The following is a 262377-nucleotide window of genomic DNA, read 5'->3' as shown; positions in this document are numbered from 1 at the left end:
ACATGTTTATTTGGAGAAAAATTGAAAGATATATCTCTCAAGGAATTGAAACCTCTCTTTGACTTTTTGTGGAAAGAATAAAGTAATGTTTATGAGATTTGATGATTAATTAAGATAACTACTGGAGGAAAGTGATTTTATAATATAATTTTAGAGACAGGATTGTTATATATTGTAGACCTATAACTGATCTGCGACAAATCGGAAGTCAACATTTTATTTTATTGTTTAATTTTTTTTGTTTTGTTTTGTTTTTTGTCTTTGAAAATTTGAATAAAAATTAATGATAAAAAAGAAGGAAATAAAATGCAAAAACAATTGTGATAATGACATACAAGCAAAATGGCTTGTCAGTTGTCACTATAATCATTTTGCAGTTATCAGTAGTGCAGTTAAGTAATTTTACATTCTGGACTTAATGGTCTTACGCATATGTGGGGCTCTTTAGATAGTAAAATCCATTACTTCATTCACTTCATGTCAAGATGTTGTAAGCCAGCCCTGCTGCATTTAGGTGTCCTGGATGTCTTCCTCAAAGTCATCATGGCACCCCTGCTCATGATTTATTAAATTTTATATCTTGCGCAAAGGAGCTCAGGGCAGCAAACACACATAGAAAAGTTCAAACAAGATAATTAAAAAGAATTCTGTTCAAAAAGAAAAAAGAAAAAAAAGAAAACAGTCCAGAAACTACAACTTATACAAAATGCTGCAGCTCGACTACTCACAAATTGTCGCCGCCGGGAACACATCACCCCAGTGTTGTTCGATCTACACTGGCTTCCAGTTATTTTCCGGGCTCAATTCAAGGTGTTGGTATTAACCTTTAAATCCCTACACGGTTTTGGCCCAGTTTACCTGATGGAGCGCCTCCAGTGCCACCAATTATGCCGCCCGACAAGATCAGCCACTCAGGGCCTTCTCTCAGTCCCACCAACTAAAACAGCTAGGTTGGTGGGGACTAGAGAGAGGGCATTTTCAGTGGCGGCCCCCACTCTCTGGAACTGCCTCCCGTACGATCTCCGGCATGCCCCTTCCCTGAATGTATTCCGCAAAGCCTTGAAGACCTGGCTCTTCAGACAGGCCTTTGGGACTTCCGGGGAGGGTTAATTTTTAGGACTAATTGCCTATTACTCTGAACTGTCATTATTCCTATTCATAGTTCCATTGTTATATTGTATTTTATGTGTATTTTATTGTGATGCATTTACTGCAACTGATTTGTACGTCGCCTAGAGTGGCCATCGGCCAGATAGGCGACACATAAATTAAATTATTATTATTATTATTATTCACATGTTTGTAATTTGTTTTGTTGTTGTTTTAAAAAGACCTCATGAAAATACATGGTTATGTTCTGGAGATCTCACTATCTTTTCTGTAGTGGTCACCTGTGGAATGCTTTCCCTATAGATGCCTGCCTGGTGACTAATTTAAGTTCTTTCTAGAGCCAGGTGGGTAGGGTTTTTTTAAAAATAAAATATCCCAGTACTTTTAACATCTTTTCAGAATCGTTAATATTTTTTTTTTGTGAATTGGTTACTTTGCAGTGTTGATTTTATTTTATTTTTGAATTGTTGGCAGGTGGGTTTTGTTGGTTACTACTTTTATCTTTTGAATTCATTCATATGTCACCTAGAGCAATATTTATTGGATGACTAATAAGTGGAATATGAGAGCCAGTGTGGTGTAGCAGTTAAGGTGTTGGACTATGACCTGGGAGACCAGGGTTCGAATCCCCACATAGCCATGAAGCTCACTGGGTGACCTTGGGCCAGTCACTGCCTCTCAGCCTCATGAAAACCCTATTCATAGGGTTGCCATAAGTCGGAATTGACTTGAAGGCAGTACATTTACATTTTTTAATAAATGGAATAAACAAATTAATAAATGTGAAAAATGGTTTTGTAACAATAATCACTGGTGATCTCTGATTTACATTTTTCATAATAAAATCATTTAAAGTCAGTGATTAAAACCCTTATATTTCCTTGTAAAGCAAATGCATAATTTTCTAAGAATATTGCAAAGAAAACATTGCAAGGCTTGCGTCAAAAATAATCTCCAGTTGAATTCTCAGTTTGTTAGTTTATCATATCAGGCACAATTTACTGTCTTTTGAAAAATCCTGGAATCAGAAGTCAAAACCTTTTGCTTCTATAAATGCAACAACGATACCTTGAAAATAGGCAGCTTTTAGATAAGGAGGAGAAGAGGAGTGTTTATGAGTAAGAGGAGCTTTTGCTAGCAGGTCTGTTTCTGGTGATGAAAACTTTCCTAAAAGGTTAAATGGGCCATATACAATCTCTTTTATTTCAAAGATGAGATGACTTTTGAAAGAAAAAAGAAAACCCTACCTGGCTCCTTATAATGCGAGGTATCACCACATGAAATAATCGCTCCAACACCTTGCTGTTGCCAAGTGGATATTCTTTCCCCATCTTCCATGTATGTCAGAAAGCTATTAAATAAGTTGAGTTCCAGGGCAAATTTTGATGCCCCAAAGGAGCCATCATTGCATTGAAGTGAACTAGCTTTTATGTCTTTGTCAGACAAGTAGCCCTACACTAATTTCTCTGCTAGCAGGTGTAAAGATGTGGCTGTTTTCCTCGATCAGTATGTTGATGGAATACCTTTGTAATGTCTGCAGATCAAGGCTCCCCTCTTCCAACTCCAAGACTTTTTGAACCATCGAGCTTCACCGTTCTAGCCACCGTGGGATCTGAGTAGAAGGAGTTCTCAGAGGTGTCTTAGAAACACTTCCTGCTGTTCCTTGTGTTCTTCCAGCAAGGCTTTCTGAAGGTTGACATGAGAGAAGAAGAAAAAATCAAGAACCAAAGTATCTTCATCTCTGTGGCTTTTTAATCTTTCCGGGCACCCCTCGCTTATAACTAAAAATAAGGGTTTGCAACACCAGCTTACAGAAAGAAAAAGCTCCCCCACAGGGGAACACATGTGGAAGAAGAAAGAAGCAAAGTTTTAGTCCTTCATTTTTTTGATACCCCAATATTATATTTGATTGTTGTTTCCCAGTGACATTCATTAAAGTCTTATATCTGAAGGATCGCCTACCCCATATCATCCTGCCTGAAACCAGAGACCTGCTGGGGATACCCTTTTGGCTATACCATCACCTTAAAAGGCCCAGACTTCCAGAACTCCTAATAGGGCCATCTCAGTGGTGGCACCTCAGCTGTTAAACACTTGTGCCTCAGAGGTTAGATTGGCACCAGCACTGGTTAGTTTTAGGTGCAATTCATATTCCATAAAATGACTGGGACCTCATTCACACCATGCATTAATTCCACTATTATTCCACTTTAAAGTTATGGTTTGCTCCAAACAAATACTGGGAAGGGTAGTTTGTGAAGGGTATGGAGAGTTGTTGGGAGACCTCTATTTCCCTCACAGAGCTACAGTTCCCAGAGTTTTCTGGGAAGAGGGATGATTGATTATTTAACCACTCTGGCAACTACAACTCTGTGAGAAGGAGTCTCCTAACAACCCTTCACAATCTACCCTTCCCAAGATTCTTTGGGGGAAGCCATGACTATTTAAAGTAGAATAAATGTATGGTGTGAATGTGGCCTGGGTTACTTTCAGGTTGGCTATTCAGTGTGATGTAGTGGTTAGAGTGTTGGACTACGACCTGGGAGACCAGGGTTCGAATCTCCACACAGCCATGAAGCGCACTGGGTGAGCTTGGGCCAGTCACTGCCTCTCAGCCTCAGAGGAAGGCAATGGTAAACCACCTCTGAATACCGCTTACCATGAAAACCCTAGTCATAGGGTCACCATCAGTCGGGACTGACTTGAAGGCAGTCCATTTCCATTTTTCATTCATCCTGAATTGCCACTGCACCCATGCACAAATGAATGCAACATAGTTGCACAATTCCACTTCTGTATGTATTGGAAAAACAGGAAGCAGAGTTTTCCCCCATCTTCTTCTTGCAGAGGCAATCCAGACGAGAAAGTTTGATACTTCATTCTCTGCATCAGGACCCTATAGAGAGACTAACCATCCAGAACTCCAGCCCTGCATCTTAAACATCTCTCAGATTTGGAAGAGGATTTCTGGATCAGGACAATACATTCCTGTCATTTTTAAGGCAGCTACCTAAAGACAGAGAGTACACAAACTGTGGAGATAAAGAATACTAGCAGCCTGGTACCTGGCATTACTCAGGAATTCTCATAAACCTCAAAATCAGTGTAGTTTGCAAATCAATGGTAAAATCAGTGCAGCCTTGAAAGGTTCAGTCCACCATCTTGATTCAAAATGGCATCCAGTTGTATCCAAACATAGACAAAAACCTGCTCTTTGATCTCAGCAACCATCAGGCAAATTTTGGTTACAGCGTCTTAAGAGTTATCTAAATACATAGCAAACAAACAACTTTCCAATATACATAATAAATGTGTGAAACGTCGTACGCATAAACCAGCCTTTTAGGGCACTCACATAATTTTCTGTTTAATTTCACAAACGTATTTGACAGTCACCCTTAAACTGTCAGCAAGAAGTGCTGGCAAAAGTAAGAATGAGAGAAATATGATGATGCCCAAAGACCCCACAATATGTTTTACCAGAACACATCTGGAAGTGAACTTCCGTGAATTGCAGAACTGATCAAATGGAAAAGGGTTCATTAAAGAGCTTAAGCAACCATCACAGTGTTCGGATCCTGGATTTTAACTTGACATAAAATACACATCTCAAGATCTTTCGGAAAAGGCATTAGCTTTCAAATTCGACTGCAAATGAGCACGGAGGTTTTTAAGGTCTACAGCAGGGGTGATTAACCTATTTTGATTCGAAGGACACCAATTTGGCTACTAACCCTGATGACTATGCTCTACCTCCCCTGTCAAAGGTGCTGCTGAGCTCAGTTCCTACCTGTAGATCACTAGGTTGATCCAGCTGCAGGGCTCTTCTTATTCAGCCTTGGCTAACCCTCTGCATGTCAGTGGAAGGCATGGCCACCCCATACTCTCACATACTCATACTCACACACACACACTCGCACATGCAGGCAGGCAGGCAGCACCCTTATCTGCTCCATACAGATAATCTCAGGTTATTGTCCCCTTTCCCACTCACATGTTCAATCTAATGACAATTTGCATCCCCATCAATGTGCGGGGCTGGTGTATTACCCCACCCAGGGCTGTGTCCCCCTTTCTTTTTTGCTGCTGCAAGCAAAATTGGTGGGGTTGGGAGAAAATTTTGCTCAGGGGGGGAGTCAGATCAGGTTGCTGAACTGGGGGTTAGCCACCCTCTGGTTTAGTGTGTAAGGAAGAAGCTAAATATTATTTATTGGTCTTCTTCACACCTAGCTATTCAGCCTTCATTCCCCTCCAGCCTCTTCCCTTGTCAGCTTCATTTAACTTTTCCCCCTCCCCGGGCTCTTTGCTGTTTTCCCCTTTCCTTTGATAGCATCTTTCCATGTGAGGTGTCAGTATCCGGGACTTTGGGGCAATTGCTGGGATCCCAGGAAGACAGCACAGCCTATTGGCTCTGACACCTGTTCTGCGCCCTCAATCATGGAGCAGCTGAGCTGAGGAAACCACCCCCAAGCACCAATGAAGCCCACCACTGGGTTGGTGGTAGTCCACTGAAGTAGAAGAACCCACCAGATGTCTCTTGGCTGAAGGTTATCTCAGTCCTAGAGCTGACTGTGTTTCTTTCCACAGCAATAGTTCTCCACCAGTCTTTACCTAAAGTCCCTGCTTCTCAGCATGCTGGCTATGCAATCCCTTTTCTTTCGTCTGCCTTGTTGCTTGCTGTCCTGTTCCTTGGCTCCTATACCTCCTGAGCGCTCTTCCAAAAAGGGAAGGCAGTGCCATTTCTCCTGGCTTTCCTACCTAGATCAGATCGGATTTATTGATACAGGCTGTGAGCACACTAGTCCCTACAACACAGTGTTTCCATTGGCCACACCTGGAGCAGCAATGGGTTGATCTGCCGATCAGTTGTCGATCTTACCCCTCTTACCTCTTATATACCCAGTCGATCACTGCGCTCTGCAGGTGAGGGCCTCCTGCAGATACCATCTTATCAGGAGGTCCGTTCTGCATAATATAGGAAATTGACCTTTAGTGTGGTGGCACCTACCCTGTGGAATTCCCTCCCTTTGAATATTAGGCAGGCGCCATCTCTGCTATCTTTTCGGCGCCTGTTGAAGACTTTCCTCTTTCAGCAAGCCTTTTAAGTTAAGACCTATCCCAGTCTGCATCTGTGTTGGAATGGTTTTTAATATGTTTTTTAAAAAAATCTTTCCCCCCCCTAAACAATATGTTTTTAAACCCTTTTTATTTAAGATGTTTTTAAAGCTTTTTAAAGAATGTTTTTAAAGTTGTTTGGTTTTAATGTATTTTAAGGTCTGTTTCTATGATGTTTTAAAGTGTTTTTAGTGCTTTTGTTTGCTGCCCTGGGCTCCTGCTGGGAGGAAGGGTGGGATATAAAATAAATAAATAAACAAATCTCTTTGGAGTGAATTAAAAAAAAAACCTCAGGCTGCTCCCACCAAGTTTTACAGTAAAAAGGGGCAGGGTTTGACTAGCATCGTGTGCCCCCATTTTCAGTAAAGAGAGGTGGAGATGCACGGGAACTGGCAGACCAGTAACCCACAGTCACAGACTAGAAGCAGCTCACCAGATGAAGTGGAGTCACCAAGCTAGTTCCCCAACAGATGGATCACTGCTGCTTAAAAGAAGGGCGAAGGGTATGGGTGAGGTTGCGGGGAGGTCAGTGCAGTGCAGATGTGCTGGCAGGAGTACCAGACTGGCTGCACCGGTGGGTTTGCACCCCACCAACCATTCCTGGTCCCTCACCCACTGTACCCAACAGCAGGCCACCTGCTTAGGGTCGTATTCAACATAGCGCTAAGGCAATCGTTCCATCAGGGCAAGGATTTCTCTTGGACTGATGGGATGATCTCTCCCTCTCCTGCCTTTAAATTGATTTTTGGCAGCACAGTCACAGCACACAGGAAAGGTAATGTTAACCCTTTTCCTCCCTAGCTGTGCGCTCCTTCCAAGGCTCCAAGCTGCAAATAGGCTTTCAAAAGCATCTTATTGGATGTAATCAATTGAGGCTGTCCCATTAGGGCAGAGGGGGCACTGCCCCACCAAGCTCAGTCTAACCTCAGCCAACCCCTGCCTGCCTGCCTCCTCACTTATAACCCATCCAAGGTGTGGCACTGGCTGTCGGCTTCCTCCTTCTGAATGTTGCCTTTGTAGAATTCAGCAGGCAAAGCAGAATTAGTTGGCTCCAGCTATCACTGGTGCTGACTCTTCTACTTTTGGCCTCCTTCCCTACCAGTCCCAATGGGACCCAGCCTCCACTGGCTGCAATGTTGTTTTTCAAGTATTAATCCAGCACTGCAGGGAAGGGATGATGCAGGCCAGGCGGGGAGCCTCCACCTAGCCTACATCCACCCAAGAGGCTGGCAGTTCCCCACTTTGGCATAAAGCAGTCGGCCTCACCAACTGTTTCCTCCAGGTGACTGGTCTTATAGTGGCATACACTATCTCTGAAGATGACAGCTCCACTTAGCCATCATGGCTCATACAATAAGACCACCAGTCACACACAACATGCCAAGAGGATGCTGTTTCACAGCCACAACTTTTTGTTCATCCATTGATGCAGAGTGAAACTCTGAAAGAAAAGTTGATTGTGGTGAAAAAGCTGGAAAAGTCCCCTCCCCAGCTTCATTTCCTGCTTACTATAGGATGCTGGTGGCACATCCAAATCTGGGATGAACCACCTAATTTTCAAGTGATACAAAGAACTCCATTGGCAAGCTCATTTAATCTTTAGAAAAATCAGGGTTTTATCAGCTTTGCTAAAAAAAACTTTTTTTTTGGTACAATGTACTCACGCAGCTCGATTGTGCCAAATGCCCGTCTCCACTAGTTATGTACGAGACGTCGTTTAACAGGAACAGCAAGCATCCAGCAGTGATGTTGGATAATCAATCGCATCTTCGAGGATAAAAATAAGCCAGGCAAAATCTATGGTTTCTTCTTGCTTCCAGTGTGTTTGGGAAACACTGTTAATGAAAAATGAGGTGGATGTCCCCATTGCACATTTCTGGATTACTGTTTGCCGCCATCAATCTGAAGCCTAATGAAACAGAGACCACCTACAGGGGAAGGATATTGTGTCCATCTGACAAACAGCATCCGATTCACTAGCTGGTTGCAAAGGCACAAACTGGCATCAGCTGAGAAATGTCCTCTTTCCGATCCGATGTAGCAGGCAAAGTCCCAATCTCTCTCTCTCTCTCTCTCTCCTTCCTTCAGGGAATCCAAAAGGGAAACACATGCTAGCACAGAGATGGTAAACTGGTGGCCTTCCAGATGTTGTTGGACTACACTCCCATAAGCCCTAGCCCGCATTTCCAATAGTCAGGGATGATGGGAGTTGCAGTCCAGCACAGTGGAGGCTGGTCCATTAAGGCAAATGGAGGGTTGCCCCACCAACCTCAGTCTGCCCTCAGCTGGCCCTCACCTGCCTGCCCTCTTATCTACAGCCAGTCCAGGGAGGTGAGATTCCCTGACAGCTTGCTCCTTCTTGGACTCACAGTTGTCCTTGCAGAACACAGCAGGGAAGACGATGGGGGATAAACCTAGAATTAGTTGGCTCTGCTCATCCTACCATTGGGCTCCCTGCCTTCTGTCCTAGCAGTCCCAAAAGGCATCAGATACCATTGGTCCCCCAACATCGGGGGGGCACAGGGTCCCCATCCCTGCTCTAGAGTCTGTGTGTCAAAGAAGGGCCCAAGAGTGTCAGCTGGACCTAACTGGGTCCATGGCTTCATGTAGTAGGGCTCTTCTTAAACTACTCCTTTATGAGCTAATCAATAGTTATAGTTGGTAAAGCATGCATATTTTGCAATGAAAGCTTTAGAAAGCAGTGAAAGTGCACCATAATGGGAAACCCGGGTTCACTAGTAGTAACAGCCAGTTTACAATCAATTTTTAAAGAGCTGTTATAGAGATTTTCTATTAACTGCCAGCTCATTAAAAAAAAATCATGGCAGTGTACAATAAAATCATTAAACTATCTTTAAAATGAAAAAATCATAGAGAACTAAAGACCAACACTGAATCAAATTAATTTTCTAAGAAAGCTTAGTGAAACAGAACTGTTTTCAGCAGGAGATGAAACTTCAAAATTATAGGTGCCTGTCAAATTCCAACAGGAACAGTGTTGCTAAGTACTGCTGCCACTTTGCTAAAAGCCTTACTTTGTGCAGAAACTAAAACAAATATGTGACAACCGTGTAACAGTCAGTAGGGCTTCTTCAGGTGATCACAGTGATCTTGTTGGTGTATAAGGGGAAAGGTGGTTCTTCAAGTAATCTGGTTCTTCTTTATGGATAGGCAAAATCTGTCAATTTTGGTTTTACTCCATTTCTTATTTTTCCAATCTTAAGTTCAGTTCTTTACATTTACCCATTGATAAGTGTTTTTTTTTTAAAAAAGTTCTCATGAAAATTCTTCAGCATTTTAGTCCAAATTTCTCCTAACATACACATTTGTATGCAATATTGCCCTCCTCTGGGTTCCAACTCACAGAGAGGCCCGGAGGGTGGTGACAAGATCTAGGGCCTTCTCAGTGGTGGCCCCCGAACTATGGAACAGTCTTCCCGAGGAAGTGCGCTTGGCGCCGACACTGTTTTCTTTTCAGCACCAAGTTAAAACCTTCCTCTTCTCTGAAGCATTTTAATTTAATGTTAATTTAATTTTACAATCTTGTTGCAATTGTTTTTAGACTGTCTTTATGTTTTATTGTATCATATTGTGAGATATTGTATTTCATATGTTCACCGCCCAGAGAGCTATTGCTAGTCAGGCGGTATATAAGTTTAACAAATAAATAAATATATACATTTCCTAATGCAATGCAACTTTGTATGTTATTTTTACTAATCAATGCATTTTTATGCACGTGTTACCCTAAGATATGCATTTTTGTAGACATTACTCAGCTGGAGAACTGCGTTGCAAATTTCAGAGAAGTGCAAATTTCAAGGAATGGTTCTCGTGTTGTTTCAGAAAGTGCAAAAGAGGTAGGTTCACCTTCAAATGCGAACTGAATTGAATTTCTCCTTTAAGTAGAACACTAACATTTTAAACAGCAACTTCCTTTGCTTCTGCACCTGTTTGGAGCTTAGTAGTACTGCCAGAGTTGCCATCTTAGTACCGCATGTGAGGGTACGTCCAGATGAACTGTTTATTGAGCATCCTGATTTGTTTTCAGGGTGATTAGACAGTGCAGGGCATTTAATGAACATCAATCTAATTTGTTTGTGGAGAGCCCAGACAACATTGCATCAAAGCAAGTTATCGCAAAAAGTCCACTCTTTGGGGAAAGTGGGATTATTTTTTGTGCAAGGCCTCCCAAGCAACTGGAATTGTACAACCTGAATTTGTCACTATGTGATTGAATCCCACCCCCCAAAATAGTCTGGAAGTGCCCTGCCTTTGATAGGGAGAAGGAGACTGAAGAATTATGGTCCATATTAGTTGGGTCTCTGGCTGTTGCTAGTCATGATGGTAAACTGCCTCCCTGGGCTCCTACTGGGAGAAGGAGAAGATATAAATCTAATGAATGAATGAATGAATGAATGAATGAATGAATGAATGAACTCTTTCTGCAGAGGCTGTGGCTGTACAGATGTGACAGAGCAAAACTGTGAAAATAGCCACTGCTGTTTTAAGGATTGCCTGGCACATTGTATTGTATCAAAGGAAAGGAAGTCAAGTCACCATTCCCGTGTTACTAGGTTGTGGATCAATGTAATAGTTTTCTTAATCATTTCCTTTTTTAAAGGTTCCTGACAGGCTCATCTCCTGCACATCGTACTGAACTTGCCCACCTGTATGAATATACTAAGATTTATGCTTAGCAGGTACTGGTTTGTTATAGGGCTTCCTGAATGTTGCTGTTTACTGCCAAAGGGGTGGGTGGGGGATGGCGCTGCTGCGTATTGTAGACCCTGGATCATCCTGCAATACACAAACAACTAGCCAGCTGACTTTGAATGTCATCCCATCTGTAAAAAAATAATAATAAAATTTTAAAGATTGCATCATGAGATCTTTGTGGTGTGGCTCTCCCCTACACAACTGGCACCCCCCCACACACACACACACACTCATCAGAGTGCCAGTTCCATCTTGAAGATGCACCTGATTGGTAATTGAAACATTCTTTTTAATATATTATCTTACCTATTTATTTGTTGAATTTATATCCCATCCTTCATAGTCAACTGATCTCGGGTTGTGTAACCACGTCACACATAATTACTGGATGTTGCTATTGAAAACAACCTGATTGCTGCTGTTTCTCTTTTGTTGCTACTAGGGATGTAAGAAGGGATTGCTTTCCGATCCAACCTGTGTTTGTCGCATGGAAAGCCATTTTTGTTCCACTGCAATTTGGCTTCTGCCAAAAAGTACATTATTTGTTTTACTGTTTGATAGGTTGGAATTTTATGTAATTATTTATGTTATCATTGTGCTACTCTACACCATTCATTTCAGTTCAAAGGAAAGAATTATTATTTATTTATTTTATTTAATTTATATACCGCGCTAAGCCCGAAGGCTCTCTGGGCGGTGTACAAAAAGATAAATGCAAATTGGGGTGGGGGAAACATCATCAGTTACATATCATGTGTGGACTGAAAACAACAACAGTGAAGACCAATTGTATCCGCTGGATTGATTTCAATTCCGGCCATGGGATAAATAAGTGAATACTGGTAATTTCCGCTCTTCTTTCCGTCGGAATTCTGCAACATCCTTAGCCATTGCTTTCTTATTTTGCTTTGTTGACATTTTTGAACTGCTATGTCTATTGAATATTGGCTTTGCTAGTCACCTTGATTGTTCAGACAGGTAGGATATAAATACCTGGGGAGAGGAGGTGTTCTTAAAGCTGGAAGGGGAAACATGTATCTTCAAACATTTGATGACATGTGGTAGAAATATAGTGGCTAACTCAGTAACTGACTGAGCCCACCAAATGTTTGTGTTGACCATATCATCATTACATGCATAGTATGTGGGAACTTGCCAATTTCTGAGCGAAACTCTGAAAGGGCAGCCTCGTTCTATGTGTCATTTTATGTATCATCAACCTTTCTTCATGTTGTGATATATGTTAGGACTTAGACTGACTTCTGTAAGACAATGGAAAAAGGTTTGCCAGATTCTGGTTAATGTTCTATGTATTGTTTGTGCACAGTAACTCTTGTGCAAAAAGGCCTCTGCTCTTTACTCCATGCACAATTTATGCAACTCCTCAGCAACATTATTCATCAGGTTATGTTTATTTGGCCCCCTCTATCCCAATATGGGTGGGCTGCCATTTTTATATGTCTAGATATTTTTACTGCCTTCCAATATAGGCGTACCCATCTAACATCTCAGATGCTGAGGTTGATGACACTTCAACGACAAGGCATAAATAAGGAGGCAGAGCCGTCAATTACTGAAAGATGAAATCTATTACCGCTGTAACAACATCCCCACTTCTCACAATCATATCGCCATATCCTACCCATCTCCCATTTCCTTGTGGGGAAACTAGATAAGCTCAGCATGTGTGTCCTGAAAAGCTAATGTCAACATACCATTTAGAGCAGAGTGTTGCCAAGCATGTAGAATGAGGCAGGGACCACATGTCCTTTGAGGGATAGACATTGCCTGGCCTTTTTTACTGTATGAATGAGGTCTGAAAAACGTTTAGCAGAGAGGTAGGCTGCAGCCTACCAGCTTGAAAGACTGGAGACTGTCAGTTTGCTAATGGTTTACTTAGGCTACACAGACAGGAAAAGGGAAAAGGTCGGTGATCTGTTCGTGTATGGCATCTGAAAAGATGAGTTCAACAGCCCAACTGGGTCCAGAAATTAACCATTTCCGATGATGGGAAGAAGCAAGGGAGAAAGGGTGTTTTTGGGAGATGGATGTAATTTTGTGTTTATAGAGAGGGGTACTATAGCAAAGAGTGGGGAATAGCTAGGTAAGTGGGAACAAGAGGATGCTAATCTAACTCTCCCCCACTTCAGATATGCTTCCACTGTTATCAGCCCCTCAGTCTGCAACTGTTCTGCTTACATGTGGCACAGGAATTTCACTGATAGTGGAATTCTCATGGATTTGGGAGTTCCTCTGCAGGTGAACTTCCAAGGAATGTCCATACTAAATGAATTTTGGCAGGCCTGCAGTGGAGGTACAGGATGAGCATCAGAAACAGAATTCATTGTACACAAAAGAACATCTTGTACATATCTGATCAGTGTAAACATATCCATAGTCATTTCATATGCAGATTAATATGGCTATGGGTCAATAGCCATCTACAATGCAACTAGTCCTTCTTTTGCCTGAGCTATAAACCATATTTCACTATGTTGAAGGCCAGTCCTGAGGGTGGGTCACTTCTGTGTGCAACATCATTTCTCTATGCTTGATGATGGTAAGCTGAGGCTGGTCTACATATGCAGCAGAATTAGATAGTGAAATGGACTGTATTGTTGCAATATTTCAGAAGGCGCGGGTGTGTGTATAAGATGTGAGATTTTTTTTAAAAAAATAGTCTGTTATATAAAAAGCTTCCTTGTAGTACAGACTAGCAAATCAGGGACAAGACTACATTAGAACTCTTTCTCCCGATATGTGACAGGCTTTAGTTGCTTTTTGGTTTTACTTGCAGGGAGGTTTTGCTCCCATGGGGAAGTGTTCCAAAAATAACACACGTACACATTTGTATCCCAAAGTGGAATGGTCCACTCTACCACCTCTGGGTTCTACTGTATCATGTGAAATCAGAGAATCGTAGAGTTGGAAGGGGTCTTGTAGGCCATCTAGTCCAACACCCTGCTTTAGGCAAGAAATCCAGATTTACATCTCCAAGAACTTGCTCTCCAGACTCTGCTTGAAGATCTCAAGCAGTAGAGAACTTGCAACACTCTAGGCACTTGGTTCCATTGCTGAACTGCTCTTACTGTCAAGATGTTTCTCTTAATCTTCAACTAAAAACCATCTTCCTGTAACTCAAACCCATTAGGGCAGCAGAAAGTGTATTTGTCTTCTTCTGTGTGACAGCCCATCAGGTATTTTAAGAGTTCTATAGTGCCCTCTCTTGGTTTTCTCTTTTCCAGGCTAAACAAGTCTAGTTTGTTCAATCTTTTCACATAGGACTGGTTTCTGTAGTGCTGACTATCTTGATTGTCCTCCTCTGGACCCATTCCAGTGGAGAATAAGCCGACCTGTGTGAACGAAAAGCATTGCATATGGAAGATCTGTCTCTGAAAGTTATGTATCTCTGATGGGTGATTCACACATGCAAGCCATCACTAGAATAAGCAATCATGGGGGAGGGGTGAACAAGCTCAAGCGAACCAGCCCATGTAAGGAGAGCAAATAATGCTCCCTCCCCATCATATAAGAACCATTTTGCTTTCTAGATGCTGCGCTCCTTTCGAAATGAGAATTGTCCTTCCACGTGCACAAAATTAATTGTCAGTAATTGAACAGTTTGGAGGCTAATTATGTAAAAATTGATATTAAAGAATACTACCAAATTGATGGAGTTTAGCAGTTCGTATTTAGTTTTACAAATTACGTGAGTTGAGAGGCAGCAGTAAGAAACAATAAAAATCTACTGAGAGCTGCTAAAGCAAATTAAGGTTTACTAGCCCTTTGAAAGACAAATGATCCAATCACTTGTAATGCAGGGAGGGCAGTAAAAATTGTTCCTGACATTTACTATAGATTGAAAATATCAAATGGTCGTGGATGCTGTATGTTGAGTTTTTCCCCTCCCCTTTGAGGGTAAATGCTGTTTTATTCCAAAGAACAGCAAGGAAGGAAGAAATCTGGGATAAGATCTTTTTGGATCTAGATTTCGGATGCTGCAGCAGAAGATCCTTTCTTTTTCAAGCCATGTCCTGGTGAACCTGGGGTTCCTCCAAAGGTTATCAGGTGTACTTGAATAAGAAGATCAATAACATTGGAAGCATCTCTGAAGGATGGACCATAGTTCAGTGGCAGAACAGCAGCTTTGCATGCAGAAGGTCCCAGGTTCAGTTGCTGGCATCTCCTCAGACCCCGAAGAACCACTCCCAGTCAGAGTCAGTAATACTGGATTAGATTTTCAAGTACTGTCCTTTTGGCTTATTTTAATCTGCTGTTTTTCGTTTGCAGGGCATTTTTTCTTTTGTCTGTGTTGTATTTTAAACTTGTCCCTGCTCTTCTACATTGTGATAAATCCACCCTGGAATCAATGGTAATGAAAGGAGGCATGTGACACTTTACATAAATAAATAGGGTGACAAATAGTTTGGCTTGGTAGAAGGCAGCTCCCTTTGTTCCTATGAAGATCGCTTGCCCATCACAACCACAACTGATCCTTCCCAGTAATATACAACTTGTTCAGATATGTTTCCAGGTTCAGATAAGCCTGTTTTTTCAGATGAGAAGAGCCCACCCCCTTGTGTTTTCCAGGCTCCTTCTTCCTCCTGTTGTTGTTATGAGCCACACATATAAAGTCAGAGCACCCTAGCGAGGGAGCCTGCTCCACGAGCTAGAGGGAGCCCCAGCTGACGAAGCGTTAAGGCCCCAGCTGACAAAGCGTCAAGGCGAGTTAAGCAGCAGGGCGAGGAGGCCAGGGCCCCCCACTCTGCCCGTACGTTCCGTAACCTCAACTAAACCGCAGTCCCCAACCCATTAACATAATAAACCTTAAACAAAACTATGCAGGTAAGAAGCCAGCAGGGGTGTGGGGGCTTTCCAGTGTTTTGCACCGCCTGCAGCATGTACTACTATCTGCCTGTTGGATAGAAGTCGTGGGTGTGCTCTCAGTGCAATGAGCTCCTGGCTCTCTGGGAACGACTTCATTTCCTTGAGGCCAAGGTGGCTGACCTGGAAAAGCTGAGAGAGGCAGAGAGGTGTGTGGAGGAGGCCTTCAGGGATGTTATAGCTGTGTCCCACTCCAACGATGATAGCTCTCCTGCTATCATGGAGAACGATGGTCTCGGGGAAGGAGAGCGTCCAGCTGAGGAAGAGGGAAACGATCCCTTAGAAGGGACCCATTCCTTGGGGGATGAGCAGCTATCCTCTCGTGCAGAGGATATATCTCCAGGGGGTGGAGGGATCCTTGTAGTGGGTGATTCGATCATTAGGAACATAGACAGTGGGGTGTGCGATGGGCGTGTAGACTGCAAGGTGTTTTGCCTGCCTGGTGCGAAGGTTGCGGATATCGCCCGTCGTTTAGATAGTTTGGTAGACAGTGCTGGGGAGGAGTCAGTGGTCGTGGTGCACGTTGGCACCAATGACATGGGGAAATGCAGCTGTGAGGTCCTGGAAGCAAAATTTAGGTTGCTAGGTAGGATGCTGAAAGCCAGGACCTCCAAGGTGGCTTTCTCTGAAATGCTACCGGTTCCACGCGCAGGACCAGCCAGACAGGCCCAGCTTCGCAGTCTCAATGCGTGGATGAGACGATGGTGTCGGGTGGAAGGGTTTGGATTTGTTAGGCACTGGGGAACATTTTGGGACAAGCCGGGCCTGTACAAAAGGGACGGGCTCCACTTGAACCAGAATGGAACCAGACTGCTGGCACTTAAAATTAAAAAGGTAGCAGAGCAGCTTTTAAACTGACTGAGGGGGGAAACCCGACAGGAGCTGAGGAAGGTCCAGTTCGGAATAAACCTCCCCCCTGGGATAAAAACCAAAGAAATGATGAAATTTTAAAAGGGGTAGGCCTAGAAGTAGGCATTGTGAGAGCAGGGGCACAGCATATAAATTCAGAAGAGCAAAATTACCACAGGCCAAACCACAATTGCCAAAGACACTTGAAGAGAGACACTGCTTACAAGTGCCTTTACGCTAATGCTAGGAGCCTCCGAACCAAGATGGGAGAACTGGAGTGCTTGGTCTTAGAGGAGAGCATTGATATAGTGAGCATAACGGAGACCTGGTGGAATGGAGAAAACCATTGGGATATGGTTATCCCTGGATATAAACTATATCGGAAGGACAGGGAAGGACGTATTGGTGGTGGAGTCGCTCTATACGTGAAAGAAGGCATTGAATCCAGCAAGCTCGAAACCCCAAAAGAGGCAGACTCCTCCACAGAATCGTTGTGGGTGGTGATACCATGCCCCAGGAGGGACTTAATACTGGGAACGATCTATCGTCCCCCTGATCAAAATTCTCAGGGAGACCTTGAGATGAGATATGAAATTGAGGAAGCATCCAAACTAGGAAATGTGGTAGTAATGGGTGACTTCAACTACCCGGACATAGACTGGCCGCATATGTGTTCCAGTCATGACAAAGAAGCAAAGTTTCTAAATATTCTAAATGACTATTCCCTAGACCAGTTGGTCATGGAACCGACCAGAGGGACGGCAACCCTGGACTTAATCCTCAGTGGGGACCGGGACCTGGTGCGAGATGTAAGTGTTGTTGAACCGATTGGGAGCAATGACCACAGTGCTATTAAATTAAACATACATGTAACTGGCCAATTGCCACGAAAATCCAACACAGTCACATTTGACTTCAAAAGAGGAAACTTCACAAAAATGAGGGGATTGGTAAAAAGAAAGCTGAAAAACAAAGTCCAGAGGGTCACATCACTCGAAGATGCTTGGAAGTTGTTTAAAAACACTCTATTAGAAGCTCAACTGGAGTGCATACTGCAGATCAGAAAAGCTACCGCCAGGGCCAAGAAGATGCCAGCATGGTTAACGAGCAAAGTCAAGGAAGCTCTTAGAGGCAAAAAGTCTTCCTTCAGAAAATGGAAGTCTTGTCCGAATGAAGAAAATAAAAAAGAACACAAACTCTGGCAAAAGAAATGCAAGAAGACAATAAGGGATGCTAAAAAAGAATTTGAGGAGCACATTGCTAAGAACATAAAAACCAACAACAAAAAATTCTATAAATACATTCAAAGCAGGAGACCATCTAGGGAGGCGATTGGACCCTTGGATGATAAGGGAGTCCAAGGTGTACTAAAGAACGATAAGGAGATTGCAGAGAAGCTAAATGAATTCTTTGCATCTGTCTTCACAGTGGAAGATATAGGGCAGATCCCTGAACCTGAACTAACATTTGCAGGAAGGGATTCTGAGGAACTGAGACAAATAGTGGTAACGAGAGAGGAAGTTCTAGGCTTAATGAACAATATAAAAACTGACAAATCACCGGGCCCGGATGGCATCCACCCGAGAGTTCTCAAAGAACTCAAAGGTGAAATTGCTGATCTGCTAACTAAAATATGTAACTTGTCCCTCGGATCCTCCTCCATGCCTGAGGACTGGAAAGTGGCAAATGTAACACCAATCTTCAAAAAGGGATCCAGAGGGGATCCCGGAAATTATAGGCCAGTTAGCTTAACTTCTGTCCCTGGAAAACTGGTAGAAAGTATTATTAAAGCTAGATTAACTAAGCACATAGAAGAACAAGCCTTGCTGAAGCAGAGCCAGCATGGCTTCTGCAAGGGAAAGTCCTGTCTCAGTAACCTATTAGAATTCTTTGAGAGTGTCAACAAGCATATAGATAGAGGTGATCCAGTGGACATAGTGTACTTAGACTTTCAAAAAGCGTTTGACAAGGTACCTCACCAAAGACTTCTGAGGAAGCTTAGCAGTCATGGAATAAGAGGAGAGGTCCTCTTGTGGATAAGGAATTGGTTAAGAAGCAGAAAGCAGAGAGTAGGAATAAACGGACAGTTCTCCCAGTGGAGGGCTGTAGAAAGTGGAGTCCCTCAAGGATCGGTATTGGGACCTATACTTTTCAACTTGTTCATTAATGACCTAGAATTAGGAGTGAGCAGTGAAGTGGCCAAGTTTGCTGACGACACTAAATTGTTCAGGGTTGTTAAAACAAAGAAGGATTGCAAAGAGCTCCAAAAAGACCTCTCCAAACTGAGTGAATTGGCGGAAAAATGGCAAATGCAATTCAATATAAATAAGTGTAAAATTATGCATATTGGAGCAAAAAATCTTAATTTCACATATACGCTCATGGGGTCTGAACTGGCGGTGACCGACCAGGAGAGAGACCTCGGGGTTGTGGTGGACAGCACGATGAAAATGTCGACCCAGTGTGCGGCAGCTGTGAAAAAGGCAAATTCCATGCTAGCGATAATTAGGAAAGGTATTGAAAATAAAACAGCCGATATCATAATGCCATTGTATAAATCTATGGTGCGGCCGCATTTGGAATACTGTGTACAGTTCTGGTCGCCTCATCTCAAAAAGGATATTATAGAGTTGGAAAAGGTTCAGAAGAGGGGAACCAGAATGATCAAGGGGATGGAGCGAATCACTTATGAGGAAAGGTTGCAGCATTTGGGGCTTTTTAGTTTAGAGAAAAGACGGGTCAGAGGAGACATGATAGAAGTGTATAAAATTATGCATGGCATTGAGAAAGTGGATAGAGAAAAGTTCTTCTCCCTCTCTCATAATACTAGAACTCGTGGACATTCAAAGAAGCTGAATGTTGGAAGATTCACGACAGACAAAAGGAAGTACTTCTTTACTCAGCGCATAGTTAAACTATGGAATTTGCTCCCACAAGATGCAGTCATGGCCACCAGCTTGGATGGCTTTAAAAGAAGATTAGACCAATTCATGGAGGACAGGACTATGAATGGCTACTAGCCATGATGGCTGTGCTCTGCCACCCTAGTCAGAGGCAGCATGCTTCTGAAAACCAGTTGCCGGAAGCCTCAGGAGGGGAGAGTGTTCTTGCACTCGGGTCCTGCTTGCGGGCTTCCCCCCGGCACCTGGTTGGCCACTGTGAGAACAGGATGCTGGACTAGATGGGCCACTGGTCTGATCCAGCAGGCTCTTCTTATGTTCTTATGTTCTTATGCCTTCAAGTAGATTTTGACTTATGGTGACCCTATAAATCAGTGACCTGCAATAGGACTATTCCCGAGGAATAGAGAATATTAAATATTCCCCTGTCCTTAGGTTTAGCACTCTGTTCCCCTTCTATTCATTTTTGCCAGATGTATTGCCTGCACTGGTGACTGGAAACTGGGGACCATGAGCCCATTGGTGGCAAAGTTGATGACTCGTGAGGGGGATCTGGCGCAGGGCTTTGCTCTTTCTGGGGAACCCAGCTCAGAGGCCTCTAGCTTAAAGATCTGTTGTGCTTGGGTTTGGGCTCATAACTTTATTATTTTATATACCGCTGCATATTTTAACAGAAATCTGTAAGCAGTTTACAGATCTCAGCAAAAAGAAATCAATATAAGAAACATAATAGAAATTACATCTTCAAAACCAAACCAAACAATACCATTACTATTAGTACTAGTACTTCCACATTTGAAGTAGTTAAATAAATATCTTCACAGGGTCGCCATAAGTTGGGATCGACTTGAAGGCAGTCCATTTCCATTTCCAAACAATGCACATAAATAAAACTGCTCAGAACCGCCAAATCACATACCAAAAAATCACTATACATCCACATGCAACACAATTGAATCATACAAATTTCATACTGTAAAAACAACACATAATGCAATCAGCAAAATTCACCTGCATTCACAGTACACAAAACTAAACACACAACCTCCACATACACAATCACTCAACAGTCCCCTTACATCTACCATATTCCTCCATTCACTCAATTCTCACTTTATTTATTTATTTATTAGATTGATATCTCACCCTTTCTCCCAGTAGGAGAATACTCTAACGCTGGATTAATGAATAACTAACCAATAGCTGTGTTCAGTAAATTTGTACTGTCTGACTCCCCTCCTGATCCATCTATGTCAGTGTCTCCTGGCTGCTGCTCATGGCTGGGGTCGTGAGAGCTTGCACATGCCTCATCAGTGATGTGTCCATTTGATGGTCTCTGTTTTCCTCACATATCTGAATTGCCAGCACTAATTTGAAATTATTTCTCCCTTTGGAAAAACTGTGTGTGGCAGCCAAATAAAAGAAAAGTCTCCTTCAGTGTGAGTTAGAAATATAATTCGTGGGCACAGCTACCATGTCGAGAGAGAATAAAGAACATGTAGAGAACATAAGAGAGTAGTGTTATCAGTTCTGACCCTTATTGACCTGTCTGCTGTGGCTCTCCTGTAACTTAGAGAAGATTCTGGGGTCTGTACTCTCAGTACATACAGACTGCAATGACGCCTGTTGGGTCCAATCATCATCCCATACAAACTGAGAGAGTCTAAAATGCAACCAATATGTCTCTGCAGGGGAAGATCAGCCACAGCAGACAAGCATTCTGGAAGGAAAGAGCCAGGTTAAACACTACATGAGCAAAGGGGATGCCACTGAATGTAAGTCCCATCCTCCCCTACAGTAAGTCTAAGAGAGCTTGTCACATGCCACAGTGTCCTCAGGTTGTGAGCTTCCTTATCCACAGCAGCAGCAGTCAATGACATGGAGTGTGGGCACAGAAACTCACAACATAGCAATGTTTTGTCACATGTTAAGTCCTCCTAGATTGTACTGTGGGAAAAGAGACGGAACAGCATCCCTATGGTTCAGGAAAGGGCTGAGTGGTTAAGCACCGCCTTTGCACACAAAAGGTCACAGAGTCCGTTCCTGGCAATTTCCAGGTAGAGCTGGGCAAAACTTTGGATTGTATCTTATGTTAGGCGTACTCAGAGTAGACCTATTGAGATTCATGGATAGGATGAACTACTCGGGTTAGAACTTTGCTGCATATAGACCATGTCTGAAACTGGAGAGCTGCTACCAATCACCATAAAGCAGAGGTTTGCAAACTGTGGCCCACGAGACCACCAGTGTCCTGTGAGCTTCATTCAGGTGGTCTGCAGCATGTCTGTGGATTTGTGGCTGAAGATGGGAGATGGCATATTCATCACATGAACTATTTGTATTGATTTTTAATTGCGTTTTTATTATTAGATTATATTTTATTGTATTACTATTTGAATTCCATGTAATACGATATACATCAGAAACAAAAGAAGCAACAACAATACAATTAAAAAAGCATGTACAGCATTTAGCATAGTACATTACACTTGCTACAACAGGTCAAAAATCATTAAATGGTCCGCCAACACCCTCATAAATTTCATGGGGGGGGGAAGTTTGGGAAACACTGACATGGACAACGCTGAGCAAGATAGACCAATGGTGTTCCTTTCAGACAGTTCGCCCACTGTTACAGTCAAATTCAGCTTTCATGGAAATTAAGGAATCCAGTCTGAAAAAGAAAAATAATTGAAGAAAGCCCCAGTGACATGTTTTTTTAAAAAAAGATATGTATTGGAAGTTTTAATAAAACAATGCAATGCATGGTTGAAGAATTCAGGTTGTTAGTACTAGCATATAAAGCCCTAAATGGCTTGGGACCCAAGTACAGTAATACCTCAGTATTACTACAAGGTAGATGTATTCCTGGACATTACTTCTTTAAAAGAAAACAGAGGTAGGAATAACATGGAAAGAATAGGGATAAGTTCCTACACCCGCTCACAGATGGTGGGGGCAGCTTCTTTGAAGGGTGCCTACCTGGCACCCATCCACTGGAGGTTAATGAATGACATCACACAACAGACTGGTGTCCTTAAGAAAGCCAAAGGTTTTTAGACTCCAGGAAGACATGAATAGAAGTGGTGCGTGAAAGAAAAGCACTCCCCTTTGAGAATGCTTTTGAGGAGGTCATGTCTAGACCCCAAATGTTACAAGTATTTTCCATTTTGAATTCAGACCAAAGATTTTGGCAGATCGACCTTCGGTAAATATACAGAATTCTGTGCTTTCTTCCAACAACCTCTTTAAATAAGGCAAAGCAGGATCTCCAGAGAATATGTAATACCCAAGCACAGCATAACTGTGAGGGACAAATAATGCATTTTGGCACTTTGAAAATGTGGGTTGAATGGATCAGCATAGATCTCAGTGTGTACCCATGCGAGGATGTTATAAGAGCTTCATCACACGCACTTACACAAAACTGACATTCATTACACAGTACCAAAGCTGCTGAAAATTAATTGAGAGATGTCTAACAGTAGGCAGCATACTTTGCAGGAATGGAGCCCAACCAAATAGGGATACATCCTTGCAGAACCTAGAATGTCTGAGACATTCTCTAGTCGGAAAGAAGGCCAAGGGTCAGTTCTAGGATTTGAACCTAGATCTTCATGGCAGAAAGTCAGAGCTTGACTAATGAGCTACCTGGGATTCAGGATGGAAAGATCTGTCAATTTTGGTTCTCTCCATTTCATATTTTTCCAACATTAGATTCTGTTCTCCAAATTTTGCAGCAATTTGCATTTTTTTAATCCTTATGAAAATTATTCAGCATTTACTGCAAATTTCTCCTAATACAGTTTTGACCAACGTAAATATTTTTCAAGCAATTTCTCCATTTTTGTATGTTATTTTTACTAATACATTTATTCTTATGCACACTTTCCCCTAATACATGCATTTTTTTAAAAAAGCATTGTTTGGTTGGAGAACTGCATTGCAAAATCCGAAGAAGTGTGAATTTCAAAGGATGGCTGTGTTTCGGTTCTCACATTGTTTTGGAAAGTGCTAATTTGACAGATTTGGCTTTAAATGCAAAGTGTATCCAATTTCTCCCCCATCTCTACCTGGGACTATGCATGCTCAGACCTCTGAATCCTCTTTGCAGAATATGGGGGTGCAATGTTACCCCTTGCAATTGGTAGGCAGTATGAGATGGGCTAGCCGCTAGGCCATACGGTTGAGCCTGGTCAACGGAAGAGCTGTGGTCCTGGCCCCAGCTATCAGAGATTTTTGCTTGAAGGACTAAGTGTAGATGGAGATACAGCTGGCCAGGACTGTAGCTTGCTCTTGACAGGTAAATCAGGCTAATCCAAAGCACATAGCCAAAGAAGGCAAAAACCAACAGAAAGCCAGGTAAGAATTCAAGTCCAAGGATAATAAAGCAGGCACTAGTGAAAGTACAGCAACTGCTGCCCAGCCTGCCATTTGCCATTTCCTGCTTCTTTAAATAGGACTGCTGGGTTCCACTGGAACCAAACCCAATACTCTGCAGTTGGGTCTGGTTGTCATGATGATATGTGCCAAAATGCAAGGAAGGGGATTAATCTCAGTGGCCACAAGAGATTTTAGCGGAGCTCAGTGCTGGACATGTACTAAGATTACTGTATGACTGCTTTCAGCATCTGCTGAATCCACATTCCCACTTTATACCAATACAGTCGTGTGAACTGGTCCGTTTGCGAGTCAGTAATATGTCCAGTAACAGTAGGTTTATAGTTCAATATAGTGCACCTGTCTATTCAGCAATCCAGCCCTTTCCATCCTAAGCTTTTTTCCTATAAGGTTGCCCTTCTCAGAACATTGACTGTCAGTATTTCATTCATGGTTTTTAATGCTGTGGTTTAGTTAGAAGCCTTTTTATTTTTAAGACTTGTATTTTATTGTGGCATTGCCACATCTTAATTTTCATGCAGTTTAATCACACTGGGTTAAAAACAAAAACATCTCGGTACTTACAGCAGTGTCTAGTGAACCCTATCCATTTGGTCCTTTTAGTACCCCTGACTCATCATCTTACTCTATATTCATTCATCAGCTTTTAACAACCCTTCTTAAAAAGTGATGTGATGGATAATTTGTTTAAACATGCTTGCCTTTGTTATTTCCTTGCCTGCGGGGAGTGGGGAGTGGGAGCGGGGCAGGGATTTCTCTATACCCTTTTGGGCAGCAGGCTTACCAGGAGGTAAATCCCACTAAACTCAGTAGGATTCAGCTACAAGACTTTTCATTCTAAGACACTTTCCAGCTTTGCAGTTCTTCCATATACCCTGAAAACAGCCCTAGGAGGTCGACTGTGTTGAGAGACTAAGCAGTCCAAGACCACCCCTGACTGACAAGTGGCTGAGCAAGGACTGGAAAACAGATCTCCCTCATCTAAAGATTGAACACTCAGTCCACCACACTGCAGGGTCACAGATTTCATCATGCAATCCATTTACGCCCCCCCCCCCTCGTATAGGTCTTCCTAGGAAAAAATGCACATAAGACACCATCATTTGAAATGCAGCACACATTTAATTGTTGCATGTGTTGCTGCCACAGCCTTTCATTCCACGCTGCTGACAGAGGGGAAAGGGATCCGTTCAGTCCTGCCAGTTTCCCCCTCCTCTAGGCTGAGTCCATGGAACAGTTCAAATTCAGGAGCTTCCCCACAGCATTCTCTTCCTCTCTTTCTGGGGAAAGGCCACAACTCTGTGGAAAGAGCATCTGCTTTGCATGCAGAATGTCCCAGGTCCAGTCTCCGGCACCTCCAGGTGAGACCGGGAGAGGTCCTTATCTGAAAACCTTAAGAACTGTTGCAGGTCAGTGGAGACCAGAGGTGAGCAGCCTGAGGCTCTCCAGATGTTGATGAACTACAACTCCCAGCAGTCCTGACAACTGGCCATGCTGAATAGAGATCATGGGATTTGGAGTCTAACAGCATCTGGAGGGCCACAGGTTTCCCAGCCTTAGTGTAGACATTAATGAGCTAGATGGACAAATGGTCTCAGTATAAGACTGCTTCCTACATTCTGTCTACAGCCAGCTTCTGAGTTAGGTGTCAGCAGTAAAATACATTTTCTCTCCTCAGTCCTTTGAAACTAGGTCTTGGGTCACACATTGCTCAGAAGGGGATATGGGAAAGAGGAAACAGCTGACAAAAATATTTGGAAGTGGATTTTATTTATATATTGATGATTCTATAAAAAGCAACGTTAAGTATGCAGACAAAGGAATTGGAAAGTTACCTGGACAGTTCTGCCAAATGAAATAAAACTTGAAGACTGAAATGCTGAATTTTAAACCTGGATGAGAGAAAATCACTTTAGTCTGATAACCGGATTACATGGAACAAGAACAAAAAAAAAAGGAGAGAAAATTAAGAACTGAAGAGCATAAAATTAAGGTGGAATGCAATTTAAAGAGTTAAGTACATGATGTAGGCATTTATATTCATCTCTCTCCAGTGTCCAACTAATTAAAATTACAGACAAAATGAAAGAGACGAAACTTGTAAATATCTTTTTGCTACTGATTTTGTCTTTTTAATAATCTTAGTATTCAAAGACTTTTCTTTATTCATTTAGAGCAGTGTTTCCCAACCTTTATGAGTACGGGACCCCCTTTGTAAACTCACAAAATTTTGTGACCCCCACATGCTAATTGTTGTAATTTTAGTCTCTGTTAATTGAAAATAATACACAATGAAGTGTTAAGTAATGTCATTTTGTTATTCATCTCCACAACAAATATGATATTTATTTGATTATATTTATTATCTGCCCTTCACCAGAAAGTCCCAGGGCAGATTACAGAATATAAACAACTTCTAACAAATTTTGAAGGATAGTCAACTTACTAGGTACCTAGGGGCTTCACGCACCAACCCCATACACATACATACACACACACACACCCAAAACATGCACACACACACCCCAGAGCTCCCAAAATACACCCACCCCCAGGGATCCCCATGCGCGTGTGCACATGCGCACACACACAGAGGGACTCCAGAACAGGCCCCTCCCAAAATGAATCTGCTCAGATAATTACTTCTGAAACTCACAATGTGAAGAAGAGTGAAACCAGGCCACATTCACACCATGAATTTATTCTGTTATTATTCCACTTAAATGATCATGGTTTCCCCCAAAGAAGCCTGGGAAGTGTAGTTTATGAAGGGTGCTGAGAGAAAGCTCCTGTTCTCAGAGAGCTACGGTTCCCTGAGTGGTTTAACATTCCAACCCTCCTCCCAGGAAACTCTGGGAATTGTAATCTGTGAGGGGAACAAGGGTCTCGTAACAACTCTCACCACCCTTAAGAAACTACATACTTTGGGGGAAGCCATGACTGTTTCAAGTGGAATAATAGTGGAATAAATGTACAGTGAATGCAGCCCAAGAGTGTTCAGGTGATTTATTTATTTAGTTTAATTTATATACCGCCCTAAGCCTGAAGGCTCTCTGGGCGGTGTACAAAAAGATAAAAACAAGCACAATATATAAATACAATAAATACAATAAATACAATAAATAATAATAAAAAAAACCAACAACAAACAATAACGAACCAAACAACATCCAAAATACGGAAATGCTGTTTAAAATACACTTTAAAATGCCTGGGATCCAATGATTTAACTGATTCTTAGAATCAGGCTCATACATCCATGGTATAACTGAGTTAATGAGAAGGCAGGTGCTCTTTTGCAGCTGTCAGAGATTGGAAGTCTGGTTGAAGCGATGTAAGTTTCAACCTTAAATCTGCTTCCACATCTAACTTGTTTCAATATTTTGATTTCAGTGCAACAAGTGCATTGGCTTCTTTTCTCACCCCCCCCTTCTCCTCACCTCCCCCCCCCCCGCAAGAAAAGGGATTCCTCTTACTTTTCAAGAAGCTACCATGCTGGGAGGGAAGAAGAAACATGCCTTCTGACTTTTTCAGCCCAGCTCTGCTCCCCCTTCATCAGAGAGGAGAAAAGCCTTGGTAAGAGCTTCTCCTGCCTCCACTCCCTTGTCCCTTTACTGCAGGTTTTCAATCTGGGCTGGCTTCCTCCTGCACACCGTGTTTGGCAGGAAGATGTGCCGTGTAGGCACTCTAGAATGGGAGTGATCCAGATTGCATGTGTAGTGGCTGCCTGGCAGAAAATTACCAGATATACAATGTACGTTGGGTAGTTTTAAGCCGTGCAGCCACTATGCATACAAGCTGAATCACTTCTGTTCAAAAGAGCTTGCAGGGCACACCTTCCTGTTCAGCCCAAACCATCTAGTTCAGGAGGAAGGCAGCTAGTTAGGTGGTGTTGCAGCAGCGTTATGTCTGGGACTGGGGAAGAGAAGCATTTAGCACCCTTAACTAACATGCAGCTGCGGTGCCTTTAGTTTTGAACTTGTTTCAGGATTTCTCACAAAATGCCCTAGAATGACATCACAAACACACACACACACACTGAGCCTCATCTACTGCCCACCCAGGAAAGATAGGGTACCTGAAAGCCTATTTGTGGGCATGAGATTTTACACAGGTGTTGACTTGGGGGGGAGATATCTCACCTGATTTTGCTTATATAATTCTATGAGGCACCGTATGCATTTGAGAGCATAACACGAACACCACCCTGGGAGTAATCTCGCCTCCGTTATTTGCTTCCTGTTGCTCCAGAGACCTCCCACCCTCCATGCCCTCACCTGCCACCCGCCCCAGCCTCAACCATGCGCTGACCATTCTGCTCTCCGAGGAAAACCAACTTGAACTTGCGCAGCAAGTTGCCGAACTCGCTGCTGGCTCCTCCAGGTGCCAACATGACAGGCAAGCAGGGCTGGCAGTGGGGTGGGGGCTGGGGGGGAGGAGGAAGAAAGGAAAGAAGAGGACCCAGCCAGGGAGAAGGGAGGGAAAGGTGGCCAAGTAGCTGGGCTGGGCTGACCAGAAAAAGGCACAGCTCCAGCGGAGCTCCAGCCGCCTCACAGCCAATTGCGTTACTTCCACTCTGCAACTATGCGCCCCCTTCATGGATTTAGGCGGGAAGGGTGAGCTCATCCAGTGCCGTGAGAGGAGACAATGAGAGCGTCATGAGATCGACGTCATGGGTGGGAAAGGTTATGTCGCTGGCGGCAGGGTAGCACCGCAGAGATAGAAAAGGGGTAGAGCCAACATTCCACCCGTGGCTTACAATTATTTGCAGTTCCTTTTTAAAAAAAACACTGTCATCTTCGCGACCCCTTTCTGATTGTTTTGCGACCCCCTTGGGGCCCGCGGCCCACAGGTTGGGAATCACTGATTTAGAGCTTTACAATTCAAAAACTGTTTTGCTCCATTTCTTAAAATGTTTCCTTTTCAAATATGAATTTGGAATTTCTCATTTGATTTTCTGGTTTTTTTTCAACTACCCCTGTGAAATCATCTATTGTGTTGATTCACGAGCCCTTACTTTTGTTGCAGAATATATTTTGCACATGATAATGGGCTTTAATTTGGGTAATCTTATTCATTTAGGAAGGTCAGTCCACCAGCTCATACTATTCACTTTTAAAATACACCTTACTTAAAAAATGTAACAACCATAACCCTAGCATTTTATCTACGCTTTAGTTTAAAATAGAAATAAACACAATCAACAATTATTACATAATACAAATGACTGAAAATACTATTCTGATATACTATCAGAATACTGTAACATTATTAAGGATTATTAACATTATTAAGAATTATACAGCCACGAGAGTGGCTGTATACTATAGTCAGCAGGGATTTTTCACATCCTGCAATGTTAAATGGAAAATACCCCCATGCCATTCTGAGGCTTCCCATAAGCTCATTTCAAAACAAAACCTTACAGAACTTATAGTTCTGAACTCAGAAACGCTTGCTTAACAACCCTGTCAATTTTCATGGCTATACACAAAACAGTCAGAGAGAATCGAGAGTTCAAAGTCTAAAAAGAGGGGGGAAAACTCAGAGCCCTTTTGGACTTTTTTCTGCGAGTTCTCATAATCTGTGGAAATTCATTAAAAATCAGCCATGTTCACAGAGTACGTGTAATCCTAATACTGACCTTGCCCCATACTCTGACCTTCATCTACTGCAGTTTAAAAGTTAAAAAAATGCCTGGTTGATTTTTAATTAATTTAAGAAATTTTGGCTGGAAGCCTATTATAATGCAGGGCATGCTCAGTAAGGACCAACTGTCAATGTTCTAAAAGCCTCACAGCTGCTGGGCTTGGCTAATAAGAGGGCCACACCCACACCAGACTTGATTTCACTTGAGACAGTCATGGCTTCCCTCAAAGAATCCTGGGAAGTATAGTTTGCGAAGGGTGCTGAGAGGAGACTCCTGTTCCCCTGAGAGAATGGTTAACAGTCAGCCACTCTGATTGAAGGTCTGTGAGAGGAACAGGGCGTCTCCTAGCAACTCTCAGCACCCTTCACTAACTACACTTCCCAGGATTCTTTGAGAGAAGCCATGATTGGCTTTGAGCCATGGCTTTGAGAGAAGCCATGATAAATTCTTTTAAATTGTTTTTAAAAGATGTGTTTTTAAATTTGTATATTTGTTTTTAATGTTTTTAGTTATTGTAAACCGCCCAGAGAGCTTCGGCTATGGGGCGGTATATAAATACACTAAATAAATAGATAAATAAATAATGATTGTCCAAAGTGTAATAGAGGCCTGGTGTGGATGTGGCCAGGGACAGCTTTGTTTTAAATTTGCGTGGGAGGTAGGGTTACCAGGGTCAGGGCCTGAGACTGATCCTGTATCTTTAGGAGAAGAGAAAGTCAGCCAAGTGCCGGTGTTCTTGCAACATTGTAATGGGAAAAACCACAAGGTAGAATTGTCCCTTCCCCCTGTCTAACTGTGAAAGATACAGAAGACGTCTTGGTTGGCAGGCCCAGCCTGGTCAGTTTCACCTATCCTAATCATGATTGCATAAGAGTATACCCGATTCAACTCAATAATCATACAAATGATCAGACCTGCCTTTTCCCTCCTTCCCCTTTCCTCTCCCTTTCTCCTCCCTTCTTCCGCCTTCCCTGCCCACTCCAGCCCTCCGTCCCTCCCCCCCCAGTCAGTTTTACCTATCCTAAGCATGATTGCACGGGAGTAAATCCCACTGAACTCAATAAACATGCAAACGACCACATCTGTCCTTCTTGTCCCCTCCCCCTCCTGCCTGCTCCCATCCCAGTCCTCCCCTATGCCTTTCCACCCCTCCCTCCTCCCCCTCCTCCCTTCCCCATCCCCTGTGGTCAGTTTCACCTATCCTAAGTGTGTGTGTGTAAATCCCACTTAACTCAATAAGCATGGAAATGATCAATCCATTCTCAGCAAACTTGTACAGGATCCCATTTCTTTCCTCCCAGATTAAAAAGCAGGGAAATTCACTAATAGGCAAAAAACCTTGTGGTTTAAGAATGTACCTATAGCCCAAAGATATTTCTACCAAACTTTAAAAAGCAGGGAAATTGGGCAGCTATAGTGAATGCACCAAGGGAGCAGGAGACCTGAACTCCTCTCTGAGATATTGTACTGCCCTACAAAGTTGTCAAAATGCAAACACCATTTGGGTTGGTCTTTCACAGTCCAATCCACTTGCTGTGTAGCTTGGAAGCATTTGGTAACATGTGCCTCTGAGCGTATGGTGAGTGGTAGCAACACCTGTAATCAGCCCAAATAATAGAAAGAAGATATGTCCTGTGCTGATCTTGTTTTAGCCGGGAGGAAGCAACATTATTAAGACAGTTGATATAGTTCAGATGGTCACTTTAAATATGTCTGATTTACTTTGCAATTTTAGTGAAGTTTTCTATAGGAAATCATTTTCTTTTGCTTTTGTTTCTATGAATATGTGAAGTACAGCAACACTTTGCAAATTTATACTAAAAAAACTCCAAACATAATTGTGGAATAATGGCACTGACTTCTGCAAAATAGTCTCCAGTGGACCTCAGAAGTGTCTCAATTTGCACAAGATAAAACAGTGGGAGGTGAAATATATTCTAGCAAAATTCTAGGTGTGCTCTATGTTTTTAATTGATCGTGAACACCTTGCCTTAAATAAAGTGGTTTAAACATAGCAGGCTGAAAACATGCATCCTCTTTTTTCCAACAACTAGAGTCATTGCTAAAGTAGCAGCATATTGTAATCAGTCTGATTTTACATTAAACTGCAGTTTCAGGCCCAACTGTTAATGCACCCAAAATAGAAATAGACCATAACCTCCAGTTTGAAACAAAAAGGGCTATCTTCACCATCATATGACATTGACCAATAAAAAGGCTTTGAAATTAATAAAAATAAATTTGACACAGATTTCTAGGATGAATAATGAGGGAAATAAAATTGTCTGGTTTAGATTGTCTGTAGAAACATTAGTAACACAGGAAAGAAGCAAAGTAAGAAGAACACCAACAAACATACAAAAATATAATTCTCCATCTTTGGAGATGGCAGGTGTTGCCACCACTCACCATATGCTCAGAGGCACGTTACCAAATGCTTCCAAGCTACACAGGAAGTGGATTGGACTGTGAAAGACCAACCCAGATGGTGTTTGCATTTTGACAACTTTGTAGGGCAGTACAATATCTCAGAGAGGAGTTCAGGTCTCCTGCTCCCCTGGTGCATTCACTATAGCTGCCCAATTTCCCTGCTTTTTAAAGTTTGGTAGAAATATCTGTGGGCTATAGGTACATTCTTAAACCGCAAGGTTTTTTGCCTATTAGTGAATTATATCACAAGAGTAAAAGCTAAGGAATGAATGAACAGGAACTCGTATCAATTAGAATGCTTCTTGTCTAACTTTTTTCTAGGCATAGACTGGAGTGGGGAATCTTTCTTAGCCTGAGGGCCACACTCCTTCCTGGGCAATCATCTGAGGGCCATATGCCAGTGGTGGATGGAGCCAGAGGCAAAAGGGGTAAATCGACATATTAAATGGTACCTTTGTAACACCCCCTCCTTCTCTGTTCTCCATCCAGACAAGCAAGAGGCATTATCAGAGTTCATAGACACATTCCAGCCACACAAACGTATTTGGAATACAAAGCAAGGCTGCTGAGGGGTGTGGCTTGGGGAGAGGGGCCGTGGCCAGAGGAGACTAGAGAGGGCTGATGTAGACCTATTCCAATACAGGAAAAATAGATTCCAATCCTAGAGAAATGTCTAATTTGCATTGTGATTACCTTTTCAGAGATTTTATATGAAGTTTAGCTAACTATAATTATTATCCGCCCTTCACAAGTAGGTCCCAGGGCGGGCCAGACCAATATAAAATACATGGACAAAAACAGTTTTTTATTACTTTCACAACTAGAGAGGGTCTTAAAAATATACATGTCAAGGGTCAAAAGCCAGGGTGAAGAGGTGTGTCTTCAGCATACGTTGAAAGCAGTACAGTGAAGATGCCAGATGCACCTCTGTGGGGAGGGAATTCCACAACTTAGGGGCTGCTACAGAGAAGGCCCTGAGGCATGGTGAATTCTGAGGGTGGTGGAACTGCTAAGAGGGCCCCCTATGCTGATCTCAACAGTTGAGAGGGTCTATAGGGAAGGAGGCGGTTGTTAAGATATTTGGGGCTTAGGTCATTTAGGGCTTTAAACAAAAGTGTGAGCACCTTGAATTAGCCCCGGAAATGAACTGACAACCAATTGTTGTTATGTGTCTTCAAGCTGATCACGACTTATAGCAACCCTATGAATCAGCAACCTCCAATAGCATCTGTCGTGAACCACCCTGTTCAGATCTTGTAAGTTCAGGTCTGTGGCTTCCTTTATGGAATCAATCCATCTCTTGTTTGGCCTTCCTCTTTTTCGACTCCCTTCTGTTTTCCCCAGCATCATGGTCTTTTCTAGTGAATCATATCTTCTCATGATGTGTCCAAAGTAGGATAACCTCAGTTTCATCATACAACTATTTTAAAATGGATTATATGAGATCTAAATGGGACCACAGTCAGTAATCTGGCTACTGCATTTTGGACCAGTTGAAGTTTCCGAGTCATCTTCAAGGGGAGCTCCACATAATTCACAGAATCAATGAATCATAGATTTGGAGGAGAGGAGATTTCAAAGGACATCTAATTCAGACCACTGAAGAGGAAGAAATACGCAGCTTCAGCAAATTTGGTAGGTGGACATCCATTCTCAGCTTAATAACAACTAACGAAGGAACTAAGACAAATAGTGGTAACGAGAGAGGAAGTTCTAGGCTTAATGGACAATATAAAAACTGACAAATCACCGGGCCTGGATGGCATCCAACCGAGAGTTCTCAAAGAACTCAAAGGTGAAATTGCTGATCTGCTAACTAAAATATGTAACTTGTCCCTTGGGTCCTCCTCCGTGCCTGAGGACTGGAAAGTGGCAAATGTAACGCCAATCTTCAAAAAGGGATCTAGAGGGGATCCCAGAAATTACAGGCCAGTTAGCTTAACTTCTGTCCCTGGAAAACTGGTAGAAAGTATTATTAAAGCTAGATTAACTAAGCACATAGAAGAACAAGCCTTGCTGAAGCAGAGCCAGCATGGCTTCTGCAAGGGAAAGTCCTGTCTCAGTAACCTATTAGAATTCTTTGAGAGTGTCAACAAGCATATAGATAGAGGTGATCCAGTGGACATAGTGTACTTAGACTTTCAAAAAGCGTTTGACAAGGTACCTCACCAAAGGCTTCTGAGGAAGCTTAGCAGTCATGGAATAAGAGGAGAGGTCCTCTTGTGGATAAGGAATTGGTTAAGAAGCAGAAAGCAGAGAGTAGGAATCAACGGACAGTTCTCCCAATGGAGGGCTGTAGAAAGTGGAGTCCCTCAAGGATCGGTATTGGGACCTGTACTTTTCAACTTGTTCATTAATGACCTAGAATTAGGAGTGAGCAGTGAAGTGGCCAAGTTTGCTGACGACACTAAATTGTTCAGGGTTGTTAAAACAAAAAGGGATTGCGAAGAGCTCCAAAAAGACCTCTCCAAACTGAGTGAATGGGCGGAAAAATGGCAAATGCAATTCAATATAAACAAGTGTAAAATTATGCATATTGGAGCAAAAAATCTGAATTTCACATATACGCTCATGGGGTCTGAACTGGCGGTGACCGACCAGGAGAGAGACCTCGGGGTTGTGGTGGACAGCACGATGAAAATGTCGACCCAGTGTGCGGCAGCTGTGAAAAAGGCAAATTCCATGCTAGCAATAATTAGGAAAGGTATTGAAAATAAAACAGCCGATATCATAATGCCGTTGTATAAATCTATGGTGCGACCGCATTTGGAATACTGTGTACAGTTCTGGTCGCCTCATCTCAGAAAGGATATTATAGAGTTGGAAAAGGTTCAGAAGAGGGCAACCAGAATGATCAAGGGGATGGAGCAACGCACTTACGAGGAAAGGTTGCAGCATTTGGGGCTTTTTAGTTTAGAGAAAAGGCGGGTCAGAGGAGACATGATAGAAGTGTATAAAATTATGCATGGCATTGAGAAAGTGGATAGAGAAAAGTTCTTCTCCCTCTCTCATAATACTAGAACTCGTGGACATTCAAAGAAGCTGAATGTTGGAAGATTCAGGACAGACAAAAGGAAGTACTTCTTTACTCAGCGCATAGTTAAACTATGGAATTTGCTCCCACAAGATGCAGTAATGGCCACCAGCTTGGATGGCTTTAAAAGAAGATTAGACAAATTCATGGAGGACAGGGCTATCAATGGCTACTAGCCGTGATGGCTGTGCTGTGCCACCCTAGTCAGAGGCAGCATGCTTCTGAAAACCAGTTCCCGGAAGCCTCAGGAGGGGAGAGTGTTCTTGCACTAGGGTCCTGCTTGCGGGCTTCCCCCAGGCACCTGGTTGGCCACTGTGAGAACAGGATGCTGGACTAGATGGGCCACTGGCCTGATCCAGCAGGCTCTTCTTATGTTCTTATGAAGGAGAGTCCACCACCTTCCAAGGCAGTCCGTTGCGTTGTCAAACATGACGTTCTTCCTAATGTTTAACTAAAATCCTTCCCCCCTTGTAATTTTAACCCATTGCAGAAAACAAATTTACTCTGTCATCTATGTAACTCCCGTTCAAATATTTTAAGATGGCTATCATATCTCCTCTTAATCATCTCTCCTTCAGGCTAAATACACTAGACTCCTTCAACCTTTCCTCAAAAGGACCTGGTCTCAAAGCCCACAGACTGCAGAGTTGTCTACCATCCAGTCTTTAATAGGCGAAAATGTGGGACACGGGTGCCAATGGGACTTTGGAGCAAACTCTGCCTTGGCTTGCCAAGATGAAATATTTGCTTATATTTGGCAACAAATGTGATGTGGCAGATGCCAATCTTGAGGGGAAAAGGATACAAAAAGCTTGAGGTGGCTGAGCAGCTGCATTGTAACCATTGCCAAGGCTTTTGGGACACAAACATTGTCTGGGAATTCAGCAATTTGTAGTTTTAGATGCTTTAACTATTGTAACTTTTTAATGATGATGTATCACCATCCTACTGGAGAAAGGGCAGGACAGAGAAGCAATTAAAAAAAATCATTGCCACTCTCCTCTGGATGCATTCCCTTTTCTAAAACTGCAGTGCCCAGAGCTGGACACAGTAGACCAGGGGAGGTTTGACCAAAGCAGAATGGACTGGTACCATTACTTCTCATGCAAGAGAGTAGTGGCAAATTCAGAAGCGCAGGGTCCCTTCATGATAGTCACAGCCACACCCCGTCCCATCTTTTTTCCCCTGCTGGCTTGAGAATGGGATCCTTCTTATATGCCTTCTCTCACAACAACAGATGTCCTTAGGAGCAAATAAGCATGTAAAGGGAGAATGTTAGCTACTGAGCTGAGTCTTCTGTGGCTGACTCACCTCTTTTAACTCTAATTGGCTCCAATCACCAGGAATGAACAAAGAAGAATTTTAGAAGGTTCTTCCCAGTGGCTAACACACTTCCCTTACATGCTGATTGGTGCATAGGATGCTGGAGACATAGGACCCTGCAGGGACCCTGCTCCCAAAAAAGTAAGGGGTCTAAGATCCCGAGACCCTGGACAACTACACCCCTGTTCTCATGATCTGGACACCATACCTTTGTTGATGCAGCATAAAATTGCATTAGCCCCTTTTAGTCACCATATCACACTGCTGACTCATGTTTAGCTTTTCACATGTGCTGCTATCAAGCCAGGTATCGCTTATCCTGTATTTCTGCATCTCATTCTTCTTACCTATGGGTTAGATCTAACAAAGTTGGCCAGTTAGGGCAAGGACTTCTGCTGATGCAACATCTTCTCCGCACATGAGGGATGGGCTAGAAATTAGACTGATTTCAAGCTGAATCTAACTGAAACAACCATCCTACAAAATTCACACTTATTCTAATTTTGCTATGCAGTTCGCCAATCAAGGAATGTTTGCAAAAAGTGCATATATTAGAGGAAAGTGTGCATAAAAATGAATATATGAGTGAAAATAACATGCAAAAATGTACTATATGAAGAACTTGCTTGCAAAAATGTGTACATATTTTGCCTACAAAATGTGTTAATTAGGAGAAATTTGCACTAAAATGCTGAATACTTTTCACGAGGATTTTTTTTTTTTTAATCACAAACTTCTGCAGAAATGCAGAGGACTGAATTTAAGGCTGGAAAAATGAGAAACTGAGAAAATTGAAATTGATAGAACTTTCCATCCCTACCCCACATGCCCCCCCATCTGCTCGGGAGGGATGGAGGAACTCCCAGAACAGATTTAAGGGGTTCAGGGGGCCTGCAGGGAGAGGAGAGGAAGCTCCATTGTGCAAGTAACAGGATGACTGTGCTGCATACAACCCTACATGCCAAACTTTGCATTAATCTGTGTTGAAATCAATGTTGTGAATTTTGAAGAAGGATATGAAGGAAAAGGAAAACGGGAATCCTGAGCCAAAACTCCTCTTTTAGAGAGTCAGCACTGTCCTCCCTCCCCCATTATTTCTGAAGGGGAAACCTTCAGCGGACAGTCTGGAAAACCTCCAAGTGTTTTCAAGGTTTGTAAGGGATTAAGAGTATCCTTTTGGGCCTTCCAAATCAGAACAGCATATGGGTTGGTCTGGTCTTCCAGTGTTGTCAATGTCTGCAATGGGAATATTTTTTTTATAATTCAAGGAGATGTAAATGAGGCTTTAGAGAACCTATGTACTTTATGTGTAGAAGACAACTGATTTATACGGTTGCTTTTGGACACATGCCAGGGAGAAATAATTCTGGGAGCCAAGATCGTGTTTTGCATATGTGCATACATAAAAATTCAAAGCCAGTTGATGCTACTTTTAGAGAAACAGTGGTGAAATATACCTCTAAATATCACATTGGAATTGCTAGATTATTATTTTATTTATTATTATTTATTAAATTTATATACCGCCCGACTAGCAATAGCTCTCTGGGTGGTGAACATAAAATAGCATAAAAATACAATGAATAACAAAATAATACTAAAATACAATCAACAATCCAATACAATAAACATTTTTAAAAAGTAAATCAGTGTAACTTAAAATGCTTCAGAGAATAGGAAGGTTTTGACCTGGCGCCGGAAGGAGAGCAGAGTCGGCGCCAGGCGTACTTCCTCGGAGAGACTGTTCCATAGTTTGGGGGCCACCACTGAGAAGGCCCTAGATCTTGTCATCACCCTCCGGGCCTCCCTGTGAGTTGGAACCCGGAGGAGGGCCTTCGTAGCAGAACGTAGTGCACGGGCCGGTTCCTATCGGAAGAGGCGTTCCGCAAAGTATCGTGGTCCCACACCATATAAGGCTTTATAGGTTAATACCAACACTTTGAATCTAGCCCGGAAACATATTGGCAACCAGTGCAAGCTGGTCAGAACAGGTGTTATATGCTCGGACCGCTTGGTCCTTGTCAGCAATCTGGCCGCCGCATTTTGCACTAGTTGTAGCTTCCGAACTGTCTTCAAAGATAGCCCTACGTAAAGTGCATTACAGTAATCCAAACGTGAGGTTACCAGAGCATGTACCACTGATGTGAGGTCCTCTTTACTCAAATAAGGACGTAGCTGGGCTACCAACCGAAGTTGGTAAAACGCATTCCTAACCACTGAGGCTACTTGAGCCTCAAGTGAGAGGGAAGAGTCTAAAAAGACTCCCAGACTACGAACCCGGTCCTTTAGGGGGAGTGTAACCCCATCCAGGACAGGGTATATATACACCATCCGATCAGAGAACCCGTCCACCAACAGCATCTCAGTCTTGTCTGGATTGAGCTTCAGTTTGTTAACTCTCATCCAGTCCATTGTCGCGGCCAGGCAACGGTTCAGCAAATCGACAGCCTCACCTGAAGAAGATGAAAAGGAGAAGTAGAGCTGCGTGTCATCAGCATACTGATGACAACGCACTCCAAAACTCCTGATGACCTCTCCCAACGGCTTCATGTAGATATTAAAAAGCAGGGGGGACAAAACTGACCCCTGCGGGACCCCATATTGGAGAGCCCGCGGTGTCGAGCAATGTTCCCCAAGCACTACCTTCTGGAGACGACCCGCCAAGTAGGAGCGGAACCACTGCCAAGCAGTACCTCCAACTCCCAACTCCGCAAGCCTCTCCAGAAGGATACCATGGTCGATGGTATCAAAAGTCGCTGAGAGATCAAGGAGAATCAACAGAGTTACACTCCCTCTGTCTCTTTCCCGACATAGGTCATCGTACAGGGCGACCAAGGCTGTCTCGGTGCCAAAACCGGGCCTAAAACCCGATTGAAATGGATCTAGATAATCAGTTTCATCCAATAGCGCCTGGAGCTGGCCAGCAACCACCCGTTCCAAGACCTTGCCCAGGAATGGAACATTCGCCACTGGCCTGTAGCTGTTAAAATTGTCTGGGTTCAAGGAAGGCTTTTTCAGGAGTGGTCTCACCACTGCCTCTTTGAGACAGCCCGGGACCATTCCCTCTCATAAAGAAGCATTTATCACTTCCTTGGCCCAGCTACCTGTTCCATTCCTGCTATTTTTATCAGCCAGGAGGGGCAAGGATCCAGTACCGAAGTGGTTGCACGTACCTGTCCAAGCACCTTGTCCACGTCCTCGAGTTGAACCAACTGAAGCTCATCCAACAAAACAGGACAAGACTGTGCTCCGGACATCTCACTAGGATCTACTGCTATAACTTGAGAGTCTAGGTCCTGGCGGATACATGAGATCTTATTCTGGAAGTGATCGGCAAACTGATTACAGCGGGCCTCCGATGATTCCACCGTATCCGGAGGGTTTGAATGGAGAAGCCCCCGGACAACTCGAAAGAGCTCTGCTGGGAGGCAAAGAGATGATTTAATAGTGGCAGCAAAATGATGTTTTTTAGCTGCCTTCACTGCTCCTACATAGAGCTTAGTCGAAGCACTAACCAGCACATAATTGTATCCGTCGGGAGTTCGTTTCCATTTCCGCTCAAGCCGCCTCCTATCTTGCTTCATCGCTCTCAGCTCCGGAGTATACCATGGAGCTGTATGAGCTCTACACAGGAGAGGGCGTGCAGGAGCGATCGTGTTTACAGCCCGGGTCATCTCCGTATTCCACAGAGCGTCCAGGGCTTCAGCAGGAGCGCCAGTCCTATCAGCCGGAAAATCCCCCAGAGCCCTTTGAAAACCTTCAGGATCCATTAGTCTCTGGGGGCGGACCATTTTAATAGGTCCCCCCACCCTTGCAGAGGGAAGAGGTTACTGAAAGTCTAAACTTCAGCAAGCAGTGGTCTGTCCATGACAAAGGGAGTGTTGTAAAACTCCCCACATCCAGATCACTTTCCCCATGCTCAGTAGCAAAAACAAGGTCTAGAGTGTGCCCCGATACATGTGTTGGACCACTAACATATTGAGACAGCCCCATGGCTGTCATGGAAGCCATGAAGTCCTGAGCTGCGCCAGACAAAGTGGTCTCGGCATGAATGTTGAAATCCCCCAGTACTATTAGTCTATGTGTCCTCCATGATTCTGTGCCAGCATGGAAACTGAATTCAGCATCTCTGTGAATCTTACTAACATTTTAAATAAACAAGTAAGTTTCTAGCCCTTACGGTCATGACAGCCGGTTTAAAGGTTTGTATGCAGCTAGATATGTGAAGGCCCAGAAAAAATCTGAAAAAAGTAGGGAAAAATGTTTCTCCCCAGCTCCTCCCCCCATTTTTCCAGAAAAAATGAGAAAATTTTGGGAGGAAAAGGAAAAAAACTGGTTTTGACCCATTTTTCTCCCCCCCCCAGGGCCTTCACATCTCTATACATAACCCTTGATGAAACTTCAGAAACCAGGGAGGAGTGGAGGTGGCTAAAGACGTCTTTGTGTTCACATCCCACACAAGGATAAAAATGTGACAATAAAATAAATTGACCGCCTCTTCCCTCCAAACCCTCCTGGGTATTAGGATCAGCAGAGGGGACCCTCTTGGTAGTTCTACCACCCTAAGACATTTGGGGGGAGGGTGGCCTGGGAGTGGGCATTCTTTGTGGCAACTCCTAGGTTGCCAAATTCCCTCCCCACAGAGATGTGCATGGCATCTTCTTTACATAGTTTCAGCTATATGCTGAAGGCATCCCTCTTTACCCTAGCCTTTGCCACCTGAGATATATGTTTGGAGGACCCACCTGATTCCTGTGACTATAATGTTTTTAAACCATTTTAATAATAATAATAACATTGGTGCCTCCAAAGCAAATGCTCTACCACTGAGCTACAGCCCTCCTCCTTGTCCTTTTAACGTGACTAAGAAATGGACAAAATTGTGCAAATAAATTGTAGGCACCTTTGCTTACAGCACCACCTTCTACTCATCTGTCTCAACATAGGTCTGTCCCCATTGAGACACTACCCCTTATAAAAATTACAAATGTTTCTCTTACCCAAACCAAGCTGTTCAAGTTTTGAATGCAGTTCTTCCCAGCTAGGCCTGATTTCCCTAGCATCCTGTGTGCGGTTATGCCCTGTCCGTTAGCCAAAACAGCTGTCCGAGTGACTTACAGCATTTGGTACTATCCTCAGAACCAGAGCTTGGAAAAGTTACTTTTTTGAACGACAACTCCCATCAGCCCAATCCAGTGGCCATGCTGGCTGGGGCTGATGGGAGTTGTAGTTCAAAAAAGTAACTTTTCCAAGCTCTGCTCAGAACAGGCTCACAATCTGTAAAGACATGGCACACAAGCAAAAAGGAAGGGGAGGAAGTTCTTCAAGTTACAGTTATAGTGCAGATTATATAGGTTCTGGCTGTCTTCCCATGATGCACAGCAGCCCCACCCTAGAGGCACTCTTTCCCCTCAGATCAGTTCCAGGAGCAGAACATGTGATAATCTGTAGGCCAGATTCTTCCCTCAGATTGCACTGTGAAGCAGATCCTGATTTGATGAACGTGGATACAATATTTATTTATGTATAACTTGCCTGAAATTTGTATTACCTACAGATATCAGAATGGGGTAGATAAAATAAACTGTACAATAAACAACTACAAAACACTAAGGGCACATTCACACCATAAATTTATTCCACTCTAAACAGTCACGGCTTCCCCCAAAGAATCCTGGGAAGGGTAGTTTGTGAAGGGTGCTGAAAGTTGTTAGGAGACTATTCCCCTGACAGAACTACAGTTCCCAGAGTTGGGTTAACAACCAACCCCTCTTCCCAGGGAATTCTGGGTATTGTACCTCCGTGAGGGAAGTAACGATCTCCTAAGAACTCTCAGCAACCTTCACAGATTACGCTTCCCAGGATTCTTTGGGGGAAGCCACGACTGTTTAAAGTGTAATAATAGTGGAATAAATGTGTGGTGTGAATGTGGGCCCAATAAGAACAAATGCTGCAGAACAACACCTGCAACAGGGTGGGTTGAACAATAACAAAAGCCCTTAAAATGCCAGAGAAAATAAATTGGAGGATAAGACTATCAATGGCTACTAGCCGTGATAGCTATACTTTGTCTCCATAGCGGCAAGCAGTATGCTTCTGAATTCCAGTTGCTGGTAGCCACAGGAGAGGAGAGTGCTCTTGCACTCAGGTCCTGCTTGTGGGCTTCCCATGGGCATCTGGTTGGCCACTGCGAGAACAGGATGCTGGACTAGATGGTCTACTGGCCTGATCCAGCAGGTGCTTCATATGTTCTTAAATGAGGGTTGACCTTGTAAGGGTTAATGGACGCCATTAGCAAAGAAGGATTCAGCACGTAGACCAGAAGGAGGCGCAAGCGCAGAGGATTGTTCTAGGAATGGAAAATTACCAGCTATACAGTTATGTTTTGTGCAACACACTCACCAATGTATCTTTTCTGTTGTCTGTAACCCAATAAAAGAGCTGTGCCTCAACTGTCAGGAGACACAGTTTGGAGGACAAATTCCCCTGTGTCTCTGCTAGCAATAAAAGTCATCTGATGAACCGAACTTGGGCCTGAGACTCAAATTCTTACCTTAACATTTGGCGCCCGAACAGGGACATAAGGTCAAGGGTATTCCCCCTTGTTCTACAGCGGAGTTCTCGGTCAGGGATATTTCCCCTGCACCTTCCTTGGGCCGCGCGGTTCCCCGGATCGCTTCACTACTCTGCAGGGAGCGCACCTTCAGCAGTTGCTGATGCCCGGCTGGGCTAGGGAGGAGGCCGGGGAGCGACGCGGAACCAACGGAGGCCTTCCAGAAGTTTGGTCCAGATCGCTTTAAACCAGTACCGGAGGTGTTCACCGTCAGGCGAGTATTAAGGGATCCCTTTCTGTTCTGTCCTGTTTCTGCCTGCCAGCCGATCCCAGTGGATCGAAGGGGGGTCTGATCAACCTCCATTTCTGTTTCTCTGTCGGGAGGTTTGGGAAGGGGGGTTTCTTGTCGTGTGCTTGGTGAGTGTGTGACTGACCGCTCGATTTCCACGTCTGGCCGTTGGACGTACTAGTTCTGGGACGCCTTTGGGTGTCTTGAAAGTCCGGGGGACGTGGGCAGCGGAGCGTGCCTGTAACCTTTACCTCAGCAAGTCGCTTCCCCCAATTCCTATAGGCGACTTGTGTCCTGTGCCCCCTCCCTTCTCTGTGTGTCATCCACTATCCTGAATTGATTAGGTTAGGAAGGAGTTAGGTCAGGATGGGGGGAGGCTCTTCAACCCCTTTGGCTCTCATGGTCAAACACTTTCCTGAAGTCTTTGATACCAGTATCTGCAATGTGCAGACCATGAAGACTAAATGTTCCTGGGACTGGCCTAGACTTGGGCCCTTAGTAGACTGGCCAGCAGAGGGCACTTTCTATGGCCCCATCATTTCCCGCCTTTGGAATGTAGTTACAGTAGAAGGCAATCCCGGATGCCCTGAAGATATTCCTTATGTGAAAGGATGGAGGAAAGTGGCAAGTAATCCGCCACCTTGGGCAAAGAAGTGGGTGGAGAACGCCGCCACGATTATGTTAACTCAGGTCAAGAAGACTTCTAAGACAGGCCGCGAAATAAGCCAGAAGGCCAAGATGCAGCCTGACCTTGATTATACTGTCACCTGGAAACAGAAGGCTGCCTCAGAAGGCCAGGCCGAGAAACCAGAAAAACCTGTTCTAGAAAATCAACCTGAAGAATCACCCCCACCATATGTGTGTCCTTGCCCACCTTCGGCACCGTTAACTCCGTTACCCCTTATAACTGAGACGCCAGAAAAATCCTTGTACCAGCCCTTACCCAGAGAAGAAAGCCAAGGAAGCCCCTTAGAGGAGGGCATTGAGAATCTCCGAAGGTCCGTTCGGCTAATAGAAAAGGAACTAGGGAAACCCAATCCCGAGAGTATTCATGAAAGAAATTCCGAAAGCTCTAGAATCCTGCCTGTTCGTACGGTCCCAGCTATGATCCCCGCCCCAGACCCAATTGATCCCGGCAAAGTAGCCTATAAATCAGTCAATACTTTCACGTATGTGCCATTTAGTTCCTCCGATTTGCTTAACTGGAAAAATCATGGACCATCATATGAGGAGGAACCGGAGAAATTTGTGGACATGGTTGAAGGCATAGTGTCAGCCCAGAACCCCACCTGGTCTGATATACAACAGTTACAGGGATATTTGATGACTACTGGGCAAAGAATGCAAATTCAGGTCAACTTAGAAGAGGCTGCAGGCAAGATTGCCAGGCAGGAAGGAGCGAGAGATGAAGATCGAACAATGTATATAGCCAGATATGCTCCGACTGTGAACCCTCGATGGGACCTTTCTAGTGGAGCAGACCGCACCGCTATGCGTCAGTATCAACAAGCCTTTGTGGAGGCAGTGAAGAAAGGGCGAAAGCGAATGATGAACATGCAAAAGATCCACGATGTAGTTCAGGAAAAGGATGAAAGCCCTGGGGCTTTTCTTGAACGACTTTTTAAGGCATACCGGAGATACACCCCCATTGACCCTGAGGATGAAAGGAACCGACAGACAGTGGCGCTGGCCTTCGTGTCCCAATCAGCACCAGACATCACAAAGAAGTTACAGAAGGCCGAGGGCTTCGAAGGAATGCCCCTCAGCCAGTTGAAGGTTCTAGCAGATAAAGTATTTCTCAATCGAGATGTGGAAGAGAAGCGGGAACAAGCGAAACGGATGAAGGAAAAAGCTAATCTTCTTGCAGCTGTTCTGAGGCCCCAGGAGTCACGGGAACAATTCCCACACCCTCGTCCATCTTTAGGACGTAATCAATGTGCATATTGTAAAAAAGAAGGCCATTGGAAAAACGAATGTTCAGAAAGACCCCGGGAACAGTGGAGAAGTTATGGCCGAGGCATTAGACCCGGCAGGGGCCGAGGTCAGGAAAGGGGACGAGGAGGGCTCAACCATCAGGCATTATCGTCTTCCCAGACGCAGCAGCCTGCTCGGACCATGACTGCAGAGGACTATTATACAGAAGACTGAGGATGCCTACGGGGCATTCTGCTTCCCGACCCCGTACTGGAAATCACTGTGGGAGGCAGGAAAATCAAGGGCCTTCTGGACTCCGGAGCTCAGCGTTCGGTCCTCAACGTGCTGCCTGCTGAGTTGCCCATTAAGAAGGAAACCTGTATACCTGTCATAGGGGCGGGAGGACAAATTCTTCAATCCCCCAGTTGAACTAGTGTATAAACAGCATCACAGTCAATCAGAGATGCTCCTCTGGTTTCTCTAAATTAATTTATAAATTGTGGATGGTAGTAAAGCATTTTACTTCCCCAATGAAAATTCTTTCTGGACATTATCGTCTTTGTTACTGTAATTAGGAGCCCCCCCAATTTCATGCATTCTCTGTTTTGGGACAGATCTTGTACGAATGAATAAGTCCTTCATCACAGTGAAATCACCTCGCTTTTGTCAGTTATCCCTGTAAGGTAACAGAGCTTAAGAATAAGCTTTGCTGGATCTGTCATGACACCCCAGACCCTTAAATTGCACCTCAGGAAAATGTGCGCTGAAACAAAGACTAAATGGATCCAGATGCTGCCGGTGGCTTTGTTACACATGAGATGTACACCTGGAGCTAATGGTCTCACCCCATATGAACTGGTTTACGGGAGGCCACCACCTTTGCCTGTGGCAGTGGATACCCTGGCACTAAGGGGGGAAATAAACCTGAAGCGCATTTTAAGAGAGTTAAACCGAACCGTTCTAGAGATAGGTCAATACACAGAACAGAGCCCCTTGGGACTCACCACCCCTGTCCACGGATTCCGTCCTGGAGATACAGTATGGGTCAAAAGTTACAAGGAAGATGCATTGGGAAAAGTTTGGGAAGGGCCTTTTATTGTCTTATTAACTACCCCTACTGCCTTAAAGGTTGAAGGGAACCCTACCTGGATCCACTGGAGTCGCGCTAAAATAGCCTCCCCGGAAGGATGGACGATTGCCAACCAGAGAGGCCTAAAGATGACCCTGAGAAGGGATGCCACCACGCGGGACGCGACGGGAGAAGCCTCCTCGGGACCGGCAACCGAGAGAGCGAAATAGCTGGGGGCGCTGCATCCCCTACCGTCCTGGATAGAGTAGTGGGACACCGCCCGAAGATTCAGATTTGCCCAACTTCAACTAGAATGCCCTGTTGTAAATTATCTTATTTGATTATACTGTTCCAGTTTGGGGTTATTCTAATGCTGCTGTTGTTTCCTCCCCACTGTGTAACGGCTACCCTTCCATCCTGCAGGATTTGTATTAAGACTGTTAGGAACCATAACAATATCCAGGACACTCTAGTTTATCAGAGTAAATTCAGTTGTAAAGGGACAGCTGTCACATGCCAGTTTCGTAATGTTAGTTACTCAGCCTGTATTCAGGGAAACCAGACAACTTGTTATGACCCCAAAGAAAGTCCTGACCAATGGTGGCTTCAGGTGAGGGAAGGCACGCAGAGTGGACGAGTACTGTTCCAGACCAGATTAGCAACCCCTAATACTACAGCATGGGTTAAAATCGAACCTTGTGAGATTTCAAAATGGCCTGACCAATGTGGAAATCATGATTGGGAAAAGTCTTATACGTGGGATGATAAATACATTTGTCCTGAAAAGGGTATCAGTACTGAATGTACAAATCAATGTCCTTATTGGAACTGTGTAGGCTGGGCCACTTGGCAAACTACTGGGATAAGTGCTCACCTTTCCAAAGTCACAGTACAAAGTGACTGCGGGCCCCGGAAATGTAATTATGTAAATTTTACTATTAATAATCCACGGGCCTTTTTGAGTAAATTTGGGCAACACTTTGGGTTACGCATTCATGGAACAGGCAGAGATCCGTTAGGATTGTTCTGTCTGAAACTTGTTCAACTAACAGAGACAGGCCATACCTTGGAGCAAACCTTCTTCTCTGATTTCTGGGAGGAGATGAATACTTCTTTCCAGGTACCTGAAGTGGCCAGAAATTTGTCTATTACTTTTGCAGAAACTGTGGCCACCGCTTTAAACGTCAGTAATTGTTATGTTTGTGGGGGGACTCAGATTGGAGATCACTGGCCCTGGGAAGCTGCCGAATTGAATGTTAGTCAGCTTTATAATACCACCAATATCACAAACCCCCATAGTCAATGGATGTTGAAGGCTACTCTTGTTGGTCGTTGGTGTGTACAAAGGATCTCCCCCGGTGCCCCACAGATAGGTCAGATGCCTTGTGAAACCATGACCATTTTGAATCAGTCTGCAATTAGTTATTGGCCCAATGCCTCTTTGATTCCAGTTAATCTGTTGTGGACAGCAGAGTTAAAGTTAAGGTTAAATTTGTCAGTTATTAATAATAAGTCTTGGAAAGCGTTACCAGGGTTTTACTGGGTTTGTGGGAAATATGCTTATTCAGAATTACCCGAACCCTGGGAGGGAACTTGTACTTTAGGAGAGGTCAGACCATCCTTCTTTCTCATTCCCCTCAGTGCAGGAATTCGGTTAGGACATCCTTTGTATGGTAGGAAAAAGAGGATGACAGTTAAGATTGGTGACTGGAAGGATGATGAGTGGCCCCCTGAAAGGATAGTTCAGTACTATGGACCTGCAACCTGGGCCCAGGATGGGTTATATGGATATAGAACCCCAATCTACATGTTAAATAGAATAATTCGGTTACAGGCAGTGCTTGAACTTATAACAAATGAAACTGCGAGGGCTTTGACTGCTCTGTCTAAAACACAAACCCAACTTAGAAATGCTGTGTACCAAAATAGACTCGCCCTTGACTACCTGTTGGCAACGGAAGGAGGGGTTTGTGGGAAGTTCAATTTGACTAATTGTTGCTTACATATTGATGACAATGGAAAAGTAATAGAAGATATAACAGATAAAATAATTAAGCTTGCACATGTGCCGGTACAAACATGGAAAGGATTTGAGTGGGCAGAAGGGCTGGGTCCGTGGTTCCAATGGATAGGAGGGATACGAGGTATTATTGGACATTAATTGTAGGAATTCTGATGTGTGTCTTGTTACCCTGTATTCTACCTCTGATAATGCAAGGGTTAAGGAACATGATGGAGAGCATAGCGGACAGGAGAACATCAGTGCAGCTAATGGCGTTGTATGAATATGTCCATACCTACCTGTAAGAATGATACTCCCCAAACCTCTTAGCGAGGTCAGTGAAGTATCAAAGGGGGGGTTGTAAGGGTTAATGGACGCCATTAGCAAAGAAGGATTCAGCACGTAGACCAGAAGGAGGCGCAAGCGCAGAGGATTGTTCTAGGAATGGAAAATTACCAGCTATACAGTTATGTTTTGTGCAACACACTCACCAATGTATCTTTTCTGTTGTCTGTAACCCAATAAAAGAGCTGTGCCTCAACTGTCAGGAGACACAGTTTGGAGGACAAATTCCCCTGTGTCTCTGCTAGCAATAAAAGTCATCTGATGAACCGAACTTGGGCCTGAGACTCAAATTCTTACCTTAACAACCTGACACCAGGATAAAATGCACCCAGTCTGCATCTGTATTGGAATTTTTTTTTTATTGTTTTAAAAAAAGTTTTGCGTTTAAGATATTTTTTAAAAAAGACGTGTTTTTTGTTTGTTTGATGACTTGTTGTTTGCTGCCCTGGGCTCCTTTTTGGAGAATAAGTAAATAAGTCAGTGCAAGTTCGCACTTCTAAGGGCAGGGGATTTCACAAGTGAAGCATCACTCCAGAGAAGGCATTGAAACAGAGAAGAGTGCACTTCAAATGATCTTAAGCCAGCAGGGGAAACTTTTTTTTTAAAGCAAGTTTCATTTAAGAATTTAAGAGTCCTGCTCAATCAGACCAAAGCAAAGGAAGGGTGAATCTGTCAATTTCAGTTTCTCTCATTTTCTCAAGTGCAAATTTAGTAGGTTCACCTTTACCTGAGAACGAATTTGAATTTCCCTCCCATCCTGGCCAAAGACCCATCTAGTCATACATTGGGTTCTCACAGAGGCCAACCAGATGTCCATGGGGAGCTCATAAACAGGACATGCTTGCTAAACTCTCATATTTTGCAGTAAGATTCTGAACCACCTTCAAAGATAGTTTTAAGGAGAGCACAATGTGGCTTATTTCAATGGAGAGATTACTAAAGCATAACTGAGCACGGATCCTCAAGATGACTTACAAATTGATGTATTTATTTTATTTTTTTTAAAAAGTCTGTTTGGAGGTCTTTTCTAAAGTGCAAGCCTGTGCATGTCTACTCTTAAGTAAGTCTCACTGAGTTCAGTGGGGTTTGCTCCCAGGCAACTGTGTAAAGTCCCACTGAACTTAATTAGGCTTACTTCTGAATAGACAAGAACAACACTGAGTTGAAACACAACGCAAGCCACATCACTTCGCTTTTATTTAACTTTAGCCCAATAAGCAAAGGCGAGATATATTACTTGAGAATTGGCGAAGGGGCAATAAGCACTGCCAACTTAAGAGAAAGATCGCCAGACTGAGAAAGGGGCGTGGTCTTCGCCCAGCTCCGCCCCTTCCTACTCCTGCACGCGCGCGTTCAGTCCAATCACAGTTGGCGGCGCGAGGCCCGGGGAGAATTCAAAACGAAACAGACTATAACCGTGCCTGATGCAACCAGCGCAGAACACGCACGCGCTCTAGGCTTTCGCTTCTTTTTTTCTCCTTGCGCCCGCCCGATTTTTATTTTAAGCCGGTAATTCGGCTGGAGGGGACGCGGTCACCTGCCTCAGGTTTAACTTGGCTGCGTCTTGTTGGGTAATGCGCACGCGCCACACCACAGGAAGGCGTTTGAATCGTGAAAGGAAGACCGCGCGTGCGCGATTGTGATCGAATTGTCCCGCGCCTGGACGGGCCGTAAAGAAAAGAAAAGTTTTTGGTCTGGGTGGAAAAACAACAACAACAACACAGAAGCGGGCGGGGGAAAAATGGCTGTTGGTTTCGGGTCGTTGCTACGCGAGTGCCCGCTTCTTCTGCCCCAGAACCGGGAAGGGAGCGTCTATGAGGGCTTCATCACCGCCCAGGTACAGAGACGCTGTCCTTACACACGCGCGGGAAACCTTTAGGGTGAATCATTCTGTACGCTTACCTGGGAGTAAGCCCCATTCGACGCAATGGGGACGACTTCTGAGTAGATGCATTTAGGTTTGCAGAGTTAGTTGCTCTAAACGCGCTCAGGAGTCTGAAGAAGCATGGGCTTTCTCACCACTTTCTTTATTCTCCCCCCTTTACTACAACCCTGTGAGGTTGGGGAGAGAGAGAGAGAGAGCGCCTTATGGGCCAAGGGAAGATTCGAACTCGGTTCTCTCTGGACCCCCCTCTGACGCTCTAGTATCAATATCCGCTCTTCCGCCATAAAAGAGGGAGGAGGCATAGCTTGGGAGTGCAGGGGCTGCCTCAGTTTTCCTCAGGGAAGGGCCTTAGCTCCGTGGCAGAACATCTACTTTGCATGCAGAAGGTCTCAGGTTCAGTCCCTGGCATCTCCAGGTTGAGCTGGGCAAGAATCCATGTAACAAATCTGGGAGAATTGCTGCCAGTCAGTGTAGACAATACTGAGCTAGTTGGACCAGTGGCCAGACTTGGTCTAAGGCAGCTTCCTCTGTTCCTATGTAGTACAGCTCCATTAAAAATAAATAAATAAATAAATAAATAAATAAAGGATTGGTAGCAGATGGTGGGGAAGATTTCTCCTGCTTTAGATGCTGTGTACAAACCGTACCTTTAAAGCCAATTATTTTTCCCAAAGAATCCTGGGAAACGCAGTTTACCCCTCACAAAGCCACAGTTGTTAGCATCCTTAACAAACTGCAGTTCCCAGAGTTCCTTGGGGGAAAATAATGTGCTTTAAGGTATGGTGTGTAGGCCTAAGTGACTCGGTTGGTCAGACTAGACTAGATGCTGCTGCTGTTGATGAAGGCATACTAGTTACTTTACAAAAGTGTCTCAATGCACATCACAAACAGCTGAAAAAATAGGTGGTATATTAATAATGAAAATCCCAGGCCAGGGATGATGGGAGTTGTAGTTCAGCAATATCTGGAGTGTCAAAGATTCCCACACCTGCCTAGGTGAAGAAATAACAAGTAACATTAAACTACATTTTAAATAACCACAACAAACAATGCAGTTAGTGTGAGAATGACTCTTTGTATGTGTGGTGTTCCAGGGGGGAACAGTCCAGCTGGAGCAAGTCATGATGTCTTGTCTCCCAAAGCAGCTCACATCATTTTTTTTAAAGTGTAATCTTTTGGGATTACACTTAGAAACAGAAGACACACATGGGAAAGAGACATGGAGGAAAACCGATACAAGAGAGGGAGAACAATCTGACAATGCCAGAACATCCTCCAAGATGTTGCCTTGTCCCCATTCGCATCTTTAAATTGATGGAACTTTTCAGTCATGTGGACTTGGACCTTGTTTACACATGCAGCAAAATGAGGTGGCAGAATAGACTGCATCACTTCAGACTGCATTTAAATTGGGGTGAGTTTTGCAATTGAATTCAGTGGCACAGGATTTCACCCTTAAAATTCTTCATCCACTGACATGTTTTATCTGAAATTGAATTTTCTCTTGATTTTCTTGTTTAAATTTCTTTTTAAGCAAAGGAGTAACTGGCTATACACAAAGTGTTGTTAAATATACAAAGAAAACTTAAGGAAAAAGAAAGCCACACAGACAGATGCATATACACACTCCAGTTAACTAAGAGTTATCAAAACTATTGTATGTCTAGAATTTACAACATTTGCGTATAGTACCATATTTTTCTGTAACAGATTGCCTTTTCAAATGTGTTTTTTAAAGTACCTTTCAGTACTTTAATGAAACACTGAATCATAGTTATTTGACCTTTACAAAAGGTCAGAATTACATCTGCTTTTTATTTTATAAAAAAGGCCATTTAAATGTAATAGAAGTGAGAGTTACAATATACTGTGAAGGTAAAGGTTATGGGATACATTAATTGTGTTTCTATATTCTTCAAGCTACATTATGACACTTTCTTGAAATGTCCTCTCCTTTGTACAAATGCTGAAAATAATTATTGGCTAGCTGATAACTGCTTCTAAACTTTGTGAAAATACTTTGCAGATTTATGAATTGTGTTGGGGGAATTGACACCTTCATTTGTTTTCCAAATTTGGCCAATAGCAGCCCTTATTATAAAACTTAATTGAAAGAGTCCGGTTACACTTTTAAGATGAACCGAAATTATTTTACTGAAAGAGCGTGAGCTTCTGTAGGCAATTACCTCCTTCATCAGATGCTAGAGTGGCACAGATTAGAAATTAGTTCTTATTAGAAAGAAGATCCTTTCTGGCCATGACATTTCATACTGCTTTGAAAATGGAAATGGACTGCCTTCAAATCGATCCCGATGAATAGGGTTTTAATGGTAAGCGGTATTCAGAGAGGGTCTACCATTGCCTTCCTCTGAGGCTGAGAGGCAGTGACTGGCCCAAGGTCACCCAGTGAGCTTCATGGCTGTGTGGGGATTCAAACCAGGGCTGTGGAGTCGGAATCGGAGTCATGGAGTCGGAGTCGGGAGCAATTTTGGGTGGAGTCGGAGTCGGTAGAAATGTTCCGACTCCGGCTTCAAAATACATTTTGATTGACAAATTTTTTAAAATATAAATTCAAAATGTCAAAGAAGCTTCCCATGAAGTCAGCTGTAGTTGAGCATTTCACCAAAACTCAAGATGGAAAATGTTTTGTGTGTCAGTGTATGACACAGGACACAGATGAAGACAAATGCTGTGATGCGAAGATCAGCGCATATTCAGGCAGCGATAAAAATGCTCCTATGAGAGCTTCCAATTTAAAAAGACATTTACAGCCCTTTCCAGGGCTGTGGAGTTGGAAGCAATTTTGGGTGGAGTCGGAGTTGGAGTTGGACAGTAGAAAAATAGAGGAGTTGGAGTCAAAGGTTTGGCGTACCGACTCCACAGCCCTGATTCAAACCCTGAACTCCCAGGTCGTAGTCCAACACTCTAACCTCTATGCCACACTGGCTCTCTCATACTGCTTTAGCCAAGACAAAATTAGTGTTCTGGGGAGTCCAGGTAACTTGCCAAAAATTTTGCACAAACTACAAACCCTGACTAATGTGAGTCATAAAATTTTACTCAACTTTAGTTGTTTTTCAGAGTGTTGGACTATTTGTAACCACCCAAACTTCAAGTAGTGATAGAATTTTTAAATGCTCTGCTTCCAAGGATTCCTGCAGTGGCCTATGGCTTTAGCACATCATAGGTAAAATTAAAGCAATAGTTTGGGCTTCTTAAAGTATATGTTTTCCCAGATATAAAATAGCCTCCGTGGAATCCTACAAATTAACGAGTAGATCTGAATGTAGTCAAAATGGTATCACCCATGTGTGGGAGGGAGGTGTCAGTAGACTTGGGGGTACCCCATGGTCTGCAGAACTACAGAAAAACTTAAAGGGGAAAAATGATAGAATCCCAAAACAGTCCATAGAAGGCCAAGCATGCTCAGTGATCATGTAATGTTGACTGCCTGCTGACAGAAAAAACAAGTGGAGAATGGTGGTGCAATGGAGCATCCCAGAAGAGGGCATGGCCAGCTGGTTGCATCCCTGAACAACTCTACACTTCTTATCCAAGTGTCCAGTCTGGTTGGTGCCCTGAGCATGCCCCTTAACTCTTTGCTCCTTTAGCTTCACTCCCCAGATAGTTGTAAAAGCAGGGAGCTTTAATAATCATGCCAGAGGAAGCAAACCTTGGCATACACTAGCTACACTTGTTGATAGGAGAAAAACTTGCCCTCAGTGTCTGGAAGGCACATAAAACTCCAGGAAACAACGTAAGAAAAGACCTGCTGGAAAATTAACAGTAACTTTGACCATGTTTGTCGGTCACTTCTAATTGAGGATTTTTCCAGTTTAACAAACAATCCAAAGAGGGGCTCAGGGGGCTAGGAAAGCCCCACACATGCAGTTTCTCCCTGGACCTTTTTCAGTTTTTCAAATAGAAAACAATGGAAATTAGGAGAACACTGAAAAAACTCCTATGAAAGATTTTTCGTTTCCAAGGAGTGAAATGCCTTTTAAGCTATTAGTCAGAATGTGTGGTTTGAAGGTTTTTATGTAAGCTGATCTTCAGCATTAGATAATTTCTGTATATATTATAGATATAGACAAGACTCAAACCCAAAATATATTTCTGCACCTAAAGGATGTTGCCATCTTCATGAGACAAGCTTACAGGTCCTAGGTTGCTTCTAATTGCTATTTGTCTTCTGATAAACTTTGATCTAGTTTAGAGATGCTAGAAGCAAGTATCCTGAGTCCGCTGTCCTTTTGACTTTGCTTCTCCCTTATGGATGACCTTTTCACCTTTCCTCAAGCTCACTGTCAGGGTGCCCTACTGCAGACTGTTAAACAAGCAGCTCATTGCTCTGCCTTGCTGGAGGATAAAATGCTCAGAAGGAGCTGCACACCTATGTATATTTTTCTTGGAGTAAGTTCCACTAAGCAGAGTGTGTCTTGTGAGAAAACATACATAGGATGGCCCTGTCACTGTGCAATCCTATTATTATGTCTGCTGCTTAAGGATGCAGTAAGACAAACATTAAAACATCCAAGTCTTCTATAAACATTAACATTTATTCATGAGTCAAATCACAGAAGAGCTAGGTATGCAATCCAAGAGCAGGTCTGCCAGGCATAAGCAACTTGGTTAACTAAATGCTTTCACCTGCGCAAGCAACCATTTCTCTTAAAAGAATAGCCCTCACTTATATTTCTGAAGTAAATCCCGTTGTGGGTATAGGATTGCAGCCTAAGCGTCATAAATATGCCAAATGGTACGATTTCATATCGTAACTAACTTATAAATGATGCAAGTATTGCATATATTTCAGTTTCCCCCAACATTTCCATAGTCTCCCATTTCTGTCCACCCCCGCATGACATCAACATTTCCAGAAATTTTTAGAACTGTTAGCATAGCTTCTCATTCTGTATGGCAATTTAAGAAATCTGGTTTCTGATCCGCATTACTGGACATCACTATATTATATTGTGCATGTTTGAGTTTGCACGCTAGAATAATTCCAAATAATACAAGCCACATAAAAAAGGAAGCAGCATCCTATTGATTTCATGAAAACTGAAACAAACTTGCATGAATAACTTCAATATTGGGAAGAAATAAAAAGGGTTATATTAAGATAGGGCCTTTCCACACAATGATTGGCAAAATGTGTCCCAGTCACATCTCAACTGTTGCAAGATACTTCCACAATCGGGGCCAGTGCCAGGCATGACTGGGCCCTTGGGACCAGCCTGCCCCGGGTGCGCGGCTCCTGCCTGTTTCACCTACCTCTCTCCTGTCTTTGCTGCTGCACGTGCTGTGCGCACAGGGCTGCCATCAACCAAGATGGTGGTGGAGGCTTCTCTAAGGAGCAGATGCCCCCGCCACCATCTTGGTTGATGGCACGAATGCGTGGTATGCTACATGCGCACAAATGTCTGCCATCGACCAAGATGGTGGTAGCGGCATCAGCACCTTAAAGAAGCCTCTGCCACTGTCTTGGTTGATGGCAGCCGTGTACGTGCAGCACGCACAGTAGCAAAAACAGGAGAAAGGGTGGGCGGCCTGGAAGCTCCCTCCCTGCGATCCACAGCAGGGACCCTGCTGCAGATCACGGAAGGGGAGCGCTACTCTCCCACCCTAATGAGGGGCCCTCAGCCAGGGTCTGACCTGGCTGCCCTTTGGCACCGGCCTTGTCCACAATACTTAATCTTGCAATGGATTGAGGATTTATGTGCTCTCAAATATAATTAGGATTGATGGGAGTGAAAACTGAGCTACTGTTTCTGTTCAACCTTCTCTTTAAAAAGAATGTTATCCTGTGCATGTTATCCTAAAATAAAATAAGAACAGAGAGTGGTGCAAGAATGTGAGGTTCTGTGGTCACAAATGTCTAAATAAATGTTGTGGTGCCTACTATACTTGCCCACTTGCATTTTCCACATGAAACACCAATAGCAATGGAAGCACTGCTTAGGAAAAGTAATGCATTTTCTCAGATATAAAATATTGCACTTTGAGTGCTTGGAAAATACAACACCTTCACAACAGGAACACAGTCATGAGAAAACACATGTGATACATAACAGATCGCTTCATAGAAAGCAATTCATAAATGAAATTAACAATAGTAACAGATGATAAATAGGTCAATAAAGCTACAACGATTATTTGGAAAGGCACTGATGACCTCATTATACTGGGTTCGATCTAGACAGGCTTTCTGCAAATGAAAAGGCTCCTTCCATTTGGGAAGGTACTCCAATCCAGCAAAGACTCCCTGGAGGAAGGGGAATGTGGCATTTTCTGCTTCCTTTTCCCTGTGTCACTTTCGACACTGTTCTGAAGGGTCTCCAACCCTCTGGTGCAGCTTTTACAGGGTGCACCATAAAGTAGGAATTGGCAAAAAGTGTTTTCCTCCTCCTCCACTAGTGGGAGCATCACATGAGTGGAACAATCCAACCCATTGTGTGTGCATTATTTATTTATTGTATTTTAATTCTGACTTTCCTGTAAGGAGCTCAGGGCATTGTACATCCTTCCCCCCAAAAACCCAAAACCCAATGTTTATTACAGCAAGCTGTAAAATAGATTAAGTTGATAGATAGTGGCTGGCACTAGTTCATCCAGCAGACTTCATGACTGAATAGGGATCCGAGAAAAAACTCATTTGAAATGTGGTGGTGGAGGAGAGCTTTGCGGATACCATGGACCGTGAAAAAGACAAATAATTGGGTGTTAGAACAAATTAAACCAAAACTATCACTAGAAGCTAAAATGATGAAACTGAGGTTATCATACTTTGGACACATAATGAGAAGACATGATTCACTAGAAAAGATAATAATGCTGGGAAAAACAGAAGGGAGTAGAAAAAGAGGAAGGCCAAACAAGAGATGGATTGATTCCATAAAGGAAGCCACAGACCTGAACTTACAAGATCTGAACAGGGTGGTTTATAAACAGATGCTATTGGAGCTCTCTGATTCATAGGGTCGCCATGAGTCATAATCGACTTGAAGGCACATAACAACAACAGGGATCTGAGTCTGGGTCTCCCTTGTCCTTTTCAGTCTTATTTGTTTTCTTTAGTAAACAAGTTTATTTATATTCTCATAAAATAAACAAACTCTAAAATGTTGAGTTTTTATTTATTTATGTAAGAGATTCCTTACCATTCACTACAAAGGCCCAGTGTGGGTTACAACCATATTGTTGTTGTTATGTGCCTCCAAGTCAACTACGACTTGGTGACCCTATGAATCAGCGACCTCCGAGAGCATCTGTCATCTTCAGCAAACAATGAAAATACATGGAGCTGCCTTATAGCAGGTCAGACTATATATGTCCTTCTAGACCAGCACTGTCTATTCCGACTAGCAGCTGCTCCCCAGGATTTCAGGCAGAAGTCTTCCCCACTGCTTGCTGCCTGATTCTTTTTTAATTTGAAGATGCCAGAAACTAAAGCTGGGACCTTCTATATGTAAAAGTGGGCTGAGGGACCTGTGGAGCAGGGACAGTGAGGAATGTGGCCTGGGGAGGGGCTTGGTCTAGGGCAGCCTTTCCCAAATAGTGGGCCACCAGATGTTGTTGGACCACAACTCCCATCAGCCTCAGCCAGCATTGCCAATGGTCAGGAAAGATGGGAATTGTGGTCCAACAACATCTGGTGGCCCACTAGTTGGGAAAGGCTGGTCTAGGGAGAGTGCCAAAGATTAGATAGAGAGGCCTGGAGAATGCTGCTGGCATCATCTGTGGACATGTTTTGAGGATTTATAACATTGTTGTAAACCACTTTTGATTTTTCTCAAATGAAATTGTGGTATGCAGGCTATTTTTATAAATAAATAAAATAAACATAGTGTGGAACTGCAGATATTCTTGGACTGCAACTTTTATCAGTCCCAGCCAGCATGGCTAACAATCAGGAACGATAGGAGCTGTAATTAAGAACCATGTGGAGGACCATGGGCTCTGCACCTCTGATGTAAAGTAAGTGTTCTATCATTGGGCTGTGATCCCTCTCCAAATTTTAATGGTTGATAGTTTTTTTCTTTTGTGAAGATCTTAAAATGTGTATTTGTTGCTAGTGTGTTTATGAATGGTACCTTACTACTACAGGTATGGCTCTACATAGCTTGTAGACTGCACAAACGTTATTTGTATGGCTTGTGAACTTGTATTAAATGTCCAGCTCCCTTGTTTGTTTTTCATTGTTTCTAATCTTCATAAGGTTTCATAAAAATAGCAATGTCTTTGTATCTTAAAAGCAGAGCTTGGAAAAGTTACTTTTTTGAACTACAACTCCCATCAGCCCAATCCAGTGGCCATGCTGGCTGGGGCTGATGGGAGTTGTAGTTCAAAAAAGTAACTTTTCCAAGCTCTGCTTAAAAGGCGCAGAAATCAAAGGCATTAGGTGGCTCAGATGATCAAGGAGATGGAGCAACTCTCCCCTGAAGAAAGGTTGCAGCATTTGGGGCTTTTTAGTTTAGAGAAAAGGCGAGTAAGAGGTGACATAACATTTTTAAGTCGTTAAGAAAGTGGACAGAAAACAGTTTTTCTCCCTCTTAACACTAGTGCTTGTGGACAGCCAATTAAGCTGAATTTTGAAAGATTCAGGACAGACAAAAGAAGTACTTTCTTACAGAGTGCACAGTTAAACTATGGAATTCACTCCCACAAGAGGCAGTGATGTCCAAGAGGATTAGACAAATTCACAGAGGATAAGGCTATCAATAGCTGTTAGCCATGCTGACTATACTTTCCCTCCACAGTTGAAGGCAATGTGCTCCTGGATACCACTTGCTGGGATCACAGGAGGGGAGAATGCTGTTGCACTTAGATCCCGCTTACAGGCTTCTCATAGGTGTTGGGCTGGCCACTGAGAACAGGAGGCGGGACTAGATGGGCCACTGACCTGATCCAGCAGGCTCTTATGTATTCAGTCTTGTGTTTTCTGAAATATTTTCACATTTTTGTATATTTACACATTCACCTTTGTCTTCTGATTCATACTATGTTTCCTTCATGACCTGATGTTGGGCAAGTTGCTCCTACTGCTTTGTACTGACATCTTTCTACCACTAGCCACAGTGTTTTGCATTTGGGCTTTGACACTAAACAAGTGAAAATACTTTTTTAAAAAATGGTTAAAATCTGCTTTAAAAAATCCTAGATATGCCTTAGCATTCCAGCTCTGCCAAGTAGACATATTTATAGATATTCTGCCTAATGAGATGCTACTTTTCCAGGGTAGAGACTTTCACATACGGATATTGTTACCACTGGATCTTCAGTTGAAAAATGCCAGGTAAGGTGCTTGATTTTCTGTATTTCTGCTATACTGCCGGGTAACCTTTTTATTTTTAATCATATGTCTTGTGTGAGAAGTAGTCATGGCTCTTAAAGCTTGAAGAGATTTCCAGAGTATCAGCAATTTTAGTTGTTGAATGGTTGTTACTAGTTAATCTTGACACCAGTAAGATTTAGTGGAACCAGTCAAGGAACAGCATGGAAAGATGTATAAGACTGAGCAAATATTTTCTGATTCTACACACCAGAGAACGACCACAGAAAAATGTAACCCCGAAAGTTGTATTTGGTCTGAGAATAAACATAATTGAGGTTATACTCAGGCAATCAATGCCTGTTGCAAACCTGAAATGTCTTAAGTTTACTAACCAAGGAAGTTGCATTGTAGGTTGAATCAGTCAAGTACTGTGGTTTCAGTTGGCACCATCCTCCAACATTTGGAGGCATAGAGATGCTGGGGCACACATACCTCCAATGAAAGATAGCTTATAACATAATATTTATATGCCTGTTTAGATGGCAAGTAGCCTGCTTTGCAAGTCACTCTGATCCCAAATTAGGTGGGTTTGGAGTGACACATGCAAATGGATAGGATTCTGTATATAGAAATTAACACTAATTGATCCTCATGAGCTGGAAGCTACAGCATACTCAAATTTAAAGTGGCTGTTTCACACTTTGAGATGATGTCCATTAGTTCAGAGATGGTACAACTAGAGCAGGGGTAGAGAACCTTTGTTAGCCCAAGGGCTGCATTCCCTTGTAGGCAACCTTTCAAGGGCCATATGCTAGTTGTGAATGGGGCCAGAGGCAAAAGTGAGTGGAGCAATGAATACAATTTATCTTTGTACAGCAGGCTAGTTCACACATATTATCCCACACCTCTCTCTGTCTTCCATCCAGACAGGCAGGAGGCATTATCAGAGTTCAAGGACGCATCCCAGCCCGGCAAAAACACTCAGGGTGTGAAACAAGGCAAGTGAGGGGTGTGGCCTGGGGATTGTTCCAAGGGCTAAAGAGGCCCAGAGGGCCACATTTGGCCCCCGGAACTGAGTCTCCCTACCCTTGAACTAGAGACAAATGTGGAAGTATGATGATTTCATTTTTTCTCTTGAGGACTCGGGTTTTGCATCATGCTGTGATTGAAAATCATATTCCATGTCAGGAAGAAGCTGACAATTCTCTCTGTGTATGTGTGTTTGGTTTTTCCTTTCCCTTTAATTTGAGTTAATAAATTACTTGAAACTGGGCTCCTACTGGGAGGAACGGTGGGATATAAATTTAATAACTAAAATAAATAAACTATGTTTTTTTCCTGTCCTGGGCCAAGGCAGACGTCTCAGACTTTACGTGAGTTCTTCTTAATCCCCTTTGTTTTCAGTCCTACCTTGTCTACATTTCCTTCCTTCCTGACACTGGGCGGTGGGGCTGGGATTTATCTCCCCCCCTTTTTTATCCATTTGCTTTTTCTTTTAAGTCCTTTCTTTCTGTTTCACCTCCTTTTTAAATTTTGGCATGAACGGGCACCATTTTGGCCCCTTAACCGTTCTTACAGGGGCCGGGGCTGCGTAGTCTGGAGCACAGCCACCTCTTCCCCAGCCTGTGTCCTGGGGGATCCCATCGCCTTTGGCAGCTCCCACCGCTGGTTCCACCTTGTCTTTTTGCCAGGGCTGGGGCAGCACAATGGGGGCACCCAGCCTTTCAGCCCTTTGGCGGTTCCCCCCGTCGCTCAACCACGCATTACAGCCCTCTGCATTGGGTGACCTGTCGACCAACCAGCTGTTAGGCCCCCTGCCTCCTTCCACTGCTGCTTGCCTCCGCCAGCCGGGGCAGTGCAGTGCACCCCTGCTTCCGCCAGCTGGGGGCAGAGCAGCGGCTGTTCGGGGCGCCCCCAGCCCCACTACAGTTTTACCTTTGCGGCTACTGCCGCTTTCCTCCACCAGCCGGTGCAACACAGCGTGCTTCTGCAGCCCCACCGCAACCGCCAATCAGCTGGCCAGCAGCCCAGAGCACACCGCCCTACACACACACACTGTTGCTTAAGCAGCTCCAGGGGGACAACTGAGTCTCTTTTGCTCTTTTATTTTACCTGCTGCTTCGGCAGCAGGGCCCTTTTGTTTCTCTCCTACTTGGTTCAGTCTGACCAGCACCCCCTCCTGGTTCGGATAATAAAAATAAAAATAAATAAATAAAAATAAATTAATTAATAAATAATAAATAGATAAAAAGTATTAATCTTTCTAGTGTAGCTCTTTTTCCTCTGTCTATCATCCTTGGCACTACCTGCCCTCTTTCCTATCCCCTCTCCAGTTTTGCCACTTGTACAGTAAGGGAGTCCCCATAGAGGACCTCTTAGCTAATTACTGGCTGGATGGACTATTGGACAATCCTGACCAACACCCAGAAGGTACTAGGAAGACTGTTAAATCTTCATAGGACAGCGTCCTTTATAGCAGACACCACAATGGATGCCTCTCAATTCACGGCCAGATCCATCGTTGCTGACATGCCATGCCACACTGTCTGGCTAAAGCACTGGGAGGCAGACAATACAGCAAAGGCCAACCTCGCTAGTAGGCCTTTCCCGGTTGGTGACGAGACTCTGAAGGAGGTACTTGTGGACCCCAAGGAAAAGAGGAAGCTTTATATGGCAACTGTAAGATGCAAGGACAGGTGTACCCAGAGAAGATATGTCCCCTACAACTTTTTCCAGTCCTTTCGAGCATAAAGGCACCCTACAAGAGGTAGGGATTACAGACCCTCCTTCCGCTACTCATGGTCTAAGCCCCACTATCCAAGTTCAAGGAGGTAGGCCAGGCTAACCGACACCCCCCCAACGAGGTGGCCGGTGCCAACATCAATGACACCATGGACATCTGGGGCTACCTCCTCTACGGTTTGCCCCGGCCTGGGTCCTCGATACAGTCACCAGGGACTACTCAATAGAATTTTCCCACCTTCCACGCCTCAGATGCATTCCTTCCAAGTTCCCTAAGGATCCATCAAGAAAACTCATCATGTCAGCCGCAGTGCGACACCTGGTGGACATTCAGGCTGTGGAGGAGATCGAGCAGTCTAAGCGTGGCTCAGGAGTCTACTCTGTCTTGTTTACCATTCCCAAATGAGATCTCTCATGGAGAGCGATTCTAGTCCTCAAGCACCTAAACAGGTCTGTGAAATACCGCATGCTCAAGATGGAATCTCTGGCCTCCATCAGGGAAGCGTTACAGAAAGGTGACTATCTGGCATCCATAGTCCTGAAAGAACCCTACCTCTACATCCCAATTCTTCCCTCCCACAGGAGGTTCCTGAGGTTCTTGTTCAGTAACTGACACTTCCAGTACAGGGCCCTACCCTTCGGCCTCTCTTCAGCTCCAAGGGTATTCACGAAGATCATAGCAGCCACGGTAGCCCACCTCCTTCTACAAGGGTTTCACGTCTATCCGTACCTCGGCGACCTGTTAGTGAGGGCAAGCAGCCTTCAGTGCGCTCAGGATCATGTCCATCTAACCCTGAGTCTTCTCAGGCAGCTTGGTGTCCTAGTCAACTATGAGAAGAGTCACCTAGCCCCCTCCCGACAGCTGCAACATCTGGGGGCTCTCATAGACACTGTATGACTCTCTCCACAAAGAGTACAAACTGCCATGGAGATGGCGTCCACTCTCTGCCAAAACAGCTCAGTGGACGTCATGAGCCTGGCCAGGGCCCTGGGCATATTCATATCTACTATTCAGGTAGTTCCATGGGCTCATCACGACACACGACCCCTGCAGTGGGCCCTGCTTCCCCATCAAGTGGATATTGCGAGGTCCCAGCACAAACGGGTTTTCTTGCTCGATAAGCTCCGGCAGTCCTTCCAATGTTGGACAAGGTGGGACAATCTCCTAAGAGGTACTCCCTTCAGAGATCTTCCCAGGACCATAATTACCACAGACGCCAGCCTGCTGGGCTGGGGAGCTCACTGCAACACAGCCTACACCCAGGGCACTTGGTCAGAGGAGGACGCAGGTCACAGCATCAACTGGCTAGAACTTTGAGCAGCCCGTCTTGCCCTCCTTCACTTCAATCAGCATTTTCATCTCGACCACGTACTGATTTACACCGACAACTCAACAACTAGGGTACACATCGTCAGGCAGGGAGGAACTAGATCAAGGAGCCTGCAGACAGAGACCACCCTTCTCATGCAGTGGGCAGAACTCAACCTCTCGTCCCTGACAGCGGAGCACCTCAGCGGGGAGTCCAACACCATGGCAGACTGGCTCAGTCGACAGCAGGTCCTACCGTGGGAATGGGCCTTACACCCGCAGATATTCTCCAAGATACAGCAGAGATATGGCCTGTTAGAGATAGATCTCTTCGCAACAGAAATCAACCACCAGCTGCCTCGCTCCTTCACATGACACTGGTCTCCGGGAGCGGAGGCTGTAGACACCCTTTCACAATGTTGGCCAAAGGGCTTTCTCTATGCCTTTCCGTTGGTGCCTCTCCTAGGCTGCACCTTGCGGAAGGTAAGGGAAGAGAAGGCCCACCTAGTGCTAATCGCTCCCTGGTGGCCACGGAGGCCATGGTTCTTGGAGCTCCTCAATCTCTCAGTTGCAGAACAATGGAGACTACTCCTCAGGCTGGATCTGCTGTCCCAAGGGCCACTTCGACATCCAGATCCAGAATGGTGGAGCCTGACGGTGTGGCTCTTGAGCAGAGTACCCTGAAGCGCTCAGGCCTCACTTCAAGTGTCATTGATGTCATTCTCTCTGCACATCGACCATCCACGACAAGGATTTACCAGGCTACCTGGAAGGCATTTGCCAGATGGTGTCATTCCAGAGGAATTTGCCCATCCAAAGCCAGCGCCCTGCAGATCCTCGATTTCCTACATTGAGGGCTCCTATTAGGACTGAAGGTCAATATGTTAATGAGGCAGGAACCAGCCATATCTGCCTTCCTCCCGCCCATTCTGGTCCGGCATTTCTTCAAGGGGGCGGCAGCCTCACAGCCTCCTGTTGCCCACCGTTTTCCATCATGGGACTTACACAAGGTCCTATATGCCCTACAGAGACCACCCTTCGAGCCATTAGAGACCATCCCTGTTCAGCTCCTGACCTATAAGGTCTTGTTCCTCATCGCCATCACATCGGCCAGACACTTCTCGGAGCTGGGCGCCCTGTCAATTGCATGCCAGCTTTGCATTTTTCATGAGGACTCTGTTGTCCTTAGGACAGACCCATCCTTTATCCCAAAGGTCAATTCAACATTCCACAGGGAACAGGAACTGGTCCTACCGTCATTTTGTCCCAGACCAGTATACCCAAGGGAAAAAGAGCTGCATTGCCTAGACGTTACTAGGGCACTCAGGGTGTACATAGACAGAACAATAAAACTGAGAACCATTGAGGCGATTTTCATATCGGTTCACCCCAGGTATCTGGGCAAAAAGGCCTCGACTCCAACCTTAGCACGCTGGCTAAGGACTTGTATCCGGATGTCCTATGAGGCCAGTGGCCTTACACCACCACTGGGCATAACTGCCCATTCTACTAGAGCAGCCTCCACCTCAGTGGCCTTCACCACCAACGTCTCCCTGAGGGAGATCTGCAGAACAGCAAATTGGTCATCTCCTTTGACCTTCATTAGATGTTACAAGATTGACCGCTCGGCCGAGGCCTTCTTTGGGAGATGGGTCCTGCAGCAAGCGGTCTCCACAAATTAGTGGGCTCGCCCTGACCCACCCAGCTGGGTCGGCTTTGGTATGTCCCACGTGATGGACTGGAATCCAGGGAAACTGAACTGTTGGTTCTCACCTGAAAGGTGATTTTACTGGATGCCAGTCCATCACGGCCTGCCCAGTTTGGTCTATCGGGGCTCAGACACTAAATCGAGTCTAGAATCAGACTGTTTCCAGTGCATGTGAAGGTCCATATTAGAAGGAGAATGAGGATCGGCCAGTTAGGCAGATCGCAGCTTTGTACGTATATTGTATATATCTAGTCTAAGTTTAGCACAGTAGTTTCTTGTTGGCTCTTTCCCAAGCTAGGTTAGGACGTTGGTGGCCACGGCATTGTCCCTTTTCTGTGGCCTTATCAAGGGCACTGCTGTTTTCGCTCCCTCTGCAGGGCTGCACATAGGCTCTTCCAGTATCACGTCTTAGTGGACGTCATCCGAAAATGAACTGGGGCCTGCAAGCCAGTGACACCTAACTACTTCCTCAAGCTGCAAACTTCACCGCATTTTCTGTCCTTGGACTCTAGACGACAGCCTACTACCCCACGTGATGGACTGGCATCCAGTAAAATCACCTTTCCAGTTAGAACCAACGGATCAATCTAATAACTAAAATCAATAAACTATGTTTATTATAGTGCAACTTGCCCAAATATTCTGCTTTTGCAGTAGGATAATTTGGATTGCATGAATTTATCTGTAAGAGGTTTGGGACAGGAACGGAACATATGTACAAACATCATTTGTACAAATTTCGTACAAGAAAATGTGCACAGGCATACATCTTTTACCCCTACACAAGTGTACATTTTTATACCCAAAAAGGCATGTACACAAAAGTTAGTAACCGTAAGGCTGGGAAACCTCTCCTCTGTGGCCGAAATGTGGCCTTTCAGTCTTCTCTATCTGGCCCTCAGGACTCTCCCCAACCCCAAGATACAAACCTCATCAGTCCTGCTCCACACCCTCCTCAAGTTTTCTGACTGGATGAAATGTGTCATTAAATTGTGATGATGCCTCTTGCTTGTGTTGATGAAGAGTGTATGTATAAACTTCTGGTGTTTGCATGGCTGAATGTTGCCTACGGTACCAAGATAAGGGTCAGATCTGTTACTCTGCCCACTTTTGTCTCTGTCTCTACACACCACTGACATGCCACCCCTGAAGTTGTCCTTTTATTTATTTATTTATTTATTTGAAATATTTCTATCCCGCCCTTCTACCCTATAATAGGGCACTCAGGGCGGCTTAGAAAAATAAAATCAAACACGTACATAATAAAATTGTAAACAATAAAATCACAAAAACATTAAAATAAATTAAAATACATAAAATACAATTAAAATACATAAAATACAATACACACACACACACATATATATAGGGAGTGGTACTAAAGGGGACTACAAGGGTAAAATTTAACATAGAAGAACATAGAATCATAAAATCAGTGTCAGGCTCTACCCTCAGTCCCTCTCAAAGGCTCTCCGGAACAAGATCATTTTCAGAAGTCTCCAGAAAACCATCAGGCAGGGAGCAGAGTGGACTTCTTGGGGTAGGGTGTTCCAAAGCTTGGGGGCCACAGCTGAAAAAGCTCTCTCCCGTGTGCCTGTCAGTCTAATGTCTTTCACTCCAGGCACACAGAGGAGACCAGAGGCAGATGATCTTAAACCCTGGGCAGGTACATATGGGTGTAAGCTGTCCCTCAGGTACATTGGTCCAAGGCCATTTAGTGCTTTAAAGGTCAGAACCAGCACTTTGAATTGGGCCCGGAAGCAAATGGGAGCCAGTGGAGTCGATAAAGCACAGGGGTGATGTTCCCTGTGCTGTGCTCCAGTTAACATTCTGGCTGCTGCATTTTGAACCAACTGTAATTTCCGAACCTTTTTCAAAGGCAGCCCCACATAGAGTGCGCTACAGTAATCAAGGCTCGATGTCACCAATGCATGTGTTACTGTGGCCAAGTCAACTTCTCCAGGAACAGATGCAGCTGGTAGACCAGTTTGAGTTGGCCAAAAGCACTCCTGGCTACCGCAGCCACCTGATATTCAAGCAGCAGGGCAGGATCCAGGAGGACTCCCAAACTGCAAACCTGCTCCTTCAAGGGGAGTGCAACTCCATCCAGAACAGGTTGCAACCCTGTCCCTGGTGCAGTTTTTCTCTTGACCAGCAGTACTTCCATCTTGTCTGCATTAAGTTTCAGTTTGTTAGCCCACATCCAGCCCTTCACAGCCTCCAGGCACCGGTTTAGGATGAGCACTCCCTCCCTGCAATCAGGTGGTAGGGAGAGAGAGAGCTGAGTGTCATCAGAATATTGATGACATTGTACTCCAAATCTCCGGATGACCTCTCCCAGCGTTTTCATATAAATGGTAAAGAGCATGGGAGACAAAATGGAACCTTGAGGTACCCCACAGGCCAAAGGCCAGGGGGTCGAGCAGTAGTCTCCCAGCACCACTTTCTGGGTCCTGTCTGTCAGGTAGGACTAGAGCCACTGTAAAACAGTGCCTCCCAATCCCATCCCAGCTCAACGGCCCAGAAGGATACCACGGTCGATCGTATCGAAGGCCACTGAGAGGTCCAGCAGCACCAACAGGGATGCACTCCCACTGCCTGGTGCATGGCGTAGGTCATCAAGCAGGGTGAGCAAGGCAGTCTCTGTCCCATGACCAGGCCTGAAGCCTGATTGAAAAAGGTCTAGATAATCTGATTCATCCAGGAAAACTTGGAGCTGAGCAGCCACTACCCTTTGGATTACCTTGCCCAGAAAGGGGAGATTAGAGACTGGGTGGAAGTTGTTCAGATCTGCAGGGTCTGATGAAGGCTTTTTAAACAAAGGTCTTATCACAGCCTCCTTCAACAATGTTGACGTAGAACCTTCCCTTAGGGAGGTGTTAATTAAATATGCCAACCAGTGAGCCACTCCCCCTCTGGCAGATTTGATTAACCAGGATGGGCAAGGGTCAAGGGAACAAGTAGCGGCCCTCAATTCTCCCAGAATCCTGTCCACATCCTCAGGCTTTACAGCTGAAAAGTATCCATAGAAAAATGACCAGAGGAAGCTTTGAGGACATCTGGCACAACTGTAGTTAAGGAGGAGTCCAAGTCAGTCCGAATGTGAGCAATTTTATCTGCAAAGTGCCTTACAAACATGTCACAGCGAGCGACTGAGGGCTCAAGGTCTAATGTAGGGCCAGAGCCCAAAAGGCCCCGGACCACCCGGAAAAGCATCGCTGGACGACACTGAGCAGACACAATGGTGGTAGAGAAGTCCACTTTCTTCGCTGCCATCACCACCACATGCTAGGCTCGAAAATGAGCTCTAGCCTGTGTGTGATCAGAAGCAGACTAAGTTTGTCTCCATCGTCGCTCTAGTTGTCGTCCCTGCTGTTTCATCAGGCCCAAGGTTTGAGTAAACCAAGGTGTATTATGGGCCTTTCCTGGTGGGAGAGGGCGCTTTGGAGCAATCGTGTCCACCGCCCGGGTCACCTCCGTATTCCAGAGATTGACCAGGGCTTCGGCAGTATCGCCAGCCATGCTGGGAATATCCCCCAGAGCATTCAGGAAACCATCTGGATATATGAGTCTCCGGGGGCAGGCCATCTTAATCGGCCTTTCACCCCTGCGGGGGCCCAAAGTCTAAACCTTGTCAGGTAGTGATCTGTCCATGACAACGGAGTCACTAAGAACCCCTCCACTGTCAGATCACCTTCTTCCTGTCCTGAACAGTACACAATGTCAAGTGTGTGTCCTGCCACATGCGTTGGTCCAGATGATATTAGAGACAGCCCCATGGTTGTCATGGCAGCCATGAAGTCCACAGCTGGGCCTGTGAGTCTAACCTTGGCATGTATGTTGAAGTCACCCAGGACCATCAGCCTGGAGAACTGCAACACCAACACTGAGACCAGCTCCACCAGCTCAGGGCCAGCAGGGTGGACGGTACACCAACAGAATCCCCACTCTGGCTCCCTGACCCAACGCCAGGGACACACACTCAAAGCTGGAGGTGTTAGGGACAGGGTACCTGACAGGGGAGATAGATTCCCTGCAGACAATTGTGACTCCACTTCCCTGTCCCCTGGATCTAGGCTGCTGGAGTGCCACAAAACCTGGTGGGCAGAGCTGGGAGAGACCTATTCTGCCTTGGTCATTTAGCCAGGTTAATACAAACAAGGTCAGCGCATTCATCCAGGATTAAGTCCTGAATTAAAGTGGTTTTATTAGTCACTGACCTTGCATTCATCAGCAGGACAGTAAGATCCAGGGAGTTCCCAGCATAGCTACCAGTGTCCCGAGGGTTGGAAGGGGGACTAGAAGGAATGCAAGCAGGAAGATGTCTTATTTCCCTTCCCCTGTAACGGCCAGTCTGCCTCCCACCGCTATTACGTCCTCTGCCCAATATTACCTCAATGGCAGGCCTCCGACTACTCATACCCCGGCACATGTTAAAAGAAGCCTGACACGGGGGGGGGAGCCTTGGCTAGAGGTGGTTCTTATGAAGGGGAGCTCTCTTCCCCACCCTCTGGCAGTTGCCTTCTCCCTTGTTAGCCCCAACTGGCTTCAGCTGGCACCCAAGCCTTGCAGGGAGTAGCAGCTGACACCCGGGGAACCCTGCAGATGGAGTTTTGCAGGAGGCCACAGCAGCAAGGTGTAGGTTCTGCTGGGTTTCTCTTACCTTCCTCCTTGAGGGAATGTAGTCCCCTGCCCTAACTCGATTATGCTACTATCATTTGAGTCTAGCTGAGTTCATCCAGGGCTGTATAGAAAGTGAGCTTGGCTTCAATTCAAACAGGAATAAAAGCTGATAGAAATGATTGGTTACCCATTTTATGAGGAAGGTTATAAACCTTTAAGTGAAGCTGAATGGTCAGTAAACACTGGCTTGCTTTCCCTTTTTAAATTGTGCCATCCTAGATATATAGATGAAGTATTCATGCATGTTTATCTTAAAATGCTAGTTTGAAACACTGAGTTATGTGCGACATAGATCAGATATATTAAACCATTATATCAGTTAAAGCTGCTATCAATGAACTACTTGTGCTTGCATGCTGATGCTTAGTTTACACCCATTGAATGCGGTAGGTCTAATCTGGTTTAAGTACAGATATACCTATTAAAGGTTTTATTATTTATACTGAATGATACAACTGAATATCATCCGCACAGAAAAGAAGCTTAAAATCAAAGTATGAATGAAGTTACCATGAGAAGAAGTATAAGCAGAACACAAACAAGAGCTGAACCTTCAGTGACATCAAAAGAGTGGAAAGACTGAAGAGGGACAACCATGAACTATGGTGTTTCCTTCAACAATTGAAAACATGTCTGTTTATCTGGGCATTTCCCTGACTGTTAATATGTGTTCCTGGTTATTGTGATATTTTAACTTTGTTTTATTGAGCTGGTCATATTATGAATGCATTGGCATTTCTTTTGAGAGTGAAAGCAGTAAATAAATGATGCTGCCCAAGGTGCACACAAACCTTCAGGTGAAGGGACGCAAGACCACTATAAGCTCTGCTGAGAAGCCGGTTCATTTACAGGTGGGCCCCGCTTATACGGCAGGTTCCGTTCCGGACCCCGGCCGTAAAGCGGAAATCGCCGTAAAGTGGGACCCCATTGAGTATAATGGGGCACGTCGCATGAAAATGCCGTAAAATGTTGCAAAAGTGGCAAAATTAGCTTTAAAATGAGGAATGAAAGCCACCGCATTAGTGGAACGCCGGGAAGCGATGCGCCAGGAAGCGGGGCCCTACTGTATCTATCAATTGGCATCTGGCAGCAGCCATTCTATCAGAATGTAGCACAGGGAATAAAAGAAAGCAGGGACACTATCGGCTCAGCTGAAAAATCAGCAAAATTTGGCTGACCTTTCTACAGGGAAATGATTCCTTCTGGTCCACTTTTTATAAATAAAAGTTGAAATATTTATGCTTCTTTATGCTTTATTTTTCAACATCTCTGCCACAATAACACAGATTTCTTTAACGTGACCCTTTTCCACTGCCACCCATTCCCTTAGAATGCATTTCAAATCTTCTAATAGCTTGGTATAATAGGCTTAGGTGAGAGATTGAAATCGACACTGTAGACAGAACCAATCACATGTTCCCTGAACTATTTTTCATGGCAGATCTTTGCTATGAGAACTTTGTGACTAAAAACTAGTGACTGGGTTTGCTTTTTTCCTCCTTCCTTAATCCCTTTTCCTTATATGTTGTGTCTGTTAGATTGTAAGTCTGAGGACAAGGGCTGTCTTATTACTGATTTTCATAAGCTGCTCTGAGAGCTGTTTGTTTGCTTACTGAAGAGCAGGGTTAAAGGCTTCAAGTAAATAAATGACAGATACTTTCAAAGGAGTTATAAAGAGAGCATTTTTGCCCCAATATTTTTTTTCAAAATACTACTGATAGTTGTTGGCACAGTATATAATGTGGCAAGCAGCCATTTTAAGCATGAATTATAGTCCTTGTTAATGAAGCTATTTAATTAGAATAAGACAATGATTGATACATGTTCTTCTGTCCTTTGGAACAGATGTGGTCTTACTGAAGCATGATATCAGTCCGTTATAGCCACTGGAAATCTATCTATCTATCTATCTATCTATCTATCTATCTATCTATATGGCATCCTTTGGTAGAAAATACTGATAGCCCTATTATGCTTTTGAACATGCATCATGGAGATTGGTGTGACATCATTGCTGAATATATAGGAGCTTTAAGTAATGCTTTAAGTATGTTATAAATATTAAATATCAGTGGTGAAAGGAAGTTAAAATACTTAAGCATCTCAGAGGGTTCTTGTAACATTTTCAGTAGATGAATATTGATTTTTATAAGCTGAATTTTTTTTATTATTGTTCAGGATTAGAATGACGAAAAGCAACTTCAATTTTATGGAGATTGGTTTTCTTCATGTTTTGTTATAATTATGCTAATATTTGCATCCTTGTGATCAGAGAGTCAGAATTAGAAACTACCTGCACCAAGTATGATAGAGAGAGGTTGGAGTATCCGGCTTTCTGAAAGAATTGTACAAGCAGAAATGTGTTCTGTAATGTACTGCTTTGATTCTAATGGTATCCAGTTTTCTGAAGTTTAATATAAGAAAGTGAAGCTTAATGAAAAAATGCAATAACCAATTGGATGTTTAAAAATTGGTTATGGTTTGTATTAGTTATACATCATACTTTAATTACTATGCACCTTTAGAAATTGTGTTGAAAATAACAATTCCTATGAGGTAATATAGCACTCTGTTTCTGAGAATATTTGGCATTTATATAGAATACATTTAGTAAGGTTATTCATTTGAAATTAGAGTGTTACAGTGAATGACATTTAATATGCAATAAACTAAAATTGCTTATAATAAAGGAAGTGTGTGTGTTGTTTTTCCTTCTCACATACCTAAAACTACGAAAGAACATTGTCTTTTGCTATTTGAATGTTAGTCGTCCAGTTTTCTTGATCTGGATTATTTTGTATTTTGCAGGATACAGTGCAGCTGGCACCTGAAAAATTTGTTGGATGGATATCAGCAAATTCTAAAGCAGGTATGTTAGTGAAATGTGCTGGTGGACTTTTTGAATTCCAACAGCTTGAGTTGTTTTAAATATTTGAGACAAGGTTTGCAGCCTACAACCCATTTATTCTTAAGTAAATCTTAGAGTAGGTTTGTTGTCTTCTGTAGGAATGCGTCAGAGTGAACGGATTTTGGATCACATCCAAAGTGAGTCAGGTTATGACCCTTCCCCCACAGGAGGGGAATGTGAATCCCACAATGAAGTTTTGTGGGGGGCTGTCTCTATTGGATGAGGAGAAGAAGCTGTTCAACCTTTGTTGATTGGGAGTCTTTCTCTGAGGGCTGTGGTGTTCTAACATCTGAGGATGGTGAATGGATAACAGTATTGGTCATGCATTCTTGTGCTGCATTAAAGGTTTTTTTGTTTAGGATGCATACTTTTTCTTGGAGACCCTTTGGAGCAGTTTTAGAGGGTTGCGGGGAAGGTGGCTGCAGAAGGAAAGAGAGGATGGGGAAGTTCTATGTGAGCAGAAGTCCACTTGCACAATGTTGGTTATTGTCCAATAATCTTAACACCTTTAATAATGCAAAAATAACTAAATGCCTTTCAACAGCCGCCCTGGGCTCCTGCTGGGAGGAAGGGTGTGATATAAACCAAATAAAATAAATAAATTAAGCAGGACCATGAGTGAAAGATATGGCTAATCTCATATCTATATCCAGATGCTTTTGTACAAGTAGTATTAATTAAAATAAGACATGCTCAAGAAACAATTGACTTATGATACAGTGGGTCTGCATTTTGAGAAAATCACTTCAGTCATGCCTTTTGCATAACAATTATGTGGTTGGTGACACTTGAATTTATTTTCTGCATCACATATTCAAATTAATTTTGCCACAAATTCATTGAACCCAGATCTAAAATTACTGTTATAGTCATCATCCAATTGAAGGATTGGCAGTAGTTCTTGAATGTTGTTTCTACTTGTTTTTTAAGGGCTAGTTCATACAGCCATGCTTCTTGCTTGATGACTGCAGAATTGAAGAATGACCTGCATGTGTGTATGAGCCATCTCAGGTCAAACCCCATAATTATAATGCCTCTGATACAATGCTTGGTTCACACATTCAACTGTGAGTCATCAGCTGCTGAGAAATGGATTGCTGCCTAGCTTTTAGGGTATCACTCATCTGCTCTGTGATTAAAAGTAGGCTAATGTATAATAGTATGCAATAATATAATCACAAAACCAAATTGCATGAAATAATTAACAAAAAGAAATGTGTTTTCCAGAGGTTGCAGCACTCTTTGGATCTAGTCAGTTTCTTGGTGGAGTTGAAGACTATTTTGGTGAGAAACTGTATATAGAGGATTATTGATATTAGTTTGTTTACTTATTGTTTGCTGTTACTTGTACAATAAGCAAGAGACCCAATTTGCTAGTCATCCATAATAGTGGCAGTTTTTCATATGATCCTTCTGAAATAGTGTTGGCTCTGCAGTGTACAGGACAATACTCCTGCTTATGTAACTTCACTTTGGAAGTTCCTAGTTAGAAACTAGGATATAAGTTTCCAAATACAGCTTTGTGTTTCAGTCCCTTTTGTAATGTAGTCCTATGCAGGTATTACAAATGCCTGGAAGTGAACCATGAGGGGGGCACTGGGGATGAGCGTGATCATTCTGCCCTCAGTTGTTTTCACTGCCTCATGTATTTTAGAACTCTCCAAATGGAAAGTGAAAAAACAGTGATGGGGAGGCAGAGCTTGTGTAGCCATCCTCACTGCTCACCTCAGGTGCTTATTTCATGGTATTTGTAACCCCTGCATAGGTCTTGTTTGAATAGACAGCATGCACCTTAGCTGAATATCTTTCTGCATCAGATTGGAATGGGGAAAATTGTTACTTCTTTATTTCATTGCTGGCCATTACGAGGGAATAGGATGCTGTGTAGTTCTATTAATTTACCTGCTTATATAAGTTCTTTGCTATGTCATTTACAGTATAGTATTACTAGTATAAGAATGTTCTTTTCATTGCCTATACGTCCATCGTAAAGGTAACTCCAGAGCTTGAAATCAGAAGCATGCTTTTTGTTGTTCTGATTATACCATGGCCATGGTTTCTGATTTATAATTGCCAAGCAGAAATGGAATAGAAATTATTACATGGTGAAATCTGGTTGCAACTTCAAAAGAACCACTGTTTCATTTCTGTGAGTATTAAATTTCAGAATCTGGGAATGTGAAAGTTTTCATCTAGATCCAAGGAGGCTCGCTATAACACAGTTTGACATCCCTTATCATAGAATAATCTTGCTGTTCCTCAATTACAGTTAAAGTACATACACATTTCATTTGTTTTAATATGCTTTTCTTTTAAAGTCTTTCTGTTTGCTGATAATTCTTAGTTTAGTCTTAGGGCTTTTAGCAAAATGAATATGCAGCAGTTACTCGTTGCAGGATATCTAGATTCTTCTCCTTGAAGTAACACATCATATTTTTCCAACGTTCAGGCAACAATGTTTTGTTTCAAAGGAAAAAGTATTCTGTAATGCATCCCTTGTTGCAAATATCATGTAAAATGATACTGATGCATGAGAACACCTCTTGGATAGTGGTTATGATATTTCTAGTGATGAGCAGCATAATTCATTCCATATCTGCACTGTTTTATTACTTACTATACTTTCTTTTAGATGTTGATTACTCTCTGATTGTACCACATAAGTGTGTGTGTGTGTGTGTGTGTGTGTAGCCCTTTTAAGAAGAAAACTGCAAACACCAGCAATAATTTCATGCTATCCTTTCCCCTCCACTTCTTACAGAAAATTATATCATTTTATGGGAAATTTCCCCCTCCCAAATGTGGCCTCCCCTTCCTAAGCTCTGGATCACACACACCTCTGTTTTAACTTATAAAAAGTAAAAAATAAAAAATGGCTAGGCCATCATTTGCAATCCATTATGTGTGGACAGGTTGTTGTGCTGCTGCCAGTATATTGTGGCAAGATGAAAGTCTGAGATTTATCATCTGATCAGCTCATAGAACTTGAAGTTGCAAATAAAGTTGGAAACTGTCATGACATTTCCATCATACTGCTCTTCATTTTTCAGAATATCTCATGTTAAACTTGCTGGTAGCTGCTGAACTTCATTTTCTGAACTATATACAGGGTATGAACTGGATGATATTTCCAGGAGGAACTTGTCTGACAGTTGGGAATTTTCTAAATATGTGTTTCCATCAAGACAGATATTCATTTTGTGGATCCCTTTCTCTCTATAGTGTCCTTTTAATCAGAATGGGTGCATGTTTCCTCTTTTCTTTTCTTTAAATTTGTATTCATATATGCATTGGCTATGCCTGATTAAAACATGGAGTGATTTCTATCAGAAAGTTCAAAAGCAGTTTAAAGGTCTAAGGCAGTGATTCCTTAACTTTCTTCCCCCTGGATAACTTGAAAATTGCTAAGGGTCTTGGTGGACCACTTAATGATTTTTCTGCCTGTTGTAGCAAGTGCAATGCATTGGGCTAAATGTTGTATGGTTTTTAATTTTATTTTTACAGACATGCAATGGACCACCTGAATAAAACTTATCTGCGGACTGCAGTTTGGAACCCCTGGTCTAAGGGATTCCTGTTTCAGCCTAGAGATTCAACTAAAGTTGGTCATGGCTAACAGTGCAATCCTGTGCATGTGTAGTCAGAAGTAAACCCTATGGAGTTAGAATTGCTCCCAAGGTAAATGTGCACAACCTATGTACACTTACCTGGGTGTAAGTCCCATTGAACACATTGTAACTTCTGTGTAAACATGCATGAGATTGCATTCACAAGTCTTGCTAAAATGAACTCCAATTAATCATGACTCACTTTTTTATGTCTTTTGAATAGAGATGTATAGATTTCTACTGTTAGTTGTGGCTAACTTTAGCTGGATTGGGGTCCTTATGAATTAATACAGTCAACATTCTATGTAAACCTGCTTAACGCTGAATGAATGTGTAGGATGAATACATGTTGTTACATTTTTTTAACAGGAAGTTGCTTTGAAAAAAACACAGGAACTGCATGAAACACCACCTCCAGACTATTACGCTGGCCTCATCAGAGATATAGAAACTTTGGGATGGAATAAGTATGTCATGATTATTAATTGTGATCTTTTGGAAAATATTTAGTACATGTAACACGCTTGTTCCTGAAGGAATGATATTTTCCAGATTTACTCTAATGGGTTAAATACAGTTTGCATTTAAATAGCTTTTGTTTTATAACTATCCTATTAATTAAAATTCTTAACATAGCATTTTAAAAACTGTCTGAAGAAGAACCTACAAGTCAAATCTTGTTTGCATTTAAAGGCTCTTCCACAGAGTTTTGTTGAAGAATTTGGATTCTCCTTCATGGCGATTAGGGTAGTTAGCCTTTTACTACTTTTTTTTCTGGGTTCCTGTTAGGAAACAAGAGGTTAAGAAACAAAGTGAGAGGATCAGAACCTTACTCTTCTATCCCTTCGTACCTGATTATCACTGGCAGCTACCATGTAGACAAGAGGCAAAAATATTCACATTTGCCCAGGCTTTTGGATCTCAATTTGATTGTAAGGTGGTATGATTCTGGTCTATATAGGATAGGATAAATCTTTTTTTATTCAAGCTGATGAACAAACACTTTTATTATTATATTCTGTGTTTTGAATATTAACTGTTAAGTTGTTCTATATTTTAATACTTTGTAACTCACTTTGAGACATTTTGTAAAAAGCGATGAGCTCACATAATATATAATAATATAAATAATAATTAAAAAATCATTGAAGAATGAAAGCCAAGAACAAAAGTCTTCTACTTTAAAAAAGTGCAAAAATGGATCAAATAGTTGACAGGAGGTTTAATGTGTAGATAAGTAAAGGCTGACAAGAACATGCTGTGTGTGCCAAAGATTCCAGTGATGGAAAACTGAAACATAGTGCTCACTGACCACAGCGTGAGCCCTGACACATAATGTAAATAACTCAGAGATATATGACTGCATTAAGCAGCTGACTGGTGTATTATCAGTGATAAATCTGCAACAGCAGGAATGGCTGTCATACAAATGATTTCTGATTAATATATTTATAACAGACTAATAGGAGTAAGTTATAATTGAAATTAAACAAGAACTTGTTTCCTTTCTTCCTCCAGGGTTGAGTTTGTAGATCCTGATTTTAGTACCATCAGGTTAAAAGCAGAAGATTCTTGTGGCCGGGATCATGCAATCACTTTGAAATTGAATCCAAAGGTGAATTTTGAGAGTGCTGGAAAAAGGGGATGTACATTTTCATGATTTTTGTGCCTCAAATAATATTTATAGAAGTTGGATCAGCTGAGTAATATTAAAGTTTATGTATGTTTAAGCCAATTTAAGAATGGTAATGATAGTTTTTAAAAGACCGGTAGCTTTTGCTTTCAGTTTAAATTTGGACAACGTAGTTGCAACTTGTAGATGTTTCTGATGGAAAAGAACCAATTAGTACCCAAAATGAGCCAGTGAAAAGTAAAAAGAGCCAGTGAAATTGACCAGTGAAAAGTAATAGTTCTACTGGTTCAGATCCTTCTGGCCTGGTGTAGGGTTTAAATTTATCCATTTCAAACAATAGTCAGTTTTGAAGCCCTCTGTCTGAGGATCAGTCAGCAAGCTTAGGTTTGTATTAGGTGGATGGTTTCCTAGTTAAATTTTGTCTACCCAGAAGTGGCATTCCATTGAAAAACAATTCCCTGGATATGGATTGAGCCACAATCATGGTTCCCCAACAAGTATGTACAGCAGGCTGTATAGGATACACCAGGAGGGACTCTTCACCAGTTATGCTTAGTGGTGTGATACTTCTGTAAAATTCATATACCCTTTTCTCTCTGAGTGCCCTCTTACTCAATTGAGTTATACTAGGCACTTCCACATTTGACCTACTTAGAGCCCTGGTGAAAGAAACTCTGTGCCTCCAGCCCTGCCACCACCTGTAGTCACCCAAGTGCTCATTAGCATTATATGAGAATGTAACTGGACATATTCACAGGTGCTATCTTTCTGCACTCCATATACCTTTGCACTCCTTACCTTTATTTTATCTAAAGTGAGTATGTTGTTGGATAAGGAAGTAACTAGTTTTACTGTGCAGTGACCAGATTATGCAAGTTGCCAGTTGTACCTAGTGGTCATCAATCAACTCTGTTTCACAAGATTATAGTGATGAAAGGATCAATTGCGTTTGTCCTTTTTAAAAATGTGTCTGGCATTTAAACTTGCCAAGAGAGAAAATTAATATATAAAACGTGTGCTTGGTGACATGGGGGTTTGATTTCTAGTAATACATGTAATGTACTGGACAATGATGCTTATTCTATGTTAGTTTTATGCAAAGAACTTAAAGCAGTAATTGTATGGGCACAATCCTGTCAAAACTGAAGTGTATGTTAAATTCTTTCATTGCCATCAGTATGACTTATGCAACTGAAAAGTGCTCAATTTTGGCTGGATCCTGCCTGATAGTATTCTAAAAGGTATGAAAAAAGTCATGATTTTTGAAGAGTTCTAGCAATCCCAAATACTTTTCACATTAAAAAGTGTTAAAAGTTTGTGTCCTTCCTGTCTGGCCTGGTGCAGATGTTATGCTAGCAGTCTCCTAAGCATGATAAGGAAATGGAGAGATTGCTACAGGCTTATTTTCTTTCTCCCTCCTGTTTTCGTCTATGTAAATTCCACCCACCCCCACAATCCTAAGATAGGGCATTATGTAGGTTTATAAAAATAAGCATGTTGTGGAGAATGTGAATAGAGATCTTTTTCCTTTGTGCTCTGTAGTACTAGAATTCTGTTTATACACACAATGAAATTGATTGGCAGAATATTCAAGACAGACAAAAGAAATCACTTATTTTCATAACACATAATTTGTAGAATTTGCAACCACAAGATGTAATTATGAACATTGGCTTAGATAGCTTTAAATGGGATTAGACATATTAATGAAAGAGAGCTATTAATCATGATGACTAAGTAGAAACTCCATGTTCAGAGGCAGTACATCACTAAATATCAGCTGCTGGGAGCAACAACAGGAAATGGCTATTAGTCTCATGTCCTGCTTGTGTGCTTCCTGGAATCATCTGGTTGATCATTGTCGGAAGTAGGATGTTGGATTAGATGGACCTTTGGTCTGATCCAGTAAGAGTTCCATTTATGTATTTATGTTCACCACATTCTCTGGTTTCTGATAGCTAATAGCCAGAGGTTTAGATCTCATTGAGATGATAATCTGGTATCTGGATTGTACAACATCAGATTTTTGGAGAGAAGCGAAATGACTGAACGTTTCTCCATACAAACCCATTTCTACACATGAAAGAGAAGCTAGAACCCTTCTCCCTAACATTTAATTGTTTGTGTGGAGGAACATTTCAGTATGTGAGCCTCGACCTGCAATCTGAAGTGGTATAGTCCAGGCACAGGTTTACCACCTCAGTGGTAACTAGGCCATATAAGGGAAGACTGGGATTTGGAGAAGAAGGTAGCCTATAGGTAGGTCCCCATCACCTTACCAGATTGCTAGTGTTGCAACTGCACTAGGTTTATTATTGATAGCAGTTTGGCAACAAAGTCATGGAATATCGCCTCCCCTTCTTATAGTCAGCATAAATATGTGAGCAATTATTCTACTGTTCATTTGAGGTTGACTTCCCAGTCGGAAGTATTGATATAAGTGTTTGAATGAGGAGGGAGCTTTGTGGGAACCTCCTAAACTCTGTTTTTAGAGGACTGCATGATTTGGCTCAAATTGGGGTGGGGAATCAGGGCATGGTGCTTGTGTATTCCATTAAGGGCCCCTTCCTTTTCCTCCTATAATTTGAGCACTGACTGTCAGATACTATGGTGATATCTTCAAAAAGGTATTTTGATAAATGGTTATTGGTTGAAAATTTCCATGGTTTTTTACATAACTAACATGAAATACCATGTTACCATATTTAACAATCTAGGTTTAATTGAAGTCTGGAGCAAACCCTTTTTTATCCCCAATCCAGAATCCCCTCTGTTGTGTCTTGATCTCACTTTATAACAATACTTTAAAAACACAAATAGAACTTGTATTCTTGAAATCATAGATCAAACCCACACCTTTCTTGGTAAATGAAAAAGAATGTGGTCAATGACTTATGTAAAAGGAAAGCAGAAGGTTAACTGACATCAGGTTGTTTCAATTCAGAAGAATAATTGTATTAGTTTCTTGGACAATTCATTTTATTTTGTCTTTAAAAGGCTGAAAATAAATGCAAGCTTGAGCACGTGTGTGTGCATTTTAGTCATAAAACACATGAGTTAGGTCTTACATAAATGTAACTGAATTGCAGAAGTATGACTTCCAGGAAATCTGGAGTACTTAAGCATACATTAAGCAGTACTTGTTTCTTTTGCATAACTGCAGTTCTAACCACAGGGAGTAAATCCCCCTGAACGTATGAATAAACACATTCAGAATCACATACTTAACTGTTCTTCCCTTTTTTCCTTCCATTTATGTGACATTTTTTAAATGTTGGACTACATCGCTATTCTGTTTTTAGTCAGTCCTTTCCTTCTTAATGAATTAAAGACTGAAAAGCTAATAATCTGCGCATCCCAACCCAAACTGTTTTCTGTAGGTTCAAGAACTTTTCAGGAACTGGGATGACTTAACCCAACCTTCTGTCCAAAATACATGGTGTGTAGAGGAAGAAAATTGTTCATGCTTTCCTATCTGACTCTTCATTTTCTAACTTGTTCAAAAGTCATTAGTGTAACTGACTGAAAAATGTATGATAAAATGACAAAGCATAAGAGCTTTTGTGAGCCATAAAAGTTTCCTTTAAAAATTGAAAGTACAGCAGGGAACATAAAGCATGGTAGGCATAATAAAATATAAGTGTAAAATTGAATACCAAGTAGCCAGAGAAATAAAAATAAATTTAAGTGTAGCATAGGTGAGGAGCAGGTGTGAGAATCAGTGAAAGATTATCAGAAGTGGATCTAAAGTTATAGAGAAGCTAAACTTCATTACCATAAAAGCCAATTGGACGTGGTCTACTACTGAATTAAGTTTAGCAGGGACCATAGCATTAGAAAACAAAGTAGAAAGGTAATACATTCAGAGTATTAGGTGGCAAGTATCCAGGATTAATGTTGGGTGGATTCATTTTGGAAGTTGTATTTATATTTAACCTCGCTTCTTCTTAACACCTCAAATGTTCGTGTTCTGCCTTGTATTAATCATGAGTTTTGTTAAGGTGGATTAGGGAAAAGGTAGTGGTCTTTTCATCAGTGCTCCTGTTTCACTCTCAACCACACTTGGTTTTCTGTGTTGTGTTCAGTTGATGTATGAGTCCTACCGATATCACTAGGACTTGCTTGTACACAGCGGATACACTTTGTGCTTACACATGCAATCACTGAAATCAGTGAAAATGCAAATATTAACTTCTGCGAAGTTGGATGTCATCCCTTGTTTTCTTCCCACAGGTTTGGAGCATTTTAATTACTCATATGTTGGGTTATCTTCCTTGCATGTAACATGTAAAATATGTTGGTGGTTGTAGTGGGGAAAATGCTGAGCAGTGCTACAAGAAGTATTATTATTAGAATATTTACTAAGATTAAGCGAACTTAGGGGGCTCAACTCTGGCGAGTGACCAGGAGGTTTTCCTGACAAGAAAATGTCTTACTTTGCCTTTGCATATGTAGAAATGGATTATTTAAAACTAAAATATGTAGGAAGCACATAAGGTAGAGATGTTTTCCCTGTCGACTCTCTGTGCTTCCTAGAGAAGTCTGCTATGAAACCCCAGTATGCCAGGTTCATTCAAGTTGCATTTACCTGTGTGTGTGTGTGTGTTCTGCAAAAAAATCACTCGTAAGGTGTAAAAATAATGGTCTTGCTCATTTCTCCCCTCTCAGTATCCTACAGAACCACCAGATTGTCTTGTGGACTTACCAGTCCAGTTCTCTATCTCTTGGACTCCACGGGTAAGCAGCCTTTCACCTTTTTTTCCAGTTACAAAAAACATACCTATTCAGCTGGTTGCTAGCATCTTATGTAACATAAAGTTTGGACCCTCTTCCTATTATCCCTTGTATGAGAAAAAGTATTAATTAATTTAGTGAACATTTTATATTCTGTGTAAACCACTTAAAGTTTATGGATGATTAAGCGATATATAGATTCTGTTAAATAAGTAAATAAAATAAACATGATCCTGAATTTAATATTAATGAGATAAAATCGAAAGAGCCATGAAACTAGAGCCATGAGTCCACTGGTCACTTTTTCTGCAGGCACCACCTCGCATTCCTCACAGCAAACTGCTTTCAAAAGTCAGAGCTGTTTCAAATGCAACTTGCGCTATGACATGGAGCTCAGCTGTGGAAAGAAAAGTCCAAGATTCCACTGGCTGGCTCCAGCTCCTTTCATGTTAGGCTGCTGGCAATGAATATTATTATTATTAGTTAAATTTAAATAGCTACCCATCAGTATTCCCTGGGTCTTACAACTAAACAATATTAAAGATACAATATAGAATATGTAAAGCAAATAATGAAATACAGCAAAAAGACTTGCTTACAACAGTGATAGCAGTTCTTTAACCAAATATACTCTGTTTTAACTATTTACATCACAGCTCTGATTTAAAATGAAGAAAATCTTTTTGCACTGTAGTTTGGGGCACATGAAGATGCAAAACACAGCAGTATCAGGGAAACGGAAGGGATAGAAAAGAGCAGAAAAATTGAAATATTAGTAATTACCTGCTCCAATGAGAAATGGACAATGAGTAATTTCCTTGAGACTCACAATGACTCGGGGCTGAGGGCTGTGGCTGGATACAAAGGCTTCTGTAGTGGCTAAGCATCCTCCTCTGGTACTACTCACAGTATGCAAAAATTGAAAAGAAGACTGGCTGTTATGGGGAAACTGGTTTTTGGTATGCTGCCTTAGTCCTTTTTGTTTGGGTTTTAAATTTTGAACATTGTATGCTTTTAAATTTGTTTTATATTGTATTTTTTAAAATGTGTTGTAAGTCACCTAGAGACCACTAGGTATAAGGCAACTAACAAAATAAATAAATAATAGTCAATCCTAAGCCCTACAACTCTGTAGTCCTAGACAGGCAGCCGAGGTTCTTTAGGACCCTTCTAAAACAGTGAAAGGTAGAAAAATGACCAAGAGAAAGAGTGTGCAGATTCATCTTCCCTTAAGGTCCCTGACTAACCAAAGGAAAACAAACACAGAGAGGAGGCAAGGGAACGGGAAAGGAAGAAGATAGGGTGGCTAAATGGAGTTGAAGCAACCTGTCCAGGAGCCTGACAACATCTGAGCTTCTGGGAAGATTAAACAACATCCCTTGCGGGCAAACACTTTAAAACTCTTGTTACCTAAGAGGAGGGATTATATGAGACAAAGGTGAAAGGGACTGTTTCTAGCAGAAGGAGAGGATTCCAAAACACGATGGTATGCTGAATGAGCTTAGATACAATGATACACGTTTCCCACCACAAGATACATAGGGTGGTCTTAGGGGGCAACAGTGAGGGCCAGGAAGCCATCAAAATGGGCATCTTTAGTCTAGACTATGAAAGCTGAGTACAGAACAGTGAGATGTACCATTGGAGTTCTCTCATATTCTTAAGGAATGCAAACAATTGTTAATTAATCTACTGGTAGGCTAAAGATGGGAAGATGCTTTTGTTCTTGCCAGAACTAATTGATGATCAAATACAAGCACATGGTTTACAGTTAGCAGGTAAATCAGGCGGAGAGTTAGGCATTTGTATCCCTCTGGAATTCTTGCTTCTCCCAGACAATGAGGACAAGTTTGTCTCCTATTAATGAGGATAGCCTGTATATCCCAAGATTTGCTTCCTCTGTTGTACTTGGCTTTAAAATGGGATTTGATGAGTTCATAGAGGATATGGCTGCTAATTATCATGGTTATATGCTGTATCCAGGATTGGAGGCGGTAAGCCTCTGCATGCCAGTTGCTGGGAAACAGCAGCAGGAGAGGGCTACTTCCCTCATGGTTCTGCTTATGGGCTTTCCGTGGGCATCTGGGACACAAGATGCTGGACTTGATAGGCCTTTGGTCTTATCCAGCAATGATGTTTCTAGATAAATCCCAGGTTTGTTTTTTTTAAAAAAATTCAGAACTCAGCTACTGTATAGAGTTAATTACATTTGTGTAACAAGATGTGGTATGGGAAAACTGAACAAGGGAAGGGCAGAGTGCAGAGGTTGAGCATGCGCTTCGAATGCAGAAGGTCCCAGGTTAAACTCTGGAATCTCCAAATGGGGCTGGTGAAGACTACTTTCAAAAATCCTAGAGAGTGGCTGCCAGTCAGTATATTAATACTGAGCTAGATAAACCAGTAGTCTCACTCTGTATAAGGCAGATTTCCGTGTTTCTAATTGTGATATGACCATAATAATACATTAGACATACTACATTGGTACGCTGGGCTGCTACTGTCAGGAAGGGAGGGATATAAATTTAGTAATAAATAAACACCCAGATGGCACCATCAGCTGAGGACTGCATAGCTTCTGTTAATTCAGACAGAAAGAAAAATCAAGTAATGGCCATTTCCAGACATTTCAGTTTCTGTTCAAGGTGAATTGCTGACCTCACTGACTCTTCCATACTATCAGCCTGGTTGTTTGTGTACAACACACTGACTGATGTTAAAATGCTATGCTGTGAGCAAAAATCTAATATGAATTCACAGATATTTTGAGAAGTCTAAAGGTGGCTGAGAATTTTTAAATTTTAATTTAATATAAGATTTTCACATGGAAAATTATTTTTATGGAAAGCTACTGTTTTTATGGCTATACATACTACAGTCCAACTGGGTAAAACCATCCTTTAGTAGGAATCATTTCATCCCTGTTAAATATAGATACTCAAGGACCATAAATTATTTGTACAGAATTAATAGTTTGTGCTGTTCATGGGATGCCCCCCTCTGGCAAGAATGCAAAATACTTTTCCAAAAGTTTCTCACATTGAAATTTCTTGCTTTTTTATGTAGTATCATCAGAGAAGATGGTGCTTTACCAAACAGCACAAACACTTTCTTATAAAGCTCTGTTGTGAATGGCTGTGTGGTTTGTGAAGGTTCAGGGTACACAGATTTGCTGAAATATTACACAAGGGCTGCAAATGCAATCTATACTCAATATCCAAATGCCCTAGATGACCCACTGAGCACTATAGGGGCCATCTAATCAAGGAAGGGAATGGTGGTGTGTATCCTTTCCTTAAGTTGAGACAGTAGGATTAATTTGTACTGTTCCTTATTCAGTCTCCAAGTTGTGCTCTACTCTGCATTCTCCAGCCTGAAGTTCTCCACCTACAACTCCTTTCTTACTGTAGCTTCTGGTCTTGCATGGATGTATTAATTATTATTTATTCAATTTATATCCTGCCCTTGCTCCTGAAGGAGGCCAGGGCAGCTGGGTGGATATAGCACCACCCACGCGTGAGATAGAGGTTTCAGCTGGCCTGGGCTAACGTCAAGGTTTTCACGGGTACAGTACAAATCGTTTAAGGTGAAAGAAAACCAAAGGGGGAGAATCCAGAATATCTCAATGATAACTCAGTGGCAAGGCATTTGGGGGATGAGGGAAAATGTCTAAGAACTGGTTGGGTGATGGTAGAATGAAGTGGCTGGAAAACAAGAGGAGAGACAATGAGGGCATTTGCATGTCACATTAAACCATAAACCATGGCGTCACAGCAAGCCAAAGCTCACGGTACATTGCTCCTGGCTCCAGTTAGGGCAGGATGAAATGTGAGTGATTCAGCAGCATGTACTAGCACTCTGATGGTTCATGGCAAGCCATGACTTCTGTCTTACCATCATGTGCAAACAGGGCCAATTAGAGATAGACAGAGTAGGCAAGAAACCTCTTGTCCGGACAGGTTGTTTCCTGGTTCACATTGAATTTTTTTTTTGAGATATCTCCAAGGACCGAAGTGAGAGCTGTCTGTAGTCATCACTGGAGAAATCAAAAGATTTTAATGTAGCTGGGATGGGTCAGAAGAATTCCAGAACAAGGGGGGGGGAACCCAAACATCCCAGTGAGAATTGAACATGCTTGGTGAGCATGCAATTCTGATTGAGTCTTGGATGGGGATGGAATAGAATGGAGTGGCTCAGACCAAGCAGAGGCATTCCACACTGTAACATTTAAATGCAGAGCCCACTCGGTCCCTCTGTTTCCAATGTTCAGTGGTGAGTGATGGTACTTAGCCAAAATTGCACCATCCACACACAAGAGAGAAGAATCAAACAGGTCAGGAAAGTCCCAAGATTTGGAGAAGTAAAAAAAAATTCTTAGGGGAAAAAAAAAGAGTTGGGAAATGCGCAACACCTTAGTGAGGGCAGAGCAGGTTCAGTAGCCACAGAATACTGACTGACTGTTGGGAGGGCAAAAACCTGGAAAACAGGAGGAGGAGTTAACACTACCACTCTACTCAGCAACATTTTGTTCTACTTATATTATTTGACAAGCTAAATATTTTCATTTTTATCCAGATTTCAGCCTGCTAAAAATCAGGCAGTTAATGTTTCAGATAAAACGTTTTACAAATTTGATGTTCCAGAATATAATTGTAAGGTCAACTGGCTGTACCCCTTGATTCTAAATGTCCAGGTTGATTGTTCTGAAAGATTCTTTGCTGTTTTCTTCTCTCTGTGAGTAATGAAAAACAATATGTAGCCTGGTTGTCTCTTGTTCTAGATATTTTGGGTGTTCAGCATGCATGTTCTAATGCTTGATAGGTATTTAATTCTAACATCTGTAGGTCACCTTAATAAAAACATTGACAAGACCCTTAACTCCAGCAGTGCAAGTGTCAATGTTAGAATACAAGCACACTCTTGTTAAAGAGAGTGTAAATAGATTTCATGTGCCATAATTGATTTCTTTTTACCTAACAGCTGTTTCCTATTTCATCATCTTCTAGTACTTTTGGACTTTAAGCTTGATGGTTGTCCCCCCACCTCTTTTTTTAATATATAATAATAGACATGGCTTTATGGCATCTGTATTAAAAATGGGTAATTTTCCTTATGGTCCCTGTCTTCCTGCTGGGTTGATAATGTTTTGATGTATTTTTCTTGTGCTCTGATGAGAGGTCTGCTGCTGCTGCTCTGACATATTCATTTGGATGAATAATTATAACGTGCACAATGTCAAGCTGAAGATGGTAGGGTTTTGTGCATCATGACAAGCCTAGTAGCCAGTGCAGGTGTCTCACAGCATGATCAGTAGCAGCCAGTGTATTCTGGCTCAGAGGAGACGTTTTAGAATAGTCAGAGAGCAGCACCAAGGGCAAGGCTGCTGCCATTGTTCCATGTGCCAAACAAACCAAGAGCTTCCCGACGACAAGTACTGGTACATACTTTATTTTTCTTCCAGTTAGCCAAATGAATTTGCCGTCTACTCATTTTTATTTTTATTTTACAATATAAACAGTTAACTGCATACAATTATTCAAAAAACCTCATATTAAAGCTCTCCCTTTCCCTCTGAATATACTTTTTCTGTAAAATATGCGATGCTGGATCTTCAAAATAAGCCTGGTTGTATTTCTAGCTTCTATTGCTAAGCCTGCAATGGAATTGTGGAATATTGAATCGATAACACACACAAAGGCTTGGATGGTTGACAAGGGGAGTTTTTTTAAAAAAGATTTCAGATCTGATCCTTTTTTCTTTTTTTTCCTTTTTTTGCTGATAGATATGGGGAGGATTGGGAGGGGTGCTGAAGAAGGGGTTCAGCTTGAGTAAATGACAAATGGAAACCATTTTCCAGGCAAATCTGAAAGAATCATAAATTACTAAGAGAAGAGACCTAGCGGGTCATCCAATCCATACCCCTGCTGTGTCAGAACCTGTTCACTGCAATGCATTTTTCTCATGTTTTTGTCTTAATCCTCCAATCAATGTAGTGGATATTCCCTAGCCTAGCAAGTCTTTCCCTCCATTATTTAGTTGAAAGGAATTTTAATTTCTTCTTAAGTTTTAGTCATGAACTCTTTCTCTTAGGTTCTGTAACTAGGAACCTAGAAGAAGTATTTCATATCTTTGAAGCATCTAAAATCTTTGTATTGGTATTGCACAGATACTGTTTAAAGTTTTAAATGAATTTTGCCGGCACAACCAGCAACATCCCTTAAGCCCTAACAGTTTGCCAAAAAAATTGAAGAAGCGAGAGAAAGACACTCTATCATATCATTCCCTGTAATAGGGAACTCAGTTAGTTTGGAAGCAAGACAGCCCCTCAAAAAGAGAGAGGCTTCTATGTTCTTGGTGGATGTACTAGGAATGCTGAAGTGTTTGCAAGGGAAAAGAAAGCATTTTTTTTAAAAGACCCCCTAAAACTACCTGGCAAAAAACTGTTGTGCTGAGAAAGAGAGAGAGAGAAGAGCGGGGGTAAAGACTCCAGAAGTCAGGGAGATCCTTTCTTGCTTGCTCTGTCTCTCTTCTCCGTACCTCCAATTAAGCTATAAAACACTCTGGTGTGAGCTGATGATCTTTTAGCGCTATGCAGCACAATGGGAGGACTAAAAAGGTCACACATTTGAATTTTTCTGAAGACAACTGCATGGAACATGTAGTTTTTGCAAGAAGAAAACCTGACTCTGTGTGGGGTGGGGTGGGGGGAGAACAGGGTGAAAAGTACCCTACATGTGAATACGGCTAACTTCTAAATAGAGATATTTGTGGTATCTGTGTTGCAAGAGCCAGACTCTTATTATCTTCCCATAGTTTTATTTTACTATCATCATCGTAGCCTAGTGTTGGTCATGTGCCTATCAATTTGCTTCCCGCCTCCTTGCAAGAAAGAACACTTCTCTAGCTGCCCTGGGATTGCAAAAATTAAGGGACACAGATGATGGTTAAGGCACCAGGGACCACTGGAAGGGTGCACTTCCTGCATCCCAGGAAGAACATCATGGCAAGGGGGATACCAATCTTGTCCCATTAGGTCGGCCAGTGAAGGAGCTGCTGATCCACTGCTTGCTTTCGTGACTTTCACTGTAACATGTCTACCTAAAATCATGAAGCAGCAGATTGGCTATTTTTTCCTTCACCAAGTGTTTTGTCACAGATAAATATGGAATCCATGCAAACTGCTTAAAGTAGAAATGTTCAGAAATAAACTGGCTGAAGTGTGAAATGGATGATAAATTCTTCCATGATTTGCATGACAAAGCAGTGTGACTGATTTAAGATAGAGATTCAGATATGCATATGAAAAGTTGTCAGCATCAGTGAAGCATGCAAATAATATCAGATGAGAAGATAACTTTAAGGAAAGATTTGGCCACCTTTTAAGGAACATCATCGAAAAATTGCAATTAGTATTAAAATTAATTGGATTTCAAAATGTATCTGTGGATTCTAATCCCTTGATGTTTCTTTATTTCTACTGGAAACCCTTTGAATTCCCTAAAGATAAAGATAAAAATGATTATTAGAGGATTTATCTGTATGTGATGTAGGGAAATGTGAAAAATCAAAATGGAAAGCATCTGTTGCAAGTACCAGAAAATTATGCTATTAATTTAAGTATCATCAGAGCACAAAAGATCACATTCCAAGACAGTGTGAAAATTATTAAAATACTGGAAATAATAGTACTTAAGATGAAGATATTATAGTCTAAGATCTGGTTAAGTGACTGACACTATTATATCACTTCAGGTATTATAAAAGTAACAAAATGCTTTTAAAGATAATAAGCGTTACATTTTGAGATTGGCAGTATTCACACTTTTCTGCTTAAGTGCTTTCTCACTTTAATATAATTTAATAACACTAGGAAGAAAATCCAACATTTTCTTTCTAAAGCTCTGCCCTTCCTTTCTTCAATATTTTTCACATGTATAAAGTAACAACAAAAAAACAGCATTTAAGCCATTTTTACAACATCCAAAACTTCATCTGTCAAAGATTGGTACAAAGACCCATATTTATGTGTTACTCTTCGAAAATATAATTTCAACTCTTTGGGCTTTAGAATTTAATACTACACAACTTTTTTAAAAAATACCACACCTGAAATAATTTGCTGTTCCATAATGAAATTTTCATATAAATGTGTGTGTGTGTGTATCTAGTGGGGTTTTCAGTAAAAAATGAGCCGATACCAATATATTGATAAAAGTGCCATGTGTGCCAGCACAAAATGGTTGCCGTGGGCAGCAAAAAAAGAGGTGACGCTACTCCATGCTGGTGATTTCTGTCACAAAAAAAGCACTGGATAACAACAACAAACCTCTTAACAGTATACAGTTTGATGACATACAGACCCTATCAGATGTCGTTGCTAATTGTTCCAAAGGACCCCAAGGGTCTCTGGGAGTCCGTTTTAAAAGTAACAGGAGAGTAACCACTCAAGTCTGTCTCTCTTCCTCTTGAAATATGAGTCAGCAGTTGGTTTCTAGAATGCATTTTAGTTATGTTTGGGGGGGAAATGCCCACATTACTGGCAAAAAAAGTATACTGGATGAAGCTGTAATGGGATTCCTTTAATTTCAGCATGTTCTTTAGACTTGCTGGTATTCCAAACTGCTTGATGTTTTGTGTGTTGTGTTGTGCATGTGAGGGAGTGAGAGGCCTTGCAATGCAAACCTGACAATGAGCTCATAAGTAGTTCTTAGTTGTTGTTTTGTTAGAACCCATTTGCCATGACTTAAAAAAATGAATTTTAAAAATAGCTTTGACAAATAATATATAGTTTTTCCTGCTTTTAGCATGGAATACTTTGCATCAGAAATAATGAAAACTATGTTTGAAAGATAAATCATAATTTAGCCAAAAATATACAGCGTTTGTGGCACGTTCAAAATTCTAAAGTATTCAGAGGGGAAATTCCAATCTTTTTTTTCTGCCACATATTTTACAGTTGGATGTATGCTAGACTTTAAAATGTTGGAACAGGCTGTTATTAAAAAGCTATTCTCTATTGCTGTTGGTAAAGTGCCATCTGTAAAATTTGTTACAATTTCCTTCTCTCTTAGAGCTCCTTATTAAGCATTCACAGTCAGTTCTTGGCAGCATTAGAATCATTGAAGGAGTTTTGGAATGCTCTAGATGAAATTGATGAGAAGACCTGGGTACTTGAGCCAGAAAAACCCACACGGAGTGCCACAATGCGAAGGATTGCAGTTGGTAAGAATAAAAAGGACAACTTCTTGTTGGCTTCAGGTTAATGGAGATCAGAGAAACAGAAAAGCAAAATGTTTTAAAAATATTAGTTTTCATATATGAATGTAGTTTTAAACAAAACACATTGATTAATATCAGCTATTAACTATCAATTTCATGAACAGAGCAGAATCAAATCATAATATATCAGAATTTAGACTGCAAGTTCCTTGAAGCAGGTACCATTCTTTTTTCACCTTCCATTAATTGTACATCAGTTTCAGTAATAAGGCTGATTGATTGCATTTGCATATGAATAAAACAATAGTCACAAAGAAAAAAGCATTCTCTGGATTGGATCCAGAGACATTTGGTCACACTTTAGTCCTACTGAAATTAGTGGGATGAGCTAGACACAACTAACTTTAAATCCGATAGAATTCAGTAGGATTAAATCATAACTTTCAGGACCCCACCCTTTGTTTTTAGATGATACAAGCAAATGTCACAGCAAGTACTGTCACACAAGCCACATTGCCCCCCACACATGCAGGGATGCATCTTTTAAGATTCTATCTGCTATCCATAGCTTTTGTAAATACTTGAATTAAAAATATATTTTTTAAAAAAAGCAATCTGCTGCTTGATTAGTTTGATGGCATTTTGAATTGAATTGAATTGAAACTTTTACCCCGCCCTTTTTCCAAACTGGAACTCAGGGCGGCTAAGAAATAGAACTACATGTAGTTAAAAACATAGAAAAACATACAATTAAAATACAATTAAACTATGCACAACCTTAAAACCGTGAAAGGCACTTAAAAATCTAAAAATAATTTAAAATAATACAAATAATAATATAAAACAATAAAACAAGCCTTGTAAAGCCCAATCCTAAACACCTTCTATCCCAAAAGCCTGTTGGAATAAAAAAGTCTTTACTTGCCGACAGAAGGATGGCAAGGAGGGGGCCATTCGTGCCTCCCTAGGAAGGGAGTTCCAGAACCTAGGAGCAGCCACCGAGAAGGCCCTATGTTGCGTCCCCACCAATCGCACTTGTAAGGGTGTTGGGACTGAGAGAAGGGCCTCTCCTGAAGATCTCAGGGCCCGGGCAGGCTCGTATAGGGAGATACGGTCTGACAAATAGCCTGGACCTGGGCCATATAGGGCTTTCTAAATCAAAACCAGCACTTTGAATTGTGACCGGAAACAAACTGGCAGCCAGTGGAGCTGCTGTAACAAGGGAGTTGTATGGTCCCTGTAACCAGCCCCTGTTAATACTGTGGCTGCAGCTCTTTGTACCAGTTTAAGTTTCCGAACAGTCTTCAAAGGCAGCCCCACGTAGAGCACATTACAGTAGTCTAAATGGGATGTAACTAAGGCATGCATCACCAATCAGGCATTTCGAATCAGGCATTTCCAGGAACGGGCGCAGCTGGCACACTAGTCTTAACTGGGCAAAGGCACTCCTGGCCACGGCCAAGACCTGGGCCTCCAAGTTCAGAGCTAAGTCCAGGAGCACACCCAAACTGCGAACCTGTGTCTTCAGGGGGAGTGTAACCCCATCCAGCACAGGCTGAATCCCTATTCCCTGATCTGCCCTTCGACTGACCAGGAGCACCTCTGTCTTGTCTGGATTTAGTTTCAATTTGTTTGCCCTCATCCAGTCCATCACTGATGCCAGGCACTGGTTCAGGACCAGGACAGCTTCCTTGGCTTTAGGTGGAAAGGAGAAAGAGTTGGGTGTCATCCGCATACTGATGGCACCGAACCCCAAACCCCCGGATGACTTCTCCTAGCGGTTTCATACAGATGTTAAATAACATGGGGGACAAAACTGAACCCTGAGGGACCCCATAGGTCAACAGCCAAGGAGTCGAACAGGAGCCCCCCAACACTACTTTCTGAATTCGTCTCTCCAGAAAGGAATGGAGCCATCGTAACACGGTGCCCACAAGTCCCATCCCAGCAAGGTGGTCCAAAAGGATACCATGGTCGATGGTATCGAAAGCCACTGAAAGGCCCAATAGAACTAACAGGGACACACTCCCCCTGTCCAGCTCTCTGCGAAGGTCATCCACCAAGGTGACCAAAGCTGTCTCTGTCCGGTAACCAGGCCTGAAACCAGACTGAAATGGATCCAGATAATCCGTTTCATCCAAGAATCTCTGGAGCTGGGCGGCCACCACACACTCTATTACCTTATCCAAAAATGGAATGGTGGAGACTGGCCAATAATTTCCCATTATAGAGGGATCCAGGGAGGGCTTTTTCAACAAAGGCCGTACAACTGCCTCTTTTAGGCATGATGGAATTGTGCATTTTAATTGATTGAAAAGGCTTTTAATTGATAAATGTAACCAATGAAGCAACTAAACATTGCAAGCCTAATTAATAAAAAGATTTTTTTAAATAATAAGAGAAGGGAAGACACAGGTGAAATGGATAAAAAATTTGGAGGTTGTAACTTCTGCAATAGTAAATGCTAAAACTGAAGAAAATGGCTAGGTCACACTGATGTGTTTTTAGACATGACAGGCACATTTTTGGGGGCTCAAGGCCTAAACTGATGTCCTTCTTGCCAATTCTTTTTGAGTGTGTGAAGTTTAGATGAGTAAAGATGAAACCATTCTTATTTTTAAATTTGTCTGTTACAGGAAACAATGTTTCAGTGAACATAGCGGTAGATCCCAGACACCCCACCATGTTTCCTGAGTGTTACTTTCTTGGTGCAGACCACGGTAGGATGACTTCTGTTTAAAATCCAATTTTATGCTTACCTCACATTAACTTTATACTAAATTGAGTGTACTTGTTTGAGGAAGGCCAAGCTAGACTTACATCACAGCTTAATTTTTAGAAAATTGTGTATGCAGGCATTGCTCAGAAAAGATTCAATACATTACAGAACAATTTTGTGCTGTTTAATATATTGGCAGCCCAGTCATTTAGCTGCAACATCACAGAGAAGTCTCCTGTACATCACGTCTTCCTTGAGGTGCTGCATGTCATTTCAGGCCATTGAAACAAGCTGCAGTAAAACACTGGGAATGTAGGTTTCTGCAAATGTAGATGGGTCTCTGGTGACTGATATGCCCTTAGAGTTATCCAAAGATGAACTATCTCCCGTTCTGTCATGCCACCTCTGTGATGCCTATTTGTTTACTGTTGTATTGTGCAGTGCTGCTATCATGGGATGTGGTGGTACCAACCTGCCTTCCAATTGTTTCTATAAAATTATCTCCAGCATGAAGAGAAACTTGCCACCAGTGACATGTCCTTGTCTCTAACCCCCATGTCCAGGAGTGTGATGCTACCTTAGATTTCTCCACTGGCTGTTGAAGGGTTTGGGGGCCCCATCAAAACAGCCACCTCAACACGACAACAACTCACACAAAGTTCTTCTGCACATTTTATTTATTTATTTATTATTTGATGTATATCCCGCCCTTCCTCCCAGTAGGAGCCCACCTTACTTTCTTGTTAAGGTTGCCTAAACATCTTGGCTTCCTATGAGCCCAGGCTTTACCATGACATTGCTGGCAAAAGGCTATTTTGCCTCCCTGACCCAAAATACAGAGGGATGTATGTTTTAGGGCTGATACCATTTTTTAGCCCAGGAGCCTTGTTTCTAAACAAGGACCATGTTCAAGGTCTTGTTACCAATATATGCCCTGAGCAACCCTGAGGTAACCTGCACCTGTACATATCTGAAAGATAACAGATCATCTGGGGGAATCTTATGGCACTGCACCCTGCAGAATTTCACAAAATGGTGGCTCAAAAATGGGCATGTGAAATCCCTTTCCCTTTGCCCAACATGAAGCATCACACACCACTTGCTTCAGACATCTGAAACAACATGTATCTTTTTTGTGTGGACGTTCCCTGACTCATAAGTTTGGACCCTACTATTACTGAATTCCTGTTTTTATTTGTTTATAATACGTTTTACTGCTTTTAATGTTGTGCCTGTCTTTATTAAAAATAAATTAATATTAAGCGCTTTAGAAGTGCTTTGAAATAAACTTCTCCAGTTCCCATCTAGTCCCCACTTTCCCTCTTGAAGTTAGTCTTTTAGTAACAGAATGTTTTTTTTTGTGAGGAGTGCCAACACGCATGATTTTTGTTTTCAGTGGTAAATCCCTTGAAACACAAGCTGAACAGCAACATACACCTGTGGTAAGTGTAAACATGGATTGTAAACATTTAGTTCATAATTCTAAGAGTGTTGATAATTTATTTTCTTTCTTTTATCAGGGATCCAGAAACCAGTTTATTACAAAATTTGAAAGAAGTTTTAGAAATTGATTTTCCATCTCGAGAAGCTCTAAAAAAATCTGTAAGTTGCTCTATGGTTGTTATATTCAAAAGTGAACAATGGGATAACCAAAGAAGAGAAGTAGTTAATACTGTAATAAAGATATCAGGAAAAGCTTCAGTTCTTAAAATGCTTTAAAGATTTGATGTTTACTTTGTGGCAGAGTGACATGAAATATGACGAGTGTTGCTTTAACAGGATAAGCAAGAAGATAATAAAAAGATGAAATACAACTTGATTATGCAAAATTCATTGAAGCTTATTTCTTAATAAGGTCCAAAACACATTGCACATCAGCTACTGATAATTTAGTGATACTTCACTTTACTGGCATTTCCATGTCACCTAAAGCCCATTTAAAGCAAAATGGTCACTTGATCAAGGCCAACTGAAACTGAGACCGCCGGGAGCTAACCCAAGGAGCAAGCTATTTATGAAAGCTTGGATCTGTGTGTGTATTCCATGGTTTGTCATAACTATTAACAGAAAATATGCATTCTGGAGAGATGTTTTCAATATTTGTAAGTTGCCATCATTCAGACAACACTTTTGTCCATGTGTCCTATCATGGTAATTCTTGCTTGGGTGATCCTGTGAGTGATAAATTGTAGAGCTATTACCTGTTTAAAGAAGTCTTAATTACAGTAACAGTACTTTAATGAATGTAACGCATATGAGTAAAACTGTATTTTAAGTAGCTATGTGGTGCCCTCCAGATATTGCTGGACTATAAATTCCATCACACCTGACCATAGGCCATGCTTGTTAGACTCCAACATCATCTGGAAGGTATCACACAGGCTACCCTGGTCTTAAGATGTGCCATCTTACCAGATGACAGATTTTGTTCTGTGTCAACTTGTATGGTACAGCTACATTCTTTTCTTTTTTTTAAGGACTTCTCTATGGATTGTGGGATCTGCTATGCCTATCGGCTTGATGGTACTATTCCAGACCAAGTCTGTGATGACCCCCGCTGTGGCCAGCCTTTCCATCAAGTTTGTTTATATGAGGTAGGGTGAACTTGAGGGCCCAGTAGTGTATCCGTTCTAGGATTATGTAACCAAAAATTGATGGGTGGGTGGAATCCAACTGGGACTTCTTGGGATGTTGCTCTAGCAGAGGCATCCACTAATGGAAGAGGAGAGACCATTTTTTATTCCATGCCCCCAGAATGGCTGTACAGTAGGGCCCCGCTTTACAGCGCTTCGCTAATACAGCGGTCACAATTAGACTAAAGCCCCACTCATATGGCGCTTGTTCTGCTTTTTCGGCGGTTTTTGGGCATTGCACACCATTCTATTCAAGGGGTTCTGCTTTACAGAGGTTTTTGCTTTACAGCGGGGATCCGGAACGTAACCCGCTGTATGAGTGGGGCCCTAATATAGATGCATATTTGTATCCTTGATACAAAATGAAGCCTACATGTGTGTTTGATCACATTATGTGCAAACTCACATGTAAACATGTTTCACCACAGATGTCATCCTGGGACTTACACATACTCAATTATGCCTTCATCTTCAGATATAGCAGATAATAAACCTATGTGTTTCTCTGTAGTGGCTGCGTGGACTCCCTTCTTGTCGACAAAGTTTTAATGTCATGTTTGGTGAATGTCCATATTGTAACAAGGTAAGGAAAATACCTGCCTGTCTAATAACAGGTATGGTATCCAAGTTTTAAGTTATTGTTTCAAAATACAATTGAAATTCACATATCTTCTCTGGAAGGCTTCACTAAATTTAAGGTACATAGATGAGTATCTCAAATATCAGTGAAGTCTCCTGATAGTAAGAAAAAATAAGTCAACTATTTGAGTTAAAATTGGGGAGGGGGATCTGGAAGTTTATTCTTTGTAATACTCTGGCAAATACTGTAAGCAAAACTCAAGAAGTTTATTGATTTTAATTTTCTAACAACTCACCTCTGATTTGAAAAATCATTCCAGCCAATAACACTGAAAATGTCTATGAAGAAAGTCTGAAATGGAATTTCAGAGAACTTGTAACTACATATCCATGCAGTCTAAAAACACTAACACATTAGAGACGGTATCAAAGGAAATAAAGAGAAAGCAATATTAAGAAGAAGAGGATGGTGATGGCTATAATGTATTGGTACAATTCTTCACGTAGTCCAGACTGTGAAGTGATGCATACAGAAGAGCTAGTCAAAGTCTGAAAATGTTCTGGTTGACAGGTTGGTGAATATGTAATTCCATTTTCTGTGGATTTTTCTTCAATTTGTTGGAAGCTGTTGCAGAGACACATTCTGTGTGGTGGTTCTCTACGTTCCTGAGGAAGAAGAAAAATTTGCCCATCATTTAACAGATTTGAGTAAGAACAAATATTTTGCTCTGGTGCTCCACCTTACAGAGCACAAAGATTGTGGGATTTCCTAAGATAAAAGTTGGTTTTGTGGGCAGGGAACATGGTTTTTTAAAAAGCTTATTTATGTTTTTTGTATAACCATAACAATAATAAGCCATGCTGATACAAAAACGATTGACTGTGTGTAGTCATTCAGGAGTGTTTCATTTATAATTTGATAACAGAGTTTTATGCCCATCATCCCAATTGTTTTCTGCAGTGCCATGAGACACTGGAGCTGAAGACAGACCCATCAGATCCCTAACCCATTGCAAAAAGCCATACTATTATCCTACAAAGTAATCCTCCCTGTTTGGTTGTTTTGATGCTTGAGTTTAATTAGATAGATTCTCTAACAAAGCTGTAGGCCAAGCATAGCGGCACCTTACAGGAATGGATTAACTACTGTCTGTCTTCATACAGATGCGGGCCAGGATCTCTTCTTGATCACCCCAGAATGCAGGACACTGAATAATAGGCTCAAGTTACAGGAAGCCAGATTTAGGCTGAACATCAGGAAAAACTTCCTGTTAGAGCGGTATGACAATGGAACCAATTAATTGTTTTAAATTGCCCAGAGAGCTTTGGCTATGAGGCAGTATATAAATGCAATAAATAAATTACCCAGGGAGGTGGTGGGCTCTCCAACACTGGAGGTGTTCAAGAGGCAGCTGGACAGCCACCTGTCAAGTAGCTTTAAGTTGGATTACAGAATTGAGCAAGGGGTTGGACTTGATGGCCTTATAGGCCCCTTTCAACTGTACTGTTCTACGATTCCACTTTTTAGCTATGACTTGCTTCACAGCCATCAACAGAAATTATAGCATTTTCTAATAGTTCTGTATTTTGTTCCTTGTAAATTGTTAAGAAAAGGCTATACCTATTGAGTGACCAATTATCTTGTTACATTTAGCAAACATTTGACCCCAAAATGTTTGTATTCCTGGAGACTCCCACCACATATGTATAAACTGCCTATACTTTCTCAGTGCTTCCTTTGGCAAATTGGACTAACAGTGCTGCAAATCTAGCTAGGCTGTCTCAGTCTTAACTGCTCATAGGCGGAGCTGTTAATGTGTTCGGTTTAATTTTTGCTGATACAGATTCTAGTGATGTAGTATGCCAGGATGTATCCCAGTTCTTCCCTGTGACACTGCTCCCTGGTTCTTTACCCTAGCATTTTTTCAGTGCTGAAAGAGTTGTCCATGTTTATTTTCTCCATTACTCTGCAGTTAGCCATGACAAACACTTTATTATTTGACTTGTAACTTTAAGTCACTTGCTCCATATCAGATAATGCTCTAGGTCAGCCTTACCCAACCTTTGGGTCTCAGATGTCTAGCAAAGGGGATTTCACATGCTGTCCAACAACATCTGGGGACCCAAAGGTTGGTCTAGGTGCTGGAGATTTAATTGTTGGATTAGATCCAAAGCGCAATACTGGGTGAATGTTCACTAATAGACAAAAAACCTTGCAGTTTAAGAACGTACCTACAGCCAACCAATATTTCTCTCATGAATGACAGAGGCCTCCTTGTGGGCTCTATAGCTTCCCCTACAGCTCAAAGACAGGAACACCGCAGGAAACTTTATTGCTCCTCCCTCCTTGCTGAGGCTGTGTTCTTGCCTGCCTCAGCTCAGAGCACACCCTTTTTGGCTGTCTCCCTTATACCTTAGCCTTCTCCTCCCTCTGTAGATCTTTCAAACTTTTGACTGCCTATTTTCTAGTCCTTTCAATCATCTATCATTTTATTATAAAATATTAACCTATTTACTTAGCTTGGTAGTTCTCTTTCTACCACCTTTCTGTGCTTTCACTTTCATTTTTCCTGCTCCGCTCCCTGCGAGACATGGAAAGAGCAGCATCTCACTCTTCAAAGAAGAAGAAATACTCCAAAAAAGCAGGGCAGTATTCAGCCTCCGCTGTAGTCAGCTCCCTCGCACCTAAGATTCCCGCCAATGCTCAGCAGCAGCTGCTTATTGGCGAGGATGATCCTCTTGAAGGGACTTCGCATCGAATGGACTCTGTGGCTCCCTGCATGCTTTCCGGAGACAGTGAGTCGCCCCAAATTACCTCCTTAGTAAAAAGGCCTCTTGCGGACCCGTCTTTGGCCGCTTGTGATATGGTGCCTGCCATTTTGGATCGCCATTTGCCCTCCGTTTTTCAGGCCACGATTGGAAAACTGGCCGCAGTAGGTTGTTGCAGTATGGCAGGGGATAGCAGGTCCGATGAAGACAATTGCTGCTGTTGAGGCATTAACATTTGAGGCATGTTGGGAGGGGGGAGTGTGCATGCCCTGACTAGGAGGGACATACCTTCTCTGCTCCTCATCTTCAGATGACAAATGCTCCAGTTCCCTGGGGGGGGGGGGGCGGGGGGGATTGCGGAGGCTGAATCGCCGATGTGGTCACAGTGGTAATTTCAGGTAGAAGTAAGGGCATATCGAGCTGGCTAGAGGCAGGCCGTCTAAGCAGCCTTCTCTTTCAGTGCGGGAAAATGCTGACACTCTTCCCCCCAGCAAACAAGAAACCTGCTCCTCAGCCTCTTCACCCTGATAGGGCACCCTCTCCTTCCCCTTATGATGTGGCCAGAGGCCACAGCACTCAGCAAGGCCTCTCCCTAGATGCAGGCCACTCTGATGAGGACAGAGATCCTAATATGGAGAAAGGGGAATGGAGCGAAGGCTCTGATTTGGATGACATCGGTTCTGCCAGACTGTTCGTGGAGGCTCACTTCGTCCCCCTTTTCCATAAAGTGGTGGCAGCCCTGGATTTAAAGGTCACGCAGAAACAACAGGAGCCCCTATCTAAGAGCTCCATGGTTCTGCCTGTCCCTAAACCTTCCACTAGGTCCATGCCTTTACCCACGTCTTTCCAAAATATTATGAAGTTAGAGTGGGACTTGCCCTTCCAGTGCAGAACGGGTATTAACTATGCCAATAAGTTTTATGTTCTAGATGCTGAAGTGATGAACCAACTCCGCATTCCGGCTGTGGATGGGCCTATTTCTGCTCTACTATTCCATGCCCTTTTGCCGCTAAATGGGGATGCCCAGTTAAAGGACCGCATAGAACGGCCCTGAAGCACTCCCACGAAGCTAATGCACTATCAATTAGAGCATCCACTTCAGCTTCTGTATTTGTGACAGCAGCACTGTTATGGACTGAAGACCTTCTGGATGACGTGAACAGAGATCCAACTAGAGTCAGAAAAACCCTTCTCAAAGTTTCTAGATCACTGGCATTCATAGCGGATGCCACCATGGATTCTTCCCAGTTTTCCCACAGGGAAATGGCAGCAGCAGTAGTCGCTAGAAGGCATCTTTGGCTCAACCACTGGGATGTGGATGCAGCTTCCCAGGCTAACTTAGCTTCTGTCCCCTTCTCAGGTGCCAAGCTCTTTGGCAATGAGGCACTGAATGAAGTTCTAGTAGAGACCAGAGATAAGAAGAAAGTGATGCCATCCCAAAAGCGAGATGACAAGCGCATATTTAAACGCACTGCCACCCCCTCCTACTCTTTTCAGTCCTTTCGGGGATCCAGATTCAACAATAGAGCCCGTGACTTCAAAAGCGGACGCTCCTACTGGACCAGGCAGAGGTTTATGCAGAAGCCTCAAAACCCTTCCGCCAGAACCTCCACTAACCAGACCAGACAGGGACGTCAGAACCAACATTTCTGACTCACCGCCGCCCCTGCAAGTAAGAGGCCGTCTAGCCCACTTTCCCTCCCGCTGGCAAGACATGACCCAAGACAAGTGGGTACTCTCCATTGTCAAAGACGGATACAGGATAGAACTCACAGAATACCCACCCACCAGATTCCTTCCTTCTCCCATAGTCAATTCCATAAAAAAGCACCAAGCAATATCAGACTAGATTCTTCACCTGTTGGATATCTCAGCCATAGAAGAAGTTCCCTCAGAAGAGCTGTTCTCAGGGCTTTATTCCATGTTCTTCTTGGTCGGGAAAAAGGACAGATCCTGGTGCGGGGTACTCGACCTCAAATTCCTAAACCAATTTGTGACCCACAGATCCTTCCGGACGGATACACTGATGTCCATAAGAGAAGCCCTCCTACCACAGGATTTTCTAGAGTCAGTAGACCTAAAGGAGGCCTACCTCCACATCCCTATATTTCTGTCCCACAGGCGACTGCTCCGCTTCTGCTACAACAGTCACCATTTTCAGTACAAAGCCCTACCATTCGGCCTGGCGTCAGCCCCACGCCTATTTACCAAAGTCATGGTGATGCTAGTTGCGGGTCTTCGCATGCAAGGACTTCACATCTACCCTTATTTAGATGACCTCCTGATCCAGTCCAACTCCTTTCGTCAAGCCCAACAGGACATCCACTTTGCACTGAAATTCTTCCACGAGCATGGCTTCCTTATAAATTATCAGAAGAGCCACCTAACACCTTCTCAGCAACTGCTTCATCTTGGGGCAATTATAGACACGGCTCAGCAATTTATTTCCCTGTCACCACAGAGGGTTCAGAACATTACAGCACTAGCAACAACTCTCTCACGGATTCAATCTCCAGACGTGATGTCGCTTGCCAAACTACTATGGCATCAGCGACGGATTACTCCTTGGACGTGCCTGCACTCCCGCCCACTCCAAACCTTCCTACTTCAGTTTCAGTCAGACACTGCATTACGCACCCATTGTCACATTTTCCTTCCAGCTCTGGTCAAACGCTCCCTCATCTGGTGGACGGCTATTCAAAATCTATCCAGAGGGGTTCCACTGCAAGACCCTCCCAGGACAGTCATTACCACCGACGTCAGTCTCCAGGGTTGGGGAGCGCACTGCCAGGGACAACACGTTCAAGACCATTGGTCAACAGAGGCAATCAGGAGCATCAACTGGTTGGAATTGAGGGCAGCACATCTGGCCCTCTGATACTTTGCGCCAATCCTTCCCTTTCCAGACGTCCTCATACGTACCAACAACACATCGACACAGGCTTACCTGATCAAACAGGGAGGTACCCGCTCCAGAGCTCTGAATCTTGAGGCCACCTCAATGCTTCTATAGGCAGAAAAACACCTCTCATCGGTTTCAGCAGAATACATCCAAGGCCGTCTCAACATAGCGGCAGATTGGTTGAGCAGACAATAGCTCTTCCCAGGCGAGTGGGCTGAATGCAGAGGTATTTCACTCTCTCCAAACGAAGTTCGGAAACTTCCAAGTAGACCTATTTGCGTCAGAAGACAATCACCAGACGGAGAGGTTCTTCTCTCGATTCAGCAGTCAAACAGCAGAAGGACTGGACGCCTTAGCACTAACCTGGCCAGAAGGCCTACTCTATGCATTTCCACCGACCCCATTACTGTCCAGAGTACTGAAGAAAATCAGGTCAGAAACGGCTCATGTAGTCCTAGTGGCACCATATTGGCCCAGACGTTCGTGGTTCTCGGACATAGTGTGCCTGGCACAAGACCTGCCATTTCACCTGCCGGTACGCCACGATCTGCTTCATCAGGGTCCTCTCCTGCTCCCGAACCCACAATGGCTCAGATTAGCCGCATGGAGATTGAGTGGAACCAGCTGCTAGCATCAGGATTTTCCTCTGAGGTCGTGTCTACCATCCTGTCTGCAAGGCTCCCTTCTACCATTAAAAGTTACCAATCTACGTGGAAAGCCTTTTCCTTATGGTGCGCCAAACAAAATATCCATCCAGAGACAGCTGCGGTAGCTCAAGTTCTGCAATTTCTACAAGATGGCCTCCAGTCTGGCATGCGGCCACATACTCTAAAACAACAAACATCGGCTCTCTCATCTATCCTGCTTCCCGACGACAATACCTCACTAGCAGCACATCCTTTTCTCAAACGGTTCCTTCGAGGGGCTATCGCGCTAAGTCCTCCAGTACGGCATAGATTTCCATCTTGGAGTCTGCACACTGTCCTCACAGCTCTTCAGAAGCCTCCTTTCGAGCCACTATCTTCAGTCCCTCTCAGGATCTTGTCATTCAAACTGATATTCCTGATTGCTATCACATCAGCCCGCAGAGTGTCTGAGTTACAGGCCCTCTCAATGCAAAAACATCTGTGCATATTTCACAGAGATAAAGTGATGTTGAGAGTTGAACCAGCCTTCGTTCCCAAGGTGAACTCTCCATTCCATAGGCAGCAAGATTACCTTTATTTTGCCCTAATCCCTCTCATCCCAAGGAAAAAGCGTGGCATTCCCTCAACGTCAGACGCGCTGTGAAAGTCTACCTCTCTAGAACCGAGACACTACATAAATCTGATTCCTTGTTTGTATCTTTCCATCCACCTACCTTAGGGAACAAGGTATCAAAGAACACTCTAGCTAGGTGGATCAAGGCCTGTATTTCTCTAGCATACGAGGCTTCACACCGGCCCTCTCCATTATATCTTACTGCTCATTCCACTAGGTCAGCAGCTACTATGGCAGCTTTTTCCACCAATGCCTCCATAGATGAGATCTGCAGAGCAGCTACATGGTCCTCCCCTTCTACCTTTACATGGCATTATAAAATTGACCTCTATGCATCAGCGGAGGCTTCCTTTGGTCGCAGAGTTCTCCAACAGGTTTTGCCTCCAGCTGACCCACCCTAGGTCGTAGCTTTAGTACGTCCCATGTGGAAACCTCTGTCATTCATGAGAGAAGGTACAGTTTGTACTTACCGTAAACACTAGTTCTTCATGAATGACAAGAGGTCTCCACGGCCCTCCCTAAAATGAGTGGCTATATGGGATTATAGTTACAGTGCCACACCTGAGCACATTTCTGACTTCCTTCGTTACTGTTATATGTTTGCATGTTCTTAACACCTGTTGTTTTTTCCCCCCTTATATTGTTCTCAAAATAATGAGCTGAGGCTGTTGGCAGAGCTTTACAAGAATGAAAACTGAGCCTCAGCAAGGAGGGAGGAGCAAAAAATGGTGTTCCTGTCTTCGAGCTGTAGGAGGAGCTACAGAACCCACGTGGAGACCTCTTGTCGTTCATGAAGAACTAGCGTTTACCGGAAGTACAAACTGTACCTTCTATCACTCTAGGAGCCTTTTTGGCTGAAGAGTGCGGTAGAAATGATTTTAAATAAATAAAATAAACACCTGCCATCTCCAAAGATAGAGAATTACACTTTTGTATGCTTGGTGGTGGTGTTCTTACTTTGCTTCTTTTCTCTGTTACTACTGTTTGTTGTTATGTGCCTTCAAGTCGATTACGACTTATGGCGACCCTATGCATCAGTGACCTCCAAAAGCATCTGTCATGAACCACCCTGTTCAGATCTTGTAAGTTCAGGCTTCCTTGATGGAATCAATCCACCTCTTGTTTGGCCTTCCACTTTTTCTACTCCCTTCTGTTTTTCCCAGCATTACTGTCTTTTCTAGTGAAACATGTCTTCTCATGATATGTCCAAAGTATGATAACCTCAGTTTCATCATTTTAGCTTCTATGGACAGTTCTGGTTTAATTTGTTTTAACACCCAACTATTTGTTTTTTTCGCAGTCCAAATCTAACCTAGAAAATTATATTTCTCTAATTCATCCTAGAAATCTCTGTCATATTTATTTTTATTTATTTCAAAGCCTTTTTATTGGTCATAGGATGGTGAAGACAGCCTTTTGTGTTTCAAACTGGAGGTTATGCTCTATTTCTATTTTGGATGCATTAACAGTTAAGAACATAAGAAGAGCCTGCTGGATCAGGCCAGTGTCCCATCTAGTCCAGCATCCTGTTCTCACAGTGGCCAACCAGGTGCCTGGGGGAAGCCCGCAAGCAGGACCCGAGTGCAAGAGCACTCTCCCCTCCTGAGGCTTCCGGCAACTGGATTTCAGAAGCATGCTGCCTCTGACTAGGGTGGCAGAGCACAGCCATCATGGCTAGTAGCCATTGATAGCCCTGTCCTCCATGAATTTGTCTAATCTTCTTTTAAAGCCATCCAAGCTGGTGGCCATAACTGCATCTTGTGGGAGCAAGTTGAATCTGAAACTGCAGTTTGATGTAAAATCAGACTGATTACAATATGTTGCTACTTAAGCAGTGACTCTAGCTGTTGGCCTGCCCAAGATGCATGTTTTCAGGCTGCTATGCTTAAGCTACTCCACTTAAGGAAAGGTGGGTATGGTCAATTAAAAACAGAGTACACCTAGAATTTTGCTAGAAATCCCACTGTTTTATTTTGTGCAAACTGAGACACTCCTCACGTCCCTCAGAAACTATTCTGCAGAACAGTCAGTGCCATTATTCCACAATTGTTTTTGGAGCTTTTTTTTTAGTGTTGCAAAGTGTTGCTGTACTTCACATATTCACAGTAACAGAAGCAAAACAAAATGATTTACTATAGGAAACCACTAAAATTGCAAAGTAAATAACCGTATTTAAAGTGACTATCTGAACTATATCAACTGTTTTAATATTGTTGCTTCCTCCCGGTTAAAAGAGATCAGCACAGCACATGTCTTGTTTCTGTTCTTTGGGCTGATTGCAGGTGTTGCTACCACTCCCCATATGCTCAGAGGCACGTTACCAAATTCCTCCAAGCTACACAGAAAGTGGATTGGACTGTGAAAGACCAACCCAAATTGTGTTTGTATTTTGATAAATTTGTAGGGCAGTCCAATATCTCAGACAGGAGGTCAGGTTTCCTGCTCCCCTGGTGCATTCACTATAGCTGCCCAATTTCCCTGCTTTTTAAAGTTTGATAGAAATATTGGTTGGTTATAGGTACGTTCTTAAACCACAAGGTTTTTTGCCTATTAGTGAATTTATCTGCTTTTTAATCCTGGAGATAAGAAATGGGATCATGTGCATGTTTGCTGAGAATGGATTGATTATTTGCATGCTTATTGAATTCAGTGGGATTTACTTCGCTGCAATCGTGCTTAGGATAGGTGAAACTGACCACAGGAGATGGGAAGGGGGGAGCAGGAGCAGGGCAGGTTTGATCATTTGCATGTTTATTGAGTTCAGTGGGATTTACTCCCATGAAATCATGCTTAGGATAGGTAGAACTGCCCATGGGGAGGGAGGCCTGGAGTGGGCAGGGGAGAAGGAAAAGGGAAGGGGGAGGGGAGGAAGGGAGAGGAGAGGGAAAGGAGGGGAAAGCCAGTTCTGATCATTTGCATGCTTATTGAGTTCAGTGGGGTGGAAAACTATAGGTATCAGTGGTGTCCCAATATAACAGAAGGGAGGTTGTTTTGCAAGACTTCACCTGTGTATCTCTGGCCTAAAAACAGCACTCCACTCAAAATGGGCTTTAATAGCATCAATCACTGTTCCAGGGCCAGAAGGTCTGGATTCAACCTTTTCCCTATGCCTAAATATATTGAAAGCAATTTGGGACCATGCAAGTGCAGTCAGCATTTGAAACAGGCTTTTCAGACCATTGAAATGTGCTGCATACATACTTGTACACCTGTCTTTAGGGCCAAATTAAAAGGAGGGGCACCTTTCCATTTTTTTTCTCTTCAATAACAAAGTTCTCCATTTTGGAGAGGGGGGTTTCAAAAAGTGCAAAGCAAGAATGCAGCAACTCCTGGTTCCCCTTCCTCCCTTCTTGCCATGGCACTGTAGAATGAGAGTCTCTACAGCTCTGATCTCAGGTTTGTTCTGCCGCATTACCAAACTGGATTGGCAATATTAACACAACAGCTGATTTGGGGCAGTAAATTCCAAGGAGCTTGGGATAAGTGCAAAACAAAAAGATTTGATAGGTGTTTCATTAAATGTTTTGTGGCAAAGGGGCTGATGGAGTCCAGGGGCATTTGGAGGGCTATGGGTACCTCATTACTGCTTTAAAGTTTCTCAGGTATGAGCACAAAGACCCCCAACCTGTGGAATGTTCTTTCAACAGATACTCTGTATTAAGTTTCAAATGTTTACTGAAAACTTTTCCACCAGCCTTATGCAAACAATTAAGACAAATCATCTTCTGTAATAGTCAGATGATGTTTTATTTTTTGTGGGTTTTTTATTGTATTGTAATTGTAAACTACTTTGATTTTTTAAATGAAACTGCAATATACAAATATTTTTATAAATAAATAGATAGCTGACTAATATTGTTGGAAGCATTATGAAAACGGAAATGGACTGCCTTCAAGTTGATCCTGACTTATGGCGAGCCTATGAATAGGGTTTTCATGGTAAGCGGTATTCAGAACAGGTTTACCATTGCCTCCCTCTGAGGCTGAGAGGCAGTGACTGGCCCAAGATCACCCAGCGAGCGTCATGGCTGTGTGGGGATTTGAACCCTGGTCTCCCAGGTCATAGTCCAGCATTAAACTTCTACCTTCTAATGTTTAGACATTATAATGTGTAATGATTTTTTTACACATTGCTAATCAAACCCCTCCATACTACCTTTCTATTTTAATTCTGTTGCAGCTGTTTAAGATTACAGCTGTCTTACGCTGGGAAAACGTTTTCTGCCTTTTTAGCTACAGAAGAGGCTATTGCATACACAATACCCTAGTAGAAATGTGTAGTATTTGTGTGGACATTCGCCATGCAATTGGCCATATCTGTGATTCTTACCCACTACAGCTCTTACAACACATGAATAGCTGAAATATGCAGCAGCGAGCAGAGATCTATGTGAAAACCTTAGACCTGGGTCAGATTTAATTGTGATACACATGCTGGTATGGGGGGGGGGGTGTTGTTAAGCACATGGGGCAGCAACACTGAAGTACTGTGCATGAGAATGACATCCTTATGTTCACACGGCAACTGTGATAGGTGATCACAACAGCTCATTTGTGAAACGGTGCATTTGTATTAGAATATCCACCATTTTATAGATTATGTAAATATGCAGGACTGTTGCGTGCAGGAGAGGGTGGGAAGGGACAGAGTGGCCTGACAAGCAAGGCTGGGGTCAACCTAATTCAGACCAAGCATGTTACAAAGCAAGACCAAAGGCAAGCAAAAGGCTCTGGCTAACAAATCCAGAACTACATGCACATCAAAACACATCATTTCACAAAAGACAAAAATTATTTTTAAAAAAGCAATTTGCCTACACTGTGTAAGAAAACATTCTGAAGGACTCCAAAGTTTGATCACTATTTTTCAACATTTGGGTCGATCCTAGTAAAGGTACTGCTCAGCTACAAATTAGATTTTTTTTCCCTTACAGACCAACAGCATTTCCTTTGCTTTTTCATTTTTAAAGTTGCAGTTTTTCATTAGTTTGAGAGAGCATGAGAAGGCCTAAACTGAGCACTCACCTTACCTAAGCTCCTCCTGTAAACATCTGTTGCGGCTCCAGCTGGCTTTCCTCCAATCTCCGTGGGCTAGAGAGAACAAAAAGAACTAGCCAATAGTAAAAGCATCTAATATGTATTTAGAGAAAGGCATTTGGGATAAAAGTTCAGAGGAAAAATAATACAATCAGCACCTGGTTTTAACACATTGCTTGCCTAAGAACATAGTTACGGGATCAACAGTTACAGTTTTAGGTGTCACCAATTAGGTAAAATAAGTTCGGAAACTTAAATTGGTACAAAGAGCTGCAGCCAGAGTGCTAACCGGGGCTGGTTACAGGGACCATACAACCCCCCTGTTACAACAGCTCCACTGGCTGCCAATTTGTTTCCGTTTACAATTCAAAGTGCTGTTTTTGACCTACAAAGCCCTATACGGCTCAGGTCCAGGCTATTTGACAGATCGTATCTCCCTACACAAACCTGTCCGGGATTTGAGATCTTCAGGTGAGGCCCTTCTTGTGCTCCCCACACCTTCGCAAGTACATATGACGCAGACACGAGATAGGGCCTTTTCGGTGGCCGCCCCTAGGCTATGGAACTCCCAAGTGAGGTGCGATTAGCTCCCTCCTTGCCGTCTTTCCGGCGACAAGTAAAGACTGTTTTATTTCAACGGGCATTTGGGATAGAGAACGACCAAGATTAAATGTCATAGGATTGGTGACTACAGTATATGATTTTATTATTTTAAATTGTCCACTGTTTTTAACGTATGTTTTATGGTTTTTAATTTTTCTCATAATTTAATTCTGTTTTAATTGTATATTTCTGTATGTTTTAATGGTGGTGTTTTTAGTTGTAAGCCGCTCTGAGTCCTATTGGAAAAAGGGCGGGGTAGAAATAAAGTTTATTATTATTATTAAAATATATAAAGGTTAACAGAAATCTACTGTATAGTGGAGAGGGTCTCAAAAAAGCCTATTCCCTAGACTTTGGCACAGCATATGTAGCTACTGCTTTAAAAGGAGAAAGAGGTTTTCTCTGAAAACTGTGGCTGACCTAGCTGAATCGGGAACAGCAAAGGGCGCGTACGAGTCCCAAACAGTTTAGGTAGTTTCAGGCATTACATTTGAAATTTACCTTTGTGTTTTGCAAGCCCAAGCAAATCAGATATTGTCTGCCTAGCTTGTGATATCTCTTGAGAGCGCTAAACAGCTTGCCCAATTATGATAGGAAAGCAAGGACCAACAGAGCCCAGCATGTGCTGGAGAATGTGTAAGCTTGAGATCTATCCCCATGGCCCATTGCATGCAAAAAGTCTGCATATTCCTGCCACACCTGAATTTTTCAATCTATTTACATTTCAAGAAGATTAGTAACCTTTGCTTGTTTCTGTTTCTTATCTCTGCCCTTTTCTGAGGGGAGGGAAGTGGATTATTATCAGTATCAACTATCTTGGACAGTAAGGTCAGCAAGCAAGGCCTTGGTGGTACCACCACTGGACACAGCTGGGTTGTTCTGACCCATGACGGCCTTTTCAGTGGTGGCTCCCCATTTGACCTCCCAGTGAGCTGCATCTGTCTCCATCATTATTAACTTTCAGGAGGAATTTGAAAACTTTCCTTATTACTCAGGCATTTGAGGGTTGAAGAGGACTGTTCCTGGCAACCTAAAGATGACTGGTGAAAGAATATTTTAAGCTATGTTTTAGAATGTTTTTAACTGTGTTTTCTATATTTTTGTTGTGTTTAATTTTTTAAAAAAATGTGTTTTGGGATGTTTTTAACTTTTAGTATTTTTCCCCTTTTGTTGCATTGTTTTGTTTATGTTTGTCGCCCTGGGCTCCTTTGGGAAGAAGGGGGGATATAAATTCGATAAATAAACAAGCAAAGAAATAAAATTGGTAGCAGCCTTATAAAAATGCTCAAGGCTCAAGCTTCTCCAAAGTGTGGCTTGCTTCTAACTGGGTGTGTGGAAAGAGGTGTGGGGCTTAAATTTTATGCGGCAGATCCAGGTTTGATGTATGTGGGATGTGGGCCACAGTTAAAACCCTTACCCATGGAAGCATCCCGGAAGCATCCTATGAGGTTTAAATCCACTGAACCTGTCTGCTGGGCACTTGCGGGAAGCAAGACATGAATGGGCCCAACGCACATGGTAAGTGCTGTTAGATGTGGCCAAGGATGTGCAGAGTGCTTGCATTGGTAAAGGCTTTAAGAGATGAAATGGGCAAAAGCAAACCAGCCCCAGTGAGCCGAAGAACCAGAGGAGAAAATCCTTAATGCTGCTAAACTGCAGAAGACCTAGCAGTTTAGAATTTGAGAAGCTCCATGCTCAACAGCTGTGTGGGTTGAAATGTTCATAAAAAGGGGAACATGTTAAATTCTCAATGGCTTGTACCATTTCAAATGTCACAGGATGGAGGAGTTTCTTACAGCATCCCCTATGAAAATCCCAGTTCACAGAAAACTTGCATTTCAGGGAGAAGACGCATAACCTTTGTTTATTTTACTGGTTCTCACCTGTGCTTAATCTTTTCCAAGGGGAAAAAGTAGAGCTAGAAAAGCAAGAGTTTCAACAAGCCATGTACAATTTAATGCAGTGATTAAAAAAAAAACCCTCACCACTTCAGCTTGAAGTTGCTCGTTCAGTCCAGCCAGCATCCACTCATCTTGTACTTGGCTGCTTTTCATTCCCACAATGGTTTTTCTATGAGAGGAGAGCTCCTTGTTTTCCAACTTGCTTTCCTTTACTTCTTTAACTTGCCTCGGCGTTGGCTTTGGCAAATCAGCCTGTCAAAAGTACAAGTTAAGTAACCCTAGTGCAGCCGCTTATTCAAGTCCTTCTAAAATGAAAGTTGCACAACAGCGCCTGCCCACTTCTAACAAAAGCTTGACTAAGACACCCAGACGAGGAAGGGCCAAAATTTACGAGTTAGAACTACACAGGGCAGCCATTTTTTAAGCTTTTGAGAAGAGTACTGTGGTTGTGCTGTCCTAAGGCAACGTTATTTATTGCAAAAATTGTTTCAAGAATTCTTAAAGAACTCTAGATGAATGTTATTAACCTTTACTGGATGTGAAACCAATAAGTTTCTGTCAATTAAATTTGTATTAACTATATCTAAGTTTTTATTATTATTATTGCAATAATTCTAATTAATGTCAGTGCCTGAAATAACAAAATAATCGCTACTTATTCCATTAGTGAGGTGATCTCACCCCCTAAATGGGGTGGCAAATTTCTTACCTTCCCCATAATACTAATATACATACTCCTGGGCACCCTGGGAGGTCATGGAGTCTCTCCCACCAACCCAAGAAACTGTATTTACATTAAATATGATGACTCATAGACAAGCATAATTTTATCGTATTTCTATGCTGTCCTCCCTGAGATTATTTTATTTCTACCTTGCAGTAGCCCTGTATAGTAGGGTGAACTAAGAAATGGTGACCTCCCCAAGGGTATGTAGTGAGCTACACTGTTTAAGCAACAATTTAAGTGTGGATCTCTGTGTCCAATACCTTCTTCGCTACACCAGAAGGTGGGCAGAAGATAGACTAGGATCTACTGGTAGATTGGTTGTAATAAGTGTGTATGGGCTTCCAAATCCTCAAAGCAAAAAACTAGATTGATGGTATGCCTGATCTGTTGTTGTTGTTGTTGTAGTAGTAGTAGTAGTAGTAAATCCAGGTCATCCCAATGCAGAGGGCTTATGGCAGAGATGGGAAAGCTGTGGCCCTCCAGCTGTTACTGGACTCCAATTTCCATCAGCCCCATCCTGCATGGCCAATGATCAGGGCTGATTGGAGTTGTTGTTCAACAACTTGGAGGGCCACAATTTCCCCATCTCTGGCTTACTTATGAGGTGAAGATGATAAATGACTCAAACCACCACCCCTTTCCCAAAGCCATCCCTTGATACCTGGCTTTGGTTCACGAATACATCCAGTAAACCGGAAGTCTGTCAACTGCTGCATTTATACCTTTTATATTGCAGATCTTTTCTCTTTAATTACAATTGCCTACAGGGACTCCTCTAAACTACATCCAAGTGTATTTCTTCATTGAATGCAGTCAGAATATCCACTAGGCCGTAGAAAATGTTACCATAAAGAGGCCTCCTGGATCAGACCAGCATTCATCAGACCACTATCTCAATCCTCTATGTACACCGCCCAGAGAGCCTTTTTGGCTTAGGGCGGTATATAAATTAAATTAAATAAATAAATAAATAAACCAACATTCTGGTCCGAAAGTGGCCAGTCAGATGCTTTCAGAAAGGCCACAAAGAAACCATGGCTTGCAGCCTTCCTCTGCAGTCGCTCCAGTACACAACTGGTAGTCGGTGGCCTATTTTCAGCTCGGCTGCTTCCCCAGCTACAGCCCCTTTTGGACAGAAATGACTTGGCCACAGTACTCCATGCTCTGGCAACTTCCAGACTGGATGACTGAAATGCACTGTATGTGGGGCTGCCCTAGAAGGTGACTCCGAACCTTCAACCGGTCCAAAATGCAGCAGCCAGATTATCAGCTGGGGTTCTATTCAGAACACGTACCACCCCAGTGTTAAACAGCTGCTCTGGTTGGCGATTTGTTTCCAGACACAACTGAAGGTGCTCAACACTTGTGTTTCAAGCCCTACATGACTTAGGTCACAAATATATGAAAGACCGCCTCCTTCCCTACAGATCCTCTTAGGTGATGAGAACAGCAAAGGGGACCCCGAGGGCCCTTTTGGTATTTCCACCATCCTTGGAAGCTCGGGGTGGTGGTGGCCCATGAGAGGGCAATCTCTGTGGCAGCCCCTACATTGTGGAACTTCCTCCCTGCAGAGGGGCATCCAGCACTACCCACCCCTTCACCATAAGATCCCAGCGGTGGGTTACAACAGTTTAAAATTCAATATTAAAATCAATTTAGAAAAAATGCAGTCACGAGCATAGGATATGCCCTGAATATCTCTCTCCATATGGCAAAGGGTGGGCAATAAATTGAAAAGAAAAAATAATGCCTCTGAAACTGGAGGGTGGCCAATAACAGTTGACAAACCTTTCCTACATTAATTTGTCTAATCTCCTTTTAAAGCCACCTAAGCCTGTATCCATCAATGCATCTTGTCATTAAACATCTCTCTTCACAATAGACATTTCAATATCTCAGGCAAAATGACTGTAGATGGCTTTTGCCGGTATAACCACATCCTTCATTCTCTGTCTGCTCCGTACTGGGAATGTGGTATAGCCCACCCACCTCTCCCTCCGGTGCTAGTGTCAATAGCAACAGGAATGTGTTATGCTTCTTCTTGAGATCAAGTACACAGTCTCCTCTACCTCCAGAGATATCTTGGGATCTCTGGATTTGCAGGTTGGAGTTTTGAACAATCAGCATTGGTATGTACACCCAATCAGGGCCAGAGCCAAAGGGTGGCCAGGTCAGGCCCAGGCCAAGGGCCCCTGCAGCCCTGAGGGGCCTCTGAAGTGCCGTTCCTTGGGTGGGAGGGTAGCACTTCTGTTCTATGATCCATGGCAGCATCGGCTCTCAACCCTGCTTTGGATTGCGGAGAGGGTGCTCCTAGGCATCCTCCAATACAATCAGCATGGGTTTCAATAAGCCCGCCCGCGCATCCCACTTACAGGCGGTGTGGAGCTAATAGACCCACCCATGCATCCCACCTACCCCTCCTGTCCCTGTGAATGATATGCACTCTGTCACGCTCCCACCACCAGCTTTGTTGATGGCAGGCATACACGCGCAGGGATGCAAGAGGTACGTGGGATGGGTGGGTGGGTTTATTAGCCCCACACCACCTTTGGGGAGGGTTGAGCTATGGAGCCATGGACCTGGGGCACGCTGGTTCCCAAGGGCACAGTCATGCCTGCCACCAGCCATGTACCCAATACAGATTAGATTAGGCACTGCCAGCATTTTTTAAATTATTACAAACCCAGGGTATCTGGTCATATGGCAATATAGGTAAAGAATTGTCCTACTTCTCTCCCAGAATCTGAACTGCTGATTATTCCTTCATTATATTCTGCATAGATAATCCATTTTCACTTGCAGAATTGAAGATGATACACAATGTTTTTCAAACTTAAAAGGAGTTGAGGATTTTCACACAGAAAATGGACTTTATTGTCTATTTAATAAATGGCTTTATTCCCTTATTTACCAGTGGTTCACATCATGGTGCTCATATTTTGGAATACCCTCAAGTCAAAAACAGCTCTCAAATTTGAGATGATGCACGTATGCATTTCATGCTAATGAAAGAGAATATTTGAAATCTCCAAGAAAACTCTGAGGATGATGGGGACTTGGATCAAGTCATCTGCAAACAGCACAGTCCTCTCTCTGACCTTGTTATTGGCCATTAAAAATACTTCTGCCTGTGTCTAAGGAACAGAAGCTGTGATAATTGACACTCCTCACTCATGGACTTTAAATGGGGTTATGCACTTGCAAATAGCAAATACTATTGCAGATCTCCATTTTCTTACTATCAAAGTTCAGCAACATCTTGTCTGACATCAATATCCAAGACAACTTTTAAGCTAAATACAAAATGTAATAGTTTTTTGCACTTTCAGATGAAACAGAAGAGGAATTGCTTCATCCAGCGGCACAGCGGAGCTTCAGGGAAAACTCTCCATAGCCCATCCTATACTAAACACTTAATCTTTTCCGGAGATTAGATATGTGACAAGTGGGCTGAACGGTTTTAGTTCCACACCTTCTCTTAGGGATCTCTTGTTCTTCTGCTGCTCTGGCTACAGAGCAGGTGTTAGAGATCCTAGCCGCTTGCTTATTGGCACCCGATTGCTGAAAACCTTTCCAGGGGCACCCAAACAGTCTTGCCCAAACAAAATGATTGTGTTGCACTTGTACTCCCCACCCCCAAAATGGCAGTGGCCCTAACGTCCTGTTGACATGTGCACAATAAACAACGAATGCCAGTCAGCAAGCCAAATACCCCCCTGCTTGTCCCTGACAGGCAACAGTGACTTTGACTGAGGAAATGGGAAACACAGGATCCATATCATGGAACTAGTTCTGTGAGCCAGGTGGGTTACACCTGGGTAACTGGCTTACAGTTACTCTCAAGTAGCGTCTTCTCCCAATGCTACCTGGCAAGTTGCGAAGGGAAGTTTCAAAAGCAGTTGTAACTTGACATTTGAGGAGAGGAGAGGCAGTTTAGTCAGGTGTTTGAAGAAAATATCCACATCTGGATCCCAACCCCCAGCCAAGTCCCCCCAACGCCAAAAATGGCATCACTGGTTGTATATCCAGGTCCTTTGTGCTTCCATATATTCAACAGCAACCACCTATGCCAGACAGCAAACCAGTTTTGAAACTAAGGGGAATTTCTTAAGCAGTTTCCAATCGCGAGGGGGAGCAGTGTACTTCAAAGAAAGTCAAAACCCCACTGGGCATGTCCAAGCTCCTAGGAGAGCTAAAAGATTTGGAATACAGCCATTGTTGTTGTTTTTATAAATAATTATTACAACCGTTGTCTAAAGCAGAAGAGGCGACATTTTAATCGTGCAACTTTGAAAAATGTACACAACCCAGCTAACGAAGTGACTCATTCTTAAATCTGCATATACTGGGGGAGGGGAAATCAAATTAGTTGTAAATCACAAGTTGAGACAACAGATGCCTCTTTTTAAAAAAGAAAACTTACATTTTTCAATAGACTACTGCAATGCACTCTACGTGGGGCTGCCCTTGAAGACAGTTCGGAAACTACAGCTCGTGCAGAATGCAGCGGCCAGACTGATAACTGGGACCTGGCGGTCCGAACATATAACACCGATTCTGGCCCGCTTGCACTGGTTGCCTATATGTTTCCGGGCTCGATTCGAGGTGCTGGTTTTAACCTATAAAGCCTTGCACGTCACGGGGCCGAATGTCTCTCCCGATACGAACCTACCCGTACACTCCGCTCCACATCGAAGGCCCTCCTCCAGGTGCCTACTCAGAGAGAAGCCCGGAAGGTGATAACAAGAAAAAGGGCCTTCTCAGTGGTGGCCCCCGAACTATGGAATATTCTTCCTGATGAGGTACGCCTGGCGCCAACATTACTATCTTTTCAGCGCCAGGTAAAAACCTTCCTCTTCTCCCAGGCATTTTAGTTTTAGTTTCAGTTTTTAGCTTTTTAGCATCTTAGTATTTTTAGTATTTCAGCTTTTTAATATTTAATATGCATTTGTATGTGTATACATACGTTTTTAATTTTTTTGATATTATTAATGTATGTTTAAATTGCTTGATATGTGGTTTTAATTGTATATCGGATGTTTTGCTTGTTGTGAACCGCCCAGAGAGCTTCGGCTATGGGGCGGTATATAAATTGAATAAATAAATAAATAAATAAACTTTAGAAAACTACAAATTGCAGAAACGGAAAGAAACCGCTCAAACTAGCACAGATTAAATGGTGACCACAACAGCAAGCACGCTACTGTCAAAGAAATGGCTTTTTGCTTTGTTGTGAAAGTGATAAAAGAATAACCAAAGTCTATAAAACTCTGAAAAAAAGAGTCTTAGTAATTACCAAGATCAAAATCCAGTGGCTTTTTATTAAACATGAACTTTTGTTCTGCTTTTCCGCACAACGTAAATAGTGCTGACAATTGGGTTTGCAAAGGCACTCGCTACAATAAAATGTAATTGTATCATGAGAGAAAGGTGACAATCAGGAGATCATGAAAAAATTACATATTCTCACTGGTAGTTAATTAGCCATGCAAAAGCCCCTCAAACAGAGATTCTCTTCTATTAGGAATGATTACTATGCAGACCTACAGATGTCAATACTGGAGTCATTCAAATACTTCTTTCGCTACTAATTGAAGGTTGTAAAGCTCTGGTGCCAAGGTTTGGCTTCCAAAGAGCTAATTTATGACTAGGCGGCTATTTTATGTCTTCAGTTGCAGCAGCTACAAAACTCAGCAAATCAGAACCATCTGTGCACCGGGATTTGAATCGCCATTCATCTTGCAGCCAAACAGTCACATTAGTTTGCATCCCGCATTTTTTTGGCTCACGTACCATCCTGACAGTCCAAAGTTCACTAGGGATATTAAAAATGAATGACGCCTTGACCCTGCCATATTGAGCGTGCATCAGCAAAGACTTTGGGCTCATATGGCTACGAACAACCACAACTGACGTTTCTAATCAGGCCCTATAAATACTGCTAATTACACTAGTCTAAGTTTAATAAAACAAAGGGGTTTTTTTCCCATTAACTATATGTTGGCAGGCTTGGGAGGTGGGAAGTGAAGAGCACAGTGCCTGTCAGCATTAAAACTTCTTGCATTACAATGCAAACAGGCATCAGAATCTAAAAATTGTGGAGAAGCAGCTTTTGGAAGGCCAGAGCAAAAATAAGATAAAATGGGGTGGGTGGGGGGATAATTAAATGGTTTCATCAAAAAAGGCAACCCAAACCCTGCGATCTTCATCTGAGGTCCTTTTGCGTTTGCCCCCTCCAAGGGAGGTGCAGAAGGTGGCAACCCGAGAACAGGCCTTTTCAGTGGCGCTTGAAGAATGCTCTTCCCTGGGAGGTATGCCTGGCACCAGCGTTATCTGTTTTTAGGCACCAGGCAAAAAACGCCCTTTTCACCCAGGCTTTTGGCCCTTACCTTAATTTGAAGGGCTTTAGGTATCAGTGGCCTCTTTTAATGCGTCAGGCCTTGCACTTGTACTGATCTGTGTTTAGGTTGTGGTGTGTTTGTTGTTTTGATGGGTTTGTTATAAATGGTTTTAATCTTCTTGTTGTTGCTTTGGGTGGCTTTACAAGAAAAGCAGCTAATAAATATAAACAACAACTCCTTCTCTGCTTTTGATCTATCCTGAAGGGATAGCTGGCATTCAAGTTAGTGTCCTGTGATACTTGTGAACCAACTCCTGCTCTTCACCACGGCACAGAAAACAAACAAACGTGCATAAGTCTACTGTTCCGAGGCAAGAAAGAGTTGTAGGTCAAAAGCACTTCTGCCAGCTTCCCCCTTCTTAAGGTTGGGCATCCAAGTTTTGAACAGATCCAAGGAAATGGGAATTTTGTGTCTTACCCAGCGAAGTCAGCCCATTAGTACAAGGACTTGTGCCTGCCCAATAGGACTTCCTCTTGCTCTCCTCTCTCCATGTCCCCTCCAAACCTGTTGTGGGGTTGACCCCAACCCTCTGGAGCAGATTTTTTTGCGTGGGGATGGGGGTGTGCAGGGAGAAGAGACGGAGAGGAAGCCCCACTGTGCAGGTGGAACCCCTTGTCCTCATGGGACGACTTCATTGGATGCAACCCTAAATGCGTATTCTGAAACAGAACTGTAATGTTTTAGATCATCAGCTACTTCCTTCTGCAGAAACTGGGCAAAGGGAAAGTCATCCTTAAATACAGTATCAGTTGGCTCCACACATTAAATAATTGTCCTCCTCCATGCCTGAGGACTGGAAAGTGGCAAATGTGACACCAATATTCAAAAGGGGATCCCGGAAATTACAGGCCAGTTAGCTTAACTTCTGTCCCTGGAAAACTGGTAGAAAGTATTATTAAAGCTAGATTAACTAAGCACATAGAAGAACAAGCCTTGCTGAAGCAGAGCCAGCATGGCTTCTGCAAGGGAAAGTCCTGTCTCAGTAACCTATTAGAATTCTTTGAGAGTGTCAACAAGCATATAGATAGAGGTGATCCAGTGGACATAGTGTACTTAGACTTTCAAAAAGCGTTTGACAAGGTACCTCACCAAAGACTTCTGAGGAAGCTTAGCAGTCATGGAATAAGAGGAGAGGTCCTCTTGTGGATAAGGAATCGGTTAAGAAGCAGAAAGCAGAGAGTAGGAATAAACGGACAGTTCTCCCAATGGAGGGCTGTAGAAAGTGGAGTCCCTCAAGGATCGGTATTGGGACCTGTACTTTTCAACTTGTTCATTAATGACCTAGAATTAGGAGTGAGCAGTGAAGTGGCCAAGTTTGCTGACAACATTAAATTGTTCAGGGTTGTTAAAACAAGGAAGGATTGCGAAGAGCTCCAAAAAGACCTCTCCAAACTGAGTGAATGGGCGGAAAAATGGCAAATGCAATTCAATATAAATAAGTGTAAAATTATGCATATTGGAGCAAAAAATCTTAATTTCACATATACGCTCATGGGGTCTGAACTGGCGGTGACCGACCAGGAGAGAGACCTCGGGGTTGTAGTGGACAGCACGATGAAAATGTCGACCCAGTGTGCTGCAGCTGTGAAAATGGCAAATTCCATGCTAGCGATAATTAGGAAAGGTATTGAAAATAAAACAGCCGATATCATAATGCCGTTGTATAAATCTATGGTGCGGCCGCATTTGGAATACTGTGTACAGTTCTGGTCGCCTCATCTCAAAAAGGATATTATAGAGTTGGAAAAGGTTCAGAAGAGGGCAACCAGAATGATCAAGGGGATAGAGCGACTCCCTTACGAGGAAAGGTTGCAGCATTTGGGGCTTTTTAGTTTAGAGAAAAGACTGGTCAGAGGAGACATGATAGAAGCGTATAAAATTATGCATGGCATTGAGAAAGTGGATAGAGAAAAGTTCTTCTCCCTCTCTCATAATACTAGAACTCGTGGACATTCAAAGAAGCTGAATGTTGGAAGATTCAGGACAGACAAAAGGAAGTACTTCTTTACTCAGCGCATAGTTAAACTATGGAATTTGCTCCCACAAGATGCAGTTATGGCCACCAGCTTGGACGGCTTTAAAAGAAGAGTAGACAAATTCATGGAGGACAGGGCTATCAATGGCTACTAGCCATGATGGCTGTGCTGTGCCACCCTAGTCAGAGGCAGCATGCTTCTGAAAACCAGTGGCCGGAAACCTCAGGAGGGGAGAGTGTTTTTGCACTCGGGTCCTGCTTGCGGGCTTCCCCCCGGCACCTGGTTGGCCACTGTGAGAACAGGATGCTGGACTAGATGGGCCACTGGCCTGATCCAGCAGGCTCTTCTTATGTTCTTAAGTGAATCTCAAAGGAGGAAGATATAACTTTACTTTTTTTAAAGGGTTAGGGTTATTTCTTTTGTTGGCAATTAACTTGTGTAGAATGATAATTTAAAAAAGAAATCTCACACACATCCCACCCACTATTGTCACTTACAATACTAGATTTGGCTGTAAAGATAACTATTTCTTTACAGCATATGAGTTATATTTTTCCGGTCTTTACCAAATACAATGGTCATTTACTTACTTTCTTGCGATTAGCAGCAGATTCATTCAGAGTGCTTTTGGCAGCACTAAAGTTCAGTGTCCCGTTAGAAGAGATTCCTTTGTGTTCCAGACCATTCAAGAGGATTTTCTTTAGTGCTTCGTACTTAGGCTTTTCATTGTATGCTAAATCAAACATATTCTTCAAAAAACTGGCTATTTCACCTGCAGAAACACAGTATTTCATTTGATTGAGATGAGAAATTACTTAAGAACACAAGAGTCTACCCACTGTCTATCAAGCAATCGCCTGAGGGCTTCACTGCCCTGGCTGTGTCTGAATATATTTCATATAGACAACCACTGTGTGTGGATACTTATTTGGACAGCTGAAAGGCTTATATAAACGTATATGTTTAACTTAAGATTGACATACTGAGGGTTATTATAGCTGTAGTGTGAACTGATGGTGTTTTATTATTTATTTATTTATATTAAATTTATATTCCACCTTTCCTCCTGTAACACAGGAGGTTCCTGTCTCAGTCTCCACCACCTCCTGTGTGCGAGCTGCGCTTGGTGAATGGCATTCCAAACTGTTCCAGGCATTTATTGTTGCCAGTAGCGGCAGGAATTGCCCTGTTCCACTTTATCTTAAACATTGGTGCTTAAATTGTTTTAAATGTGCTTATGCACACAAGGGAGTTCTGCCACTGAGTACTTGGATACTGCAAGTTGTGTCCTAAGTGTGTAAAATGGAGGGCTGGAAAAATCCCAAGTGCTGCCTGCTCCTGGTGCTTAAACATGTGATGCTAGTCCCGGGGGGCTTTGGACTTCTTTTCTAACAAGGCAAGTGGCAGCTGTTCCACTAGGGTCTGGTCTAGGCTATGGTCTGAAGGCACATAAGGCCAGCTCCGTGCTGAAGCTAAGCAGGGTCGGGTCTGGTCAGTGCCTGGATAGGAGACCGCCTGGGAACCAGATGTAAGCCGCCTTGGGTTTCTATCATGAAAAGAAAGGCAGGGTATAAATGTAATAAATAAATAAGTAACGGTGAAAAGGGCACTGCCCCACCAACTTCAGCCTGCCCTTGGCCAGCCCCCACCTGCCTGCCTGCCTTCTTTCCTACAACCACTCAAGAGGGTGCCAGCTTCCTTCACTTTCACTGTCACTTTTGCCTTGTAGAACTCAGCAGCAGGATGGAATCAAAACTGCAGTTAATTGGCTCCACCTGCCATTGGCTCTGCCTCTGCGTACTGTTAACCCCCCTGTCCTGAACGAACAGACACATTTACAGCAAAATATTTTAACAACAAAAAGCATTCTAAAAACAATTAAAAACATTATTCCATTCAGTGATCTCCAGGTTTCCAGGAACAGCCTCCTTCAGTCATCAAAAGCTTAGGTAAACAGGAATGTTTTTGAATTCTTCCAAAACATCAGTAATGATAGAAACAGATGGACCTCATTTGGGGGGGAGGCAATTCCACAAATGGGGAGCCATCCCTGAAAAGGCCCTGTCATGGATCACGACTGACTGGGCAGCTGCTGGTGGTGGCACCATCAGCATATACATTTATTTATTTATTTATTTATATCCCGCCCTGCAGGAGGCATAAATTATTATTATTTTCTCTATTTTGTGAAGTTTGCAAATAAAAACTAATCATAATTTTAAAAGAACACAAGAGCCTTGTTGCACGAGACAAAAGTCTGCCTAGTCCATATTTCACTTCTCACAGGGTGCAACCAGATGCTTCTGAGAAATCCACATCCACTTCTTGGATGCAGTATATTGATGTAGATTAGCAAGCATTGTGTTGCTTTCTACATTTTTTTATTTATTATTTGATTTATATCCCACAGTTCCTCCCAGCAGGAGCCCAGGTCGGCAAACAAAAGCACTAAAAACACTTTAAAACATCATAAAAACAGCCTAAAATACTTTAAAATTGAAACAAAACTTCTTTAAAACCTTTTTTTTTAAAAAGCTTTCAAAACATCTTTTTTTAAAAAAAATGTTAAAAACATATATATATATATATATATATATATTTAAAAAGGTTTAAAAACATATTACAAAGCAATTCCAACACAGACACAGTCTATACATGACTAGGAGGCTACCAGCTCTATCATGGCCATGCCCAGTTGTATCTCTGTGGCCCACTAGAAAGATGTTTCAAGACCTGGAAAATTATCCCACCCCTTATATACCCAGTTGTGCTTGGCAGGTATCCTGCAGGTACCATCTCATCGAGATGTCTGTTCCACACAACAAAGTCACTATAATGGGCTTTGAAGATTAATTACAGCACCTCGAATTACTCATGTCTTTTTACCAACATGTGTTAAGGAAAAATGTTGCTAAATTGGCTCAATCAACCCAATTAAACATCCACACACGTGGCTGAACTTACTGCAGTCCGTTCCTGAACGGGCCCACCTTATCACTGAATCTGGGAGTTCATCCAGGAGCCTGAAACAATAAAAAGGCACCAAGGGTGAGTTGAGAAGGCAAAACAGGCAACCCTCCTCTTGGAAGCTGGAGACTGCTATTTTCTCCCTTTGGGAACTCAGGAGACATGACCAGCTAGCAAATCACTCCAAGACTCTCCACCCACTATTTTAACCCTTTGCATATAATGTAACTATAAGCACCACTATAGCCTGAGCAAAATTATGGCCAAGGACTTGTCTTCACTTTCCATAACTCTTGCCAAATGCTTTATTTTATGGAAGAAAAAAATCCTCCCCACCCTTAGATAAATTTGCTTTCTTTACTCCCCATTCAAAGATTAATGATTGGTGTTTTTTTTTTTTTTTAAAGTTCAGCACAGTTCACCTGACTGCTTCTTGGGGCTCACAAGTAGATTCTAAGCACAAAACCATAACCGATAGAGAAGTTAATAATGATGCTAAAGCAGCACAAAATTAAGGTGTCCTATGCAGTGAGTGGGTGAATTTCCAGAGCGAGTTGTGCATGCTTTTTTGCAGTTAATAACAAGAGCCAGGGAGGGTTGCACTAAAGTTGGTGCCCATATTTCAAGCAGAATTTGACAGTGTCTTTTAACAATTGAAGGGCATCCACATGTCTGAAAACACTTCTCTAGAAGTCAGAGGGGCATGTTTAACATGTTTCCAGAGCTATGAATGGTGTTGAAATGTTACAGGAAAGTCTCCCCTTCCCCAATTTTTAAGGAATATTTTAAGTTCAAGAGGCAGCTAGACAGCCACCTGTCGGGTATGCTTTAACTTGGATTCCTGTATTGAGCAGGGAGTTGGACTTGATGGCCTTATAGGCCCCCTCCAACTCTACTATTCTATAATTCTATATGATGGAATTTGTATTTATTGCATCTTGATGATACTCCATCATGTTCTCTTTGTTGCATTTATTGACACTACACACAAGCTTCTCAAAACTGCAATATCAGAATCCCTGAATTAAATCAGCTTTAGTTCCTTACTAGCTTTACCAGCCAGTTGGAGAGCAAAGGATAGGAGATGCTGGCTCTTGCAGCAGCCATTCCCACAGGTTTTCTATTCCCAAACTATAGTCTGGATTGTAACTAGAATACCCGTACAAAGAAAAGGGATGGCAACAGAAACGAGGCGAGAGCTTTGAGTAGGAATCTGCTTGCCATGAAGGGTACGACAGAAAACAAATAATGAACCCAAACTATAGAGTTTACACACTACAGTGAAAGCAGAGGCATCAAAACAAAGGGTAAAGTCTAAAATGCTTTTAATGCTACAAATATATGCAAATTTGTTGAAATCATATAATGTACAAAAAATCACATCAAGGCTGCAGCCCACACACTCACTCGCCTGGGAGTATGTTGCATTGAATAGAGTGTGACTTCCTTCTGAATAAGCATGTGTATGATTGCATTGTAGCCGTCTTTAAAAATGTTGTAATGTAAAGCAAAGGTTTCAGTACATTCATTTGAAAAACCTGCTTAAGCAGTTTGCTTACACACATGCATGTCAGTCAAAATAAAGCTACCATACTACTCTAAGGCAGTGTTCCCCAACCTGGTGCTCTCTGGAGGTTTTGGATGGCTGTGCTGGCAGGGGGTGATGGAAGCTGTAGTCCAAAACATCTGGTGGGCACCAGGCTGGGGAAGGCTGCCCAAGGTATAAATAAAGGAATCTTATGCCCTTCCGTATCATCTGACGTGGATGAGAGCACTACAAACATTTGACAAAACGCTTAGTAAGTTTTTTTTTTTTTAAATCATTAAACTGAACTGAAATTGATCAGGCCAAAGGCCCATCTAGCCCAGCATCCTGTCCTCGCAGTGGCCAATCAGATGCCTATGGGAACCCCACAAGGAGAGCCTAAGTGCAACAGCATACTCCCCACATGCAATTCCAACAACTGGCATTTAGAGACATATTGCTTCTGACGCTGGAGGTAGAACTCAGCACAAGTCAGTGGCCATCACTACATCTTGCGATAAGAAATTCCACGATTTAACTATGAGCTCTGCGAAGAAGCACTTTTTGTCTGTCCTAAATCTTCCAACTGTCCAAATCTTCAGTGTAAGCCCCTGGGTTCTTGTATTACGAGCAGTGAGGTAAGGCAGGAAAACTTCCATGGAAATTCTTCCAGTGCTTTATTTTTCCAAGGAAAGTTTTTTTGTTTTGTTTCCTGAGTTCATCAGTAACCACGAACGGATGCCAATTTCACATACAATATTAGGCAAGTTTGACAGCTTCCAAATGTTTAGCTTCATTTATTAAATACAAGAAAAACAGACATGCTCAGTTGGACCACTCTCTAGGGCAGGCACTCCCAAGCTGTAGTCATAGAATCATAGAACAGTAGAGTTGGAAGGGGCCTATAAGGCCATCAAGTCCAACCCCCTGCTCAATGCGGGTCCCCGAGCTTCATTCAGGTGGTCTGCAGCATGTCTGCATTGAATATTCATATTGGTTTTAATTATATTTTTATTGCTTCTTTTATTTCTTATTTTATGTTTTTTGCATTACAATGTAACACAAACTGTAATACAACAAAAACAGACTACAAGAAATAAAAGCACTAAACCCATAATTAAAAATTGTACAGCATCTAGCACAGTGTGTTAAAACTAATATACCAGGTGGAAAATCATTAGGTTGTCTGGCAAGACTGTCAGCAATTCTCAAGAGGTCCATGGGGAAAAAAAAAATCTTTGGGAACCAATGCTCTAGAGCTTCAGAAAATGTTCCAGTGTAAATTTAAAAAATTCCAAGGCGAATTACGCTATTCAAAGTGTTTTAATTTGCATAGGATCTTTTCCCCAGGAAAACCCACATCACTGATCATGAGTCTGGGAGGAAAAACTTCTCCCTATCCACTTTCTCCGCACCATGCTCAACTGTCGAAACTTTGCTTTAGATTCACAGCCTAGAGTATAACTGAATTGGTGCACAATAAGGCAAAATACAAAAGATTGCAAACTCAGTAAGTTAAAAGCAATAAAATAATTTCTACAATAGTACAACTATTACTTGATAAAATGACTGGGTCACACTTCAGTGAAAGCTTTCTTAAAACAAAAAGACCTTCAACAGCTGCGGAAGTATCAAGACACCAGGGGTTTGACTAATTAGAGTAGGTAATCAATTCCAGAGGGCTGGAGCTCCAACACTAAAAGCTTGCTCTCTAGTGCATACTAAGCATATCTTTGGGGCATGCGATACCTTTGGCAGTCCTCCATTTGAGGAGAGCAGTTGCCAGAGAAGCGTGTGTGAGGCAATACAGGCCCTTAGAGCAGGGTTCCCAACTGTGGTCCGTGAGCTTCATTCAGGTGGTCCGCAGCATGCCCACATGAAATAGTCATATTGATTTTTAACTGCATTCTACTGCCTTTTTTATTTCTTAATATTTTATTCTATCACAATTTGAATTCTACGGAATGCAAAGCGTAATACATTAAAATACAATATTATTTGTTTATTTATTATTTGATTTATATCCCTCCCTTCCTCCCAGCAGGAGCCCTATTTTATTAGAAATAAAAGCAATAAAAATACAATTTAAAATCATACAGCATTTAGCATAGTGCATTACAGGTAGAAAAATCACTGAATGGTTCACCAAGACCATCAACAATTTTCAAGTGGTCCGTTGGACAGTAAAGTTGGGGAATATTGCTCTACAACGTGAGGAATTGGCTTATTCCAACTTTGTAATTTTTGTAATTAATTACATTTATATTCCACCTTTCCCCCAAGCAGGAGAACATGCCTTACATGGTTCTCTCCTTCCCTATGTAGCAATAATCCCATGAAGTAGGTTAGGCTAAGATGGAATGATTGCCCAAGATCACCCAAGTAAGCTTCATGGCTGAGTGAGGATTTGAACCCTGGTCCCCCAGGTCCCCGAGTCCACCACTATTCTATGTGGATTGCTTGCATCAGCAGTCCCCAGGGCTGCAGTCATCCAGAAACTTGGGGGGGGGGTCTTCCCCTTTCTTTTTGGAGAATCAGGTCCCAGCAGGGTCCAGATGTCTCCAGCATCCTAAGAGCCAATCATCATGAAAGGAGAGTGCGTTAGCCATTCAAAGTGTCCTCTAACATGCCTCGTCCTTTCCTGCTGACGAGCCAATCAGAGTGAAAGGAAGTGAGTCAGCCACTGAGAAGACTCTTCTCAGTAGCTAACACTCTTCCCTTTCATGCTGATTGGCTTCTAGGGATGTCTGTTGTTGTGGGAGAAGAATTAACAAGGATCTAATTCTCAATCCAGCACCAAAAAAAAAGATGGGAGGGCGTAGCTGTAACTATCATGAAGAGATCCTGTACTTCTGAATTTGCCACTCTGCTACTGGCAGTTCCCAAACTTTTTCCCCCATGGACCACTTGAAAATTGCTGATGGTCTTTGCGGACCACTTAATGATTTTTTTCCTGCCCGTTGCAGCAATTGTAATGTGCTGTGCTAGATGCTGGATAGCTTTTAATTGCTTTTTTTATTTCTTATATTGTGTTTTAATGTATGGCAGGGTGCACTCAAATTGTAGTACGATAAAATATAATATAAAAAAAAGAAAAAAGCCATAAAAATACAATCAAAACTCAGTATGAATATTTCATGCAGGCATGCAGGGGACCACTTGAAGGGCCGGTGGAACACTGGTGGTCCACAGACCACAGTTCGGGAGCCACTGGCCTAGACCAAACAGCTTCAGCTGCCCAATAGTCTCAAGCAGATGTCTTTTCCACCCCCCTTCTGGCTGAGATCCCTTCAAGTGGAGTTGTCAAGAACCAAATCCAGAATGCTTCACCAGCAAAGCATTTCTGCTTCCTTAGATTTAGCCCCTTGCCATGACGTGCAAAACACCAGCATCTAAAGAGCCACAGGGATATTCAACACAAGCTGCTACTCACACAGTGTATTCCACTAGCAAGGACAATCAACACAGACTACAATGGCACCAATGACCTAAGGAGGTGGTGGGCTCTCCAACTCTGGCCTTCAAGAGGCAGCTGGACAGCCACCTGTCGGATATGCTTTAAGATGGATTCCTGCAATGATCAGGTGGTTGGGCTTGATGACCTGATAGGCCCCTTCCAACCCCTCTAATCTATGATTCTATGAGATGGCGTCATGCTGACTCTGCTCATTTTCCCCATCTAGCTCAGTACTGGTTACTGCCAAGAAGCCATTACCCTTAGTCTCAGCATAGAGAGAGAACGTGGTGCTCTCCAGATGTTGTTATTGGGGCCGCTGGGAGTTGGGAGATCAACAACATCTGGAGGGCACCAAGTCTGCTACCCCTGCCTTAGGCAGAGGTTCTTCCTGGTCCAGTCACCTGACATTCTATAACTCCCTCCATGCGATAGGGATTGAAACTGGGCCTTTATGAAAACAAAGTCATGTGCTCTGCCACTGAGTTTCGACCTTTCCTTTGACCACCACCAGTTTTCAAGATTTAAAAAGTGCACCACATTAAAAGAATGCTATACTCTTTGAGTATATTGATTTAGTTAGGAGTCTTGAGGTCGGGGGAGATGAGAGGAAGTATCAGCCCTCCAAGGGGTTAATTCTTGACTGCAAAATTAATCAACGAGCTTGATGGCTTGTTGAATGGCATAAGGGTTGGTCTGTGAGGAACTCTAATGATCAGAAGTTTTAAAGGAGCAAAAAAACCCCTAAACAATACTGTACAAAGTCAACATTTGCAGATGCAATCTGTATTATCTGCAGCCTGCAGACTAACCTCTCCGCCCCCTGCCCCCGCCATTCTCTCTCTGCAGAAAGCCAGTGCCAAACTAAATGTGCAGATTGATTTCTGCAGATCAGCTATCCCTATTCTGTTGTGACTTGCCCTACTTAAAAGTTTGCTGCCTTCGCCACTTGTAACACTTCATCACAGCGTAGCTGGTGTTCAACGTGCAGAGGAATTGGCTATGTGGGGCCACAAGCAATTAGCTTGCTCAAGTCCCACCAGAAAGAGCAAAGGACAGCCGACACGCAGTACATTTAACCAGGCCTAATTACAATATGCATGCTGGGGGCAGGGTAGGAGGGACAGGGAGAGCAGAGGATTCTGAGTATTTTTTTCAGATTCACAAAATCACTCTTTTGCAAGTGCCCAAAATATGTGAACAAAAACAATAAAACGTTTTTAAAAAATAAAGCAACAGCATTTAGAACACTAAGGGCGGAATCCAACTTAGCGCTAAGGTGAACATTTAGTCAATGCACAGATCCCTTCTTATGCAGCAAAACATCCTTTCCCTCTCCTCCCCCTGTGCACCCCCTAAATCTGTTTTAGGGGTTCCCCCAACCCTCCATAACAGATATGAGGAAGGCACACAAGGATGTTGTGTAAGCAATGTGTAAGCCACAATTGCTGGAGGGAAGAGTGAGATTTATTTATTTGGATGGTTTATACTCCACAAAAAGGAGACATCCAAGGCTGCTTACAGGGTAGCATTCAACAAATGTCAAGTGCAAGGGCAGGTGTGTAGGAAGAAGCCTTCTGCAGAGGTCCAAGCTAGCATAGTCTATTTTGACTAGCAGAAGCTCTCCAGTGTTTCCTTGCCTGATATTCCCCCTCCCCAACACACACACACAAAAAGTTGCAGGTAGGCACGGGCAGAATTGTCAGTTTTTGTTTCTCTCAGATTCTCATAGTCCCAATCTTCAGTTCTCCACATTTTTTGCATCAGTTTACAATTAAAAAAAAAAACTCCCCAAAATTTGTCAGCATTTTAGTGTGCATTTCTGCTAACATACACATTCTCATGTGCAATGTTGTCTAACATACCCATTTTTGCAAGCAATTGTCTGTCATACAATGCCTTTTTCCATGTTCTTTTCACTAACACATGCTTTTTATGCACATTTTTTCCAAGTTGGTTATGCTTCTATCTCCACTGTCGAGGGCAGTATGCTTCTGTATAGCAGTCGCTGGAAACTGCAGGAGTGCAGAGTGCTGTTGCACTCAGGTTCTTCTGCTTGCAGACTTCCCATGGGCATCTGGCAGAACAGTATGCTGGATTGAGATGGGCCATTGGCCTGATCCAGCTATAGGGCTCTTCTTAGGTTCTCATGTTCTTAGCCACACGGTTGCAGACCCAGAGTCATCTGTTGCCCTTAAATATATGCATTTTTGTATACATTATTTGGCTTTAGCATTTCAAAAGAACGTCTGTGTTTCTATTGTGTGCTTTCCCAACAAAGAGAGGCCAATGATTGCAAGGGCTCACCCACTGGCCAATGTCAGGCAGCTCTGTTGCCTTCTATCGCAAACTCCTTTAAGAACTGCCAAGTGGTTACTTAAAGAAAAGGCACAAACTATAACTGCATCACACACTGGAAATTAAGGGTTGCATTCAACACGGTGCTAAGGCGAAATAGGTTTAGGATTGCGGGGGGAGTGGGGTGTCAACATGAAATGTAACATTATTTGTCTTTCAGAAATCTAGCACATGGGACAATGCTCACCCCCTCTCCAGAAATGCACTCCCCCCCTGGGGCCCTTCATTTTCTCCCCACCAACGTTCTCTTGCTTCCTGGCCATTTGGAAGTTATTTGCAGAGCTTGGAAAAGTTACTTTTTTGAACTACAACTCCCATCAGCCCCAGCCGGCAGGGCTACTGGATTGGGCTGATGGGAGTTGTAGTTCAAAAAAGTAACTTTTCCAAGCTCTGGTTATTTGTGGAATTACTGTGGAACAGAACTATTTCTTTAAGTTAGGGACACAGGAGGCTGCCTTATACTGAGACAGACCATTGCTCCATGCAGCTCAGTACTGTTTGCACTGACTGGCAGGGGCTCTTCGGGGTTTTAGAGAGGGGACATTCCCAGTCCTACTTGGAAAAGCCAGGGTTCACACCTTGAGCCTTCTGAATGCAAAGCGGATGCTCTGTCACTGAGCTACAGTCCTTTACTTAAAGCCCCCCCCCGTTTTTAAAATGTAATAAACATGTATTGTTAGGGTTCCTTTACTGTACGTTGAACTGTTTTGTTGAAATATGACTTGTATTTTAATATGTATTTTTAATATGTATTTTGTATTTTCCTTTTACATGTGTTGAATTGTGGCAGCCTATGGCTCTGAGCAATAAAGATTCATTCATTCAATAAACATCATTGTAACCTGCCGTGAGCTTTAAGGATAGGCGAGAATACGCAAATACGTTTTCATTAAATAAATAAATTCTTCTGCTTTACTTTGCTTTTGCATCTCGCACAGCCTCGGGGTTCCTCAGATTCCTCTCCCAGGGTAGATTCCCACACATCCACTGAAGCATGCAGTAGCCAAGAATTTCAAGGTCCCCTCGTCTGGATGGTGCTAAAAAAAACGAAGGAAAGACAGTTTTTTTAAAAAAAAAAGCGGGGAGGGAGGGGGAGAGAGAAATGAACATTCAGCTGGTTTCCCTTTTTTGGGGAGGGGGAGGGAGAAATAGAAACTGCAGTAGTAACTTAAAGGTGCAGTTCAGATGAAATGGAGAAACAAGACAAAATTGTGGTGTGTTTGTTCAGCTGCCCCGAGAACTCTGAACGGCCCCGGCGGTTGGCTGCAGCCCACAGACAGGCAAGGATTTGTTGTTGGGGAGAGAGAGGGTCAGTTTCCTCACCTCCTCAGACTTCATCCTTCCTTTAGCGTGGCCTGTCACATGAACTTGATCCCCGTGGCCTCTGACATGATCCAGACAGCCCATAACCCAGCACCAACACTTTCTCCAAGAGCCAGGCAGTAAAACAAAGAAATAAATGTCTGCTGCTAAATTGCTAACACATGTTCTCGAAAGTCCATGGGGTCCACATTGGTCATGCAGAGACCCTTCAAGAGCAGACTAAACAAGAGATGGCCTTTCCTGCTCCACTAAACAAGAGCCATTTGACGGTGGAAGGCGAGGCAACAGTGCTCTCTAGTGGGCATACACACTGTGACGATACTGAATGAGACACAGGAGTTCTCTCGCATCATCGGCTGAAGCCATAAGCCCACTTGGCTCTTTGACTGAAATTGTTTTGTTAAATTTAAACCGGGTTTTATTTTCAAAGCATTAAAAGCAAACAGTTTAAGGTATGCAGTCAATGAAGGCTGGCCTAAACTACAAGCTGAATTAAGCATATGCGTACCTGTCTCTCTCCTCTCCTAGCAACATACCCACAAGCCCAAAACACGCACTGCAGACAGATAACTGAAAATCACACAGAGAATGGCTATTCCCAAGGGCAAAGGGTGTACACAGTAGAAACAAAGCAGACACACAATACAATCCAAGAATGCCATCATCAATTGCAATTTTAGATGTCATTTCTAAACAAAGATCAAGGGAGCAAAACCAGAACGCGACCCATCTGTAACGCACATTTGAAGCTTGCTCTTGAATTTAGGGGACTTCCAGGTGACCTGTTTGTTGGGCAGCCACTCTGATTTGTTTGCAGGGGGATCGAATGATGATGGCTACTTGATGAGCATTCATTCCAATTTGTTTGTGGGGATGCTGCATCAAAGTAAGTGTCATCCCACACTTTCTGGTGCATTTTGCCATCACTTCCTTTACTGAAAAAAGTCTGATCTTTGGGGGAAGCAGGTTTGTGGTGCAAGATCTCCCAATCACCTATAATTGCGCAACCTGAATTTTCCAGTATGTGAATGAATCCCACTCAAAAACAGTGACTATCTGGAAGCATCCGTATGATGGAAAAGGAGTGTGTGGGGGCAGAACTGGCCACAAATGCTTTGACAAAATTCACCATTAAGGGAGTTGGGCCTTATCACCAAAGGAAGCCTTTAAGTTGACAGAGTTACACTTTCCAAAACTCTCCATTTGCATCCTGCACTAAGAATAGCAGTGCTTGTATTGAGGGAGGGGTAGCAGAGAACGCTGACGACTGACGGCCCTCACAGGATTCGGCTGTTAACCCAACAGGTAGTGTATTATGAACTTTTATTACAGGAATTCCAACAGAGACCCTCTCAGCACACTTTTTAATTATAAAAGGCGACTTCTTGGAAGTCCATTTCTATTAGAACGCTGATCCTGTTCTCTCTCACACACACACCCCTCTCTGATATGATGAAACCACATAAATTCTTAACATGCTCTCTCTATATTAACTGCTGCTAGACTATCGGATTATGAAAGGCCCTTCAATCTAGCGGGATGCCATTTTATCCCCTTGGGTGTCATCTGTATCCTACGCAAGCTTCAACTACATCCTAAACCCAAAGGCTCAGCTCCTTGTATAAAAAGCAAGCAAACCCAATCTTTTAACACTTGCCATACTATCGCAGCTTCTTGAGTCATAGTTCCCATAATGAAAACGGGGCAAAATATTGCCATCTGTGTTCATGTAGCATATACACACACATACCAATCGCTTTTCCCATCCCAACGACCAACTCTGTTGCTTCTTTCATAATTCCTCTCTCTGCCCCCGCCTTCTCCAAAAACGCTGGTCTGGAACCCGTTTTGTGTGACGCAGAGGAACTGTAACTAAGCCCCCTGGAGAAAAGTCATCAGAATTATAATGATCCAGCCCTTCCTTCCCACCTCCCCTTTGCACACCCCCTCCACATCTCTAACTGAGGATGCAATTTGATATGAAGCCAGAAGAAAATGTTAAGCCATTTAGATTGCTGTAGTTAACCTATCGTAACTGTTCCTCGAGAAGAAAGAGACCTTAAGAGACATGGATTTTCTCTGCTTCTGCAGACGACGCCAAAGTTACTTTGAAATTTTCCATATTTTAAATCCACACAATGCATTTTGCTTTGCGGTTTTAAAATTTATTTAATATTTGCACATTCAAGTCATTTTGGAATTTGGCATGTTTTCTGTACTCTCTGTTCCCTGGCAGCGAGGAACAGGTTTACTGTTCCCTTTATTCACTGTAGCTCTTGTCTGTCTTGACACACACACAGAAGAAATAAATACATGAACTGCCACAGAAGAGGGGGCGAGAAGGAATTAAGGATGCCTTCAGACAACTAAGCTGATTTAATGCCAAAATAGAAAGTTCTAGTGCATGGCATTTACCAGCCTCCCCTTGTGCTGTTTGTCACTTTGCTTCCACGAATAAAACTTAGCTGGTCTTCATTTAAAAATAATAGAAAGTTACACTTCTCTGTGAATCATACCATAATATATTGCACAATGCCAGTCTGCACCCCACAGCGAAATCCACACAATTTTACGTAAAGGTTTCCACATTTCTTTTATCCTGCATTTCTTTAAATCATATTATGATGGCAGAATTTTCAAACTGTTTAAAAAGAAATATTGGCTAATCATTACACTATTACTGGGAGGGAAAGATTGGTAAAAATCCAGAAACAAGTGTTACTGGGGCACCCTGTCAATTTTAAAAAAAGATAAATTGGGGGGGTGGATGTACGCTGGGAGAGGAGGACGTTGCTTCATTTTTAAGATGTCATAAACAAAGTGACAATTCTGATAATCTGAAAAATCCAACAATTTTTCTCTATAATCTTACTTTTACAGGCCTATATTTTTTCCAACAAGAACTCCAACTCTCATTTAGAATCAGATTAAAGTCGCAAACAAGAGCCACAAGAAAGTAGGTATTAGAATATAGTTTGCTCATCAACAGCATAATTTTTCAGAGACCATTCTAAGCCAAACAAATAAATTTGTGTGAGATAGAAACAGTCCAGTAGTACACACTGAGATGGCACAGTCTAAGTAAATGTCAACAAATTGGTACATTTTATAGCTGATATATACTCAGGTCAAGCTAGTAGAATAATAACTGGCTTTACAGAAGCACCACTTCTTATCAAACTTTTGCTTTGTTTGACAGCCCAAACTGGAGAGCCAGTGTAGTATAATGGCTTGAGTGTTGGACTATGACCTAGGAGACTAGGGTTCAAATCCCCACTCAGCTATGAAGCTCACTGGGTGACCTTGGGCCAGTCACTCTCTCTCAGCCTAGCCTACTTCACAGGGTTGTTGGGAGGAGAAAACTAAGAGGGGGAGAACCATGTACACCACTTTGAGCTCCTTGGACGAAAGGTGGTATATAAATGTAATAATCAAATAAATACATAAAATAAATGTCTATTGCATATCATTTGTGGTCAAATCATGTCTGTTGCATATAACTTTTAGCAGAACAAAACTAGAGTTGGACTGATGGGAAAACAAGGTGGCCAAGCCTGGGAAGCCAGCAGGTAGCTATGTACTGGGGGGAGGGTGATTGGGGGACAATAGCAATAGGAATTAAAGACTAGAGATGTGAAGGCCTGGGGAAAAAATCAGAAAAAAATCAGGAAAAAACTTTTTTTTCCATTTTCCCCCCAAAACCTTCTTTGGTTTTTTTCTGAACAATTGGAAAAATTGTAAAAAAAATGAAGAAAAACCGGATTATGGAATGTTTTATTTTAGCATGTTGAATAAAATATTTCATTGAATCTTGGTTCCCCCCTTTTTCTCAGTTCTTTTTATGGGAATGGATGCTTTCTGTCTGCTTGACACTGTGGAGGACTAGCGGAGACATAATTTTCTTTGTTATTAATGTTGATGGTTTCTTCTGTTTTTTTTTAAATTGTTTTTTGCTTGCTCCTCATAAACTGGCAAAATGAAGGAGGTTCCTTACAGTTCAAGATCTTGTAGATCCATTTGTTACCAAAAAAGTAATAATTTCAAAAAGTAAATTCAATTTGTGATGTTTGAATAAAATGTAAATTTTAATATACCAAATGTGTTAATTTTATGCCAAGCCATCTTGTACACAATTACATTTGATGTTCCTGAAGTAACAACGTGACTTTCAATCTGTAAAAAGTGCTAATATTGAATTTTTTTCAATTGTTCTGAAAATTTCAATTTTTTTCTGGAAGAAAACCAGTTTTTTCCCATGCCTTCAAAATTTCCAGAAATTTTACATCTCTATTGAAGACACAAAGGTTCAGTGGCCAAATGGTTTCCTGTGAAGGAACAGAGTTTTAGAGGACAGCTATGCATAGTTTGCAAGTACCCCAATAAATGAAAAAAATCTGGTGATGGGCAAAGAGATGTCAAGTTAACAGATATCAGGGACACAGCCTTTCCAGTGGTAGCCTCACACTTCTGAAATTCCTTTCCCCAGGAAATATGTATAGTCCCATCATTCTTGGTTTCCAAGAGACAACAAGAGCTTAAGTTTTCATTTCAATCTGCATTTTATTAATTGCTATGCTCCAATTAATTTTTACTGGTAGTTTTAAGGGGGTGTATAATGTGAATTTAATTTGATGGTATAATGTGTTATTATCCTGCTATAGATTTTTTTTTAAAAAAAGATAAAAGAATTAGCATCCTGAAAATCTCTAAGTTTAAGGTTTCCAAATCCTAAAAATTACAAAAAAATAAAAGGCTTCAATATATGGTGATATCCCAGTGATATCTCAGAAGACGGATTTGATGGTTGCATGGGGTAGTGTGGAAGGAGCCGAAAAGCTTGTGGATCTTCAGGTCCATGTATATCTCTTTGCATGTATTTATTTATTCTGAATAAATATTCTTCTGCAAGCCTTAAAGGACAAACATGGTGAGTATATGTACTCCTCAGAAGAATTTTTAGGGGGGAGAGGAGTTTGGAAAGACACTTTGGTTAAGTATTAGCCAAAACAAGCCAGGAACAGTCAGATCACATGCTCTTTAATTAAAAGATCAGAAATTATAGTCCAAAATCCAGCTGCAAAGTTTCTAACTGGGACTGGTCATTCAGAACATATCATACCAGTCGGTGTTTTAAAGAGTTTCACTGGCTCCATTTCTGAGCAGAAATTTCAAAATGCTGGTACTTATTTTTTAAAAATCCTATACAACTTGGGACCTGGATAGCAGAGGGACCATCTTCTCCCATATCAACTTGCACCAAGATCTTCAGAGGCCTTCCTACGGAGACCTTCACAACCTGATGGGAAGTGAGTGGTGAGAAGGGGTGGGACCTTTTCAGCTGTGGCACCCTTTCATAGGGAATTTGTCACTAAGAAGGCTCACCTGGCACCTGCACCAATGCCTTTCCAGCACAAGAAGACTTTTCTATTTGTCCAGGCCTTTTAGTATCTCAGCTTTTTATGTTTTTAAAGCAGTACTTAGCTTCTGTTTCATTGTTTTTATTTATTTATTATTGTTATTATTATTGTTAATAATAATAATAATATGTTATTGTTGTTATGTGCCTTCAAGTCCATTACGACTTATGGCGACCCTATGAATCAGTGACCTCCAAGAGCATCTGTCATGAACCACCCTGTTCAGATCTTGTACATTCAGTTCTGTGGCTTTCTTTATGGAATGAATCCATCTCTTGTTTGGCCTTCCTCTTTTTCTACTCCTTTCTGTTTTTCCAAGCATTATTATCTTTTCTAGTGAATCATGTCTTCTCATTATGTGTCCACAGCATGATAACCTCAGTTTCATCATTTTAGCTTCTAGTGATAGTTCTGGTTTAATTTGTTCTAGCACCCAATTATTTGTCTTTTTCACAGTCCATGGTATGCACAAAGCTCCCCTTCAATAATAATATACTGTTTATAATTATAGCTTGTTCATTACAAATGAACTATATTAATTACAAGTTATTAATTATAAACAATTTATTGTATATATTACTTAATCTTTGCTAATAATAATTTTCTTATTGATACTACTACTACTACTACTACTACTACTTTTCAGTATGTTTGAAGATGTTGAGTTTTGTATTATGACTGGGAGAGGAAACAATTCAAAATATGAGCACGGTCATTGGAAATATATTTTCATTGATTCATTTTAGTTTCCTTATTTTCAAATGTGTCATTATTGTTGTTTTGTATGTTTTTATGTACTATTAGCTGCCTTGAGCACCATTTGGTGGAAAGGAGAGATACAAATTTAACAGACAAGGAAAAGGAGGGGCTGACCAGCGCCCTTCATGAATGGAAAATACATCCTAAAAACCTGGAAAGGACTTCTCTGATGAAGTTTAGTATTTACAGGAAAACCAAGAAAAATTCATGGACACTTTCTACATCTCCAATTAAAACCACATGTTATGCATGTACCTCCAAACGTAAAGGTGATTGGGCTTTTTTAAACATTTAGGAGGGGGGAAAGGTTCCTCTCCCCAGTTTTCCTAAGAGGTAACAATTCTCTTAAATGAGATTTATCAGCATACAGCTTTTCTGTTGCCAAAAGCAAGAAAACATGTTTATGTTTTCTACTTTTCATCTAACCAGATCACACCTGCACCGTAATAAACAAGATTACATTTTGTAGTCAGAATGAGGTTTAATTGTTCCAACCAGGATTACAGCACATCTAGCAATGTTTTCTATGGGTGCTTTATTCACTTTGCTAGGGCGGAAAGAAAATGCACGCAGGCAGAGAGAAGAACAAGACTTGGTTTGCGGCAGACAAGACTGTTGCTCTTTCCTAGAATATGGTATACAAAAAAAAGAGACCAATACTGAATGGCATTTTTAGTCACGTTAAGGGAGGGTTGCAGGAAATAAAAACAGAACATGCAAAAGGTGTTGTTTGTGCTTCATGCTATTTTCAGGGATGGGTGGTACTACATCGCATACATTGCAATAGAACTGTAGCCCTGCTGGTCAGACAATAAAAATGCACCCTTGTAAATAACCCTATAAAAGCTACTAGCTTGCAAAACAGATACTAGCCTACTGAAGGCTGGGAAAGGTGGAACCTGAAAATTCCATCCTTCATATATTAAGCACAGAGAAGGGGGATTCTGGCAGCCAAGGCTTCCATGCTGGATGTAGAATGAGTACTGCAGCCCGATGAGCCCACCAGCCTTGGGGATCTCCCAACATCCTAGCCACAAGCACCAGAGGTCTCCATGCCAGTTGCTTGGGTTTCCCAGCTAGTTCCTGGGGGCTACCTCACATGAGGCCCTGGGGCCACGGAAGCATAGATGAGGAAAAGAAAGAAGGGAGAATTTCAAGGGGGCTGGCTAAGTACTCAGCTAGCCACAAAAGGCAACCTGTCTTATGAGATTACTCAGGAGGAAGGGAAAGCCTGTGTAACTGCCTGGCTAAGGATCAGGAAGCAGCCAGTTCAGGCTTCCGGTCTCAACCAGGCCAGAGCCAATGCAACCAGTCACAAGCTAATGATGATGGACTGCCTTCAAGTCGATTCCGACTTATGGCAACCCTATGAATAGGGTTTTCATGGTAAGCAGTATTCAGAGATGGTTCACCATTGCCTTCCTGTGAGGCTGAGAGGCAGTGACTGGCCCAAGGTCACCCAGTGAGCTTCATGGCTGTGTGGGGATTCGAACCCTGGTTTCCCAGGTCGTAGTCCAGCACCTTAACCACTATGCCACACTGGCAAGCTACGTACCTGATATTACTCCAAAATTTGGGAAATAGAAACAGTGCTAAGAGAAAGAACCCAAGGTGGTCTTCAAAACCCACAGAAAACAAAATATCCATGATCAACAAGAGCCAACAGAAATCCAATACCACACATTCATAAGAGCCCTACAGCTGGGTCAGATCAGTGGCCCATCTCATCCATCACCCTGTTCTCACAGTGCCATGGGAAGTCGCAGTGCTCTTTCCACCTGCGACTGCCAGCACAGAGAGAGAAAATATCCTCCTGCGTTATTAGGTCAAACTTCCTCTGAGCGGCTAACAATTTCACACACATGCACCATGGCAAACTATATAAAAATATACAAGTTCAACAGAGCACAAGTCTCAGTCAGGATAAAAACACTTATAAACACAGCAATTAAAAGGCCTGGGGATTTTTATTATTTTTAAAAAAGGTGTTTGCCTGGCATTGAAAGCACATCAGACATCCCAGGGAGAGTTCCACAGTTAGGGTGCCACCACTGGAAAGGACCTCAGAAGTCCTCACATGCCTAAATTCTGAAGGTGAGGGGGGGAGTTGCAGGAGGAGTAATTAATCTGGTTCAGGTGGGAGAAGGCAGTCCTTGAAGCACAGGAGTTTTCCACTCACAGGCAAAGTATTTCCAAAAACCTGTTACAGGAGAACATAGGAAGCTGCCTTATACAGAGTGGCCCATCTAGATCAGTATTGTCTACACTGACTGGCAGAGGGTCTCCAGGGTTTCAGAGTCTCTTCCAGCCCTACTTGGAGATGCCGAGGTACCGTTTGCATGTAAAGCAGGTGCTCTCCCACTGAGCTATAGTCCTTCTCTCATCGACAGATCATAGATCCTGCTTTCTCGTGGCTAGATGCCATGCTATAGCAGTGTAATGGGTGGGTGGGCTGTGTGGCTGTTCTCCCCAAAGCGGCACAGTGCCACATGATCATGGGAATTTCCCAGGTGATCCACCCCATCTTATGTGACTCAGTCACTTAAACATTACTGGTGAGGTGTGGGATCTACCCTGTAAGAAGGGCGTGGGAGATTGCAGTACCACACTAGAATCCAAACACCATAAAAGCCTCTCTGTGTTTGATGTGTTGGGTTTTTTTAAACAGCCAGGTTTTTTTTTTAATTATTATTTATTTATTTATTTATTTCTACCCCGCCTTTTGGCCAAAAGGCCCTCAAAGCGGCTTACAAAAAATAAACACAAATATAAAAACACATCAATAAAAACAATACAATTTACAAAAAGCAGCAGCTACAACTTCCAATAAAAATACATTAACAAACCGCAAAGCGAAGATCCGAAGGGTAGCAGTGAACTTTGACCGAGTGCTCCTTGAGGTCTTTGCTGCTCTTAAACTCTTAAAAGTACGCTGACAGCCTTTTAGTAATATATACAATCTTCTCTCTAGTGCCAAACAAAGAGGAATTTGGTCCATGTTGGTTCTTAACCTGATGCTGCTCTATTGCTTTGCTGTTTATATGGCCTATATGTTAGTCTTTCAATTGTGTAAGTTGCTTTGTGTCCCCTATGGCAGAAAAGTGGCATATAAATCAAATCATTATAAATCTCTTTAAATATATGGGATAATTCCATCATAAACTTTGTGGCTAAACAGGGATCTGAACCCAGGTCTATCAACTCCAGGTGCAACACACCACAAAGCCTCTTGACATGCTCAAGCTTCATGGGTGAAAATGCCTCAATACTTCTGCAAGTACTCGTGTGAACGTGCTTCAGCCTGACTTTGCTAAATTAATAGAAGAATACTGAGATGAAGTTCTGTACCTATGAAGAAGAAACCAAGGGCATGGTCATAAGATGAGGGATACTTGGCTCAGCAATACTACATGCTAGAAGGATCTTGGGCTTGTTGTTGATCACAAGCTGAATATGAGCCAACAGTGGGATGTGGCTGCAAAAAAGGCAAATGCTATTTAAAGCTGCATTAACAAGTGTGTGAACTACTAGTTCTCTTCAATTCAGTACTGGTTAGACCTCATCTTGAGTACTGCGTCCATCGCATTTTAGGAAGAATGCAGACAAACTGGGAAAGGTTTAGAGGAGGGCAACGAAGATGATCAGGGGACTAGAAATAAAGTCCTATGAAGAGAGACTGAAAGAACTGGCCATGTTTAGCCTGGAGAAGAGAAGACCAGGGCAAATATAATAGCACTCTTCAAGTACTTGAAAGGTTGTCACACAGAGGTGGGCCACGACATCTTCTCGATCACCCCAGAGTGTAAGACATGGAATAATGGGCTCAAGTTACAGGAAGCCAGATTTCGACTGAACTTCAGGAAAAACTTCCTAACTGTTAGAGCGGTATGGCAATGGAACCAATGACCTAGGGAGGTGGTGGGCTCGCCCACATTGGAGGCACTCAAGAGGCAGCTGGACAGCCACCTCTTGGATATGCTTTAAGTTGGGTTTCAGCATTGAGAAGGGGGTTGGACTTGATAGCCTTATAGGCCCCTTTCAACTCTACTGTTCCATGATTCTATAAGATTTCCACATCTCTTAGAAAAGAGCAAATCCGTTAGCATCAGCTGTGTAATTTTCTTGTTAAAAGGAATTGGACAGAAGAAGGCACCTGAACTCTCCTCTCCCCAGCCAGCCACCCCCTTACAGATAAACATATTGGAACAAATTTAATTCAGACAGTTCATATTCCTCTTATGTTCATCAAGGATGGCAAATTAAAACCAGTCTTACGCACTCTGCACGCAGGGCCTAGAGTATTTAAAAGAAGCTCAATATGTTAAGCGCAGTATATCTCCAGAGAAATTAGGTATTGACTGCACGCCTCAGTGAGTAGAAAATCTGCAAAAATCCATATGCCGCATTGATCCAAATATTACTTTTTAACACTACTAACAATGTAACAAATTTTTAAGAGGTATGCTTGACGCAGGTATAATTCTCTTTAATTATAAAGGAACAAGGAAGAAAAGCAACACTATTTACACAATAAAGCTGTAAGAAAAAAGAATACTCAATAAGATCTGGTCAGGTTCTGGGTTGTTTTTTTTAAAAAAGAAACAAGCTAACTGTACAGTTGCTGAAACCACTGGCTTCAAGCACAAGGAACTGAATTTGGAGGTAATAAGAGCCTCCAATGCTAAATGCTTATCGCCTGTATGGAATTTTTATGGCTTTACAGGTACTTTGTCGCTTTTTTGCTACAACGTAGGTGGCGATTCTGTTTAAGGCCAAGACACAAACAAACCCAGTTATGCATGCAGAACAGAGGGATTGTGGGAACACAGAAAGCTGCCTTAGACTGAGTTGGTCTGTTGAAGCTGACTGGCAATGGTTCAAGGCAGGGGACATTCCTGGAGGCTCCAGAGAATTGACTTGGGACATTTCACATGCACAGCACATGGTCTACCACTGAACAGTGCCCCCTCCCTTTACACATATCAGTCCCACACGCCACACTACCAATCCCCTAGGTTTAGCCGCTGCTAGTGATGCAACCCAGGGTGACAGGGGTGCAGAGACAGGAAAGCCTGTGTGTGTGTGGTCAGATAGACGGCACTGAACACAGGAAAGCTTAAGAGAGACCCTCTTCCAGTGCTGGCAGGCCCTGCCCTGTGGAACTCCCTGCCAGCAGAGGTTTAGCAGAAATCATTCCTGCCTTCTTTTAGATGTCTCCTAACAGCTGAGTTTGCCTTTGCAATGAGAATTTCTTTTTAAGAACCAGTCTTTTGCTGACGTTTCTCACTACTGAGATTGCACTTTCTTATGCTGTAGACCACCTTGTTGTACTTTCATGCAAGTGTGGTCTGTAAATATTGTAAATAAATAAATATCGCTGCAGCGTATCAGCTGTTCTTCCAGGTTACCTTCATGTATCACTACAGTAATAAAGTATTTTTACCGATCCTGTTATTCTTACTTGATCTCTCTGCAGCTTTTGATACCGTTGATCATGGTATCCTTCTGGGCCGACTTGGTGAGATGGGTATTGGAGGCACTGTTTTACAGTGGCTCCAATCCTGTTTCCAGGGTTGTTTTCAGAGAATAGCATTGGGCGATTGTCTTTTGGCCCCCTGGCAGTTGTGCTGTGGGGTGCCGCAGGGTACCATCTTGTCCCCCACGCCATTTAGCATCTATATGAAACCCTTGGGAGTGGTCATCAGGAGATTTGGGGCAAGGTGTCAGCAGTATGTTGACAATACCCAGCTCTATTTCTCCATAACATCTGAATCGGGAGAGACCATGTGACCCTTGGACGCTGCCTGGACTTGGTGGTGGGCTGGATGCGGGCCAATAAACTGAGTCTGAATCCTAGCAAGATGGAGGCACTGTGGGTTGGTGGTTCCCAAGTTCAGATAATTGGTCAGTTGCCTGCTTTGGATGGGGTCGTACTCCCTCTGAAAGAGCAGGCCCGTAGTCTGGGGGTGCTCCTGGATCCATCTTTGTCGCTAGAGGCCCAAGTGACCTCAGTGGCTAGTAGTACCTTTTACCAGCTTTGGCTGGTAAGACAGCTGCAGCCATTTCTGGACCAGGATAGCCTGACTACTGTTGTCCGTGCAATGGTAACCTCCAAGCTGGATTACTGTAATGCACTCTATGTGGAGCTACGCTTAGGTTGATCCGGAAGCTGCAGGTAGTGCAAAATGAGGCGGCGAGACAGCTCACTGGGGCAGGGTATTGCCAACATGTCACCCCACTGCTGAAACAATTGCACTGGCTACCTATTAGCTACTGGACCAAGTTCAAGATTCTAGTTTTGGTGTACAAAACTCTATATAGCTTGGGACCAGGATACCTGAAAGACTCTCTTATCTCTTATATACCCAGTCAATCACTGCGCTCTGCAGATGAGGGCCTCCTGCGACCATCTTGTCAGGAGATCAGTTCTGCACAACGTAGGAAAGGGACCTTTAGTGTGGCAGCACCTACCCTTTGGAATTCCCTCACCTTAAATATGAGACAGGCACCATCTCTGTTATCTTTTCAGTGCCTACTGAAGACCTTTCTCTTTCAACAAGCCTTTTAAGTAGAGACCTTATCCCAGTCTGCATCTGTGTTGGAATTGCTTTTTAATAAGTTTTTAAACTTTTTTTTAAAAAAAGATATTTTTTAAAAGCTTTAAAAACGTTTTTAAATATGTTTTCTTTTAATATATTTTAAAGTCTGTTTTTATAATGTTTTAAAGTGCTTTTAGTGTTTTTGTTTGCCACCCTGGGCTCCTCCTGGAAGAAACAGCGGGATATAAATGAAATAAATAAGAAGAAAAATGGATATAGTCAGTATTATTGTTATAATTTATCATTATTATGATTTATTAACCAAGACTGCTAGTGCTACTACTAGGGAATGTTGGAAGCCACTTGGAAACAAAAGCTTCACGGTATCCTGAAATTGCCATCAAATCTAAAACTACATTATCTTTCCCCATACCTTACACAGAATCAGAGAAAGAAAAGCACATTCATGATAATCAAATGCAGTCCTGTCCACTGCAGCAATGTATCCTGGCAGATGCCTTGCCAAAGCAATTCCTCTCAGAGCAAAGAGGCAACTATTAAACACACACCAGCTGTTACTCAAATGGGCCATGGAGCCTTTAAGCTTCCCATCATAATGTTGGCTCCACCCCACGCTTACTCCAAGGAGGCCCACTGAAATCAATGCACTACTCCTGTGTCTACTGAAAGTATGACTTAATTTGATCAAATCCATAACCTGCAAAGAGGAAAGTTTTATGTAGAAAAATATTTTCCCCTACAAGCATATCAGACTTCTTGGCAGATGAAGTCGTTGAAGTGGCTGTACCAGATGAAATCTGTGAAAACCAACTTTGACACTTAAATTTTTTACCTTTTGTGAATTTTAAAAATATTCAAGTTTCTAATCGAGGTATGAATCAGATTAGGGCAGCTCCTGAACTCCAAGCCAACCAGGGTGCATTGGAGGGACATTGGGCATGTCAGAGACAAAACATGGTTTGAACAAGGCCACACAATTGAAGCAGAAACTCCTGAAGTGGTTTGTGGTGCCTCGCTGATCCAGCTGTAAAAAAAAGGTGGCATGACAAGCATCTGCTAGAAGCAAAAGTAAGGTCTCTAAGTTTGCCATAACGTGAGGGTGGGGTGACAGGGGAAGGGAGATCAAACACCAGAGTGGAGGGAGGAGAGAGAGAGCTCCACTGTGACTGTAATCATAGGGAATGGTTTTACTCAGAAACTGAATTCCTTTTAGTTCTTCCCATCCCAAAACCACTTGGTGCCTAACACAAACAACCTAGACTTACTTGTCTGTAATTTGGCAGGTTTCCTATGCAGCAGCACCTCTCTCATGTCTGTAATTTTCAGACCAAGTGCCCCCCAAACACTAGGGGAGAACAAACCTTTTTTTTTACTCACTCCAAAACTACAATAGCTGCTCTTGCTAGAAAACCACTATCCTTCTGAAACTTGGCAGAATTCATGCTCTCAGAAAAGATGAACCTGTCTGCAAATTTGGTCAAATTCTGCTTAAAATAAAAAAAAATAATTAATGTTTGCTTGTAAAAAGAAAAATGGTGTTCAGCACAAAAGCACCTAGACCTTTTTGCCTGAAAATGGTTAGACTTTATCTACTCTGGAGGGGCAAGGATGACTGGAAATTTCATCCATTTCTGTCAAAAAGTAAGTTATAACCATTTTTTTGTTCCCAATAATGAATGGGGAGGGGTTGAAGTGAATGAGGATGCAGCCTGAGCCAAAGTGGGTAGCCTATAAAGTGCCTGAACTGAGGTGGGCTATTTTCCAATGTGCAAAATCAGACTCTGAACCTTGTAGTTAGTACATATCCCTAGTTTCCAGGCCTCATAACTGTAGAGAAGAGCACAGAAATACCTGCTCTCTTCTGACAACTCACTTCGCCTTGCCAAAAATAATTACGCACAAAAAGAAAACATAACCCATGGGGCAGAACACATTGCACAAATGCACTAAAGTTGTACAATTAAATTTTATCACATAATTCAGCTATTTGAGAGTCAGTGGAATAACTTTACTTCTATTTCAATGGTAGTCCTAAAACCACTGAAACAAAAGCTCAAATACCATCCTATCAGTAGCCATTTTTCACCCAATAATTCCTTGCATAAAACATAGCAGATGCCTTTTACAGAACAGGGCTGGCCCTGCCTGTTGCCAAACAGTTCACAGCATCAGTGGACTTAACAGATTTCCACCCTCTTATCCCACTGCACAGGTCAGGAACTGCTTACCCATTATGGCCCCTTTTCTCCTAAAATGCTTCCAGCGGGTCACCCAGTGCAATTGTGTCAGCATCAGAGATGCGCAAGAGTCCCATTTCATTTTTCCTAATGACCAGCGTTAAATGACTGCAGGTCTTAACAGTGCTGGCAAATTATCAAGGCCCTCTACATTACATGGTCAATGGTCCTTTTAATAGAAAAAGCAATAATATATAGCTGTTTGTGCCAAGTAAAACTCGTTAGAAAGTATTAGTTTAAGATAACAGTTCAACAGCTATTAACAACCACAAATGTTTGCAGACTCTCTCTCTCTGGTGGGTGAAAGAAAGAAAGAAAGAAAGAAAGAACGAAAGAACGAACGAAAGAACGAAAGAAAGAAAGAAAGCAAGAAAGAAAGCTGTTACTGGCAAGACTACCCCCTTACCAGTGAATGCATAGGGTGGACGGTTTGTGCTTTCTCCCTACCCCCGTATTTATACAGAGTCCTTGTATGTCGAATGTTAGGTCACCTAAGCTCACAGGTTATCATTCAACAGCAGTCATCTAGTGTAGGCACAGAATACAATAGGGGAGACCCCACTCAAGACTTCTTGAGTCCTGGGAGGTATCAGAAATTTTCTGTTTAGGAGTCAGACTTCAGATAGTAGAACAGTCTTTATAATATATGCTATTTATTCACATCTTGCACACTACAACTAATAAAATGTATTCTAGGTGTCCTTAGCCATCATTGCAAAAACAGAAAACAGAAAAAAAGAAATATATATATCAGCATAAAAGAATTGCTGGATATCCATTTAACATCAAAGTATAAAACTCTGATTAAAACAAGTTACAATAGTTGAAGGACTGTTACACAGAGCCAAAGAACAAAGGACACAGGAATGCATGTCATGATACATCACCCATCAGATGTCATGGATGGAATAGATGGATGGTTCTCCTGCTTTCTTTGACCCCCCCACCCCCACCCTAGCAGAGCTGAGGGGCCCTGAGTGCTATGAAACCTGGCTTGTTATGCCCTTCCTTTCTATGGGAAAGCATGTTCCCATGGTCTTACCTGCTTGTTGCTACTTCTAATCAGGCTCTCATCAGAAGCTCCAAAAGGGTCTTTCTTTCTCAACTAGTCAGCTTAACTTCACCACATAAGGATTTCCTCTTCCTTCACTTCGACTGTTTACCTGACACACTGTCTGTCTGCCCAGACCTGTTATCTTGTACTGCACTCAACTTCATGAGAAAATCATGCTTTGTCTCGTCCAGTTGTTTCTCAGGAAAATTACAACTTTAGTCAGGAGACAGAGGGGAAAAGGGGAGCAGCTTCAAACTACTCCTGTTTTACTGTTTGGCCATTATGCATACAGCAGACTTTATAGACTATTTCATTAATTCTTAAGCATCTTCTAAGCAAATTTAAGCATATGTAAATGATTTCAGCACATTACATGCATATTTGAAACTATTATATGGACTTTCCCATTACAGAACAAAAGAACAAAAGACTAAGTATGGAAGTTATTATTTATATTGAGCCATCAATGTATAAGATGCTTGAAGGAGGAACTTGTGGGGATGGGCCACAGCTCAGTGTATGTTTTTAATGCAGGTTAAGTCCCTGGTTATCGCCAATTAAGAATATCCCAGATAAAAAGGCTGGGAAAGACTTCTGTCTGCCCAACATCAGGAGAGCTGCTGCCCACCAGAGTAGACAGCATTGTGATGGATACACCCATACCAGCAATATGACTTCCACATAATACAGCTTCACATTTCCCTATGCCAAGGAATTTACAAAAGGAAGAGAGGAAGACAGAGGCAAGGATAACAGACAAAGACAAATCATGCATATCTGCAAATGCCCTAACACCTGCTGATGGTGGGATGTGGACTGAGGCAAGGGAAAGCCAACATGGTGCCCTCCATGGAGAGGTTGCTCCATCTCAGTGAAGGCTGGTGGCTCCAATGTCAGTGGGACAGCTTTCAGCACTTCGGACAGCTCCTTGAAAGTTCAGATTAAAACCCAAATCGGATTCACTGACCCACTGACATTGGAGCTGCTAGTCTCCACTTCTCCATCTCCAAATCCCATCATCCCTGGCCACTGATCATGCCGGCTGACACTGATGGAAGTCTGAGCCAAATACCATGTTGAGAGCACTCTGTTTGCTAACCATGGACAACGATGGGTCAAGTTAACAGCTTTATAGAAGTGGTGGGTTTCAGGGATGGATTTGAAGGAGGAGGATGGAAGAGAGGTGGCATCATACTGACATGTTGGTAAGGAATTTTAGACAGAACTCCAAAAGGAGCCAAAAATCCCAAGTTAAGCAAAAGTCAAAGTTTGGCAATAATCACTTTTATATATTTTTTTCACACTAGCATAACATTAGAATTGACTTTGTGTCTTGCTGACATAGCAACTAAGAAAGTCGTGTTGCATTGACCATTATTGATTGCAAGCAATGCAGCCAACGGGGGAAGGGACACACTTGCCGTGCCATATATTTTCAATATTGACCCTTCCACTCCTTTTCTACGGCTCTTTGGGCCGGCTATTGAATTTGGACTGCAGTGTAATAAACAGCTGAGGTTTAATTAATGGTAAATGAATACAAGACACAGGTTATGACTTTAACTAATTAGGGAATTGTTGAATTAAGTCTGCCTTGGAATGCAAGGAGTACAATCAATATCCAATAAAAGGACTATGTATGTAATTTACCTGCAAATGTGTTTCCAATACTGTCAAAGTGAGTTTAAATAAGTAAGATATATGAAAGGCTACTGGAAAAAAAAGATTTTTTTTTAAGTTAACACTTTGCTTCTTGTTCTTGCTCAAGCTATGTAATGTTGAGCAGAGAAAATTTAATCAGGAACAAGAAGAGTCAATTTGCCAACAGCACAGCAGAAGACAGTTGGAAAGGGCCAAAATGATCACCAAGTTCAACTGGTGGCCTTCAAACTACATTCAGGAGGAACTGTATGAGCCTCAAAAGCTTTGGTATGAGGTGAAGAATCAGCCAGGCTAGAGACGAAGGGATCAGCCTATGTCTCTTCTACATCGGTTTTGCTGTGCTATTCTTTGTGGACTTTCGGTAACAATGCACAAAAGATCCACAGGTAAATTGTATACATTTTGTACGTACTCTTTTCACAAATCACATCTTTTAAAAATGTAATATATATATATATATTGTGCATACTTTTAGGGGCCAAACCTGCATTGCAAAATCTGGAGAAGTATGTAATTCCAGAGCGGGGAACTTTTTCCAGCCCGAGGACCGCATTCCCTTCTAGACAACCTTTCAGAGGCTACATGCCAGTGGTGGGTAGAGTCAGAGGCAAAAGAGAGTGAAGCAATTCATGTAATTTTTTTCCAAGGCTAATTTCTACATATCTCTCTTACCCTCCATCCAGCCAAGCATGAGTCACCATCAGAGTTCGGACACACTTTCCAGCCAGAAAAAACTACTCAGGGATGGCATGGAAGGAGGTTGGTGAGGGGTGTGCTCCGGAGTGTCCTAAGGGCCAGGTCTGACCACCACCCCCCGGGGCTGAGGTCCCCCACTCCTGGCATCATTTAACCGAAAGATGCATCCTGACATGCCAGCAAGTTCAGGAATGTCAAAAAGGGTTGGTCTGTTGCAAAAATCAGACGGAACGAATTCCACGCCTAAGTCAGGCCGGAAGCAGTGAGAGAGAATTGTAATCCCCTACTGACCTGACTGTACAGCTCCATGCAAGAAATAAAAGCACACTGAGAGGCCTCTGCCTCGGGTACACAACTGTTAAGTTTGTCTAGAGAAAGAATTGTTCAAATCTGAAGCAGTGCTGCTATTATTATTATTGTTAAAATTTATATCCTGCCCTTTCTCCCAAAGGAGCCCAGGGTGGCAAGCAAGCAATAAAAACATCTTTAAAAAATGTAAATGTACTGCCTTCAAGTCGATTCTAACTTATGGCAACCCTATGAATAGGGTTTTCATGAGGCTGAGAGGCAGTGACTGGCCCAAGGTCATCCAGTGAGCTTCATGACTCTGTGGGGATTCGAACCCTGGTCTCCCAGGTCGTAGTCCAACACCTTAACCACTACACCACTTAAAACAACTCCAATACAGATGCAAACTGGGATAAAAGGCTTATTGGAAGAGGAATCCCCTTGTGGAATGTTCAAATGACCTAGAACACACCCACACCATACATTTATTCCACTATTATTTCATTTTAAACAGTTATGGCTTACCCCAAAGAGTCCTGGGAAGGTTAGTTTGTGAAGGGTGCTGGGAGTTGTTAGGGAACACCCTATTTCCTTTACAGAGCTACAGTTCCCAGAGTGGTTTAACAATCAATCCCTCTTCCCAGGGAACTCTAGGAATTGTAGCTGTAGGGGGTCTCCTAACAACCCTGATAGGCAGCTTCCTACGTTAAGGGAAAATGGCTTAGCAAAAAATGCATTATGTTGGGCAAAACTGCATACAAAAATGAGTATATTAGGAGAAATTTGTTCGCTAGGAAATTTATATCTTTGGAAGACTTTTAGATTTACAGCAAGTAGACTACTATTTAAAGATGGTTGTGATGTTCCTGTAGGTTAAGCATCTGTAAATATGGTAAGTGCGGGTCTATTAGTTGATGTATGGTAATTGACTGAAGGAGAAAGGGAGAGTACATGGGTGAGAAGCTGAAGTATGCTGGATGATGATTAGCTGAGTGGCTGGCTGGCTGAAGGTATAAATGGAGGTTTGTGAGTGATGGGGGGGAGAAGTTGTTGAGTTGGTTGGAGTGAGGTCATTTGGTGAGGGTTGGTTGGCAGAGTTCTGGGGGAAGTTTGGATTGTATTTGGCTGATACTTAAAGAGTATATATATGAACAGAAACATAAAGTCATATATGAAACCATACACTTGTGAAACATTCCTAAAGTAATCTTGTTATTTCCTGTTGTTAGTAAATAAATGCTTACTTGGTTTACCAAAGACCTGATCCTTGGCTGGGGATATACAGACCAGAAGGGAGGGAAGGGTAATTACCAAGGCTGAACAGAAACTGTATCTAATGGTGGCAGCGGTGAAGGGAGAAATTGTAACAAGTCAAGTATCCCGAGCAACCCAGAGTTGTATGCTTTATATATAAAGATACAAGGGGGTTGGGAACAGCATAGGCACACAGTCACAAAGTAAAAAGCTATAGAGAGACTGAGGCAAGGTCTCTGGGAGTATTGGTTACAGGAAGTGACTGGTGGTGCTGCCTAGCAGTGGGATCTAGTGAGATCTGTGCTAGAGCAGAGTGAGAAACCATATAAAGGACGGTCCTGACAGGTGGTGTCCCTGGTGGTGCCTAGTGAAAGGCAGTAGCCATAAGCAGGTGGGAACCTGACAGGGAGAACCAGAGAAGGACGTCGCAATGGTCAATTCAGCATTCAAGAGAACATGCAGCAAAATCAACCCATTTTTTTCAATATCTACAACTGAGAAACATCATTCATAGAATCATTGAATAGTAGAGTTGGAAGGGGCCTACAAGGCCATCGAGTCCAACCCCCTGCTCAATGCAGGAATCCAAATCAAAGCATTCCCGACAGATGGCTGTCCAGCTGCCTCTTGAATGCCTCCACTGTCGGAGAGCCCACTACCTCTCTAGGTAATTGGTTCCACTGTTGTATGGCTCTAACAGTAAGGAAGTTTGGAAGTTCATGAATAACAAAATTTGGTCCCTTATAAGAAATGAATGAATTCAAAAGCCTCCTTATCAGATACTTCACCCAAACTCTAAATAAGATATATAAAATCATTATGAATTTGAGTGAACCAGTCAACTCTTATCAATCTAGATGGGAGAATGAGATGGGCAGGGAAATAGCAATTGGTATCTGGAAATGGCCATGGTTAAATGCGTGGTTAATGGCCCTCCGTGGCGCAGAGTGGTAAGTGACGGTAACGCAGCTGAAGCTCTGCTCATGGCCAGAGTTCGATTCCAACGGAAGGAGGAAGTCGAATCTCCGGTAAAAGGGGTCGAGGTCCACTCAGCCTTCCAACCATCCGTGGTTGGTAAAATGAGTACCCGGCATATGCTGGGGGGTAAAGAAAGGCCAGGGAAGGAACTGGCAATCCCACCCCATATATACGGTCTGCCTAGTAAATGTTGCAAGACGTCACCCTAAGAGTCGGAAACGACTCACACTATAAGTGTGGGGACACCTTTACCTTTTTTAAATGCCCCAAATTACACAGAAATCATCAGTCTTAAAGAAAGCTTTTACAAGCTAATATTTTGCTGGTATTTGACTGCAGCACAATTTGATCAAATTAATACCAATACCAATGGTTTATGCCGGAAATGTAAAGCCAATAAAAAAAGAAATTCACAAAGTGGTGTGAAATGCGGGAACATGAATTAAGAATGAAAAAAAAAAAAAGACAGAAATGCATGTGATGTTCCTGTATTAGTGTATATATGGTAAGTGTTGTTTGTTTAGAAGATACATGGTAAGTGGAGTGAAAGAGGAGGGGGAGTGAATGGGCAGTAGAATGCTGGATGACTGGCTGAGTGTTTAAAATGGCTGAGCGTATAAAAGGAAGAGTGACAGTGGAATCTGGAAGTGATGGGATGTGATGAAAGTGAGTGGGTTGTTTTGGTGGGTTTGAGAGAGTTGATTGTCAGGAGAGTGTGGAAAAGGAGGGGGTGGAGTTCGGATTAGTATTAGATAAAACCATATGCTTATGTGCCTTATGAAGAAATCTTGTTATCTTTGTTATCTTTGTTATATTTAATAAATACTTAATTTGGTTTACCAAAGGCCTGATCCTTGGCTGGGGTTTCACAGACCAGAAGGGAGGGTAAGGTAATGACCAAGGCTGAAGGGAAACTGTAACAAATGGTGGCAGCGGTGAAGAGAATAACAATACAAGTATTCAGAGTCTCTGGGAATACTGGTATTAGGACGTGACTGGTGGTTGCCTAGCAGGGGGATCTGTTGAGATCTGTGCTAGAGCGGGGAGAGAAACCATAAAAAAGGACAGTCCGGACTGGTGGAGTCCCTGGTGGTGCCTAGTGACAGGCAGTAGCCACGAGCAGGTAGGAACCTGACAGGGAGAGCCAGGGAAGGGCGTCACAACGCACACTGAGAGATTCATCCATCCCTAACAGTGCATAACAAGTTCTCCTTGCCTTGCAGCATTACTCAAAATTCACTGTTTTGTATTGTGCCTTCCTTTGCCACACCACAGATAGCCACGTTGACCATGTGGGAGAAGAGGTTGCCACGCATAGGCCCATGAAGCGGCACTGAAATCCACTGCTGTTCCAGTGTGCTACATGATTCATCCCCCCCCCCAAAAAAATGTTTCTGAAGGGTTCAGGGAAGACGTTGGGACACGCGGGGTGTGTGTGAGGAAGTGAAACCTACCTACTCCCTTGTGGGCATCTAAGCTGGTAAACTCTATTGTCCCATTATGGCCCTTTTTAGGATTTTCCTGATACTCTTTGTGGTTCCCATTGGGACAATATCTGTAGGCGAGTCCATAATCAGCAAGATAAACCTGGAAGACAAGAAGAAGAGAAATGAATGATGTTTTTGTCCTCTGAAAAAGTATAACCTTTCTAATTAAGCTGGAGGAAAATGGTGGCTTAAGGAGACTCTCAGATCTGCATTTTATTAAGCCAAATGGCATCTCAGGATAAAATATGTACATCTGGGGGCTGTTAAGAGCTACCCTCCCCCTTCCGAGTTGCGTGCCTCCTTATACCCTGTCTTATTTCAGAGTGGAATGGAAATTTAGTCTGTTTTGTTCCTAAGCTATCTTCTCTCCAGGTGGGCATCCGGACATCATAAAGTGCAAATATGTCTTTTATCTCTCTTCATGCTGCATAGGGGACCCCATCTCCTCCTTACTAAACACGCTCACACACACAGACACGACAGATCCTATCTTTCAACAGCAAGCCCTTCAAGAAGTTCATAACAGCCAAGCTTACAGAAAAAAGAACGGAGGGAAAAGTTTTTCCCACAAACACCAGCTGCATAACATACTCATTTTCCTTCTGGCGAGTGGGTGTTAGGGAGGAAAGGCTCCAGGAGAAAATGTCTCTCTGTAGTTGAACAGAGGCCTTTGAAACTTTTCCAAGAGCACCATCACAAAAAGAAAGAGAGGGAGACCCACATCATCCTGAAAAGGCAGACCCCTGCGGTCAATTTTGCAGTGCCTGGATTTGGCAGAAGTAAGCAAAAATGGTGATCCAGTGGTGGTGATGTCTGAAGCAAGCCTGGCTGTATTCTTAACTTCCAGTGGTTGCCTTCCTGCACACTTGTTTAATGAGCTTGCATCCAGAACACATCAACTAGAAGTATGTGGAGGGAGGGGGATACTCTAAAGATTTTTTTTTTAATCACATAAAGTTTTCCAAAAAGCAAACATAACGTAATATAAATATTTTTGTTCTTGTTGTTACTGTGCATCAGGGTTGGGGAATCTCTGGCCCACTGACCAAATCTGGCCAATCAGGCCATTTTGGTCAAGCCACGCCCACCTATCCTACACCTGAAGTCCTATATGACATCAGGTGTGGGTCAGGTAAGGGTCAGGTAAGGGCAGGCCTCGGTCACAAGGGGCTTTGCAGGCACTTCCAAATGGCGGTGCCTGCAAACCAGCTTGCCCAGTGCTTCCCTGTCCAAACGCCATTCCCAGTCTCCAACCAGCTTGACTGTCAGGCGCTTTGGAAGCAATGTGCGAAGTCCTTTACAAGCCTCTTGGAAGTGCTGAGCACAAGGATTGCCGAATGCTTTGTACAGTGCTTCCCCAAAGCCCGACAATCCACTAGTAGCAGCCTAGCAATGGTGCTTTGACAGGTATCAGGCACCTGATGTCATTATGTTAAATTAATGACCGGTGGGTGGTTCCACCCACTACTAAATCAGCCCTCAGGGGTAGGAATAAAGATCTGGCTCAGTGGGCCGAAAAGAGTTCTTCACCACTGCTGTAAAAAAAAAAAGGGGGGGGGACAGCCTAGAATACAGAGCATTGGCCAAATTTCCCAAAAGGGTGGAGACAGTCATTCAGCCACCGTGGCTCTCCTTTCCCCTTCAAAATCCCACCTCATTTTGTAGCTGGTTTTGGGAACAGGAGCAGAAAGCTAAATGGGAAAGGGGATAAGGCCAGTCTCATCTTCTGTTCTCCTCCATCTGCTTACCTGAAAACCTTCTGTCCCTTTTTTTTTTTTTTAAATGTATCAGATCAGTAACAAGACTTCATCATCATCATTATGTATTAAATTTATATCCCGCCCTTCCTCCCAAAGGAGCCCAGGGCACCAAACAACCACCAATAAAACAACAACTACATCTTCAAAATAATTCTAATATAGATGCAGCCTGGAATGAAGGTCTCTAATTAAAAGGCTTGTTGGAAGAGGAAGGTCTTCAGTAGGTGTCGTACAGATAACAGAGACGGCACCTGTCTAATATTTAATGGGAGCAGCAGCATAGTGGCAAATTCAGAAGTACAGGGTCCCTTCATGTTAGTCACAGCTATGCCCCCTCCCCCCACTTTTTGCTGCTGGGTTGAGAATGACATCTGACCGTACCTTGGAAGCAGCCACCTCTATTTCAAGCATAGTCAACATAAGAAAAATCACACTTTTAATTTGCACACTGCTAAGTTGGAGAAACTACTTTCCACGTCACTCTCCAACTAGTTTTGTGTTTTCCTGGCAGGCAAATTCCTGCCCTGAAAAATACAAAAAGCACAAGAGTGACCTTGCTCTTAATTTAATCATATTGCTTTTGATGGGCTCCTTTTTTTTCCTGCCTCCCTTGTCTTTTTTAGAAAAAGGCAGGCAGGCAAGCTATCTTGTAGCTGATTCTATTAAAAGTACTGATTCCTGTTTGCACCCCCGGCAGGTTGACAGTCTTGGGATGGCTGCTCTGTGGCTTTTTTTAAAAAATAATTTCTTGCCTCTGCATTTCCTGTGCCTATTTGGAGCATGGCACCAGGACTGTAGCTCTCTCTTCCTGCAGGGGCAAGAGCTTTTCAAGATTATACTGATTATATTTCTCACCTGACGACCTGTACAAACTACGATCCAAAGATTAAAGACTGGAGGCAGCGTTTGGAAATCTGGGACAAGGCATAAAGTTTTGTCAGGTTGACTGACTCTTATTTTCTCTTGTATCCCCTAGTATACTTGCATTGCTTGGTACCCAACTTAGCTGAGCCAGAAGACAATAATGAATCAAGTCAATGTGACGGAAGATGCAACTTGGTGAAACTGGCTTATCGTTGAGCTTAGCATCATAATATTACATCAATCTAGGTATGGAGGCATGCTTAATTTTATTTCATTTTTTTAAATCATGAACTAGGGCTGCAATTTTGACATTGCTTAAATGTAAAAACAGAATTTTTATTGACCATTTTCCAAAGTAGTTTAAACACCTTTAATGGGACAGAAAATCATCTCTGAAAGAAGAAATTATTTTCCTGATCCTCCACCCATAGGATAAAAAAATGTTGCTGTAAGGTGTCAGGGAGATAAAATATGGGTTAGGGATACTATACAGGTCCGATCTCGTCTGATCTCAATGTTAAGCTGGGTCAGGCCTGGTCAGTACTTGGATGGGAGACTGCTTGGGAATACCGGGCTTAGAGGAAGGCAATGGTAAACCACCTCTGAATACCTCTTACCATGAAAACCCTATGAATATATCCAAAAAATTCATAGGGTAGCCATAAGTCGTAATCAACTTGAAGACATATAACAACAACAAAGGATGAACAACGTTTTCCTTGCTGCAATAGCGGTTCAGTCAAGGAAACCCGCAGCCTGGGCGATCATGGAACAACATTCCCCAAAGGAAAAAAAATGTGTTTATTAGTAGAAATTTGCATTAAAATGCTGATGAATTTCCATGAGTTTTTAAAAGTAAATAATCACAAATTATTGTGGAAATGCAGAGAACTGAATTTACAATGGAGGAAAAATGAGAAAGAAAGAGAACCAAAATGGGCAGATTCATCCATTCCTAGATGTGGTAAGAAATTTGCTCCTGATTACACCAGCAGCAGCACAACAATTGAGGTTTCTCAGATGTGGAACTGGGCATGTAAATAACCATGCTATTTGCTAACTTCTCGGGTAGCCAAGACCAATTGCAAATGCATGCTTGGGACAGGACAGTCCACCGTTACTAGTACGCTACACTGGTTCACAAAACCTATTGGATTGCATCCAATGCTAGTTCTCCTCAGAGTAGACCGAATGAAATTAATAGACTAACTTTCAAGAGTTTTTGTTGTTGTTGTTTTTTAATGCCGGCAGGTCTATACAGTTGTTTAAAATGTCTATTGAGTAGCCAGTCATTTTAGTGATTATTATATTTTACTCGGGGATGAGGAACCATTTTCAGTCTGAGGGCCACATTCACTTCTGGGCAGCTTTCTGAGCGCCACATGCCAGTGGTGAGCGGGGCCAGCGGCAAAAGCAGACAGGCCAACTGATGTGAAATTTACCTTTGTATGGTAGACTAGTTTCAACACATACACACATTCTTCTATCCTCCACCCAGGTAATATCAGAGGTCAAGGCCACATTCCGGCCAAGCAAAAACACTTGGGAAGGTGAAGCAGGGCCTGTGAGGGGTGCAGAGTCCTGAGGGCCAGACAAAAAGGCTGGAGGGCCACATTTGGTTCCCTGTCCCTGCTTAGGTATATATTGCTTTTAAAGTGTTTTTTTTAAAAAAAAACACAAAAAACTAAAATGTTGCTATACATCACCTTGATGTTTTGCAAGAGGGCTGTATACAAATACGTTTAGAAATGAATAAAATTCAGAAGGCACACTTCCCAGGAAATGTGATTAAGAGTAGGCTGTAAATATAAACGCTTGCTTAACACCTGATCACAGAACTGATAAAAAGAGTTTGAAGAGGGCTTTGAATACTGTTGCCAGAGCAGAAGTATCAGCCTCTTGATATACTATAGCAACCCTCAATTGTTGCCCATTTAAGAGGCTTACTAATGAGAGAAATGCTCTTTTGCCCTGAAGATTCACCAAATTGCCTAACCCCTCCCTACAAGTGGATGAAATCAGCAGTACGTTGACCTTCCGGAGGCCAGCAAATTCTGATCATCTTACAATTCCCAACACATCATTTAGTAGGTCAAAGGAAAAGAATATTGGTTCTATTTGCCTCCCTTTGTCACCGGAGTACAAATAAACAAATAATTACTTGTTTTACCCCATCCATTTAAAAAGAGGAAGTATACTTTTGCATTGCCTATAATACTGTCACTGCACCTGTGAATATTTCACCCCAAAATCGTTTGTAAACACTTCTATATTCAGAGTATATTTACAGTATGATTTTATTTTTTCCAAAGCAGCTTTCTTGGTGCGGAAATTTCCAGCAGTAATAACCTGCGAAACTACAGCTAAACAGGGACTACAATCATTTATGTTAAAACAACAAGTGTTAAAATGAAATTAAAAGCCCTGAAAGAAAAAGGTCTTAAAAGTAGGTTCCAGGTGAGCCTCTTTAGAAAGAGTCCAAATTATATCAGATTCAGGAAACTCACTGAACTTATGAACAATGTTAGGTGTTTATTTGTACTGTTTTAAAACCTACTGTTAGTTGTTTTTTATTAGATGATTGTAAATCACCTTGAGACTTATGAGAAAAGTGATTCATAAATTAATATAAATAAAATAATAAATATATTCTTCCAGGAGAGCAGCTGCAACGGCAAAGCTGTTTGAAGATGGTTCAGAAACTGCAGCTTGTGCAAAATGCAGTGGCCAGATTGTTAACAGGGACCAGAGGGTCCGAACATATAAAATCGATTCTGGCCCACTTGCGTTGGCTGCCTGTATGTTTCCAAGCTCGATTCAAAGCGCTGTTTTTAACCTATAAAGCCTTACACGGCTTGGGGCCACAATACCTGATGGACCGCCTCTCCCAATACGAACCCACCCGTACACTACGCTCAACATCCAAGGCCCTCCTCCAGGTGCCTACTGCGAGGGAAGTTGGGAGTCTGGCAACAAGGGAGAGGGCCTTCTCAGTGGTGGCCCCCAAATTATAGAATGACCCTTTTGACGAGGTGCGCCTGGCGCCAACACTGTTATCTCTTTGGCTCCAGGTCAAGACTTTCCTCTTCTCCCAGGCATTTTACCATGTGTTTTTAAACTGTTTTAAATTTTTAAATTGTGTTTTAAATTGTTTTTAAAAGATGTGTTTTGAATTTGTATATTTGTTTTTAACGTTTTTACTAACTGTAAACCGCCCAGAGAGCTTCAGCTATGGGGCGGTATATAAGTACAACAAATAAATAAATAAATAAAGCAATCAACCAGCCAGAAAAAGTAAAAAATATGGGTGCAGAAGCAAAACTTTCCGCAGATCCTCAATTTCAACAACAACAACAACAACAACAACAATAATAAATGCACTTCTGGATATCTTTATGAGCAAACAAATTGATTAATAGTCCTGTCCTGGCAATCCTGCCACAGAAACAGTCCTTAAAGTAAAGCGCTATTAAAAAAAAACCCTTGGTAATATTATACAACCTATCAAGGTTAGTTTTACCATTTACTTTTTCATAACTCCAAGGATCCAGAATATCAAAGTACTTTTTTTAAAAAAATAATGCACACGCCCCAATTATCCAGTGGGAGGAGCTGCAGCCCATAGCAGAGCATCTTCTTTGCATGCAGGAGGTCCCAGGTTCAACCTCCAGTACCTCCAAGTGTGGCTGGGAACGATCCCCTGCCTGAAACCTTGCAGAGCCACTGCCAGTCAATGTGGACAGTAATGAACTAGAAGGCCCAAAGGCCTGACTCAGTATAAGACAACTACCTATGTTTAAAACATCTTGAGTAGGGAACTTGGTGTCAAGACACAGCAACATGATAGTAGACAGAAACATTCTGAGGGAAGAGCATTACAAAATATGGGATGTATTTCATAGTTTCATCTTTTAATTGTTTATAGTCAATACAGCTGCCATATAAAACCTGGTGAGGCATATTGCTTTGCTAGCTCAGTAATAAATTTGGATCAGCAGTGTATTAGCAGGCCAAGTTAATTAAGACCACGGAACTCAGTGGCGGTGTTATTAACAGCAAAGCAGCTATCAACTGCAGTTGAAGACTCAACACCTGAACTTCCCAAAGCATTTATACCTGGGGGGCAAAGAGTTATCATTGACTTCAATGGCATTTGCAGGCAGGGAGCCTCATCCAGCTGGCCCATGCATGCATGGACACAATCACCGAGGCGCATACGGATCGAACAGGATGATTTCAAGTTGCAGAGGCCACTCTGCACAAGTCCTCGCAGCATGCACATAGCTGCACCTAGACCATATGAAGCTACCTTAACATACATGTCTTATACTTCAAAAACATGATTGCACATTGTACTTCCAACTTTTTAAATACTGCATTTGTTCTATTATGGAGTATATAAGCTGTCTCAAGTTAAAATAAAAGCAGGCACTGCATACTTTCAGTGCTCATGTATGCAAATTAAAAGGAAGTGTTTCCACCCACCCCAGTACTGTGCACGGTTAAACTGGCCTGATCCAACAGCATTTTCTTATGTTCTCATGTAAAATGCTGCCTTTACACTTCTGAAAGGAAGGCAGCACTGGGTGCTTAAGCACTAAGATTGAAGCTATTCAAGGCATGGATGTTAGTATTTAAAGCCCTAAATGACTTAGCCCCCAAATATCTGAAAGACCACCTCCTTCCCTACAGACCCTCTCAGCTGTTGAGATCAGCAGAGGGGTCCCTCTTGGTAGTTGCACTGTCCCCAGAAACCTGGGGGGTGGAGACTTTGAAGAGGGCATTATCTATAGCATCCCCTAAGTTGTGGAACTCCCTCCCCACAGAGGTGTGCCTGGCACCTTCACTGCACAGTTTTTGTCAAATTCTGAAGACATATCTCTACACGCCTTCAGCACTTGAGATGTATAACTTAGGACCCACCCTACTTTTGTGATTGTAATTTCTTCTAAACTGTTTTTAAAGTTGTATTTCAAATTGTTATGACCTACCCTGGGTGAAGAGCAGGTAATAAATCAAAGCAGCAGCAGCAGCAGCACTAATTGTAAAAATGTCATACATTTGCCTACCTTTTTAGAGATTCCCCTCTACAGTACAGAGAGGTTTATTGCCCAATCAGATCAGAAGATAAAACTTTAGGTACGGGGGGGATTTGCTGTAGCTTAGTGGGCCCAGACCAACCCATGGTTTAGCCGTTCCTACCATAAACCAAATGCAACCTTAAACCATGGTTGATTCTACCAAGTACTAACATTAAAAAATACATATATTCTACCATGAACTACAGCAATGCTAGAAATGTAACAATAAAGTGGTCACAGGAAGAAGTGGTATTTACCTCATGTGGATTTTTGTAGCCCAAAAGTAAATTTCCTGCTTTAATGTCCCCATGAACGTACTCATGTTCATGAATGTATTCCAAGACATCCAGCTAGCAGAGGAGGGAAAAACAAAGAGTCAGCAAGTTTTAGTTGGTAGGTTATACACTGAAGAGGAAAGTATAACTACAAAGGCTGATCGTTTTTGTAACTCAGGGTAGAAGGCGTGTACTGAGATTTTGATTAGATATGCAGATTTTTCATATGAAATTGGGGTATATATATGTATTTTTAGAAAAAGGCTTTCAACAAGCCTTTTAAGTAGAGACCTTATGTCAGTTTGTGTCTGTTTTGGAATTACTTTTTTAAATATATTTTAAAAGATTTTTAAAAAATGTTTTAAAGAAGTTTTATTTTTAAAATGTTTTTAAGATATTTTGTTTTTGAGATGTTTTAAGATGTTTTTAGTGCTCTGTCCTTTCTTTGCTGCCCTGGGCTCCTTCTGGGAGGAAGGGTGGGATAGAAGTTTAGTAAATAATAATAAACAAACAGCATTTGCAAAAAATGTGCTTTGAAAAATGGGCAGCACATTCTCTTAAAATAACCTTGTAAGATAATTCAGTAATATTTCTTCTATTTACCAGATGAGGGTCGAGGAGAGAGGGGCTGATCTAAACCCATTTACTAAGTTCATCTCTGAGGACAGGTTTGGACCAGTGCCCTCCCAGCGGCCACAATACACCAGCGTCCCAATATCACTGAGTAAATAACAAGGTCTGTATACCATTTTTTTTAAAAAAAATCTCAACAAATCATATCAATTTCAGTCAATTAAATCTACATATGGAAAAAATATTTCTGAATCAAGAAACTTCTCATGTGAGAGAAAAGAGGCAATGCCTCTTAAGGTGGAGCTTGCCACACACACTTTGTATAAATACATGGATTATATAGGCCCTGCCCAGTTAATCAGGAGTCCCTTTTTAGTTGATCAGAATCTTAACTGACACACAGAGCAATCCAACTCAGGGGAAGCCAGCGTAAGTTGTGCTGGAGCAGGAGAAGCTGGCGTAAAGTTCCGTTGCATCTGGGTTGGCTGAATGCCAGCTCAGCCAGGATCTACACACAAGGACCAGAAAGTAAAAACCTGCTCTCCCAAGCAGCACCTACCCTGTGGAATTCCCTCCCCTTAAATATTAGACAGGCACCATCTCTGTTATATTTTCGGCACCTACTGAAGACCTTCCTCTTTCAACAAGCTTTTTAAGCAGAGACCTTATCCCAATCTCCGTCTCAGTTGGAATTGCTTTTTAATGCATTTTTAAATCTTTTTAAAAAAATGTTTTTTAACCTATTTTTAAAGATTTCTTCAAAGCTTTTTAAAAAAATGTTTTTAAAGTTGCTTTAATGTATTTTAAAGCCTGTTTTTATGACGTTTTAAAGTGTCTTCAGTGCTTTTGTTTGCTGCCCTGGGCTCCTGCTGGGAGAAAGGGCGGGATATAAATCAAACAATAAATAAATACCCCTGCCAGAGAGTAAGCACTCTACACTGACTTCTATTGCAGTTATTTTCTTAGACCGACCTTTTTCCTGGCATAACTTTTCCCTGGATTGCGACCTGCAGAAGTGCTCCGAACACAAGTTGGATGTGGCCTAAGACCCTTCACCTTGGCTACTCCTCAGACACAGCCCCGGAACACCCCATTTTGGGGCCTTACGCCGGCTTACCCCAGCTCCACTTGTGCCAGTCTCGGCTGAGCTGGGCTGAGAGACTTTCAACAACATAGCCCAGCTGAGCTGGGACCCAGCTGGCTCAACTAGAGATCTGCCGCATCCAACTCCCCTCAGCCCGGCGTAAATGCAAGTTGGATTGCGCCCTAAGGCTGCAATCCAATATACACTTACCTGAGAGTAGGTCCCATTAAACCCAATGGGGCTCAATAGACATGTACTGGATTGAACATAAGAACATAAGAACATAAGAAGAGCCTGCTGGATCAGGCCAGTGGCCCATCTAGTCCAGCATCCTGTTCTCACAGTGGCCAACCAGGTGCCTGGGGGAAGCCCGCAAGCAGGACCCAAGTGCAAGAACACTCTCCCCTCCTGAGGCTTCTGGCAACTGGTTTTCAGAAGCATGCTGCCTCTGACTAGGGTGGCACAGCACAGCCATCATGGCTAGTAGCCATTGATAGCCCTGTCCTCCATGAATTGGTCTAATCTTCTTTTAAAGCCATCCAAGCTGGTGGCCATTACTGCATCTTGTGGGAGCAAATTCCATAGTTTAACTATGCGCTGAGTAAAGAAGTACTTCCTTTTGTCTGTCCTGAATCTTCCAACATTCAGCTTCTTTGAATGTCCACGAGTTCTAGTATTATGAGAGAGGGAGAAGAACTTTTCTCTATCCACTTTCTCAATGCCATGGCTAATTTTATACACTTCTATCATGTCTCCTCTGACCCGCCTTTTCTCTAAACTAAAGAGCCCCAAATGCTGCAACCTTTCCTCGTAAGGGAGTCGCTCCATCCCCTTGATCATTCTGGTTGCCCTCTTCTGAACCTTTTCCAACTCTATAATATCCTTTTTGAGATGAGGCGACCAGAACTGTACACAGTATTCCAAATGCGGCCGCGCCATAGATTTATACAACAGCATTATGATATCGGCTGTTTTATTTTCAATACCTTTCCTAATTATCGCTAGCATGGAATTTGCCTTTTTCACAGCTGCCGCACACTGGGTCGACATTTTCATCGTGCTGTCCACTACAACCCCGAGGTCTCTCTCCTGGTCGGTCACCGCCAGTTCAGACCCCATGAGCGTATATGTGAAATTAAGATTTTTTGCTCCAATATGCATAATTTTACACTTGTTTATATTGAATTGCATTTGCCATTTTTCTGCCCATTCACTCAGTTTGGAGAGGTCTTTTTGGAGCTCTTCGCAATCCCTTTTTGTTTTAACAACCCTGAACAATTTAGTGTCATCAGCAAACTTGGCCACTTCACTGCTCACTCCTAATTCTAGGTCATTAATGAACAAGTTGAAAAGTACAGGTCCCAATACCGATCCTTGAGGGACTCCACTTTCTACAGCCCTCCATTGGGAGAACTGTCCGTTTATTCCTACTCTCTGCTTTCTGCTCCTTAACCAATTCCTTATCCACAAGAGGACCTCTCCTCTTATTCCATGACTGCTAAGCTTCCTCAGAAGCCTTTGGTGAGGTTCCTTGTCAAACGCTTTTTGAAAGTCTAAGTACACTATGTCCACTGGATCACCTCTATCTATATGCTTGTTGACACTCTCAAAGAATTCTAATAGGTTACTGAGACAAGACTTTCCCTTGCAGAAGCCATGCTGGCTCTGCTTCAGCAAGGCTTGTTCTTCTATGTGCTTAATTAATCTAGCTTTAATAATACTTTCTACCAGTTTTCCAGGGACAGAAGTTAAGCTAACTGGCCTATAATTTCCGGGATCCCCTCTGGATCCCTTTTTGAAGATTGGCATTACATTTGCCACTTTCCAGTCCTCAGGCACGGAGGAGGACCCGAGGGACAAGTTACACATTTTAGTTAGCAGATCAGCAATTTCACATCTGAGTTCTTTGAGAACTCTCGGGTGGATGCCATCTGGGCCTGGTGATTTGTCAGTTTTTATATTGTCCATTAAGCTTAGAACTTCCTCTCTCGTTATCACTATTTGTCTCAGTCCCTCAGAATCCCTTCCTGCAAATGTTAGTTCAGGTTCACGGATCCGCCCTATATCTTCCACTGTGAAGACAGATGCAAAGAATTCATTAAGCTTCTCTGCAATCTCCTTATCATTCTTTAGTACACCTTTGACTCCCTTATCATCCAAGGGTCCAATCGCCTCCCTAGATGGTCTCCTGCTTTGAATGTATTTATAGAATTTTTTGTTGTTGGTTTTTATGTTCTTAGCAATGTGCTCCTCAAATTCTTTTTTAGCATCCCTTGTTGTCTTCTTGCATTTCTTTTGCCAGAGTTTGTGTTCCTTTTTATTTTCTTCATTCGGACAAGACTTCCATTTTCTGAAGGAAGGCTTTTTGCCTCTAAGAGCTTCCTTGACTTTGCTCGTTAACCATGCTGGCATCTTCTTGGCCCTGGCGGTACCTTTTCTGATCTGTGGTATGCACTCCAGTTGAGCTTCTAATAGAGTGTTTTTAAACAACTTCCAAGCATTTTCGAGTGATGTGACCCTCTGGACTTTGTTTTTCAGCTTTCTTTTTACCAATCCCCTCATTTTTGTGAAGTTTCCGCTTTTGAAGTCAAATGTGACCGTGTTGGATTTTCTTGGCAATTGGCCATTTACATGTATGTTTAATTTAATAGCACTGTGGTCACTGCTCCCAATCGGTTCAACAACACTTACATCTCGCACCAGGTCCCGGTCCCCACTGAGGATTAAGTCCAGGGTTGCCGTCCCTCTGGTCGGTTCCATGACCAACTGGTCTAGGGAATAGTCATTTAGAATATCTAGAAACTTTGCTTCTTTGTCATGACTGGAACACATATGCGGCCAGTCTATGTCCGGGTAGTTGAAGTCACCCATTACTACCACATTTCCTAGTTTGGATGCTTCCTCAATTTCATATCTCATCTCAAGGTCTCCCTGAGCATTTTGATCAGGGGGACGATAGATCGTTCCCAGTATTAAGTCCCTCCTGGGGCATGGTATCACCACCCACAACGATTCTGTGGAGGAGTCTGCCTCTTTTGGGGTTTCGAGCTTGCTGGATTCAATGCCTTCTTTCACGTATAGAGCGACTCCGCCACCAATACGTCCTTCCCTGTCCTTCCGATATAGTTTATATCCAGGGATAACCGTATCCCACTGGTTTTCTCCATTCCACCAGGTCTCGGTTATGCTCACTATATCAATGCTCTCCTCTAAGACCAAGCACTCCAGTTCTCCCATCTTGGTTGATTGCACTGCAGCCATATCAGCAACAACGCAGTATTAATGGTTCATGAAATCAGAGGAGCAGATTTCAAAGTATATTGGTTTGGGTTTGTGTGGGTTCCATTCAGCTACTCACAGTAGACCCACTGAAATTATTAAACCTAAGATGGAATGGACTGTCTTCAAGTCGATCCTGACTTATGGCGATCCTATGAATAGGGTTTTCATGGTAAGCGGTATTCAGAGGGGGTTTACCATTGCCTTCCTCTGAGGCTGAGAGGCAGTGACTGGCCCAAGGTCACCCAGTGAGCTTCATGGCTGTGTGGGGATTCGAACCCTGGACTCCCAGGTCATAGTCCAACACTCTAACCACTACGCTACACTGGCTCTTGAACCTAAAATAGTCTTGTCTATTAACTTCAATGGGTCTCTTCTGAGTAGAACTAGCACTGAAAACCCTTTGTTTTTTATGCAATATACATCCTGTGCTCAACAGGCTTCTCAAGTAAGCGTGGGAACTCATAAGATGACACATCGGGGTTGGGGGAAGAATGCTACGTAACATTTTATTTTATACAGGTATTTATTCAATTTATATCCCACACTTTATCCCAGTAGGGCGGCCAACAAAAGCGCTAAAAACACTTTAACACATAAATACAGACTTGAAAATATATTAAAACAAAACCACCATTAAAAACATACTAAAACAAAATATCTTAAAAAACATTTTTAAAAGCTTCAAAAACATCTATTTTTTAAAAAAAGTTTTAAAACATTATAAAAAGCAATTCCAACAAAGATGCAGACTGGGATAAGGTCTTTCCTTAAAAGGCTTGTTGAAAGAGGAAGGTCTTCAGTAGGTGCCAAAAAGATAACAGAGATGGTGCCTGTCTAATATTTAAGGAGAAGGAATTCCAAAGGGTAGGCGCCACTACACTAAATATTGAGAATGTCATGGTGATTTGGAGGCACTGACACACACAAAGCTCAGGGACCAGGTTTAGAAGTTCAGCCTGGAAAATGAAAACAGCAAGCAGAAGGCTGTTCAACTACAGAGCAAGGGGAAATTGGTTTAAATCAGGGATCACTGCTGCTCTGTGAATCACAGGGCTGTGGTGAGATTAAAATGGAGAGCTGCTGGGGGGGGCGAAGGGGGCAATCACATACACCAACTTGAGCTTCTGGGAAGAAAGGTGGGATATAAATGTAATAAATAAATAAACATTGAAGCTCAGTAGCCACAGACCTCATTAGCAATCCACAAGGGGCAATGCTGGGAGCTCTATAGAACAGCAGTATCATTTTTAGCTCTTTTTTATTTCCAAAAATAAGATTTCCAGCCTAACACTTGACATTTAACACACTCAAAAAAGGGGAAGAAAAAACATATAAATTTAAGCACAACTGAAGAAAAATTAATAAACAATTACTATTTATATATATATTAAAAAACAGCACTGCAATGGAAGAGATTGCTGGATGAGGTCGCAGAATTTAGTCCTCAGAGGTCTTCCTTCCAGGAAAGAGTACACAAGCATCTGTCAGAGATTACTTAGATAACACGTAGCGGCCTCAACTCAATGGCTTTACAGAGCTTTACACTGCTACGAGTCCAATACTTACCATTCTAACTCCAATCTGCAGAACAGTTTCCTTGTTGAACTTTCGCCCTTCTCTTTCAAAGATGGTTTGCAGATCCTCTCCTAATCTTTCCATCACCATAAATCTGTAGCTATATAAAACACATACACACAAGAGCAACGGAACAAAGCATAAAGCACATCATTTATGTAATTCTTACATAACACTTAATAAGCTTCTACAAAGTACAAAAACCCATTTCACAGAGGTGGCATTCAGTGCCAGCCCTATCCCAGGCAGACCCACCAAAGTTAATAGACATAACTAACAGGTTTATTCATTTCAATGGGTCTACTCTGAGTAGGACTTAGCTGAAGACAACCCACAGACATTAAAATATAAGCATCCATAATTAAAATACACAATAAAACAATCCTATTAAAATGCAGCAATTCGAACAGGAGACTCAGGTTGAGAGATCAAGGAAAATGCCTGTGTCAACAGGTGCATGTACTATGAATGCATTAAGGTGACTTAAGAACATAAGAACATAAGAAGAGCCTGCTGGATCAGGCCAGTGGCCCATCTAGTCCAGCATCCTGTTCTCACAGTGGCCAACCAGGTGCCTGGGGGAAGCCCGCAAGCAGGACCCGAGTGCAAGAACACTCTCCCCTCCTGAGGCTTCCGGCAACTGGTTTTCAGAAGCATGCTGCCTCTGACTAGGGTGGCAGAGCACAGCCATCATGGCTAGTAGCCATTGATAGCCCTTTCCTCCATGAATTTGTCTAATCCTCTTTTAAAGCCATCCAAGCTGGTGGCCATTACTGCATCTTGTGGGAGCAAGTTCCATAGTTTAACTATGCGCTGAGTAAAGAAGTACTTCCTTTTGTCTGTCCTGAATCTTCCAACATTCAGCTTCTTTGAATGTCCACGAGTTCTAGTATTATGAGAGAGGGAGAAGAACTTTTCTCTATCCACTTTCTCAAGGCCATGCATAATTTTATACACTTCTATCATGTCTCCTCTGACCCGCCTTTTCTCTAAACTAAAAAGCCCCAAATGCTGCAACCTTTCCTCATAACGGAGTCGCTCCATCCCCTTGATCATTCTGGTTGCCCTCTTCTGAACCTTTTCCAACTCTAGAATATCCTTTAATTACCAGATTAGACCACTGGTCCATCTAATCCAGCTGGTAACAGGGTTACCCCAAATCCTTCTCTTGAGAAGCCAGAGTATGCAACCTTCGGCATGCAAAGAGTGAGCTCTACCACCGAGCTAAGGATTTTCCTCTTCCTTTTCAAGAAACAAAAATTCTAACTCCCCACCTTCCCAAAAACCAGGTGGCATTCAATGCTAGTCCTACACAGAGTAGACCCATTGAAGTTAATATACATGGCCAACTTAGGTTCATTAATTTTAATGAGTCTACTCAGAGTAAGACTTCACTGACCACAACCTGCTGATCCCTATTCACCTGCATTCCGGTTTGTGTGTATGTTCCTTACCTTTTGCCATTGTGTTCAGCCTGGCCAGTTCCCCAGAAGAAAGGAATTCCTAAAAATGCTAACCGTTTGAGCTTCATCCACTTCTTGACTGGAAAAAAGAATTAAATGTAAGAGAAGAATTTTTTAAAACAAAGAAGAAATCTGGTTACCTTTAAAAAAAAAAGCTTGTTTTTTAAGGTTTCTGAAATTGTTATCGGCAAAGAGTGGTATTAGAAACAAAAACACACAGAATTTTTTTTTTGCGGAAGAGAAAGACTTTGTGGTTCTGTGTTTGGACAAGCATTATTCCACCTTAAGAAGAGTATAAACACTCAGCGGACATGAAACTCTTCTGCCACTGTGACTTACTATGCTCTTGTTTTGCAGCTCGCTGGTAGAATTTCAGTTCAGAAAACAAGGGTCCATTTTCAAGATATTCCTGTATTTAAAAATGAACAAACAAGCTGAATGCATCAAATTAATGAATGTTACTTGCAACTAAAGGGAAGTTTTTTTTCCTCATGCATCTGAGACTGTGTACATACCATACATTTAAAGCACACGGCTTCTCCCAAAGAATCTTGGGAACTATTGTTTGTTAAGGGTTCTGGAAACTGTAGCTCCATGCAGGGCAAACTACAGCTTCCAGAATTCTTTGGGGGAAATAATGCATTTTAAACATATGGTGTATACACAACTTGCAAGTCTTTTCTACAGCGCAAGCCTTGGAGGGACTGAGAAGGTAACGTGCAAGTATTTTCTTTATGCGAGCATCTAGTTATCAAATAAGGGTTAGAGCTGTAAATGGAAGGATAATGAAGTGTCACAATAACTGCATTTATAGAAAAAGGGAGTTATGTACTCATATCTCTCTACAGAACACCACTGTGGGGCAGTGTGCTTAGAACACATGGTCATGATCTAAGTCCCATTGATATCAATGGGAACAGAGTTTGATTAGTTTAGTCTGGATCCAACTCAATAAATAACAAGTTAACATGCAAAAATTATGGCTCTTGTCTTTCCAAAGATTACATCCTTCAGAAATAGGTCATAGGGTATGGCCATGCAGATATGGGCTCACTTGCTTTCCAGTGGCCCCCATGGAGTACTACAGGAGACAGCACTGGCCTTTGGCACTGGTCTTAATGATGTGGTGGGGAAAGGAGAAGAGGCCTTCCTCCCTACAGTCAAACCTGGCAGGCCTTCAATATTTAAGCATAAAGGTCACCTCCCCATTTAGTAGACAATTCCTGGTTCACAATGTAGCCACTATACTCATGATGGCTTTGTTTGAAGTCTCCTCCTCGCTACTCCAATCACTGCAGCCACTCTCTGACCTGAATGATGTTGCAATGAAAGTGGGGGCATGTATCATTAGATACCTTCATGAGATAATTGTTTTAGTATCTTAAGTGTATGTTTCATGATTTTAATGTTACGAATAGTTTAATTCTATTTTAATTGTATATTTTTGTATGTTTTTTACCTATGAGTAGTTTTTATTTGTAAGCCGCCCTGAGTTCCAGTTTTGGAAAAAGGGCGGGGTAAAAATAAAGATTCATTCATTCATAAATCTTCTTGAATGGGCAATAAAGGAGGACATCTAGAGGGCTCAGAGCAACTTACAGCCCTGTGCCAAGGTTTTTTTTTTTAAAAAAAAGTATGGAAGTTACCACTTTAATGACATGCACTGCACTGTCTTCAACAGGAACATCAAGGCGAGGGGAAGCTGCAGGATAAAATGTGGATGGAAGGAGAGAAATACGGGTTATGGGTACATAGATCCGTCTACAGAATTTAAACCAAGCAGCAAAAGATACTCTAGGATATGTAACTTGCAAATCTTGCCATTTAATAACAGCAATAGCAATACGTATTTAAAAGCCTTGCTAAACAGATTAATATTTTAAAATATCTAGGTGGCAATACAAAAATAAGATAAAAATAACAAAGCGCAGTATCATAAAATCAAAGATAAAAGTACAGTAAAGAAAATATCTTCCCATTGCATAACGAGACTCTCACTGGAAATGGTTGAATTAAGATACATATGTAGACTTTTACTCCCTTCATAACCACTTTCAGAGATTTTTTTTAAAAAAAATCCCTATTACCCATTTATGCCTATTTCTACAGATAACAAAATGAGGGCAAGAGATCAGCAAATTGCTCCCAACAAACCCAGTGGAAAATGTAGCAGAGTGGATACTTGAACCCACCAACTTGAGGAGGAAAAGGTGGGCCAAGGAGCAGTACTTGGCAGAAAAGGGGGAATTTCTCAGCCCTCTGCAGCATGGTAATATGACAAATTGCATCTGTCAAAATTCCCTCTATTCCGGGCACTAATGGAGGAATGTTTACCTCCACAGAGACACAGCAGACCCCTGAATGAAACTCACAGACCACAGATTGGGAACCCCTGAAGTAGATCATCATGGCTGCTGAAGTGTTTTGCTGGGAAATAAGAGGTCGCCATTACTGAACAGTGACCACAGATGAAGTCAACCCAATACCATTATTAGTGAGCATTATGAGGTGGATACGTATGGACATTCAAAGGTGAGAGTTGTGTAGAAATCAGACAAAAAGGAACCACAGGTGCTGCATGATTTTTAATTGTACGTTTACAGACATGCCACAGGCTGGCTGAATAACACTTGTGGACCACAGTTTGGGAACCCTGCTATATACTGACTGCCAGCGACTCTCCAGGTTTTCAGAGAAGAGCATTTCTTGGCCCTTACCTGGAGATGGTGTAACAGCTAGAGTGTTGGATTGTGACCTGTGAGACCAGGGTTCAAATCACCACTATGAAGTACACCGAGTGACCTTGGGCCAGTCATTCTGTCTCAGCCTAACCTATCTCACAGGATTGTTGTGAGAATCAAATGGAGACGGGAGAACCATGCACACCACTTTGAGCTCCTTGGAGGAAAGGTGGAGTATAAATAAAATAATGGCGAGGATTGAACTTGGGACCTTTTGCACACACAGCAGCAGCTCTGCCACTGAGCTATGGTCCTTCCACAAATGGAGCCCCTATGAGGCAGATATTTGGCCCATCTAGCCCAGTATTGTCTATTCAGATTGGTCTTGCTATCAGCCCTGCTGTCTAGAGACTGAAAGTGACATCTTCTGCATGCACACCATGTGCTTTGCCACTGTGCTATGGAGCTTCCCCACAGCTTTTATTAGTTTTAATAAGCAAGAAGTAACACTGGAGCACACTTCTGGAGGAAATTGCCTTTCCCCCTCTCCCCGCTCACTGACAGCCTGGCACCATGGCACCCAGAAGTCCGACAAAGAAACTTGCTGGTTTTATCTGCCAGCTGGAGCCTGCCAGCTTTCACTTGCAGAGGTTCATTTTCATGGCAATCATCTCTTGGAATAATGGAGAAAGTGTCTGCCGTAGATCTTAGGGAGTCGGTTTTGTAGGCAAAGTTTACACAGTGGGAAGAGCAAAAAATATGCCTATTGGCAATTAAATAGGATTCCCAACTCCTGTCCACAGCTGATCTCATTGCTACTGCCGGAGGTTTTGGCAACAGATGCTCATTTTGCAAACACCAATGGCCTCAAGAAAGTGTGTGTGTGTGAGAGAGAAAGCTCACACCCAGTGGTGTTTTTTTTTAATCCAGTGTTTATGGAAATTTGAAGAGTAATTATTTCCCCTGAAATAATTCTTAGGTTTTGCATACTAACATCACAATATGATGGGATTTTTTTTAACAACATACGAAGAGCCTGCTGGATAAGGCCAATGGCCCATCAAGTCCAGCATACTATTCTCACCAGATGCTTCTGGGAAGCCTGCAAGCAGGACCTGAGTACAAGAGCACACTCTCCACTTGTGATTCCAGGCAACTGGAATACCACTTCCAACAGTGGAGGTAGAACATAGGCATTATGGCTGGTAGCCATCAATAGCCTTCTTTATCTTCATCTAATCTTGTTTTGAAGCCACCCAAGTTGGTGGCCATCACTGCCTGTTTCAGAATCAGGAAGTAAAAATGGCAATGTTGTTCTTCAAAACATTTGGTTTCTCTCCCAAAGCATTTTTTCTTTACATTTGTTTAGTTTTACCCCTCTCTTCTCCTGCCCTCCAATCCTTGCACTTGTATCGAAACTAGTAAAGTGAATAGCTTGAAAACAGTTAATGCGACAGCACTGAAGGAGCTGAGTTGGCCCAAAACCAATCTGTGTTTGGGAGACCCAGAGGAGTCCCATGAAGCGGCTGGGAGATGCACAGAGGTAGAGCGCACCATGTCCAAAGCAAAAAGTAACCAAAATTAAAATAACAAAATGTTTAAAAAGTGAAAAGTGTGGAGAGGAGAGAAGGAAAAGGTTGTGTTGCTGTCTCCTCTTCTGTGTGTGTATATATGTATCTTACTATATCATATTTTTATAAGCATCGAACTACCTGCAAATGCTTCTGCAGAGGTATGCACCTACACAGAAGCATTCATGAGTAGCATGATCCCCAAAAGACTGGACTTTTTGTGACAAGAAAACTGAAGGGAAAGATGCACTGGTAAGCATGGGCTAGCACTTGCTTTGACGCATCAACTAACCTCCCCACAAACAAATCATGCAATATGACTGCACCCTAAATAATCAACACTGTCTAGCCTCTATGCAAACCAATTAGAACACAGGATCAAAAAACAGGCCGTCTAGATGTGCCCTAGGTCCATGCAACAGACAGCAAAATGAATGTGTGGTGCAAGGGAACATTTTATTTTCCCAGGTGGAAAACACTGCACTTAAGGGTGCTCAGAACATGCATTCACCCCTGCAACAGAAGCATTACCATGCAGCAAGAGACACAGAGAATGTGCAAAAACGAAACACAAAACAAGAAGCCCTTGGGAAAAACAAGCTCTTCCTCTGCAGAGGACTATACGGTATTATACACTCATACACTACAGCAGCCTATCCCAACCAGAGCGCCTCCAGATGTTGTTGGACCACAGCTCCCATCAGCCTCAGCTAGCATTGCCAATGGACACGAAAGATGGGAGTTGTGGTCCAACAACATCTGGAGGCACACTGGTTGGGAAAGGCTGCGCTAGAGAGACAGAACCTGGACTTCAGCTTGTGCCACAATTCTGACAAAAATGAGGTGGTTCTCCCTGGTTTGGTGCTGTATTAGATCAGGAAGCTCCTGCAGCTAAAAGCAGCCTTGTTTCCCAAGTGATTGTGTAGATCAGAGGCTCCCAAACTGTGGTCCGCAAGCTTCATTCAGATGGTCCACGGCATGTCCATATTAAAAAATTCATATTGATTTTCAATTGTATTTTTATTGCTGCTTCTATTTCTTCTGTGGCATTTTATATATGCCTTCAAGTAGATCACGACTTATGGCGACCCTATGAATCAGTCACCTCCAAGAGCATCTGTTTATAAACCACCCTGTTCAGATCTTGTAAGTTCAGGTCTGTGGCTTCCTTTATGGAATCAATCCATCTCTTGTTTGGCCTTCCTCTTTTTCTACTCCCTTCTGTTTTCCCCAGCATTGATGTCTTTTCTAGTGAATCAGGTCTTCCCATGATGTGTCCAAAGTATGATAACCTTGGTTACATAAGCAGCAATAAAAAATACAGCTAAAAAATCACACCGCATCTTGCACAGCGCATTACAATTGCGGCAACAGGCAGAAAAATTCATTAACTGGTCCGCCAAGACCATAAGGAATTTTCAAGTGGTTCATGGGTGGGGGGAAACCCCTCTGATAATCATATGGGGGCTACCAGGATGTGCTGACCTATCCCTGTGTCAGGGTCTTGACTGGGCATTGTGAAATCTTTGCAACCCTCAATTCCTTATGTTCCATGATGTAATACTATAGCAAAGGGGCAGAGGCAGGAAGAAGAGGGGATTCAACAGAATGCACTTTGGTTTTCATGAGCTTCCAGCTCCTCCAAACCCCTCATTTGAAGCACACTGAAGATTCATGCAGTGCTCCTCCTCCCTTCTGCAATGTATATGCTGCTTTGAACATGCAAACTCAAGCCACTTAACGATTGGGCTATACTGATCCTCACCCGAGGATCACCAGGATTTCTAGCAGTCTCACAAAAACGGTTTTGGATTTCCTCTTGGTTCATGTCACTAATAAGCCACTTTCCTGCATGGCATGCAATTAGATTAAAATACCAATAAAAACAAGTACTCTGCTACAGCAGCAGCAACAGAGGCAGCACAAGGACAATTAAAACGGCAGTACAATTACACAAAAAGCCTGACTGAGTCAAAGCATCTTCACTGCCAACCTAAACACAGAGACACCGGGGAAGTCACAACGGTGGTGCCACCCTTTTGTGGTATCCACCAACCATATTTCCATTATGGCAGGACAGAAAGGCCAACCTTAAGGCTCAGGCGGGCTCATGTGGGCAACAGCTGTCCCTAAGGTCACTTAGGACCAGGCCATTATGGTCTTTAAACACTTTAATTACTAGGCCCACAAATGAACACACAATCAATGCTGTTGACCCAGAACTGGCATAGCTTGTTCAGATTGTTGAGCGCCAACCAGCAACCTGGCAGCTGCATCATGCACTAGCTGCAGCTTCCAATCAGCCTTCAAAGTTTCCACAAATGATGTGGAAATGTGTGTAGGGGTAGGGAGGGGTCAGGACATAAGCATAGACCAGTGGCATTTACTATTCCCTGCACAAGAACTGCTCTCAAAAGAATGCACTCCTAAATCAGCCTTCCCCAACTTGGTGCCTTCCAGAAGTTTTGGACTACATCTTGCATCATCCCTGAACACTGACTGGAGATGATGCGAGACGGGCGTCCAAAGTGTCTGGAGGACATAAGGTTAAGGAAGTCTGTCCTAGTTGAACTAGTCAAAGATTCTTATTACCACCTCCAAATTGATCCCATATAATTTTTAACCCGGCACAGATAGCAGAATGCTGGCAATATTTAATTTCCAGGTACTCACTGTTAGTATCCTAAATAATTATGATTATGGGGATGTCACTGCATCTCCTTATGGACCACCCAGGAGCAATGATTTCCACGGATTCCTCTTTCTCACACACTGGCTTACATCCTTGCTATTGGTATTCTTAATTAGCTGCACAAGGAATGAAGATCCATAGACACAGTGGCCAAATGAAGCCACTTCCACTTCCCTCGCAACATATCCACAAACATAAATAGGCCGCAATTCTTCACTAGAGCAGAACAAATATGTAATATTCGGTACTGGGTGCAGAACCCAGCTTCCTGAGAATCTCAGCTTTAAATTTTCAATTCCTATTTGACTTTCAGATCTGACTTTAACCTTAGGAGTAAAAGTGATGTGCTTTGGCATTTTTGGCTGTCTCTGTGGGCTTTGGATGCTTAACTGAGCTATGCATGGTGGCTTCTGGCACAGCTCAGCTCTTGACCATCTGCTATCCTGTCTCCGTGCCCATTCCGAAGGTGGCATGCCAGTTTCAACAGGGTCTAGATGCCAATTTCAGGAGTATCCTCCACAATACAGCTAGTGCCATATCTCAGTGCCAATTTAAGGAACAAATATCCTTGCGAATTATTGGGCACTAACCCCTGCCTCCCCTTAAGGACTCCCAAAAACAAAGATTTCTGGGGAATTCTCTTTCTAACCTGTTGGCCTGCATCCTTGCCATTGGTCTTCCTAATCAGCTGTAGAAGGAATGAGGATCCTTAGTGAAAGTGGCTAAATGAAGCCACTTCTACTCCCCTTGCAAAAACCTCTGCACGAGTGGCCCATCTATTTCAGCATCCTGTTCTCACAGCGGCCAACCAGATGCCCTAATGCAAAGCCCACAAGCAGGACCCGAGTGCAAGAGCGCAGTTTCCAGCAATGGGTATTCAGAAACATACTGAGTCCACGTGATCCCTTGGGAAACAGCTGTTCTACATTTCAGCTTACAGCTGTCAACAGGTACTTCCAGGCAGGTGCTATATAACATCTGGCCAAGTTCAAGGTTCTTGTATTAATTTACAAGGTACCTAAGAACAAAGGTCCAGAATGCCTTAAGGACCACCTGATTCCTTATATTCCTGCCCAGTCACTGAGATCCTCAGGGCAGTCTCTGTCAGCAGCCCCCCAAGGCTCAGAGGCACAGTTCCTATTATTTATTTATTTATTTATTGTACTTTTAGACCGCCCTTTAGCGACAAGCTCTCAGGGCGGTGTACAACAGAATAAAACCACATTAAAATACAGGTGAATATTCACTAGGAGCCCCTACATTCAGGACTGTTTGCCCAGATCTGTGGAACTCCCTCCTAGCTGAGATCAGGCAGGCTGACTCCCTGTTGAACTTCAGGTGCTTAACAAAGACTTTTCTATTTCAGCAGGCATTTTAAGTAAGTTCTACTGCCTAAGTACAGAACTTAAGTTTTTACCCATGGCCCAAACCTGTCTGATCTCGGAAGCTAAGCAGGATCAGGCCTGGTTAGCGCTTGGATGGGAGACAGCCTGGGAATACCAGGTGCCATGGGCTTAGAGGAAGGCAATGCTAAACCACCTCTGAATACCTCTTACCATGAAAACCCTATGGATATATCCAAAAAAGATTCACCGGGTTGCCATAAGTCGTAATCAACTTGAAAGCATATAACAACAAATCCATTTTAAACTGTGTATTACTTTTGATTCATGGATTGTTTGATTGTTGCATAAATAACTTAGCAACCCTACATGGTGAAAAGCAGTCTAAAAATATTTAGGTAGGCCTAGAAGTAGGCATTGTGAGAGCAGGGGCACAAGATATAAATTCAGAAGAGCAAAATTACCACAGGCCTAACCACAAGTGCCAAAGACACTTGAAGAGAGACACTGCTTACAAGTGCCTGTACGCTAATGCTAGGAGCCTCCGAACCAAGATGGGAGAACTGGAGTGCTTGGTCTTAGAGAAGAGCATTGATATAGTGAGCATAACGGAGACCTGGTGGAATGGAGAAAACCAGTGGGATACGGTTATCCCTGGATATAAACTATATCGGAAGGACAGGGAAGGACGTATTGGTGGCGGAGTCGCTCTATACGTGAAAGAAGGCATTGAATCCAGCAAGCTCGAAACCCCAAAAGAGGCAGACTCCTCCACAGAATCGTTGTGGGTGGTGATACCGTGCCCCAGGAGGGACTTAATACTGGGAACGATCTATCGTCCCCCTGATCAAAATGCTCAGGGAGACCTTGAGATGAGATATGAAATTGAGGAAGCATCCAAACTAGGAAATGTGGTAGTAATGGGTGACTTCAACTACCCGGACATAGACTGGCCGCATATGTGTTCCAGTCATGACAAAGAAGCAAAGTTTCTAGATATTCTAAATGACTATTCCCTAGACCAGTTGGTCATGGAACCGACCAGAGGGACGGCAACCCTGGACTTAATCCTCAGTGGGGACCGGGACCTGGTGCGAGATGTAAGTGTTGTTGAACCGACTGGGAGCAGTGACCACAGTGCTATTAAATTAAACATACATGTAAATGGCCAATTGCCAAGAAAATCCAACACGGTCACATTTGACTTCAAAAGAGGAAACTTCACAAAAATGAGGGGACTGGTAAAAAGAAAGCTGAAAAACAAAGTCCAGAGGGTCACATCACTCGAAAATGCTTGGAAGTTGTTTAAAAACACTATATTAGAAGCTCAACTGGAGTGCATACCGCAGATCAGAAAAGGTACCGCCAGGGCCAAGAAGATGCCAGCATGGTTAACGAGCAAAGTCAAGGAAGCTCTTAGAGGCAAAAAGCCTTCCTTCAGAAAATGGAAGTCTTGTCCGAATGAAGAAAATAAAAAGGAACACAAACTCTGGCAAAAGAAATGCAAGAAGACAATAAGGGATGCTAAAAAAGATTTTGAGGAGCACATTGCTAAGAACATAAAAACCAACAACAAAAAATTCTATAAATACATTCAAAGCAGGAGACCATCTAGGGAGACAATTGGACCCTTGCATGATAAGGGAGTCAAAGGTGTACTAAAGAACGATAAGGAGATTGCAGAGAAGCTAAATGAATTCTTTGCATCTGTCTTCACAGTGGAAGATATAGGGCAGATCCCTGAACCTGAACTAACATTTGCAGGAAGGGATTCTGAGGAACTAAGACAAATAGTGGTAATGAGAAGTTCTAAGCTTAATGGACAATATAAAAACTGACAAATCACCAGGCCCGGATGGCATCCACCCGAGAGTTCTCAAAGAACTCAAAGGTGAAATTGCTGATCTGCTAACAAAAATATATTTATTTATTTATTTATTTATTTATTAAATTTATATACCGCCCGACTAGCAATAGCTCTCTGGGCAGTGAACATAAAATAGCATAAAAATACAATGAATAACAAAATAATACTAAAATACAATCAACAATCCAATACAATAAACATTTTTAAAAGTAAATCAGTGTAACTTAAAATGCTTCAGAGAATAGGAAGGTTTTGACCTGGCGCCGGAAGGAGAGCAGAGTCGGCGCCAGGCGTACTTCCTCGGGGAGACTGTTCCATAGTTCGGGGGCCACCACTGAGAAGGCCCTAGATCTTGTCATCACCCTCCGGGCCTCCCTGTGAGTTGGAACCCGGAGGAAGGCCTTCGTAGCAGAACGTAGTGCACGGGCCGGTTCATATCGGAAGAGGCGTTCCGCAAGGTATCGTGGTCCCGCACCGTGTAAGGTTTTATAGGTTAATGCCAACACTTTGAATCTAGCCCGGAAACATATTGGCAACCAGTGCAAGCTGGCCAGAACAGGTGTTATATGCTCGGACCACTTGGTCCTTGTCAGCAATCTGGCTGCCGCATTTTGCACTAGTTGTAGCTTCTGAACTGTCTTCAAAGGTAGCCCTACGTAAAGCGCATTACAGTAATCCAAACGTGAGGTTACCAGAGCATGTACCACTGATGTAAGGTCCTCTTTACTCAAATAGGGACGTAGCTGGGCTACCAACTGAAGTTGGTAAAACGCATTCCTAACCACCGAGGCTACTTGAGCCTCAAGTGAGAGGGAAGAGTCTAAAACGACTCCCAGACTACGAACCCGGTCCTTTAGGGGGAGTGTAACCCCGTCCAGGTCAGGGTATATATCCACCATCCGATCAGAGAACCCGTCCACCAACAGCATCTCAGTCTTGTCTGGATTGAGCTTCAGTCTGTTAACTCTCATCCAGTCCATTGTCGCAGCCAGGCAACGGTTCAGCAAATCGACAGCCTCACCTGAAGATGAAAAGGAGAAGTAGAGCTGCGTGTCATCAGCATACTGATGACAACGCACTCCAAAACTCCTGATGACCGCACCCAACGGCTTCATGTAGATATTAAAAAGCAGGGGGGACAAAACTGACCCCTGCGGGACCCCATATTGGAGAGCCTGCGGTGTCGAGCAATGTTCCCCAAGCACTACCTTCTGGAGATGACCCGCCAAGTAGGAGCGGAACCACTGCCAAGCAGTACCTCCAACTCCCAACTCCGCAAGCCTCTCCAGAAGGATACCATGGTCGATGGTATCAAAAGCCGCTGAGAGATCAAGGAGAATCAACAGAGTTACACTCCCTCTGTCTCTTCCCCGACATAGGTCATCGTACAGGGCGACCAAGGCTGTCTCAGTGCCAAAACCGGGCCTAAAACCCGATTGAAATGGATCTAGATAATCAGTTTCATCCAATAGCGCCTGGAGCTGGCCAGCAACCACCCGTTCCAAGACCTTGCCCAGGAATGTAGCAGTTAAAATTGTCTGGGTCCAAGGAAGGCTTTTTCAGGAGTGGTCTCACCACTGCCTCTTTCAGACAGCCCGGGACCACTCCCTCTCGTAAAGAGGCATTTATCACTTCCTTGGCCCAGCTACCTGTTCCATTCCTGCTAGTTTTTATCAGCCAGGAGGGGCAAGGATCCAGTACCGAAGTGGTACTGTAACTTGTCCCTCGGGTCCTCCTCCGTGCCTGAGGACTGGAAAGTGGCAAATGTAACGCCAATCTTCAAAAAGGGATCCAGAGGGGATCCCGGAAATTACAGGCCAGTTAGCTTAACTTCTGTCCCTGGAAAACTGGTAGAAAGTATTATTAAAGCTAGATTAACTAAGCACATAGAAGAACAAGCCTTGCTGAAGCAGAGCCAGCATGGCTTCTGCAAGGGAAAGTCCTGTCTCAGTAACCTATTAGAATTCTTTGAGAGTGTCAACAAGCATATAGATAGAGGTGATCCAGTGGACATAGTGTACTTAGACTTTCAAAAAGCGTTTGACAAGGTACCTCACCAAAGGCTTCTGAGGAAGCTTAGCAGTCATGGAATAAGAGGAGAGGTCCTCTTGTGGATAAGGAATTGGTTAAGAAGCAGAAAGCAGAGAGTAGGAATAAACGGACAGTTCTCCCAATGGAGGGCTGTAGAAAGTGGAGTCCCTCAAGGATCGGTATTGGGACCTGTACTTTTCAACTTGTTCATTAATGACCTAGAATTAGGAGTGAGCAGTGAAGTGGCCAAGTTTGCTGACGACACTAAATTGTTCAGGGTTGTTAAAACAAAAAGGGATTGCGAAGAGCTCCAAAAAGACCTCTCCAAACTGAGTGAATGGGCGGAAAAATGGCAAATGCAATTCAATATAAACAAGTGTAAAATTATGCATATTGGAGCAAAAAATCTGAATTTCACATATACGCTCATGGGGTCTGAACTGGCGGTGACCGACCAGGAGAGAGACCTCAGGGTTGTAGTGGACAGCACGATGAAAATGTCGACCCAGTGTGCGGCAGCTGTGAAAAAGGCAAATTCCATGCTAGCGATAATTAGGAAAGGTATTGAAAATAAAACAGCCGATATCATAATGCCGTTGTATAAATCTATGGCGCGGCCGCATTTGGAATACTGTGTACAGTTCTGGTCGCCTCATCTCAAAAAGGATATTATAGAGTTGGAAAAGGTTCAGAAGAGGGCAACCAGAATGATCAAGGGGATGGAGCGACTCCCTTACGAGGAAAGGTTGCAGCATTTGGGGCTTTTTAGTTTAGAGAAAAGGCGGGTCAGAGGAGACATGATAGAAGTGTATAAAATTATGCATGGCATTGAGAAAGTGGATAGAGAAAAGTTCTTCTCCCTCTCTCATAATACTAGAACTCGTGGACATTCAAAGAAGCTGAATGTTGGAAGATTCAAGACAGACAAAAGGAAGTACTTCTTTACTCAGCGCATAGTTAAACTATGGAATTTGCTCCCATAAGATGCAGTAATGGCCACCAGCTTGGATGGCTTTAAAAGAAGATTAGACAAATTCATGGAGGACAGGGCTATCAATGGCTACTAGCCGTGATGGCTGTGCTCTGCCACCCTACTCAGAGGCAGCATGCTTCTGAAAACCAGTTGCCGGAAGCCTCAGGAGGGGAGAGTGTTCTTGCACTCGGGTCCTGCTTGTGGGCTTTCCCCAGGCACCTGGTTGGCCACTGTGAGAACAGGATGCTGGACTAGATGGGCCACTGGCCTGATCCAGCAGGCTCTTCTTATGTTCTTAATATTAGAAATAAAACAAAACAAACAGAAGTATAACCTTACACCAAGACATACAGAGAGCAGACAAATACAAAACGGGGGTGAAAGGCCCCTTGAAAAGAGAAAACACTCTTCTTGCAGGGAGAACTATACAGTATAACACATTGATGAGGGAGAGAGAATCTTGTGCCACAATTCTGTCAAACAGGAGGCGCTGCAGTTGACTAGGAAGCGTCTCTGGTGTTCCTACAGCAGCTCTGCTTTCATGCTTGTATAAATGGGAGAGCACTTCACACACCATAGAAATTGTAGTCATCACATGTATAAGCACCCACAGCATCTGGAGGGCCACAGGTACCCCACCCCTGCCTCACAGTTATGACAACGTGCTTGAAAGCAACAGAGAAATTTTACTATTTGAGAGAAGAGCTAACTTTTATCACAACAGAAGGCAAATACCCAGAAACCACTAAGAAGGAAAGTAGCAAGTTTTGACCAATGTAAAAATTAAAATCACAGGCATAGAACCAAAGACCAATTGGGAAGTTCCCTTAAATGTAAGAGCTCCAAAGACTCCTCCCTTTCTTGGTGGGGAAGGAGCTCCGACTCATTGGGTTATATCCAATGTTACTCAGAGCAGACTCGCTGAAATTAATGGACATGGCTATCTTCGGCCTGCTAATTGCAATGGATCTACTATGAATATAATTTAGCTGGATACAACCTACAGATCATTGTGGTTAGTGGGCAAAGCCTATGTGGTATGGTGGTTAGAATGCTGGACTAGGACTGGGAAGAGCAGGGTTCAAATCCCCACTTTGACACAAACCTCATTGATTGACCTTGGACTAGTCATTCAGCCTAACTTACCTTAGAGGGTTGTCATGAGGATAAAAACAGAGGGAGGAAGAACCAAAAATCTTGGAGGAATGGTGGGAACTAAACACCATTCATAAATAAAAAATATATGCTGTTGGCCTGTTTACACTTCCTTAATTGAAAAAAGTGATCCCTTTTAAAAAAATCACTTGCTGAATAGAGTGTTCTGCACACCAGTGTGGTTTAGTGGTCTGCTCAGACCTGTATTCACATCACTTGTTCAGCCACAAAGCTCAGTGGGTGACCCTAGGCCAGTCATCTAACCAGCTCAGCCTAACCTCCCTTGCAGGATTGTTGTGAGGATATAATGAGCTCAACCCCATAACACCATCCTTGGAACGAAGGAAAAACGGGACATAATACTTAAAAACACAACCATTTTTAATCAATTACACGTTGCCATATGTGCGCTGGATTTCTGGGGCTGATCTTGGTTACTATTCAGAAGCAAAACATTATTTGTTTCCAAGTTTTATACTTCACCCTTCCTCCAGATCAAAGCATAGGAGGAGACCTTATGCACAACATACAATATAAACATTAATATAAAATATAAACAGAATACAAATCATACATCCATTCTATTAAAAAAAGCAAATGAATAAAATGAGCACCACACATATAATTTAGTACCGTTTCATTTCATTTAACTATGCTAAACTGTGGCCTTTTATACCCTTTCCCAGCCAAAACTAAAGTGGAAAAATATACCTTCTTAATCACAAGGGATCTCCTAAAATATTCCATCCAGCTTTCAGTCATTGTATAGTTGTGCAGGAAAACCTTTGGTCTCCTAATCATGGTGTTTGCCATCCTCTCTCTCTCTCTCTCTCTCTCTCGCGCACACACACACACACACACACACACACACAGATTATTTTTTCCCCTGCAGTTAACACTGGCTACAGTCTGTACTTTACCTAGGTAGATCAGGCCAAATCCTCCCTGGGCAATCATACGCCCTAGTCTCCACTCCCTTCTTTCAGTATCTTTCAGTATTACTCCTTCTTGAAGAGGTATAGGGAGGTTGCTTTTTCCACGCCTTTTAGGAGGCATCACACCTTAATTGGAGAAAGGGGGGGAGAGAAAGTAGCAAATTATTTTTATTTATTATTTGATTTATACCCCACCCTTCCTCCCAGTAGGAGCCCAGGGCAACTTTTATCCGTATACTATTTACTGAATGCCTAACTCTACTGTAGTCACTCTTTGCAGGTGGGATTCACTCCCATACCAACAAACTGAACTTGTGTGATTCTCCAAAAGATCCTGACTTCTTGCATTAAGGAAATTGACAGCAAACTGCACTGGAAAGTGTGGGATTAACACGACGTCACCTAACTTCCCCACAAACAAATCAGAGTGAATGTTCAAGAACTAGCTAACATTGTGTGATCTCCCTGCAAACAAATCAGGGCAAATGCTCAACAAAGCTGGATGGAAGCACCATCACAATGTAATTCTCCCGGACCTTTGCCTTTCGAACATCTGCCTTCCTACAACAAAAGGGTACTGGCTCACTGTTCTTTTCTCCAGTCCTGCTTCTGTGAACTCAACAGCAGCCTGTCAAATAGAAATGTCAGAGGGGAAGCTTTCCTTGGTATGGAGATTTAGCGGTGGGCAAAGAACAGTTCAGACCAAAGGACCATCAAGAGCAGAAGCCAACCAAGTACCTATGGGAAGCTCACAGACAGGACCTAAACACAACAGTACTCTCTCCACTTATGTTCCCCAGCAACTGGAGACATAGCCATCAGGCCTAGTAGGCATTGGTAGCTTTCTCCTCCATGAATTTGCCTAATACTCTTTTAAAGCCATCCAAGTCAGTGGCCTTCACTGCCTCCTATGAGAGTGAATTTAACCTTTTGTCTGTCCTGAATCCTTTCAACATTCATCATCACTGGATGGTCCCAATGGGTTCCAGCATTATGAGAAATTAAGCAGCCGAATTTTTCCTGTGTGCCAGGCTGTTGTGAAAGACACATTAGCAGGCCAGAAAAAAAGGTGGCAATTCTAAGAACAAGGTCAAAAGCAGCAGCAAGACCCAGCATACCTTGTGGTAAGGCCTGGCTCCGATGGAGAGCGAGGACCCCATCTTGCAGCTTCATTAACTTGGGAGTCTTAAATGCTGTTTTTAGTTGCTCCTACTGCAATGCTAATTTATACTTTTGGTAATTATAACTGATTTGTATGTGATGGTTTTAACTGATTCTTATTTAATTTAGGTTAAGAACATAAGAACACATGGGAGAGAGCTTTTTCAGCTGTGGCCCCCAAGCTTTGGAATACCCTATCCCAAGAAGCATGCTCTGCTCCTTCCCTGATGGTTTTCTGGAGACTTGTGAAAACTATCTTGTTCCTGAGAGCCTTTGGGAGGGACTGAGAGTAGAGCCTGACACTGATTTTATGCCTTCTATGTTAATTTTTACCTCTGTAGTCCCTTCAGTACCACTCCCCCTATATATGTGTGTGTGTAGTATTTTAACTGCATTTTATGTATTTTAATTCATTTTAATGTTTTTGTGATATTTATTGTATTCAATTTTTATTATGTACAATTATGTACAAGACCCTGAGTGTCTTATTATAGGGTAGAAGGGTGGCATAGAAATATTTTAAATAAATAAATAAGAGGTGCTTGATGGATCAGGCCAGTGGCCCATCTAGTCCAGCATCCTGTTCTCACAGTGGCCAAACAGATGGCCATGGAAAGCTGCAAAGCAGGACCTGAATGCAAGCAGGACCAGACCATAGCCATTATGACTAGTAGCCATTGACAGCCTTAACCTCCATGAATTTGTCTAATCCTCTTTTAAATCCATCCAGGTTGGTGGCCATCACTGCCTCCTGTTGTAGCAAATTCCATAGTTTAACTATGCGCTGAGTAAAGAAGTACTTCCTTTTGTCTGTCCTGAATCTTCCAACACTCAGCTTCATTGGATCTCCACGAGTTCTAGTGTTAGGAGGGAAAAAATCTTTTTGCTATCCACTTTCTCTATGCCATGCACAATTTTATGCAATTCTATCATGTCAGCTCTTACTCACTTTTTCTATAAACTAGAAAGCTCAAAATGCTGCAACCTTTCCTCATAGGGGAGATGCTTCATCCCCTTGCTCATTTTGGTTGCCCTATTCGGAACCTTTTCCAACTCTACAATATTCTTTTTGAGGTGAGGCAACCAGACCTATACACATATTCCAAATATGGTCATACCATAGATTTGTACAATGGCACTGTAATTGTGTGTTTGTACCATGCCCTGAGAAGAGCAGGTTGGAAGTACACAACAATAATAATATCACCATTCATATACTGTATTCTATCCCATTTTTTCTACTCCTTCCTTTTGTCTACTGTCCTCCTTTTGTCTGAGAGCAAGCAGGGAATTGTTGGTTTTAACCTTCTGTAAACTTCCAAGGGCCAAATAAAAAAATGTAAATGTACTGCCTTCAAGTCAATTCCGACTTATGGTGACCCTATGAATAGGGTTTTCATGAGGCTGAGAGGCAGTGACTGGCCCAAGGTCACCCAGCGAGCTTCATGGCTGTGTGGGGATTCGAACGCTGGTCTCCCAGGTCATAGTCCAACACCTTAACCACTACAGCACACTGGCTCTCAAGGGCCAAATAAGACACTACCAAAAATCACAGGTAGTCAACATAGTGTCTTCCAGATATGTTTAGACTACAACTCCCATCACCCCTGGCTACTAGCCAACGCTGTCTGTGGCTGATGAGAGTTGTAGTCTCAGCAAGTTTGGGAGATGGGACCTCACGTTTCACAGAAGTACAAAAACTACAGTGAGAAAAACACTGAGACTCCCAAAACACTGCAAAGAGGACTGAACATGCTTAATGACCACAGAATACATATTATCTATATTTTGCCCAAGAACTTGGGAGGAGGGGGGGCACAGAGAAAAGGAAGAGGAAAGGGAGTACCCTGCAAGGGGGCTGGCTGGCTGAAACTTAAGCAAGCACATTCCACCCTGAAACATTTCCACGGCAGCTCCCACTCCACCCTCACAACGTCAAGCATTTTTGCTTATCAATTATGACCACTGTATTAACAATAAAATAACACCCGAAAGTAGCAAACCGCCCCAGGAAGGGATGGAGCAGAGGTTGGGGGGGGCGTAATGAGGAGACGGGGTGCGGGAGTTCACAATTTCTCGGAAACTCCAAGGAAAAACACAGCCTGGCTAAGTAGTGGGGGAACCCTGTAGCCCTCCTCCTTGAGCTCCCTTCAGCCAGCATGCCTAATGGTGTCGGGCGATTCTGGGAGACTTCGCCCACCCCACCCGGGGAAGAAACTCCACATTTTCAGGGGGACCCCCCCACACATATCCCTTATTTCTCCCCCTCCCCCGGAAGAGCCCAAGAAGCCAACCCCCTAACCCTGGAAAAGAGCCCGGGGCTGGCTCGCTCGCTGATGGCTGGCGCCGGCGCCGGCCCAGAAACGTCTCCTCCGCAGCCACTTTGTATCTTCCTCCGGCTTCCCTTTCCGTCCCTGTTTGCCTCAGGCGGCTGCCAAAGCCACTGCCAGCCTATCGGGGAGGCGCTCCCACGCCAAACGCCTCGTCACGTGGGCGCCCGGGCCCGGCATGAATGACTCCAAAAATTACCAGGCGCGCGGAGGATGAGGCTCCGGCGCGCCCTTCGCCTCCGCACCCTTCTCTTCAAGGGCAGCCTATCGGAAGAGGAGAGGGCAGGGCAGACAACGCCTCCTTGCCAGAGAAACCCAACCAGCAACAACCATCAGAACACAACCCGAACGCGCGAGAAGGCTTGGAGTAGCGGCGACGTCATGGAATTGGGGAAGCTTCCGTAGGCTGCAATCCAGTGCACGCACTTACCTGGGAGTAAGTCCCATAGAACCCAATAGGGCTTCCTTCTGAGTAGGCGTGTATTGCAGCCTTAGACCAAATCGACACCATTTATTCCCCTTGAAAACAGGCATGGCTTCCCCCAGAGAATCCTGGAAGCAGTGCTTGGAAAAGTTACTTTTTTGAACTACAACTCTCATCAGCCCGAGCCGACATGGCCACTGGATTGGGCTGATGGGAGTTGTAGTTCAAAAAAGTAACTTTTCCAAGCTCTGCCTGGAAGTGTAATCTGGGATGGGTGCTGAGAGTTGCTAAGAGACAAAACTCCCAATTTCCAGAGTGGTTTAACAATCAATCCATCTTCCCAAGGAACTCTGAGAATTGTAGCTCTGTGAGGGGAATAAGGGTCTCCTAGCAAGTCTCAGCACCCTTCCCAAACTACACTACCCAGGATTCTTTGGGGGAAGCCATCACTGTTTAAAGTGGAATAAATGTCTGGCGTGGATGCAGCCTATTGGCCCATCTCGCACTGACTGGCAGGGGCTCTTCTGGATTCTAGACAAGGGTCTTTCTAGCCCTACCTGGAGATGCCAGCAATTGAACCTGGGACCTTCTGCCTGCAAAGACAGATGCTCTGCCACAGAGTTACAGCCTTCCCCCCCCCCCCGGCAAGCCCAGGGGAAATAGCACCCCCAGCATGTGCTGCCAAGTGTGTCGATTTTTGTTAAAAAAATAGTAACAAGACCTGTGGTTAAAAGGAAGGGGTGGTATGTGGGGATGGGACAGTAAATGCACCTAGGAATACTCTCATCTTCAGCGTTTTTGGCACTGGGCACAATCCAGCTAGGATTCAGCACAAATTCCCCTTGTTTTAAATAGGAAATATCGCAGTACCCCGCTGCTGAAAGAATTGCACTGGCTGCCCATTTGCTACCGGGCCAAGTTCAAGGTTATAGCTTTGGTGTACAAAGCCCTATACTGTACAGCTCGGGACTAGGATACCTGAAAGACCGTCTTATCCCTTATGTACCCAGTCGATCACTGCGCTCTGCAGGTGAGGGCCTCCTGCAGATACCATCTTATCAGGAGGTTCGTTCTGTACAATATAGGAAATGGACCTTTAGTGTGGCAGCACCTACCCTGTGGAATTCCCTCCCCTTGAATATTAGGCAGGCGCCATCTCTGCTATCTTTTCGGCGCCTTTTGAAGACTTTCCTCTTTCAACAAGCCTTTTAAGTTAAGACCTATCCCAGTCTGCGTCTGTGTTAGAATTGCTTTTAATATGTTTTCTTTAATAATATGTTTTTAACCCTTTTTTAAAGTTTTTTTTTTAAATGTTTTTAACACTGTTTTGTTTTAATGTATTTTAAGATCTGTTTTTATGATGTTTTAAAGTGTTTTTAGCGCTTTGTTTGCCGTCCTGGGCTCCTGCTGGAAGGGCAGGATACAAATTAAATAATAATAAATAAATAGTACAAGCTGAACTCTCCTGCTAGAATTAACAGGGAATGGAAAGTGGTTTCATTGGATCATTACCCAAACGAGTCATTTGGAAACAACCCAGTTTGGTTTTTAAAAAAAGGGGGGGGGCTGACTGTATCAGCCTCCATTTGCTGCTGATGAAATAGAGTCCTGCTCTTCTGCTGTCACTTTTCTTTCCTGTTGTTTTATGTGGGTTGTTGGGAAGTCAATGACTCTTTAAATCAGGGCCATTTCACACATTCTGGTGTTCATTTAAGATTATTTATGTGTAAACCTAAAAAAAGGAATGCACTTGGTAGGGATCTAGGTACGCACTCCAGAGAGCTAGGGTTGGCTGTCGCTCTTTAACCAGTGTTGGTTGCTATGCTTTTTCTTTTAAAGCAACCTCAAGTGTACGTGCCATTTGTATAATTTTCCCCGCCCCAACTGTGCCTTTTCTTGGACAGGGATCGCTTGGCCACCGTGATTCAAGCGTTGGTAATCTCGTGACTAGACTACTGCAATGTGCTCTAGGTGGGGCTTCCCTTGGGATTAGTCTGGAAGCTGCAGCTTCCAAATGCAGCGGCCAAGTTGTTGAAGTGCAGTACCTGGACATATGCATATTACACCTGTGCAGAGGGAACTGCAGTGGTTGCTGATCAGCTACTAGCCCATGTTCAAGGTCTTGTTGTTAACATATAAAGCCCTGAACAAATTGGGACCAGTTTATCTGAAAGCCTGTCTGGCCAGGCCTACCTAGACCTGTAAGATTGCTGAAATGGAGGAAGTTCTACTCATGGTACTGCAGCCTGCAGAACTGCATAGGGTGGTGACCTGAAAATTGTGCCTGATGCCTTTAAGATGAATTGTTGGTATAGTCTTCACTTGGTTGCACTGTCATGAAAATAATGTGAAAATCAGCTTCCTAGAGATTCACCAGCCATCTTGGTTTGGATGCTATATCAGGCCTCTTCTCCCTCAACTGTCATCTGGGTGTGTCCATTCCACAAGGCTGCCTCAATGGGGGAGATCAGAAGCAGGGCTTATCCCGTCAGCTCTACTAAAAAAAAAAAAACTCCATCAGGCTTCCTCTTCTGCAGCTCTCACCTGGCAGCAGGCATTCCATCAGGCTGCCTCCAGGAGAAATGTAGGAAGCAGAGCTCATCCCACCAGCTCTGCTGGAAGACCAGCCCCACCAGGTACCTCCTACACCTGAACTGTATCAATGTCAGCTGATCATTATAAGAGCTACTATTTAAGAACTGGTGGCCAAGTTTGCTTTTCCCCCCTCTTCCCTTCCCTGCTCCTTTTTCCTTGTGTGTTGTGCTTTTAGACAGTAAGCCTGCGGGCAGGGATGGTCTTGTATTAATTAATTATATGTAAGCCATGGTGGGAGACTTTTTAGCTTAAGAGTGGAGTACAAATACTTTTATTATTATTATTATTAATATGCAAAAACTCTTTATGTTCATCCTTGATGAGACCACAGCACCCCTCCTCCAAGCTGGCTAAACTATATGTGCTCAATAAGACTTTTATACTGTGTTTATATATATGTTTATGTATATAGATATTGTTTATGTATTTTGCTTTGTAAATTAATTTGATATGTTTTTTATTGTACCTTGTGTTCTATTGTAAGCCACTTTGAGATCTTTTAGATAGTAAGTGGTCTATAAATGGAAATAATAATAATATTGTAGGTTTTATTTTAGCGTGTGTTTTATACTGTTTAAATTTTTAAATTGTGTTTTAAATTGTCTTTATAAGATCGGTTTTAAATTGTATTTGTTTTAATGTTCTTAGTTACTGTAAACCGCCCAGAGAGCTTCGACTATGGGGCGGTATACAAGTATGATAAAATAAATAAATAAAATTTATATTAAAAATGACAGGTCTAGACTTGCCTGCAGTCCAAAGTGCAAGCCTCTGCTCACTGTCATATAAGTGCTAAGCAGAAGCTGTTTTATTTTCCCAGGCTTTTATAATTCTTTTGTACATTACTTTTATGATGCTCGGCATTTGTTTTAATTTCACCCCCCTACTTTTCTACTGTGGTGGTTTAATATCCTTGTTTTAATTTGTTTTATTATAACGTTTGCTTTTTGTAAGAAGCCCTGGGCAACTGTCTGAGAAGCCCTGGCTATATAGCAGATAAATAAGTAAAAACAGCATGTTTACTCAGAATTAAAAGTGCAATCTTAATGTATACTCAGAGTTTTAATATTGTACTTTAAATTGTTGTAACCCGTTGTGAAAACTTGTGGCGAAGGATGGGTAAGGAATCTAAATAACAGCAACAATAATTACAACAACAATAATAACTACAATAATTGAATCATACAGGCCTATACACAATTATGGAAGAAGGTGTTCTGTTTAACTAAGTCGGGTCACATCTGCACCATTCATTTTTTCCACTATTATTTCACTTTAAACAGCCATGGCTTCCTGCAAAGAATATTGGGAACTGTAGTTTGTTAAGAAAGCTGAGAGTTGATAGGAGACCCCCTATTCCCACAATAATGCTGGGGAAAACAGAAGGGAGTAGAAAAAGAGGAAGGCCAAACAAGAGATTGATTGATTCCATAAAGGAAGCCACAGGCCTGAACTTACAAGATCTGAACAGGGTGGTTTATAACAGATGCTCTTGGAGGTCACTGACTTGAAGGCACATAACAACAAATTCCTGTCACAGAGCTACAATTCCCGAAGTGATTTCACAATCAGTCCCTGTTCCCAGGGAACTCTAAGAAATCTCATCCCTGTTTTAGATAGACCTATTCTCTATTAATTTGTCTAGTTGTCTTCTAAAGCTAGCCACGTTAGAGACTAAAATCACATCATGTGGCTGTGAATTCTATACACTAAATATGCATCATAAGCCTGATGGACCAACCATCATCTAAGCAGGAGCTGGTCTGCTTCCTTGGCCAAAAGTATCTCCCCCTTCTGCTAATCAGACCCCTTCTAGCTGAAATATGTGATATACAGCTGAATTTCTATCATTCTATAAAAAAAGAATGTCTAAACCCGAACCAATAATTTCCCTGAAAAGAAAGAAAATGCAATCCTCTGTTTTTTCACTATGTTCTTCTGCCATGCAGCACTGCTATTTTTGTACTAAGAGCCTGCTCTTTTTTCTTTTCCTTTTTCTTTTCCTTTTCCTTTCCTTTTTTTTTTTTTTTGCTGTGAAAGAATAGCTCTGACTTCCAGTGCAGCTTATACCTTTATGACAATCTGTAGTCATCAGTGAAGTATGTTGGTTTTTAGGTCATGTCAGCTGCAGATCTCAAAGGTCTGCAGAATGGATGGCGAGGCTCCTACTGCTTGCCCTGAGTTACGGCATCTCTCTACAGAGAGGATAAGGGGAGAAATCTCATTGTCATTCATAAATCCAGATATTTCAATGGTCTAAAACAAATTGGCTCAGGCTATTTCCCACCTGCCTCTGCTCCTCTCCCCCAAGTTTTTCTAGAAGGTCAACAACACTGCAGCATGCGTGCACCGTAAAGAAGGGTAGCTAACCTGTGGCCCTCCAGATGTTGCTGGACTGCAACTCTTATCATCTCTGACCGTTGGTCATGTTGGCTGGGGCTGATGGGAGCTGGAGTCCAACAACATCTGAGGGTGAGCCACTCCTGCTGTGGGCTAATTTCATTCAGGAGGGGCCCACTTAGTGTTTTACTAGAACTCCTGAGGTCCACTGGTATGCTTTAGATCAGGAATGGGAAACTGTTTTGGCTGCATTCCCTTCTGAGCAACTTTCAGGAGGGGGCGCATGCCAGAGGTGGGCCAGATGTAAATGTGGGTGGAGCAACTAATGTACATTTTGCCTTTGTACAGCAGGCTAGTTTCCAAATGCACGTACACTTGTGCACGTGTACACACACAGAGAACTCTCTGTCCTCCATCCAGACAAGCAAGAGGCATCATCAGAGTTCAAGGGCAAACTCCAGCCAGGCAAAAACATGCAGGGTGTGAAGCAGGGACAGTGAGGGGTATGGCCTGGGAAGAGGCCCAAAGGCCCACAGAGGGCCACATTCAGCCCTCAGGCCCAAGATTCCTCACTCCTGCTTTACATTTATAAAACCAAAAGTGTAATAGTAGTAGTTAGTGGAGGACTAGGACTTGGGTTCAGATCTCTGCTCATCTGTGAAGCTTATCGGGTGACCTTGAGCCAATCACCACTGAAGTGGAATTTTCCACTTCAGGGGTCAATGGAACTAGTGTGTAAATAAGGTGGAAGGGGACGGCTGTTGCGACAGGATGGGGCGGACAAAAGATGAGTATGCGTGTCCACACTTCCTCTTAATGGAGAATTACCTGACGAATCACAGAGCCAGGTGGGAGCGGCAAACAGATAAAGCCCCTTATTGGGTACATTGGGACACATGACTGTACATTGTAAAAAGCTATAAAAGACCCTCAATTTGGGGAAGAAGGCAGTCTCCCGCCATAGCACATGCTTGCAGGGACTCCTTGCAATTGTAAGTATAATAAACAGCTGTAAGCTTCAGCATGCCTCAGTGTCGTTTCCTGGAAAAGGACTCCATTAAGTAGAAAATTCCACAACACCATCTCTAAGCATAACCTACTTCACAGGGCTGTTGTGAGGATAAAAGGAAGGAACTATGAATACCTACTACTACCACCACCACCATCATCATCATCTGAATTTATATTCCACCCTTCCTCCTGAAGGAGTCCAGGGCAGCAAACATAAACAAAACAATTTAACAAGAAGAAAATCAACACTCAGGATCTATCTTCATGCTTGAGGTATAACTCACCGGTATGAACTGGTCCTGAGAATCAAGCCTTAAGAGCAAAATCAGTGCCTCATTGGATCAGGCCAGAGTCCACTGTTCCAGCATATTCTCTGCAAGAATCCCAGCATCCAGCAGGCACCAGTGGTTCTCTTGAATGATATATTTGTCCAGGTCCATTTTTAAAAAAATGAATAAATAAAGAGGTACCAGAACATTACCTTGCTTGGGTGCTATGCGATCTCCTCTAGGAACCTTATTCTTTAATCCTAAATGCGATCAAACAGGTCATGGTTACTTAGTGGCAAGAGGAAGGCACTCTGCTCATGCTTAAAAGTGCATCTATTTCATAAAAACATTTATACCCCACCTTTCCAGCAGATGATAGTGATTTATTACATCTGTTAGTTGCTTTATAAAAGTTTCACAGCAGCTTAACAAAATAAAACACCATGGATAAAATCAATTAAAAGCCAAAAATTTAACAAAAGATGACAACGATGGTGCCAGGCATATTTCCCTGGGGAGGATATTGCTCAATAATAAAAAGAAGTCCTAAAACAGCCTTTCCCAACCTTTGGGTGCCCAGATGTTGTTGGACTTCAACTCCAGTCAGCTAGTAGTGTAGCGGCAAATTCAGAAGTGCAGGATGCCTTCAAGATAGTCACAGCCACACCCCCTCACTCTCTTGCTTGCTCTCCATTGTCATCTTCACACTCCTCAGTCCTTCCCGCATGCACCTTCTCCCACAATAGCAGATGTCCCTAGGAGCTAATCAGCATGAAAAGGAAGTGTGTTAACTACTGAAAAGAGTCTTCTCGGTGGTTAACTCACCTCCTTTCACTCTGATTGACTCCAATCAGTAGAAAAGGACAAGGAAGCATGTCTCAGTGGCTGACATGCTCCCCTGTCATGCTGACTGGCTCATAGGTCACCGAAGACACAGGGACCTGGCTGAGACCCTGCTCCCAAAAAACAAAGGGATCTAAGACCCTATGAGACCCTGGGCAACTACACCCCTGCCATCAGCCCTAGCCAGCATGGCCAATGGTCAGAAATGGTGGGAGTTGTAGTCCAGTCACATCTGGGGACCCAACAGTTGGGAAAGGCTGTAGTATTGCTGTATATATTCAGGATTCACATGCTCACCCCCTTGCACACATTGTCACAAGGTAAATCCAAATCCTGAACCTGGCTTTTGCAAGGGGGGAGGAGACACTGTTGCTGGTCAGCCTTTATGGTAGCACAGCACCCAACTGGTGGTTTTATTGCTAAGGGGATGATTAAAGTCCCTGTTCAGCTTCAGCAGGCTCTGAGCTGCTGTGAAGGTCAGTGAACAGTGGCAGCTCTGTCCTTTAGCTAGAAGAGAGATTCCAAGGCATAGCTGCCTGTAGTGGCCTTTTAGGGAACTGGTGACTGCTACCATTGCTGGGAGGCTTCTTTCTACCAGACACTTCCATACATGGCAAAAAAATATGAACTGGGGCTACCATTTAAATGTATACAGTTCCTTGAAATTATCAGCATACAATATTATGAGCACTGCCATGATTCAGCATTTACATTTTGCTGCAGCAAACTATGGCCTATTACAGCTTAGATCCATTTTAAAAAAAAATTCTCTCCCCCCCCCCGTTTTTAGAAGCAAACTGGAGCCAGGGATAAAACGAATGGTTCAATTATCTTGAAATCTTGCCGTTTCACACCTAGATTTGCAACAGCGGCTGCTAGCGTCTCACAACTTCTCACACTGTTGCCTGGTGTGACACCCTTGTAGTATTTAACACTGACATTTCAGCACCTCCTCTCTGCTTCCCCCCCCCCAGCGTATGAGTGCTTAAAATACCATCGCTAAAATTGCATGGGGGAGGGGGGGCCTTAAAAACCTTGTATAAAGCACATCAGCATGCAATGAGGAGAACATGGACTACGTCCCCAGAAGCTGCTGCAGCTGAGAAAGTTCTTTCTATCCCTGCAGGATGAAGGCAGACCTGCTTGTGCTATGGGTGCTTTGCCCCAGTCTTCCCACCAGGTTCTTGAAAACTTTTCAGGTAATTACATCTCTAGGTTCCAGAGGGCCTCTGATGCCACACCACTCATCTCCGTCAATGTCTGTGGTGCATCGACACCCATTCAGAAGTCTGTGGCAAGATTTCATCTGTCTGGTTTGTCGACTGAGATCACGTAATGACAATCATTAAGGAAGATCACCTCCGAATATTACCAAAGCGACCCGCCCAAACCTAAGTCCATATGGTTGGAAATAGCTAATGAGACAGTTAATGTACTATGTCTAGGAGAATGTGTACTCAGTATGGATGATACGCTAGTGTAATCTGCCAACGCAGTGACTGATTAAGGGTTTATTTTCCTCCTTGCTTCCACACACACACCCCTCAAGTGGACAATTGTTAACGTTCTGTAACATGCTCTAAGTTCAAACAACTAAGCGCTAGTTTATGAGTGTTCAAACAGCGCAAAAGAAAGTGAATGTGGCTCTAAATAGAACTTGTTGCTTGGGGTCTGTAAAGATGTCTTCGTTGATTAATTGATTGGTTTTGATTATGCATACATTTGCATATGAATACCATGATAATTCTGAAAGGGGGAGAAGCATTCTTTCATTATTTTTATATAACCGATGTGTGTGTTGCTGCGTCTCAGAAGAAGCGTTCTCACCCTTGTTAGCAAGAAGGACATAGGAAGCTGCCTTATTCGAGGTCAGACTGTTACTTCAAGAAGGCCAGTGTTGACTGCTCTGACTGGCAGTGGCTCTCCAGCAGTTGGGGGAACCACCAGCCTGCGGGCGTAATTAGGCCCATCGGACCTCTGAGGTTGGTTTTGCAGGCCGTTCTGAGTGAGCTTTGCCCACCTTTGCCCCACCTGATGTCCTATGATGTCAGGTGCTGCCCTGGGCTCCTGCTGGGAGGGAGGGCAGGATATAAATCAAATAATAAATAAATAAATAAATAAAAATAAGGTGTGGGAAAATTTGAACTGAGATTCATTGCCTTTTTTGTCACCCTGCACAGAGACAGAAAGAGGCACCGTATTGAAAAAGCACTGAACTCCAGCCACGGCTGCAAAGGAACTTGGCACTTTACAGGAAACTGGATGGCTTTTAAAAGAGAATTAGGCAAATTTATGGAGGATAAGGCTATCAACAGCTACTAACCACAATGGCTGTGTTCTACCTCTTTGTTTAAATCCAAGAAGAAAGCTTCTGTTTCAAAGCAAGAGTTCCTACTTCACCACATTTAATCTGGCCTCTGAATGCCAGTGGCTAGGAATCACAGGTGGGAAGAGTGTGGTTGTGCTCGTGTCCTCCTTGTGTGCTTCCCATAGGCATCTGGTTGGCCACTGTGAGAAAAGAGTGCTGAACTATGATGGACCACTGACCTGACCCATCCAGTGGACTGTTCTTGTGTCCTTAGGAAGAATCTTCATTTGCAGCTGAGGCTTGAAATTTCATATGACCATAGGTGATTGACAGGTGGGCAACCTTGCCCACCTGTCAAAGTGGCCCACGAAGGGTTGGCCACTTCTGGATCCAGACCTCTGGCTGAAAGTAGTTCCCCATCTCTGCTATCCAGGGTCTTAAGCAAAAGAGCCTTTCTGATCACTTGTCACCAAATTCTCTTTTAACTGGCGATACCAGTGATTGAACGGCCATACTACCCTGAACATGCCCAATCTCATCTGATCTTGGAAGCTAAGCAGGGTCAGGCCCAGTTAGTACTTGGATGAGAGACAGCCTGGGAGCACTGGATGCCGTAGGCTTAGAGGAAGGCAATGGTAAACCACCTCTGAATACTTCTTACCATGAAAACCCTATGAATATATCAAAAAAAGATTCATAGGGTAGCCATAAGTTGTAATTGACTTGAAGGCATGTAACAACAACAACCAGCGATTGAACCTGGGACCTTCTGCATGCAAGCCATGTGCTGTCCCACTGAGAAGAGTCTTCAGTAGGTGCTGAAAAGACAACAGAGATGGTGCCTGTCTAATATTTAATGAAAGGGAATTCCAAAGGGTAGGTGCCAATACAGTAAAGGTCCGCTTCCTACATTGTGTGGAACAGACCTCCTGATGATGGTATCTGCAGGAGGCCCTCACCTGCAGAGCATAGGGATTGACTGGGTATATAATGGGTAAGATGGTCTTTCAGGTACCCTGGTCCCAAGTTGCACAGGGCTTTGTACACCAGAACCAACACCTTGACCTTGGACTGGTAACTAATAGGCAGCCAGAATTAATGGGCATATCTAACTTAGTTCCATTAATTTCAGTAGATGTGCTCTGAGCAAGAATGAGTGAAAAATTCAATTCAGTACTCATTTCCAGTCAAATCACACTTTCCAAAATAATATGAGAACTGAAACACAGCCATCCCTCGAAATTCACACTTATTTGAATTTTGCAATGCAGTTCGCCAACCAATGTCTTTCAATGTCTTGAAAAATATGTTGGGGACAGCGTACATAAAAATGAGTATATGAGTGACGATAACATACAAAATGCATTATGTGATGAGAAATTGCTTGCCAAAAATGTGTACAGTAGTCAAAACTGCCTGCAAAAATGTGTTTATTAGTAGAAATTCACACTAAAATGCTGGAGGATTTTCATGAGGATTTTTAGCCAATAGCAAATTGCTGCATAGATTTGGAGAACTGAATTTACTATTGAAAAAAATGAGTCACTGAGAGACCCGAAATCGGCAGATCTTTCCATCCCTAACTCTTAGTGGAACTTAATTGGATACAACCTTGTAGAAGAGTAGGTGAAGGAATCACCCTCAGCGCTGACCTCAGATGGCCCTATTCCCCAGAAGACCCAGTGCCTGAGGAGTCCATTTTGCCACCATGCTGACTTGCAGCGGTTCTCCAGGGTTTCAGATGGGGGACTTTCCCAGCAATACCTTGTGATGCTAGGGGTTGAACTTGAGACCCCCTGCATGAAAAATGTGTGTTCTGCTGCTGAGCCACGGCCCTTCCCATTTTGCTATTGTAGACACAAAGGCTATGCCAGGTCAACTGGCAAAAGTGGAGAAGCTATGGAGAAAGCTCATAGCTCAGTGACAGAGCACATGTTTTTTCATGCATGCCAAATGTTTCCTGTTCTGTCCCTGTCAGCTCCAGTTAATAGGAATTCAGGTACCTGGGCTGGAGAGCCACTGCCAATAAGAGTAGATGATACTGAGGTAAATAGACTAATTCTCTGACATAATATTTGGCAGCTTCATATGTTCAGATCTATTCTTTATGGACAGAGTTGGAAAACCAAACAGGAAATCATGTATCTGCAAGGCATGATGGTGGTGGACATGACTGCTGAAGATAGCTGGAATAAAATTATTTGTAAAATCCGCTCCCCCCAGCTTCTTCTATCAACCTCAAAGAAAAAAATTATGGATTCCGGATACCTTATTGCACAAAAGATTTTTTAAAAAAACAATCTATAAAACTGGTAATGGTTGACCCTGAGGAAAATGTCATATGTCTGGGGATTGCCCTCCAAAATGCAAGCATATTGGGTCGGAGAATTAAATTGATTTAATGATGGGTTATGGTCGTCCTCTTTACTCATGAACTTTTTTGGGTTATTTATACAACTCTATTAAAAAGGACATTACACAACTTAATTTAGAAACTTATTACAGCTGTAAATTGAGAGCTCTGGCAAGCCCCAACTAGCATGGCCAGAATTTTGCACAATTCAAGAGGAGACTTCTCCTCCCAGAACCCTTTGCAACATAGAGTAGTTCCATGGTAGACAAACCAGTGATGATGAAATACCAATTGTAGGAATATTAAGTGAGAAGAGTGCTCTTGTGCTCAAGTCCTGCTTGTGGGCTTCCCATTAGGACTTCTGGAGGGCCATCGTGAGAACAGGATGTTGGACTAGATGGGCTGTTGGCCTGATCCAGCAGGGCTCTTCTTATGCTCTCATGTCTTATTAATGTTTGGTCCATCAGTTTCTCTGTTGACCGCTAAAATCGAATGTATATAGAATGAGTGTGCACCCATGGGATGGAATATCTTCGCCTCTAAACATCTCCAGCAAGCAAGGCTTTTGGTATTCACACATCTCTAATTCACACTATTGGGAGGTAGTTATTGCAATACCTCCCCCCCATTCCCCCCTTCCTTTTGGTTCCTCCACTCATAATTACACCACTTTGTCTGTAATAATACCTTAAATGCCAGCAATATGTTCTCCGTTCAGTAGTTAAATGTGTATATAGTGTATAGTGCAGTAAAACAAACAGCTGTACCCTGTGCAGAATCATTCAACCTTCCGAACAAATCTCTACAGTAAGTCTCATTTTATTGCCCAGAGAGAAAGCTCTGCAGCAACCACAAGTATTATTTTTTGATGGAGGGCTAGCACTTAGCTTCTGGAAAGCCGCTGGAACCACTTCTCAGGACATTACGTGCAGGCAGTGATGGGGGGTACCCAGCTGTCTCCTCTTTCTCTCTCTCTCTTTTTTAAAAACCCGCTGCATTATTGTATTATCGTGTATATTATTTATACTTGGAAACAAGGGGAGTGTGGGAATTTGGATGCTGGCTGTCTTCTCTGTAAAGCCAGTTGTGAACATTCAGAGATCCTGTTTGTAAGTCATGGGATTCTGGCCCGTAATTAACCTGGAAATGGATCTTCATCAGAGATAAGCCTGATTGCTCTTGCCTGATCTTGCAGGTATGTTGAGCGCAATGATGTTAATCAAACATGTTTGTTTTAATAACATACAGAGGAAGATAACTTAAAACATAGAAGCTGCCTTATATTGGTCCATCTAGCTCAGTATTGACAGACTGGCAGTGGCTCTCCAGACTTTCAGACAGGGACATTCCCAGCCCTACCTGGACATGCTGGGGACTGAAGCAAGGACCTTCTGCATGCAAGGCAGATGCTCTACCATTGAGCTACAGCCCTTCCACAATACGTTTGCATATCAAAGGGCATCCTGATGAGATAACCAATGCTAAGATAACTCAGGGGTCATCTAATGCTTCTGGGTAAGGATTAGGGTTGCCAGGTTCTTGGCCTGAGACTGATCCTGTATCTTTAGGAGAAGAGAAAGTCAGCCAAGTGCAGGCGTTCTTGCAACTCTGTAATGGGAAAAACCACAAGGCCCAGCCTCCAAGAGGTCTTCTGTATCTTTCTCTTCTCCTAAAGATACAGGATCAGTCTCAGGCCATGGACTTGGCAACCCTAGTAAGGATGCTTGCATCAGAGATATTGCCGAAGTGTTTAATTACTTGGTTCAGGGTGTGAATTTGTCAAGGTTTAATGCTTGGATGTAATATGAATTTAATTAATAAAATCTCTTCCGGTTTAATACTATGTGTTAAGGGTCTTCTATGTTCACTCCAGCTCAAAAATGCTGGGAAATTACAGCGGTTAAGGGACACAGTTTTAAAAGATGCTTTATCTAGACAATATTGATATGGTACCATATCCTATCCTGTGGTTCCCTTGCCACTCAAATTTGGACTACTCTGAAGTAGACCCGCCGATACAACTTCCAAGTAATCAACACGAAAAGAACATGTTTTCTTTCTCAACCCCCCGTGAATTTCAATCCTCCTATTCTCAATCAACTAAACACAGTACAAGATGCAACTTATTATCTTCGCAATCCTCTGATAAAGTGGCTATTTCCTATAAGGCTATTGCTAATGAGCGTCGCTACTCCTTACCAAATATTCCTTTTATGGACGTTGTTATAGGCAATGCTCTGGGAGTTTTTAGACGCAGGAACTTTATCAGATCCATGAAAATCCTTCCTTACACCCTGTATGAATGGAGAGTGATTGTTACCTGCCATTCCCGTGCTGTTGTTAACCAACTATTGCAATCAAGACACGTGTTGAATAAAATGGGTTTCTCTATCCAAAGATATTACTTAGACTTATCTCCTCCTGTTCCGCTGGATCTACCCTACACTTATCCAGCATCCAGAAATGCGATATCACCTAACACCAACTCCGGATTACCTACATACACACCATCTCATAATGAATCTTCATCAAATGCATCTAACCACCAGGAGAAGGCGGCCCATTCCCACACTCCAGAGATACTTGCACAAGTGCTGGAACCCGAAGAAATCCAACTTGAGGAGTTGTATGCCTCACTATCACCATCGGATCGCGAGTCCTTAATTAACAGGTTCTTAAGTTTGATTCACCGACTCAGATTGACGCCTCAGAACAAAAACTCAACAGAACCATCTTCCCCTAATAAAAAGCCTGAGCCAATCCAATTAAGGGAAATTCCATCTGATGATGGCGAAACACTTTCAAATGTAAATTTTTCCACGTACATTGCGGAAGACACGTTAAAACCAAAGGATACTCGACGCAAAGTATCCAAGAGCCAGATTGAAAAAACCAACCCAATATCTGATGCACCTACTTGTAACTTTAGACACCGCCCACGCAACAAAAATGGAGCGATCTTTATCGATGACACAGACTCATTAAATCAAATAACACAGTTAAATTGACATTCTTCTAAATCCTCCGAAAATGCGACTCACTTCCCATTCTTCGCCAATTCTATACCCACAACGCCTCATAAACCTCTAACTGTCCTCTCGTGGAACATCGCAGGCTGGAATGCCAAATCAAACGACCAAGACTGGAAAAGCTACCTCTCTAGCTACGATATTATTTTCCTTCAAGAAACTTGGATAACCCACAAGCCATATTTAAATGGCTTTATCACGCTTTACTCTCCAGCCCAACCTGCAACAAAAGGTAGAGCAAAAGGGGGTATGGTGATCTTTATTTCTACGTCTTTGGATGTAAAAATACTTCAACTTCAAAATCTGGATACCTTAGCGATGGCAGTTTTAATAACGTTCGGGAAGACTTCTATACTGTTTGTAAATGTATATATTCCCCCCTCGCGCACGAACGCCAATACAGAACAATATTGGGAAAAATTAACCATTATACGCTAGATCTTGAGACGGCCCACCCCCATGCTTATCTGTTAATAATGGGAGACTTCAACGCGAGGATAGGCCCGAACCATCGCACCCTGTTCGCCTCTAAATTATGGCACGGAGAGGTTTGCGACCAACCTGCTTTTCCCCTTGATAGACAATCGAAAGACACTATAATTAATGTTGGAGGTATATGCTTAACTCGTTTTGCTATTTCGCACCACCTTATCAACTTAAACGGCCTTGAAAAACTAGACACTTGTGCCGAATATACATTTATATCCCAATTAGGAAGCAGCGTAATCGATTACGTGCTGACATCCTTATCCTTCCTTCCTTTTATAGAAAACTTCACTACTGGTACAAAATTAAATAGCGATCACCTCCCTCTAAATTTTTCATGTTTAGTCTATGAGAGTTTTCGCTTAACAGCTGAATTTAAGCCATCAATAAGTTACCATAACTCTCAATATAAGCGATACCCATGGACGGATTTCCTTGCCACAATGTTAGAACCCTTCCTATCCTCCTCAAAAGTTATGGATATTAGGACCCACTTAATGAACTCAGAGTCCTCTGAAAAACGGCTCAATATATATGTATCTTTAATAGACCTAATAGAAAAAAAAAATGAGTCCAGCGAACGTAAGATCTAATGTACCTAGAAACAGTGGCCCAAAATGGTTCGACGATGAGTGTCGGTCGCTTAAACGTCAACTATCGCATATTTACTTATATTACCGCCACCAACAACTAAACCAACTTCCTCCAATTTATTATCAAACTAAACGAAAATACAAAACAATGTTAAAAATTAAAAAAAACAATGCAAAGAGAGAGGAATGGAATAGTTTAATTAGAACGTCAAGGACAAAAAATTCCAAAAAGTTCTGGGCAATAATTACGAAAACCTTTAGACCTTCCCGCCCAGTATTTTGCAACATCTCTGCACATACATGGGAAAGTCATTTTACGTCCTTATTTAAAAATGCCTCCCCTAAAGTATCTAATATTGCTTTTTCCTTAGATATAAATTTGTTCACAGCCTGGCCACCAGTTGACCCAACTGAAATTGAGACCCTAATTGCAGGACTAAAAACTGGCAAAGCTCCCAGCTCTGATCACATTCCACCTGAACTCTTAAAAAAAATTCCAGACTGGTGGGCCCCTTTACTAGCAAAATTTTTTACCAGCCTTAATGACTCAGGCATTTTCTCACCCTCATGGCAGGAGGCTATTGTAATCCCCATTTATAAAAAAGGCGATAGAGAGGACCCTTCCAACTATCGGTCAATTAGCCTCCTATCAGTAATTGCCAAGCTCTATGCGTCATACCTGAAAGAAAAGCTCCAGCAATGGATGGATGAACAAAACATACTTGGCAAGGAACAAGTAGGATTCAGAAAAGGCTCTTCAGGCCTGGATCACTGCTTGATTCTACACCACCTAGCTGAAAAATACAGTAAACAGAATGGAAATGGATTGTACGTCGCCTTCATAGATCTAAAGGCGGCATTTGATTCAATCCCCCGAAAAATTCTCTGGTTAAAATTATCTAACACTTCAATTGATAAAAGACTCCTGTTTCTGATTTATCAACTCCATCAACAAACTTCCTTGCGTATTCGTTGTGGAACAGAGGGAGGGCTATCAAATTCTATTCTTACTGAAAAAGGGGTCAGACAAGGCTGCATACTCACGCCGCTCCTTTTTAACCTGTTTCTAAACGACTTGAACGAAAGCTGCCTTTCCCATGACTTTCACTCCCCCAAGTTAGCAGATGTGCGATGTCCCCTTCTACTCTACGCGGATGATGCCATACTCCTCTCACTGTCAAGAGTAGGTTTAAAGCATACTTTAAAGGCTTTCATGTCCTACTGTGCAGCAAACCATCTAAACATCAATTTTGATAAAACAAAAATTTTAGTTTTTTCCAAGCAAATAAGCACTCCGTTTTGGACAGTAAGTAATCATTCCATAGAACAAGTTTCACATTACAAATATCTGGGAATAAACTTCCATTCCTCAATGAAATGGGTTTTTCACATAAAAACAATCGTAAGGCAAATAAAGTACTCTTTAAACAGTTTGATTCGATTTTTTTATTCCAAAGGAGGGCAATTTATTCCTGCGATTTTGCAAATATTTAAAAGCAAAATTATTCCACAAATTTTATATGGAGCCCCTATCTGGATTCACTCCTGGGACCGCTATCTTGAAGCAATCCTCTCCTCCTTCTTAAGACGCCTATTAGGAGTTCCCAGATGTGTGCCCTCGGCAGCTCTCAGATTAGAATGCGGTTTTTTATCAATGGAATGTCAGGCCTGGCTGACAACCGTCAACTATTGGATTAAAATTTCATCCGTCTCCTCACCCAATCTGATAACTTTGCTTTGGAATGATAACTGGCATTCTAAATGGAACTCCAAATTAGAATCGAAATTATGCCAAATAGGTTTTTCAAAAGACTACTTGATATCCCAATCCCCTAAAGACGCATTATCAATAATTCGCTCAAGAATCAAGGACATTGATTACCAGATATCAATCTCTCATGCGACCAAAAGATGCTCCCCAATATATCTGAATTTGACTCTTCCCCCTGAAAAATTAAGTACATATTTAGATCACCTTACAATCCCTAAATTTCGCCAAGCGTTTTCAAAAGCAAGATTCAATGCTTTATATTCAGCGATTCTCGAAGTGAGGTTTAAAGGGATTCCATATGAACAGCGCACATGCCCCTGTGGAACAGACATAGAAACTTTATCCCATAGTCTCCTAGTCTGCCCCTTGTATTCACAACTTCGATCCAAATACCTTAAAGATCTATTGCTAAAAATTTCTCATAAGCCTCTAGAAGCATCCATTGCGTATTTACTATCCGGCTCTGACAAACAAAGCACCTTGCAAGTTGCTAAATTTATTTATGTAATTCAACAGAAACGTATTGGTCTTTCCCATCATTAACTTTAAATTTTGTTAACAAAATGTTCCCCATTGTCATTGTTATTTTACATTCATTTTATGTATCTTCTTCTTCTATGTACTGATTTTCTTTTATGGGTCTATTGACTGTAAATAAATAAATAAAAATAAAAAATAAAAAAATCCTGTGGTTAGTTCCAGCTTCATCACTATCTTGTGGTTGGAGGGTTGTCAGTGGCAGAGGGTGGAGCTGAGTTCCAGATTTGTCTGTTCACTGGATTAGGCATATGGACTCCATGCAACTGAAGTGAACATGCAACCTTTCCATTCTGCAAATATGAATAAACATATGTGCATATCGCTCTTCTCCTTTCCTCCCACCCCTGTTCCTCATATACCCACACTCTTAACAATCATTTTCCAACTGACCCTCTCTGCTTGGCATTCACTCCAGCCAGCATTCCATTCTACTCTTCACTGAACCTTCTTTGACAACAGGTTCATACTGAGAATGTATGGGGGACACCCTTATGGAATCCCATTGATTAGCATTGGCCATAAAAGTGCCTTTACAAACATGTTACACTACTATGAAACAAAAGCATCTACTAGACATTCCCACTTACATAAACACAACAAACCTTTTCCCAAAAGACACCGTGCAAATGGAGAAATCTTTCAGGGAAGGAAAAAGCACTACCTCAAAGTCTATGGAAGAAAAATGTAGAAGCACCTGTCGACATGTCAGAATCTCTAGCCAAATGTTCATTGCATTCAAAACAACCCATTTTATTATCCTTTCTATTCCAAATTTGGCAAGAGCCATCCGCTGGCTTACCTCTCCTACACTGCCATGTTTCCAATCAGTCCACCGAACCATTTTCTAACTATAATTTCTAACTGTACCTTTACAATCAACCTCCTCCAACAGATCTTATCTGTCTTAGAATACAACATTCTGCTTAGGTGTACTCATCACACATGCCTATAAGCAGCATGTGCCTGTAAAAAATTGGAAAGTTCTTCAGTGGTAGCTCTTTATTCTCATGAAACAATTTCTGAAACTCATTGATCACACATTCTCCCAACCCTAATACATCACTCCATGTAACATAGCAGAATCCAGAGCAGTTCCAATCAGTAGTGTACTGGCAAATTTAGAAATGCAAAGTTCCTTCATGAGTCATGTCATGCACCCACACATCCGTGCCCCCACAGCCATGACTCCTCACAGCCTCTGTCACACACATATACATATACATACACACTAGTCCCTTCAGTAAGCACACCTGCACTAGTGATGGGATCCACAGCTGCCATGGATTTCTTTCTTTATTTATTTATTATTTAATTTGTATCCCGCCCTTCCTCCCAGCAGGAACCCAGGGCGGCAAACAAAGTGCTAAAAACACTTTAAAACATCATAAAAACAGATCTTAAAATACATTAAAACAAACAGCGTTAAAAACATTTTTAAAAAAACAACTTTAAAAAAGGGTTAAAAACATTATTAAAAAACATATCAAGCAATTCTAACACAGACGCAGACTGGGATAGGTCTCAACTTAAAAGGCTTGTTGGAAGAGGAAAGTCTTCAAAAGGTGTTGAAAAGATAGCAGAGATGGCGCCTGCCTAATATTCAAAGGGAGGGAATTCCACAGGGTAGGTGCCACCACACTAAAGGTCCATTTCCTATATTGTGCAGAACGAACCTCCTGATAAGATGCCCTGCAGGAGGCCCTCACCTGCAGAGTGCAGTGATCGACTGGGTATATAAGGGGTAAGACAGTCTTTCAGGTATCCTGGTCCCGAGCTGTATAGGGCTTTGTATGCCAAAACTAGAACCTTGAACTTGGCCCGGTAGCAAATGGGCAGCCAGTGCAATTCTTTCAGCAGCAGGGTGACATGTTGGCGATACCCTGCCCCAGTGAGCAGTCTCGCTGGCGCATTTTGTACCAGCTGTAGCTTCCGGGCCAACCTCAAGGGCAGCCCCAAATAGAGCACATTACAGTAATCCAGCCTGGAGGTTACCAGTGCGTGGACAACAGTGGTCAGGCTATCTCGGTCCAGAAACGGCCACAGCTGTCTCACCAGCCAAAGCTGGTAAAAGGCACTCCTAGCCACTGAGGTCACCACTGATCTGCCACCACACCCACAAGAAGTAAACAGAGGGAAAGCCCCCTCATCACGCCAAACGATAGAACAGAGGCCTTGACAGCAGCCTGTCCAAGCAGGACCAGAATGTGGAGGAGGAACAGGAAGAGGACGTACCACATCATGGAGAAAGAGATAGGCTGAAGGCTGGTGTGGGTGAATATCTTCTTAATTCTGACCCCCCCCCCATGGTTGGAATTAAGTAGATTGTTAACCCAGCCCATCTTGAAGCCTGTCTCTTGCCCCATGGCATGGTGCCTACTCTTCCTATTCCTCAATATTCAATACTCTTCCTCTTCATGGTGTGGCCCCGCGTGGCGAGGCTGTTGCCAATGCCTCCATTCTATCATTTGGTCCAGGTGCCCTACCTCTCCTGCCTTCTCCTTCTCCATGGTGGCAGGGGTGAGGCGGATTAAAGGGAGCCAGACAGCATCCCAACATGTCCTGATAGGACTACACACCTGGTTCCTATATAGTATTTACTCAGAAATCAGTTTCTGTCTCTCTGGAAGAAGTGTCGGGAACCTTTGGCTGGCCAGATGTTGCTGAACTGCAACTCCCACCAGACATAGCAGGCATAGCCAATGGCCAGTGATGACGGAAGTTGTAGTTCAACAACATCTGAAGGGCTACATGTTCCCCACACCTGCTGTATAAGCTAGACCTCCTTAGGCATAATGATTCTGACAAGCCTCACTTTATGTTTGCGTTTCCACAAAAATCATTTTAATGAATCCATGCTGTTCCCTGGATACTTTCTCTGTTTTTTCCTGGGTCCATGAAGAATTTCACACCCTGCAGGACATTACTGTAAGCTGTTTGGGGCCTAGGAAAGCAATTCCTTCTCACCCTCTTTCTCTCAATTTTCTTTTTATTCTCAACTGGCAACTCAATATTCTGTGCCTACTGGAAGCCTCCAGATCCTTCTCAGGCCATTTCCAGGTTCTTTAAAAATTCATTTTGCTTTTAATTTACAAATGTACATACTTCTGCATACCTCAGGAGTTGGCTAAAAATGCAGAAACCATTATCTTGCGTTGTAGGTGGCCCTGTTTTCTAGCAAAATGAAAGGCACTCAGTCACCCAAGTTCATTATTAGGAGGAGCATGTGGGGCCTGCAACAAATTGTAGCAGTGCATCCTCATCTTCCAGCAGGAGTGCTCCTGCTCACAGTCCCATCCATCCGTCATCCATTCAGCTATGCCCTCCTCCAGGATAAGCTGTCAGAGGCTCAAGCGGAGCATTTCACTTTCCCCTTCCCCATTTTTCATTTTTCTTTTCCAAATGACACTCAACATGCTCACCTGGCTGTTGTTGTTCCCTCCCATACTGTTTTTATTTAAAGGTCTGTGGTATTTCTGCAAACCTCGGGGTTCCCCTGAGCATGCTAATACCTGCCTTTTGCTTCTCAGCAGGGTTGCTTGGGCTATGATCCTGCCAGTATTCACCACCTGAGCTCACTATGAGGGGAAGTGATGATAGCACTGCATTATACACTGCCGTGGCCAGTGTGTTGAAGTGGAGCTGTATACCTCCCAGTGCCAGCATCACTGCAACTTACCTGGACAAGGCTGAGGTGTGGCACAGCGGTAGCAAGTGTATCCTCATCTTCCAGCAGTATTCCTGCTCAGAGTCCCATCCATCCATCCGTCCGTCCGTCCGTCCATCCATCTCTCTGTTACCAGCAACACTATCCCCTTGCCAGTGAATGCACAGGGTCAAGAGTTCTTGCTTTCTCCCTACCCCTGTATCTATACAGAGTCCTTGTATGTCAAACATTAGGTCACCTAAGCTCACAGGTTATTAACAGCAGTTATCTAGTGTAGGTGGAGAATAGAACAGAGGAGACCCCACTCAAGAATTTGTGAATCTCGGGAGGTACCAGAAAATTTCTATTTGGGAGTCAGACTTCAGACAGCACAACAGGCTTTATAATATATGCTATTTATTCATATCTTGCACACTACAACTAATACAGTGCATTCTAGGTGGCCTTAGCCATCATTGCAGAAACAGAAAACAGAAAAATAGAAAGATAAATATCTGCACAAAAAGAATTACTGAATATCCATTTAACATCAACGTATAAAATTTTGAAGGCACGTTTTAATTAAAACAAGTTGCAATAGGTGAAGGACTGAGTTAAACTCTAAGTCATATCACAGAGCCAAAGTACAAATGACATAGGAATGCATGTCATGATACATCACCCATCAGATGTTATGGATGGAACAGATAGATGGTTCTTCTGCTTTCTATGACCCTCACCCCCACCCTAACAGAGCTGAGAGGGCCCTGAGTGCTATGAAACCTGGCTTTTTATACATTCTCTTTTCTATGAGAAGGTGTGTTCTCATGGTCTCTTCTCATGAATTCATTCCCACAGATTTGTCATAAACATTCTCATGGGATAGTCTTACACACAAACACCTTTCCGTTCTCATAGATTTTTGTTTCATAAACATTTATGTTCTCAGAGATTCATATAAGTTCACAGGTGAATTGGCCAGGTTACTGCCGGCCATTCAGAAAATCTTACTAAGGTATTTTCTGTTCTCTTCATTGTTTATGTTCTAACTCAGATTTCTCAGATTTGTTGATGTTAGAACTACTATCTTGGCTGTATTTCCTGGAGGGGCAGAATGGGTAGAGAAGCTTTTGCCTTTTAAAATGCTTTTTCTCCAACTCTAAAGGGGGGCAAAACTGCTCCTGTTTTACTGTTGGCTCTTGTACCTATAGCAAACTTTAAACACTAATTCAATAAGTCTTAAGCATCTTCTAAGCAAATCTGAGCATATGTCAATGATTTCAGCACATTATATGCATATCTAAGCCATTATCTGGATTTTCCCATTACACATCCATCCATCTATACATTCAGCTACACCCTCAATCCACATTGTGGATTGTGTCTATGTTCACAGTATCCGCCCAGCCTTGACCTTGCCATTGCTCAGCCCCCACCTCCAGCCCTATTCAGGTCAGCTGCAGTCCCTGCCAGTCACTACTGAACATTCAGTATCAGTATTGACAGCGTATTATTTTATATTTATTTTCATTCATTCACTCGTTAATTAAATTTATTATATCCTGCCCTTCCTCACTGAAGAAGCACAGAGTGGCAAACAACAAGCAATAAAACTCCAAAAACATATATATATATATATATATATATATCTCTTTTTTAAAAAAACCTTTGAACCATTTTATCTTTAAAAACATCTTTAAGACAATTCCAATATAGATGCAAAAAGGGATAAAGGTCTCTACTTAAAAGGCTTGTTGAAAGAGGAAAGTCTTCAAGAAGTGCCAAAAAGATAACAGAGACAGCGCCTGTCTAATATTCAAGGGGAGGATATTCCAAAGGGCAGGTGCCATAACACTAAAGGTCTGCTTCCTATGTTATGTGGAATCGACCTCCTGGTGAGATGGTATCTGCAGGAGGCCCTCACCTGCAGAGCACAGTGATTGACTGGATATATAAGATGTAAGATGATCTTTCAGGTATCCTGGTCCCAGGCTGTATAGGACTTTGTACACCAAAAGCAGCACCTTATAATACTGTATGATACAGTATGACTTCTGGAGCCTCTATGAACTGTGAGAACAGAATGCTGGACTAGAGGTCTCTTTTAATGTTCTAGCCTAGAGCTGGGCTCAAGGGCCGCATTCACTCCAAAGCAACCTTCTGGGGGCCAATTTGCAGTGGCGGGCGGAGCAGTAAATGCAAATCTGACCTTTGTACAATAGGCTAGTTTCTACACACACACACACACACACATACATCTCTCTCTTGATCCTCCTTCCAGACAAACAAAAGGCCTTGTCAGAGTTCAAGGGCACATTCCAGCCAGGCAAAAACAGTGGAAAATGGAAAACAGAAGCAGTGAGGGGTGAGGCCTGGGAAAGAGATGTGTAGCTTGGGGAAAGTTCTGAGAACCAGACAAAGAGGCCCAGAGGGCTGCATTTGGATCCCAGGCCTGAGGCTCTCTACCACTGCGCTGGACTTTCCTGGCAATGCCAGCCTCTGACAGTGTGTAGGCACTTAATCCAGGCCTGGTTTTCTTAGCTACAGTCCAGCACTGCCCAGTACATGTTAGCAGAGGAGAATTAACATCCTGTGACCGTCTTTAGTTCTCCTGCCTTGGTCAAGAACGGCCATTTTTGACAACCCTCAGCGTCTTGAGATGTCCTGCTTCCAAGAGTTCCCGCACCGTTAGCTTTATGACAAAGAAAGGACCATTGAGTACGGAGGCAGACAATTATTATATTTACATTAAATGAAATTAAGGCAGAATGCTGGTCTCTTTAGCTTTATGTTCCTTTAATAGACAATCATCCTTCATCTTCCCCTTCCAAGACGGAGTGCGCTCGAATGGCATAAAGCCAGTTTCGTTTTAATAAGGCAAAAGAAGAAGGCCGCCAGATCGAAAATGACTAAATTATGCTCAGTTTAGGGGTTTTCACTTTGGTCTTTTGCCTCAGGCTTCGGGGACATTAAGGGCACGTTATAAATCCTGGCCAGTGCTTTCTTCTAGAGAGCAGAAATGATAGTTTATTAGCATCGCAGTGGTTGCTTCAATAATGACAAAACAGTTGCTCATTACTGCTCATTAGATTCATATTAGATTCATTTGCAGGAGCAATACATCTTCTATTCAGAGTCGATTGCAAAACAACGGATATGATTTGACACCTGCTGTAGAACCGAATTCATTAGATGGTAATAACACAAACAGGAATTCAAAGGGTGGCCTTCTGCTTGCCTCCCTCTCTGAGGGCGCTGAAATGTTGCAGAATTTGTATGGAATAAATAAAGGCAGCAATCAATCGTTTTTAAACACTACACTAGGCTCATTTTATAGACATGGGAGCAAAGCACCCACCCTTATGACAGGTGCAGTCTATGGGAGCGTGTGTGGACTTGCACATTGCAAGGACCCCAGGGAGTCCAGTGTATATCAGATGCATACTGCACTCCCTATGAGAACCCCTCATTGATGAGAACTGGACCACACATTGTTAAGCTTGGAAGGCATCTGATAAATGGGAAAGGGCTGATGCTCAGTGGTAGAAGATCTGCTTTGCATACAGAAGGTCCCAGGTTCAATTCCTGGCATCTCCAGGAAGGATTGGGGAAAGACTGCATTCAGATCTGGTCTCCACACTTCAAGAAGGATGCAGACAAACTGGAATAGGTTCAGAAGAGGGCAATGAGGATGATCAGGGGACTGGAAGCAAAGCCCTATGAGGAGAGACTGCAAGAACTGGGCATGTTTAGCCTTGAGAAGAGAAGACTGAGGGGGGATATGATAGCACTCTAAAAGTACTTGAAAGGTTGCCACACAGAGGAGGGCCAGGATCTCTTCTCGATCGTCCCAGAGTGCAGGACATGGAAAAAAGGGCTCAAGTTGCAGGCAGCCAGATTTCGGCTGAACATCAGGAAAAACATCGTAACCCTTAGAGCAGTATGACAATGGAACCAATGACCCAGGGAAATGGTGGGCTCTCCAGCACTAGAGGCTTGAAGAGGCAGCTGGACAGCCACCTGTCGGGTATGCTTTAATGTGGTTCCTGCATTGAGCAGGGAGCTGGACTTGATGGCCTTATAGGTCCCTTGCAACTCTATGATTCTGTGATTCTATGACTCCTGCCTGAAACTCTGGAGAGCCACTGCCAGCCAGTGTAGACCAAGAGTGGGGAACCTTTTTAGGTCCACAGGCCAGATTCTTCTCAGGATCAGCCTCATAGACCAAATTTGAGAAGCTCCTGCCTCCTCAACTGTCAAAATCCCTTGGCAAGTCTTATCCCACTTTTTATTTTTTTTTAAATTGAATTTCCAAAGACAATAACAAGATAAATACATAAATATTAACAAAAACTACTTTTAGCATAAGATCCAGGATTAAACAGACATGTTAATAAAGTAAAAAAAAAAGGGGGGGGAGGGAAACATGACAATGCTCAAGAATACAAAAAACTGAAACAATGTTTAAAATTTTGTCACAAAGAAACTTAATCTGTCCTTTATGTTTTATTTCCCCACAAAATTCTGAAGCATCTGGTAGTTTCAAAGTCACTCAAATCTTGAAATTCAAAGGCTATAAAAATTACTCCACTGTTTGAAGATCATTAATAGTTAAACTATGTTAAACTAGACATAGTTAAACTGTGGGATTCACTCACACAAGAGGCAATGTTGGCTGCCTGCTTGGATGGCTTTAAAAGAGTTTTAGACAAATTCATGGAGGATAAGGCTGTCAATGCCTACTAGTCATAGTGGTTATGTTCTACCTCCACTATGGAGGCAGTAAGTCTCTGAATACCAATTGCTGGGAATCACAGGCTTCCTGTAGACATCTGGCTGGTCACTGTGAGAAAAGGATGCTGGATGGACTTTTGGTCTGATCCAGCAGGTGTGTGTATGTGTTATGTGCCTTCAAGTCGACTACGACTTATGGCGACCCTATGAATCAGCGACCTCCAAGAGCTTCTGTTGTAAACCACCCTGTTCAGATCTTGCAAGTTCAGGTCTGTGGCTTCCTTTATGGAATCAATCCATCTCTTGTTTGGCCTTCCTCTTTTTCTACTCCCTTCTGTTTTCCCCAGCATTGTTGCCTTTTGTATGTGTGTGGTGAAGTGGTTAGAGCATTGTACTAGGAACTGAGGGACCAGGTTTTAAATTGCCCACTCAGCTGCAAAGCTCACTGGGTGGCCTTGGACTGTCTCTCAGTCTAGCCTCCTTCACTGGGTTGTTGTGAGGATAAAATGGGGAGGGGGAGAACATTAAGCCCCTTGGAGGAAAGGTGGGATATAAATAAATAATGAAAATAAAATACATATTGTTATGTGCCTTCAAGTCAGTTAAGACTTATTGCAACCCTATGAATCAGTGACCTCCAACAGCATCTGCTATAAACCACCTTGTTCAGATCTTGTAAGTTCAGGTCTGTGGCTTCCTTTATGGAATCAATCCATCTCTTGTTTGGCCTTCCTCTTTTTCTACTCCCTTCTGTTTTTCTCAGCATTATTGTCTTTTCTAGTGGATCATGTCTTCTTATTATGTGTCCAAAGTAGGATAACCTCAGTTTCATCATTTTAGCTTCTAGTGATAGTTCTGGTTTAATTTGTTCTAGCAGCCAATTATTTATCTTTTTCACAGTCCATGGTATCCACAAAGCTCTCCTCCAACACCACATTTCAAATGAGTTGATTTTTCTCTTATCCACTTTTTTCACTGTCCAACTTTCACATCCATACATAGAGATCAGGAATACCATGGTCTGAATGATCCTGACTTTACTGTTCAGTGATACATCTTTGCAGTTGAGGACCTTTTCTAGTTCTCTCACAGCTGCCCTCACCAGTACTAGCCCTCTTCTCATTTCTTGACTATTGTCTCCATTTTGGTTAATGACTGTGCCAAGGTATTGATAGTACTTGACAAGTTCAGTGTCCTCGTCGTCAACTTTAAAGTTGCATAAATCTTCTGTTGTCACTTGTCTTATATTCTTATGCCCTGGGAACCCAAGGAAAAGCTTTAGCCTCAAAGGTGGCTGTTGAAGGGACAGCTACCAAGGGGACACTACCACAACCCTTTGGGAGGCCATTTTGGAGATATTTGTAGGCTGAGGCCCAACCTCACTGTTCAGCTGAGGGCCTATTAGTAGAATCAGAGCCTGTGTGCACAGCCCTCTTAATAGCATATTGTTAAATACCTGAGCTGCCTCACTGGTGACGTTTCATTTTGTGGCTAGATAAAAATGACTTACACTTCATTAAAATGCAGGATCTTCTTCATTTCTCCTCAGGCAAAGAGGAGACGAACTTTTCAGCCTCTCTCCCTGGCCTTCTGGGTGAGGTATGGGACATAACAATGCAAATAAATTAATATTGCATGGTCAGGGCTACTCCTATTAATATGCCATTAATATAATAACCCTTGGACTGCATTTAAAGATCACAGATATCAATATTTATTCAGAGGTCAGGAGGAAATCGATCCTGCAGTAAAAGTGAGTCATATTTAATATATTCCCCATCACAATAATTGTGTGTATTATAGAGATAGAGAATCATAAACAGTGTGAATGCTGAGTTCTCCATAACATAGCAACATATGGGGATGGTCAAAGATATTTAAAAAGATTTAGAATGAACTTATCTGACCTCTTCAGAGTTACATGTCAGAAATCCAGTACCAAGCCTGTTAGGTTTGCACCTCAGTCCTAAAGACAATGGAACGGAAGTTAACGGGGCTCTCGCTCAGTAGTAGTGAGTCTGTCTTGCATGCAGAGGGTCCCAGGTTCAACCCCTGGCATCTCTAGATCAGACCCAGAGAATGTCCCCTGCCTCAAACCCTAGAGAGCTGCTTCCAGTCAGTGAAGACAATACCAAGCCAGGTGGTCGGTCTTGGTATAAGGCAGAGTCCTATGTTCCTAACATCCCATCCATGTGAGTTGTCTGCAATGCCATCTTTATTGATTTACTTACTAACAGCATTTCAGTGCCTCCTTTCCGCCAAAGCAATTGTTCTTTTTAAAAACTGTCTTTCAAATTAGTGCAGGATCAGGGGAGAGAAGAGGAAAATAACCATAAACTATAGCCACCGCATGAGACAGCTGTGATAAGCGGCAGAGATAAATGGCACTTGGTCAGTTTGCTCCCTGCTAGGCTGTCTCAAGTCCCTCTCTCCTATTCAGCCAGGCCTAAGGATATAAGAAAGCATTGTATTCTGTCCTGCCCTGCAGCACTGTTTCCGATACCGCTTCCGTTACATTGCGTTGTCATTATATTATTCCACCCCAATCCATTTCAGTGCAAAGGAAACAACCCGAATGGGAAAAATATGCGATCGGTTACGGATTGTTTGCAGATGGAAAGCAACAACAACAGTGAATACTGATTGTATTTGCTGCATTGATTTCCATTCTGGACATTGGACGAATAAATAAATATTGGCAATTCCTGCTCCTGTTTCTGTTTTCATCGAAAGTGGAGACGGGCGGCTTTTATGCAGTAGAGCAGTGGATCTGCTCTGGGGTTTAGTCCAAACTTTCAAGAAGCTGTTCATTGTGCTGAACCTATTTTGGGATTAGTTTTCAGTACCTTGGACAGCTCCTTGGAAGTTCAGACTAAAATCCAGAATGAATCAATCACATTGGAGCCATTGACATCAGACTGGTTGGAATTCTCTGACATCCCTAGCCAGTCATGGAGACAGTAGTGGAAGGGGAGGAGCTGAAAGGCAGTTGGTATCAACCAGGCCAATGGCACCTCTTGTATCTTATCTCTCCTTCAGGTGCCTTTATCCTTATAGACCTGTCCAATTGCTGAGATTCCAGGATGACACCCTTCCAGTTGTGCCACAGGCTGCAGGAGTCTATCCAGCAACAACCAGTGGCAGGGCCTTTTCCGTTGTGATGCCAAGCTTGCAAAAAAAAAAAAATCTCCCCCCGAAACAAGGCAGGCACCAATACCAAGCCATTACCAGTCCATTAAGAACTGTCCAGTGTCTGCACTTATTGCTATACTTACTGGATTTTAATGCACTGTTTTAATTGTATTGGTATTAATGTGTTGTAAACCACTTTGGGATTTTATTTTTTATGAAGGGTGGTCTAAAAATGTTTTAAATAAACAAACAGATTAATAGAATGGTTGTGGATGGAGAGAATTTTGTTAATGGAAGGGAAGACTCAGTGGTAGATAGGGAGAAATTCAGTACAGTTGACATTTAAAAGCCCATCTATCAAATTTGCACTTTCCAAAATAATGTGAGAACTGAAACACAGTCATCATTTGAAATTTTCACTTATCTGAATTTTGCAGTGCAGTTCTCAACTACACAATATTTACAAAATGCATATATTATGGGAAAGTGTGCATAAAAGTGAATATGTTTGTGAAAATAGCCTGTAAAATGCACTATATTAGGGGGAAATGCTTGGAAAAAATGTGCACATCAGACAAAACTGCATACAAAAACGTGTTTATTGGGATACATTTACACTAAAATGCTGATGAATTTTCATAGGGATTTTTTTTATTTAAAAAAAAGCACAAATTGCTGAAGAAATATAGACAACTGAATCTGAGATTGGAAAATTACATCTAGGTAACCAAAACTGACAGATCCTTCCATCCCTAGAGGCAGAGCGTGTGCTTTGCATGCAGAAAATCTCAGGTTCAATCCCCAGCATCTTCTGGTAGGATTGATAGATGTTCCCCTCTGAAACTCTGAAGAGCTGCTTCCAGTCAATGTAGACAATACTAAGCCAGATGGACCAATGGTCTGACTTGGTATAAGGCAGCTTCCATTGATGATGATGATGATGATTTATAAGACTTGTTAGTTGCTTTTTACCCAAAGGTCTCCAAGCAACTTGAAACACATTTAAAAACATCAACGCAAATACATTATCAGCACATTCATACAAAATCTTAACAAATTCAGGCAATAAAAACCTATGAATCCAATAAAAGGTAGCATTCAATTTTGAACATGTAATTTTGTTACATATAATTGTTTTAAAACTTCTGATTTTATTTATATTTTGATGAAGTTTTACGTCAACTTGGTTTCAACATTTGCTTTCATCAGTATTTTTAATTAATCTTTGACATTGTTCTGTGTCAGCCACTGAGAGATTGTCATTATCGATTAAGTGGTATATAAATCTTGTTAAATTAAAATAAAGTAAATAAACAATTTCATTAAAAGCCTCAGTGATTTTGTTTTGTTTTGTTTTAAAAAATCAGTCAATCTGGTGTCCAAATGATAATTTAGACTAGCCTAAAGTCAGGGTGTCATCACCATGGAAAAAAACCCTCTTCCCAGTTTTCAGCCACCTAACCTTTGAAAGTAGAGGATCCCAAGAATGGTCTCAGAATCTCAAATATCAGGCAGGATCCTCCCCTGCTTGTGTGTTACAATCTTGATAACAATCCTACCCACCATCCCCGATGCCTGATATCTGTGTGTTTTTATTAATTAATATGATTTCTAATCATGGTGTTGTCACGTTTTGAGGGTCTCAAAATCAATGAAAGAAAAGAACATTGAACCTCATGGGGAGATAGAGGAGAGATGGTGACAGGTGTTGCAGAGTAGGTTTTTAGCTCACCAAATGGAAGACAGAAATAGCTGTAAGGTCTAAACAGGCTTTTTCACTTAAAAGTAGGGATGGTTTCGGTTCTCTGCATTTCTCCTTTTTTCAGTCTTAAATTCAGTTCTCCACATTTCAGCAAAAAATTGCAAATATTTTGTTGAAAATCCTCATGTAAATTCTCCAGGGTTTTTTTAGTGCTAATACACATTTTAGTAGGGAATTTTTACTAATGTACACATTTTTGCAAGCCATTTCTGATCATATAATGCATTTTTGAATGTTATTTTCACTCATATATTCATTTCCCCGCACACTTTCTCCTAATATATATGCATTTTTGTAAACATTGTTTGGTTGGAGAACTGCCAAACCAAAATTCAAATAAGTGTGAATTTCAAAGGACGGTTGTGTTTCGGTTCTCATATTGTTTCAGAAAGTGCAAATTCGATAAATTCTGCTTGAAATGCAAATTTAAGAGCATCAGCCATTACTTGCTACAACAGGACACAAGGAAGAAAGGCGAAAGAAGCGTAACTCATAACTCAGAAGGCCACCCAGCTTCCTGGGCTTAGATACATTCACCCTTTAGGTTTTTTCCTTCTCAGTAAGTAGGTATTAATAAAAAGTTGCTTATTCCAACAATAGGATCATGCAAGAAACACGTTGTTTTAAAGATTTGGGCTTTGAGGAAGGGTTAAGGCAGGGATGGGGAACTGTTGGCCCTCCAGAAGTTGGTGGACTCCAGCTCTGCACAAGGGGCAAAAGTTGATCTGCCACAGTTTCATCTAAAGCAAGGGTGGGGGACCTGTGGTCCTCCAGATGTTGCTAGACCATCGTTCCCATCATGAGCCTGACCATTGGTCATGGTGTCTCAAACTGGTGGGAGCTGGGAGTCCAGCAACATCTGGAGGGTCACAGATTTAGACACCCCTGATCTAAAGCACACATTTGAGACCAATGTAGAGCTTCCTGTCAGAAAGAAACATGAAGAGAAATAGAAAAGAATTTCAATGCACTGACATTTCTTTTCCAAACAGGCTCTTTGCTTCCTGCTAAGTGTTTATATAGATCTTTAAAACATGGAAGCAAATGCTGCATGATCACATATTTGTAGTTACAGTTAGCAGGACTCTGGAACAAAAATATCTGTAGCAAAGAATTATGTTTAGCATTCTCTCTCTCTCTCTGATGGCCTGGACCAGACAGATGATGAACTTTGACCCCTCAAAGGCCTTGGAAAGCATGATTTGTTGTCTTTGGGCTGATTCCCCTCAAACCACCAAAGAGATCAGTGAACCAAAGCCCACAAAAGCAGATAAACATGCCCTGTCTTTTGTTCTGCATCAAGTCATAATATCTGGTGGAAAGAGATGAGCGGGATTTTCTGTTTACATCATGTGGTTCTCCACAGAGTAAAGCCACTGTCAAAAACAGACGGGCCATAGTGTTTTCATAGAGAAGGTCAGACTTTGTCTGTCTAGCCCAGTCTTGTCCACTCTGACCAGGAACAGCTCTCCAGGGTTTTCTGCTCCCTGATCCTTTTTTAATTGACGACTGAAGGGGCTGAAGATGGGACATTCTGCATGCAAAGCAGGTGCTCTGCCACTAAGCTATGTTCTCTCCTCTGTGGAGGGATAGGGAAGAAATTCAGTACAGTTCTTATTTAAAACTGTATCTCTCAAATTTGCACTTTCCAAAAAAAGAGAACTGAAACACACCCATCCTTCAAAATGTGCACATATCCGAATTTTGTGGTGCAGTTCCCCAACCAAACGATGTTTACGAAAATACAAATATTGGGTAAAAGTGTGCATAAAAATGACTATATGAGTGAAAATAACATACAAAACTGCACTAAATGAAGGGAAATTGCTTACAAAAATGTGTGCATTAGTCAAAACAGCAGGAAAAAATAGGAGAAATTCACACTAAAACATTGAATTTTCATAAGGATTTTGTTTTTCTTTTTTTAAAAAAAATCAGATTGCTGCAGAAATGTGGAGAGCTGAATTAAAGATTGGAAAAATAAGATACCGAGAGAATAACAATTGACAGATCCTTCCATCACTAGAGGCAGAGCAGATGCTTTGCATGCAGAAGTTTTCAGGTTCCTACCTGAAGCCCTAGAGAGTTGCTGCCCATCAGTGTAGACAATACTGAGCCAGACAGACCAATAGTCTGACTTATTTATTTATTATTTTATTTATTACATTTCTACCCCACCTTTCTTTCCATGACTGAAAACCAAGGTGGCTTACATCTGGTTCCCAGGCGGTCTCCCATCCAGGCAGTGACCAGACCAGGGGCATCACGAGGGCGGTGCGGCAGGTGTGGGCCACACCGGGTGACACCCTGAGATGGGGGTGACACCACGAGCTGCCCCCCCCGGCGGCGTGCCCTTCACAAACTCAGCAGCCTCGTGAGAAGCCCTTGACTGCGATGCCTGCTTTGGGCATGTTGGGGGAAGGAAGGGGAGGGAACAGGCAGCGGCCGACAGAGAAGCGAGAGATCCCTGGGAGGCTGCCGACAAAGGCAGCGCAAACATGGCCGGCAGCCGACTCGCGTCGGCAAGGGAGCCCCCCTTGCGGCACGCTCGAAGGGTGCAAAGTGATCTCAGTCCCGCTTTGGCGCAGCGTCTCCGCTGGCATGCCGAACGTGAAACCTGGAAGCATCTCTAAGGAGATCTCCCCCGCGACCCGAACAAGCCCGGGCCCTGCCCGTTGCCCTCGGACCAAAAGGCGAATATCGCTGCAGGCAGGAGTTTGGAGGGTTCAGTGCCACTGCCCCATTCAAAAGCTCCACGTAGGTAGGAAAATGCATGCCAGGGAAACGGGGGAAGCTGATCCTCCCTGACAAGCTAGCTTTTTCTCAAGCAAGGAAAGTGGCCATTATTTCTTTATGCATTTATTTACCGAGTAGGCTGTATGAGGAGTCCAAACACGTCGATCTCCACCTGCAGGCCAGAGTAACGTAGCCTAGGAAAGCCATATGGCTGGATTCTACTAATGGTCTAAGAGAGCCTAAAGGGCTGCCCCAAAACATTTTGCTACCTGAGGCAGAAAAAAAGGTGCCCCCATCCTTCCCTAAGGTGCCCAATACCCAAGGCTAGTTATTTGGCACTTGTGGTGGAAAATCCCACAACTGAGGCTGCCTTCACACCATACCCTTAACACACACCCCGCAAAAATCCTAGTGGGAACTATAGTTTGCCCCTCACAGAGCTACAATGCCCAGTACCCTTAACAAACTTCAGTTCGCAGGATTCTTGGTGGGGTGGGTGTTTTGCATGTACTGTAAAGATATGGTGTGCAGGCAGCCTGTCTTTCCACCTCCCTGGCAGTTGCAATATGCAACCGTAAACAAATCACAAATGTCTGTCTTTTTCTAAGGCCCCAGAACTACCTCTCTCTGCTTAATGGTAGGGCCAGTTCTGTGAGTAGGGTGGCCATGGGTCCTACTTTACACAGGACAGGTCTCTCTTTTGAAGGTGTCCTCTGAGGGCTGTCCAGTTCAAGTCTGGTTCAAAGATAAGGTGCCATAAAAGGGGGGCAAGCAGGAGCCTCGAAGGTGCACATCCAGTTAGCAGTGTTGCTGTGTGTAATTGTGTTGCTAAATTTCGTTTAAAGCAGCACAACAGCAAGCAGAGAGTAACAGCAGATGTTGAAACGAGTGTGTGCCAGCATGTGCATGCGTTTGCCTAAGAAAGAAGGCTTTTACCCTGCATCAGCATCACTGAGACTTGAGACTTAGTAAAATAAGAAAAGCTACTTTATTTATGTTGGAATATATGGGGTTCAACTCCAACTTGTGGGTTGAGGCTGCATGGGGCTAAAGGCGTAGCTAGAGAGGAGACCTCTTGGTTTCTAGGCTATACCTGTCCTTTGATCTCCTGCTGTCTCTTCCTTCTTGCTAGACTGATATGCAAAGAATGTTGATCCCTGTTCCTTCCCGCCTTCCACCAGTTTTCTTTCTCTCAGGGGAGCAGACATCTTTCCTTTGTCTCTCCTCTCAACCAGCATGAGGGCTAGCACTGGGACCAGTGCCGGCTGATCCAGCATAGCTAGTTAGCTAGATATAGAACTCTTTCCTATCAAGCATGTACTTCCAGAATAAAGTAGTTCTTTCTTATTTTAAAGCTTAAAGTCTCTGTCTGACTAATTTACAGGGAAGGTAGAATCTTAGCAAAGATTCAAACACACACACATAAGCTCGCTCAAAACTCTCTGTTCCGCTACGCAACTCTGCAGGGTCCTACAGGACGTTGGGCCCAACATCCTATAATTTATAGACATAGTAGATAGAAAGGCATACCTAGTTCTAACTAACTATCTAAGTTGGAGGCGTAACACCCAGGTGTAGGAGTTAGCCCCATGGCTTGGAGAGAGCAGAGACAAAAGGATGTCTCCTCTCTCCTGGACAGTCCGGACAGTCAGAGAAGAAAAAAGTGGAAAGGGCAAAAGGAGGAGGGGCAGGTAAGCTTCCCTAAAGACATCACAGTCTAGCGACAGAAGGAAGTCAGTCAGAGCATCCTATGGGCTGTTAAGTCCATGGGCTGTTAAGTCGGGAACAGCAAACAGCCCTACTCTTCCATAGGGTAGGTACTTTGGTTGTCGTTTTATATTTATTTATTTAATCTAGTTATTTATTTGTTATACTCCCAGGGAGGCTTACAATAAAAAAATCAAACTTACATCTGAAATGGGAGCTGTGGTTTAATGTCTGTTTACAAACAAGGACCTGAAAGGTCACAATGAAACATAAGGAAGCTGGTGAATACTTAAGAGTGCTGTTTTAATATCATAATTAAAGGAGTTTGTCAACTTACTCTTAAGAGCTAATTTACACCTAATAACAACCCCACTGCAACCATCACAGGGCGATGTGAGGCTACATGGGCTGATGGCTGGGCATTGCATATTAACCTGATGCCTTCACATGGATGCTGTGCTCACTGGCGACTGCTATACTTTCCAATATAGTGGGAGTTACTTTTGCAGGCACTGTCATGTAATTGCTATGATTTTCAGGTTCAATGTCTCTGTGGAAGTGCCTTTTCACTGAAGTGGTGTGTCCATCAGAACATAGTGTTATAGGATTGTGGGGTTCAGATCTATGATTTCTGTGAATCTCTATCCACAGGCCCACACATTTCAGAATCAGGCATGAGGCGGCACTAATCATTCATCCATTGGCGATCACTCATGGCCGAGTAAGATTGTCTTCCAATCTTCCATCCTGTGAGAACAGGATGCTGGACTAGATGGGCCACTGGCCTGATCCAGCAGGCTCTTCATATGTTCTTATGTTCTTATTTGTAGAAGAAAGTGGTGGAGAAGCATTAGAACCAGCAGAACAGTGAGTGCTTTTCTACCCTATATCTCGGTGGTAGGCTGAGCATGTGCTTTGCATGCAGAAGGCCCTGGGTTCAATCTTTTGCATGTCCTTGTGAAAGGGAAAAAATATTCTAGGTTGTTTGTGTGATGATCCCACAGCTGGCTCTGTGTGTGTGTGTGTATGGAGAACTATTTGCGATCTACCATGGGACAGTCAAGGCTTTCTGATCTTGCGATATTATCCATTGAAAGTGAGTTGGCGAAAGGCATTGATTTCGATGAAGTGATTCACAAGTTCGCAGCTTTGAAGGTCAGGAAAGGAAAGTTCTGATTTAGTCAAGATGTTCACTAAGTGCTGAAATGTTTGTGTATTTGTTCCTGTTTATTTTTTTTGTATTATTTCATTTATGAGTATATTTCCATATGCATTTGTCTACAACTTCTACATTATTTGGGCTGTTATTGATTATGCAAACCTAATCCATTAATGTATCTCATGTAACAGTAAAGTTTAATGTTAAAATGAACATAATTTTGATGTAATTCTTAAACGTGAGTCTCCCACACTGCAAGTCTTAAATTTGAAGACATCCGTGCTTAATCACATTTAAGAGCTTTATGCTGTCATTCCCCAGCCGCAATAGTGTTATGGACACCCAAAGCACAAAGATAGCCTCTTCCTTAAGTAGCCTCTGATACACCCTAAACCTAATAATCAGGTCAACAGTGTAGGAGTTAGCAGAAAGATAGGGCCCATGGATGTTTTGTCAGACTTGGAAGACTTCAAAAATTACAAGCAACTCCTTAGCTCTGAGACCTTTTTTTTTTAACTCCAGAGATTTGCAGCAATTTCATTGCATTCTTACCATTATTATTAGTAACAGGAGTGGCTGATATTGTTGTCATCGTCATGTCTGACTCTAAATAGTTGTGCACTCAATAAATTCTCAGCGAGAGATCAGCAAATACACACACATACACACAGAGCCACACAAGTTGGACAATAATCATAACATTAGAAACAAAAGGGAAGGGAGAACAAAGATATCCCTCCCCTCCCTCTCTTCCCCCTCTTCCTTTCCCCTGTAAAGATTCTAAAATCACACACAAAACATTTGTTCTGCTCCAGCTCTTTGTGAACTAATTGGCTCTCCTGGAGGGACAGGTAATTGTACTTGACTACAGAAGCTGTCCTGAAGCTTCCATGGAAAGCTCCAGTAAGCTTGCAGCCTTTTCCGCCATCAAGGATTTTACAGGTCAGGCATCCGATCGATACAGCTAAAAGCAGCAGGGACTGTAATGTCGACAGCAGGTTTCAGAAAACGCGGCAAGTGCCAGTTTGTCCCCCCGCTTCATGCAGAAGCTTGAGACAGCTTAATTAACCCTTGGAAAATACAATTTATCCAGAGGCTCTTTGCGCCCGGACTAGGCCTTCTTGAGGACGCTGATAGCAAAGATGCCAACACTGGCAGCTCAGGATTCCGCACACTCATGCACCCCTCCCCTCTTAAAGCTGCCTTGCTTAGGATACAAAGAAAATGCGGCTTTAAGGAGGTGGCTGTCCGGGTTGTCTCAAAGAGCATAGAACACAAGGCCACCAGGGAGAATGTTTCATTAGCTCTCATGTGTGATTTCAGCTGGAGGCTCACCCAGCAGTGGCACTGATCGGTCACGTCCTGGAGAGAGAGAGAAAACATGTGCGTAACTTAGGTCTAAATGCTTCCTTTCTCTCTTGTAGAGCTGTTCTCTTGTTAGTTGTCTATTTTTACTGTCTTGTTAATACCACTTGGCCATGAAAAGTGCAGACAAGGTAATTCTCTACATCTCCAAGCAGCCCACATTTTAAAAGACCAAAGAACTCACTAGGGGGTGACAGACCAACAAGCTGTTAGATCTTTGTGTGAGACGATAGTCAAATGTGGGTCTCCAAGGCATGACCAAGAGGGCAGAGTGTCTCACCTTCTACCTTCTTCCCATTTGCACAGCTCACTTCAAGCTAAGATGCATTAAAAACTGTGTTTTAAACATTTGTAAAAGTTAGCAGCGCTTAGCCCTTTTACTCCAGTGAAGGGGGCCTGTGAATTCCAGTTAATATTTATTTAAAATGCAGAATATTAGCTGTTTTTTAAAAAGAAGGTATAATAATTTCAGTACATGGAAAGGGATCTTGGAGAGGTTCCATATACCCTTGTTATGGAGCAAATATACAGTACTTTTGTTCCAGCACAATATACAGTTTTGTGGTAAGGAGGAATGGTTTTGAATGGGTTCAGGAATGATTACATATGGCATCTCCAGGTGTTGCTGAACTCCAACTCCCATCAGCCCCAGCCAACATAGTCAAGGGTCAGGGATGATGGGAGCGGTAGTCCAGCAGCATCTGGAGGGCCAAGATTTCATTGATTCATTGCTACCACTAGCTCCTTGATTCTCTTGAATGGGATGAATGAATTAGAGCAGTTATCAGGGACTGCCACACATTAGACATGCATCCTGTGAGAACAGGATGCTGGACTAGATGGGCCACTGGCCTGATCCAGCAGGCTCTTCTGATGTTCTTATGTTCTTATATGTAGCTGAAGCACATGGGCATCTAGGTGTGCATCTGCACTGCAGTGCTTATCAAGACCCCACCAAATTGTCTGTATGCATGTTTTGATGCAGATGGGAATATACCTTCCCGTTGGGTGCTACTGGTTCTCTGCTGAAAAATGTGCAATGGCCATTTGCTTATATGGTTTTAATAATGCAGTAGACAAATTCATCGATGGACAGCTTTATCAGTGGCTCTTAGTCATGATACCTGAATGGAACTTCCATGTTCAGAGGCAGCATACCCCTGAATACTGGGGACAAACAAAGAGGGAGGAAATGCTCTGCTTGCAAACTCCCTAGAGACATCTGATTAGGCCTCTGATGGAAACACAATACTGGATTAGATGAACCCCTGGTGCAATTCAATCCTTTCTTCTCCCAGATGAGGTATAAATGTTCCCACCTTGGGATCATATTCCCCTCACTTTAATATACCAGTCAGCTTCCAGGTTGACTTGTGACATCAGTCACAAGAGAGGGGTGATGGTGTGCTGGTCCCCAGTAATGGCTTGCACACTTTACTGAAGAGCTCTTGAGTTCCTGACACTTTGCATGTTTGGGAGGTTATTCATTTAGATTTCCATTATCATCCTGTTCAGTCTCAATTGTTTTCTCTTACCTGTGATGATGTCAACATGTAACCAGATCTGATTAGCTACGTATCAAAGCATAATTCTGTTCACATCATCATCCCTGATTGACTAGGATCTCATGTGACTAATCCCAGGTTATGGCCTGAAGGCACATGAGGCCACCACCTTGCTGAAGCTAAGCAGGTCTGGGTCTGGTCAGTGCCTGGAGGGGAGACCACCTGAGAACCAGATGTATAACACCTTGAGTTCCTTGATGAAGGAAATATGGGATATAAAATAAACAAATACATGAAATAATCTGGGAAGCATTGCTCTCTCACAGAGGTGGGTTAGCTCTGTGAGAGAGCAATGCTTCCCAGATCATTTCATGTATTTGTTTTATTTTATTACATTCATATCCTATAATCCGAGGAAACTTTACAACTCCCGGAATTTCCTGGGAAGAGGGATTGATGGTTAAGCCACTCCGGGAACTGTAATTCTGTGAAGGGAGTAGGGGTCACCTCACAGCACCCTTAACAAACTACAGTTCCCAGGATTCTTTGGAGCAGGGGGGAGGAGGCCAGGACTGTTAAAGTGATATAAACAGTGCTTTAAATGTATGGTGTGGATGTGGCCTCTGTCTGGAGTACTGCTGAAGCCTTACGAACTACAACTGAACAGAGCCTTTCTCAACCTGGCTTTCTCCAAGCTGGCTAGGGCTGAGAAGAGCTGTAATCCAAAACGCTGGAGGACACCAGGCTGCAGAAGGGTGGTCTCACATTTGGGCTGCTTGGATCGTAACGATGCAAAAGCAGCTGACCTCACGGTACAGGTCTTCCTGCATGGCATATCAAATGACACCCCGGACCCTGTGCATCACCTGCCCCCATCGTATCCATGCTGAACTGCAGAATGGCTAAATCATTTATATGGGAAATACACCAACTCTGAGTGGCATTTTTTTTTCTTTGTAACCCCCAAGCTCAGCAATGAATAAATAAAAAGCATTGTCGTCTTTTGCTGGTGGCCTCTGTCTCCCGCACGGGGAGTCTCAAACTGGGCAGTGAGAAGGAGAAGAGTGTGCCTGGGGGCAGGGGGCATGAACGCCATGATTTTGCAGGCCTGCTATAGTTTCATGACAATACCCCTGGTATTGATCTGCCTTGCCAAAGACTAAACAAACAAAGCACTGCAGTGACAATGATAACTCAAAATTTGCTTCATCAACAGCAAAGAAAGGAGAGACATCTGGCCATTATCTCATTGCAATCCGGTGCAGTGTTTATTTAGAATGTCCATCGCAGTATTAGGGCAATGGCTCTCAAAGTGGTATGGGACAGCCACAGCTGCAGGTGTGTGGTATGCTCTGTCCTTGGTCCTTCTAATCGCAGGTCCTTCCCTTTCATCCACAAAAAGCCAATCAAAGTGTATTTGTTTTATTTATTTAACAGGATTTATGTGTCGCTTGATCGGCGAAACCTCTAAGCAGATCTATCCTTATAATTTAATTGTTTATTTTTGTTGCGCACATGATTTCTCTCCCCCACCATACCTCATAAATTAAATAGGAGAGGGGGTACAGATATGATGTAGGGAGCAATTCTAACTATGGGAAGCCAGCGTAATTTATGCAGGTTTACGTTAAGCCAGCATAAAGTACGCCAGATCCAAACCCCAATCAGGAGCAAGCCTACTGGTGGCTGAGGTGGCCCAAGCCTGATGAAAGGAAAACAAACCTTTAAAATAGCATTTCAATCACAGTGCCCTTTTTTTGCTTGTGTAAGTTCCGCCAGGTTGCCCGGTTACATAATTCAACCGAAAGGAGTCAGTATTCGGTGTAACTCTTCCTCTCCCATCTGGTCCCACCCCTGCCATGCCTCTTTAAGACTTACATTGGCCTTGGGCCAAGGGTGGGGATTTACACCAGAGTTTTGTTGTTATGTGCCTTCAGGTTGATTACGACTTATGGCGACCCTATGAATTAGTGACCTCCAATAGCATCTGTTATAAACCACCCTGATTAGATCTTGTAAGTTCAGGTCTGTGGCTTCCTTTATGCAATCAATCCATCTCTTGTTTGGCCTTCCTCTTTTTCTACTCCCTTCTGTTTTTCCCAGCATTATTGTCTTTTCTAGAGAATCATGTCTTCTCATGATGTGTCCAAAGTACGATAACCTCAGTTTCATCATTTTAGCTTCTAGTGACAGTTCTGGTTTAATTTGTTCTAAGACCCAATTATTTGTCTTTTTCGCAGTCCATGATATGTGCAAAGCTCTCCTCCAGCACCACATTTCAAATGAGTGGATTTTTCTCTTATTCACTTTTTTCACTGTCCAGCTTTCACATCCATCCATAGAGATCGGGAATACCATGGTCTGAATTATTATTATTATTATTTACATTTGTATACTGCCCCATAGCCGAAGCTCTCTGGGCGGTTTACAACAATTAAATTGAATGATCCTGACTTTGGTGTCCACTGATAATTCTTTGCATTTGAGGACCTTTTCTAGTTCTCTTATAGCTGCCCTCACCAGTCCTAGCCTTCTTCTGATTTCTTGACTATTGTCTCCATTTTTGTTAAGGACTGTGCCGAGGTATTGATAATCCTTGACAAATTCAATGTCCTCGTTGTTAACTTTAAAGTTACATAAATCTTCTGTTGTCATTATTTTCTTGACATTCAAGTGTAGTCCTGCTTTTGTGCTGTCCTCTTTAACTTTCACCACCATTCATTTCAAAGCATTACTGCTTTCTGCTAGTAGTATGGTATTGTCTGCATATCTTAAATTATTGATATTTCTCCCTCCAATTTTCACACCTCCTTCATCTTGGTTCAATCCCGCTTTCCGTATGATATGTTCTGTGTACAGATTAAACAAATAAGGTGATAAAATACACCCCTGTCTCACACCCTTTCTGATGGGGAATCAATCGGTTTCTCCATATTCTGTCCTTACAGTAGCCTCTTGTGCAGAGTATAGGTTGCGCATCAGGACAATCAGATGCCGTGGCACCCCCATTTCTTTTAAAGCATTCCATAGTTTTTCATGATCTACATAATCAAAGGCTTTGCTGTAATCTATAAAGCACGTGATTTCCTTCTGAAATTCCTTGGTTTGTTCCATTATCCAATGTAAGTTTGCAATATGATCTCTGGTACCTCTTCCTTTTCTAAATCCAGCTTGGACATCTGGCATTTTTCGCTCCATATATGGTAAGAGCCTTTGTTGTAGAATCTTGAGCATTACTTTACTTGCATGGGATATTAAGGCAATAGTTCGATAATTACTGCATTCCCTTTCTTTGGAATTGGGTTATATATTGTACATTTCTAGTCTATGGGCCATCGTTTAGTTTTCCATATTTGTTGACAATTTTTGTCAAAATTTGGAGAGATCAGTCTCAGTAGCTTGTAGCAATTCTTTTGGTATGCCATCTGTTCCTGGTGATTTGTTTCTTCCAAGTATTTTAAGAGCAGCTTTCACCTCACATTCTACCCTAACTCACTCACCTGAGTGGATCTTGGGTTCAGATTTCTCCCTTAGCTATGAACCTTGTAAATAAGATTCTTCAATTTAAATAATATATATTATTGTATTAAGCGGCTGATGATAGTATCAATTATTTCCTTAATTGATAATGTAAACATTTGTGTTTTTTTCTTTTGTTTTTATTTGTATTTGCGTATATACTTAAAAAAAACACCTGTAAGTGATTTACATAAAATATAGATTATTTTTCAAAATAAAACCAGCAGCTTTAAAAATATACATACAAAATAAAATGAAATATTAAAAGACGTCAAATTTACATGCCAGAGTAGGCTTGCTGAAACAAAGACAGCAGGCATCAAAAACAGTACAGCAAGGTAAAAGGTAAAGGTGTCCCTGCACTTGTAGTGTGAGTCATTTCCGACTCTTAGGGTGACGTCTTGTGACGTTTACTAGGCAGACCGTATATATGGGGTGGGATTGCCAGTTCCTTCCCTGGCCTTTCTTTACCCCCCAGCTTATGCCGGGTACTCATTTTACTGACCTCGGATGGATGGCTGAGTGGACCTCGACCCCTTTTACTGGAGATTCGACTTCTTCCTTCCATTGGAATCGAACTCCGGCCGTGAGCAGAGCTTCAGCTGCATTACCACCGCTTACCACTCTGCGTCACGGGGGCCTGCCTAATATCAAGGGGCAGGAAGTTCCAAAGTGTAGATGCTGCCATGCTGAAGGACTCCTTGCAAGAGCAGAATGAACATTATTTGTTGTATGTAGAAAGCTGAGAGTCTCAAACAGGCTCCAGCAGCAATGGAACCCAGTCCTCTAACTCTGTGTTCCATCTTTGGTAGAGAACCAGAGGAGGGAGATGTCAGCCAGCTCTGTCATACTTCAGTGTCATCACTTTGGATGGCCAAAGCATGTTGTTGCAGCTTCCAACTCAACAGGAGTCAATAGGACCTAGTCCTATGAAAGCTGCAGATGATGGTGCCTGCTTACTCAGTCTGAGCAATGTGTTGCTCTGGTACAAATCAGCTGCTTTTAGCTTGCATTCTCCCAATTACATTCCAGGTCAGCAAACTGCCTGGTTGATACCTATTTGCCTCTAGACCAGGAATTGCTTATGTGTCTGCCAGTACCTCCTCTGGTGCCCCAGAAAGCTCTCAGTAAATATCCACACTGCTTGAGAGACTGAGGTCCTGTTTGTACTGGCTGATTCTTTCCTAAACTAAATATGCCCCTGAAACATGCCCACATTCGATTGGATGCCAGGACTGGACACCTGTGCTTCCAACCCATGAGGCGAGCTATCAGAACTGCAGCACAGAGTACCTTCCAGGCAGAGAACTATTCTCATGCTCTGGACTGGTCTCATCTGCTCGGGCTGGCCACTTGGACCTCCTGTGCAAGAATGACTATGAACCCACCTGGGCAACAAGGTCTTCCTAGCTCCGGTGTAGTCCACAGCTCTAACTCCTTGACCTTGATATTCAGCTCTGGATCCCTCGCTTTGCTTCAGATTCCTGCCTCACTGGCCTAGAACTCAGCATCGACACCTTTGTTTCCACCACCTGTTGTTTCATTGTGTGTCCGAACTTTAGGCTGCCTGTCCCATCACCTTCCTTCAGAACCTTTGCACTCATTAGCTCCCTCATTTCCTTTTCTTTCCAGCCCTTTGCCTCAAGCTTCCTCCCCTTACCTCCCCTCTTGTTCACGTTTCTTGGTCCATTAGCTGCTCTGCACTCTTCCTCTAGACACCTTGCCTCTAGTCCCCCTATCCTTTATCTTCCCAGCCTCCAGAACTGCTTCCCAGTCCTCAGCCTGCCCCACAAAACTGCTGTCTGAACCCTGAATGAGTTTTTAACCCCAGCCAAGCTGATTTCTTTCCTTTCTTTCCCACATAAACATTCCCTGAGCAGGTGGGATGTTTGTGAATGTTCTGTGCCGTCGCGCTACCTCTACCCATATGTGCCAAAGGCTTTACCACCAAGGCAACAGCCTATAGAATGTTACAGAATTCAAAACAAAAAGCCTTCTACTCAAACTGCCTATTTGGAACTGGAGTAAAGAGGAGGGGTCCTATCTAACTGGCTGCTGGGAACAGCAGGACACTCAGGAGTAAAGGAACTCCCCAACTTCTGTTAACAGAGATCTTTGCTTGGTACTAGGGATGGATCTGTCAGCTGCAGTTTTCTGAGTGTCTCAGTTTTACAGTCTTCAATTCTCCACATTTCTGTAGCAATCTGATTTTTTTTAAAAAAAAATCCTCATGAAATTCATTAGCATTTTAGGCGAATTTCCCTTCACACACACATTTTTGTATGCAGTTTTGCCTAATATACACATTTTGCAAAGCAATTTCCCCTAATACAATGCACTTTTCTATGTTATTTTTTTCACAGATATATACATTTTTATGCACACTTTATTATAGCAGGCACATGGCTTTTTGTACACATTCCTTGGTTGAAGAACTGAAGACTGAAGACTGAAGAAATTGAAGATGTACAAATTTTGAAAGATAAGTTTCAGTTTGGATGCTGTTTTGGAATATGGAAATTAGGAAGGTTTGCCTTTAAATGTGAACGTAATTCTTCCACCATCCCTATTTGGCACTCCCCATATATGCCCCATGATTTGAGTCAACATGGAGGGCAGACTGTGCTTTGCACTGACATCCCTGCGCTCTCCACGAAAAGTCAATCTTCAACAAAACATTGTTGTTGTTTTAATTTGTAATATAACCAGCATTTTTTTAAAAAAAGGTCTGAAAAATGCAGCCTCTTAACAGTTCTGTAAGAAGTGCTGTGTTCCACTTTATGAACTCTGCAGTAATAACTCCACACGAGGTACATGTAGCAGCCAGTTATTGACTGTGAAGGCATTCTTCCCCGATTGACTGTGAACTAAAGCCTTGGTTTTTGCACTCATCCTTGCACCTGGATAATAGCCCATTTTTGAACCTTTGATTTGATTGATATATCTTAGCAGCAGGTCACTGAAGTATTTATGCCATCAAAGTGTATGTGGGGGGTGGAATATTTTGTGCCACCCATCTGTGACAACATGGCAAACAGAATTTACAATAAAAAAGTTCAAATAGTTCCATTAGTTATTAAATATTAGGAACTTTAAAAAGCTTCAGTTAGTGGAGCTTTTCTTCTTTAAAGCACCTTCAGGAAAACATCATAAAATTTAAATGACAGCCAGTGGAAACATCGATGTTTAATACCTCACGAAAGTTTGCAAGACTGTACTGTGACAGAGCTGGAAAATGCAACTCAGATGATTTCATCAAGCAATGAGTGGAAATAGATAGCGGTGTCCAAGGGCTGATCCTCACAAAGAGTCAGTGGGGCCGCTCCACTGTAGTGATGCTGACAATGTTTGGAATAACCTCATTCAGAATTCAAATCTGCCAGGCTCATAATCCTTAAGGGTATGAACATAGGAAGCTGCCTCCTATTGAGTCAGACCTTTGGTCCATCTGGCTTAATACTTTCTTCACCAGAGGTGAGAAACATTTTCTTTTCCACAGGCCAGCTCCTTATCAGATCCTAACCCCATGAGCCAAATTTGACCAGTGGCCAAGGGCCATCCATCTGTCCATCACCTAACATCACAATGACATCAGGTGATTGTGCACTTTGAAGTCCTGAACTCGGGACTTCAAAGCACCATTCAGCTTCAGCTTTTAGTTGGAGCCTGGTTTCTCCTACCACAATTAAAGCACAATGAAAGGCTACTGATTGTGTACTGGCAGCCACGTCTCTCTACCTGTCCCACATTTGACATCACATATGATGTCATGTGTGGGGCAAGTGGTCATTGTTTGGGAATAACAGCCTCACAGGCCAAACTTAAACCCTTTGTGGGCCAAATCTGGGGTGTGGCTTGGAGGTTCTCCACCTCTGGTCTACACTAACTAACAGGAGTTCTCCAGCGTTTCAGACTGGGATATCTCACAGCCCTACCTGAAGATGCTGGGTATTGAAACTGGAACCTTCTCTGAGCAAACCAGATGCTCTCCCATTAAGCTATGGCCCTTCCCATAGGTACTGAGAACTGTTGTGGGGAAAGAGAGAAGCACTCTCCAATGATGTTCATAATCACTGACCCACTTCTGGACTGAACTGAGGAGACGTTGCCCATCAAGTTACCCAGCTGCAGCTTTCCACTCTGCCACAGGGAATGTAAGAGTGGCAGAACCATTATGGGAAGGGGCAGGTGAAGTGTGAAGACATCTGCAGGTCTCTTGTGGTTGCTACATTACTGGGGGACAGCTCACATATAAACCAGTGTTTACCCAAATAGTCATAGCTAAACACGCTCTCCGAATCACACTTAGAGCACACTTACAAATCCAACGCTTTCCCTTTACAACTGACTGTACACCCAAGAGGAACCCCCCTCAATCCTGGATCTCCCTCAAATGTGCTTGTGCAGTACACATATTTGCAATTGTGTTTGACACTTTACATTTTCTGGCGTACAAGGTATGCACTTTAGATGGAGGTACAGAGGGAGGAAAGAAATGTTGGGTATGGTCTGAAGTCACTTGAGGCCATCACCTTGATGAAGCAGGTCTGGTCAGTGCCTAGATGGGTGACCATCTGGAAACCACATGTACACCACCTTGAGTTCCATGATGGAAGAAAGACAGGATAGAAATGCAAGAAAATAAGTAAACTCTGTGGGAAGGCATCAGCTCTGGGCAACCCTTGCTTTCAGATAGAATCATAGAATAGTAGAGTTGGAAGGGGCCTATAAAGCCAACCCCCTGCGCAATGGAGGAATCCAAGTTAAAGCATACCTGACAGATGGCTATCCAGCTCCTCTTGAATGCCTCCAGTGTTGGAGATGTATCCATTTTTCTAAAGAAGGGATGGGGAACTCATGGCCCTCCAGATGTTTCTGGACTCCAGGTCCTATCAGCCCCAGCCAGTGTGGCCAGTGGTTGGGAATGTCCAGCAACATCTGGATGGCCATAGACTCCTCATCTCTGTCCTAAAGGAGCATCTATACTTTCAGTTTGCTATAGCGCAGTAGGAAAATGAGCAATACTCTTCGAGACAGGAAGCTCCAGGGAACTCCTCAAAAAGGGCATAACGGTTCCATAATTTTGACCTGGCAGCCCTCACCACAGTTCTGAAGCATCTAGTTATCCACATTCACTGTGTGTCACCCACATAGCCTAGGGTCACCTCCCCCCCCCCGTTTATAGCACTTACCTTTATTGGAGCATTTGATTACCTGAACATTTTGGATGTTCTCAAAGGCCATCTGGATAAATGAAGTCATACTGCATCCATTGTTTGTTTTCACATTGTTCTGGGGTGTCTCAGAATTGCCTTTCCCGGTGACTTTCGTTCTTATCCCTGCAAGGGCGGAGGTGGTATCCTTAACTAATCTGATCATGGAGGCAAACCCTTAGATAGTTTTATGTAAGCTGCCCCAGTTATTTATTTATTATTTGATTTATACCCTGCCCTTCCTCCCAGCAGGAGCTCAAGGCGGCAAACAAAAATGCTAAAAACACTTTAAAACATCATAAAAACAGACCTTAAAATACATTAAAACAAAACAACGTTAAAAACATTTTTTAAAAAGCATTAAAACATATTTTTAAAAAGGGTTAAAAACATATTGTTTATATATATATATATAAAGCAATTAGGGTGGAAGGTGGGATATGAACCTTGAGTCAGGACCATAGAAGCAACCAGAAGCAGAGATCAAAACCAGAAAACAGGACAGGAGAAAAAACCCAAAGGGGACTACAGAGTAAGAGTAGAATGTAAGAATAGCCCTGATGAACAAGACCAAACACCCATCTGTGTCAGCATCCTGTTCTCACAATGGCCAACGAGATGCCTATAGGAAGCCCACAAGCAGGGCATAAGCCCAGCAGTCTTCTCTTCACTTGTGATCCCCAGAAACTGGCATTCAGAGGCAATACTGCCTCTGGCAGTGGAGAACACAGCCATCATGGTTAGTAGCTATTGATCACCTTCTTCTCCAGATGCACTAGAACTCATCCAGACCTTGTTGCTCTGGTCAGGCAAAGCTTAATTGGAAAAGGAAGTCCTTTATGCTGATTCCTTGCAGAAGGGGTCAATGGAAAACCCAGGTGAGTGGAACTAGGCTTGATCTGGAAGGTTCTTTCCTGAGAGGCTGCAGTTACATGGCTCATCACATGGGTCAATGGGCAGCAATTCCTGACACAGAGACATTAACCAGGTTGTCATAATACCATGGAGAGCTCGGTATCCTCTGATCCTTTGGCCTACTGGGCAGTCCACAGCTATGGGTGGCAGGATTTGGCCAAGTTTGCCCTGTAACACCTGTCTTGTTCACCAGGAAGCAATCCAAAGAAGTAGGTTGGGAAGGAGCTGAGGAGGGCAGTGTTTGATTTAGGACAGACACCAGTTAGCCATGGTCCTCATACTATGCTGCTGCCACTGCTACCAGACTTACACAATGGCAAATGGGAGAGAATAGCCTCTGATACATTCCTTCCACATCCCTCCCAAAAGCACAGCAATCAGAAGCACAAACTGGAATTCTGTGATTAGGAGGTAGAGCTTTCAGTCACAGAACCACATGACCACCTCTTTTGCTGGCATTTTCAATTATTGGAGAGCTGGTGGGGGAAACAACAAAAATGTCTGCTGCTTCCTGCTTCAAACCTGAGTCAAGCAGCAATTGGAAGGGGAAAGGTGCTTCCCTGACCTCCCATCACCACCACTGCTGCGCCTTACCAGAAGAGGAGGGAGAGATGCAGTGATGTCGGTGTGGCGCAAATGCACCAGCAGAGTCAATCTGGTGCTCCCGTCAGTGTGTTTGCCCTGTGTTGACCTCACCATGGCCTTGCCCCTCTCCCTCCCAGTAAGGCACAGCTACACTGGTGATGGGAGGCCAGGTAAATGCCATTACCCCACCACGCTGACTGTAACTACCCGGGTTACTTTGGGTTCTGAAGTGGTCCAGATATATCCAACATGGTAATATTTTGGGGAAGGGCTGTAGTAGCTCAGTGGTAGAGCATCTCCTTCGTCTACAGAAGGTCCCAGTTTCAATCCCTGGCATCTCCAGGTAGGGCTGGGAAAGATTCCCTATCTGAAACCCTGGTGATCCACCGGCAGTCAGTGTAGACAACACTGAGCTAAGATGGGCCAATGGTCTAATTCAGCACAAGGCATCTTCCTATGTTCCCATTTGCCTCCTATTCATAAGTTTGCACAGCCCTAACGGATCATCCAATTCTAGCGCTTTTTCATACTTGGGGGGTATTGTTCCTGCTTGTTCTTGTTTTTTGCTTGGTTGTCTCAAAACACAAGGGAAAAGGGAGATAAACATGCAACTTGATGTGCGATGTCATGAACCATTCCCCTCCCCACCAGGCTTATTAATCCAGGGAACCTTCAATCAGCTCAGAGAATTCTCTTTTTCTGAGGCAAGAATGCATTGCTTTTTTTTAAAAAAAAAGGGAAAGAAAATCAGTTTAAGAAACTGACTCCAACTCCTAATGCAATGATCTGCCCATCTTGACAAGTTTTGAACTTCAGGATACTCTGGTTCATTACTCAGTTAAAACCCAGCGCAGCTAAGCTGTAGCTTGCTTGCCTATTAGTTCAACCTAAGACCCATCAGAAGTGGATGATCCAATGTCTTGGGAACAATTAAGGCATGTTTTCTGTACAAAACAGGCTTTTTATAAAAGAGAGAAAGAGAGAAATTAAATAGACAAAACATATTTAATAATCAAATTTGCAGTGCATCAATTGAAAACACAGTGAAAACCATTGGGAATATGCATTTATCCTAACACGCAACAAATTCCTAATAACTCATCCAAGCATCTTGGGAGTATAGTATCAAATATGCATGGCCAAAATGCTACCAGTGATAGGTTTCATGCTGAGGAAAAAGGAACATGTGTGTGTGTGTAAGTTATAGAGAATTTGCTAAAAGAGCAAATTGAACAGCAATGCTAATGCAGATTTAATATGCATATGAATATCGATCTTTTCTTTTAATCAAAGAGAGAGTGAGTGAGTGAGTGAGAAGAGAAGCCTTCATGAATAATAGTCACACTTCACTGTTAGATGATGCAGGAGCCTGGGAATTAGGCATCAGCCAAAGAGCAATTGATAGATTTCGACAGGTCAGACAATGTCATTCTAAAAGCATCTAATCAATATGGACAAACGTGTCAGAAAGGTGATTTGAAAAAAATGACTTTGTAATAAAAGAAAGGAGAGGTGGGGAGAGGCTGGATACTCCAGGCTTTCCTGCCTGTCTCACGTATTTTCTGTCTTTCATCTCTTTAACTAATTCATATTTTCATAGCCAACAAGAAAAAAAAAAGTTTCATCGATTCTAAAACTTCCAGAAAGGACAAACGTATATGTGCCACATAAGTTAGAAGGCCAGGTCCAGTTTGCATCATGGTCCCAGTGTATATCGTCTTGAAAGCACGGAAGACCACCACCTTGCAGAAGCTAAGGAGGACTGGGTCTGGTCAGTGCTTGGATGGGCAATTTCCTGGGAACACATGTACACTAGTTTGGGCTTTTTGTTACAAAATTCATAGAAGTGTGAATTCTGAAAGATGATTGAAGAGTTTGCATCATGCTCCCAGGGAATATGGTCCTGAAGTAAAAGGAAGCCATCAACTTGCTGAAGCTAAGGAGGCCTGGGTTTGGTCAGTGCCTGGATGACCGACCTCATGGGAACCACATGCAAGTTGCCTTGGGTTTTACATTGCAAGCTTTAGAGAAGTACAGATTTCAAAAGATGACAGTGTTTCAGTTTGCATATTGTTTCAGGAAAGGTAGGTTCATATTTTAAATGAAAGTTGAACTGAATTTCTTCTCCACCCTTAAGATGATGATGATGACCTAACCATGCTGAAAATGAACATAAGAACCAGGCCTGAATCTGGTTGCTGATTAGCTTGGCAGGTGTACGGCTGATAGAGCAACTTCTTGTACTCGGTGCAGATAACAAAAAGAGAGGAAGTGCAAAACTTTCATGATTCCCCTCATGGGAAAGAGAAGGGCCCAATATTGCCATTAATTTGGGTTCATTTTTTTCCAGATGAGTGAATGAATCTATTGTTCCTTTGCACCATCTGGAAACAATAGGAAGCATAATAAATAATGACGAACAATGGAATCCGTTTCAAAAGATTCAGATTGTAAGTATAGGTATTAGATCAGTGGATGGCAAACGCAGCGTAGAAGAGCAAAATTGTTTGGAACAAGAAGGCGAGCTGGGGAATATTTTTCCTAAACAAAACAATTACATGGCGTGCTGATTAGGGGTGGGTGGGAGGGGAAGTGATATGAGGTTTTTGTTGCGAGGCCACTGCTGAAACAATAGGGCAAGTGTTTTTTTAAAAAATGCACATGGAAATTTGGATGCCATTTGTATGGTTCACATGAGGTTATTCTCCCAAAGAGACAAATGCAAGATAAATGCCTAATAACAATGACTTTTAATAGATGAAGGCCGTAATAAAAGAAAACAAACAATGGCTTTAAATTATAGGGAGGTAGATTTAGGTGGTAGATTAGGAGGAGGGAGACAATAAAACAAAAAACAAAACCCCAACCTCACTTTTAATAGTGGTTCAGCAAGGAAACAAGCTGCCTAAACAGGTGGTGAAATGAGATCCTCATCCCTGGGAAACCTTAAGAAGTTAGATCTGGGGTAGGCAATGTGGTGTCCTCCCAATATTGGTGGACTCCAACTCCCATCAGTGGCAACCAGCATGGCCAAAGGTCAAGGATGATGGGAGCTGTAGTTCAGCAACTTCAGGAGGGCATCACGTTGGCTACCCCTAAGTTGGCCCAAAGTGTGCTGCTACAACAGCTTCAGTTTGTTATCAGGTAGACAACAAAACAGTCCTTGTCTTGGGTGCCTAATTGGGCTACCCTAATAGTCAGAGAATAAAATCTGAAATGGCTTTGATATCTGTGCTCACAACAAGTAACCTATTAGAATTCTTTGAGAGTGTCAACAAGCATATAGATAGAGGTGATCCAGTGGACATAGTGTACTTAGACTTTCAAAAAGCATTTGACAAGGTACCTCACCAAAGGCTTCTGAGGAAGCTTAGCAGTCATGGAATAAGAGGAGAGGTCCTCTTGTGGATAAGAAATTGGTTAAGAAGCAGAAAGCAGAGAGTAGGAATAAACGGACAGTTCTCCCAATGGAGGGCTGTAGAAAGTGGAGTCCCTCAAGGATCGGTATTGGGACCTGTACTTTTCAACTTGTTCATTAATGACCTAGAATTAGGAGTGAGCAGTGAAGTGGCCAAGTTTGCTGATGACACTAAATTGTTCAGGGTTGTTAAAACAAAAAGGGATTGCGAAGAGCTCCAAAAAGACCTCTCCAAACTGAGTGAATGGGCAGAAAAATGGCAAATGCAATTCAATATAAACAAGTATAAAATTATGCATATTGGAGCAAAAAATCTTAATTTCACATATACGCTCATGGGGTCTGAACTGGCGGTGACCGACCAGGAGAGAGACCTCGGGGTTGTAGTGGACAGCACGATGAAAATGTCGACCCAGTGTGCGGCAGCTGTGAAAAAGGCAAATTCCATGCTAGGGATAATTAGGAAAGGTATTGAAAATAAAACAGCCAATATCATAATGCCGTTGTATAAATCTATGGTGCGACCGCATTTGGAATACTGTGTACAGTTCTGGTCGCCTCATCTCAAAAAGGATATTATAGAGTTGGAAAAGGTTCAGAAGAGGGCAACCAGAATGATCAAGGGGATGGAGCGACTCCCTTATGAGGAAAGGTTGCAGCATTTGGGGCTTTTTAGTTTAGAGAAAAGGCGGGTCAGAGGAGACATGATAGAAGTGTATAAAATTATGCATGGCATTGAGAAAGTGGATAGAGAAAAGTTCTTCTCCCTCTCTCATAATACTAGAACTCGTGGACATTCAAAGAAGCTGAATGTTGGAAGATTCAGGACAGACAAAAGGAAGTACTTCTTTACTCAGCGCATAGTTAAACTATGGAATTTGCTCCCACAAGATGCAGTAATGGCCACCAGCTTGGACGGCTTTAAAAGAAGATTAGACACATTCATGGAGGACAGGGCTATCAATGGCTACTAGCCATGATGGCTGTGCTCTACCACCCTAGTCAGAGGCAGCATGCTTCTGAAAACCAGTTGCCGGAAGCCTCAGGAGGGGAGAGTGTTCTTGCACTTGGGTCCTGCTTGCGGGCTTCCCCCAGGCACCTGGTTGGCCACTGTGAGAACAGGATGCTGGACTAGATGGGCCACTGGCCTGATCCAGCAGGCTCTTCTTATGTTCTTATGTTCTTAAGTTCTTCATGGACTTGTATGTATCCAAACACCACTGCAGTCACCACAACCTACAACTCACTGCAAAAAGAAAAAGTCACGTGTAATTCTGTCCTTTCCCCCAGAGAGTTAAAATTTATGTAATTCCCTAGTGTTTAACAGGAGGACAGTCCCAATCCCAAACTTCTTCAGTCCTGGCAACCAAGAGGTCTTCTGTATCTTTCAAAGTTGTGCAGGGGGAAGGGAGAATTCCACCTTGTGGTTTTTCTCATTATAATGTTGCAAGAACACCTGCACTTGGCTGACTTTCTCTTCTCCTAAAGATACAGGATCTGTCTCACGCCATGAACCTGGCAACCCTAAGCCCATCCCCTGTGCAGGAGATGGGGATAATCATTACATCATTGTGTATAGGGAGGACAAGCTGGGGCATGAACTAGCTTCTTCAGGGTGCACTTAGTTGAACTATGGAAGTCACTCACTTAAGAGGCAGTGATGGCCACCAGCTTGGATCGATTTAAAAGAGGATTAGGCAAATACATGGATGATAAGGCTATTGATGGCTACTAGCCATGGTGGCTATGCTCTGCCTTTATGAACAAAGGTAGTATGCTTCTCAATACCATCTGCCGGTAACTGCAGGAGGAGACGGTACGCTTGCTTTTGGATTTTCCATAGGCATCTGGCTGGCCACTGTGAGAACAGGATTCAGAGCTTGGAAAAGTTACTTTTTTGAATGACAGCTCCCATCAGCCCAATCCAGTGGCCATGCTGGCTGGGGCTGATGGGAGTTGTAGTTTAAAAAAAGTAATTTTTCCAAGCTCTGAGGATGCTGGAGTAGATGAGCTACTGGCCTGATCCAGCAGCCTCTTCTTATGTTCTTATGTTGTTAGGTGTCTCCTTTGAAGCTCATGATAGGGGAACACTCCATCTGGTTTAGGTCGTCTATGCACAAGGCTACTGTGCATAAGGCAAGCAGGAGCCTAGTAAGAGGCAAGTCACATGTCTGCTGACTCCTTTTATAAGCCTGTTACACAGATGGGAGAGTCACCAGGGATCAGAACAGCAGAGAAGGCCCCCAGAAGTGACCGGAGAGAGAGGGAGAAACATCACTCTGCACAGCTAAAGATCTATCCAGGCTGCGAATGATAAAGCACACCACTAGACTGCTTACTGTTGGTGCTCTTAATTGCCTGATCGGGATTCACGAACTAACTACCTCTAACCAATGAATTGGCAGTCACCCTGGAACAGAACAATATCATTTACACGAGGGAATACTGATACTTATATTGGGCCTTTAAAGGTGCTTGCTGACAGTTTCTAAAGACCCAAGAGGCCAGCCTCTAAGTGGCTCTCCCCACAAGCCAATTTCCCTAAACCTCCACCCCAGCCAAATACTTCCACAATCCAGTCCCACTACTGGGGACAATCTGCCTCTGTACCCCAAACTTCCTCTGGTTGTCCTCCTGGCTCTTTGGACAAGTTAGCCAACTTTACAAACCCATTTGTGTCCCTTCCCTCTGGGAAGACCTTTTCATAGGGCAGCCTCTCAGACCAACCCAGTCACCTGCTGCCTTCTGATCTTCACCAGATAATTATTAACAACATCCTGGGTGTTAATGTACAGGCCTCAATTTCCTCCTCAGCTATTCTCTGGCCTTATTCTTCACATGCCCCTCCTGAGTCAACTCCCAGTCTTCTCGACTACCAACTGGCTACAGACTAAACACTCCTCACCACTATCCAAACCCGACTCTTTCCCGGGCAGGTTACTCCCAACAGACGGGGACCTCCAGCCAATTAGAGCCTGTTGTTTCCCCAGACCGATCAGAATGAATGTATCTGATCCAGGCCCCATCTAATATATTCTCAAAGCGATTGTGTCTCTCTCCTCTGAAAAACCTGTCTCCAAGCCGCCACTGCTAAGTAGCCCTGTAACAACATAACACCACAAGGCCTCGTGACACAGAATATGCTTCCTTCAAACAGAATATATGTTTCCTTCAAACACAAACAGCCATATATACAGCATTTCTCCAGACATATGTACAACATGCACATATGGCTAAATAGGTGCATAGTAGCTGTCATGAATCCCATGAATTGGCCTTGCAGAAATGAGGAAGAAGAGGAAGAGACAAAATGGGATTTGGGGGAGGGCCCTAGTGACTTGCAGGCAGAGGATGTTCAAACTTAGAATCATAGAATAGTAGAGTTGGAAGGGGCCTATAAGGCCATCAAGTCCAACCCCCTGCTCAATGCAGGAATCCAAATCAAAGCATTCCCGACAGATGGCTGTCCAGCTGCCTCTTGAATGCCTCCAGTGTCGGAGAGCCTACTACCTCTCTAGGTAATTGGTTCCATTGTCATATGGACAGTTAGGAAGTTTTTCCTGCTGTCCAATTGAAATCTGGCTTCCTGAAACTTGAGCCCATTATTCCATGTCCTGCACTCTGGGACAATCGAGAAGAGATCCAGGCCCTCCTCTGTGTGACAACCTTTCATGTACTTGAAGAGTGGTATCATATCCCCCCTCAGTCTTCTCTTTTCTGGGCTAAACATGCCCAGTCCTTTCAGTCTCTCCTCATAGGGGTGGGTTTCTAGTCCCCTGATCATCCTTGTAGCCCTCCTCTGAACCTTTTCCAGTTTGTCTGCATCCTTCTTGAAGTGCGGAGACCAGAACTGGATGCAGTACTCAAGATGAGGCCTAACCAGTGCTGAATAGAGGGGAACTAATACTTCATGCGATTTGGAAACTATACTTCTGTTAAAGGCAGCCTAATATAACATTTGCCTTTTTTGCAGCCACATCGCACTGGTTCATATTCAGCTTGTGATCAATGAAATTCCAAGATCCTTCTCACATGTCGTATTGCTGAGTCAAGTATCCCCCATCTTATAACTGTGCATTTGGTTTCTTTTTCCTAAGTGTAGAACTTTGTATTTATCCCTGTTGAATTTCATTCTGTTGTTTTCAGCCCAATGCTGTAGCCTATCAAGGTCCCTTTGAATTTTGTTTCTGTCTTCCATGGTATTAGTTGTGTCCCCTAATATTTTGTATCATCTGCAAATTTGATAAGCATGCTCTGTATCTCCTCATCCAAGTCGTTAATAAAAATGTTGAAGAGCACTGGGCCCAGGACTGAGCCCTATGGTACCCCACTCGTTACTTCTATCCAGTTTGAGAAAGAACTATCGATAAGCACTCTTTGAGTACGATTCTTTAGCCAACTGTGGATCCACCTGATAGTTGTTCCATCCAGCCCACATTTAGCTAGCTTGATGATCAGAATATCATGGGGCACTTTGTCAAAAGCTTTGCTGAAGTCGAGATATATTATGTCCACAGAATTCCCACAGTCTACAAGGGAGGTTACCAGATCAAAAAACGAGATAAGATTAGTTTGGCAGGATTTGTTCTTCATAAATTCATGTTGGCTCCTAGTAATCACTGCATTGTTTTCAAGGTGCTTACGGATTGACTGCTTTATAATCTGCTCCAGAGTTTTTCCAGGGATTGATGTTAGGCTGACTGGTCTGTAGTTCCCTGGTTCCTCCTTTCTGCCCTTTTTGAAGATAGGGACAACATTAGCTCTCCTCCAGTCATCTGGCACTTCACCAGTCCTCCATGATTTCGCAAAGATAATAGACAGCGGTTCTGAGAGTTCTTCAGCCAGTTCCTTCAATACTCTAGGATGCAGTTTATCGGGCCCTGCCAATTTGAACTCATTCAAAGTGATTAGGTATTCCTTGACTGTTTGTCTATCAATCTTAAGCTCCAATCCTGCCCTTTCTACTTCATGTTTCCCGGGAGGGTCATAGGCCCTTTTTGGGGAGAAGACTGAGCCAAAGTAGGAATTCAGCACTTCTGCCTTTTCTTTTCATGTGTTATCATCTTGCCATCCTCATTGAGTAGCTGTGCCAAGATTTCCTTTCTCTGAAGTACCTGAAGAAAGCTTTTTTGTTTAGCATCCCTCGCTAACCTCAGCTCATTATCAGTTTTAGCCTTCCGGACATCATCCCTGCAATTCTGTGATACCTGCCTGTACTCTTCCTTTGTGGCCTGGCCTTCTTTCCACTTCCTGTATGTGTCCTTTTTTGTTTTCAGGTCATCTCTAAGCTTTTTGTGAAGCCACATTGGCTTCTTCTGCTGTTTTACCCCTTTTTTCCTTGTTGGAGTTGCTTGCCATTGAACTTTTAGAATTTCCTTCTATAAAAACTCCCACCCATCTTGGACTCCTTTTCTCATTAGGGTGGCTTGCCCTGGAACCATACTTACAATTGTTCTGAGTTTATTAAAATCAGCTTTCCTGAAGTCCAGGGTGCACGTATGGCTACTCTCAGCTTTTATTTCTGTTAAAATCAAGAATTCAAGTATGGTGTGGTCACTTTCCCCCAGAGTTCCCGTAACTGCCACTTCATCCACCAGATCACCTCTGTTGGTTAGAATCAAGTCCAGGATAGCTGATCCTCTGGCTGCCTCCTCCACTTTCTGTAGGAGGAAGTTATCTGCAACACAAGTCAGAAATTTCTTGGATGAGCCGTGTTTGGCAGAATTTGTCTCCCAACAGATATCGGGATAATTGAAGTCCCCCATTACTACTACATCATGCCTCCTCGTAACATTGGCAATCTGCTTTTCAGACTTAAGGCTTCAGTGTCATTGACAATGAAAGCCCCATCATCGTAGCTCCAGTTACAACTGACGAGACACTGGCTGCTTTCACACCGCACTTTATTCCATTATTCTGATGATTTCCTACCTGGTAATTTGCGCATTATATTTGATCTTTCACGTGAGATACAAGCTAGCTCAGGAATTCTAGTGGATGTAATACAAGTTTAGAGCAAATTTCCCTGATGAATGATACCAGAAATAATCCATTAGGAAGGCTGGGAACCCGGAAAATCATGGGAGATTCTCGCTAGCTGCAGCCACTCATGTGACGGGCATCCCAGCATGCTGTGCGTTCCTGCCATTTAGGTGCATGGGGTTGTTTTGCTTGACAAAAATTGTACCAGTATTCTGGCATCGGCACAGATAGCAGCAGCATTTCCCACACACACCCCTGTGTTGATACAACTAAAATAATTTGAAAAGTCAGATCCTAAAGGGAAAGGGCTTGCATGGCGACAGGACGAGCTCTTAGACCTCCTACACAGTGGGAAACATGTCCACATGTGTATAATGGGTGAAGGACAAAAACAAGCTGGGTGAAAGACAGTTGCGCAAAATGCCAGTATATCGGCTGAAAAAGCTGCTGTTCCTTAATGCAACAGGTACTGCAGTGTGAAAGGGATTTTACAAATTGGGACAGAGGCTACCTTTTTAATCCATTAAACTAACACAATCAGCGCCATGTGTGAAAGCAGCTGCTGTCCAATCACGAGGCTGCCCTCTCACCTGCCCTTTGCCCCCTTTTTTGCTAACACTGCCGCCGTGCACCCCTTCTCCCAAGGAAGAGGACCTCACAGAGGCGTCTCTGCCACTCTCACCTCGGACACGTAGGCAAATGCACCAGCAGGCTCAAAGGGTTTCCACTGTCCCACTAAAGAGGAGTGGTATTGTGTGTGCACGCTCCTGTTCCATGACACCTTTCTCATACAAGTAGAATGAACCTGCCCACACTTACTTAAGGGTTGTAAGGGGGCATGTCTAATTGCTGCGACAACATCTTAGCTCTGTGTAGTCATGCCTAGTTATGCGGTGGAGAGATGCTGAATCTTGTGTTACCCTTATGCTGATTCATGAAGTGCTCTGAACTGATTTCCCCCCACACGTTAAACCTATTAAAGCAAAGCACACCTTCATGTCCATGTCTGACTTCAATGGGCTTGGGTGGGACAGTAACATTACATGCCAGACCACTGCTCTATGTAGCTCAGAATCGTCCACACTGACCGGCAGGGGTTCTCCAGAGTTTCAACCACTGGACATGCCCTGTTCTACCTCGAGATGGTGGAGATTAAACCTGAGACCTTCTGCATACAAAGCAGATGCTCTTCCACTGAGCTGTGGTCCTTCCCCATCTAAGTCACACTCAGAATAATCTGCGTTTAAGAATCTCCAAGCCGAGGAAGACGGCCGAGGAAGAAGGGAGGGTGGGGCGGAATTAATTTCCGGACATGATAGCAAAATGGTTTGAGCTGCCTGGGCCCGCATGAGCCTCACGGACATAAATGGGAGCTGCAATAGGGCACCGCCATGCCTGCGCGTGCCATTCCCTTTATGCCGACGGAGATTTTGCGGCGAGATGTAAAAGAAAACTCAGCTCTCTGATGAAATGTAGGACAGGCACGAAAGGATGTTACGCCTGCATTATTTTCGCCCATAGGCCTGCCTTTGAAATAAACTGCGAACATGGTTGCCATGTAATTAGCTGAGCAATAAGTTAGGTGTTTAAAAATATTTTTTTCAGGTGCTTTTTTGTATGCACGCTAGCTTCTCAGCCTCAATCAAAGCTGCAACTGAGTTTATCATAAATTATCATGAAAAGGTTTTCTACTGAGTAGATGGTTAATTACTGCCTCATTTGAATAATTTTGCATATTAATGAGAAATGAATGAAATTCATTTTCAGATTTTTAACTTCAGCCGAGAAACCCATGGAGATAATGGGCCCCTTTCTTCAGATGTGTGTGTTCCTGGTTCTAAAAAAAAAAAAATAGAACACACACACAAATCTTTCCTTCCTTTTACCAACTTGGTTTACATTGATTAATAGATTAGTGTTTTGTGTCATTAATAAACTATATTTAAATGAAGCGCAAGTTCATTATGCTGTTTTCTGCGGCAGGAAAAAGAGAGGGAGGGGAAAGGAAAGGAGGCATGGATAGAAAACAGATTAAAGGCTCCATCTACTGGGATGTTCTCCTGGGTATGACCCATTGCAATTGATGGGAAGCGTTCAGGAGCACACACTACTTCTGAGCAGGCCTGAGCAGAATTGCATAGTGAGCGCCACTGAGTTCAGTGGGACAGGTAAGAGTACATAGGATTGCAGCTCCCATGTATCTCAGTGGAGCTTGGGAGGCAGAACCTTTTAGTGGACTTCAGGACTGACTGGAGCATTTTATGGGGCGAGGGATCCTCAGGCAGCTGTGCACAGAAGAGAATGGTAACTGATGGGTGGGAACGGGAGGGAAGTTTGATTCAGTCTGTATCTAAAGGTGAGCTTACCTAATTCACGCATTCCAAAACAACACGTGAACCAAAACCTGCAAAATCCTCACTTCTCCCAATTTTGCAGAGCAGTTTTTCAGCCAAGAAATGTGTACAGAAATGCATAAGCTAGGGCAAAATGGGCATGAAAATGACGTAGTCCTGAAAATCACACACAGAAGTGCATTATATTTGGGGGGGGGGACAGGAATGTGCAAAACTGTGTATATTCATCAAAACTCCATACAAAAATGTAAACACTAGGAGAGATTCGCTCTAAAATGCTGAAGAATTTTCCTGAATACCTTTTTTTAAAACAAATGCAAAGCGATGTGGAAAAGTGTGAAGAATTGAACTTGAGATTGGGAAAATGAGAACATGAGAGAAACAGAAACGACATATTTGCCCATCTCTTCTAGAGGGTGGCAGCTGAAGCGACAGGGAAGAGGTGGATGCATGAGAGAAAGCTCATCTCACAAGACACTCTGGGATGCATGGTCACCTCAGGGGAGGCTTGGCAATATTAAAAAACTGTGTATTTTCTTACATTTATATCCCACCTTTCTTTCATGCAGGAGTCTAAGGCTCCCAGTTGGTCTCCCATCCGGGCATTAACCAGACCCAGGCCTAGCTTAGCTTCAGCAAGGTGGTGGCTTCATGTGCCTCCAGACCACACACTGTGCATGAGTGTTAGTAGTGGTGAATGAGTCCCATTCCTTTTCATCCCTGCATCTCCAGGAGAGCTGCTGCCACTCAATATAGACAATTGTGAGGTAGATGGACCAAAGGTCTGACTGCATATTAGGCACCTTCCTATGCTGCTGCTGTTGTTAACATTTATTATGTTCTTATGTTTACAATGGAAACCAACGGAAGTGGAAATGGAAACCAACCCATTTCTCGTGTATTTTCCTTTCGTTTCCCATTGATTTCAATGGAAGGCTCAGCTAGTCTTCCACCACGTGTGCTTTTGGTGTTTTCTGTTTGAATATTAATGGAATGTTCAGGCCTTCTTCAATTACCTGAAGACATCAGATGTGACAGATTCCAGAGAGACTGAACATAGTGTGCCCATGTTAGAGACTATAAAAAAAAAAGATAAACCAATTCAAATGGCTCCTTCTGATAGCAAACTCAGTTGGTGAGTGCTGCCAGGACTGTGGTCCAAAAGGCCACAGAATCACAAAAGGTCTAAGAATCAAGAGTGAAGTATGATCATGCTCTGGGGAACTCTGAGATTTGCAGAAAGAAATAAACAAACCCCCTAAAGGGAGACAATGAAACCCACACCAAAACAGCTTAGTGAGAATTGGGGATATGCTAGAATTCCACCCAGTTCTGATTTGGTACCTATCATTACAGATAGGATTTTTAGGCAGTTATTTTCAGAAACAGATTTTTTTTTAAAAATCCACATCTAAAATACTGATATTTAGAACAATGATTTTATCAATATTTCCTTTAATGTATCAATACTTCCTTTCAAAATATTAATATTTCCCTTCAAAATATTGATATTAATATCAATATTTTTTTCCAGAGGGGGAAAAACAGATTTGTAAAAACAGCCGTTTGTGGACAAAGGACAAACTCAAATTAATACCAGCCTATCAGGTCAATGGAATGCTGTCGAACTGGCACCAGCCAACGGATCCCATCCCTAGTGATGACTGAGTATGTGTAGTAGCCATGAGATTAGGGATGGCACCCATCGGTGCTGGTCTGAAAGCATTCCATCGATCTAACAGTCTGGTACCAATTTGAATTCATTCTTTGTCTGCTATCTGCAGCTCTTACCAATCCAAGTTTTTTTCCCTCCCTAAAATTACTGATATTAATATTGATATTTTGAAAGGAAATATCAACACTTTGAAAGGAAATATTGATAAATGAAAGGAAATACCAGTAAAAACCATCATTCTTAATATTGATACTTTAGGGGCAGATTTCTTTCTTTTTAAAAAAATCTATTTTTGGAAATAGTCATTTAAAATCGCTACATAAAATCCTATCTGCAATGATGGAGAGTAAGTGAATTAATGGAAAATTTGTTTCCAAATCCAAATTGGATGGAATTCTAGCACATCCCTTCGAGTTACATCTGGACAACAAAAGTAGGATGATGGGGGGGAGTGGGACAGAATGACTGGCTAGAATATTGAAAAGGAGCATTTCAGCTAAATAATGTGATATTTTGTTGCAGCTCCCATTTGTGTTTTTGATTGTTTTATTCCTGATTGCCCAAGGGATTATGGGTAGAATGGGCCAAATGTCCATTTGCAAAAGAAAGCTAGATTTTGCTGTAGTGCTGCTTCTAGGCTTAAAGGAGAAGTGAGAAAGGACCAGGAACCCAAAATAAACTAAGGATCTGGTGACATCCTAGTGTGGTTCATGGGAAAACATGGGCAAAAGCTGCCTATACATATATCTGGCACACTGCTAAGAAGAAGATGAGTTGACATTTTAGGAACTGAGGAAAGGGAAACCATTTAGTTTTGAGATTTATGTAACTTTAAAGTTGACAATGAGGACATTGAACTTGTCAAGGATTATCAGTATTAGATATCCACTTGTTTCAGGAACACTGGAACCTGTTTCATGCTGAGTCCGATCACTGGCCCATGTTGTCCAGCAGCAACTCTCCAGGGTTTTAGACTGGGGTCTCTCCTACCTTGGCACAGTCATTAACCAAAATGGAGACAATAGTCAAGAAATCAGAAGAAGGTTAGGACTGGGGAGGGAAGCTATGAGAGAACTAGAAAAGGTCCTCAAATGCGGCGATGTATCACTGAACACTAAAGTCAGGATCATTCAGACCATGGTATTCCCGATCTCTATATATGGATGTGAAAGTTGGACAGTGAAAAAAGCGGATAAGAGAAAAATCAGCTCATTTGAAATGTGGTGTTGGAGGAGAGCTTTGTGCATACCATGGACTGTGAAAAAGACAAATAATTGGGTGTTAGAACAAATTAAACCAGTACTATCACTAGAAACTAAAATGATGACACTGAGGTTATCATACTTTGGACACTAATGGGAAAACATGATTGACTAGAAAAGACAATAATGCTTGGAAAAACAGCAGGGAGTAGAAAAAGAGGAAGGCCAAACAAGAGATGGATTGATTCTATAAAGGAAGCCACAGACCTGAACTTACAAGTTCTGAACAGGGTGGTTCATGACAGATGCTGTTGGAGGTCACTGATTCGTAGGGTCTCCATAAGTCGAAATTGACTTGAAGGCACATAACAACAACAACAACAACGAGGTTATCATACTTTGGACATTTACTGAGAAGACATGATTGACTAGAAAAGACAATAATGCTGGGGGAAATGGAAGGGACTAGAAAAAGAGGAAGGCCAAACAAGAGATGGATTGATTCCATAAAGGAAGCCACAGACCTGAACTTACAAGATCTGAACTGATTCAGAGGGTCGACGTAAGTCAAAATCAACTTGAAGGCGCATAACAACAGCAGTGGTAGAGCATCTGCTTTGCATGCAGAAGGTCCCAGGTTCAATCCTTGGCATGGGAGGAAGGGTGGGATATAAATCTAATAAATAATCATCATCTCCAGGCGGGGCTGGGAATGCTCCCTCTCTGAAACCCTAGAGAGCTGCTGCCAGTCAATGTAGGCAATACTGAGCTAGATAGGTCAAGGGTCTGACGCATTATAAGTCAGCCTCCATGTTCCCATTTCACTTGAGTTGCAGAGTGCTGTGGAACAGGAAGCAGTTGTGCTTGCTTTCCCTTTTGAGTTGTCACAATGTCCAAAGTTGCCCTATGCGACAACACCTTTGGCGCAGCAGCAGTAAAGGGAAGGGACTAGAAAAAGAGGAAGGCCAAACAAGAGATGGATTGATTCCATAAAGGAAGGCATGGACCTGAACTTACAAGATCTAATCAGGGTGGTTTATAACAGATGCTATTGGAAGTCATTGATTCATAGGGTTGCCATAAGTGGAAATAGACTTGAAGGCACATAACAACAACAACATGTCTGGAAAACTTTGTGAACTAAGTGTGGGTTTTGGAGTCAGGAAATTTAGGGGACACAGCAGGGAACATACTGACAAGGGCAAGGAAGTAAGGTCTGGTGAGCAAGGTGACCACACGAGAACAGGGCACTGACTTAAAGGGACCTCAAATTTAGTCAGTCCAATCATGATTCTTAAAACTCAGGTGATGTATGTCCCAAACTTTGGGGCTGGACCTGAAGTTGGTCCTGCGCCTATATGAATTGGGTACTTGAGCTTAGGAATTTTGTCTTCCTCTTCGGAGGCATCTCGTTTTCCATTCTCCAGAAAACATAGCTGGTTCTTTGTAAGGTACGTTCTGTTACTTTAACCATTAGACCACTTTTCTGTACTAGGGACTACAGTCCTAATAAACATTTTATTATTTATTTCATTTCTGATTTATTCTCGTAGTTGTGCCAATACTTTTAACTCCCATCCCCAGGCCCAGAATCTAGATAGCTGAAGAACTGTCAACAGCCAGATTAGCTACAATCAGACAAATTTCTCTTTCTCAGAAGGGGCACTAAATTAAATTCCTTCTAGTGGGATTGAGCACTGGAAAGGGAACTCTTTGCCCTTTCATGCAAGTATATTGCTTGATTTCTGTCCTTTTGATGTCGTGCAGCAGCAGGATGCGTGAACTGACTCCCTTGAAAAATGTTGCGCTTGAGATGATGCAAGAAGAATATACGCACGATTTGTCTATGATGGGCCTGTGCACTGATCTTTATTTTATTGATTTATTAAGAGTTTTCTATACCACTCTTCACCACAAATGGTCCCAGGACAGTTTACAAAACATAAGATATTATAAAAACACAGGGATGTATGCACCATTCTTTGTAAATGATGGGTGAGTTTTAATGTTGCTCAGCAGAGGAATCCAACACATAACAACTGCACTAGCAGATACTTGTCATGCAACAGATTGTGTACCCTGTTGTGCAACAAAGTTACCAGCAACCTCCTTATGCATTCCCTTGTGCAACAACGCAAAACATTTCACCAGCAGAACACGTATGCTGCTAAGTGGCTTTAACTTAGCACTGCATTGGACACCACCCACAAAATATAATGAACAGAAACTTTAAAATCATTCTCATCATAATTAACAATATAATGAAAAATGACTAAGCCCATCACCCTCCACAAGCCCAACAAAAAAGATGGGTTTTTACCTGTCATCTAAAAGAACATAAGGTTGGGAGAAGACACGCTTCACTATTGAGGCCGGTCATCATATGCATGCGTCAGCCCCCCCCCCCCGAACCATTGTAATGGGAATCTTAACCCCCTATATTTACACAGGATAGTCAATGAGTAAGGAGTGGAGGCATTCAAGAGGCTGCTGGACAGCCATCTGTCAGGAATGCTTTGATTTGGATTCCTGCATTGAGCAGGGGGTTGGACTTGATGGCCTTGTAGGCCCCTTCCAACTCTACTATTCTATGATTCTATGAATTCCCCAACTGATGCTTCCACTCTAGTCTTTTATCCCTGGCAAAGGGAACATGACTCCGCAAGCATTGTTTATGGAATTGCTGTGTTACAATTGAATGTTGCAGTATTCATTCATTAACATATTGATCCACCATCTTTTCTCCAAGGAGCTCAAGGCAACGTACATAGTTCTTCCCCTCTCCATTTTATCCTCACAACAACCCTGTGGGGTAAGTTAGGCTGTGACAGTCAGTGACTGGCCCAAGGTCACCCAATGCGCTTCATGCTGAGTGGGAATTTGAACTCTGTTTTCCCAGGTTCTAGTCCAGCACTATAATCACTACACCTTGCTGGCTCTTCAGTACAGACATTTCATTTAATCTACATATTTCTCCTTGAATTCCCTTCTTACTCTAGGGTTGTATGATTCTACAGCAGTGCTCCTTAAAGTTTTGATATTTTCATTCAGACCATGGTATTCCCGATCTCTATGTATGGATGTGAAAGTTGGACAGTGAAAAAAGTGGATAAGAGAAAAATCAACTCATTTGAAATGTGGTGCTGGAGAAGAGCTTTGTGGATACCATGGACTGTGAAAAAGACCAATAATTGGGTGTTAGAACAAATTAAACCAGAACTGTCCCTAGAAGCTAACATGATGAAACTGAGGTTATCATGCTTTGGACACATCATGAGAAGACATGATTCACTAGAAAAGACCATAATGCTGAGAAAAACAGAAGGGAGTAGAAAAAGAGGAAGACCAAACAAGAGATGGATTGATTCCATAAAGGAAGCCACAGACCTGAACTTACAAGATCTGAACAGGGTGGTTCATGAAAGATGCTATTGGAGGTCACTGATTCATAGGGTTGCCATAAGTCATAGTCAACTTGAAGGCACATAACAACAAAACTCAGTTAAATTTGGAACCACACTTCACTCTTACCCCCCCAAAGACAACATTTTCTGGAATCATCTTCCAGAGCAATGGACAAAAATTGACTTTACAACTGCGGGATAGCCTAGCTAGTATTGCCTCCCAGCGAGTTCCCCTCCACTGCCCAGTCATTTAGAGTCAGAGATGGTACTATGTTGCAGCCCTCCACATGTTTTTGGACTCCCTCCCATCAGTCCCAACTAGCATCACCAATGTTCAAGGATGATGGGAGTCGTAGTCTAGAGGACCACTGCTGTGTTGGTAACGGTAATTCCTCTGTGACTTCCCCACTTTTATCTAGGAAGCTCAGTACATCCTTATCTCCTCCCTCAGGATGATGCTACAGCCCATATATTGGCAGAGAGGGGATAGGGCAGATGAGGGGGACATGTTTACTCCAGATGTTGGTGAACTACAACTCCTATCATCCCTGGCCATTGGCCTTGTTTGCTGGGGCTGATGAGGAGTTGTAGTTCACCAACATCTGATAGGCAAAGTGTCGATGCATGGAACATGATGGCTTATTTTCCTTTTTAGACTGCACACTGTGTACACTCTAGCGCATAGTTTGGAAATCACTATTCTAAATGGACATCTGTTCATACAAAAACCACCCTTAGATTATCAGATGATTCTTGCCCATGGCTGGCAGGAATAAAGTATTGCTTGCATTAAATCAACTAGGGTTTTAAATAAAATATTTCTTGTATTAAATCAACTAGGTTTGGAATGTTTATGGTTTTCTTGAACGTGAGGTCTAGTTAGTCTACAGTCCAAATCACCCTGTGTGTTTAGACAGAGCAATTGGGTTCCTGCCAAAAGCAGCAGAAGCACTCTGATAATTGTTTGCAGGTTATACCCCTGATGTCATCCAGGCATGGAGGTGGTCTCCTCGGCTGTTCGGATACTAGTGAGGAGACACTTATTAATAAACATAATGCATCTGTCTTTGTTTCACCCAAACTTCAAGAGAAGGTCGGGCAGTTTTCACTATGCTAGCATCTAAGAACCAAATCTTGCACTGAAAAGTGTGCTGTCTAAATTTATCCCTGGTATTGCTAAGGTAGTGATTGTTGCTTTTTATTTTTCTGGCCATGCAATAACTTTTTGAGGCCTATCATGGAAGGCTTAGGGCAGTGTTCTTCAACTTTGGGTCCTCAGATGTTGTTGGACTACAATGTTCATCATCCTCAGCCTTCTTAGTCAACGATCATGGGTGATGCAAGTTGTAGTTCAACAACTTCTGAGGACCCAAAGCTGAAAAGGTGTTTAGGATTGGGCTTTACAAGGCTTGTTTTATTGTTTTATATTATTATTTGTATTATTTTAAATTGTTTTTAGATTTTTAAGTGCCTTTTACGGTTTTAAGGTTGTGCATAGTTTAATTGTATTTTAATTGTATGTTTTTCTATGTTTTTAACTACATGTAGTTCTATTTGTAAGCCGCCCTGAGTTCCAGTTTGGAAAAAGGGTGGGGTAAAAATAAAGTTTCAATTCAATTCAATTCAAAAACAATGGTTTACAGGACACACCAGGCAGGAAGCTAGACAATACCTTTATTGGTATTGTTTCTACCTAAACAAGAACAGCAACAGCAATTAAACTCCTGTTTCCACCTAGAGTTAAGTCCAGTGCCACCTAGGGACAAACCTCTGTAATTACACTATCCACACAAAGCCCATATACAGCTGGAGATGGGAGGAACGGGGGATAAATAAGTTATTCTCTTTTGAGCTAGGAGGGAAATTCTAGAACTGGTAGCCACCACTCCCTTGGTGCTACTCTCCCACAGTTTTGTGTATGGGGAGAGCCAAGCTTACTCCTAGGAGAATGCTGGTTCCAATGTTCTTTTAGGCTTCCACCAACACATTTTAGGCAGCTCACAAAATCATCATAAAAAACCTCCTGGGAATGGTAGTTTGTTGAGGGTGCCCCTGTTCCCCTCGCAGAGCTACAATTCCCAGAGTGGTTTAACAGTCACCCTTTCTTCCCAGGGAACTCTGGGAATTGTAGCTCTGCGAGGGGAACGAGGCTCTCCTAATAACTCTCAGTACCCTTCACAACCTACCCTGCCCAGGATTCTTTACGGGAAGCCATGACTGTTTAAATGTCTGATGCAGACGGGGCCTTATTACATTTTTAATTGTATTGTTATTCCACTTTGCTGTTTGCCGCCCTGGACTCCTTTGGGAGGAAGGGCAGGAAACAAATGTATAATGATAACAATACTAATACTGAGCTCTCCCCTTCTTGGCTGCTCCATGACGATGGCTGCCCTGTTGCGGAAGGGTATATTGTCTGGCCTTGCTGATTTCTTTTCTTCATTAACTTTAGCTGCATTCAGAAGCAGTATAAAATCTCCATCCTCATGGCAGCAGCAGAACTGAGAGAGAGATGAGTTGGTGTTGGCCTGCAACCCTTACCTGGCATTTCTTTATGCAGAGGACGGCCTGCAGTCAATACATTTTTTTTAAGGAATAGCAGCAGCCAAATGTTAAGAGCTTTGTTGGCATTCATCTCTCCCTCCGTCCCTTTTTGCCACATAAATGAGGTTTGTATCTGATTTTCTGATGGGGCCCTTTTGTGCAAGGCCTGGCCCCTCAGTTTAAAACCTAGCTACATCTATGTATCTTTTCCTGGAAACTGATAAAAACTTAAAGGACGCAAATGAGCAAAACTCACCGGTTTGTGCCAAGTTATTTGCATGGCATAATAAGTATTGACATATTCCTGGAATTCCCACGTACGGATTCGGAGAAGGTCCTGTATCTGGTGTTGCATTTCTTTTATTCTTATTAAGGTAGGAAGCTGCCTTATACTGAGACAGACCATTGGTCCATCTAGACCAGTGTTGTCTACACTGACTGGCAGCGGCTCTCCAGGATTTCAGACACGGAGTCTCTCCCAGCCCTACCCGGAGATGCCGGGAATTGAATTGGGGACCTTCTGCATTCAAAGATTAATAAACAAAGCTATGGCCATTAAACATATACCCAGCTCTTTGACTTTTGGAGCTCGGTCTGCGTGGGCTCCATATAGGGTGGCTGCTTATGTATCACCCCCCCCAAAAAAAGAGGTTAAAAAAGAATGTAGATTTGCATAAAGTGTGTGTGAGCTAATTTATAGCCATAGAAGCACATTTTGAAATAATTATTATAATTTAAATAGAAACACA

The 262377-nt window shown here is 42.7% G+C and overlaps 3 protein-coding genes, 1 long non-coding RNA gene and 1 pseudogene across 6 annotated transcripts; 3 read left to right on the top strand and 2 right to left on the bottom strand.

Annotated features, from left to right (window-relative positions):
• Positions 1-21984: 21984 nt before the first annotated feature.
• On the bottom strand, positions 21985-28572 carry LOC133383989 (uncharacterized). Its single transcript, XR_009762443.1, has 3 exons — positions 28121-28572; positions 25814-25870; positions 21985-22251 (listed from the first exon to the last, which is right to left on the bottom strand). It is a non-coding gene; the product is annotated as an uncharacterized LOC133383989 (long non-coding RNA).
• Positions 28573-32411: 3839 nt separating this feature from the next.
• On the top strand, positions 32412-48837 carry LOC133383986 (endogenous retrovirus group 3 member 1 Env polyprotein-like). The gene is made up of 2 exons (XM_061625772.1): positions 32412-32486; positions 46300-48837. The coding sequence occupies exon 2, from the start codon at positions 46359-46361 to the stop codon at positions 48399-48401; it is 2043 nt and encodes a 680-aa protein (XP_061481756.1). The 5' UTR covers positions 32412-32486; positions 46300-46358; the 3' UTR covers positions 48402-48837.
• A 1126-nt stretch (positions 48838-49963) lies between these two features.
• Positions 49964-99094, top strand: FANCL (FA complementation group L). The gene is made up of 14 exons (XM_061625777.1): positions 49964-50424; positions 59712-59770; positions 73000-73060; positions 74327-74383; positions 77077-77174; positions 78226-78322; positions 83009-83077; positions 92143-92293; positions 94927-95010; positions 96406-96451; positions 96530-96611; positions 97487-97603; positions 98154-98225; positions 98542-99094. The coding sequence occupies exons 1-14, from the start codon at positions 50329-50331 to the stop codon at positions 98575-98577; spliced, it is 1125 nt and encodes a 374-aa protein (XP_061481761.1). The 5' UTR covers positions 49964-50328; the 3' UTR covers positions 98578-99094.
• VRK2 (VRK serine/threonine kinase 2) lies at positions 98468-190838 on the bottom strand. 3 transcript variants are annotated; one of them, XM_061625774.1, is made up of 14 exons: positions 190712-190838; positions 187007-187147; positions 173420-173475; positions 172113-172182; positions 171765-171852; positions 170302-170410; positions 163779-163871; positions 155784-155916; positions 133018-133138; positions 124762-124820; positions 122388-122569; positions 112778-112945; positions 110178-110243; positions 98468-98887 (listed from the first exon to the last, which is right to left on the bottom strand). In XM_061625774.1, exons 2-14 carry the CDS (start codon positions 187140-187142, stop codon positions 98648-98650), a joined length of 1521 nt encoding a protein of 506 aa, XP_061481758.1. In that variant the 5' UTR covers positions 187143-187147; positions 190712-190838; the 3' UTR covers positions 98468-98647. The 3 variants fall into 3 exon arrangements, with proteins under 3 accessions (XP_061481758.1, XP_061481757.1, XP_061481760.1); XM_061625773.1 differs by lacking the exon at positions 190712-190838 and adding an exon at positions 190485-190705; XM_061625776.1 differs by lacking the exon at positions 190712-190838 and adding an exon at positions 190485-190705 and having other exon boundaries at positions 98823-98887; positions 110183-110243.
• Positions 190839-200803: 9965 nt separating this feature from the next.
• Positions 200804-200922, top strand: LOC133384670 (5S ribosomal RNA; annotated as a pseudogene).
• The last annotated feature ends 61455 nt before the right edge of the window (positions 200923-262377 follow it).

This window comes from Rhineura floridana, chromosome 4, assembly GCF_030035675.1.
Source record: "Rhineura floridana isolate rRhiFlo1 chromosome 4, rRhiFlo1.hap2, whole genome shotgun sequence".
NCBI classification, from domain to species: domain Eukaryota; kingdom Metazoa; phylum Chordata; class Lepidosauria; order Squamata; family Rhineuridae; genus Rhineura; species Rhineura floridana.
Note: the sequence above shows the minus strand (reverse complement) of the source record. Positions and strands in the feature narration are given on the sequence as shown.

Excerpts from the sequence above, each read along its gene's own strand:
- LOC133383986 (XM_061625772.1), top strand. The coding sequence starts at position 46,359 with ATGGACGATTGCCAACCAGAGAGGCCTAAAGATGACCCTGAGAAGGGA.
- FANCL (XM_061625777.1), top strand. The coding sequence starts at position 50,329 with ATGGCTGTTGGTTTCGGGTCGTTGCTACGCGAGTGCCCGCTTCTTCTG. Across the intron at positions 59,771-72,999 it reads CTTCAGTTGAAAAATGCCAG|GATACAGTGCAGCTGGCACC; the intron begins GTAAGGTGCTTG and ends TGTATTTTGCAG. Across the intron at positions 83,078-92,142 it reads CTATCTCTTGGACTCCACGG|AGCTCCTTATTAAGCATTCA; the intron begins GTAAGCAGCCTT and ends CTTCTCTCTTAG.
- VRK2 (XM_061625774.1), bottom strand. The coding sequence starts at position 187,142 with ATGCCTCCTAAAAGGCGTGGAAAAAGCAACCTCCCTATACCTCTTCAA. Across the intron at positions 173,476-187,006 it reads ATTTGGCCTGATCTACCTAG|CTTCCCCTCGCCTTGATGTT; the intron begins GTAAAGTACAGA and ends TTTATCCTGCAG. Across the intron at positions 98,888-110,177 it reads ACAGGAGGAGCTTAGGTAAG|GAACGTAGAGAACCACCACA; the intron begins GTGAGTGCTCAG and ends CTTCTTCCTCAG.